The sequence below is a fragment of the Cricetulus griseus genome, chromosome 2 (assembly GCF_003668045.3).
Source record: "Cricetulus griseus strain 17A/GY chromosome 2, alternate assembly CriGri-PICRH-1.0, whole genome shotgun sequence".
Lineage (NCBI taxonomy): Eukaryota > Metazoa > Chordata > Mammalia > Rodentia > Cricetidae > Cricetulus > Cricetulus griseus.
The window spans coordinates 389,952,734-390,241,091 of NC_048595.1; the positions used below are offsets into that span (position 1 = coordinate 389,952,734).

The 288,358-nt window shown below is 41.6% G+C and overlaps 3 protein-coding genes and 3 pseudogenes across 17 annotated transcripts; 3 read left to right on the forward strand and 3 right to left on the reverse strand.

The window, feature by feature from the left end:
* Positions 1 to 1,330: 1,330 nt before the first annotated feature.
* On the forward strand, positions 1,331 to 1,749 carry LOC100769816 (annotated as a pseudogene).
* Positions 1,750 to 9,663: 7,914 nt separating this feature from the next.
* On the reverse strand, positions 9,664 to 10,167 carry LOC100768965 (annotated as a pseudogene).
* A 2,044-nt stretch (positions 10,168 to 12,211) lies between these two features.
* Zcrb1 (zinc finger CCHC-type and RNA binding motif containing 1) lies at positions 12,212 to 23,870 on the reverse strand. 2 transcript variants are annotated; one of them, XM_027396363.2, is made up of 8 exons: positions 23,731 to 23,870; positions 22,679 to 22,764; positions 22,045 to 22,073; positions 18,443 to 18,554; positions 17,883 to 17,990; positions 14,372 to 14,481; positions 14,201 to 14,276; positions 12,212 to 12,395 (listed from the first exon to the last, which is right to left on the reverse strand). In XM_027396363.2, the coding sequence occupies exons 2-8, from the start codon at positions 22,760 to 22,762 to the stop codon at positions 12,264 to 12,266; spliced, it is 651 nt and encodes a 216-aa protein (XP_027252164.1). In that variant the 5' UTR covers positions 22,763 to 22,764; positions 23,731 to 23,870; the 3' UTR covers positions 12,212 to 12,263. The 2 variants fall into 2 exon arrangements, with proteins under 2 accessions (XP_027252164.1, XP_027252165.1); XM_027396364.2 differs by lacking the exon at positions 23,731 to 23,870 and adding an exon at positions 23,469 to 23,611.
* Pphln1 (periphilin 1) lies at positions 23,836 to 104,216 on the forward strand. Of its 14 annotated transcripts, none has more exons than XM_027396348.2 (10): positions 23,836 to 23,972; positions 35,818 to 35,909; positions 43,976 to 44,182; positions 46,881 to 46,942; positions 66,068 to 66,279; positions 73,368 to 73,424; positions 76,635 to 76,714; positions 78,927 to 79,046; positions 86,418 to 86,558; positions 101,809 to 104,216. In XM_027396348.2, the coding sequence occupies exons 2-10, from the start codon at positions 35,838 to 35,840 to the stop codon at positions 102,001 to 102,003; spliced, it is 1,146 nt and encodes a 381-aa protein (XP_027252149.1). In that variant the 5' UTR covers positions 23,836 to 23,972; positions 35,818 to 35,837; the 3' UTR covers positions 102,004 to 104,216. The 14 variants fall into 14 exon arrangements, with proteins under 14 accessions (XP_027252149.1, XP_027252157.1, XP_027252163.1 ...); XM_027396362.2 differs by lacking the exon at positions 23,836 to 23,972 and adding an exon at positions 23,989 to 24,129; XM_027396350.2 differs by lacking the exon at positions 23,836 to 23,972 and adding an exon at positions 24,028 to 24,140.
* Positions 104,217 to 110,011: 5,795 nt separating this feature from the next.
* Positions 110,012 to 204,164, reverse strand: Prickle1 (prickle planar cell polarity protein 1). The gene is made up of 8 exons (XM_027396365.2): positions 203,879 to 204,164; positions 121,303 to 121,488; positions 119,445 to 119,558; positions 118,672 to 118,809; positions 117,956 to 118,159; positions 115,849 to 116,035; positions 113,957 to 114,820; positions 110,012 to 112,239 (listed from the first exon to the last, which is right to left on the reverse strand). The coding sequence occupies exons 2-8, from the start codon at positions 121,432 to 121,434 to the stop codon at positions 111,383 to 111,385; spliced, it is 2,496 nt and encodes an 831-aa protein (XP_027252166.1). The 5' UTR covers positions 121,435 to 121,488; positions 203,879 to 204,164; the 3' UTR covers positions 110,012 to 111,382.
* Positions 204,165 to 250,945: 46,781 nt separating this feature from the next.
* Positions 250,946 to 255,011, forward strand: LOC100763729 (annotated as a pseudogene).
* Positions 255,012 to 288,358: the final 33,347 nt, after the last annotated feature.

A 288,358-nucleotide genomic window follows, 5' to 3' on the forward strand; every position in this document is an offset into this window, starting at 1 on the left:
ATTGTGAGCTTCGGATGCAGCAGAGTACAGAATGTTCTTCCCACACAGTGACCTTCTAGAAAGAATTGTATGAACTATGATAAGTGGATGTACTTGAAAGCAAGGACATGGGGGCTGGAGAGATGGCTCAGCAGTTAAGAGCACTGACTGTTCTTCCAGAGATCCTGAGTTCAATTCCCAGCAACCACATGTTGGTTCACAACCACCTTGAATGAGATCTGGTGCCCTCTGCTAGCATGCAGGCACAAGAATGTATACATAATAGATAAATAAAATCTTTTTAAAAAGAAAAGAAAAGAAAAAAAGGCCTCTGCAATAAATCATAAATTTAAAAAGGAAGGAAGGAAGGAAGGAAGGAAGGAAGGAAGGAAGGAAAGAAGGACATGAAAGGAGCTCCCTGGCATAGCCACATCACCTCGGTGGGAAAGGTGAAGGCCTGGGAGGAATTTTCTTGGCTCTTTCACATGACCAATGATGATAAGACACATCACTAGGTGTCTTTCCTCACTGTACTTATGTTTTGCTTAAATGTCACCTTAAATTTTTTGCTTGCAATCTACAGATTCAACACAATCCCCATCAAAATCCCAACACAATTCTTCACAGACCTTGAAATAACAATTCTCAACTTTATATGGAAAAACAAAAGACCCAGGATAGCCAAACAACCCTGTACAATAAAGGAACTTCTGGAGGCATCACCATCCCTGACTTCAGGCTCTATTACAGAACTATAGTCCTGAAAACAGCTTGGTATTGGTACAAAAATAGACAGGTAGACCAATGGGATAGAGTTGAGAACCCTGATATTAACCCACACACCTATGAACACCTGATTTTTGACAAACAATCCAAGTTTATATGCTGGAACAAAAAGAACATCTTCAACAAATGGAGCTGGCATAACTGGATGCGGACATGTAGAAGACTACAGATAGGCCCAAGCCTATTGCCATGTACAAAACTTAAGTCAAAATGGATCAAAGACCTCAACATAAACCCAGCCACACTAACCCTATTAGAAGACAAAATGGGAAATACCCTTGAATTAATAGGTACAGGAGACCGCTTCTTGAACATTACACCAGTAGCACAGACACTGAGCTCAACAATTGATAAATGAGACCTCCTGAAACTGAGAAGCTTCTGTAAGGCAAAGAACACAGCAAGACAAAACAGACTGGGAAAAGATATTCACCAACCCCACATCTGACAGAGGGCTGATCTCCAAAATATACAAAGAACTCAAGAAGCTAGTCTCCAAAACACCAAACAATCCAGTTAAGAAGTGGGGTACAGAACTAAATAGACAATTCTCAAGAGAGGAATCTAAAATAAGAAAGTGTTCAGCTTTTTTCCAACTTGGCCCGGCAGAATGGCTCCCGAAAAGAAGGGTGGTGAGAAGAAGGGCCATTCTGTCATCAACGAGGTGGTGTCCCAAGAATACACCATCAACATTCACAAGCCAATCCATGGCATGGGCTTCAAGAAGCGTGCTCCTCGGGCACTCAAAGAAATCCGAAAATTTGCCATGAAGGAGATGGGGACTCCAGATGTGCGCATTGATACCAGGCTCAATAAAGCCGTCTGGGCCAAAGTTTGTCCAGAAAATGTAATGAAGATGAGGCCTCACCAAACAAGCTGTACACATTGGTAACCTACGTGCCTGTTACCACATTCAAAAATCTACAGACAGTCAATGTGATGAGAACTAACCTTCTGAGTGTCAAATAAAGTTGGAGAACTGCCAAAAAAAAAAAAAAGTGTTCAACATCCTTAGCCATCAGGGAAATGCAAATCAAAACAACTCTGAGACACCATCTTACTCCTGTCAGAATGGCTAAAATTAAAAACACCAATGACAGTTTATGCTGGAGAGGATGTGGAGAAAGGGGAACACTTCTCCACTGCTGACGGGAGTGCCAGCTTGTACAGCCACTGTAGAAATCAGTATGGTGATGCCTCAAGAAACTGGCAGTCTACCACAAGATCCAGCAATTCCACTCTTAGACATATACTCAAAAGAAGCACATTCATATAACAAAGACATCTGTTCAACGATGTTCATAGCAGCACGATGTAATAGCTAGAAACTGGAAACAGCCTAGATGCCCCTCAACCAAAGAATGGATAGAGAAAATGTGGTACATTTACACAATGGAGTACTATTTAGCGTGAAAAAAAACAATGGAATCTTGAAATTTGCAGGAAAATGGATGGAACTAGAAGAAACCATTCTGAGCAAGGTAAACCAATCACAAAAAGACAAACATGACATGTACTCACTCATATATGGATTTTAGATATAGAGTAAAGGATTGCCAGCCTACAATCCACACTGCCAGAGAAGCTAGGAAACAAGGAGGACCCTCAGAGAGACATACTTGGTCCCCTGGAAAAGGGGAAAGGGTCAAGATCCCCTGAGCAAATTGAGAGCATGGGAAGAGCGGGGAGGGAGCTATGAGAATGAGAAGGGAAAAAGAGGAAGGATGCAGAGGTCATGAGGGAGCAGAAAGGTTGAGTCAGGGGAAGAATAGAAGAAAAGATATGTGTTAGGGTTATAGTTGAGGGGGTGGTAAGGGAGGACGGGATGGAGAAGAGAACTGGGATTGTCATGTAAAACAATCTTCCTAACTCAAAAAAAATCTGAAAAAAATAAATGTTTTGCTTGCTTTAATAATAAAAACGAGAAGTGTTTTGTTTATGTAGGAATGGAGTTGTGTGAGGTGAATTCTGAGTGCTTGTGAGAAAAACTCTAAAAAAAAAAAAAAAAAAAAAAAAAAAAAAAGACAAGAGTCTTGTGATCTTCAAAACCATGGACTTGTTCTTGAAATGGCCTGTCATGCCCCTCCCAGGTGTAGCAGATTGGAGAGAAGTTACTTTAGATAATTTGTTACAGCTGGCTATTGTTATTTGTTTATGTCTCTATGGAAAAACATGTTTTTGCCACATGCAGCCTGTCCTTGTAATTGTATGCAGCTTGAAATAATGAACTTTACTCAAGTGAATTTTCGTGACCCTTAGAATATAAATTGCCTGATTTCTGAATAAATGTGGCTATTGCATGGTTCTTAGGCTCTATTCTCCTGGGTTCCACCACCTTGAGATGATAAACAAGCCTGTGGTCCCCCAGTACTCCACACAGGTCTTTGGAATATCCTTTAATACTCAGAGGTTTAGCCTTGCTGGCCAGGGGGCTGGTCAACAGTCCTCATTGATAGGAATCTGTAAGAAAGGATGTCATTGTTGGGCAGTGGTGGCACATGCCTTTAATCCCAGCACTAGAGAGGCAGAGGCCAGAGGATCTCTGAGTTCGAGGCCAGTCTGTTCTACAGAGTGAGTTCCAGGACAGGATCCAGAGCTACTCAGAGAAACCCTGTTTCAGGAAAAAAAAAAAAAAAAAAAAAAAAAAAAAAACCATTACTCCAGACATCAAACCACTAGATGCTACATGAGACTGAAGGTTTTGCCCAGTGCCAGGATTAGTGTCAAAAGTAGTAGAGCTGTTTTCCACCATGAGTTGCCTGGCAACCACAGTGTTAGAAAATCTATCAGGTTTAAGGAAGAGCCTGATGTGGATTTAATTTGGATATGTACATCTTAAAGGGCTGAGGATATACTGCCTAGGTGGTCTGGCCCTTTAACAATGGAACACACTCCTTGTGCTGTTTTATATCAGTCACCTTCTGGTTTTGTACAATGGCTTTCTTCATCTTTTTATCGTTTGAGTTTAAGAACGAGATTCCTAAAGACTGTAAGAAGAATATGTTAATAGTTACATACTAGTAGTACAACAAAACACAAAGGAACAATTTTAAGACTGTGGACACATTAAAAGGAAAATAGTATGAGGTTATAATCACCAAGCATATACTAAAAGTGCCTTTAAAAACAAGAAAGCAAACAAAGGTACAATCACTATTAGGTATTTAATGGCACTTACCTTTTCATCAAAGATGTAGTCTTTGTTTGTTTGAAGAGAAAGTTTAAATTATTTAATGGTTCATGAGTATAAATAGCCTTGTCTGTGAGAGGCTCCTTAGGCAGCAATGCTCCTGAAGGATCCTGGAAGAGATGTCAGCTGTGGAAACAGAGACAGCAACACAGCTCCATGTAGGTGGATTACAGCCTGGGTTTGTTTATCTTTTATGGACCTCAACTGAGGTAAAACTGGACCCTCGGCTTTGATGTAGAAAAGAATTTCAAGACTAGCCAGTATGAATCAGAGTTGAGTTTCTGTTGTTGTTTGCCTTTTGTTTTTAAAATCCAATATATTTGGATTTTGCTGTGCATTCTACTCTCACTGGGTAGTCCTGGTTGGCCTGGAACTTACTATATAGATCAGGTTAGGATTTAACTCACAGAGATCAACCTGCTTTTGCCTCTCAAGAGTGCACCACCATACCCCCATTATTAAAAATATTTTCTATAAACTTTAAGGGTTAAGAAAAAGAGAGGCACACAAAAACCAAGATGTACCCTAGACCATGACTGTAGGCTTCTGAAAGAAGAGTCACTCAGGGATAAAATTTTAAAACAGGATTTTGGTCTTTAAGTATTCCATGTTAAGTGTGAGAGAACTGGAGAGATGGTGAATCATGGTAGTACTGCAAATTTACTTAATTCCTAGATAGTATACTAATCATGCAGAAAAGGGGATTAAGGTAGTTTTATTTGCATTATGACATTGAGTTGAGATGAAATAGACTGACTGGGCATGGAGTCACATGTCTGCCTGTAATCTCAACAGTTAGGAGGTAGAGTTCTGGTACATAGTGAGTTTGAGGCTAACCTGGACTACATGAGCCCCATCCCCCCCTAAAAAAAAGACACAGAGAGAATGTGTTTTCTAGGTTAGATAAGATGTATTATTATAGTAATAGTTTACCTGCTTTCATTCAGACTCTAGGCTTGGTATAAGAGAAAGGATATTTAGAATTTTTAAATTTTTATATTTATTGATTTATTTGATGCATATATTCATTTAATTTTGAGAAAGGGTCTTTTACCTAGTCTGGCCTTAAACTTGCTCTTTAGCCAAGGTGATGTGGGATGTCCTTCTGTATGCGGTGAACATATGTTTCTCTTATTGGTTGAGGAATAAAGCTGTTTCAGCCAATGGACAGGCAGGATGTAGCCAGGCAGGAACTATTGGTGGGGTTACCACACTACGAGAATTCTAGGACAGAAATGCAGAGAATGGGTCTTCAGGAGACACCATGTAGCTACCGGGAAGATAGTACTCCTGGACATCAACCAGTAAGCCAAGACCCCATGGAGATACACAGATTAATAGAAATGGGTTAATAATCCAGAGAGAGCTAGCCAATAAGAAGCCGGAGCCATCCGACAAACAGTTTATTTTTAATGTAAGCCTCTGTTTATTTGGGACTTAACTGCTATGGGACTGGGTGGGACAGAAACTTCCATCTTCACAAAGGATTGCTTTAAACTTCTCATCCATCTGTTTCCACCTCACTACTACTAGAGTTACAGGTGTGCACCACCACACCTGTTTATGTGGTCCTGAGGATTGAACCCAGGGCCTGTACACACCGGGAAAATAGTCTACCAGTTAAGAGTGTATCTTCAGCCCTCTAAAATTTACGATTAGAAAACTGTATGGTCTTTCTTAAGAGTCTAACATTAAGGTAGAGACTTTTGAGTCTCTAGAACTGTGAGAGCATTAACAGGTAAGAGCTATGCTTCTTGTAAAGCACCCAGAGGAGGGTTCAGTGTACCGGAGAAGGCAGTTAATTATATGGCTTCCAGTTTCCAGTTTTTAAGCTTAGAAAAGTGGGTAGGGTGGCACCTGCCTGTCATTGCATCCCTGCAGACACCAAAGCAGGATTGCCGCTTGTCCAGGGAACTTTGAGCTACCAGCGTTGTAATTTAAAAAGCACGCATGAGAGAAAAACACTATAAAACAAAGCTTGGATGGAGTGGTATTTTTTTATTGGGGGAAAGTGAATGGGAAAACAGGGAAGGGGAAAGGGAGACCAGCCTTGGGGACAGGAATGGCAGAAGAGAGAGGCGGGGGAGGGAGGGGACAGACAGGCAGAGAGAGAAAGAGAGAGAGAGAGAGAGAGAGGTGGACAAGGCCCTTTTAAAAAGGAACACAGTGGATGTGCACAGGTGGTGCTCTTAGTGGCTACAGTGAGGATGTATCATGTCAGAAACCCAAGTACAGGCCAGTACAGATGCTTGAATACTACCAACCAGTCCAGCCAGAGCTTCACAGTGAGACCTACCTGTTCTCTTTTTGAGTCAGACTGTGTAACCCAGGCTGACCACAAATTCACAATTCTTGTGCCTCTGCTTTCCAAGTGCTAGGATTATGAGCAGGCACTCAGGGATTTATTCTGCTCTTTACCCTAAACATCTAAAAATTGTTATTTATGTGTTTTGGTGAGAAAAAAAAATCCAAAGCGCTAGTGACTGGCATCATCAATTTGGTGATTTAATCAGTTTCTTCGTGTGTCTAGTAACTGATGCAGAGGATAACATGAGCACTGACATCATCCTATGAATAGTGCTGAGTTTTGTTCTAGCAGCAGTTACATTATTGAGAATCAGTCTTTGTTTTTGGCATTTAATATTTATTTATTTGGGTGTCTATGTGTCTGTGTGTGCATATGTGATGCCCCTGGAGGCCAAAAGAGGGTGTTGGACTCCCGGGAGTTAGAATTACAGTCAGTTGTGAGCCCATAACAGGTTCTGGGAACTAACTCTACACTCTTCTGAAAGAGAAGCAAGCAGTCTTAGCTGCAGAGCATCTCTCCTCTTCTTCCTGCTACTGCTGCTGTTCTGCTGTTCCTCCCCTCTTCTCTTTCTCCCTTCCTCCTCTTCCCACCTTTTTTTTTTTTTTTTTTTTTTTTTTTTGTGTGTGTGTGTGTGTGTGTGTGTGTGTGTGTGTGTCTGGCTAACTTGTTACATGGAGCAGACTAGCCTCAGCTTGTAGCAATCTTCCTGCCTCTGCCTGCCATAGCTGTAATAGAATGGGCCAATCTTGACTTGTCCTTGCTGGGAGTTTGGTTTTATCATAAGGCACAGCCCTTTGGGGCCCTACCAGGGGCCATAACTGTTTATCTAGTCCCCTCAAGCTTTATTTACAAGTGCATCCTGCTGAATGTCATTGCATGATTGTCCTGGCACCATATGTGATCCTGGATGGCCAGGAGGTTTTACCATAGCTTTGTTGTTTCTGGGCAAAAGGCTATTTTGTTTTTCCATCCTGATGCCCATGCTAGTCTCTGAACAACTGCAGCTTTTGTGAGGGTTTTTGTTTGTTTGTTTGTTTTTTAGAGACAGGGTTTCTCTGTGGCTTTGGAGGCTGTACTGGAACTAGCTCTTGTAGACCAGACTGGTCTCAAACTCACAGAGATCGGCCTGCCTCTGCCTCCCGAGTGCTGGGATTAAAGGCGTGCACCACCAAGGCCCGGCCTTGATTTTGGTTTCTTTACAACTGCTTTTGGTGAGTTTTTTATTTCCATACTTAGGATTAACTTGCAAATTTTGAAAGTAATAATTCTGTTAGAATTTTAATAGTATTGCATTAAATTATAATCAGGGGAATACCACCATTATAATCATAGCAAACCTTCAATCTGTGAACCGATGCAGTGCCTTTCCATTTATTTTGACCTTCCACGATTTCTTTCAGCAATGGCTGCATTTTCCAGTGTGCATAATATTACTTTTGTCAAATTTATTTCTCTTGTTTAAAAATGTTGTGTATGGGGGGGAAATGTGTGGAAGAGAACAATTTTGTGGAGTCAGTTCTCTCCTTCCACCTTCAAGTGGGCTCCAGGGATCGATCTCAGGTTGCCAGGATTTCACAGCAAGCACCTTAACCTGCTGAGCAATCTTAGTGGCCCTGTTTTGCTTTTATTCTTTTTTATCTCAATCCTGAACCACATTATTAGTGAGTATTAGTTCTGCTAATTTTTTTGTGGGTTTCTTGGAAATTTTTTCCTTACCAGATTGCACGGCCTAACATAACAAGTACCATGTTGAAAATTGGAGAATAAATCTCTTGGCCTCATTCCCAATCTTAGAGGGAAGGCGTCTGATGCCTGTAGGTTCTTCACATGCTTTGTCCAGTCTAGTGTTACTTTCTATTTCAAGTGAGCTGAGATCTGGTGCCATGAATTGTGATTAGATACTAATTCTTAACCTCTGAGCCATCCCTCCAGCCCTGATATGTTGAATTTTTATTATCATGTATACACAACTTTCAATTTCTTTTATTTGTTCTTTTAAGATTTTTAAAGGTTTCATTTATTTCAAAATTGTGTGAATGTGCATGTACCCACCATGGCCAGAGGTTAATTTAGATTTCCCTGGAGCTGGAGTTACAGTGGTTGAGAACATCCTGACATGGGTGCTGGGGACAGAACTTGGGTCCTCTGTGTGAGTAGCAAGTATTCTTAATTACTAACATTCATTTCTTCAGTGTATGGGGTGGGGATAGAAGACGAGAAGAGGGAGGGAAAGATGGAGAGGAAAAAGAGAGGACAGAGAGGGATGGAAAGGGAGATATAAGGAGGGGGAGGGAGAGGGAGAGAGAAACAAGGTCATAAATGCTGTAGTTCAAGCCAGGCGTTGGTGGCACATGCCTTTAATCCCAGCACTGGGGAGGCAGAGGCAGGTGGATCTCTGTGAGTTCGAGCAAGAGCTAGTTCTAGGACAGCCTCCAAAGCCACAGAGAAACCCTGTCTCGAAAAAACAAAAAAAAAAAACAACAAAAAACAAAAAACAACAACAACAAAAAAAGATGCAGCTCATTTTCAGTTATACTGTTTATTTTTTTCATTTTACATATCAACCCCAGTTACCCTTTTCTCCCCAGTTTTACTGTTTTTCAATTAACTCAGGTTACATACACTGCCCTAGGTTCATAGGTCTAAGTGGGAATGTGGCCAGAGATGTACGTTGGTCAAAAATAATTTTTTGAGACAGGGTCTCACTATGCAGCCTATGCTGGCCTGGAATTCTTACTTATTGTGTATGAGTGTTTTGCCTGGTGTCTACAAACACCAGAAGGTGGCACCAGATACCCTGGAACAGGAGTACCACATGGTTGTGAGCTCCCATGTAGGTGCCGGGAATTGAACCCAGGTCCTCTGAAAAAACAGCAAGAGACTTAGCTGCTAAGCCATGCCTCTAAGTCCTGGCGTCAAATTCTCTATCCTCCTGTCTTAGCCTCTAGAGTGTTGAGATAACAGGTATGCATCATCATGTTCAGCTTACATTTCTGGTTAGCATTCTAGAATAAAATGGGGCAAGATTTGTGGTTCAAAGAATAGAACATGTTTGATACTAAATTATGAGCTACATTTTGTGTATATTTTCAATTGTTTTTTATAAGATCTCATGTAGCTCAGCTGACATGAAACTCTTGATCTTCCTGTCTGAACTTGCTAAGGCTTTCAGTTTTTATAGTATGAATCCTAAAAATGGGTGAGCTGGATGAGCTGGAAGTAATGTACCCCATCCCTCTGTTTCTTTATTGAGATCTGGAAGATAATTTTGTTTTGAAGCACTTTCACTATGTAGCCTACACTAGTCTTGAACTCATGGTCCTGCATCAGCCTCTTAACTGCTGGGGTTACAGGGGTGTATAACCATGTCTGGCCTTTTTTTTTTTTTTTTTTTTTTGTAGTAGTACAATATTTATAATAGAAAGTAGCTGAAAACCTTACATGCTAATAGACAATCTGATACACAAGTAGGGTGGGAACAGACAGGAAAGGGCAGAGGCCACAGGCTTACACCAAGAGCCTCTCAATGGACTGCTGAATGGACTGGATCTGCTGCTTTAGCTGAGAGCCTTCTTTGATGGTAACAGAACAGGTGATGGCAGGTCTGGATACCCCACAGGCCCGTCCTAGGCCTGCTTGGAGCGCACAAATATATAGGGGACATTCTTGTCTTCACACAGCAGTGAGAGGTGCAGGATGATCTCCAAGGGCTCAGCGTTTGCTGCCATCACAATGAACTCAGAGATGCCCCTGTTGAGGGTTTTGGTTGCTTCATTGGCTCCTTTCCGAAGCTGCTTATAGTTACAGGACTGCTGAACAAGGTCCAGCAGCTTCTTGGTGAGGTGGGCATCTGCTAGGGGATAGGCCTTCAGATTGACATCAGCCTCTGTCATGGCTGTGGTGTGCTGGCCTCGCCGAGATCTGAGAATAGCCCACCCACGTCTGGCTTTTGACCGCTTTAATATTCCTTGCTAGTGGAATGGTTAACACTTTCATAGACTTCATAGTTTCACTGCTTTTAGTATTGAAAAGTGGGAATTCTTACTAAATCAACCTATAGAAATTTAAATACCAAGTTAGATTCCACAATTCCACAATACCATTTTTTTATGGAGCTAAATATAAAGGATTTGGAAAGATTTAGTCATAAACACAAAGAAATTTAATATACAACATGAAAAAAATTACATCATTATAACCCTTCCTGCTCCTAATTCGATAAATATTTAGCAAAAATCTAACAAAAACAATGTGGAGATGGAAGGCTGGGAGAAAAAAAACAGAAAAAAACAAAACACCCTCCCTATCCTTTTATGAATGGGCAAAGACAGACCCACAAAAAAGAGATGGGTAACCAGTGCTTACTTCTAGGGAGCAGCTCTCAGACTAGTGAGTCAGTAAGTGTTCAGTTTTAAGAATTTTAGAGCAAATTTACTATCTCGTTTGGTTATATCAAGAAAGGGACTCAGTATGTAGCCCAGGCTGGCCTCTCACTGTGTCCCCATTGCAAAGCTTTATCTCAGTGGATTTACAGCTCATTCAAGTTGAGATAAAGCACCATCTTTTTTTTTTTTTTTTTTTTGGTTTTTCGAGACAGGGTTTCTCTGTGGCTTTGGAGGCTGCCTGGAACTAGCTCTTGTAGACCAGGCTGGTCTCGAACTCACAGAGATCCACCTGCCTCTGCCTCCCCAGTGCTGGTATTAAAGGCGTGCGCCATCAACGCCCAGCTAAAGCACCATCTTTAAAAAGTCTAACATCAACAACAGCTCATTTAACTGTTTGGTCTTTATGAAGGTTTTGGCTTAAAAATGAGGGGTTGGGCCAGGCTTTGGTGGAGCATGCCTTTAATCCCAGCACTCAGGAGACAGAGGCAGAGAGATCTCTGTGAGTTCGAGGCCAGCCTGGTCTCCAGAGTGAGTGTCAGGATAGGCTCCAAAGCTACACAGAGAAACCCTGTCTCGGAATAAACAAACAAACAAACAAACAAATAAATGAGGGGTTGGAGAGATGGTTCTGTGGTTAAGAGTACTAGACGGGTTTGATTCCCAGCAGCCACACAGTGGCTCACCATCACCTGTAATTTCCATTCCAGGAGACTGAATGCCCATCTTCAGGCCTTCAGGCGTACTACATGCATATAGTTCAGGCAAAAATTTCAGAGATTAAATTGTTTTTCACAATGCCTTTGATAAGCCACTTTGGCACAAATAAAGTTTTACATTTAAGTTATGAAAAACATGTAACTGTCTACCCTTCTACTTCTGATAGTTGGTAGTATTAAGATTATTTGTACTAACAAATTCTGACTTTAGTACAGATTGAGTGTTCCATATGTGAAATGCTTTAGACTACAGTAGCTCAGATTCTGGTATGACTGCATCCACATAAAGAGATATCTGGATAAGAACAAAGTCTAACACAAAATTTACTTATGTATACACTGCAGTCTAAAAGCAGTTTTACACATTATTTATAACAATGCTGTTCATGAAATAGTTTCACATTCCTACATGAAACATAACACATTGGTGCTCAAAGTTTAGAATACTTTAGATATTGGATTTTCAGATTTAATATTTACACTGTGCTAAGGCAAGTTAGAAACATGGTATTTCAAAATTACCTTAAAATTTCTTTTGAACTATATTATAGTTATTACCTTTGGATTTTAGTGTTCTTACATACTTAAATACTAAAAAAATAAATAAATAAATAAAAATTAGGGCTGGAGAGATGGCTCAGAGGTTAAGAGCCCTAGCTGCTCTTCCAGAGGTACTGAGTTCAATTCCCAGCAACCACATGGTGGCTCAAACCATCTATAATGAGATCTGGTGCCCTCTTCTGGCTTGTAGTACAGGTATATATGGAAGCAGAATGTTGTATTCATAGTAAATAAATCTTTCAAAAAAAAAAAAAAAAGAAAAGAAAAAGGAAATCAAGTCCACAGCCGCATTTTGTACAGTAAGATTTTATTTGAATAATATTTACAAAATAAATATTTTAATCACTAAGTTCTTCTTCATCACTGAAATAAGCACTTTTCTTTATCCTTGGTCGTCTAGAATCATCTGAGGTTGAGGGACCACCTGGGCTGGGTCTCCATTTGTTTTGTTCTTCTTCAATTTTGGCTTGCTGTAATATGATTCAGAAGCAGAACAAAACCAGTTACTTATGGCACATCATGTCAATTCAAAGGAATTACCATGGAAAAACTAGAACACAAAGAATATCCACCCTCCTAGGTCACACTAATAAATTGGTCCCCATCATGGTCCTACTCAAAATTATCCTTGGGAATCGTCATATCGACACCCCCCCCCCCAGTAAGTGTTGAACTCCCTATGATAGCAGGATGACTCTGAACTTCTGAGCCTTCAGTCTCTACCTCCATAATGCTGGGGCTGCATCCTCACCCCAGGATTATGCAGTGCCTGGGTAAAACCCAGGGCATTGTGCATACTAGCGGCTAAGCTGAATCCCAGAACTCCTAGCCATTTTTGTTTTCCAGTCTGTTTTGACATGGTTTCATTATGTAGCTTATGCTGGCCTGGAACTTGTTAGGTAGTTCAGGCTAGCCTTGAACTCATGATCTTCTGCATCAACCTTCTCAGGTGAGAATTCAAGTATGCAATATGAGGATTAGCTCCATCCTAGGCAATTTCTAGGTAAGCTAAAGACTTTTTTTTTTTTGGTTTTTCGAGACAGGGTTTCTCTGTGTAGCTTTGGAGCCTATCCTGGCACTCGCTCTGGAGACCAGGCTGGCCTCGAACTCACAAAGATCCGCCTGCTTCTGCCTCCTAAGTGCTGGGATTAAAGGCGTGCGCCACCAACGCCTGGCTCCCTAAAGACGTTTTTAATCAATGTGCTGTTTTAATTTAAGCAATAGTTTTACCCAGGCTGGTCTTGAACTCCTGATCCTATCTCTACTTTACATGAGCCAGTATTACAGATGTGATGACGTACCCAGCTAACCCACTGGTTCTCAACCTGTGGGTTGTGTCCCCTTTAGAGCTCACATATCAGATATCCTGCCCTGCATATCAGATACATACGTTATGATTCATTTGTTTTTTTTGTTTGTTTGTGTTTTTCAAGACAGGGTTTCTCTGTGGCTTTGGAGGCTGTCCTGGAACTAGCTGCTGTTGACCAGGCTGGTCTCCAACTCACAGAGATCTGCCTGCCTCTGCCTCCCGAGTGCTGGGACTAAAGGTATATGCCACCACCACCTGGCTACATTATGATTCATAACAGTGGTAAAATTACAGTTATGAAGTAGCAATGAAATAATCTATGGTTGGGGGTCACCATAGCACAAGGAACTGTATTAGAGGGTTGCAGCATCAGGAAGGTTGAGAACTACTAAGCTGATGCAACACTTCCACCCAATTTTGTAATAATATACTGAAAGTACATGGGACCTCACAGTCTAGAAAGAACAAGTAAGAATGTTTCATTCAGATAAAGATGCTAGAATAATGTGTTGCATCAAATGCACAAGGAGAAAGGGAAACACAGACACTGCCATTACAAGATGATCAACACAGTGATATATAGTGCCTTTTGTTATATATTTTTAAAAAATTATTCAATTTTGGAGACAGGGTTTTACTCTGTAGTCCAGGCTAGGCTCAAACCCATCTTCCTGTTTACCCTGCTGAGTTCAGGGGCATGGGTTACCATTCCTACTACATTTTCTCCCTTTACTGACAAAGGTCTCCCCAGGCTAGTCTTGATTCCTAGGCTCACATGTTTCTTCACCTCAGCTTCCCAGGCAAGCAGAATTAAAGGCTTTAGTTTCGCTCAGTTAAAACAAGTCAACTGGGAACACTAAAACTCCACACTGTCACACCATTTCCTTTCCTTCCTCTGCCCTGCCCAGCAAGTGGTCCATCACTGAGCTATGTCCCCAGCCACCAGTCCCTGAAGAACATCAGTACCTGGAATGCTATGGCCTGACTGAGACTGTCCAGAGCCGGATCCTCCCCTTCTTCTTCACTCACTTCTACTTCCTCGCTAGATCAGCAAAGAAAAAGAGTTCAGATGCAGTCAGCTCACAGTAAAAAGGCAAAACAACAAACACATCATCTTAGTGAGCACGCTATACATACACTTCTTCTGGTTCAGGAACTTTCTTCTTCTTCTTCTTTTCTTTCTTCTTTGGAGGCTCACGTTCTCCAAGCATGTTTTTAGGACAGGCATAACTTAAGTGTCCGCTTTCCTTTTGTTTCGCAGTTAAAAAGAAAGAGAAAAGACTATAGCTGCTGTTAGTGATAGAAACCTGCCCTGACCCTGTGAGTGAGAGGCTAGAATTCCAGGAACAATACTCTCACTGTAGGAACACAGGACCAAATGGGCACATTCCTCTTGAATAGAGGAGATGAGTGTGTGATGCTCTAACTGCTAGCATCTGCAGTGTTAACTAGGAGCATAGAAGCATTCTCTCCTAAAAACATTTTAAATCTCAACTTTCACCATACAAAAGGACTCTAGACTTAAGTGGGTCATCAACTCTAACAAAAGTTTGAAATTAGCTTATAAATGGGAACAAAATTATTTCTATTAACTTGAACAATGTTGTTGAATATTCAGCTTTAAAAACAAGCAGAGGCTGGGGATACAGCTCAGGGGCAGAGTACTTGCCTGGCAGGCACAGGACCGGGGCCGAGTCCCAGCACCACACTCCTTTCTTCTTCTTTTTCTTACATATGTGGCTCATATTCTCATCCTACTTTACTGAGCTGGATTATTATAATGAGGTAGAATACTGAATTGTAAAACATAGGCTAGGCGCTCTGAGTTACAATCAGTACTAAACTACATGAAATAGTATTATGTTAACTTGTGGAGCAGAGACTGAACCAAGATTACAACAGAAGAAAAAAACTGTTTGGCAATGCCTTAAATAACCTGTCTTTTGTACCTGGCACATGGCTGAATCCAAAGGTACTGTTTACTGTTAATGTACTGGGGAGAGAATTCTATTGTGTTTTGGAATAACAGTACCAAAAGATGTTAACTCTTATCATTGAAGAAAAAGATTACTAGTAAGTTTGCTTTGGGAAAAAATCAGGATATATAAATGTACACAGATTTTGTTTTTTTAGGAGGAGAATTAAAGAACTATAAAAATGTACAGAGTAGGTGTGATGTAGTTCAGCTGCTTCAGTGCCTGCCCTAGCATACATGAAGCACTGGATTTGACTCCCCTGTAAAATGTAAACCAAGGGGTGTGGCTCTTGTCTGTAATCCCCACATGCTGGAAATGGCAGAGAATAGGAGCTTTAAACCATCTTCTGTATATAACAAGTTTAAGGTTAGCCTGTGTTAGAGGCAGTGTATTTAATATGAGAAGTACTGACTCTGGTATGGTGGCACTTGGAAGACACAGACAAGCAGAACTTTGAGTTTGAGACCAGCCTGGTCTATCAGTGAGTTTCAAGTCAGCTAAATTTACATAATGAGACAAAGTAAATAAACAAAAGACCCAAGACAATGTACAAAGCATGACAAATAATAAATCTGTCTAATTCCATAAATCAAAAAGAAAGTTTGATTCATACATTATTTAGCATTTCTCAGCTGATCTGTATTAATTATAAATGTGGAGAGTAAGGAAACTCTTTAAACAGACCTAATGGAGAGAGAGTCTCTCTCTATGGCCTGGGCTAGCCAAGAATTCTCAACGGAGCTCAGGATAACCCTGTCCTGGATGTCCTTCTACCTGAGCCTCCTGACTGCTGGGACTCCAGGCTTATTTGTGCTGTTATGTTCAGCCAGCACTGTTCTTTCTGCAAACACAACTTAGGACTTTACAATACTTTCAAAATAATCTTTTAACAGGATTTAAACAAAATGAACTGACTAAATTAGTATGCACTCATGCCATATTTACTTCCTTTCTAGTTATTTACCCACATTTTCTTGGCCATGAGGGTTAAGAAGGTGGAGGCTGGAGAGAGGAGGTGCTTGTTTAAATGAGAATGGCCAACAGGCTCATGTATTTGACTACTTGGTCCCCAATTGGTAGAACTGTTTCAAAAGGATTAGAAGGTGTGGCCTTATTGGAGGAGACTGTGTCACTAGGAGTGGGCTTTGAGGTTTCCAAAGACTTAACATTTCTCTCTGCCTCTCCATGAATACTTCTGGATTTGGCATCTAAGTATTTCATATCACCATTTTTAGGAACTGACAACTTTGAGACTCAGATTGAAATTCTCTTGGCACTAACAATTAAGACAGGTGTGGTGCAGCACACCTTTATAGCTTTGGCTACTTAGAAGGCTGAGATGGGAGAATCACTGCAGGTCGTAAGTTCAATACTAGTCTTGGGAACATCGTGTAATCCTGTCCCAACAACAATTATAACAGAAGTTCAATCTGTTACCTTACAGGATGGGTCATATGATTATACTGAGAGTGAACTATGATGCTTTAACACTAATGCACATAAAATAAAAGTGTGAATATGTGTGTGTGATATGTGTGTGCATATGTGAAGATGGAGATTAGCATATCTTAAAAAAGAGAAAACAATTTTGAAGACTTAGAAACTAATAAAATTATTTTAATACCTACTATAGATATTTTTATTCTCTTATCTGTTTTTTCTTTGTGATATTGAGGACTGAATCCATATCCTTCAGCATGCCAGGCAATCTTCCTGCCACTCAGCTATGCCTATAGTCCTACCCCAAGTATCATTAGATGCCATTTTTTCTTTTAAACTTTATATATTAGTATGTGTGTAGACATCTATGTGCCACAACCTGAGTGTGGAGTCAGAGGACGACTTTGTGAATTAGGTTCTCTCTCACCTTTATGTGAATTCCAAGGATTGAACTCAGGTCATTAGGATTGCAAGGCAAACACCTTTACCCACCAAGTCATTCTGAATACTAGATTTCAATAATGTTTACTCAGATGAGTTTATAGTCTCTAAGTAAAGTCGCTTTCATAACCTGGTTTTAGCCAGCCAGAAATTTTGGTGAGGAGCTGGGGCTTATTTAGCTCAGACGGTAGAGTGCTTACCTAGCATGCAGAAGGCCTTGGAATTGATCTTCAGTAATTCATAAACTAGAAGTGGTGGGACATGTTTGTAATCCCAGCACTCAGGAGGTGGAGACAGGAGGTTCTTAAATTCAATGTCATCATTTACTATATGGTGAGTTTGAGCCAGCCTGTGCTACATCAGACCTGTCTCAAACAAACTGAAAACAATCTCAACAAAAATGAAATTATGGTGAGGCTGGGGAGATGACATGGCAGGTAAGAGTGCTGCTTCTGCACAGGCATGAAGACCAGATCTAAATGCCCACACCTCACATTTAAAGAAAAAAAAAAAAAAAAAAAAAAAAAAAAAAAAAAAAAAAAAGGAGAGCGAGCTAAGCATGGTTGTATGTGTACCTGTAACCCCAGCATTCTGTGTGTATAGATAAGACTGCCCCAGGTTCAGAGACTCTTATTAAAAGGGAATAAGTGCTACAACAGGCAGGACATTTGCAGTCCTGTGTCCCTTGCCCATCCCTGTACACCCCCTTCCCCCCCTTGGAGGCACCACTAAAAGACTAATATAAATAACACTTTATACCACAGAAGTTACTGAATTTTGGGTTTACTCACCCCGCACTCATAACATTTAGATTTATCAAAGTAGTTTCGCCGTCGGATGAACTCAGCTGCTCTTCCATTGTCAATAGCAATGCTTGCCTTTATCACTCTACCAAATAACTAAATCAGAAGAAAATATAAAGGCAGAGGATATAATTCACCAAGACCTAGTTATCAGATACTGTCTCCTCAACTCTTTTTTTTTGTGGTTTTTTTTTTTTTGAGACAGGGTTTCTCTGTGTAGCTTTGGAGCCTATCCTGGCACTCGCTCTGACTCACAGAGATCTGCCTGCCCCTGCCTCCCAAGTGCTGGGATTAACGGCGTGCACCACAAACGCCCAGCTCAACTCTTGTTGTAATAAATATGTGATAGATTCTATGCGTAATTTTCTCTTAAGAGTCTTACAATGTTTTGATAATCCCATACAATGCTGACATCTTTTTCCAAAAGATAGCCACTCCTGAATTACAGATATTAATCAGACTTGACGATATCCTGCACCCCCTTAGCTTTTGGTTTAGATGAACATAGAGACTTTTGGGTTACAACCTTGATGAAATGAATGGCTTACCTGTTTGTTATTTATTGCTCTGGTGCAGTTTAAGGCAGAGTCTTTATCCAAAAACAAAATAAATGCAACACCTTTACTCCTCCTTGTGTCTTTGTCTTTCATTATAGTAACCCTTAAAGCATAAAGAATTAGTTAAAAATAAGACAAAAAATACTCAGGGAACTCAAGACAATTTTTATAAGGTTAAATAATAAAACATTTGAAAAGAGAAATAAAAATCAAGCTGAGTGGTAGTGTTATCCTTACAATCTTCCCCTCAAGTGACAGGACCTAAGAAAAAAATTTTTTTCTAAACTTAACCTTGTCCTCTACTCTGCAACCATCTTGCCAGGTCTAAGAAGCCCCAGGGAGTTCTGTACAGCCTGGACTACAATGAAACAACCAGCTACCCCAGGACGTGGCAGCACCCCAACCTTCTCAGGTCCCCTAAAGATGGTCAACGCCCACCACGTCAGCAGGAAGCAGTCTTGAGAATTCGACACCCTTATTCCTTAACCTGCCATGTCTAACACCCCACCTTTTTTTAATAATAAGTAGAGGTGGGAACGAAAGGTTCAGGCATTATGCTGGCCTGCCCCTGTTACCTGGTGGAACAGGCAGTACCCTGGTCAGCCCAAGGTTCCATGGGAACTAAGTCTGAACGCAGGTGCAGAGGACCCCTTTAAAAAGACAGGTCCCTGTCCATTTACGCTCTCTCTGTTTCCTCGCTGCTTTCCCGTCTCCTCTCTCACCTAGGCTCTCGCTCTGTCTCTCTGCGGCCACCGGCCATGGCAGTCAGCCATTATCCCTGTTCCTTTCCTCTTCTTAGTCTCCCTACTCTGCTGGGCCTTATAATAAACTTATAGTCAATATGTCTCATGTCTCAGCATTTCTCTTTTCTTCTTTTTAAACAAAAGAATAACAGGTAGATGCTAGTGACCCCAGCACTCAGCAGAGGAAGGTGGAAGGAATAGGAGTTCAGGGTCATTCTTGGTTAGAGAGCTTGAGGCCAGAATGATTTAAACCACCTAGCTCTTCAAAGTCATGAGGGATCAAGGAGAATAGAAATGAGAAAATGACACTGACAATACAGAGAAGCATAGCTGGACCCTTTCAAGTTCTGATTAGCTCCCAATTCTAGCTATGCTTTTCCCGGAATTACATGGCGGCTCCATAGCAAAGACCAGGAGGAAGAGCAAGGGAAAAAGGGACAACTTCCGGTTTGTCCCTGCTTATATGAGTCTACCTGCTATGTCACTTCCTGCCTGTATCACAAGACTTCTTTTTACTATATTTCCCAGAATCCTCCTTGACTCCTAGTCCCGCCTAACGTGCTGCCTCATTGGCCAAACAGCACTTTATTCAACAATCAATAACATAAACATACACAGAAGGACATTCCCCATCATCTCTTTTCTGTCTTAAAAAAAAAAAGGTAACTTATCTTTTATAATAACCGAAGAAAACTATAACCATAACTATCTGTCTTCAACTCTATCAAAGATCACAGAATGATAATATATAAATTCTAGAATTGAAAGAGACATCTTGCTACCTAGACAGTCACCCAAAGTTCCTCTGTAACGTTAGGGCATCCATCTTCAGCCCATAGGCCACAGTGTGTCTGGCATACTTCAGAACAGGATGAAAAGGCCTGACCAAATCTGTCTTCCGAGTGTGTTTGTCTCTTTTGCATGCACCCTTTCCCAGGCTATTATTTACTGTGCCTGAAAACACTAGACTATAAAAAGGGAGAGTTGGCATCTGAGTTCCCTTTTTTCTTGGTTCACCAATGTTGTCTGTATCAATAACCAGTCTATTCCCTAGAGCTTAGGCAAGGCTCTTCTCCATGCTTTGGTTACTGAATGCAGTTTTCTTCTGTTACAGTGCCTCAAGTCCTTGGCTTTATCAAGGGCCAGTCAGTGAGTCAGGTGGTGGTGGCACATGCCTTTAATCCCAGCACTTGGGGAGGCAGAGGCAGGTGGACCTCTGTGAATTCAAGGCCAGCCTTGTCTACAGAGCTAGTTCTAGGACATCTAGGGCTGTTATACAGAGAAACCCTATCTCGAAAAACAAACAAAGAAGCCAGCCAAACTCTGAGAGAGCGCAGTCCGAAAAATCCCTGCTGTGCAAGCACAAGGACCTGAGTTTAGGGGGGATTCCCAACACCCATGTAAAAGCCAGGCTTCTTGGTGTGCCTTTATCATCTCAGTATGTGTGTGTGGGGCAGCTCTCCATCACCTCAGTGGATAGGTGGGTCCCTGAAGTTTACTGCAGAACTAGTGAGCTCCAGTCCCAGTGATAAAACTATCTTTAAAAAATACCCAATGTCAACCCCTGGCCTCTGGCTAACAACAATTTAAAATAAACCATCTAGCCGGGCGTTGGTGGCGCACGCCTTTAATCCCAGCACTCGGGAGACAGAGGCAGGCGGATCTCTGTGAGTTCAAGGCCAGCCTGGTCTCCAGAAAGAGTGCAGGATAGGCTCCAAAGCTACACAGAGAAACCCTGTCTCGAACCCCCTCCCCCCCAAAAAAAGAGCTAGTTCCAGGACAGCCTCCAAAGTCACAGAGAAACTCTGTCTCGAAAAACCAAAAATAAATAAATAAATAAATGAAATAAATCCATCTAAAACACTGACCTGTTACTAGTTATAAGCTGGATTCATAAGAAATAATTATTCTGGGGGTTAGAGAGATGGCTCAGCAGTTAAGAGCACTGGCTGCTTTTCCAGAGGACCAGGTTCAATTCTTAGCACCCACATGGCAGCTCATGTCTACAACTCCAGTTTCAGATCTGATGCCTTTACACCAATGCATATACAATAAAGGTAAATCCATTATTTTTTAAAAAAGAAATAATCATTTTTTAATTGGTTAAGGTAAACACAGTGTTTATTTTTTGTTTTGTTTTTAAATAAAAAACAAGGCAAGTGCTCTCTTTCCCCTATTGAGTATCATCAAACTGGCCTATAACAAAGGGAATTACATTTACTTGGAGCTAACGAGGATTGTAGTCCTGTAAAACAGACTCAATTAGTCCTGAAGACATGCTCCAAGGATTTATAAAATGTTGCTGTAGTTATAAACCACAGATAGGTTTGAAATCACAGCACTTTTTAGTCAGGATTTATGACTGGGTTCAGTGTTCGGCTTTAGATAGTTGACCTGTGTGACTATTATACACAGGTCAACTGAGGTTAAGAATGTTTCAAGGATCAACTCATATGGTAGGGGGCATGTCTAGTCAGGTCAAAGGTTTGGCTGTTGAGATATCTGACACTATTTTAACAGTGGCTTGATACCACTATGAGCACTGAGACAATGTCATGCCAATGTACTCCACCTCCTCAGACATTTCCAGCTAATCTCTACACTGCAGGAGAATGAGGTCCGAAAACCTCCAGGAGCTAGATATGTAGCTCAGAGGTTAGGAGTGTTCTTAGCAAGGCTGAGGCCTTGAGGACAGCACTTTTAAAACAATACTACTAAATTATTACATCTTAACAATACACAAAGTCATTTATGATATGAAAACTTTCATGTGCTTATGTACATAGGAAAACAACTGAACTTTATGTAATAATGTTAACAGACCGAGTATCTTGCAATGTAAATACTTACTTCACAACTTTGCCATACTTGGAAAATATCTGAAACAAAAGATCACAGAATAATTTAAAATACTGCCACAATTAAATATTCTGATTGTAAACACTGACCAGATTCTTTGTTATATTTTGTGAAAAATTTCAGCCTTCAGTCTATGCAACAGGCTTTACAAGAAATATTCCTACATCTAAGGAACTGAGGAGGATCACGTTTTAGGGACCACCTTGGGCAACACAACAAAACTCTGAATCATCAAACCAAAGAAACATTTCTAAGTGAGTAGGATAATACAGTTACTGAAGATAAAAGTAATCGGCTTCAGTTCCACTCCCTTAGGGAGTGGATGGAGAGAAAACAAACAAACAAAAAATATGCCTAGATCTATGGCATATACACTAGGCCAGCCTGGTCTACAGAGAGCATTCCAGGACAGCCAAGGTTAAACAGAAACGCACTGTCTCGAAAAACAAACAAAACAAAAAGCAGTGTAAATTCTCTAAGTAAATCAAAAATTTCTAATTATTTTTCACTAGAACTTACAGGAGTTATCTATTAAGAATTTTCCCAGGGAGCAGTAATTTGCTTAAGCTATACTTCTCTCTTAAAAAAGAGAGAATTTATTAGATGTACTGATAATAAAACTTACCCGGTATAAATCATTGTTTGTCAGGGAGAAGGGCAAATTGGAGACATAAACCGTGCTCTTACTTGGAGCCAAGCCACCACTCATTTCTAAAACGGAAAACAAACCATCAGGAATCTTATTCCAAATAAAACCAAACACTGGCACTCACTGATTTAATTAAGGCAGAACTCCAAAACCTCCATTCATTTAAAGAGATTAGAGTAGGCTCTGTGGGGGTGGGGTGTAAATTACCATAATCCCTTTCAAGCAGTGAATGTAAACCTTTTAGTGCAGCACTGCGGTTGGAGAGGAGGGATTTAAATAGCTGGAGAAGCCACAAGGCTGTATTTTAAGTCTTTTTAGGGTTAAAGCAAAAAGATGCTTTCCAAGAATATGCCATAGCTTTCCTGCCCACTTCCGAAAGGGATACCTGCCAATCCCACTTTTTTGTCCTTAATTTTAAATCCTCAACCTCCTGCATCTGTGTCTGAAATATAGGTGCAGTCTCATTTTTGTTAACTTGCTTTTTATTTTCTTATTTTTTTCCGAGTGATTTTCCGCGGGAAATCTAGTTACACATTTTGATAAAGTTCTTTAGTATTTTTAATTGTTCCTAATCAATTTAAGAAATGGCATTACTACATTATATGAATTACGTGCTTTGAATGAACTAACCTGTGTGTTTATAAGAAAATTCAGTAATCAGTTTCACTGCTTACAGCTGCAAATTACTAGGGAAAATTATACTCGACTTCAATGAATTAAACATTTTTGTTTAAAAAGCGCAGGTGTCGGCAGGATTCCAGAGTACCTGGAATAACAAAGTATCTGCTAGGCGAATCACAATGGACGCATTAACCGGAAGAGAGCTTTACGCCCACCGCCTGGAGGGATTATTTAGAAAGCTTCAGGTATCCAACACCTGCTGGTCACTTTTCAAGTTTCTCTGGCTGAAGAAACACGATGCGGGCTGGACGTCCCCGGGTCCGGGGCCGCGGGGGCCGCGGAGGCCGTGGAGGCCGTGGGGGCCGCGGGGGCCGCGGAGGTCGCGGAGCCGCGGCGTCGGCGCTTACCTTCAGCGCAACGGCCGTGAGCGGAGGCTGCGAGCCTGCGGTGGCCTCACCCCCGGCTCCCGTCTGCGGGGCGAGCATCCGCGGCCACAGCGCGGTGCAGGGCTTCTCTGGTAACCCTGAAGCCTCGGCGAGCGCGGGCCCGAGCTTGGCGCCCCCGGCGACGTCATTGCTCGCGCCGGAAGTTCCTTCGGCGAGGGCGGACGTCTGCCTTCGCGGGATTCAGCGGCAGCGGCGGAACGTAGGTGAGCGAGTCGCTCTCCCCAGAGGCGCGAGGGGCGCATGCGGCGGGCGGGTGGTCGGGCGGGCGTTTCCTGCCGCGTTGGAGGTGTACAGTATTCTGCGCTCGTGGTGGAGCCTGGAGAGACTCAGTGGATTTGGGCGGAAAGCAAAGTCTTGAGTGTAAGACACAGGTTCGGCTTCTCGTTAGCAGTTTAAGATGCAAAAAGGAATACGCAGCTTGGTAACTTCAGTGGCTTGAGGTCTGTCAGGAAGTCTGTGTTTTTTTCTTTTTGGACATACCCAGCTCCTTAGTAGGCACTTTCAGAGACTGAGAAAACGTGCAGAAATAGCCCACTTGCTGTTGGGAGTCTCAGTGTGGCTGGGGAGACAAAGCCAACGTGGGGAGAGTTGGATTCACAGAGCGACCCATTCTTGAGTACTGGCATGGACAGATGTTGAGTTCTTGGTACGTTTCTTTCTCCTCCCCTGTAAATATGTAATGGGCACGCACGGGTTATTCTTTAAGAGGTCGTCATAGGTCGTTCATTTCTACAGAGAAATCAGAAAGTAACGCGTGGTAGTTTATACTTAACTTCTACTCACCAGCACACACAGACCAGGCCTGTAACTACCCCCTGGGAACCTGCGTGTCAGCAGCCGTGAGCCCAAAGCCTGCCCTGAAGCCTGCACAATCAATCCTGACTGAAGCGGAGGGACGAAGTGCAATCCATCCAGGGTGCGGCAGAGTTTTGAGAGGCGTTAATGTTAATGCCTTGGAGTCCACCAAGGGACCACTGGGACTAATTCTCTTGGCAAACTTGTGGCCAGCCAAAACTACCATGCTTCACATCCCGGTTGTGCTTGGTTATCGCCCAAGATGTAAGCCCCTTTGGTCTTCTATGCATCATTTCACCTCCCGCTGTTTTGTGCTTCCTCTCCCTTGACTTGGGGTATCATTGCTTCTTCCTCAGTTCACCCCTGAGCACAGTGTCCGTGTGCTCCCTGGAACCGTTTTTTTTTTGTTGTTGTTGTTGTTTGTTTGTTTTATTTATTTTTTTTCGAGACAGTTTCTCTGTGTAACATTGGAGCCTATCCTGGCACTCGCTCTCTAGACCAGGCTGGCCTCGAACTCAGAGATAGGTCTGCCTCTGCCTCCCGAGTGCTGGACTAAAGGCGTGTGTCACCACTGCCCGGCTCACTGGAATCGTTTTTGTCTGCTTGCCAAACTCTAACACATTTAGCTTTGCCTTTCATTTTCTGACCTTGATTGAGGTGTAGTTTTCGCCTTTAAATTGAGCTCGTTTTGTGACACCTAGGTTTTAAGATTGGCTGTTGCTTCATCTATAGCGAATTTGATTGCATTTTCTTAAAATTCTTTATTACCCCCTCTCCAGTGTCTTGCTAAGTTCTCATTCTTTTGGTCCTATGATTTCTCTGCCCACTTCTATCTCATTCTATTAATATAATTCCCATTTCTACTCCCCCTCCCCCCAACAGGGACTCTTAAGTGTAGCTCACACTGGCCTGGAATTGTTTATCCTCTTCTTCTGCCTCAGGCCTCCCGAGTTCTGATTACTTCCTTCCTCAGGCTTAGTGCTCTATTTTTGAGTAGTCCCTCCCTAACTTAGAGTTAGGTAGAGAAGATCTTCAAGTTGCCTTCCATTTCCCTCCTAGCACGAGTCATTTGTTTCCTAATTGTTTGTGGGTTTTTTGTTTTTGTTTTTGTTTTTGTCTTTACCCTTAAGTTGGGAGGACGTGTTTGTTTTGCTTATCTTTAGAATGCAGCTTTTTGTAGTTTTAGAGGTTAAGGTAGTTGAGTAATGACTCTGTAGGGAGCAGGAACTGGTCACCTGCTGTTTTGCGAATAAGGAATGCACCATTTATAAGGTGTGATTTCAGTATTGCCAGGTCATCCAAATTGTTTAAGAACAGTTCAAACTCCTTAATTTCTTTTGTGTTTTGGTGGGTGGCTGGTCTCATTCAACAGAGATCTATCTGCCTGCTTCTGCCTCCCAGTTGAGTAAAGGTGTGCACCACACCTACCTCAAATACTATTTTTTTACACCGTATTTACTTATTTTATTTTCAAATACTATTAACAGCAACAAATTCTATACCTCAGCCAATCCCCCACAGGGTTTCAGGATTTCTTTGTGTAGCCCTGGCTTTCCTGGAACTCTGTAGATCAGTCTGGCCTCAGACTCATCCAACTGTCTCTGCTCCCAGATGCTGGTCCTAAAGGCATGCACCACCATAGCTGGTTTATATTTCAGCTCTAAGTGTTTTTTTTTTTTTTTTTTTTTTTTTTTTTTTGATAAACATCACACACTGGGTATCAATTATTAATTTGGGAATCTCTTTTAGGTGTTGGGGAGTACTGATGATGAATTGTTAGAAAATGAAAGATTTTTAGAACTGAGCCATGAGTATGATTGGAAATTGAAATAGGAAGAAAAGTACTCATTTCTGTTCGGAGAAATCCAGGTTAGCCAGTATGTGGCAGTGGGGCATAGAGAATGCTTTTGCTCAGAATAGGTTAGGTGAGAAAATGAAAAGAGATTATGGGTGATAGGAAAGTTTGGATTTAAGTTTAATAAGACACTTTTTGGATTCTTTTTTTGTTTGTTTGTTTGTTTTTTCCAAGACAGGGATTCTCTGTGGCTTTGGAAGCTGTCCTGGAACTAGCTCTTGTAGACCAGGCTAGCCTAGAACTCACAGAGATCCACCTGCCTCTGCCTCCCAAGTGCTGGGATTAAATGTGTGTGCCACCAACGCCTGGCATTTGTTCTCTCTCTCTCTCTCTCTCTCTCTCTCTCTCTCTCTCTCTCTCTCTCTCTCTCTCTCTCCCTCCACCTCCTCCTCCTCCTCCTGCCTCCCTTCCTCCCTCCCTCCCTCCTCTTTCTTTCCTCCTCCTCCTTCTTTTTAAGATTTTATTTATTGTGTATACAAATTCTGCTTCCATGAATATCTGCACACCAGAAGAGGGCAACAGATCTTATAACAGATGGTTGTGAGCCACTATGTGGTTGCTGGGAATTGAACTCAGGACCTCTGGAAGAGCAGCTAGGGCTCTTAACCTCTGATCCATCTCTCCAACCCATTTGTTTTGTTTTCTAAGACAAGGCTTCTCTGTATAATAGTCCTGACTGTCCTAGAACTTGTTCTGTAGATCAGACTGGCCTCAAACTCAAGAGATCTTCCTGCCTCTGCCTCTTGAGTGCTGAGAACAAAGGCATGCACCACCACCACCCGCCTAAACATATTAACACAAAAATGCCTCATTGGTGATTAGAGTTTATACTGGGGCAAGTACTAGTGAATGTAACATGTAAACGCAGATTTTAGTTACTGCAAATTCCATGGTCTAACATGGTAACAGTTTCATAAAGTTTTTATATGGTAACAGAGCTGGGAAAGTCATAAATTGGGTCATTTTTCCAAGGTAGAAACATCAGGGAGGTGCATTACAACAAAGTAGGGAAATCTCAGCTGTTGTCCTTTGATGTCATCTGACAACACTCCTAGCCTTTTGTTTGGTGGAAGCTAGTGGTCTATCAAGTTAATGCCTTTGCATAGGTTCCTGTTAGTCCCAAGGCTGTTAGGTTAAACACAGAGATGGGCAAGGGATGTCTTATTAGGGGCTAAAGATAGCCCAAGGTAAATTGTAATTAGGCTTTAGGCCTGTAACTTTCCAATGACTCTACACTCAGTGATCTTCTAGTAGGTTAATTAACCTTTGTGGAGGTTCAATATAAGGTGTAGTTCTTTCCAAAAAGTTTTATTCGCATCTGTGTTCTTCATTCATCACATCTGTGCATATGAAGACCACATGTTACTCATTAAATATTAGTAATATGTCATTCAGTCTAGAATCTGTAGATGGGGCTTAGTATGCAAGAGAGCAGTTTTCAGGAGAGATGAATAGCTCTTAAAGCCATCAAAGAAGGAACTCTTGGATCATATCTTCAAACCTGCTAGCTGTTAGGATCCCAGTCTGACTTGTTCATTTACTTCCTCTGAATGTGATGCAGTGTGACATATAATGGGTGTAAAATACCTAAAATTAAGATCAAGAACATGCCATAAAATGAAGGTAGCAGGTGAGGGAAATTACATTGTTGCGAAACTAGATTAACTGTGCCCTCTGTTCATAATTTTTGTACCTTGTGGATTGTTTTTATTTTACACATAAAATAATAACTTTTAAAACAAATACATGTATTGGTATCAATAATGCTTAAATAAATATTTGTATTTCATAATTTTGGGTCATAATAATTATTTCTCTTCAAATACCATTTCTTTATGGTAAAGTCTTTCAAAATCCTTGTAAACTTCTTGAAGTGCAATAGCTATTATTGGTATCCATAACCGCTCTACTACACAGTGGAATACCAGGACTTCTTGCCCTATTTAGCTATAACTGTCCCCAATCATTAACCCTTCTTTATCCTTTTCTTCTGCTAGTCTTCTATACTCCCAGTAACCACCATTGTAGTCTCGACTAAGAAGTTTTATGGTTTACATGTTTCTTGAAACAGGGTTTTGCTATATAACCCCGGCTGCTTGACTACATGGGTGAAGCTGGCTTTAAATGTGTGTCTCTGCTTTTGGAGTCTTTGGATTACAGATATGTACTACTATACCTCGCCTAAAAAGTGTATTGTGACTTGTGAAGCTAGTAAGAGTGAAGTACTTTAAAGGTGCTAATTGTGGTGGGGGTTTTAGGATGTCCATGAGTCCCAAGTCAGCCAGGCCTGCACAGTGAAGCTCTGTCTCAAATTTCTGCCCCTTCCATTCCTAAAGTATATAATTTATCATGGAAAAACAGTCCATGGTCTTCTTGTTCTAGCCTCCTTCCTCGTCTTCTAATCTATTTTGTATGCTGATAAACTAACCTTCCGAAATGACATCCTTCCTCCACTTATTCCCAAGGTTAAAAGCCTCTACTGAATATCTTGTCTAGACTTTATCATTTGATGCCTTGGAACCTCTCTGCTTGCCTGCTTTTTTTATTGTGGTAATGTTGGGAAGGATTGGGGATGGCAGTCTAGCCTCAACACTAGAATTTCAGTTTTTGAGAGCTTTAGAGTTTTTTTTATGTAAAAGTGAGGGGTTATATCTCCATAGGGAATGGGCTCTCAAAGTCCATTTGTGCACTAGGGATAAATACTGGTTCCACTGTTGATGGCTAAGGATGTTGAGCACTTTCTTAAGTGTCTTTCAGCCATTTTAGACTCCTCTATTGAGAGTTCTCTATTTAGTTCTGTACCCCACTTTTTAATTGGATTGTTTGGTATTCTCTTGACTAGCTTCTTGGGAAATTTGCATATTTTGTAGATTAGTCCGCTGCCTGGGGTGAGGTGGGTGAATATCGTTTTCCATTCTGTGGGCTGCCATTTTGTCTTATTGGCTCTGTCCTTAGCCCTACAAAACCTTCTCAGTTTCAGGAGGTCCCATTTATTAATTGTCAATCTCAGTGTCTGTGCTACTGGTATTATGTTCAGGAAGCGGTCTCCTATACCAATTCATGCAAGGGTACCTCCCACTTTCTCTTCTAAGAGGTTCAGTGTGGCTGGATTTATGTTGAGGTCTTTGATCCATTTGGATTTAAGTTTTGTGCATGGCGATAGATAAGGATCTATCTGCAGTCTTCTGCATGTTAGGATCCAGTTATGCCAGCAGCATTTGTTGAAGATACTTTCTTTTTTTCATCATATAATTTTAGCTTCTTTGTCAAATATCAGGTATGTATGTGTTAATATCTGGATCTTCAGTTCGATTCCATTGGTTTGCCTATCTATTTTTGTGCCAATACCAGGACGATAGCTCTATAATAGAGCTTCAAGTCAGGGATAGTGAGGCCTCCAGAAGTTCCTTTATTGTACAGGGTTGTTTAGGCTATCCTGGGTTTTTTGTTTTTTGTTTTTCCATATAAAATTGAGTATTGTTCTTTCAAAGTCTGTGAAGAATTGTGTCAGTATTTTCATGGGGATTTCGTTGAATCTGTAGATTGCTTTTGGCAAGATTGCAATTTTTACTATGTTGATCTTACCTATCCAAGAGCGTGGGAGATCTTTCCATTTTCTGGTATCTTCTTTAGTTTATTTCTTTAAAGACTCAAAGTTCTCGTACAGGTCTTTGACTTGTTTGGTTAGTGTTACCCCAAGATAATTTATGCTGTTTGTGGCTATTGTAAAGGGTGATGTGTCTCTGTTTTCTTTCTCAGTCCATTTATCTCCTGTATATAGTAGGGCTACTGATTTTTTTTTTTTTTCCCCCGTTTTCTTGTATCCTGCCTCTTTGTTGAAGGTGTTTATCAGCTGTAAGAATTCCCTGGTAGTTTTTTGGGTCACTTATGTAAACTATCATATCATCTGCAAATAGTGAAAGTTTGACTTCTTTCTTCCTTTCCAATTTCTATGGGGGACCAAATAATTCTGTTATGGAATATTTTGGGGCCCAGCCTCCAGCTCCTGTAAACACGGGGCACCAGAAAGCTCCGGCTCACCATTGTATTGTTAATTGTCAATAGGGCTACTATTGTTTACCATGGCCTCAGGGTAAAATGCCTCCTATCCCCTTGATTTCCTTTTCTTGATGTTGGCTGTTGGTTTTCTGTATATTGCTTTTATTATGTTTAGGTATGTTCCTGTTATCTCTGATCGCTCCAAGACTTATCATGAAGGGGTGTTGGATTTTGTCAAAGGCTTTTCAGCATCTAGTGAGATGATCATGTGGTTTTTCTTTCTTAGTCTGTTTTTATAGTGGATTACATTGATGGATTTTTGTATATTGAACCATCCCTGCATCCCTGAGATTAAGCCTACTTGATAATGGTGAATGATTTTTATGATGTGTTCTTGGATTCGATTTGCCAGTTTTTATTCAATAATTTTGCATCAATGTTCATGAGGGAGATTGGTCTGTAGTTCTCTTTCTTTGTGTCTCTGTGTAGTTTGGGTAACAAGGTAATTGTGGCCTGGTAAAAAGAGTTTGGCAATGATTCTTCTGCTTGTATTGTATGGAACACTTTGAGGAATATTGGTATTAGCTCTTTGAATTTCTGGTAGAATTCTGCAGTGAAACCATTTGTCCCTGGGCTTTTTTTGGTTTGGAGAATTTTGATGTCTGCCTCTATTTCATTTAGGGTTATAGGTCTATTTAAACTGCTTATCTGTTCTTGATTTAATTTTGGTAGGTGATATCTATCCAGAAAATTGTCCATTTCCTTTAAATTTTTGAATTTTTTGGAGTACAGGTTTTCAAAGTATGACCTGATGATTCTCTGAATTTCCTCAGTGGTCATTGTTATGTCCCCCTTTTCATTTCTGATTTTGTTAATCAGCATGCTCTTTTTCTTTTGATTAGTTTGGATAAAGTTTTTTCTGTCTTGTTGATTTTCTTGATGAACCAACTCTTTGTTTCATTGATTCTTTGTATTGTTTTCTTTGTATTGTTTTATTGACTTCAGCCCCCAATTTGATTATTTCCTGGCGTCTACTACACTGGGGTGAGTCTTTTTGTTATAGAGTTTTCAGTTGTGCTGTTAAGTCTCTAGTGTGAGTATTCTCCAGTTTCTTCATGTGGGCACTTAGTGTTTTCAGTGTCCCATAAGTTTGGGTATGTTGTGTCTTCATTCTCATTCAATTCTAGGAAGTCTTTAGTTTCTTTTTTTATTTCTTCATTGACCCTGGAACAGTGCACATGTGCATTTGTTCAATTTCCGTGAGTTTGTAGAGTTTCTGCAATTTGTATTGTTGAATTTTAATTTTAAACCATGGTGATCCGATAAGATACAGGGGGTTATTTGAATTTTTTTTATATCTGTTGAGGTTTGCTATGTTGCCGAGTATGTGGTTGATTTTAGAGAAGGTGCCATGTGACACTGAGAAGAATGTATATTCTTTTGTATTTGGATGGAATGTTCTATAGATGTCTGTTAAACCAATTGGGTCAAAACAGATTCTGTTAGTTCCTTTGTTTCTTTGTTAAGTATCTTGTATGCAGCACAAGGATGGATTCTGTCTTTGTATCCATTCTGTTAGCTTGTGTCTTTTTATAGGCAAGGTAAGACCATTGATATTGAGGGAAATTAAGGACCATTGTGTATTAATTCTTATTTGTTTTGGGTTTGTTGTTGTTGTTGCTGGTGGTATTGTGTGTAGATCTCCTCTCCCCCCCTTTTTGTTTCTTTTGGCTTTTGGTATAGTGGGATTATTTATTGCCTATGTTTTTGTGAGTGTAGTTAACTTCGTTGGGTTGGAGTTTTCCTTCCAGAACTTTCTGTAGGGCTGGATTTGTGGATATGTTTAAATCTGGTTTTGACATGGAATGTCTTGTATTCTCCACCTATATGATTGAAAGCTTTGCTGGGTACAGTAGTCTGGGTTAGCATCCATGGTCTCCTTTATCGTTTGTAGAACATCTTTCTGGCTTTCAGGGTTTCCATTTGAGAAGTTTGGTGTAATTCTGATAGGCCTGCCTTTATATATTACTTTTATATAATATAATATATATGACCCTTTTCCTTTGCTGCTCTTAATATTTTTTCTTTATTCTGTAAGTTTGGTGTTTTGATTATTATGTGACCAGTGGCCTTTTTTTTTTTTTTTTCTTTCCTGTCCAGTCTATTTGATGTTCTGTAAGTTTCTTGTACTTTCATAGGCATGTCCTTCTTTAGGTTGGGAAAGTTTTCTTTTATGATTTTGTTGAATATGTTTTCTATACCCTTTGCCTTCTTCTAAACCTATTATTCTTAGGTTTGGCCTTTTCATGGTGTCCCATATTTCCTGGATATTTTGTGTTAGGGATGTTGGACTTAAAGATTTTCTTTGGTCAATGAGTCTATTTTCTCTAGTGAGTCTTCAACACCTGAGATTCTCTCTTCCATCTCTTGTATTCTGTTGGTTATACTTATATCTGTAATTTCTGATCGTTTACCTCACCCTTTCTATTTCCACCATTCCCTCATTCTGTGTTTTCTTTATTGTTTCTATTTCAGCCTTCAAGTCTTGCACTGTTTGAATTGTTTCCCTTCACTTGTTTGGTTGTTTTTTCTTGGCTTTCCATGCTTTCTGTAAGATATTTGTTTATGTGGGACGTTGGTGGCACATGTCTTTAATCCCAGCACTTGGGAGGCAGAGGCAGGCAGATCTCTGTGAGTTCTAGGCCAGCCTGGTCTACAGAGGTCCAGGACATGTTCCAAAGCAATATAGAGAAACCCTGTGTAAGACCCCCGGGAGCTCAGGCCCCCAGGATCTCAGTGCAGGACGGAGACCACCCCAATCACAAGTCGAAAGCTTGATGCAAACTGCACGAGGCTTTATTGTTGTTTAATGAGCTAACCCCATGTTATCTCGGGTTTTTCATCCACCCACCATGGAGGATGGCTAGGAAAGACAGCTCAAAGCGTCTGCATAGAGATCTTATAGGGCATCATAAGGGGAGTGTCTAGGGGTACACACAGGCTCAGGATTGGTGTGCCTCCAGGCTTGGAGGGCTTGCCCTGTGTTGATTGGTCAACTGGTTGTTATGGCCCACAGGCCATCCCAGGGTGGTTGCTATGCTCTGTGCGTCATTGCTGTGCACTTGTCCATAAAGCACACCCAGAGCTGTAAAGCATAGCACCACCAGCTACCTTCTGATTGGTTCCTTGCCATGAGGCAGGCATCTGACCTCCTAGTGACTAAGACAAGCACATGTTCAGCTGTTATGACTGCCAAAATGGGGAGCTGGTCACCTCACCTGGAGAGAGAGAGAGAGAGAGAGAGAGAGAGAGAGAGAGAGAGAGAGAGAGAGAGAGAGAGAGAAGACTTGTTTATGTCTTGAATTTTTTGGTTTGTCTTTTCCTCCACTTTCTGTATTTTTTGTTTGTTTTTTCTTCCATTTCTTTAATGGATTTTCTCATTTCCTCTTTGAGGGTCTCTATTATCTTCATAAAGTTGTTTTTAAGGTCCTTCTCTTCTGCTTTATCTGTATTGGGATGTTCAGGTTTTCCTTGTGTACAGTCCCTAGATTCTGGTGGTATCATTGGTCTGTCCTTTTTTGTTTGTTTGTTTTTCTCTTTTCTTTCTTTCTTTTTTTTTTTTTTTTTTTGGTAGAGTTTCTCTGTAGCTTTGAAGGCTGTTCTGGAAAATGTTCTGTAGACCAGGCTGGCCTCGAACTCAGAGAGATCCGCCTGCCTCTGCCTCCTGAGTGCTGGGATTAAAGGCATGTGGCACCACTGCCTGGCCTAACTCCTGTTTTTATAATGATACTTAGGTGGTGTGTTAGTTATGGTTACTATTGCTGTGATGAAACACGGTGACCAAAGCAGTTTGGGTAGGGAAGGGTTTATTGAGCTTACTCTTCCACATCACTATTTATCATTAAAGTAAGTCAGGGCAGGAATGTGGAGGCAGGAGCTGATGCAGAGGTCATGGAGGGTTGCTATTTACTGGCTTGCTCCCCATGGCTTTCTTATAGAACCCAGAACCACCTGCCCAGGGATGGCACCACCCACAATGTGCTAACTAAGAAAATGCCGTATAGCTGGATCTTATGGAGGCATTTTCTCAATTGAGGTTCACTCCTTTCAGAGTATTCTTATGTCAAATTGACATAAATCTAGCCAACATACACTTCCTTCCCTATTTTGAGATAGTCTCTTGCTAATGTTGACCAGACTGGCCTTGAACTGTTGTGTTCAAGCAATCCTGAGTAGCCAAGACAGGCCTATATCATAGCACCCACTTTAGGCTTTTTATCCTAAGGTAAGAATATTTTATAGATTTAACAGTTTTCATTACAGGTTCGCCTCCTTTTTATCAGTTTACATTATTGTGCTTAATTGTTTTGTCAAGCGTCTTATGTACTCTACGCTGGTCTGGAACTGATTTTTTGTTGTTGTTTTGTATTTGTTTGGTTGGTTATTTGAGACAGAATTTCTTTGTGTAGCCCTAGTTGTTCTGGAACTTATCCTCTATACCAGGCTGACCTCAAACCCAGAGGTCTGTCTGCCTCTGCCTGTTCAGTACTGGGATTAGAGTTGTGTGCCATCACTGCCCGGCTCTTGATCAGATTTTTCTGACATGTCCAGGATGTCTTTTGATGATTTAATGATTGCTGACGATTGTGGTGGTGCCATACTATAATTCAGCATTTGGGACGCCATGTCAGGAGGCTCAGCAGTTTAAGGCCAGAAACCAAATCGGAGAGCTGTTGAGATGGCCTCTCAATAAAGGCACTTGTCATCAAGGCAGAGGCCCTGGATTCAATCTCTGGTACCCCCACGATGGAGAAAATTGATTCCTGAAAATTGTCCTCTGACATCCACACACATTCTGGGGGATGCACATACATGCCTACCTATCCCTTGCATGATGTGCACATATACAAATAAATTAACACAAAATTTTAAAAATAATAACAACAACAACAAAACCCACACTGGAGCATTGCATCCTGGGATATACCTGTAATCCCAGTGCTCTTGAAGGCTGAGACAAGGTTGCCATCTCCAGGCCAGCTTGAGGCCAGCCTTTATTGGAGTAGCCATGCTAGCCTGCTTTCCAAACTACTCACCAAATCATATCTTTTCTAGTTTTTCAAATTGTTAGGCGATGAAGAAATTGTATGTGACTTATGGCTCTTACCCAGCATGCTGGTGGAGGTTTTATTGAACTTTTAAATAACATTTAAAACAGAAGCAAGGTAGAACTTCACATATACAGGCACACACATAAGAATCTGAAGTAGGAGGACTTGTTGCTTTCATCCCTCATCTCACTCGCTCTCCTCCAGGTGTCTTGGCAGGCATTTGCTTCTTTTTTTTTTGCCTGTTACTTGCTGACAAACAACCCAGAATTGTTTTTGTTTTCTCTTTAGTGGCTTCCACAAGAGATGAGATGTGGTCTGAGGGACGATATGACTACGAACGTCTTCCAAGAGAACGAGCACCCCCTCGGAGCCATGCCAGTGTAAGTCGCTGCTCTGTGGAGGAAAGTTCACAACCTGTTGTGTCATTTTGTCTTCTCCAGCATCTTCAGCTACCAGAAGTTTACCAGCTTAGCTGGAAAAATAGATCAGATCGAACCTTTAAAAGCTAGAGAATACATGGCAACATTTTATTTAAGTAAAAAGCAAAAATCTATATTTTATACTTAAATTTCTAGGACAAAGATTTTGTTTGTAGAGGAAAATTTTTATAAATACTATACTGTGCATTGACAAAGAAATCTTGAACATCTGCTTCTACTCATGGCTGCCATTTATTTGTCTCCTTAAAATATAAATTGAGCCTCGAATAGTATGTTGTGTGCCTTTAATTTCAGCACTTGGGAGGCAGAAGCAGTTGGATTTCTGTGAAATCAAGGCAAGCTGGGTCTTCATAGCAAGTTGTAGGCCAGGCTATGTAGTCTGACCTTGTCACAACAATAATAACAACAAACATTAAATCAAAATTAAAATGAAGTTATAGATTAAAATGACATTCTACCTGGAGATCAGTCTTTCTGGACTAGAAGCATGTTGCTATCCTTGTCAGCACTTCAGCTGGCATGCCTCTATTTGGTCAGGCAGACTGCAGGGTGAGGAGAGTGTTGAGGTTCTCATCTTCTGTCTGTCTTCTTGTCTCTGTTCTGAGAGCTGTTGATAAGTTATTGACTCTACCCAGAACTGTATCTAGTATGTAGCGGGGCTCAGCATTTGTTAAGGGAGTGGGTGTGTTCTCCCCAGAGTTCTGCATGGAGAATTAAGGAAAGGTTTGGAGGTCAAGAAGCTGTTAATCTTCTGCAGACTCATCTTGAACATGGGAACATTAGGGGTTGTGGTTTTTTGTTTTTGTGACAGGGTTTCTCTGTGTAGCTTTGAAGCCTGTCCTGGAACTTGCTGTGTAGACCAAGATGGCCTCAAACTCACAGAGATCTGCCTGCCCCTGCCTCCCAAGTGCTGGGATCAAAGGCGTGCACCACCACCACCACCACCACCACCTGGCAGTAGGCTTGTATTCTTTTTTTTTTTTATGCAAACTGCACGAGGCTTTATTGTTGTTTAACAAGCTAACCCCATGTTATCTCGGGTTTTTCATCCACCCACCATGGAGGATGGCTAGGAAAGACAGCTCAAAGCGTCTGCATAGAGATCTTATAGGGCATCATAAGGGGAGTATCTAGGGGTCACACAGGCTCAGGATTGGTGTGCCTCCAGGCTTGGAGGGCTTGCCCTGTGTTGATTGGTCAACTGGTTGTTATGGCCCACAGGCCATCCCAGGGTGGTTGCTATGCTCTGTGCGTCATTGCTGTGCACTTGTCCATAAAGCACACCCAGAGCTGTAAAGCATAGCACCACCTTCTGATTGGTTCCTTGCCATGAGGCAGGCATCTGACCTCCTAGTGACTAAAGCAAGGTCGGATAAGGCTTGTATTCTTATGTAGACATTTTGTCTGCTGCAAAAGGCATAAATACTTGTTCACATTTCAAGTACTTTTTATTTAAAGTATTAGTGCTTTCTCTGTGTGGTAGTAATACTGGGAATTGAATCTATGGCTTTTCCTCATGCTAGGCAAGCACTTAACCATTAAGCCCTACTCCTAGCCCTTTGTTATCTTTTTTATTTTGAGACAAGGTCTTACTAAATTGTCTAGTTGGGCTTGAACTCACTGTGTGTCCTATGCAGGCCTTGCCCTTGTGAACCCCCTGCCTTTCTGGTAGCTTCTAGGACTGCAACCAGGCCGAGCTGACAGTTTATATTATTTGATCGTATACCTCACCTTGATGAACAATGTCATTTGCACTGGCCTGAATTATAGCTCGGGTGGATATAAAATGATTTAAGAGAAAAACAAATTAGAAAGCCCGTTATGTTAGAATGGGCAGACTTAGTAATTATGATGCCGTTGCTTTCCAGGTTGTTCTAGAGACTATTTCTACTATTTTTTTTTAATTGATAAAATATTTTATGATCCACCCAGAAGGATAAAAAATGATACAGGTTAAATGTCATATAGCTATGGGATACCTTCCAAAAAATGTTAAGTTCTCTTTCCCACTATAGCCTTTGGAAATTTTACTTTACCAACTGGGCATTAATTGACATGCAGACTGAATGCATTTTCGCTGAGTGGCTTAATTGTGGATGGGAAAAACAGATTGTATTGATTTAAGATTGCAAGATGAGTGAATGACCAAGGCTGACACTGAAGAATCGGACTTGGAATCATTGAGGTAATGTATTGTGAAATGACCTCATCAAGAAGAGAGAACTGAGAGGGGGAGTGGTTTAGGGACAAGGAAAAGCTACTGGAGGCCTAAGGCCACCTTTTGGTAGAAGGTTGGACAATGGGTGTTTTAGAGCATGGAGTTCCCAGGATGGCAGCATTCTGGGTAAAGTTCAGTGTATTGATTGGTTACAGAATGCTACTCTAAGAATTAGAATTGAAGGGCTGAGGATATAATTTAGTTAGTGTTTGCCTAGCATGCTTGATCCCCTGGACTGATCCCAGACACCTCAAAAAAGGGGGGAGTGACAGAAGTCTTCATTAAATGAGCATTTTAGAGTAAAATGTAAGCAACTGTTTTTATCCTATGCCATTTCTTTGTGTGTGTGTGTGTGTGTGTGTGTGTGTGTGTGTGTGTGTGTGTGTGTGTGTGTAAATGTGAAATAGTCACCCTTTACTCTCCCCCCCCCAGTTGAATTTCAACATCTGTAAGTAGGAAAGGAGCTAAGTTTTTTAGCACCAATGTGCTTAAGACGAGAGTAGATGTTTTGAGATAAGGATCTTTTTTTCTTCCTTGTCTGGCTTATGGGGAGTCTGTAGTGCTCTCCCTTTAGGAGCACAGAACCTGGCCAGACCTGCTCCTTCCTTTTCCTTCTTTATGATATTAGAGAAGCTGGGTTGTTTTTATTCCCCAGTCCCACTTTACTGATTTGGAAACCTTTATTCCTGTATTTCTCTTTTAGAACTCAGATTTTTGTTTTCTTGTGAACCTAACTCTTCTCGTGTGAGTGACTTGAACCTTTGTACGTTTTGCTCTTTAGCAGGCTCTTGGAAATTGCCCCTTCATTTGTATTGCATGCTTAAATTTTAGTTAAATGTAACCTACGTTCTTAATCTTTTTGCCCTTTTACTAATCTGTTAAAGCTTATAGATCACTTCTCAGGGTACCCCCACCACTGATTTTGAGACATGGTCATCTGTAACTCAGTCTGGCCTTTATATGTATCTGAGGCTGGGCTCGAGTTCCAGATCCTCTTTCCCCTACATCTCAAATGCTGGGATTATAGACATATTCCATCACACCTAGAATGAGGTCATTGAGGTTGGAATACAAGTATTAAGGTATAAAAAAACATTTAATATTCTTTAAAAGATGTATTTTATTACTCTTTTTGTGTGTAAGCACTGGTGTGTGTGTGTGTGTGTGTGTGTGTGTGTGTGTGTGTGTGGCCAGAAGAGGGTGTTGCACCTTTGGAGCTGATGTTACAGGCAATTGTAAGCCTCCAGACATGGTTTCTGGGAAGTGAACTCCGTCCACTAGAAGAACAGTAAGATCAGTTAACCACCTCGGCCAAATCTCTAGTCAGCCCCACTACCTACCCCTTTTTTTTAGTTTTCTGAGAAAGGCTCAAGTGTGGTCCAGGCTGGCCTCCAACTTACTGTGTACTTGAGGATGGGTTTGAACTCCTGTTCATTCTTCCTCTTCTTCAAAGTACTGGGATTACAGGCATGTACCACCTCCTGGATTTTCTATTGTTTGAGACAGGGTACTCTCTAATTCAGACTGGTTTAGAGCTCACTGTGTAGATGAGGCTGACCTTGAACTCAAGGCAGTCCTCCTGCCTTAGCTTCTGAGGTGCTGAGTTTATAGGCATGAGCCACTACACCCAGCTCAAAGACAATTTATGATTTGGTAATACTTAGTAGGTGTGTTACCTTTGCATTACTCTTACTGGAGGTAATCAGCTTATAAAGAAAGAAATATTTTTTGGCTTCTGGTTTTGGAGGTTTTACTCCATGGTGAGTCTGACTTTTGGTAAGACAGTATGTTATGATGAGAGTATGTCCTAGACCCAAACTACTCACCATATAGCCATGAAACAGAGATAATAGGGTGCCACAATCCTCTTTGAGGGCACAATCCCAGTGACACAAAACTCCTATCAGGCACTAGGCCTTATGCTTTACCCCAGACATTTAATGGGTGACATTTAAGACCTAAGCTATAACAGTAGGTGGCTAAATATCAAGGGCCACCTTTGATTTAGTGATGAGTATAAATGTAGACAGATAGCTGTAACCTGATGTATTAGTCACTTTTCTGTTGCTGTGATAAATAAAGCACAGTGGCCAAAGCAACTTATAGAAGGAAGGGTTTTTATTAGGCTTATGATTCCAGAAGTATATAACCGGCAGTAATTGCAGGGAAGTTGCAGGCATGGTGGCTGGAGTAGCAAGCTGAGCCCTCAATCTTTAATTGCAAGCATAGTACAGAGAAGAGAATGAACCCCAAATGGCAGTCTCTAAACTCCCAAAACTTGCCTCCAGTGGCATACCTCCAACAAGGCCACACCTTTAAAGGTTTTCCAAACAGCACCACCTACTGGGGAATGAATATTCAAATGCCTGCAACTGAGGGGAACCTCAGTCAAACCCGATTTGAAAGTACCAGTGATTTCTGTTAACAACAAAGTTAATAGATTCTGCTGTTGTGTTGTTTTTATTTAGGAAAAAAGGTTTCTTTTCTTCCTCACCATCCCAGTTTGATCTCCATCTTTGTTCCTTTTTCCTCACCCCCACCCCCTATAGTCGAACAGTTGTTAGTCATGTGCCTTGTGAAAGTACTTTATATTCATGTCTGACTTAAAGGACTTCACTAAATTTGCAGAAGTGTTTACAGTGGAAATAGAAATGTAAAATGTAGTGTTTTGATTTAATAAAAACTTACCTTATTTTAAGTTTTAAGGGGCTAGGAAGATGGCTCTGTGATATGAGCTGGTTTTTTGTGTTATTTATACCCCTTGAATCCTTTTGATTTCAGTGTCCTGGGCTCATCTAGGCAAGCATTTCTACAGGACTGGCAAGTTTCAGAGGGCAGATACTGGCTTGATCTTTCGTGTTGTATGGGTACTTACTGTGTGCAGCCTGCTTTTTCAGGGACTGGAGAGTAAGGCCCACAAGGTTTCTGTGGTTGCACTCAGATTGTACGTTCATTATGGTAGGAAATGTTGCTGTCTCTGTACTGTGGTTCTTCGCCAGTGGTGTGTTTTTGTTTCTGTTTTATTTATTTATTTATTTTGAGACAAGGACTTGCTATGTAGCTCAGGCTGCACTTGAAAGTGTGATGTGGTCTTGTGCTATAATGCTTGACTGTTGTTTAGCTTTTTTATTCGTCTGTTTATTTTTGAGACAGGATCTTATGCAGTCCAAATTGTTTTGAACTTTCCATCCTTCTCTCTCAGCTTCTCTAGCACTGGGATTATGGGCTTGTATAACCATGTTTGGTTTATGTTTGACTCTTTATAAAGAAACAAGTATTTAAAGTAGGCAAGGTAAGCAACTCCCAAAGTTTTGTCATGAAAGCAGCAATTGTCTACTTTTGGTTACTTGTGTTTTATTCTTATCTGTTTTCCTCTCTTCCAGGTTATTTTATCTCATTTAAAAAAATTATTTTATGTGTATTAGTGTTTTGTCTGCATGCATGTCTGTGACCACATGTGTGTTTGCCTGATGCTTAAGGAAGTGTTGGAGTCCCCTGGAACAGGAGTTACAGACTGCCGTTAGCTAGGTACTAGGTACTAGGTGTAGGTACTAGGAATTGAGCTCAGGCTTTCTAGAGTAACAGCCAGTGTTCTTGACCACTCCACTCCTCCCTTCCTGAGAATTTTTTGAAGTAAATCCACTATTCATATTTTAAATGTAAATAAACATTTCCATTGTCTCTAAAGGATAAAGATGTTTAAGGAGGAGCCTTATAATATTTTAAATTTAAACAAAATATTTTCTGTAGGATGGCAAGATGGCTCAGTGGGTAAAATACTTGCTACCAAACCTGTCTGAGTTCCATCTCCAGGAACTACATGGTGGAAGTTGAAAATTAGCTCTGACCTCTGCATGCAAACTATGGCAAGCATGTAGACCTCTTCCACCATACATAAAATAAATAAAATAGCAAATAAATAAAAGCTACAGTGTTTTGTGCTAAAATAAGTTGACATATTTAATGATACATTAGAAAATTGGTCAATTTTGTTTTGTTCCAGAGGATTAATCCAGGGCCTTATGAATGGTAACCCTTGTTCTGCAACTGAATGCCACCCTTGGCTCAAGAAATGCTTTTAAATTTGTGTTTAGGGGGGCTGGAGAGATGGCTTAGTGGTTAAGAGCACTGACTGTTCTTCCAGAGGTTCTGAGTTCAATTCCCAACAACCACATTGTGGCTCACAACCACCTTGAATGAGATCTGGTGCCCTCTGCTGGCATGCAGGCAGAACACTTTATAGATAATAAACAAACAAACAAATAAATAAATAAATTTGTGTTCAGTTAACTATGATATTTAAATTTGTGTGGAAAATATAATATAGTTATGTATCAAATTATTCAACCATCAGTTTTTCTTTGTAGAATTAAAGTAGTTCCACAGAGTTTTAAAAATTAAGATTTAAAAAATTAATTAACTTAAAAATTTTTATTTTAAAAATTAATCAATTTGTTTATGTGTGCTAAGCCACCTATAATTCTATCACTTAGGTTAAGACAGGATTGTTGTTCCAGGCCACTCACTCTTGTCTCAATCATGAAACCCTGCCTCAATAAAACAAAAACAAAACAATGAGAAAAATTGTGAGGTATAGGCCATCCTGGACTACATAGTGAGATCATGTCTCATAAACCCAAAAATCTGTACATGGCTGTTCCTTGGATGGCTTAGATCAGATTACGACATGTGTACTGTAGTTTTTTACTTCCTACCCTAATAATTTTATTTCATATTAGCTATTAACAGGATAGACTTTGTCTTCTGTCTAATTCCTCATATCTCACAGAACTCCTCTCAAATCATATTTTATATGTATTGATATTTTGCCTGCATGTAATAAGGCTGGGCAGCATTTGTATGTAGTGTCCACGGAGGCCAGAGAGGGCTTCAATCCCCTGGAACTGGAGTTCTAGACTGCTGAGTTACCATGTGCTGGAATTGAACCAGGTCATTTCAAAGAACAGTCATAGCCCTTCACTACTGGGCTCTCTCTCCAACCCCAAACAAATTAATAAATTTCAAGAGTATGTTACTTTGGAAACTAGTTCTAATTTTAGATCAGCTTTGTGTCCGAACTTAAAAAGCTGAAAGCCTTATCTTCTGAACTTCTGGAAAAATAGCAGAGTGTTTCGTTCAGTATGCAGTCTTCACTGCTTGTTGGTTTATGAATGCAACCAACCCGTTTAAAATATTTTAAACACAGTAGACCAAACAGTGTGCTGTCCTCATATTATTAGGAATAACACTGCTGTAACCTTCCTGTGTGTAGTTTGTTGGCTGTTGTTAAAACTACCCTTTCTTTTACTTACACTATTATTTAGATGTATTTTTATTTTATGTGTACAAATGTTTTGCTTGCATGAATGTATGTGCACATGTGAGTTAAGTACCCACAGGGCCCAGAAGAGGGTGTCATATTTCCTGGAACTGTTTTACAGTTGTGAGCCACCATCTGGATGCTGGGAACGTACCTATATCCCCTGGAAAAACAGCAAGTGCTCTTCATTCCTGAGCCATATTCCCAGTCCCCCTTTCTTAACCTATGATTGTCATTTTGTATTGTGTGTTATTTTGAATGCATTTTTTCACTTAATAATTTTTATTTCCATTAACCTATATGAAGATGTTATTATTTATATTCACATTTTTCCATTAGTGTGTTTTTGTTCATTTATATGTTTACTCTGTTGAATTATGGATAAGAACTCCTGTGCTTGTAAAAAACATTTCCAAAACCAAATAGAGAAATTAGTGATGTCTCTATATTTCTTTTTGTCTGTTTTAGGATGGCTACCATAGAGTAGTTAATGTTGTGCCAAAGAGACCACCTCTGCTAGACAAGAGACCGCCTCTGCTAGACAAGAGACCGCCTCTGCTAGCCAGACCTGATGAAGGAGGCTACAGTAGATATTACAGTCATGTTGATTACCGAGAATGTGACGAGGGCCGCAGTTTTTCTCATGATCGAAGAAGTGGCCCACCTCACAGAGGAGTATGTAAATTTCCCCCGTGTACTAATTGTTCTTTCTTTCAAGTTTAAAATTCATGTAACCAAAGTTTATGTGCAGGCCTTGGAAGTAGAATGGACACCTGCTGCTTGTGTTGTGTTCTTGTGTTGCTTGGCTTGGTTTTATTTGCAGCCCCTACCCCCTTTGCAATAGGGCCTCACTATACAGGTCAGGCTTGTCGGGAACTTGCTGGCCTCCTGTCTCAGCCTCTTGGATGCTGTAGTGCTAGGTTTTCAGGGGTTGGCTTCCATTCCAGCCAGGTGCTTTGACTGCTGATGTAGCTCTAAAGGATACTACTAGTCAAGAATCTTGTGATGCTGGATGGTGAGTAGGCACCCTAGGTAGCTCTAAGAGACATTAATTCCAGTGTGCTTGCTTTTTGTGAGGTGGTGGGCAGCAAGACTATGGCCTCACTCAAGCTAGGTAAGCACTCTCTGCTGAGCTGTGTGCCTGACCATACGTTGTTTTCCTTTTTACTTTAAACTTGTAGGGATTTACTGATAGTGATGTGCAGATGGCCAATACTTGGTCACTTCATGTCCCTGTTTATAATTGCTTCATTTTTAACATGAGAATGCTGTGGGTAAGGTGGGCTTAAGTTGATTTTTCGAATTCTTAAGGTCTGTTTGCTTTTAAGGTCTTTACTATTTGAGATTAGAATGCAGTCAAGTCATTGTTTCAGATAGTAAATGCTTAAAATGTTAGCTACTAAGATTAGCAATATGTTCTTGATAATCTAGAAATAGGTATTTAAGGTTTTGATAATTTATCAAAGTGTTGGAAGAGATTGGTATGTCCTAGACTTTACAGATTTACAATAGTTCTCTTCTAGGCTGTTTGCTTTCCTTTTCCCTTTTTTTCTTCCCCATAATATATAACATGGTAACCATTCTAATACATCTAAACACTGTGCTGTTTGCATGGTGGCAATTGAAGAAATGGAGGTAAGTGATTTCCTGAGGGTTAGCATGTATGGGAGTCCAGTTCTCATGATCCCTGATAATTCTAAAGTGGTAATGGGGCTTTTTAGTGGTTTGGTGATTATTGCTTAAGTCTGCAGTGCTACAGCTTTCTTCCTGGCATTGCTGGATTTTACTATGCTTATTTATAGTGCCGTGCTATTCCTTTCTTTAGGAAGGATCTAGATGTTGGAAAGTAAGCATTATTTCTGTACTAGAGATACTATTTTACTGTCAGACCCTTTTTCCAGGTAGTCTCAGGGAGAAAGGATTTGGTCATAGCAAAAGCATCTTGTACCCTTTCATGAAAACTCTTGTGGCCATCTGGTGAGTTTTGTTTTTGTTGGGCTTGTGTTTGATACCTCATGAACATGATTTTTTTTTTTTTTTTCCGTAAAAACTTGTGGTAGTGTTTCAGCAACAGCACAGTTACTTTATTTCATTCTTCCAGATTGTCTGCACTGGGTCAGTTCAGGGGTGAGAGTTCCTGCTTTGCATGCTAAGAAGTATTCTGCTCAATCCACAGCACCACAAAACAAAACCACATTAATATGAAAACTTGCTATTCTTAGTCTTAACTGTTTTTTCTCTTTAAATAAATGACTAGTATGCCTGTGCTCCTTACAACTTTTACAGCACTAATTTTTATCTAGAACTTACTTAATGAAACTACTTACTGGGCCCAGTATTTTGTCTTGTTTTTATTTAACATTGAAAAGGAAAATATAGACACAGTTTATTTATACAAGTGTTGGGTTTGTGATGTTAATGAGGAAGATGAAAAATATTTTAGCTAAATCAGTTTCTCTTACTGCAAGTAATTTGCATGTTGTGTTTATTTTTTTATTTTTTGGGGATTTTTGAGACAAAGTCTCTCTATAACCGGACCTGTCCTGGAACTTGCTATTATAATCAGGCTGGTGTTAAACTTAGAGAACTGCGTGCTTCTGCCTCTGGAGTGCTGAGATTGAAAGCATGTGTCACTGTGGCAAGCCTAAATCTTATTTTTATTTTATTTTAATGGGTGTTTTGCCTGCATGCATATCTGCACTATGTGTGTCAGTTCCCATAGAGAGCTTTGGATCTCCTGGAACTGGAGTTATCAGATGATTGTGCACCACCTTTGGGTGCTAAGAATCAAACCTAGGTCCTCTGCAAGAGTAGCAGTGTCTCTTTGCACATGTGTTTTAGACGATCAAATGTGCTTCATTTGATTAATTTTAAATTCTGTATCTGATATTTAATATTGCTTATCAGTGATTATTCTTAGTAGATTGCTTATAATTATGTCTTTATCAAATGATAAATGAGAAAAGAAAATGAGAAAAATGGACAGAGTACCAAGTTTTTCCTTGAACTTGAACCTGAACATTGGTGAGAAAGCTTAGAAAATGAAAAGGTTGGACAGCGTGTGTATACTTGGCTCGCTTAGACTCTTGTCCTCAGACAGCAAATATCTCTTGTCAGGTTGAAATATGTATATGTGGCACTAAGCTTGTGTGAGTCTACCAAGGGAATAATGCATTTTTAAAAATACAGGTAAGTGGCACCACAGGTTTATAGTCTTCTTTAGTTGCTGAAATGGATGACTTGTATTTTTTATTTACTATGTTTTGCGAGTTCAGGAATACCTAGAGAAGTGTTTTTACCCACATTGTAATTTTACCTCAGAGGCTATTTAAAATAGGGTAACAAAAGCCAAATTAAATTTTTTATTTTACAGGATGATTCTGGCTACAGATGGACAAGAGATGATCATTCCACAAGCCGACAGCCTGAATACAGGTAAAAAGATAAGAATAATAAGTACTCTGATACTGGACTGTCTGTGATGTGTGCTGTGGAACTGTGTAGCTGGAGGCTTCTTTAGGGTTTGAATTTGAAAGCAGAAAGGAAGCATTATGTCTTTGTGACTGATGTAGCTAATAACTGGTGTTTCTCATTTGTTGGCATTTTATAACTGATGATATATATTTTAAAGTAAGTCTGAATATTGATAGTCTTAAAAATTGTTAAGTTCTTTTTTAAGATTTTATTTATTTATTATGTATACAACATTCTGCTTCCATGTATATCTGCACACCAGAAGAGGGCACCAGATCTCATAACAGATGGTTGTGAGCCACCATGTGGTTGCTGGGAATTGAACTCAGGACCTCTGGAAGAGCAGGCAGTGCTCTTAACTGCTGAGCCATCTCTGCAGCCCAAAAATTGTTAAGTTCTTAATGTTTGTGGATTATGAGATATAGTTTTCTTTAACTGGAAAGTAAAGCATTTTTTATTTTTCCCGAAGTAGCCTTTTGAAAAGTACTCAACCTTACAAAGTGTCTTCTGTTAGGTATTTTCTCTGGTGGTGTTTATTTATGTATTTGAATTATTTTTTTTGTTTATTTATTTACTTGTTTGTATATATGTATGTGTATATTTGTATGTAGTGAGGTTTGTATGTGCTGTGATGGAGGTCAAAGGGCAACTTTTGTGGGGGTTGCTATCTTTCACTTTGTAGGTTCCTGGAACCTGTGATTTGAACAAGAAATGCATTGGGCTTATGTGCTGAAAGCTTGGTCCTCAGCTGATGGTGCTACTTTGGGAGGAGTGGAGAAAGTTAGGTCACTTTGGTCTTCATAGCTACTGGAAGTGAGTCTTCCACACATGCTCCCATTGCTATGATGTTCTACCTCACCTGGGTAAGGCAACTCAGCGTTACCCAACAAGAAATTCTCAGCACTTGGAGATAAAGAGGAACACTTTCATTATTTTGCTGCTAGAGCTAGGGGCCCAATCCTGATCAGAAATACTTAATAGCTTCTATAGGGATGGTTGTTGCCATAATCTTATCTCGGTGACCATTCTAGCCTGCTTTTTCATCCCTGCCCTAAAGGAGCGTTTTCCCAGAGCTAAACAAGTTTTACAGAAGGTGAAATTTTCAGGTTTCTAATCAAGTCAGTTTTATTTTTAGCAAACAGAACTTGCTGGGTATGCTCATTTCCAGAAAAAGAGGGAAAGGGCAAACAGGTTTAGAAAAGCAGACACCAGTAGGTAAGTTTTGTCTCTGTTGTCTCAGATCAGAGTTTCTTATTCCTGTGTAATTATTTCCCAAATAAGCTTGTTAATCTCATTTAATTACTGTTAAAGCATGCTGTTTTCTCCTCCTTATACGTAAGCTCCACAGCAGAGATGCAAAGCAAACCAGCTATGAATGGAAAGCTCTGAAATTGTGGTCAGGATTAAATCCTTGGTCCCTGAAGTTGCTGTTTCTCAGCTTTTGTCACAGTAGTAGAAGTCTCACAGAAGGTGGTGGCCAGGGTGGTTGGTGCTGTGGCCATGTGCTTCCTAAGCCAGTGGAAGTGTGTCTGTGATGTGAGGCATTGGTAATGTCTGTAGAAACAGCTTCACATGCTGCAAGTAGAGTTTACTGTGGTTCTGGTGAGAGCTCAGAAGCCCAGCATACAGATAAACAGGTAGTGTGGTGTAAGTAAGGACTGTTCATTAGAGTCATGCATGTTACATTGCAGCAAAGCCTTGTCTCATCTTGACCATATTCTGAGACTATGTCGACTGAATTTAATGATAAAAGACAAGTAAATGTATTGGAAAAGATTTGAAGGCAGCCTGGTATTTAGGTTATGGTATGCTTATTGCTGGTCTCTTACATCCAAGTTTATAGTGAGAATTTGAGCAGAAAGCACAGTGGGAGGTTTAAAAGTTTGTACTTTTAAAGTTTTGTGCTGAGAAAACAAGTAAATATATATGAAGAAGTTGAAACCAAGCAAAGTATAGCTAATAAGGAGATCTGATCTATGATAAAGAAACCGTGGTCTGGGGATGCAGCTCAGTGGTAAAACACCTTCCTTCCTTCCTTCCTTCCTTCCTTCCTTCCTTCCTTCCTTCTTTCCTTCCTTCCACGTTCCATTTCTCTCTCTCTCTCTTATTCTTCTTTAACATTTGTTTTTATTTTATGATTATGAATGTTTTGCCTGTGTTTATGATACGTACCACATATATTCCTGATACCCAAGGAAGCCAGAAGAGGAAGTCAGATCCCTTGGAACTGCAGTTATAGTTGGTTGTAAACTCTCATGTGAGAATGGGAACTGAACTTAGGCCCTCTGCAAGGGTAGCACATGCTCTTTACTGTCTCTCTAGCATCAAGCAGAACGCTTTCTTAGTATGCCCATGACCCTGGGTCACATCATTAACACTTAAAAAGCCAAGTACTTGGAAAATAAAGAAAATGCCTTAGATCATCTCAGGAATTAACTTTCCCAACCTGTGAATATTTCTGTGTATAACTGTTAAGGCACTTAGGATGCTGTAGGGGTAGAAGGCCCAGCTATTGGTTAAGCTGGAAGCTGACCTTGGTTTTATCCACATGACAGGTTTTTTAGACAGGCAAAATGGAAGTGCCATAGAGACTTTACTTCCACCAAGATTTCAGAGGAAACCATAGGAGGCCAGGCAGTATATGGCAATGTGAGAGTTGCTGGAACCTGCCCCCTAAAGGGCAGTGTGTGAAGCCCAAGCTGCAGTTGATAGTTAAGGAATTTGGAGATGTTAGGAATGTGGAACATTTGTTCTGGAAAGTTGCAGGCTGCCCACTAGATATTACTTGCAATGAGAAAGGCTGTAGGGGCAGGACTGCTTAAGCATTTTGGGGCCCATATCATGATACTCAGATACTCTGGGATGCAGTATGTGGAGCTATAGGATTTAACGTTTTGGGCTTGCATTGGCTCAGTTCTTTGCTATTCTTTCTTTTGGAGTAGGTATTTTACTGTTTACCATTGTATTGAGTAGCTATTTTGTCTGAATTGAAGCATTCTTTTTAGGGGGAGAGGAAAGCTCAGGAAACTAATGGCACACAGCACAAGAAACTCAGATAATGGCAAAATTCACAAAGCTCCTCCCCTTTATTATAAATGCAGTGAACAGCATCAAAGCTGAGGTCCGAAGAGCCCAGCAGAGCTGACTGTAAGTCCTATAGGGAGCCCCGGGGACATTCCTTTTTTTTTTTTTTTTTAATTCTCATCACCCTTGTTGAAGTGGGCTTTAGGGTAACACAGCTACTTGAGGCATTTACATTCTTGTAAGTAACCTGAGCCTTCAATAAATGTCTGCTTGTCTTTTCTGGGACAAAGAAGGAAAAGTCACAGAACACATTATATCATGTAAATATGTGACTGACTTTTGCAAGGACTCACAGCTGAGAGTTTGCTTTGAGTCTCAGAAGAGATTTTGCTCTTAGACATTTGGACAATGCTAGAACTGTTGCAACTATGTATAGTGGTAGATTCCTTTTCTGGTTTTGAGGCTAGCCTAGTTTATTATTGATTGAGTTCTAGGCCAACCAGGGCTAAATAGTGAAATCCTTTTCTTTTCTTTCTTCTTTTTTTTTTTTTTTTTGGTTTTTCGAGGCAGGGTTTCTCAGTGGCTTTGGAGGCTGTCCTGGAATTAGCTCTTGTAGACCAGGCTCGTCTCGAACTCATAGAGATCCACCTGCCTCTGCCTCCTGAGTGCTGTGATTAAAGGCGTGTGCCACCAGCGCCTGTTGAAATCCTTCTTAAAAACAAAGACTATGGGGAAATCTTGGAAGAGGATTGAATGCACTTTACATTCCAGGATGGACATGAGCCTGTTTGGGGCTAAGATGTAGTGCTGCGTTGGAATATGAAGCGCCCCTCACAGGCTCATACATTAAATACATGACTCCTAGTTGCTGGTGCTATTTGGGGAGATGCTAGAAACTAAAAAATGGGGTTTTGTTGGATGAAGTGGGTCACTAGGTGTGTGTCCCCAACTTAAGATCTGAAATCATGAGCCAGAATAGATGTTGTTTTCCTTAAGTTACTTTCTCTTATGTATTTGTCATAGTAAGAAAAGCTGACTAATACACAGTCCCTTAGAGATCTCATGAACTATTTTTTGGGTCATAGATGAGAGCTGGTCATCTAGGGGTACCATAAGTTCATTCTGTAGATGGTTGTCCTGAGAAGAAGACTGGAAAGCAGCAGACTGAAGGGAGATGTCAAAGTAAGGACAGAAGAAGCAAAGGTTCTACTGGAGAACAAGTGACAGGAGGAGACAACACAGGACAACAGCCATGGCAGGGGGCTACACAAATAACACACTTGTTGAAACAGAGAGACAGCCCCATTAGGGTTATGGACGGGACCCTTGAAGTGGTGGGGTATCTGAGTCAGCCCTTTCATGGGCCCTGGGATCCTCCTCTTTCCAGACCCCACTTCATCCTCGTTGGTTCTACCAGCCATACCTTAGCAACTTGTGATAGTTACAGAGTCCTGGGGAGGAGAGGGAGATAGGCCTAGGAGTAAGGAACAGCCAATCCATGTTTCCCAGGTCATTCCAGACTCCCTTGATCCTCCTTTACAATGGCAAGGAGTAAATTGCCACAATTCCATGCATTTCAGAATACTAAAATACATCCTATCCACTCAAGTCAGTTACTATTCACAGTACAGTAGTCAGATGATGGATTAGTGTGGGAGTGCCTGTTATAGCCACTCCAAACCCTAGAGTTTGCTACAATAGGCAGAGATGGTGGGTATGCATACGTGGCTCAACTGTGGCTAAGGAACCTGTTATCTAGAGCTACAACCTTCACTAGCAAGTAGAAAGCAAACCCGTTCCCTTTTTCTTGAATAAGTAGTTAATTCACAGTAGTGTTGTGATCACCTTGTCTTAGGTGATTGTCTCTGTAAAAACTGCTCAGTAGCCCTGGGTGATTAAATCTTAGAGTTTGGCAAATGGCTGCAAGAACATTCAGATACATAGCAGACTGTCCCAAGAGAAACAGCAGTAATAATTAGACATTGAACAGAAGAGTTGGTAACACTCAACATCATGGTTATATAAAATTTGTAGCCAGCCACAAATGGAAGAAAAGGCCATTGACTTGTTGGCCTTGCATTTGCTATTCTGAGTGGTGATGGCAGAACATTTGTGTGCACATGGTGTTCCTCCCTACCCAGATCATGATAGTGGTTACATCAGCTCTTGTAAGAAACAAAAACAAGACAAGTAAATGATAGTATAAAAAACCAAACAGCAGGAAAACAATTTAAGCATGATACTGATCATCTGCCAAAAGTCCGGGGAAACCTATTGACTATTGGAAATACTAGAAAATTGGCAATTAATAAATAAGCCGTCAGTAGTAGCATAAAATAGAAAATAGTTTAAATGCTCTAGCATGAGAAATGTATTGAATAATGAAAGAAGTGGCCTGTTATTTTGGAAGACCTAATAGTGGAGTGCCATGTGGCTGAGCAGAGTGCCATAAAAATGCCATTTCTATTAACATTTTTTTTTCTGTAAAAAAAAAAAAAATCAGTGTTGGATGACAGCCACAATGCATGTATGTTTAGTCTGACATGTTAGTATGCCCTCTGTAAAGACCTGGAACATATTTCCATTAAAAGTTAAATTTTAACTTGGATGATTTTCTATTTTCTTTCTTGTTAATATAAATGAATTTGTAATTTCCTTTATATGTACTGCTATAACTGTATCCCATAATTCTGGCTCTTTTTGATTATTTTTGTCTGCTCTTGATATATTCTAATTATTTTCTGATCCCATGATTTATCATCAATCATCATTAGTAAGTTTTCTTAATTCATGGGCATTGAAACAAGATAAAATTCATGTTTTTATGGGTGGAGTTCATCGTATATGCTGTCTTCATTTAATACATTGCTTGTATGTCTGTTTATGTAGATATTCTTCTCAGCCTCTTAAGTAAAAAGGTGCTGCCTTGCACCTTTAATCCCAGCACTCAGGAGGCAGAGGCAGGCAGATTTCTGTGAGTTCCCGGCCAGCCTGGTCTCCAGAGCAAGTGCCAAAGCTACACAGAGAAACCCTGTCTCGAAAAACCAAAAAAAGGAAGAGAAAGAAAGAAAGAAAAGGTGCTGCCTTCATGTAGCCTACATTTTATTATGTATAGAAAACAAATTATGTACTCTAAACAATCATTAATTATGAGTAGTTAACAAAGTAGCTTTTGTGCAGAAAAGGAAAGTAGACTAGAGTAAAACTTAACCATGTATTCTCATGGTGTCTGGGTATTCTTGTGTGTGACACCAAGAATTACTTGGTGTCAAGTAATTCTTGACATTTTATTTACAGAAGCTATAGCTTTTACTGCCTGTTGGCTGTTCTTTGTATCAGATTGGTACATGGAAGATTTCCTATGTGAAAGACTGTTGGGATAGAAAGTAGCAGTTGCTTTAGAACAAAGTTCACTGCATTATTCACCAAGCAAGGAGTATAGCTAGTCAAGTGTATTGGTAGTGTTCTGAGGTGTAAGAAAGCCATGTTAGCGATAAGTTTCCTCCCATCCAGTGGAGTTCACATAATTAATGATTATTTGAATTGTAGGAAGAAAATGAAAGAACATTTGAAGTTTTAAATTTAAAGACAAGTTGTTAAGACAATTCAGACAGAGGACTCCGGTATCCATCTACTGGAGATCTTAATGTCTCCAACAATGCCTCTAATGTGCTACAGAAAGGTTGGAATGGGTTCACAAATAACCTTTAAGGTAAAGTTCTTTGTTTTGGACCAATTTGCTTTTTCCTCAGGGCTCCTCTTTTTGGCAAGATGAACATTGGGCAGATAGTTCTAAAAGTATTATGTGCAGAGTTGGGGACTGAGCCTAGGGCCTCACATGCTAAGGGGACATACTGCCACCGAGCTTCATCCCCAGCCCCAAATTATTTTTGTGTCTGATGTTTCTTCATTTACATTTTGCTCCCACAGCCCCTAAAATGATGGGTACTTTGAGTTTCATATCAGGCTGCACGTGTTGATTGTTTTGCTGTTTTATGATATTGCCTTTTTTACTTGTTGAAGATGGAATTTGCAGACATTTCTACTGTGAGCTAATTTTCCCTTGGGAATTAGTAAGTGGCCGTTAATGGCTGTGCTTTGAAGCTATGCAACTATCATTCTTCCTCCCACTTTCACATAGTCTTTGTGACATTAGTTTTTCTTGCCTGAATGAGCTGTTATAGACCTGTTTTCATTCCTCCAAATTAATGATTTGAAGTTTAGGTTAGTTTAGTTTGCTTTTTGTTTGTTTGGTGGTTTTTGTTTTGTTTTGTTTTGTTCTTTTTTGTGTGTTTTTTTTGGGGGGGTTGGTTGGTTTTTTTGTTTTGTTTTGTTTTGAGTTAGGGTCTCATGTAGTTCAGAATGGTCTTCAGCTTGCTATATAATGGAGTGTTAGACCTCCAGAAAACTCATGTCTCCGGGGTCCCATCCCAGGACTGAGGTCACCCCAATCACCAGGAGGATTCGAAAACTTGCTGCAAACTGCATATGGCTTTATTGTTGTTTAATGTGCTAACCCCGTGTTAGCTCAGGTCTTTCACCCACCCACCATGGCGGATGGCTAGCAAAGACAGCTCGAAGGGGCTACAGAGAGATCTTGTAGGGCAGCGTAAGGGGAGTGTCTAGGGGTACACACAGGCTCAGGATTGGTGTGGCTCCAGGCTTGGAGGCTTGCCCTGTGTTGATTGGCCAACTGGTTGTTATGGCCCATAGGCCCTCCCAGGGTGGTTGCTATGCTCTGCATCATTGCTGTGCTGCTTGTCTGTGAAGCACATCCAGAGCTGTAAAGCATAGCGCCACCAGCTAACTTCCGATTGGTTCCTTGCCACGAGGCTGTTACCTAACCTCTAGTGACCAAGGCAAGGTCAGAAAAGCACGTGTTCAGCTGTTATGGCTGCCAAAAGGGGCAGGCATCTGACCTTAGTGACTAAGACAAGGTCATGGCAAGCACGCGTTACTGTCATGGCTGCCGAAATGGGGAGCTGGTCCCTTCAGGAGGATAACTTTGAAATACTGATCTTCTGCCTCTACTTTTCAAATGCTGGGATTACAGGTATGTATAACCATACACCTAGTTAATGGTGTGCTGGGAATGGAATCCAGAATTTATGTATGGTAGACAAGCATTCTACCAACTACACCCCAAACCCCTCATGTTGAAATTCTAATCCACTGAAATTCTAATTATCTGACCCATAATCCAGTTGGGTCAGGCTTTTCGGGAGGTGTTTTATGCATGGTGGTACAGTCCCTGTAATTGGGATAGGAGCCTGTATTAAGAACAGTAAGAACTTACTTGTCTCTTCTCATCATGAGAATACAAGGAGGATCAACTGTGCAAACCAAGAAGGACTTTGCCATATATGAGATCTGCTGGCTGGTAACTCAATCTTGGGCTTTCTGTTCTCCAGAAATAGGGGGACTAGACATATGCTAGGTGTGCATATACATAAAGGTGCCTGGACTTTTAGAATTGCGTGTTCTATACAACATTTACTTATATTGAGGACAATGATTTTGTGATACTATGATTTCTTTTCTGTGTTTGCACATGGTTTTCTGTGAGGACCCTGGCTTTGGGTTGTCAGGAGAGGCTGTGAGTCTTGCTCTTAGACATCTTACCAAAGCATTCAGAAGACTGCTTGTTATTCAGATGGGTTCTTAGAACAGTGCTTACAGTGACTATTCTTTCTCTTTGTTCATAGATTAGGCTTGTTTACTACTGGATGTAAGAACATTAGATTTGGCATATTCAGAGTTTTCCATTTCTGAACTAAGCCTTATGCACATGCAGCATACATTTAGACTAGAGACTAGTGGGAATTGATGTTACTGTGCTAACACTCTTACTGATTACTGCTGAAACAAAATCCTTGAGTCTGGTACAGAAATTTTGTATCTCCTACAAGCATCTTCTGATTTATGAGCTAACACATCCATGCCCCATGACCTGACATCAGTATCAGTATCTGCTGTGTTTGTTTACATTTTTGATGCAGGTAATCTTAACCCTGTTGATCTTACTTTCCAGCACTTTGTTTTTGTTGTTTGTAAATACTGACTTCCACAGGCTACCTTGATTTCATGTTGTCTGCCATAAGTCTGTTAACTGGCAGTTGAATTTTCTAATTCCTCTAGCCTATAGCCAGTAAGCTGCATGTAGCCAAAGAGAAGTGTGAGTTCAGCCCAGCACAAAAATCACTGACTTACTCAGAATGTGCAAAGCTTTTTCTTTTGCTTGTTGGTCAGTTGGTCTGTCTGTCTTTCTCCCCTCCTCCATCCCTCCCACCCAGTAGAGATACAGGTCATTATCTATATATCAGGTATGTAATCACCCGCTCCTTGTTTCTGTTTACACAGCTAATATTTTTTTTATTCAAAACACCCTTTACATGAAATTCAGAATATTTAGACTTCATTTTGCTTTGTATTAAAGGAACATCTGATGCTTTACCAAATACTATTGATTCAGATAGAATGAGGTTGATTTTGACAGTCATTTTCTGCCCTTTAGTTATGTGGTCTTATAATAAACATTAGGATGTAACAGATTTAAAGTATTAGGTAATATATAAAATTAAGAACAAGAGTGTCAAGAGGTCAGCATAAATTTAAGTGTCTTTTTCTGAATCCATATGAACACTTTTACATAAGTACTAATAGTTCATTATTTTTATACTTGTTGATATTTTTAATTTTATCTTTAATAGAGCAGTTTATTTTCATCTTAGTTGGCATTTGATAGAGAATAATTACAAACCTCCATTTTGGTTTGATTGAGTGATATTAGTGTTTATGTAGGATAGTGCTTCTATGTCTGGTTTACTGTCTAACAAGTGAGGTAAAAGCACAAATAGGTAATAGGGCTTTTGTTGAAAGTTGTATAGAATGCAGTTGGAGGTGAGAAAATAAACACTTGCCTTGTGGGTGTCTTTGGAAGTTTTATGCTAGGAACTGATCATGTGAATAGGACTTGAAGGAAAAGTATTAACTAAGACAGGAATTGTTTGCTATTTTGGTTTTGTTTTAATATTTATTTTTTGCATGTGGCTGTTTTGCCTTCATCTATGTGTGTGCATCACATGTGTTCCTGTTGCCCATGGAGGTCAGAAGAGGTCATCAGATCTCCTGGAACTTTGGTAACAACGGTTGTAAGCCACTATGTGGGTGCTAGGAATCGAACCAGGTTCCTCTGGAAGGGCAACTAATGCTCTTAACCACTGAGCTATCTCTCCAGCCCCCAAAGGAGTTGTTAAGACCATATTCTTGCAATGGGAATAATATTAGTGCAGATACATAAAGCATGTTGTAGAGTTATTAATAGGTGATTAACTCTGAGCTAAAAATTTCATATTTAACTATGAAGTCTGAGTTTAATTTTGTTAGCAGTGAGTTATTGGGAAATATTAGCTGGATATGGAGAAGGGGTCTAAAGGAGCCCAAGTGAGTTGTCTTTCTTTTTCATTGTATAATTTTTAAGATGGCATACAGGACAAGAAATTATGGATGTCTAAATTGGAAAGCAGAAATGGGGATGGAGAAAAAGATTATGTTTTATAAATGCTTTTCAAGTAAAAGAACATCGAGGTGTGGTTGATGGCATGAGAAGGAAGTGAGAAATATCCTTTTGAGGGGTGTTTACTGTGTATATATAGCAGGAATGGTTTCAAGCAAAGACTTTTATTGAAAGTTAAGATTTTGTAAGGGAAAGATACAGTTAGACAATAGTAAGGGAGTCAGATCAGAACCCTGGAAGTAATGGAACATCTAAAATAGAATCAGAGTCACTGGCATGTAAAACAATGAAAATGGAATTATGATGGTTAACATAGACATTGAATTTGCTTGCATGAAAGTGAACAGGATAGAAGTAGATTCAACATAGGCGGATAAGTAATTTAAAAAATAAAAGGAGTTGGAGAAATAATTAGCTAGAGAAACCCTGGCTAAAGAGACACCTTTGGGTCACCTTTCCTTAAGTTCGTCAGTGACTTTTGCATCTTCAAGGTTTAAGAGAAGAAGTAAGGCTAAAATCCTATAAAGAAAGGAAAGGGAAATGAGGAATGAGGGTGCATGATGGTAAATCAGGTAGAGGCCATTTATTCCTTACACCCGCTCTCTTATTGTTTGTAGGACAGTCCAATGCCTCATGGGACTGTTCAAGGATTTGGTAGTGATGAGGATTTGGGGCAAAATGATTAAGATGTGAAATAGTTACTGGGGCCAGTGTTAGTTTGGACTCCCAAAGACAAAATGTTACTGACAGGCACTATAGTGGATTAATTCATAGGCCAGGGAGTTCTACAGCAGTCCAACTCTGCAGGAAGTCACAGGTTTATGGTTGGGTTGACATACAGCATTCAGAATTTCAAGGATGAAGCATTGATACTTGTAGAATGTCTGGATTGGAAGGGCACCAAGTAAGACTGGATTAAGGATCATGATTGCTAAAAATATATAGGTAGCAACAGGTACCCAGCAGTTGAGGGTGAGGTTATTGTAGAGCAAGACAACCAAAAAGTGTGACATCGTGTTTGGAATTGATAATGGAAAGCCAGGTGTGATGCTGAATATCTGAAACCTCAGCTAAAATCAGAACATTGTAGTGAGTTCAAGCCAGAGTGAGCTTCATGTCAAAAAAATAAAAAAGAACCAACAATACAATAAAAATTCTGATTAAGGGCATCTCTGGGAAATGATGCCAAAGTTCAAGATTAATGTGTATTGCTGGAGTTTTATGAAGTCAAAGATTGTGATGTACATTACCACAGTTAAACACATGGATTTTGAGATTTGATCACAGGATATGCAGTAGTACTATAGACTATCATTCTGTTAGCATCTTTAGGGACTGAGGAAGGCTTGGAAAGTGATTAATATGGGTTTGTTGAACTTTCCTGCTTTCTTATTCTTTTCTTTCCTGTTTTTAAATGTTCAGTGTGTGTGAATGCATGCATGGGGTGGGTGGCAGAAGAAAGTATCTCTGATCCTCTATAGTGTTAGAGTTACAGGCACTAAACACTAGGCTAAGAACTGAACTCTGGGGGGCTGGAGAGTTGGCTCAGAGGTTAAGAGCATCGACTGCTCTTCCAGAGGTCCTGAGTTCAATTCCCAGCAACCACATGGTGGCTCACAACCATCTGTTTATGAGATCTGGTGTCCCCTTTCTGGTGTGCAGATATACACAGAAGCAGAATGTTGTATACATAATAAATTAAAAAAAAAAAAAGAATTGAACTCTGGTCTTCCGGATAAACAGAAAGTGCTCTTTACTGCTAAGTGCTTTTTACCAGCCTCTCACTTCTTCCCCCCCTTCCTTTCTTTCTCTTTTGGGACAAGGTCTCATTACATAGCCCTTGCTGACCTAGAATTTATTATGTAGACCAGACTAAGATTGGAGTTGAGTCTGCTTACCCTTGCCTCTTGAGTGCTGGGATTAGAAATGTGTTCCACCACAGCTGACCTTCTTTTTTAAGAGATGAAGCGTTAAAAAAAAAACAAAACAAAAAACAAAACAACCCTTTTAATGTAGATTGCTTACAGTTTCAGAGCATAGTGGCAGATTAGGCAGGCATAGTATTTGAGCAATAGCTGAGAACTCATCTGTAAAATAGATGCTGATTTCTATTGCTGTGAAGAAACACTATGATCACAGCAATTCTTTTATGTTTTGCCTTTTTCTTTTTTTTGCGAGACAGGATTTCTCTATCTGGCTTTCTTGGGAACTCACTCTGTAGACCAGGCTGGCCTTAACCTCACAGAAATCAGTCTATCTCTGCTACCCTGAGTGCTGGGATTAAAGGTGTGTGCTACCACCACCCCAGCCTTTAACATTTCCTAAGAGCTGTTGAAAGTCAGACTGTAGCACAGGAAAGACCTCCTGACCCCATTCCCAACAGCACAGAATAATAGGTCAGATAGAAGCTCCCTTAGCTGAAGTTGTTGTCCCTGCTTCTCCATTTCCACATTAAAAACAAAAGACATTTGAGGTTTGTAGTACATTTACTCTTTAAAGATTTTATTTATTTATTTATTTATTTATTTATTTATTTATTATGTATATAGTCTATACAGTTTTCTGCCTGCATGCCAGCAGAGGGCACCGGATCTCATTCAAGGTGGTTGTCAGCCACCATATGGTCGCTGGGAATTGAACTCAGGACCTTTGGAATAACAGTCAGTGTTCTTAACCGCTGAGCCATCTCTCCAGCCCCACATTTACTCTTTTTAAAAATTGTCCAGCTGTTACCAAACTGCTTTCCAAAAATGATTCTTGAAGCCTAATTCCTTTTTTAAGTTCCCATTGACTAGAAAAGTAGTCAGCATTTTGTGTGGAGTATTTTATATAGTATTCAATTGGGGGGAGCGCTGAAATAATAAGTAAAATGCATTTCCCCCTTCCTTTCCCTGACACCTCTTTCTCCTACTTTAACATTAAAATTTCCCTCTAGCTAATAAACTACGTTTGTAGGGGAAGCTGTAGCCATGCCTTCTTAGGGACTGGCTACAGGTGTGCCTGACTACGCTTGTGAGGGCGTGGTCAGAGTGAAGTAGTGTGACTGTGTTTGTGCTTTTGGTTTCTCTTTGCTGCTTGCTGTGCAGACTGCTGACCCACCGGCTGGCTAGGTCGCTCTGGAAGTAAGGCTTTTCCCTATTAAATACCCTTATATTTCTACCTGACTCCGTATTGGTTTTCCCACTATATAAGTTCATGTAGTAAAATGGGTCTCTGGCCAGTCAAACAGCCCAGTGGGTAAAAACATCTGCCACCAAGCTTGATGGCCTGCATCCAGTCCCTGGATCAGCTAGTGTGAGCAGGGTACCAGCTCCTGCAAACGGCCCTCTGACCTCTATGTGCTGTGGTGCATGTGCATCCGTGCCAAACAGGGATGTCTCATCTAGCCTGGCCTGTTTGGTTTGGCTACAGCTTGAACAGTGCTGGGATTCAGGGAAGAATCTGCACTTTAAAATCTGCTTTTTTTTTTTTTTTAAGATTTTATTTACTTATTATGTATACAGTCTCCTGCCTGCATGCCAGCAGAGGACACCAGATCTCATTCAAGGTGGTTTTGAGTCACCATGTGGTTGCCGGGAATTGAACTCAGGACCTCTGGAAGAACAGTCAGTGCTCTTAACCACTGAGCCATCTCTCCAGTCCTAGAATCTGCTTCTTGAGGGGCTGCTGTGTGTTCAGTGGTCGACCCCTTGCCTAGCATGTTCGGAGACAGGGTCTCACTATGTAGCTCTGGCTCTCCTAGAACTATGTAGACCAGACTGGCCTTAACTCAGAGATTTGTCTGCCTGTCTTCTGAGTGCTAGGATGGGATTAAAGGCATGTACACTACACTCAGTTTACACACACACACACACACACACACACACACACACACACACACACACGCACTTATTTATTTATTTAAAGCCCTTTAGATTCTTATATATACTTCTTACTAGTTAATTTGGAAAAGTCTTTCAGTATTTAGTAGGCTAATGCAGATGATTTTAGTGTTTCCCCTTTTTCCTTCACTGGGTGATACTGCTCTTAAGATGTTTATAGAAGACAGACTGCCCTGAAACTATGATACATGCCCATCTCTGAAAACACATGTTGTAACAGTTCTTTTTTTGCATGTTTCAGCTATATCTCCGATCAGGTATGGTCAGACCTTAGAATCTTCTCTGGTATATGTCCCGAGCTCTGAATTTCTGTTTTCTAGCTTGCAGACATTCTGTTAGACAAGTATATGCTTACACACTAGTATGGCTTCCCTTCTCAGTTCTTCTCAAAGGAATTTTGTGAGCAGGGTCTCCAGGGAAGCATTGTTGAAGTTCAGAATCCAGAATGCGGAGTTCTGGGCCTGCCTGCAGGTTCTGCTGTGGCTAGGGAAGATGCCTCCTTAGATTTGTGTCTGTTGCTCTCATAGGGGATGCTGACAGAATCCTGGGGCCATCCAGCTTTGTCTTCTTGACTCACTGCTTGCTCTCTCTTGGCAGCCTTTGGAGTCACTTGCTGGGACGAGGCATTCTATTTGAAATTCCAGTTTATCCTTTCCTTACGTTTTCCTTTATGATCCTTCTTTTTCATTCTCCTGTTTTATCTTTTCTATTGAACATTTGCTCCCCTTTTTTTTATTAGATTCTTGTGTGTTGGATTTTCACTTCCCATTCTGTAAGATGGCTTTTTTGTTCACCTTCCACAGCAGGTAAGCACCTACCATCAAAACAAGATCAGCTCTAGGTCCCTTCTGTACAAATTTCTCTCTCCCTGCCTTTTTAAGAAAAACATTGGTTTGACACTTGGAGTACAGGTGTTTGATTTCTCATAACCTGGTTTCCCCCAATGTTTACTAGACAGACAGGTCACATGACCTTAGATCCTAAATATAGATTTTTTTCAGCATCTGCAGTATTTCGTAACAAGTTTCCTTAACTCTCTTATGCTTTGTCTTTGCTTTTTAGTTTCTCTTAACTTTTCACACAATACTTTTTGATCCCTCTCTGTGTGTTGTGAAGCTGACAAGCTTTCTCTGCTTGTGAATCTGGGTATGTGAATTTGGGTGGATGGGGAGGTGGGGAAGATCTGGGAGTAGTTGGGAAGAAAAACTGTTAATCAGAATACACTGCATGAATAATCTATTTCCAATATAAAAAGAAAAAAATGAAAGCTTGAAAGAGAGAAAAGAAAACAGGCCCACAAGCCCTGAGGGTCAAGCCAGGAAGCAACATTCTTTGATGATCCCTGCTTCAGTTGTGTCTCCAGGTCACGACCTTGAGTTCCTGCCCTGACTTCCCTGGATGATGGACTGTGGTGATGATGTAAAAGCCAAATACCCATCCCTGCCACTGCCCTCCCCCAAGAAAACCTTACTGGTTCATATATACCACTTTATAGAACCGGCCCCCTTGGACATTTACTATTGATCCTGTCACAGATTCTGAGGAAATGCTAAACTTCCCAAAGCCAGGTGGTTCTCCACAGCACCTGTAAAGTAATGTGCATATTCATACCTGTATATCTGACAAATTACCACTGACTTGCCAATGGTGAACAGTAGGGGGTTGATGTGAAGTGGCCGAGAAGCTCACTACTCATTTGAGCTGTGCTGTGCTTTGATTTGACTGCCCTCTGGTGTTGGGATTTAGAAACTCTTGCTCAGTAGTTAATCTTTTCAAAGGAAGAAGCAGATGGTACCTTTCCCTGATTAGGGTCCTGTTCATTCTCTTCCAATAAGGTCAATAAGGACCGTTAAATTTCAGTAGACCATCTTTGTTGTCCTTGGAGTAAGTTTCCTTTTCCTGGCCATCTGTACTCACAGGTCTAAATCCTGCTCCGTTGTATGGAAGTGTAAAGTGATAGCCCAGAGTCTCTTCAGAACCTAAGACTGCTGTCTTTGGTTGCTTGCCTAGTACTTCACACTTAACATCCAGATGTGGATCATCCCATCTCAGTCCATTCCCATTTCTCAAAGTGTTGGCTTTTGTCATTTCACTAATAAGTCATGGTAGAAGTCTGGGAATCAGCATCCTGTGTTTTTCATGCTTAGCTAGATAGTCATCATTCCTTCTAAGATTATTTATTATTATTTATTATTTATTATTATTATTTTTTTCCTGGAATCCATAAATCCCCCTTTAGTCCCCACACAGCTCTTCTTGATTACGTCTACATGTATTGTATGTATGTGTTTAATGTCAGCTTTTCTTCCTGTCCTCAGAGTTGAGTGATAGAGGGGCTTGTAGCACCTGTGGTAGATTTGGTTCTTCATTGGGTCTGCAGTACAGTTCTTAAGACCTGCTGAATATGTACATAGCTAACTGGCTGACTGGAGATGTTGGTGTGACCCTGACTTAATTACCTTGGGATCTGAAGTGCTTTATTTCAGTATTCGTGCTTTATATGAGTTCATTTAGATGAACTTTAGATGCTTTTACTTTTTACTAGGGAAATGTAATTGCTATTGTAGAGCAGTGTATTTAGGGGCTTGATTAGCTAGTGCTCAGTTGAACTTTCAGACAACCAGCTTGCTTGTGAAGTGGGAACTGATCTTTTAAAAGTTATTTCCAGAAAAGCCCTGTGTTTGATCTCTAGCACTGGGAAAGGAAGGTAAAATAAAAAATTGATGCCCTTGGTTTGTATCAGCACTTGTCTGTATGAGGTACTGTGCCTTGGTAGGCACGGTGGTAGGCACTTGTAATGCCAGTACTTGGGAAGTTGAAGTCGGAAGAGTGCTGTACATAGTAGCCTGGGCTAAGAGTAAGACCCTGTCTGTCTCAGAACAGTAACAACAAAAATAAACAGACAAAAAAGAAAAAAATTGTTACAAAATGAAAGTCTACTTAATTAAACTTTGAGTTTTCTGTTTACAGGTTTGTTTTCATTCCTTTCTTTTTTCTTTTTATATTTTATAGAGGTTTATATCTTGATCCACTTAATAAGTTTGATTTACTTTGATGTTTCTCCTGTATAAAGTTTTTCTCCTCTTCCTCCCTGCCTCTTTTGGTTTCTCCTTTTTTCAGTGCTAGTATCAAACCATAGAGTCATGCATGCAAAGTAATCACTACAAACTCAGCCCTGCCTACCTTTTATTAATAGGTTTACTCCAATTGATACTCCTTAATAATGAAGTTGGATTTGCAAAAGTCACAGTGATTTATAAAGATGGTAGGCCTCATACCAGTCTGCCCCGGCCCTCGGGGTTCTGGTAATTCCTGGGTGAGAGGGGGACTAAGCCTGAAAATAAATGGGTGAGAAAGAGCGAGACCAAGCAGTGTCCTTGTCAAGGTCTAATTTTATTGATTATAGGCAAGGAGTTTTTAAAGAGAAAGGAGGAAGTAAAGAAAGAGGAAGTAAGGGAGAGGGGAGGAATGGGTGTTAAATGCTCTCAGGCCTGAGCAGGTGTCCGGAACTTTCCTGTGGTTTATCTCGAACACTAACCTAAGGGTTGGGGTGCTTGGCTAAATTGGCGTTTAGCATGGAGGTCGCCAAGTCTCTTGTAAAGGAGACTTTTATATCTGACCAGAGCTGGCTCTGACAGTAGTCTGTGCACTGAGGACACAGATCGGAGAGTAACCACTTAACAGCTACAGACAGGATTTCGATTGCTAACTTTTGGCTTAGATGACACTCTTTAGTTTATGTGGCTTTGGTTTCTTGGGTATTACAGGATTTTGGCGGCATCATTGCCCACTACCCACCTGTCCCGCGCACGCTCTGTATTTCTCGCCAGCAAGAAATCATACACGGGACACTCGGATCCTTCTGCAGACAAGCTTTAATGCATCTTGAGAGTGAAAGAGCATAAGCTTCCCAGAGCGGAGACACTAAACCAAGAAAACCATCCCTTATAAAGGCTGACCAGCCGCCTGGGACGTGTTACCCTATGAATGGCTTCAGCTCCTCAGGCCAAAATGAGCCACGGGATAGGCAGAGATCAAAGGAATGGAGATTACCCAGCGCCTGTGAAGTAATTTACATCTTGGTGTCTTCAGGCACCATTATAATGCAGGAAACGGCCCCTTACACCCACCAATGCCGTCTGTACCCCAACAGCCATGAAAAAACACTCTAGCTACTAAGTTTGGAGACAAAAGTCAATAAATAGTATATACAGGCGGAGTTTCTCTTTTCAGAGATGCTTTTGAGATAAGGAGTTCAGATTTCTTTTTTTGAAACATTTACATAAACTTTATGGGTTGGACATCATTGTGCTAGTGAATATAGGTTTCATATTTCGGGGCTTTTGGGTGAGAGATGACCATACTGTATTTATAAGGGAATGCTCTGAGCTGTTTTTCTTGGAAAATTTGCAATTCCTAGGTGTTTCTGCGACTAGTAGAGACTGTTTCTTCACAGCTCTATTCCAGGCTGTGAAAAGTAGTACATTCTAAGTCATGTTTTTCTGAAGTTTCACTTTGTTAAGTGACTTCAACTGTTCATCACTGTTATAAAACGGGAGCCAAGACTTCATTATAGATAGAGTAGTGTGTGTAATCAGATCTTTTGCCATTTGTGTATTCAGATGTAAAGGATATAATTAACTTAACTTTTTTTTTCCTTCAAAGGGACATGAGAGATGGCTTTAGAAGAAAAAGTTTCTACTCTTCCCATTATTCAAGAGAACGATCTCCCCATAAAAGGGACGCTCCTTTTTTCAGAGAGTCGCCTGTAGGCCGGAAGGACTCCCCACACAGCAGATCTGGCTCCAGTCTCAGCAGTAGAAGCTACTCTCCAGAACGAAGCAGGACACACTCCGTCCATCAGTCTCAGAACAGAAGTACGTCTGCTTTTCTTGTTTCTTTTTCTCTGAAGTGTTTTCAAGACTTTGCCTTTCAGTTTCCACCAATGAGAGTGTACTGAATCAGACTTATTCAGAGTTGTAAGACTAGGTATTTTTTTCTTGAGTAATTTCAAACACCTGGAAACGTTACAAAATAGTATAATAAGTGCATATACATACCTTCTTTAGTTCTTCGTATGAAATTATAGTCTGCATGACAATTATGTTTGAATTCATCAGTGTGTAAAAGAGATCTTGTTATCAAGTCCAAAAGTCAATATGCTCCTATAGTTCCTAGTAGTCCAAATAGGAGCTTTACATTAACAGCCTTTGCTGTCTTCTCCCACGGATGGTCTCATGTTGTCTTTCTGGGGAGATGATGTTGGCTTCTTGGGCTCGGAAAATATCTATAAAGTTGTCTATTATTTGCAAAGCAATGAAGCTTTACAGAAAACATCTTTTTGCATACAGGTGTGTAAATGATGACTGGACAGTTAGGAATATCATTTGAGGGCTGAGAAGTTTTAGTGGATAAAGTGGATTGTATACAACTTCTGATCCTCAGAAACTATTAAAAAAAAAGAAAGAAAAGAAAAAAGACAGTGCCAGTCTTTCCACTCCTAGACAAAGGGAAGGTTGTAGACTCTTGTGGACTATGGTGAGCAATGGGAGAGACATCTCTTAGAACATAGAAAGCAAGGACCAGCACCCAGAGTTGTCCTCTGAATTCCATGTGTGCCATGATACCTCCATGCCAGTGTTCACACACATGAACACACACAGAAGATTTTGTTTTTAAGTTATTTCATTTGATGTGTATATGTTGTCTACTCCTATGTCTGTGCACCAGACACAGTATTGTGGGGAGATTGCAGCATACAAAACCCTTCCTGGGGCTGGTGACTGTCACTGCTTGATCTCACCCCACATTGGATGCCAGATAAAGTGGCTTATTTTATTGTTTTATATTAGGGTAAATACACATGCTCTGTGATAGATACACAGAGCAATAGAGAAAGCCATCAGTGACCTCTTCTGCCCACAATTCACCACTCAAAAAGTCGGTGCCTCTCCTTTGGCCCCTTCTTATTCCTCTTGTATGTCTGACAAAAAACTCAATGGTCTACCCCGCCAGCTGAATGTGGACCCCACCCTCTAACTAAAGCCTGACTCCTTTGGTGCTCGTGGAGCAACAACACAAACAAATCTCCCTCAACAATAATGCTTGTATGTCTATGTCTGCCTGGTGCTCTAGAAGGCCAGAAGGGGGCATTAGATTTCCTAGAATTAGAATTACAGGTTTTTGTTAGCCACCATATATGCATGCTGAGAATTGAACTGGGGTCCTCAAAAAGAGCAGCAAGCACTCTAAACCCCTGAACCATCACTCCAGCCCCAGAAAGAAAAGATTTTTAAAAAGTGTGTCCTTTGAAAAATTAAAACAAACCACAGTGTACACTGGGAGTTGTGCTCTAAAGCTTGGTGTTAGTGTGCATTTATTCATTTGTCTTTTTCCCCCCTCTGACCCCCAAAGGCAGGCATCCCCACCCCAAAAAACTTTTAAGACAGTAGACTATGTCTAACTCTACTAAATGTTATAACAAGTAGAGTTATATTTTAAAGGCCACACATCTTTAACTTCCTGTACCCCTTTCAGATGTGTGTAGGTTAAATGTAATTGTCCTAACAGTTTGGGGGGGGGCGGGGATATCTTTGACAGCTGATAATGAAGTCTTAATAAAACATAAAATAGTAATGGAAATGAGGGTTTTACTTGGTAGTACCTAGTAAAGCCATTAAAGATAGCCATTAGATGGCAAATGAGCCCCACTGTTTGTTTTCTGAAACAAATTTTTTTCTTTGTGTTTTGAGACAGGAATTAGCTATTATCCCAGGCTGTCATTGAACTCATTGTGCATCCCAGGATGGCTCTGAGCTTTCTGTTGTCCTCCTGTCCCCGCTTCCTTTGTGCAATGGACCAGGCTTAAAGTAGAGTTTTCTGGGGAAGCCTTTTTCCTGTTTCCCCTTTGGGCTTCAATGGCTCAGACTATAGAATTAGAAAAGAAGCATATGTGAGCCATTGTGTGGTGTTGGTCAGGATCTCAGGAGTGCCCTGTCTTTAGTATCTGCAGTGATAATCGATAACAGAGAACACAAGTGTGCGGTAAATAAATTAAGCCAGAGCATAGGGATTTAGTTTGGGGGGTATGGGGAGGGTGCACACATTTTAACATGTGTGGATGTCAATAAATGTCTTTGAAAAGGTCTGGTTTTTCCTTTCATTGTGTGGCTTTTGAGGATTGAACTGGTGCCTGGCTGCTTTACAAGAGTACTGGGGATCAAATCAGATCCTTAAACTTATAAGGTAAGGACTTTACTAATAGAGCCATCTTTTCCCAGACTTCAGGTTCTTTTATTGGTAATAGTAGTGTTTTTTGTTTTTTTTTGTTTTTTTTTGTTTTTTAATCTGCTGTGTGTGCATATGTTTGTGTGCTTACATGTCACAGTGTATGTACAGATGTCAATATAACTTGGGGAGAGTCAGTTCTCTTCTTCCACTGTGTAAGTCCTGTGTAATTGCACTCAGGTTGGCAGGATTGGCATGTTTTGTATTTTTCTCTTGTTCTCTTTGTTTACTTTGGGGTTGGGTCTCACATAGCCCAGGTTGACTTCAAGCTTGCTGTAAGAGCCTGGGACTTCTTATCTTCCAAGCTCTGCCTTCTGAGTTCTGGGACTGTGGGAGTGTGCCATGTGTGCAAATCCTCAGATTGACTTCAGTGCTTTGAAGTTTTGTCTCAGATTCTTAGTGGTGTTGAACTGAATACAGCTTGTGAGCTCATCATTTTCAGTCTTTTTGGTTGTGCATGTTTAAATACTAACACTTCAGGATGGTCTGGTTTGTCTCATTTCCTTACCCTTTTGCCATTTATAATTGGTTTAGCATTAAATATGGCATCAGAACCATCAGGTTTAGTCTCACCCATTCTTCAGAATCCTTAGTTTTTTTTTTTGATCAGTGTATGTTGACTATACAACAACATTTTTATTCATGTCTGTAACACACTTCGATCATACTCTTTTCTGCCCCACTTTGTCTCCCATCTTGTAATCCCCTTGTTCTCCCCAAGTTCTTCCTTTCCGATTTCATACCCTGCAATCTAGATTCCAAAGATAAGAGCAAATATTCAATTTTTGTCCTTCTGAGTCTGGTTATTTCACTCATTAAAATCTTTCTTGTAATTATTTCACAAAATTCCTTGTCATCTGTGAAGTTCCTTTGTATTTTCATTTTAAAGTTTCCTCTGTCAAAGTAACCCAGTATAGTATCTGTGTTGTGTTTGTTTCTTGAATTAAAATATTATCCGACATGTCCTTCCTTGTTAAGCATTGCCCTGAGTTACAGTAGTTTGCAAGACATAATGCATAACTTCATCACCTGTAATGTTTTCTGATTTTGATTTTCTGAAGTATCCTTTGTTCTCGTGTGATTTGTCAAGAATGAACGGTGGTTGTTAAAGTGGGTGACTCTGGTTACATTTATCTTTGCTGTTAGCAAGAAATCCTATCTCAGGAAGAAAGTATTGTTTGAAGGATTGTATTAGATGTATACTTAGCTATTGTGTGCAAGGAGTCACTAAATGTCATCAAACTCTTAGAGGACTAATATTTCTTCAACATATTTAAGTTGTGTCTACAGCTTTTAGTTTCACTCATAGTGCCAAACACTTTATACTTGGTATGTGGATCTCCTTGGCTTACAATTTCAGTTACAAGTTGAATATGTCTTAAAGGTGGTAATGCATTTAATACACCTTACCTGCTGAGCTTCATAGCTTAGAAACACATTCTCCTATATTTTGAGCTGTTGGTCCTTGTGATCAGTGATTGCTTACTATGGCTCACTGCTCCTGATAGCATCCAGTGTATCATGCAGCATGTGCCTTAGTTTTTGTGATAAAATACCCTGATAAAAAAGCAACTTAGAAGAATTGGAACTTATTTTTAAGTGCACAGCTTGAGTTTTCAGTCTATCGCTTAGGGAAGTCAAGATGGCAGGGACTGGAAGCAGCCAGTCAAATTGTGTTTCTATCCACTTCAAGGAGAAGAGCCATCAATGTGAGCCGCCCCCTCCCACCCACCCCCAAATCCATGCTGGAGCTTTGGAGGCTCGGTCTTGTGCAGGTTTTGTGAAAGTTCTTGTGTCACGGCCCTGGTGTCTGGAAATGTGTTTTGCAGCAATCTTCCCAAACCTATGGCTCCTATAGTCTTTCTCTTGAGCTTTGGAAGGACAGGGTGTGATACGGCTGTCCCATTTAGTGCTCAGCACTCAACCTTCTCTCTCTGTGTGCCTTTTATGGTAGTTGTCTCTAACATAATGATTTCCAGTTCCACCTGTTTTCTTCCAAATGTCATGATTTCTTTTTTAGCAGCTGGATACAATTTAACTGCACATAGGTACTATACTTTCTTTATCCATCCATCTTTTGGTTGGAGGTGTAGGCTGGTTTCATTTTCTGGCTTTGGGAATAGTACAGCAGTATACATAGATGTGCCAGTATGTTTGTCTATTCAGGTTGCTGGAAAGTGTAGTGGAGCAGTCTTAATTCTAGACAGAGGCATCCACAGTGACAGGCCTTTTAACTTGACTTCATTTGGATACATGAGGACGACCTAATTGGCCTGGTGCACACAGCTGCTGGTGGCCTTTTATTCTGTTAGAGGGTCTGAAGATAGACCCATTCTCCTGGGTTAATATAAGGAGGTTACCCTGAAAATGTGAGTCAATAAGCCTCTGAATCTATCATGAGGACTGTCCCAGGAAGGCTTACTGTAAGAGTCTGAGATGCCTTATAGATATGGATAATGCTAGATTATAAAAATGCAAATTTGGTTATACTCACATCTTTAGTTCCTGAGGGAGGAGGGATGGGGGTGAGGGGATGGAGAGGGAGAAGGGACTTACATGTGAAACAAGCTTGTTCCCTAACTAGAACTAATAAATAAATAAAAAAATGCAAATTTGGAAAAGAATGGGCCAATAATGTTGATTCTTGAGTGGAAGCTTAGTGGGCGATCTCTAAGAGTTAAATTAGATCTCTTCTCCTTACTGGTAGATGAAGAGCATAAGGCTGCATGGAGCTAATACTTAATTTTGAGGCAGACACACCTATTTCCTACCTGATAATGGAAATGAAAGCTGGTCATTATTAAAAATCTGTTTCCCAGAAGCTACAAATTCTCCTTTGGCCTGGCTACAGATAAGACAGTCTTTGGAAACACATCATAAGTTCTGAAAAATTTGCTTGCTAACGAAGAGAGGCTCAACTAGAAATTGGAGGACTTTGGTCCCAATGTTTGGCCTGACAAAGCTTCCACTGGGAGGTTAGAGGGGGTGATGTTTGATTTGATGAGGTATGTGTGCAAGCATTCTTCTGGGGTGGCTGTGGAACTCTGATCTTAAAGCCTGTTATAGCCCAGAAGCCCTGGGAACTCACTGGAGAGATTATCCAGCCAGAGTTATTCAGTTGCTTTTGGGGGGCCAATTCCTCCTGGAACCACAAACACCCAATCAAGAGATGCTAAGGGAGACATGTGGTGCGCTCCCCAGCTATCTCATCCAAGTAGTCTGCTGGGTGAGAAACGCCAAGGAGAAAGGGCATTTTATCAGGCCAGAGTTGATAGAGGGGTTGTAGAAAAGAATGTGGACAGGAGCACAGTGGTTGTGCAAGAGGAGAATCATTCTATAGAGGTGAAGAGAAGCTATCTGACCAGAAGCTTCTGGTCCATTGTGGTAGATAAGAAGTTGGCAAGCCCAAGATCCTGTTATTATAGAGGGACTTCTTAATACAAGACAGGCCATTTGGGGAGAGGCCCAGGAGTTATTAGGAATTTCATAACAGTTTGCTGCATTAGGTACCAAGCAGCTAGGGTCTGATTGTTAGATAGTAGGGGATTCTGCTTTTCATTTGGGACCCTTTATTTTTAGTCTTTTTGTCTCTATAAGAATCTAACAGTGTTTTGAGGTTCTGAATATAGTATAATGAAGGGTTAAGCCAGGGTGGTAGCCATAAGTTTGTGTCCCACTGAGGAAAATCCATGTATGAGAGACTTTGTAAAGAGAATCAGTAAGTTTTAGGTATTGCAGTATTAGAGTATTGGTAAATCTGTTATTGAAAAAACTTTTCTGGCATTGTGATTTATTTCCAATTGTGACTTACCTTCCAGTAGACTGACAGACACCCTTCCTCTCCGCCTGATATGTGATCCTACATCACATCTTTGAATGTGAACCTTATGATTCTTGGATGGACAAATGATGCTACTTTTATGGGCATCACATTTTTATATATCTTCTCATGTTACCCTTGGCTGGTTCTCTTCCTCACACTTCCAGAACTTGATAGAGGAATTACAGTCTTTTCCTTCTGTGTTCTCTGGTAGTTTATAATCAAGAAACAAACTGACAGGAGACTTGCAGGAAGACATGCAGTTTATTATGTGTCCACATGAAGGGCCAGATAATTGAACTTAGAGGATTTCTGAATGCAAGTTACTGATTTCTGATGGGAGATGTTAGCAAGCCATGGGCATTTGAATGGCTGTATATGTGGAAAAGAAAGCTTTTCTTATTACACTGTTGTGGGTGAGCTCTGGGTTACTCTCGGAATAGGTGACAGCCTGTGAGTGTCTGTTTAGGGTGCTAAACTCTACTCTCCTTTTCTGTGGTAAGATATTTTTACTAGATCTGTTTTTAGGTAGTTTACGGGGGCTCATACAAAGCCTCTTTTTGCATCTGTTTATTAATCTAGATAATATACATTTCTTCTGTAAAAAGGTGGTTGTCTTTTAGTTCTCTGAGTGACCTCTGCAGTGTGCAGAAGTTTGCTTCTTTACTGTTCTGGTTTGGTTTCTCCTCAGTGAGGGCTGCTCAGGCAGCTCAGCTTGAAGTGGGGTTGGAGGTGTTTAGGATCACCAGCAAGTGCTCAGAATTACCTCTTCTCTTGGCTCCTACTTCTGGAGTCTCACCTTGCTCCTCCCAGGCACAGAGGTGCTGGTGTTAACTCCTCCCTGCCACCTTTCCCTAGAGTCCTCGCATGTTGGTGCTTCCTACAAACGAAAGAATGAAGCAAATCCAGGAAGAGGTGAGTTTGGAAGTAGGTTTTGGTCTGGAATTTAAGGGGTGGGAAGTTCTAAGGGGTTGGATTAGCCAGGTAGTTGGTTGTCTGGGCTAGCCATTCCTAGTCAGGAATGGCCACCACAGGAGGATAGAGCCTATGGAATAATGAGTCTGTTGGCAGTGGGAGCTAGAGATTTCTACTTACTTTGCAGTTTTTGCTGTTGTCTTTCTTTATGTCTTTGTCCTTCGCTTCTTGCTTGTCCACTCATTTATGAAACAGCTATAAATGAGTGTTTGTGAGAAACCATTTCTTTGCCTTCAGCCATTCTTTGCTTCTGCATACGGAGATTGGTTGGTGTCCGCTTACATTAACCACTGAGATCTGAAATCATGAAAGATTCTGACTTTCTGCTTGGTCACAGCTGGCCTAGTTACCATTGCAGTGTCCTCTTTGTAAAGCAAAGTCAGAGGTTGACAGCTGTTGAGTTGTCATCTTTTCTGTCAGTGTTGTTGCTATTTTTTTCCCATGTTTTGGCTAGTGCATGCCATAATTGAATATGTAATTGGCACCAGGATTTTGCTCTGGTCTATCCCTGTGATCTTGAAAACAGTTGAGGCAACCACACAGAAGGTAGTATGTTAGATAATAGGTGGAGTTTATTACAGAATTGGAAGGAACACACTTGAAGGGTGAGAATGGCCAATGGCCAAAGGGAACGTTGTCCCATCTATATTTAAACATCTTCCTGTTATTTCTAAGGTATCTAGGACAGAAAGTTTGCCCAGAAGGGTGTTTTCCTCCACAAGTGATTGACAAGCCCATTTGGATTAACTCTTAAGGAAGAAGACAACGGGTGTATGTCTATTCAAACGGTGTAGATAGTCAGAATGTCAGACTCCATTCAGGGCCAGTGATTGGAATTTGGATGCCATTCTTTGACCCAAAACCAGAGTTTTCCAGTTTCAGTTCTTAGTTTTACAATGTGCTATGTTTGAGGGAGAGGTTCTTCCCTAATGACTGACCTCTGACCTCATTTATAACTAGCTACCTAACATATTTAGCCTGTGCTATGTTGGTTAGCAGAATAGGGTGGAGACAACATTGTAACTTCAGTGTAAAAAGTAAGTTAGCTTTTTACTTGACTTGGAATGCCTACATGTGTTCCTAAGTCCTCAGGCTATGTAGACCATCTAAAGTCATGATAACCTCTAGGACAGTGGTTATCGACCTTCTTAATGCTGTGACCCTTTACTACAGTTGTGGTGACCCCAACCATAAAAAAGCATTTTGTTGCTACTTCATAACTAATTTTGCTGTTGTTATTAGTATGTAGATACAATATGCAGAATATTTGATATGTGATCCCCTAAAGGGTTTTGGGCCCACCAATTGAGAACATGCTCTATTAGCTTTAGGCAGTAGGATAGACTTTACAATGCAGCATACAATTTGCCACATGCATTGAGAATACAGTAAGGAATAACTGAATTATGTTCTTAGCTATTGCAGGATGTCATGATGATTGTAACAGGTTTTTTTTTTTCCCCCCCAAGTAATTTATTTATTTTAATAATATGGTCTCACTATTTAGCCTTGGGTGGACTGGAACTTATGGTACCATAAGTGTCTAGGTTCTGTCTTTAGCAAAAACCCATTGAAACTTGAGAATTGGGACACTAATTTTAAAGAGTGGGGGTTTCCTCACTCAGCCTCAGCATCATTGGCCTTGGATGATTCTGTTAAGGATGATGGGCAGGACTATCCCGCATAGAAGACTCTTCACAGCATCTTAGGCCTGTGGCTGTATATGTCAGTGGTATTCTCTCACTGAAAACAATCAGATTGTCTTTATACTTACACATTGCCCAATGCCAGGGTGGGAAGGACAAACTGCCACTGGTTGAGAGCCACTGGTGTAGAATGGCTTCTTGACTTCAGGGCCTTGGGTACAGGTGTTTAACATCAAGTTGATTAGAAGCCTTAAGTTTCTAGAGCTTGCTTAGTTGTGTCAGGAAGCTTGTGAAACCTCTGATTAAAGCTGGCTTTGCTGCACTCTGCAGGTGACTTGGTGTCTGCTTCTGCTATTGCCTGCTCCTCGGGCTCTCTCCGCTTTCTAGGCTTTAGCAGCATTTGTGTGGCCACTTTCTAAAATAGCTTTGTATTATTGATATGTTTAGTTTTCCAGGACTTAAGATTATAGGACTAATTATATGTTGAAGTTATTAACAAGATTTTTTAAAAATCAGGAACACCTTACTTTATGGTTTTTATAATCTAATATTAAAACAGTTTAATTAGCTAACCGAAAACTAAATGTAATTAAATAAATTTTTGGTTGTTGAACCTACTAGCATAATAATGTTCATATATTTTCTGGCTTATGTTTCTACTAAAAATGATTCCATTCAACATTATGTGAGTATCTGAAATAACTAATGGTGGTGACTTTACCTTATAGAGGTTTATTTTAAACAAAAATAATTGTTAACATCATTTATGCCAGGCTCTCTATCAGTGTGCCAAATTAATGAATTCCTAGATTCTTTTAAATAGTGTGAAAGTTTTAGGACTATTTGCTAAATTTCCTGTGTATAGTACTCTTTGGACTGCCTTTTAACTGATTGCTCTGTGGTATCTACATACTAACTGTAATAACATTTGGTGTGTTTATATTATGATATGTTAAAGATTCTCAGCAACAGAAAACGTCATGATTTATACACTGTCCAGTGTCAGGGTGGGAAGAACAAAACTGCCCTTGGCTGAGAGCCACTAGTGTGTAGAGTGACTTCCTGTCTTCAGGACCTTGGGAAGAATTGTTATTTAATACCATCCAAGGTGTTTAGAAGCCTGAGTCTTTAGAGTGTGCTTAGACCTTGGGAAGAATTGTTATTTAATACCATCCAAGGTGTTTAGAAGCCTGAGTCTAGAGTGTGCTTAGATGTGGCAAGGAAGTTTGTAGAGCCCCTAAAAAACTGTATTTCCATGATTGCACTTGCCAACTGGCATTGATGAGTTGTAGATACCATAGATGATATTTCATTCGTCATTACTTTAATGTTTTACGGTGTTACTAAGAGAGGTAGATTTAGATGTTTATGTAGTAATGTGGTGAGAACTTTTCAGTATTAGAGTACATGTATGACTTTCCTTATTAATTGGAAACACATAAGCTAGAAAATCAAGTCTTATGTTGTTTCATGTTCTATATTCTTTCTTGCCATTGTTATGTAGGTAAAGAGAGGTCCATCCAGTCTCTGAAAACATCAAGAGATACTTCACCCTCAAGTTCTTCAGCAGTTTCTTCATCCAAGGTTTGTTCCTTTTCTAAAGTTAGATAGGACTACAATGTAGAGATGATGGGTTGCCCAGCACAAATATTATCTGTACTCATGGTGCTAAATGGACCCATTTGAAAGCTTGAATTTCAAGTAATCACATCATACTATAGAGGCCAACATAAATGATCATTTTTTTCATTGATATTTTTCCATAGGTGTTGGTAAGGTTAGTATTTGCTACTGTAGCCTTTTCTCATCTTTACCATAGCCACTTGGGAATACATACTTAGATGGGGTGTGTATTCATAGGATTTGCTTTTATTTGGAGCATTGAGGGCATAGGCAGAAGCTTAACATGTATTTAAAATGACTCTATTCTTGATATGCAGTATGTCCTCTTACTAACCCATACAGAAACTCTATAGCTAGATTTAAATCTCAGTTCTACAGAGACTGAAGTTTCCGAAGTGAAAATAATTTCCTCCAAGTGGTAGTAGCACTTCCTCACATTTTTTTTTTTTAAAGATTTTATTTATTTATTATGTATACAGTCTTCTGCCTGCATGCCAGCAGAGGGCACCAGATTCATTCAAGGTGGTTGTGAGCCACCCTGTGGTTGCAGGAATTGAACTCAGGACCTCTAGAACAGTCAGTGCTCTTAACCTCTGAGCCATCTCTCCAGCTCCTTTTTTTACATTCTTTATTCTTATTTGCCAGCATCTCAAACTGTGTTGGGAAGATGGAGCCGTGTATCTTTACTTACTTACCTTTATCAGCCCTCACCCTATTTCCTGCTCATAGCTTGCTTCAGATACTCTTCCACTTTTCTTTTAATGTTTTTGACTTTAGCAGAAATACTTATTGCCTGTCAGTCTGCCATTGGTCTACAGAAACAGCTGTTTCTATGCCCGAGAAGAAAAAGTGACCTTTCTGTGACAAATTCTGTCACTAGAAGTCTGAGGATTCAGAAATGTCAGGTTGTTTTTTTGCTGTGTTTTATGGCATGGGTGGGCTGAGGACCTGAGCTGGTCAGTCCACTAGGCTGGATGCCTGAGTGGTTCCAGACCAGTGCTGAGGCCTGAAAGATTCCTGGAAAGTTGTTGATAGTAAATCTGGCGTGGAAGGCCTGAGAAGCCAGTCTCAGATATCCCTGGAGGACAGCAGCTGCAGCATTACCTTTTCCTTGGACTTCTTCATGTCTGGGCTGCCTGTTTGAAGGCCCTATGAGCACAAGTCTTCCTCATGCAGTCAGTCCTTATTGAAAACAGCCTTATGAACCCAACAAGCATATTTCTTAGTTGATGCCATATCCCTTCAAGCTGGAAGTCAAGATTGATCATCATAGACTGTCATCTGGAGGAGGAAGAAGTTTGTAGTCATTGACATACTCTTTGAGAAGTAAGAGATAAGGGTGCTGGGGCCTAGTTGGTGTGAACATTGTTCTAGGAAATAGGCTGGAATCAGAGTGCCACCATAAAGGTTCGGAAAGACCTTTCATTTGTCTTTATGTGTTTCCTCCATGATCCCACTCATCTTTTCCAGCTTAGTCTTGGTATAATAAATTTATGGCAGTGAATATGGAAAAGTATCAGGTATTATAGATTTTTTTATGCTTACTATCCTTTTACAAGTGCTTTGTTAAAGGAAATACATTCCATCTAACAGGTGATTACGCCATATTGCATGCCAAGATCTGCCTGTAGCTCCAAAGTATTGTATTCGGTCAGAGAAAATATCATTATGCCAAAACAAAGAAATCTAAATATTGAAATTCCTGTGCAAGGAGTGTGACTTAAAACTCATTTTGTAGACCAGGCTAGCCTTGAACTTACAGAAATATTTCAGCCTCCTCCTGGAGAGTGCTAGGACTAAAGGTTTGTGCCACCACCACCTGGCCAATATGTATATTTGTATATATTTGCCATGATGTGTGCATTGGCCCTTTAGATGTAGTCTTGAAGTTTTACATAAGTGAAATTGTGAGTGATGTGTAGTCTATGTGTCTTAAAGGAATTGTGGGCTGAGTTTTGTGACTCCCTGTGTAGCTGTGGCCAGCTCGGCACTTGCATTTTTCCTGCATCAGCCTTCTTTGTGCTTGGAAATACACATGTGTTGTCTTACAAGGCTCTCTGTTGAATGTTTTTGAAGGAATGAAAAGGGGAAATACTTACTCTAAGTTCATTATGCTTCTTGATGGTAGAGGCCTTTAAGAATGATAACAAAGATGTCTCTTTGTTTCTGTTAGGTGTTAGACAAACCTAGCCAGCTAACTGAGAAGGAACTTGCTGAGGCTGCAAGCAAGTGGGCTAATGAAAAGCCGGAGAAGGGAGATGAAAATAACTTGACTGAGATTTCCGAGTTTGAGGTATGATTTAATTTCACCTTTACATTTCACACCTGAATGTTTCATCTGGATTTTAAACTGGATGGAAGTCCTGGGTGGTGCCCTACACCTGGAATCCCAGCATTTAGGGGTACAGACAGAAGATCATCAAGGTCATTATCAGAGCATCCCAGAGGACAGCCTGGGATGTATGAGATCCTACCTTAAAGAAAGGCAAAGCAAAAGGAGGAAAAAAATATATTTCCTTTGTTCTTGTACCTCAACAACAGGTACTTGAAAAAAAAATCTTTATGGATTATTGAATTTATTACACAGAATAGGAGTGTGAAAAGTATATTTTGGGATGATTTTAATGGAAGATTTTTTTTTCCCAATTTTGCTTTGCCCCTCCCAGCCCTTTGGCTGTTTGTTATTGTTTTACTCTTTGGGGGCCCTCCCCAGCTCTCAAATACACAGAGAATTATTCTTATTAATGAATGCCCAGCCTTAGCTTGGCTTGTTTCTAGCCAGCTTTTCTAACTTCAGTTATCCCATTTCTCTTTAACTATGCTTTGCCCTTGGGTTTTTACCTTCCTTTATTTTATATATCTTTCTTTACTTCTTACTCAGTGACTGGCTGTGTGGCTAGATGGCTGACCCCCGGAGTCCTCCTCTCCTTCTCCTTTTCTAGCTCCTCCCCTCTTTTGAGCCTAGATTTCTCCTATTCTGCCCATGAGCCCACCTATTCCTCTCCTGCCTAGTTATTGGCAGTTCAGCTCTTTATTAGACCAATCAGGTGTTTTACACATGCAAAGTAATACAGCTTTACAGCTAAACTAATATTCCATAACACCTGTTTGTTACATCTCCAACCCTCATGGAAGGTTTTATGATACATGAAATTAAACATGTGTAAAACAATAGTATATTAACCCGTATCTTCATGCATGGTAAAAGAATTCTTTCCCAAATGTCTACTGTATAATGTGCATAAGTCAAATGGGTAGACATGGAGTCCCAAAAGACTTGTTTATGAATGTCTAAATTTTCTACCTTTTGTTGGTTTGTTTGTTGAGAGAGAGGAGAGAGAGACAGACAGACAAAGATGAGAAATGCTGGCTCATCATTTAGATAGCTTATTTTTCTCTTAAACAGGTCAAAGTTTTCTTCTTATTTTAGGTGTAATTTTTTAGTATTCTTAAGTAAATGCATCAAATATCAAGCTGTTATTCTTAGCACTTAGTAATACTTGATGCATAGACAAGAGAAATATTCGATTATTTGCTTAATGTTGATTATTTTAATAATTTAGACTAAATAGTGTTTATATTGACAGTAGATACTTGTACTTCAGAGGTCAAATTTGGAGCAAGACTGATTTCTTGTCTACTCAATTTTTTTTTTTGGTATTATTTTAATATATATAGAAGCAAGTTTTAACTTAAATGGCTCTGCTCTGCTCATCTGTTTCCACATAAGACACATTCATATGAACTCCAGTTGTCAGGCTTCTTATCCAGAAGATAGCATTGCAAGCCTTACCTCCCATCCTCTGGCTTTTTATTCTTTTTATTCCATCTTAAGAGATGTTCCCTGAGCCCTGGGGAGAGGGTTCATAGAGATGTTCAACAATCTACAGTAAGCACTCATAGTTGTTTATTCCAGCACTCTGAGCAGGTTCTAATCTCTGCATTAACCCCTACCCACTGCAATAAACAGGTTCTCTATCAAGATGAGAAGCAGCACAAATCTGAGGGCATTCTTAGAAGGCACTTTGAAAACATGACCATTTAGCAAAGCAACATTAATAGGCTGCCCCTGGGCCTATGCCTTCCCCAGAGTCGATTTTGACTTTGTTTGCTATGTGAGGTGTGAATTCATTGCTGTGGAACATTCCTGAAATCAAGTTAAGAGAGTAGTTGTGCCCATATATAGACTTGCCATATTGTGCCCTTGAGTACTTACTGCCCATTAGGTTGGCATTGTACCATGCAAGATCTAGTTCTTGTAAAGACTATTTATGCCAGCTCCCAACAGGCAACACAGCATCTTCGAGCTCTGTGAGTGAGTTTTCTAATCAATTCAGTGTCTATTTCTCTATGTCCTACAACCAGTTTGTGGTGTCTTTAGTAATCAGGTCTAGCCATCTCATTATGGTACACAACCAAGAGCAATGGAATGTTTTCATCGTCTCTGGGGTTTCCTGAACCAGTAGCTTGTGGAGGTGATATCCTGTGCTGGCACTGAGATTTTTATATAATAATTACTGTCTTCTGGTAGCAGCATTGTCTGTTCAAACTTCTTTTACTTTTTTGTTGTTGTTTTTAGTTAGCTTACAAACTAGTGGGAGTTTTCGTACAGTCTTCATTTTGGTTGACCTATTCCCCACCCCATCCCCTTTCCCTCTCTTAGTTTAACCCTTTAGTTCCCAAAATCCCCGAACCTCATTTTTCACATCACATGTATACCATCCCCGCCCCCAAGTTTTGCTTTTTTTTTTTTTCCTTAACTTGGCTTGTTATGCCATCAGTTCCCATGTGGCTTCTTGTTGAACCCTTCATTTTGGTTAACCCTCCCATCCCCTCATTTCTCTGCCCCTATCATTCACTCCTCTGATTGTCTGTACCTTTTTGCTGCCACCCATCTCTATTTTTCATTTCACCAGTCTTCTAATCCCTATCTCTAAATGTACCCCAATGGCCTGTTTCTCAGCTTCCTGTCTTTTACATGTGCTCCAGGTTAAGCACACAAAGCAAAGGGTTTGAAGCTAGGACCCACATACATATAAGAGAGAACAAGAAGTAGCATTTGTCTTTTGGTACTTGGGTGACCTCAGTATAGTGTTTTCAAGTTCCATTACCTGCATATTTTATGAGTTTGCTTTTCTTTACAGTTGAGCAATGTTTCCTTGTGTATCTGTACCACATTTTTATTATCTACTTATGAGTAGATGGGCATCTAGGTTTATTCCAATTTTTTGTTGTTGTTGTTGTTTTGTTTTGTTTTCGTTTTTTCGAGACAGGGTTTCTCTGTGTAGCTTTGGAGCCTATCCTGGCACTCACTCTGGAGAGCAGGCTGGCCTCGAACTCACAGAGATCCGCCTGCCTCTGCCTCCCAAGTGCTGGAATTAAAGGCGAGCGCCACCAACGCCCAGCTAGTTTATTCCAATTTTTAACTGTTGTGAACAGAGCAAACAAGAGAGAAAAGTCCTTTAGGTTTATTCCCAGAAGTATATCTGGTATTTCTATTTCTATTTTTTTGTGGTTTTGTTTTGTTTTTCTTTTCCTGGGCTTTTTTTTTTTTTTTTTTAATAGACCTCTGCAGGTCAACTTATGAGATGGTTCCCATCAACATTTCTTACCATTTGTATTCTTGATGTTGGTGGCCATTCTGACTGGGGTGAGATAGGACCTTAGAGTTGTTTTCATCTGCATTTTCTTTATAATTAAGAATACTGTTCAGATGGTGGTGGCTCATGTCTTTAATTCCAGCACTTGGGAGGTAGAGGCAGGTGGATCTCCATGAGTTTGAGGCCAGTCTGGTCTAGGACAGTCAGAGCTCTTACACAGGGAAACAATGTCTTGAAAAAACAAAAACAAAACAAAAAAACAAAAGAGTAATGAAAGTGTTTACTAGTCATTTTGACTTCTTTTGAGAACTTTGTATTCATTTCACTAGCCCATTCTAATAATGCGTTGTTTTCTTTATGTTTAGGTTTTTGAGTCTTTGTATGTTCTAGACACTAAGCCTCTTTAATATTTACAGCTGGCAAAGACTTCTTTCCCCTTCTGTGGACTTCCTCTTCACCCCCTTGACAGTTTTTTTTGCTGTACGGAAGTGTTTCAGTTTCATGAGATCTTCTTTGTCCATTTTTGCCCTCATTTCCTGCACTACCTATTCAGAAAGTCTTTACCCATGCTTGTTTGTTACCATGTACTCCCTATTTTATCCTCTAGCACAGAGGTTCTCAACCTGTGGTTCATGACCCCTTTGGGAAGTCAAACGACCTTTTCACAGGGGTTGCCTGAGACCATCAGAAAACATGGATATTTGCATGACAGTTCCTAACAGTAGCAAAATTACATTTATGAAGTAGCAATGAAACTCATTTTATGGTTGGGGTTCACCACAATATGAGGAACTGCATTAAAAAGTGGCAGTGTTAGGAAGGTTGGGGACCACTGCTCTAGCAGTTTCAAGGTTTCAGATACTTTTTATCCTGTTAACTTTACTGAAAGTATCTGTCAACAATAATAAGAGTTTGGTGAAGGTGGAGAGGTGGCAGAGTGTTAAGAGCATTTACCCAAGTTGTGTCCCTTGAACCCACATGGTAGCTCCAAAGCATCTGTAGCTTTAGTTGATGCTCTTTTCTGGCCTCCTTGGGTACTGCACAGACACAGTGCTCATACAGACAAGCAGGCACATGGACATATGTAAGCTTATAGGGCATTTTATTGATGTAGGAGGGCCCAATTCATTTCAAGCAATATGACCCAAAGTGGATAGTTCTGAAGTCTAAAAAGGCAGAATGAGCACCCAGAAAAGTGGTCCTTCAAGGCTTCTGGTTTACTTTCTGCCTTGGTTTCCCTCAGTGCTTAACTGTATCAGAATTTGTAAGTCAAATAAACCTTATTCCTCCACCCAAAAGGAATAATAGTGGTGTTTATCACAGTCATTTAAAGCAAAGTACAATAGTCTTTTGAGTTTCATATACAGAATTATATAGCCTGAAAATAATGATAATTCAACCTTTTTTTCTATTTGTAGCCTTTATATCCTTTGCTCTACATGGAATAGTAGCCAACTCAGACACTCTTGCCTTGTTCCTGATCTTAATGGAACACTGAGTTTTTCTTCATTTAATGCCATGTGTCTGGCGATAGGTTTGTTTACACAGACTCTATCTCTACTATGTTAGAGGTATGGTCTTTCTGTAAAGTCACCAGGACTTTCATCAGGAAAGGATGCATTTAATGAGATGATCATGTCATTTGTATTAGAGTGTATTTATTTGATGAACAATGCTTAATTTACATAATTTGAACCATCCCCACATATGAATGAAGCCAGCTTGGTCATGATAAATAATCATTTTGATGTAATCTTAAGTTCAGTTTGCCAATATTTTGTTAAGAATTTTGTATCTGAGTTCATTAGGGAGATCAGTCTCTCTCTCTCTCTCTCTTTTTTTTTTTTTTTGTCCTTGGTTTTGGTATCAAGGTAACATTGTCTTCATAAAAACAGTTTGGAAAAGACTTCTCCCCTCCCTATTTTATGGGGTAATTTTAGTAGTATTACTGTTCTTATATAATTCTGAGGTGAGTGTATCTGGTCATGGGCCTTTATTAGTTGGGAGACTCCTATCTCGTTGCTGGTAATGGATCTGTTAGACCCCCGGAAAACCCAAGTATCCGGGGTCCCAGGCCACGACTACGGTCAACCCAATCACCAGGCGGTTCGAGAGCTTGCTGCAAACTGCACGAGGCTTTATTGTAATTTAACGAGCTAACCCCATGTTAGCTCTGGTCTTTCACCCACCCACCATGGTGGATGGCTAGCAAAAGACAGCTCGAACCCGCTGCATACAGATCTTGTAGGGCAGCGTAAGGGGAGTGTCTAGGGGTACGCACAGGTTCACGATTGATGTGCCTCCAGGCTTGGAGGGCTTGCCCTGTTTTGATTGGTCAACTGGTTGTTATGGCCCATAGGCCCTCCCAGGGTGGTTGCTATGCTTTGTGTATCATTGCTGTGTGCTTGTCCGTAAAGCACACCCAGGGTCGTAAAGCATAGCGCCACCAGCTGACTTCTGATTGGTTCCTTGTCACGAGGCAGGCATCTGACTTTCTAGTGTCTAGGACAAGGTCATAAAAGCACATGTTCAGCCGTTATGGCTGCCAAAAGGGAAGCTGGTCCCTCCAGATCCATTTCAGCTGTTTATTTCATCTTTAATTTTGGTATGTTGTGTACAACTAGAAATTTTCCCCTTTGAAGATTTTTCCAATTTAATAAATTAGGGTTTTTTTTAATTTTTATGTTTTAATTTTATGTGTATCAGTTTTTGTCTGAGTGTATGTGTATGTGGTGTCAGCAGAAGCCAGAAGTGGATGTTGGATCTCTTGGGATTGGATGACTAGGATTCTCATCTGTTAGCTCAGTCTTATCATAAATCTATATGTTTTATAAGACTTATCTTATTGGACGCCTTATTGGCGTCCCTCCTTGATCACATTGCTCCACTAGAGAAAGAACGGAGGGGGAAAAGGGGTCACTTCCTGTTTCCTCGCTTAGATATGAGTCTCCTTGCTATGTCACTTCCTGCCTGGATCACCACTTCTCTACTACATTTCCCAGAATCCTCTTTGACTCCTAGTCCCTTCTAACTTGCTGTCTCATTGGCCAAACAGTATTTTATTTAACAATAAGATTAACATACACAGTGCATTCCCCATTAGGTTTTACTTTCTTTCTCTTGTTGAATCTGGCAAAGTATTTGTTACTCTTTATTTTTTCATAGAACTAGCTCTTTATTTGAATCTTTCACTTTGTGTTTCATTAAATTCAGAAATTTAATGATTATTATTTTTTATTAAAGATTTTATTTATTATGTATACAACATTCTGCTTCCATGCATATCTGCACACCTGAAGAGGGCACCAGATCTCATAACAGATGGTTGTGAGCCACCATGTGGTTGCTGAGAATTGAGCTCAGGACCTCTGGAAGAGCAGTCAGTGGCTCTTAACCTCTGAGCCATCTCTCCAGCCCATTTATTTTTAAAAAGGAGTAAAACAAGAATTTTTATTAGTACCTATTTAATTATGTGAATTAATATCCATTATATTTTCATTCATATATGATTCTTTGATCATATTTATGCCCCATTACCATTATTGTTCTTCGTTAATCCTCCCTGTTGCTGTTTTTTTATTCTTTGAGAATTTCATACATTACAACATAGTATGATGGTATACACTTCCCATATTGAAGGCAGTCAACATCGCTGTTTGGGGTTAATCTGAATTACTATTCACTATTGGATTGTTTGTAACAGGACTGATCATTGTTGTATTGTCACATCCTTTCTAATGGTTTTGAGTAAAGGAGCAAGGTGTTTGTCTTGTGAGGGTGGAGTGTGTTCCCATGCCTTCTCTTACTATGCTCCTTTATGTGAGGAATTACCATAGGACAAAATCTTTTAGCTGTATCTTAGTCTGTATCTAGATATGCAGCAATCATATCTTCCAGCCTTCATACATAATGCTCATTATGTATCATGACATTATATATTTTCTTTTCTTAAAATTAAACAGCACTTCCTTTTATATAATCTTCTGCTAGCAACAACATCCAACATCTCAAAAATACTCCTATGTCTTTTAAGTAAATAACTAAGGACTTCCTCTGTTTTCAAGACGGGATCCATGGCACCCTTATTTATCGACCAGACAGAAGAACCAGAGTCAAACACAACAGATGGCACAGAATTGTATGAAGACAGCCAGATTAGCAGTCGTTCTAAAGCTATTGCATCAAAAACCAAAGAAATTGAGCAGGTAAGAATGTAGTCTTCCAGTAGACACAGTTCTTGGTTTATATCACTGTGTGAGTAAGTATTTGTGATGAATAAATAAACTGGTTTGTCTTTTCCTCTTGTAACTCAAATTCCATTGAATGTGTGTAGAGGTGAGAGGAACCCCCCCTTTTTTTTTTTTTCTGAGAGTTTTCCATAGTCTAGAACCAATGAAGTGTCGTACATTGGCACTTCAGCCAGAAAGACCTAGGATGCACCAGTCTCCATCTCCTTGCAATTCCTTTGTGTTTCGAAATTGGGTCTCATACTGTATCCCTGGCTGGTGTGGAACTGAGGCAGTCTTTGAACTCACTGCAGTCATGCTGCCTATTTCAGGGTTACTACTATGAGCTACTACATCAGCATTTTCTTTTCCTGAATTTAAATTCACCTGACACGTGTTTGTTTCCTTGTCTCTCTTTACCATAATAGAGACCTCACAAGAGCAGGGACTTTGTTCTGCTATGTGGTGTATCTCTCCCACTTACAGCAGTGAGTTATGTGATAGGGACTTTGTCCTGTTTATTGGTAAGTACATCTACCACTTAAGCAGTAAGTCTTGTGTGACAGACACATAAAAGTAGATTTTTGGTTGGATGATGGATAAAATCTTAACCCTGACAGTGATCTTTGAATGGTTCAAGATCAGAGCTTGTCTTATGTTACCACCTACCTTGCTTAGGCTTCATTCCTAACAGTGTTTGATCAAGGTGTATTTAAAAGGGTGAATGGTTTAATATTCTCTTTCTTCCTAAGTTGTAGCTCTCTGTGTCTTTAAGATTTATTAATTTTTGTTTTATGTGCTCTTATATATGAGTGTTTCGTCGAAATGTGTATCTATGTACCACATGTGTGCCTAGTGCCCTCCACGATCTAAAGAGGGGGCTAGAACCCTGTAACTGGAGTTACAAGCAGTTAAAGCCGCTATGTGGGTGCTAGGAATTGAAATCAGGTCCTCTGGGAAAACAGCTAATGCCCTTAACTATGCTAGCTCCTAAGATGTAGGTTTGCTGGTCTGTACCCCCCCGCCCAAGACAGGGTTTCTCTGTGTAGCCTTGGCTGTCCTGGAACTTGTAGACCAGGCTGGTCTTGAACTTACAGAGATCACCTGCATCTGCCTATTGAGTGCTGGGATTAAAGGTGTGCACTGGCACTGCCCAGCTGTAGCATTTTTAGGACAAGTTCTCTTAAGAATGTAACTGTAAGAAACACTTGATTGAAATCCTAAGTGTTTTGTATTGTCATATATGGATATTTTCACTGTTTCTTCACATTGTTATTCATAGTTGGTCTCTTTGATTGTGGGAAAGTAATCAGTAAGGTATACAAACTAGCTTGATGATACACTGGAAGTTGTTTAGCATGAAGCTAATCTTTATTGCTCTCTATGGAAACCTACATGTTTGAGCTGAAAGACTATTTAAGCTTCTATTAAATCACATGAAATAGCTGCTGCTAGAAAATGCTGAAACTATTGCAGAATGGCAAGTGCCCTAAAGACATAAGGGGGAGCCGGGTGTGGGTGTGGTGGTGCACTGTGGGTTGGGGGACAGAGTTAAGAGGATCTCTGAGTTCCAGGTCAGCAAGAGACTCTGTCAGAGAGAGGTTGAAGGGACAACCAGGGGAGAAGGAATAGGGGGAAAGAGATGAAGTGGAGATAAAGAAAGTAGAATTACATTTGGTGTTACTAGAGGAGTAAAATTGTTACTGAAAAAGTTTTAAAATAGCTGGGCATGGTGACAGGTACCTGTAATCCAAACTTGTGGGAAGTGGATGCAGGAGAAAAATAATTTGATAACCCTGAAGTGTACATTATGAGACCCTACCATGAAAAAGTCTCTGCTAGAGACTTTTCTTTCAAACCTGGACAAGAAGTAAGGCCAGAATCCCCCAAATTCAGGAAGCTTACATGATAATAGATGTATGTATAAAACTATTATTAAATATTTTTAAATAGAGGAAATAATTTTGGGGATTTTTTTTTCCAATTTTAAGTATTAAATATCAATGGATAGAAGGTCTGTAAAAACAAGAGGGTAGCTACATTGGTGTTCGGTAATACCTCTTTGTATTATTTTTTTCATGGACATGTGTTGTTTAAAATATTTTAAATGAACAGTAACAATTAGTTTTTGTGAATGAGTGTTTCGCCTTTATGTATATGTACCACATACCTACCTGGTGCCATCAGAGGCCAGAGAGGGCATCAGATCCCTAGAACTGGAGTTGGAGACAGTTGTGAGCCACCATGTAAGTACTAGAATCGAACCCATTTCCTCTGAAAGAACAGCCACTACTCTTAGCTGCTGAACCATCTCTTCAGCTCCCTTTGGGTTTTGAAACCCCATGTCTTCTTAACTGAGGCAACATTATAGTTTAATAAAAATTCCACTTCAGAATTTCATAGTGACTACCACGTAGCAGTTCCTTGAAGTTTAGCGGCAGGTAGGCACATGGGGTAGACTGTCACAGAATCACCTCAGTGTGGGGACATATAATTTTGATGTATTGTCACCTTGTCATCCCTGGGTATTTGAGAATTTTATTATCTTTAAGGGTGCTGGTGATTTTTTTTTAAATAAAAAATTCAGATTAGAATTAAATATGGTAGAGCGCTAGTATAACTTGTCTAAGAAATGTTGTATTGTAGAGATGAACGGTTTCAAACCATCCCCCCCCCCCTTTTTTTTTTCAGCATTCTGTGTTAGGTATGGTCTACCTTATTACCCCAGTACATTTTGCTTCCTCATGCTTTGGATCCTGTGCATTCTTTTTTCCCCTCAGGTATTCCGATTATCTGTAACCAAGGATTGTCCATCTTTCACGCTAAATTATTGGTCCACTTTCCTGGGTTCAGAGTTTAGAGCACAAGTTTTAGAATTTCTCCCAGCCTTTTGTTAATTCTGAAGAGATCTAGGTCTCAAGGTTATGTGGGATTCAGCCAGTCATGTTTTTAACTAAGAGATGTCCTACGAACTAACAATCATGTGGATTTTGAGGGGAGGAGGGTTGAGACAGGGTTTCTCTGTATCATCCCTGGCTGTCCTGTGTAACATGGGGTGGAAAAAAAAAAAAGACCCAGTGTCTGATATTGGGGTTCAAGATGAAGATCGGAGAATCAACACAGCTAGGCAATAGCTCTTACTTCTACCTCAGGTCAGAACAAAGGGGCGATCCTCAGACTGCTCCTGACTTCACTGCTCCTCTGATTCACTCAGACTCCTAAGTTCTCAGTGTGACTAGAGACTCCTGAGGCTACTATTGAAGACCAAGCTCCTATATTTTATACCTCTCTCTGGTACTGGGATTAAAGGAGTGAGCTCTGTTACTTTTAAACTGATTCAATCTCCTGTAGCCCTGGGTGATCTTGAACTCACAGAGATCCCTTTACCTCTTAATCCTGAGTCCTGGGATTAAAAGTGTTTGCCACCACTGTATAGTTTGTGTAGTTAACTAGTGTGGCTGGCTTTGCAAATTGATCTTGAGTGATTTTATTAGATCATAAACAGTCCGGGAACTTACTTTGTAGACCACAAACTCACAGAGATCTGCTTGCCTCTGCCTCCCAAGTTCTGGGATTAAAGGTGTGCACCCCTGTTGCCGCCACCATCACCACCACCACCTGCCATGGGTGACACCATTCAGCATAAGCACATTTTACATGCTTAACAGCAGGAATTTTTTGCTAAGTATTCAGATAAATCAGTCATAACCCAAACACCTAAGCTGTAGTTCTTCTGAACCTGAGAAAGCTGCTGCTGGTGCTCTATTTTTGAAGCTTCCTATGACTCAGTCCCATTTTACTCTGGACTTGCTTGCTGTAGAAAGGTCTATGGTGTTTTTGTCTTGGTAAATGTATTACATCTTCATATTTGTGTCCACCTGCAGTTGATGCCAGGGTGACAGGTACAGGAGTTCCCTTATGGCTTACTGTACAGTAAGAAGGAGAAACATTATCAAAAGGCCAGTTAATTTATACACCTTTACCATTGTCTTAATTCTATGCTGAAGTTCCTATATATAAGTGTAATATTTTCTAGGGTTGCATTGTTCCATTGTGTGTAATAGTAAATTTTTTGTATGTGACTTCCAAAGAGCAGGTTGGCTCATTTAAGCCATGTTAATTTGGTTAAAACATATTCAGTGGAACTCAAATTCTTTGGTACAAGATCAATTTATCAGAGTTGTGGCTCCTCTTACAGTGGCTGCCCGCAGCACCTGTTAACAGCCTGGTGATTCCCAGCACCTGTACCAGCTCCTAAGTTCATAAATAAAGGGTATGCAGATGGACAATTGTCTTAGAAATGTGAATGAGAGTTGTAGTCATGGAGCAGAGTCAGCTTTTAGTTTGTGGTAGATTAAAATGAAACTTTTCAAATAGAGGAAGCTCTATCTATTGTATGTGTAGGAGGGAAGCATTTAGCCTACCTCACATAATAGAAACATTCTCTGGTTTTCCTTGTTATCAGACAAATTAAGTTACAATGTTCTTAAAAGTAGAGTTTGCCCTCAGTATTATCTTGTCTAGCCATCAAGTCTACTCAGTTGTACTTTACAATCCATTACCAGCCACTTCTTCAGACTTTGCATATAGGTTTAGTGAAACACACTCCCAAGATTTGCCTCTGAAAAAAAATTGCATTTCTAAAATAATTAAAAATAATTTATTTTGGCCAAATCTTAAAATTTTTGAAATGTATAGTTTACCCGTTAAATCTCATTTGTGCTGTTCTTCAGGAACTTACTGCTGAAGTATTGAGGTAAAGTTTTCATTTCAGGAGAAGTAGCTGGGCCTGGGGATATAACATAGTTGGCAGTCATCTAGAATTCATGAGGCACTGGGTTTGATTGACTCAGCAAATTATAAACTTTGTGGTGGTGCTTACCTGCAATCTGAGCACTCGGGGGTAGAGGCAGGAGGCTCAAAGTTATCCTTTTCAGTCTGTCATGTTTGGGGGCCTGGAAGAGAAACAATTTACTTGATATGAGATAATTTGCCATATTGGAAGTAACATATTAAGTCTCTTAGCCTTTAACGTTTCAATAGTTATACATAGCATAAGTCCATAATAAGCTTAATGAAATTTTTAGTAAAATATAGCAGTATACATTCCAAACATTGATAAGAACCATGCTTTAATGGGGTACAAGGTACTAGGAGTCCAAGTCGTACCTTATTCTTGGGGATGCCGCCCTAAGAGAATGCAGAAAAAGCTGTTTCGGTGAGTGTTCCAGTAGGATCAGGCCAAGCAAGCGCACTGCTGTTATTATTATTCTCTGGTGGTGTAAATTACTCCCCCTGCCATTCATTTCTGTTTAAGTCAGCGGTTTGATTTGTTGCTAAATAAAACATTGAGGACATTCATAAAGCACAATCTAGTTGCCACTGCTTTCCGGGCCCCTTTCCACATTTGTAAGTACTGGTTCTGTAGCAGGATTGACAAGCCGTCTCTGAAAGCCCTACTGCTTGTGCCAGTGTTAAGTAATTCTTGCCTGTTTCTTTGTAGCTCTGAGGTGATGATTACTTTTGGATTTATTCTTGGGATTATTTTGTAGCTAACACTCACCTGTGTCCGTGCTTGGACCCCCTTGCCTTTGTGCCTTCTGCTCTTTCCTTTCTGTGGAGCCTAGGAGTGCCTTAGCCTTCTACCATTCCTGGCTTGCTCTTTTATTTCCCACCTTGTTTTCTCTATGTCCTCTTTTTTTTTTTTTCCTCCTCTAATTTATAATTTTTCAAAATGTAAAGATTTAGTATGGAATACTTTGTTTGTTCTGGGTAACTCTGATCTTGTTTTCATCTTTTATGTTTGGCTTTCTCTTTATCTCTGTTCTTTATTTCAATAAAAACTATAACATTGCTATAACCACTGAGAGATGGCTCAGTGGTTAAGAGCACTGTCTGCTCTTCCAAAGGACCTGGGTTCAATTCCCAGTACCCGCATGGCAGTTCACAACTGTCCATAACTACTATTCCAGAGGATCTGACACCCTTACACAGACATACAAACAGGCAAGACACCAATGTACATAAAATACAAATAAATAATTTTCAAAGAAATGATTTCTTCCTTATAATTTTCTGCTCTCTTTTCCCTTCTTAAAAATAAACTATTCCCTTATTTGTCTTCTTTAGGTGCTGTCTAATTTTTCAGGATGTAATAATCGTATATAACATCTTGCTGCTAACTTCTCTTGGCAGTTGTTTAATGTGTGTCTTTTGTGCTTTTAAATAGCAAACTTGACTCTCATGTGTTCTCTACACTCAATTCAATGTGAGTCCATTGGTATTTTATGGAAGACCTTTGTAAAATTACACTAAAAATTGTGATTCTGTTTAAAGGTAACTTAGTCATATATCAAATATGTGCAGAGGTGGGGGAGCTGATTGTTTTCAGGTCTGCCATATCTGTCTGTCTGTAGGTATCAGGACAGTCTGTGAAATTATCCAGGCCCTGGGCATCAAATTCAGGTTATTGGGTCCAGTGGCAGGTGCCTTCATCTGCTGAGCCACCTCTCTGGCCCCTTTTTCTTGTTGATGTGTTTTTGGGTTTTGTTTTGTTTTCTCCCCTAATCTTATTCTTTTGTGGATATTTTGTTGTTTGTTTTTGTTTTTTTTTCTTGGAAAGTTTTTAAAACATGCCTAACATGGTATGTCAGGGATATTGATTGGTTCCAGGGTCCCAGAACCCTTAAGTGCTTGAGCCCTGGGTAGAAACACAAAAAATTCAGTGTTTGCATGTAATCTATACATAGCCCCATAAATTTATTCTTGACAATATTGTTTTTCAATGTGGCTTTGGCCAGGAACTGAACCCAGGTCCTCTTCACGGGCTACAAGTCATCTCTTCAGCTTCTCATAATTAAATAAAATATAACTGAAACAAAAAAAGAAAAACCCTCGATGTATGGATTAAACAGTACATCAGAGACAGATTTAAAGAGCCAGTCCTAACCAAGACAACCTGTGATTTAAGATTTTTTAATTTTGGGGTGTTTCTCAATGGTAGAATGTTTGCCCAGCCTGGACGAACCCTAAGTTTCATCCCAAATGTGCCCCACTTCTACCACAAATAAGAAAGCAACAGCAAAACGGTGGAATTCCCCTGTGACCCCCAGCACCTGGGATGCTGAGGTAAGGACATCAGCTCAGGCCAGAAAATAGTTTGTATTTAAAAATTCAAGTTCATGTGGATTTCCAGGGGAAATGGCATGTCCTCACTAGAACAACTCAGAACGCCAGAAGGCTCTGTGTGTCTACATTTTACTAAAGGGTCCAGCAGGAAGAAGTGTTCTGATTCCCAAGTTAGTATAGACTCCTCAAGATGAAAGGCATAGTTGACAAGGATTAGATGGGAAACAGAACAGTGTGAGTATAGAGTGCATTTACTGAAACTTGTTGGTTATAAAAATAGAGTAAATACCCCATGGTGGTTACATAATGAATGTGTGGTTTGGAGGTGAACTTTTGAACAATTTGAATGCTAAAGGAGGAACATACTTTCTAAATTCTATTGATGGACAGAATAGCTTATCGATGGGTTTTTAGCATGGCCATATTGTGATCAGTGTATACTGATTGCTATAGAGACATGTTTGGTTCCTTTTCGTGCAGAGTGCCTGGATTAGACTGGAGCAGTGTGGAGGAATGTTTCTATGTAAGGGTTAGGAGGGAAACTGAAGATAACAGTAATTGCTGAAGTAAGAGAGGCTGTTTAAAACTTTAGAGCAACCCTTTCCTGAGACCAAGAGTGAAGGAGAGCAGAGCGGGGAAGAAGATAAGTCTGGAAAGAAGCAATTCTGCTAAGAGCAGAGGGAAACGAGATAGGAAGGAGGGGTGTCCTATCGGCATCTGAAGTTCCTGAATTGGGCGTGGGAAGAAGGCCTGAGAATATTCTGTGTGTTCTGTACTGATAGAGAAGTCACCAGAGAGATCTAAGCAGTTCTCAGGGGTTTGAATAATTGCAGTTTTGGACTTCTTCCAACAATTCATAGCACCCTGGGAGTAAGGGTAAACAGGGTAAGTCAAACTGTTTAACAAGTTGTAAGCCTTTGACCAAGTGAAAATATTCTGCATGGTACCAAGTTGGCAAAAATGCTTAGTGACTTTTCGAAGGTGATGATTTCATTAGAGAGAGTTACAAAGTGTTTAACCTTTAACTATATGATCAGGTTCTTGAGCTACTAAATGTTTCATAGTTTAGAATTAAAGACACAAGTGATAAAATAAATTTACACCTGTAACTCAGCCCTAGACATTGATCATAAGGCATTCAACGAATGGGAGAAAACATCCTCACCTCATGTTAATTTTTTACCCCCGAGGCAGGTAGCTGGCCTGCCTTCTGAGTGCTGGGATTAAAGGTGTGTGCCACCATCGCCCAGCTCACGTTAAATATTTTAAGAAGGAAATGGCCAATAATATTTGTGTGAGAAGCCAAAAAGAAAAATTCTAGACAGAAATATGCATCAGGCAAGCCATCCCAAAGGGAAAGAAAACATTAACTTCTTAAAAAGTTAACACCAACAAACTCACATTTACTATTATTGTTGTCTTAGTCATCACCATCACCACCATCATCATTATTATAGTCTGTAAGATGGGGAGAAATGAGTGCCCCTGTTGGTATCAGAGAATAACTCTTTGAGTCAGGTCTCTATTTCTTCCATCTTCACATGGATTCTGGGGATCAAACTCCAAATGGAGTCCAAATAGATCAAAGACCTCAACATTAATCCAGCCACACTGAACCTTCTAGAGGAGAAAGTGGGAGATACCCTTGAACAAATTGGTACAGGAGACCGCTTCCTGAACATAACACCAGTAGCACAGACATTGAGACCTACAATTAATAAATGGGACCTCCTGAAACTTCTGTAAGAAGAAGCTTCTGTAAGGCAAAGGGTACAGTCAGTAAGACAAAACGACAGCCCACAGAATGGGAAAAGTTCTTCACCAACCCCACATCTGACAGAAGGCTAATATCTAAAATATACAATGAACTCAAGAAGCTAGCCTCCAAAAGACCAAACAATGAAATTATAAAGTGGGGTGCGGAACTAAATAGAGAATTCTCAACAGAGGAATCTAAAATGGCTGAAAGATACTTAAGAAGTGCTCAAAATCCTTAGCCATCAGGGAAATGCAAAAAGCAACTCTGAGATACCATCTTACACCAGCCAGAATGGCTAAAATCAAAACCACCTATGGCAGTCTATGCTGGAGATGATGTGGAGAAAAAAGAACACTCCTCCCTTCATTGCTGGTGGGAATGCAAACTTGTAAGACCACTTTGGAAATCAGTATGGCAGTTTCTCAGGAAAATGGGAATCAGTCTGCCTCAAGATCCAGCAATTCCTCTCTTGGGCATATACCCAAAGAATGTACATTCATACAACAAGGACATATATTCAGCTGTGTTCATAGCAGCATTGTTTGTACTGTCTGTTCTTTGAGTGCCATGAGGTGGATATTACTTGTTCAGATTACCCTTCCCTCCTTTTAAGAGATCTAGCAGATTATGCCTTTCACTGAAATGGTCCATTTCGTCTAATTTGTGGGATGAGAGTTTCTACTACCCCTTTATTTTCTAGTGACTGTTCTTCGAATCAAGTCATTTCTGTCTTCTTTGTTTTCCAAAGGTGGTTACTGTGGTAGCTTGAGGCTGAGGTTCCATGCTCAGCACCACACAAACAGGGCATAGTGATATATGAGGACATGGAGGTAGGAGGATCATTTCAAGCTCATTCTCAACTGCATAGCAGTTTAGACATTAGCCTATGTTAAAGAAGACACTGTTTCAACATTAAAACTCAAGCCAACTTTTGGTTACACTGACTCTTCTCCCTTATTTGTCTTGTGTACATGCAACAGGAGCAAGAGCTTGGTGCTAGGTATCTACCTTAATTGCTCCCCACTTGATTTCTTTAAAAACATTTTAAAAGAATTATTTTTATTGCATGTATATGGGTAGTGGGGTATGTGCTCATGAGTACAGGTACCTTCAAAGGCAAGAATTGAGCAGCAAACACGCTTAATTAGTTGTTGAATGCCTCCTGCAACTCACTAATTCAGCTGAACTGGCTGTTGTGTAAGGTTCAGGGATCCTCCTGTCTCTGTCTCACTGGTTCTGGGATGCACGGAGTCTGATTTCAGACCCTCCTGCTTGTGCTTCTGTAACATGGACATTTCCCTAACCCTTATTTCCTATTTTTAATTTTACTTTTATGTTATAGTTTTTAATTTTTCTTATAGTTACTTTGAATTTTATTTCTTTTTCTATTGTCATAAACTACTGATTTTTTCCTAATTTTCTAAATACAGTTCTTGTTGTCCTTTGCAATTTTTGGTTTTTTGAGACAGGGTTTCTCTGTGTAGCTTCAGAGCCTGTCTTGGTATGAGCTATAGACCAGGCTGGCCTCAAATGTACATAGATCCACCTCCCTCTGCCTCTGGATGTTGGGATTAAAGATGTGTACCACCATGGCCATACAGACCTTTGAAAATTTTGTTGAGAATGTTTTAACATTTCCCTTGAGACTTTGACCCATGTATTATTTGTAACTATGTTACTGGGCAGGAGGTTTAAGTCAGTGGTAGGTAGAGGCCAAACAGGTAAGAACCTGGGTTCTGTCCTTAGTCTTTCAAGAAAACAAACAGAAAACTTACTGTTTGACACAGTTCATAGTTGCCTAGAAGTATGTTGTTAATCTCCACTAATACTTGGGGTTTTCACAACTGCCTTCTGTTGATTCCTATCTTAAGAAGCCAATGCTTCGAACTCCTTTTCTGCCTTACCTACTCATCTAAATGTGCTGAATATTAATTATCTCTGTTTGCCTCTGTTATGAGGATGTGACCTTTTGAAGCAGGACACAGTATTTTAAGCAAATGAGTTTGGTTGAAGGATATGATATGAAATGAGGCAGCAGCAGCAGAGGAAATAGTCTTGTTGGATAATGCAGTAATTGTGCCCCTCCCCGAGTCTTCCTAACTCGGAATGCATGTGCTAACCACACCTTATATTGCCTTTATTTTGTGTGCCCTTCCCCCACAGAACAGCAAGTAAAAGTACTGTTCTTTACAGGAGTTTCCTACCCTACTAAGCTGCTGTGTCTGTTCATTTACTCACTGCATTACTGTTGATTATGCGTGCTCAACAAGCACTCTACCAACTGTGCAACCTGTCCAGCCCTGACAAGCAAACTTAAATAGAGCAAAGTTGCCATTGAGTTTGCTTTACCAAGATATCCTTTATGTTCAACTGAAAATCTTTATTTGATCTGAAAGCATAATTAGTAACCAGAATTTATTACTGGAAGTCCTGTGTGAGAATTTGGTTGTTAACACTGCTGTTATGATAAAGACTGAAACAGCTTTGGATGGTGTTTTCATTCCACTGAGAGAAGTAGCTCTCTGTGCAGTGTGTATGAGCCCCACCCGGACACTGACCTGCTTCCTACTTTGATGAGGTCCAAGCACAACAACAGCAATAGTCTTCCTGTGTGGCCTGCAGCGATCAGACCTGCAGGTTATTGATGCGTTTCCATCTAGGGACCATAAGCAAACAAGCTCTGATACAGAGAGCTACACCCTTCCTGCCGGGGATTGGATTTACTGTGGAACAGATTTCGGAAATAGGTTCCTGACAGTTTCAAGTTGTGTTTATAAAATGTTACAGGGTGAGGTCTTCCTTTAACTAAATCTCTTTCCTATCTGATGTCAACCTAGGGCATTTTAAACAGTCTTTTAGAGAAATTCCCTCAAGTCGAGAATTATGTTGCTTCCAATCGTTTTGTTATTCCTGTTCAAAAAAATATACATTTTTGTTTTCCAGGGAATAATTCAAAAAGGACTTAAAACATATACTATGCAAAACTTGTTTCTTGTGACAGGAGGTCATGGTTTCAGTCTTAGAATTTCAGAATGCTTTTTTCATACTAAGAAATGTGGAACAATTGTGTTCTGTAGTGGAGTCTAGGTAGGAAGCACACTATGCAGGTTTCTTCAGTATGGCATTATTTTCGTCTGTTATTTTTTTTTAAACAGCCAGTAAAATGTAGGCCACCCACAAAGCAGTCTGCTGAGGCCTGTGGTTGGCGTTAGAGTACTGTTGTGTAAGCTCTGTGTTTGCTGGGATTCGCCTCCACACAACTCTAGCATCGTGACTCCTTTCCTACAGTACTGTATTGGCTTGACTTTGGGGATCATGTGAGGTGAGATCAGTCGTAATGTGCCTCTTGCCACAATACTACATGTGATGTATGTGGCTAATACACTGTTTCTGGTGGGTTTGTAAGACAATAATACCAGTTACATTTCTAGGAAGCCTCAGGATAAACTGGAATAAATGTTGAGTTGAACGTGATAGGTTATATACAGACTTTATCATGTTAGAAAAGTATGTGTGTTTTTATTTTATTGCTAACAAGGCTACTAGGAGTCATTGGTGTGCCTGCGCACATTCATGAAGTCAATGTTCGTTCTCTCCTACTATGTAGGCTCAAACTCAGGTCCTCAGGCTTGGCAGCAAAGCTCCTTTACCCATTGAGCCATCTTGCTGGCTCATAGATAAAGATTTTATATATTCTGTGTCATTTTAAAAGTTCTTTTCAATTTCCTTGGACCTGGTAAATCCTTTCCTTTCCTTCTCTTTTCCTTCCCCCCTTCATCTTTCTGCCTGCCTCCCTTCCACTCCCTCCTTTTTTTTTTTTTTTTTTTTTTAGTATATATATATGATGGCAATATGTTATGCATCAATAGCAGCAACAGCTTTTCCAGGTTCTGTAGTCCTTTGAACAAAATTGTAGAGACATCCAGCACACTCCATTTTTAAAAAAACAAAAAACAAACAAAAACAACAACAAAAAAGTAAAAAACAAAATCCCAGAAGACAGCACAGTTCTGTTACTCTTGTGGTACTTGGCACCATTTTTTTTTTTTTTTTAATTAGTTTCTCAGTCATCATCTGGGAGGAAACCATTCTGAGCAACATCATTAAAAACAGCTCTGATAAAGCATGGTCACTACTGTGTATCATAAAGCAGGTCCACATATGAGTGAGTACATATCATGTTTGTCTTTTTGTGATTGGGTTACCTCACTCAGGATGGTTTCTTAGAGTTCCATCCATTTTCCTGAACATTTCAAGATTCCATTGTTTTTTTCTGCTGAGTAGTACTCCATTGTGTAAATGTACCACAATTTCTCTATCCATTCTTCGGTTGAGGGGCATCTAGGCTGCTTCCAGTTTCTAGCTGTTACAAATAATGCTGCTATGAACATGGTTGAACATATGTCCTTGTTATATGAATGTGCTTCTTTTGGGTATATGCCTAGGAGTGGAATTGCTGGATCTTGTGGTAGACTCATTCCCATTTTCTTGAGGAGTCGCCATACTGATTTCCACAGTGGCTGTACAAGTTGGCATTCCCACCAGCAGTGGAGGATTGTTCCTCTTTCTCCGCATCCTCTCCAGCATAAACTGTCATTGGTATTTTCGATTTTAGCCATTCTGACAGGAGTAAGATGGTGTCTCAAAGTTGTTTTGATTTGCATTTCCATGATGACTAAGGATTTTTGTTTTTGTCATACAGGTTTTACTATGTGTCTCTGCTAAACCTATAATGTAACTCAGGTTTGTGACATGAAATAATAAATGATCTAAAGATCGATATTAGGGTTCAAAACTTAAAGCAGATTATCAGAAAAGCAAAACAGCTGGCCACTAGCTCTTACCTCAAGCTGAGGCTGAAAGGGCTGATCATGAACTCTTCACCAAGCCTCAAACTGTAACCACCTCAGCATGGCTGGAGAATGAAGGCTCCTATCTTCAGTGTGGGTGGAGAATGAATGCCTCTCTGAGACCTTGCTTCTGTTTTATACATTTCCCTAATAATGTTGGGACTAAAGGTGTGAGCTATAATTCTCTTTTAGACTGATTGACTCTTGTGTAGATCTGGGTGGCCTTGGACTCAAAGAAATTCACTTACTCTTGATCTTGAGTTTTAGGATTAAAGGTGTGTACCACCACCTCCTAGTTTCTGGCTGCTGGGATGTAAGGTTTATGCCTGGCTTCTGTGGCTTGTGACTGACTTTGCTTTTCTGAATCCTCAGTTGGCCTAAACCTAATAGCATGGTCCTACTACCACATCTTTTGTGAATTAATTTCAATATAATGGTAATGCATTTAGTATAATTTAGCAACGAAATTCAACATGAATCCTTAAATAGCTGTTTGTAAGCAATCAAAATATATTCCAGAGATTTCACAACCATGGCCCCCACAAACTAGTAGTGACCAGCTGGCACAGTGGCTCAGTGGGTAGAGGTGCTGGCCTCACAGCCTGATGCCCTGAGTTCAGTTCTGTAAAGGTGGTCCTTTCACTTCCACACTCAGTGTGTATACATATTCACTTAAAAAAAAAAAAAAAAAAAACCCTGTGGTAAAGCTCATCTGCATTTCTAATCTATGATTTCTCAATGAATAAAATCAGTTTTTGAAGAGTGGTGATAAGTTATTGTACATTAGAAAAATAAAGTGTAGCCAGGCGGTGGTAGTGCACACTTTTAATGCCAGCACTTAGAAGTCAGAGGCTTGGCAGCCTTGGTCCTTCCTTCCTTCCTTCCTTCCTTCCTTCCTTCCTTCCTTCCTTCCTTCCTTCCTTCCTTCCTTCCTTCCTTTCTCCCTCCCTCCCTCCCTCCCTCCCTTCCTCCCTTTCTTCCTTTCTTCCTCTCAACCTCCCCCTCCCCCTTTCCTCCTTTTTCTGAGAAAGGGTATCACTATATATAGCCTGGCTGACCTGGAATTTGCTATGTAAACCTGACTGGCCTCCAACTCAGAGATTCCTCTGCATCTGCTGGGATTAAAGGTGTGGCCACCACTTCTGTCTAGCCTTTTCCTTCGTAACAAATGGGTGAGTGATTTGTTTGCCTTGCTTTTGTTCTTACCTCCTTTATCCTCTGGTCCAACACCCTGTAGATAGGCTGCATTGCTCCAGATGCCTTTTATGCTTCTACTCTAAGTGATGGGTGTCTGTCCTTAATCTTTTGTGAACAGATAGATATCCAAGACAGATTCCAGCAGTGGTTGTGTCTGTATTGTGGAGGTTCAGCCAAGTTACTATGTCTCCTTTCTAGATTTCAGCATCTTAGACTTCTGCCGATCACTCAGCCAAGTATTTGAATAAGTAATTAATTAATGAAATACTAACCAAAATATATTTCACCATTCTAGGTTTACCGACAAGACTGTGAAACTTTCGGGATGGTGGTGAAGATGCTGATTGAAAAAGACCCTTCATTAGAAAAATCTATACAGTTTGCATTGAGGCAGAATTTACACGAAATAGGTGAGCGATGTGTTGAAGAACTCAAACATTTCATTACTGAGTATGATAATTCTACTCAAGATTTTGGAGACCCTTTTTAGAAGAATTAGTGCCCAGGTCAAAAAAAATTTTTAAAGCTTCTAGATTTTTTCGCCTTGGATTGTTTAAATCCTTACTATTTTGTGATGAAGAGAAATACTTTATGATAGCTGACCACATTTCTAGTATCAAATAAACATCTGCAATAGCTTTTAAAGTATCTCAATTAGAATGGTTTCCCTGTGTGTAGAATATTCTAATCGATCTTCATACACCTCCTCCTTCCCCCAAAATAATGTTCAATTAATTTTTTAGTGTTTGAAAAACCAGTTCTGGAGAGCAGTTTTCATGTTCAATAGTCTTCCATGGTGTGTTGGTCTCAAGAGTATAATTTGTAGTTAGAGATCATTCCAGGTTGCATCTCATGGCACTATTAGCATTTTGTGTTGAGTATGATTGCTGCTTGCTTTATCTTCAGCTTTGTAACTTTTGGTGACATCAAAATAAGCTGTGTTAATGAAATTAGAACTTTGCTATCTTACAATATTTACTTTGAGAATAATTCTTATTTAGCATTACAAAGAAGCACTTAAATCTCTAAAGGACACATTAGAACAAAACCTTCTCAAGTCAGCGAACTTCGTGGGTCTCTCCTATGAGGTGAAAGTCCTGACTGCTCTCTCTGAACAACATGATAGATAAGACTGATAGGAGGGGTAATCTGAGATTTGTTTTAAGTTATTTCTCAGAAACTCTTCTGGTGACTACTAAAAAATTAGACTATTCAAGAACCTGAAGTTTTGTTTAGGCTCGTTCTTTATCAAAGAGGAACCTGACAAGGAGCTTGTACTTTCGATTAAACAACGGATTTCTCTGCTAGTTTCCATGATCTCAATTCTGTAGACTGAGAGAATCTCCCTCTTCACAAGTATTATCATAGAAACAAGGCAGAAAACAGCAAGGCCAGCACAGCTCCGCTCACCTTGTGAGTGAGCCAGTGAATAAGTGAAGAGGCAGTAACGACATCCCACTCATTTCCTGGTCCTTTCCAGCAATGCACTGAGCCAAAACACATAATTTGTGACATTAGGTACCTTTAAAAAAAAAAAATCATGATTTTAATTACTGCCCTATTTCATTATCTACTTTTTTTTGTTTGTTTGTTTTGAGTCAGGATTTTATAGTGTAGCCCTGGCTAGCCTGAATATCTCTATATAGACCAGCATTAAGCACATGTGCCACCATGCTCAGTATCTTTTTTTTTTTTTTTTTTTTTCCCATTTTCATTCATTTCTGTTCTTTTACCTTTTTTATTTGAGATAGGGTCTTACTGTGTATCCTGGGCTGGCTTCAAACTTTCCTACCCTGGCCTTTAACTTTTGTTTTTCCTGCTTCATCTTCCCTGATTTCTCCGAGTTTCAGGTGTGAGCCACCATACTCCATTGTGGCCTCCACTGATGCTGTCTACACAGATTCCCCCAAAGTACATACAGATTATATTAAATGTAGAAATAGCAGTATGAATAATTTTAATGAGCCCTGCAATGGATTGTGATGTTATATATTATGCCATTTTGAAAATTAAACTCTAATTGAGGACATTTATTTTTTTTTTCACATTTCCTAAGTGGGAACACTTGGAGCTATTTTTGGCATTGAGATTCTGTACATACCTTTTATAAACATATGCCTCCTCAGTGGATGCAGTAACTGAACTGCTGGTTCCTTGAGAAAGACAGAAAGTACTGATGCTAGTTTTCCTTTTTCCCTACCACTAGTTTCCAGCTCTTTTAATCAAGTTGTCAGCAAGCATAACTATAAAATTTGAGAAGCTACCAAGGCAATGAATTGTTCATTCGGTAGAAATTCATAAAAACAGAATCTTACTAATAGTACTAAATGTAGGTCCAACCAATAATCTCCTTCCCTCAGATTACATTCAGCATTTGAAGCTATTTCTAGCTGGCCGTCAGCATTATTCTGTAGACTTGTCAGTGTTAAATGCTTTGTTTATTTTTGTTTTTTAAAATGCCTTTAAAGTCTAAGGCACATACATTCATATGTGTACTAGGATATTTTGTAAAAACATTTTGTAAAATGTTTTTGATTAGACAGATGTTTGTAAATTATCCATTGTTTTTGAGTATGCCTAATTTGCGTGATACCATTTTCATTGTCTTACTGTAAAGCCTTGATGATCAACATGGGGGAGGCAGATACTGTAAAGGTTTTGTAAACTTTAAAAATGCAAAATAAAGCAACCAATACTAAATAATTAACTTGTCTTCTCTCATTTTTCCGGTGCATATTATGACTAGAGAGTAAACTTTGGTACTCTCTGCCTACATGGTAACTTTACTATTCAGTTCACCCTTCAACAGCTGGCTAGAAGAGGAAAACTGAGGCACAATGAACTTCGATGAGTTTACGGAGCTTTCATCAAAGCATTGGAGCAGTCCTGATAGTGCCTGGCATAGTAATGCATGGGAACTAGGTGATTGTGAATCTGATTTTCAAAGAACTGCAAGATTGAAAGTCCTTCATCAGAGCTGTCACTCTGCAGAGCAAGAACCTTGCTATTTTTGTCACTCTTGTTCTGAGCACAGCTGGGGATGTTGCCAACTTAAAGGTGTCTTCACCTTTGAGTGACACATGACTCTAGTGTCTTACAGAAATAGAATTTATTCAGACTGAAAAGTATCAGAAATTCAGAGAAAGGGAATGCAATAGTGAAAGGTTGGTATGCCCCTGTGTGGCCGTAATCAGTTTTCACTGCTGTGACAAGTACCTGACAGAAAGGGGGGGGGTTGGTTTATTTTATATCATGGTTTCAAGTGTGTGAGTCCAATGTCACTGGGTGTCACTGTTTCTAGATCTGTGGTAAGGCATGACTTTACGGTGGGTTTGTTGGGAACTTGGAGCAGAGCAAGTTGCTCACCCTGTGGCAACCAGGAAGCATGGGGTATGGATGTGGGATGTCTACACTTGTGGGCCTCTTCCTTCTTCCTGAGCCTCTTCCCCCTAAGTGTCTTCCCCCTTAATGTTTCATAGAAATCCAGAAATGTGCTTTTTAGAATAACCCTCTAGGTGTGTCTCAGTCCTGTGAAATTTATGGTGGGTGATGAGTGACTTCATACACAATGAAGAGTAGAGGAAACGAGCTGAAGACAGAATGTCAAAGTCTGGCTGTGTGTGCAAGCACAGGGGGCAAAAAAAACTGACGGTGATGGGGAGACCTTGAAAATCTCCCCTGCTGAGGGCGTTAGGTCATGTGCACCTGTTAAACCATTTTCCAAATCTCTGGATAAAGTGGTGACCCTGGCCCACCAAGAACAGGAAAGGTCTGTTCCTCTCCACCCTTTCCCTACTCTGCTTGTCTAAAGATTGGAAGATATCTGCTGCAGCAGACTTTCTTTACATAGATTAGCTTGTATTAATTGTACATAGTAAGTTTCATTATTTTTCTCATATGTATGTATGTATGTATGTATGTATGTATATATGATATATTACTCATATTTATCTCCTATTACTCCCTATTGTTCTACTTTTGCTGATCCCTTCTCAACTAGTCTTTCCTTTTTTGGGGGGTGGTGTGGGGGCAGGAGGCAATGAATATCCATTAGGATTTCTTACAGAATCCTGGATGAGAATTTATATATAGGAGCATACACACTTTTACTAATGGCAATACCAGTAAGGAAAAATCCCTGAAGCCATTAACCTCCCTATTAATCTTCATAGACCCTCATGAGCCCCTCCCCACCCCATGATAAGGGTCAGTACATGTAGTCAGATCTGCTGTCAGAATACTCCATCCCATTCTTTCTGATCTCTATTCTGTGATATTCTCTGAATTTTGCTCAGGGTGATCTCATGACTTATTGAGTAGCTGCTACCCACTGCAAAGAAGCCTCTGTGATCAAACCTGGCACCAATCTGTGGGCATTTACATATCATTTAGAAGGTGATTTGATGAGAATATCATGCTCATTTTGTAGTAACTATAGATTCCCACTAGGGCCTGTGACCTCCCTAGCCATCAGCTTTTTTCCATATCTGTGGTATGTCTTCATACAAGTTATTTTCAATTTCTCATGTTTGGGATTGCTTTTTTCTTTTTTTAAATATTTATTTATTCTGTACAAAGTGTTCTGCCTGCATGTATGTCTGCATGCCAGAAGAGGGCACCAGATCTCATTATAGATGGTTGTGAGCTACCATGTGGTTGCTGGGAATTGAACTCAACCTCTGGAAGAGCAGTACTCTTACCTTCTGAGCCATCTCTCCAGCCCAGGGTTGATTTTCTTTCAGCATTTCTCGGCAGTGTATTCTTAGTTGAAAGGATGATACTTAAGGTATAACCCTTCCCAACTGCTTTGAGTTGCGTTTTTTCTCCTGAGCACATGTTAATATACTTGCTTATCTTTTCTTGTTGTTAATCAACAGGGGTCTGTCCCAACTACAGAGGTTTTGTTTTGTTTTGTTTTTTATAAGGTGTGTGTGTGTGTGTGTGTGTGTGTGTGTGTGTGTGTGTGTGTGTTTTCTCACAGAGTCCCAGAATTGTGTCAGATCCTCTGGAGCTAGTTAACACATTTGTAACTGTCTCATTGTGGGTCCTGGGATCCAAACTCTGGTCCTGAATATTCTTAACCACCAAGCCACATCTCCAGCCCTCCAACTACAGATATAATTGAAGAGTAAACACATCTCCTCTGTGCAGGAAGAAGGTAGGTTAGAGCAGAATGTGAAGGATGTTGCATCGAGCTTGTTGCTTTGCTTAAGAAATCTGAAATTATGTGAGTAGTGTTACTGCGAAAGTATGTTGACGTCTCATAGCCTTCAACCACTTTCTAGTCCCAAGCCAGTTAACAGATCCTGAACCTCTATGAGCTGCAAGCCATATACCCTTGAAGAAGAACTTTGCTTGAATGCCAGAATCAATGCTGGTGTCAGTTTCATTCCAGGTTTTGCTGTAACACTGTAACCTCTAAGGTAGGTTCTGACAGCCCTTTGGCTTCCATTTTGGGGATTGCTGATCTTTCATCTCTGAAGGATTTGTGGTGGGTGGCAGTCCGAGTTATAGACAGCCAGCCACCCAGTTGTTCTCAGAGCTGGAGCTGCTGAGACCAATGGCCACATTCTGCTTGCCAGACCAAGGTTGGGCTACATATAGTGCATATTTTTCATGCCCTTCTTGCCAGCTCTTGAGAGCAGCCCTCATATTATCCTATTCAGTAAACACGGGGGGGGGGGGGAGGGGGGACACAAAAACAGTATGGGGTGATAGTGAGCCAACAGCTAAAGTTACCAGCATATATTCTTCCACTTTTCCATAGTAGTTGAATGGATACTATGACTGTATTTAGCCTGCCTCCTCGTGGTTGAGTATATGAATGAAGTTCTTAACTCTAGAATTTCAGAGGAAGTGCTGCTCTGGACTGGGGGACTAAGGGCAGTGAAGGTACCTCATCTTCATTTTTGTCCATTCCCAAGCCTAGGGGCAAGAACAGTACCACCTTCCTGTTTGTGTGAAGCCACTGATAAAAGCAACCTTGGTCCCTGCATTGAGCTGTTGGGCGAGGTTAGGGTAAATGTCTTTAAGCATATTGCTGTGTGACAACTTGGAGTGGAAGCCTTTTATTGCCATCGAGCACTTAATTTTGTCAACTAATATCCAAAGCTAAGTTTCATTAGTGTTGGTCTAAGCAGGTTGCATCTTTCCTGCATTGCCAATGTCCTTACTGACTTTGGGTTAAGGGAACCGATGGTATAAAAGACCTCACCAGAGCTCTTGAGGGTACAGTGCCCAGATGTTACAGTCTAGTGTGCACTATATCACAGCAGGCCCTGCTTGCTGCCAAAGCAGGTTGTCTGCTGAGCTCTTCTCCACAGATGATGTTCTAAAACTCTAGATTGGTACTGCAGTTGTCTAAGGCTTTAAAGCATCTTTTTCCACTCATTAGAAAAACCTTTCCACTACTTTTGTAAAGTAGAACATGCTATACCATATTAAATATAGCTTCAAATGTATTTCAGGTTATTATGTTGAAGATTTTATAGAACTCCAAGGAAGCTAATCTACTTCACTTTGTGAACAAAGTTCAACTACCATTGTGGTATATGTGGTTCTCAAAATCTGTTCACATGTAATTTTTTTCCATGTATTTGTTACCCTTCTGCTGGGGATTAAGCCCAGGCTCAGTGAGGGAGGACTTTTTTTGTTGTCAGTGACGAGAGAAGTTACAGCTTACCTAAAGTTGCTACAGCTAGCACATGGTAGGGCCAGGGCTTTAAGCCAAACATTCCAGTATGAACTCATAATTGTTGAGAGAAATAGAGAAGCTTGTCATTTAGTACTTGACCCCAATGCACACGTGCTGTGTGGTGTACATGTAGCTAACAAAGTTCACAGAATACCACCACCTTGCATACATAATTCAACGTAAGAAGCGTCTTACAGCAATTAATAAATCCTCATGAAACTGAGATGCTTCTGTATGGCAAAGGACACCATCATTCTGACAAGGTGTTATGTGTAATCTACAGAATAGATTTTTTTTTTAACCAATTAGCCATCTGATAGAGGGCTAATATCTCAAATATATAAAGAACTTAAAAATGTGGGCATCAAGAAAACAAATAACCCAATTAAAAATGTGGCACAGAATTAAAGAGTTCTCAGAAGAGGAAACACAAAGGGCTGAGAAACCCTTAAAGAAATGTTCCCCACCTATAGTCATCGGGAAGTGCATATCAAGACTACTCCTCAGCACTGGCTTGAGTAAGGTCACTCAGTGTGGTGGTCATTTCTAAAAGAATGCTACTAGTGTAGGAGCTCACATTCTTCAACACCAAGAAAGCTGTCAGTGTGCATTCTCATACAGTGTGTATTCCATGAGGATTCCTGGAGGACAACTGGTGGAATCTATTAGCTTCAAATATGTAGGTTTGCCGGGCATTGGTGGCACACACTTTTAATCTATGAGTTTGAAGCCAGCCTGGTCTATAGAGGAGTGCTAGGATAGGCTCCAAAGCTACACAGAGAAACCCTGTCTTGAGGGGAAAAAAATGTAGGCTTGACCCCAGTAATTTTGCTGTGCGGTGTATACGCATATGTGCCGCTGTAGGATATGTTTGGGGAATATCACCAAATGGAACATTAAACAGTTATGGAAGAAGTGAGATGACAATTGTATGCAGTTCAGGGAAGTGAAAAGCAAGTTACGGGGTAGTACTCACCAATCTGTTAGGAATTGGTCCCAGGGCCTTGTGTAGTGAGCATGCTGTGTCACTGAGCTACACCTCTAGCCTCAACTAGAATTATTTTATATGCATTGATGTTTTGCCATGGGTGTCAGGTACCCTGGAACTATAATTACAGTTGTGAGCTGCCATGTGGGTGCTGGGAATGGAACCTGGGTCCTCTGGAAGAACAGTCAGTGCTCTTAACCACTGAGCCATCTCTCCAGCCCTCAACTAGAAATCTAGAGATAACTTGTGTCTGAAACATCTGAAGAAGCTTCACTGTTTGTGTTTGATCCTGTCTGAAGGATTTCTGCCATGCATAATCTTCATTTTTTTTTTTTTTTCCCCGAGACAGGGTTTCTCTGTGGCTTTGGAGGCTGTCCTGGAACTAGCTCTTGTAGAATAGGCTGGTCTCGAACTCATAGAGATCCACCTGCCTCTGCCTCCAGAGTGCTGGGTTTAAAGGCAAGCGCCACCAAGGCCCAGCCATAGTCTTCATTTTCATACTGACCTGTTGAAGTGTCCAGGACCCAGAAAATGCTGATGTGGCTGCAGAGCCAAGAGCTCTCCCTTTTGCAGCTTTTTGGAAGGGACTCTTCCTAGCTTTGCCCTCTTTAGGGATGGATGCTGGTGGTGGGGGATGCTGGCCATAGGTTTACCTACTGGACTCATGTCTGGTCTTTACAAGGCCAGATGGCTTTTCTTTGCTCTTGATAAGTAACAGGCTGTCTGTTCCTCAAGTCTGAGGATCAACAAAGGTCAACAAAGATGTTAGTGGTAGGAGGACTACGGAATAAACCATGACCGAGCACTGGAGCAAAGTTGAAGATTCACACTCATAATGGTAGTTGTCATTTATTAAGTTTTTATTAAACACCTCCCTGAAAGGCCCAGGGTGACACCAGGACCTTCAGTTAGGACTGAGATGTGAATGCAAGAACTGCAGAGACCAAACTACCTGCTCATGAGTTCAAATCCAGCATGATTTTCGTTTTAGCCAGAGCCTCGTGAACTGGTACTCTGGCTCATTATTCTTAAAGCAACTGGAAACTCGGTTTTCAAGCTTGCTTTTTAAAGGCCAACAACCAGTTGGAAGGGAAGGAAGGGCAGAAGAAATAACCTCTCTTTACATAGTAAGTCTACACAGACTGTTACAGAAAGCTCTTTGTATGGACTATATCACCTGCTGAGAGACCTCCCCCTGCCTAGGGAAGAACACCCAAACAGCTTCTCCTTGGTTTCACCATATACTCCAGAGGTATGTGTGGGGTTTGTTTTTACATTTATACAGTTTACAAAGCTTGACCCATAAATAACACTTGTAAGATTAACAGGGCCCCAGCAACAAGTATGTACATAGCCCCACCATGCATACAGAGCCTTTTTTAATATTGAAGGAAAAAAAAGCCAACTTTCCATCACTAAGCAATATAAATTGACTGTCTAAACTTATAAACCCTGACTAAAATACAAGCCATCATCTCATCCATAAATGCTGTTTCTGGTTCCCTAATGAATCTAGCACGGCAGTGTAACAAACATCTTGCAATTCAGGGATATAAAAATATCAGCTTTAAAATCTGAACTGTACAGTATATACATTAATATTTGCACCGTTAAATTAGGAATACACTTAGGTCTATGAAATACTATATATAAATAGCAAGGCCTTTCAATCTGTAGCTGGAAGTAATACATTATGTTTACCTGGCTAATAAGGGCTGAAGGGGAACAAGTTCGCCTCACACAATGGGACACAAGGTGTTAGCTAGGTCGTCATGGTGACATGCATGCCTCACAACACGACACCACTCAGGACCTGAGCCAACTTGACTGAGTTAATGACAAGCACTATTGCTCACAATGGTGGCTACCCCATCTTCTAAAATGCACACTCTGTCCAATCACCTGGTGGCAGTTTCTGGAGTGTTCTCTTGTGGACTGAAGACCAAAGCAGCTGTAATTTACCTGCCACAGGCACAAGACAGTGTGTTAATCTGGCACCACTCAGAAGGGCAACCAGAGGAAACCACCCCTTTCATGTGTTAATCTGACTGTAAACAGCAGTAGGGCTCTCATTTACATAGGCCAAGAAAGCACTTTACACTATTTTAGCAACTTTCCTATGATGAATAAAAGGTCAAAGTCCAGGGTTAAATGGCTAAATATTAAACAATCTCCGTGTCTACTTGGTTAAGAAATGATACAGTTTTTGCCCTTGTGTCCCTTTTTCTTCTTGGATTTAGTTGTCCTCTGACTAAACTGTGCAGTGGGCAGTGCAGAAGTTGGACTAGAAAGGTCATCTGTATAGTAGGTGAATCTCTGTGGCCGAGGCTGAGGGATGGGTTGTCCAAGAAAATACCCTTCTTCTTCGGAGTCGGAGGAGGACGTGGAGGACGAACACCAGGAGTCATCGTCGTCCCCATAGAGCCCCAGGAACCTGTTCATTCCTGGGTTCTGTAGGGCGTAATCAGATGTGGCATGGGCATACTGGCCATAGAGATCAGCATTCTGCATGTATGCTTGGAGCTCCCGGGCGCCTTTATTCTGTATGAATTTCTCATAGTTATCAGGGGTATACAGCCGAAATCTGTCCTTGGGAGAGTACTTCCTTTCTGTGACCAGGTTCAGGGCATTGTCAGACCGGGACTTCCGGCTTCTCCGGTGGCGATGGTGGTGAGGCCTGGATCCCCTCTCTTCAAAGTGATACACTCGTCTCCGAGTCCTTTCGCTCAAAGGAGGCTGCCGGATTTCCATGTCATAGTTCCCATTGTCAATGACGTCATCTGAAAATTTGACTTGCTGCGGTCTAGACTGAGACTTGGATCTCCTAAGAACCGGCAGGTGTACTGGCTTTTCCTCAGGCATGACTTTTTCTGGACATAACTCAGAATTCAGACTTTTTAAGGACTCTGCACTCCTGTGCAGCATGGAAGAATTCAGAGTTCCCATGTTGCTCATTTTCTCACAATCATCTGCCTCCATCTCCTCAAAGTTTTGCAGAGAGTATAATGATGGTCTTGGCTTGCTTTCTCCGTCCACTGATGCCCCTGCAATAGAACCCAAAACACAATGATTCTCGCAAGCCCTAAAGTCCTCACAAACATTAAATGTCTTGCAGAAAAGCATCTCCAAGAAAATTTCCTATCTAGTCATCTGATTGATTAAAACACACTTGGGAAAGCCAATGTGTATTGTCTACCAACTGAGACATATGAACTTTTGTTAATGCTACCAGGGAACCGAAAGATGGTTCTAGCACATGGCTCAAGCAGCAAAAAGTAGCCCCCAGTCACAGACAGAAGCTCTGAGAGCCACTTGTTCTCATCTGAATGTCTGTCAGCCCCTTCACAGTAGACCGTCATCTTCATCTTAGACCGGGGCCAGCAGCCTGCTGTATGTAGTCACAGCAGAACAAAGCTGTACTGAGGTTGTCTGGAGCTGCTTCCCCCAGTAACCGAAACTGTACAACCTAGCCAAAAATCAATCTGCAGTTGACAAGCTGTTGAAAGCAAAGGTTTGCCAGGCTGTGCCCTTTGTCAGTCATTCTACTTGAGTCTTTAAAATACATCACTTCCAGATAGCACTTACTTATAAACCAAGGCCAATGATCTCGGTTACAATATGGTTTACTCTCGTTTCTAAGGATCTAGGACGGGAAGACAGGCATGGGCCTCTGATAGGCTCCTGTAACTGTAACTCCCTACTTTTTAAAGATTGCTTTTAGGAATAATGGTACTGAAAAACAAGCTATCAGCCTCCGATGTTTTGACTTTTTCGCTTTCAGCATTGGGGGTTAAATCAAGGGCTTTGCACATGCCAAGTGCCTCCTGTACTTCTGAGCTTCACCTCCAGATCCTGCCTTTCACGCTTCAACTGTCACCCAATTGTACCCAGTTTGGGTGACAAGGTAACGTTGTACAGGGTCTGGCACAGCCTCACCACCATGCTGCCTCAGTTCCCCTTTACAATTGGACTCATAGCTGACAGGCCAGGAGCCAAAGAGGGAGCAGTGGCTCATCTTTCTGCACAAACCACTCTGGCAGCAGACAGCACTGGCCCTTTCCTGGCTGTGACAGCAATATAAAGGACTGGCTATTACTAGTCTGTGAACTAGGAGCAGACATACAATGTTCCTGTGTCCTAAGCAAACATCCATATGAAATTTCTGTAACATGCTGGTGTTTATGCCAGTCTTTCCTTCAAAACCTGGGTAACATCAGCCACTCGGCTGCCAAATAATTTGTCTCCTCCTATTAAGATGTAATAATATCTACTTTATACAGCTCAGGGTCATTTTAACATAGCATGGGGTAAATAAGAATATGCCTTGGAAACATTAAAGTACAATTTTATAATGAGAAAAAAAAAACACTTAAGATTTTTTTTTTGAGCTATCTTTTGCTCCAGGGTGATCTAGGAATTTTCTTTTAACAGTTATACATATATAGCATGCTCAGGCTAATTTTAGTATAATTAATTCATATAGTATAATCTAAATACAGAATTTCTAACCCATAATCCAGACACAGACATCCTTATCCAAGTAAGTTTTCTCCTGTCACAACAGGTTATGTTCAGAATGTTACGCATGCGTACTCACCTTACAGACATGCCTGCTTTACTGTTCTGTGGCATTTAAATGAAGCATCTTAGATAGTCCAGAATTTTAAATAATACACCCCCTACTGGTGCTCAATGGTAACTTGTTAGTCAACCTTTAAGTGCCTGCTTTTTCAAACACCCTGCAATCTCTGGAAGACGTACCTGTGATATTGGACAATGCCAAAGAATCCATAGAATCCCGGACACTTTGTTCTGGTTTCAAGTCAGACAAGCACTCCAGGGAGTCTTCATACCACTGGGTTTGATCATGGTTATACCCTGCAGCACCGTGGTCCAGATCCAACTCCTGAAGCCTTCGGCTGCTGGCAGGGCCTGGATGGCTACCATAGGCAGAGTCACCCAGCCCATCTTGGGACTGCGCCCAATACATATCAGACTGATACTTCTTACTGACGAGGCCCTGGTGATTTGGCTTTACCTCGGGCTTGCTTTTAACCACGCTGTCAGGTATCCAGTGCTCACTGGCTCTAATATCCACCTCACTGGGCTGCTGCTGGAAGAGGCTTTTATCACCGAACTTGAGGAGGAGCTGTGTCATGTAATCTTCATGCTCAGCCCATTCTTCTGGGTCTTCGGAGGCTTCCTGATCTACCCTGGCTTTCCAGAACTCCTCATTGGCAAAACCTGCTCCCTGCCTGGACAGACTCAAGTCGTCCAGCTTCCGAGATAGGGTGTCATCAGCATTGCCATTAAGACCTGGAAACTTGTAGTTCAGAGCAGGAGACAGGAGCAGAGACTGTCTGCACTGGTCTGCAGAGCGACTGCTCCTGCCCATGCGCACACTTCTCCTCGAGTCCCTGGATCGGGCCGACTGGAATGCAGAGTCGGAAGAATCGGAGGCATGCATGTCTTCGCCAAGGCTGCAGGTCTTGGAGCAATAAATCTGACCTTGCTTTGGAAGAAAGGGGCATCCCAGCAGAGAGGCCTTACACTGAGCACAGGAAAAGCAGGCCTCTGTGGCATGCCAGTGTTGCCCGTCATAGGTCATTTGTGCGTGGTCCACACCTGTTTTAAAAGAGATAGGAAAACCCTTAGGTGCTGGGGCAAGGTGTGCATAGGAGGGGACTTGTGGGTTATAGGAATATTGTGGGCTTTGTTTCAAGATAACATCTCACTATGTGGTTCAAGCCAGTGTGAGCCCAGGGTGGCTCTGAGTTTCACCCCTCCTGCCTTAGTTTCTGAGTACTGGGACTACAAGTGTACACCACACATCTGGTTCGGTGTTGTCTTGGTCTTGTCAGGTGTTGGTTACATACAGTGTTAACCTTCCCTATTTGCAGATAATGTATTTTTGCTCTGTTCAAAGGACTATTTGTAACCCCAAAATTGATAGTCATAAGATAACCATCGACAGATCTGCATGCAGATTGATGAAAATTTAAATTGACCAACACACATTCCTCACTGTGGTCATACAAAGGGACCCTTTGGTTTCACCTCCCTTTCTATAATAAAGTATCTTGCACTTGATGTGTTTAGTGCCATGACTTTTGCATTACTGTACTTTTTTTTTTTTTTCTTTTTTTGCTGTTGAAGATGCTTGGGGCAGAAGCTTGAGCCACTGTATAGTGCAGATACAAGTAGTCCATAAGCTCTAACTGTGAGCTGAGTGCTGCTGGCTGATAGAGCTCACTGCTGCCAGTGTGTTCTCAATGGAATGATTTACCCCAAACACACATGAAACTGATAGAAAAAAAATGGTGTGACCAGGGCTTTCCTAGTATACACAAGGCCTCTGGGTTTTATCCCCCCAGCCCCACTGGCAAAAGGAAAATCCCCATAGGCTCATGGGAACTTTAATGAACATCCCCAGACTGGCAGCTCAGTGTTCGCTACTTCTGTATTTGCTGCTGTGAATAATCAGAATGCAGTATTCATCTGACAGTCATTGAAGTGCCGTGTGCACCAACACATGTAAATTATACCTTCATTTTCACACATGTTCACAAAGAGGCAAGACTGTGTGTGGATAATCAGGGGTGGATGCGGCTGTGTGACAGGGCGGACAGGAGGTGGGTGGGAACGACACTTACCAATATGCTCCCCACAGGTTTCACAGTACTCAGCATAGAGAGACTCAAAGCAGCCACAGCAGAAGGGGCGGCCATCCTTCATAATGTACCTCTGTCCCCCCAGGACCGTCTCACATTCCAGGCAGCAGAAGTGTTTCATGTGCCAGTGGCGACCCTCGGCTTCTGTGCACTCATCAGCAAAAATTATCTTTAAAAAGAAACACAAAACCACAGGATGAAAGATCAACATGCAGAAAAAAAATAAAAAGGAATGAAAAATAGCATATCTCAATGACAAGCCTCCACTCTGCATGGCTGACACTGGCTCTCACACTTGAGCTCAAACACCCTACTGCAGGTGCCATCTTAGGGGTTCATTCTGTGGTGACATTCTTGTTGGAGGTGTCCTTTGTGGTGGCCCTCTGGGTGAGAGGAGACGGTGAGAAGTATGTGTTTGTGTGAGAGAGGCCATAAAATGGCTGCACCCTAGCAGTGGAACAAGGCACAAACCTCACCTCTACCCAAATACATGGCCCTGGGTACATGGTGAGCAAGTACAGCTGCCTGGACAAGACCCAGGAGTGAGGAGAGGAGAACAAAGTGCAGGCAGTGAGAAAAGCTCATAGCGGAGTAAGGCGGAACAGGGAGGGTGAGCCACCGACAGGGTACCCAGAGGCCACCAAACCCGGCATGGAAAAGCTCTTGCTCCTGAAACTTAGCAATAAGAGACCAGTCGAGTTTGCAGGAGAAAGCTGAGAGACAGGGTGTAGAATGTGAAGGGCCAGTGCGAGTGCTTGGAAGTCAGGACGGTGTCAACAGAAGCAAAGCATGTTCCTGGTCTGAGATTTTCACATACACATGCATGCAGACAAAACACCAATTCACATAAAAAAAAAATCTTTAAGGAAAAAGAAAAGGGGAAGCTAACTAAAAGTTTGCTTAAACTTGAAAAGAGCATTTCTTCATTAGAAATAGAATTTATCTGTCACACTTTTGTTCCCAAGGACCGTTGGACCGTTTTGGTTGAATAATCTGGGAAAGCACACACTAACAGTCAAGTAACTTTTGGTCTATATATGTTTTAATTGAAACAAGTGTCTGGCATGAACACAGAGCCACAGTGAGAATGGGATTGTATGAACAGCTATTTGTCTGACATGGGGGTCACCTGCACATTCAGGACTTTAAAATCTATATTTCATGTGTGGAAGGAAATACATATGTGGATGTATAAACTGAAAACTTGCTGTCCCAGACTGAGGAAGACAAAGAAGACACAAGAAGGATCCTTGATTACCAGGAATCCATAATATTGTTTTCCTATGTGGTTGCCTAAAAACCTAAAATAAATTCACTGATGGTTTAAAAAAAAAAAAAAGTAAAGGCAATCTAAATAAAGCCCATAGGTATAGGCAGGCTCTTGCATGAATGGTAATTCGTAATTCTTGCTCTTACTAGGTACAGCACAGTTATGGAAGATGCTAGCACCAGGTAGCTAGGAGAAAAGTGTACAGAGGCTATCTATAGTATCTTTTCAACTTTTCCAAGTTTGGTGGCATTGTGGTGTGTATCTATTATCACTTGGAAGGTGGAGGCAGGGGAATAAGGAATTCAACTTTCACTTCAGCTACATAGTAAGTTTTAGGCCCACCTAGCCATATAAGACCATTAAAAAATTTACCAAAATCTTTATAAAAAGAATAATGTAAGAGAAAGAAATTCCTTTTACATTGTCATCCATCGTATGCTATGCCCTCTACTGACTTTCTTCTGTCTTTTCTAACCTTTGCTAACTGTATACAACATGTCTACCTCATTGAGTTCTTTCTTTCCTATATTGGAAAACAAAACAAAGAAGACCATATTCTACATATTCTGCAGTGTTTTTCCACCCTACATTTTATTAGAGACATCATCCATCCATGGAAAAGTGAAAGCACCTGCTTGCCCTATATTTATTAGCTGCACAGAATTCCATTGTGAATGGGCAGCTATATCTTAAAAATATCCGTGCAGAACAAAAGCAGGAGATACATATTTTGCTTAGTTGCAAACAGTGGAATATTGGCTGTTGGCTTATTTTTTTCCATCATTAAGGGGTGAACTTTTTTCTTTTTCTTTTTTTTACCTCATCACAGGCTGAGCATCGAGGTTTGAGCAGTTCTGCATGGTGCCTGCCACAGTGAATTTTTCCATCCTGATAGAAATAGATGAGGTCGACCAGTAGCTCATTACATGTGAAGCAGACAAAGCAGGATGGATGCCAGCATACTCCAGGGCCTGCTCGGGAGGCAAACACTGCAACCTCCCCTCCATTCATCTGCAATCCACACTAAAGACAAAGATTTGAAATTAAAATGGTCCTTCATTTAAATTACTGGATCTTCAACTTTTCTTGATTTTAAGTAAACTACAAGTTTTTTTTTTTAGGATAGCTTTAATTTCTGTCTACTCCTGCTGGTGATTAAATGGCTATCCAACCTTAGATCACACCTTACACAGCCACTCTTCCTAGCTCTGGCCAGTGTGACTGAGCTGATTCCCACTGTGGATTTGTTTCCTACTGAGAACCATTAGTAAGGGATCAGAATGTCTTCATTATCTATGTGTTAAATACAAGGTCCCCTCCCCCCACAAGGCTTAGTGTCATTCAAACAGACTGACTCTTGCTGTCACACAGCAGTGCTGACAGTAAGAATTGTTATAAAATTGTTTTGTGTTTTTTTTTTTTTTAATTTCAGGAGTTTTTATAGGGTGTGCATCCATGCCAGCCATCAGCTACCCTTGGTGTCACCCCATCAACACCACTCCCACCCACCCTCTGCTCCCTCTAGAAAGGTTTACCTGCTCACACACTGCATGCATCACTGCTCTGGACAGGAGTTTAATGGTTCCTCTCCCAAGAGCCTCTTTCTTCCTTTGTGCACTAAACACCTGCAGCTCCTTTTTCTCCTCTTCACTTAGAGACTGGCAGTACCGCACCTTCACAGGAAAGAGAACGGAGGTGCCTGCTGGATCTCCATCATGACCATCTTTCATTCCCAGTGTTCCCAGAAGTAAAACAGCAAACCCAGCTGCCCTGCTCAAACCCTCAGCTGGGCGTGGAGGCTCACGCTTTTAATCCCAGTACCCATGGGACCGAGACCTGTCCATTGATCTCCAGGAATTTGAAGCCAGCCTGGACTACATATCGTGATCCAGACCCTGTCTCAAAAACTAAAGTAAAATGGTTCTCAACCTTTAGAAAAAGGGACACACTGATTCCAGTCTTTATCAGAAAGAAAGACCTTCCACAGAAGGTGGAAACTGGGTAATTGCCACTTTCACTCCATATTCTGCAGGTACTAGGGTCTTCAATCCATGTGCTCACCCTGCACATGGAAGGAAAAGCTCCCCATAGTTTGTGGGTGGCTGAAAACACTTTAAAAAACAACTTGTGTGAAGTATCCTGCTGTGGTGCTATTTTCTCTATTCTCTTTTAAAAAGGGGTGTGTGGGGGGTAATATTCTTAAGGTTTTAAGGAAGGCCAAAGAGAGAAGAGCTGGGGTTCTGAAAGGCCCCTGGATGCTTGCTGTTTATTTTCTTTTTACTAATTAGCTTTCCTTCTGTTACTTTACCTCGTTATCATGCGGTGGCAACTGGTACAAAAGCTGTTTAATCCGGTGTTTCTCTCCAGGGCTGTTAACATACGGGACCTTTTCCTCTGGCAAGCAGGCAAAGTAGAGCTGAATCTGTGAGAGCAGCACACGATGGATGCCATCAATACACAAAAGGAGGGTCTGAGCAGCCTGCCCATCTTCACCTTTCCCTCCTTACAGGGTCTGGCCCCCTGCAGCTAATGAGGGGACCAGCTGAGCCAACTCAGCAGCGGTGTAAACCTGCATCTGCTAGCATCAACTAGCATCCAGCTGCTAAATTGCTCCTCAGGAATGCAATTTGTAGTGACAATTAAGGGCATCATAAATTATGCACTATCAAATGCACACATTTACGGTTCCTGCTCCCCAGTCTTGCAAAGGTCAGCTGAGGGATCAAGGGAGAGTTCTGGGTGAATTCTGTAAATGACCACACAGGCTCATGTGACAAATATCCAAGATCCAGCCTCTAAACAAACAGACTCAATTTTCTCTCTGAATTCTATGGTTCTCTATCCACTTTACAGGCTTTCCATGGGTGGTATCTGCAGTATCCGGCTTCAGGTCCCTCAAGGAAGCAGGAGAAGAGCCATGCTGAGCTGGTGTTGGCTCACTTTGAAAGGGAAAGCCATTTTCATGTTTCTATTGTCTTTTAGGAACATGCATTCCTAAAAGTGCAATGCTGAGATGGAACCAAAGGGCTTCAAGTAGAAGACATGAGAGACCTTGGGACTTGACTGTTAGCATCAGTTCTACAAACACCATCTAAAATGTAAGGGATTCTCTCCAAAAGACAGCCTATCAAAATTCCACTTCCCTAACTGCTAGGCCAGCATACCTTTGTTTCCTGTGTGGCTCTAGCAGCTTTTCTGTCACCTCATTGTCACTAGCCACTTATGAACTGGTTTCTGAATATATAAGGATTCCCTATCTCAAAGGGGCTTCCTCCTGCCTTCCAAGAAAGGTTACTCAACAATCAGACACCAGACTGGGATCTTCTATTCCGAAGGATAACTTTGCTTGTGTAAGATCTGCCAACAAGTTTTGATAACGTCATCGTTAAGTATATTGGGAGATAAAAATAGGCATACAGGGGGAGGGAGAGATGGCTCAGTGGGTAAGAGCACTGGCTGCTCTTCTAGTTCAATTCCCAGCACCCACATGACAGTTTTCAACTGTCTGAAACTCCAGTTCCATGGGATTTCGTACCTTCACACAAATGCATATAAAATAAAGTTAAATAAATTAAAAATAATAGGCATACACTGTTCCCACCGTCCCTAAAACAGCAAAACAAAAACATTGCTACACTGATGATTCATAAAAGGCCGAATTTATTGGCAACACTGCATCCCTCTTCCACAGAGAGTAAGAGCTGGCCAGGAGACGGTTCTTTTGTTCTTACTGAAGTTTTGAAACACTAAGAGCTGGGCATAGCGGCACATGGCTTTCACTTCAGCATTTGGGAGGCAGAAGAAGGTAGGTCTCTATGACTTCTGTTAGTTGGAGGCAAGCCAGGACTACACTGGGAGACCCCATTTCAAAATACCACCCCCCATCAAAAAAAAAATCCAAATCAGGTAAGTTCCTTCTGCCTGCAAAGTGATTCATGAGGGTATTAAAAAGCAAACCCACAGTACCCTGCATTGTATGTTAATTACAGCAGAAGCAGAGCACTATTTCTGGGGTGACATGATCCACGAGTGCGAAGACAGAAAGCTTTGACTAAGAAACCAAACTGGACCTTAGAAAGCAAATTCAGACAAGGAAGAGTGAGACTCCACATTGCCAAACAGCACACATCCCTGGAAAGCAAATCAGAAGACAGCTGAGTTCCTACCTGCTCGGGCCTGAGGCCTGGCGGGACCCAGGCGTACTCTTCGAGCGCACAGCCAGAGTCATCATCTGATGTGGAACTTCTCTGGCACCCGAAGGCCAGTTTGCTCATTTTGGGCTCCATCTCCAAAGGCATAATAATGAGGTTTAAAACTTGGCTTCTCAGTCACAGGACATCCAACAATGGCTGCTGTGGGAGACATAGGGAGAAAGAGGTAAAAACTCTCCTTTCCAAGAGTGTTTAGTTAATAGCTATTTACATGTTGACGGGCCCAGAGAAAGGGACCAAATGCCTGGAGTCACTTGCAAGCCCCAGTACTACTCAAACGATTAGGAAGTGAGTGATCCTCCTTAACCAGCTCAGGACCAAAGAAGAAAGGAAGGCCACCAAGCTAGGGTTGTCGTTGCCTTTACACAATACTTCTTGCTCATGATTTATCAGCTATCCAGAAAGATGCTGCTCTGTGCCCCGTATTTCCTAAGCAAGTTTTCCATTCCTGGCAGTGCTGACTGCTTAGAGTGGATCCCCGGGCCAAAGCGCGCATTTGAAATTTTTAATCCACGATACCAAACCTGATTTACACACAGATTAGAAAGGGCTCAAGTCAAGCAGCCATTTAGTGAATTTCCTCAAAAAACAGTAAAGGGATACAGAAGATAGCGCCATGTCACAAGAAAGTGTCCAGCATGGCGACTTGAGCTTAATCTCGTTATCAAGCAACATTTACTGAAAAGTTAGGCAGTGCTTATTGAGTGTGAAATAGAACCAGCCCACTATTTGTCAGAGTGAGGTGTTAAATCTCTGGGGGGGAGGGCACCTCAGCAAAAGGACAATAAAGGTATCAAGACAGTGATCCTGACTCTGGGATGTCAGTTTTGTTAAACATTGTGTCTTTGTCTTCTAGTTCTTAAAAACCATCCCTCACACAAGGCACTAAGAAAGAAAACAAGAAATTTCACAACTCCAATTTTCTTTATGTATTTTGATTTTATATATAAATTTGTATATCAAAGTATATAAAGAAAATGTTGATTAGTCACTTTAGAAAACAGAGGCTTAAGACAGCAAATTAATTATAGAAGGTGTAAAGCCAAAGTCAGGTATCAGGAATTCTTCTGACTTCTCATTTGCTTAAGCTTGAGGGAAAGGCTGAACTCCTAAACAACCCCAGCCTAGGGCGAAGTCATGTCTCAGCAACTCTCTCAATGCAACACTAAATACTTAGTGTTGGGAGGAATCACTTGTAAAGTGCATGACCATCAAAATGTAGTTTATAAAGCAAGGACATGTTAAACTTCACACTTCAACCAGCCCACGAAGGGAGGAGCACCTGTCTCCAGGCTGCAGTTGTTCCCAGGGAGAAATGGTGACATCACAGATACAGCCCCAGCCAGTAAAGTCGACTTTTGTCTACCCCAACCCAAGGGAAGGGAGGCGTCCTCACTTCCTCCGACACCACCATCAGGAGGCTATCACCTCTTGACTCAGCCATTTCACACAGGTGTAGACCATTCTGTCTTAGGCATGGCTTTCCCAATGGAGGTGCATCCCTCCACCCCCTCAATAAAAAGGGATGTGTTAATGAAAGTCAGAAGCCGTCTTGGGTCTTTTCCTTTTGCCTTGAATGATCCACCTCCCTGTGCCAAAGGAAGAGACCTAGAGATTAAGACTTTCATTAGTAACTCACAGGCTCTTGCCTGGAGAACTGGTACTTTTTAATGCAATTTAAAAAGAGAATTTTGAAATAGGAGCATATGTTGTCAAACCTGGCTGTGGGTGCGGTAGGGTGAGAATGACAGAAGATATAAATACTAAAAAGAACTTAAAAATTAAACGTTACTCTATTTTAAAAGGAGAAAATAAAAGACACTATAAATTATGACAAACCCTTTTTTTTTTCCTGAACTTGCTCAATGATGCAGAATGCCAAAGATCTGAATCCCCTTTTACTCTCTGAAAATATGGGGTGCCTCACCATATTGATGGAGGTGATCCCTGTGAATTGTCACCATCCCTACTAGTTATGTGGATGAACTGGCCACGTCTTAAATTTTCAACTCTCACAGGTTCACTCCAGCCTTTCACCAAACTACACTGAAGACTTATTTTCTGACGATATAAAGGGTTCAATATCAGGAAAACAAGAGTCATTTTCATCCCAAGGGTGGCTTTGGGTTTGCCCAGTAGGGTGGCCAGCTTACCTGCTACCACTAACATTATAATGTTTAAGTACATTATGTTTAAATATGAAGCAGTGTGACTTGGAAGGTGTCTCACTCAACACCTACTGAGCCTCAGAGCCAATTGTCCAGAGGCATGGAGCCTTAGGGGCAGGCCCATCTGGGTGAGAACTAAACTAAGCTGGAGGTTGGTAGAGTTGGTATACATTTTTAGGGGTTATCATGGGCTTCTTCCACACCACCTACCCAAGCCATACAAAGTGTTAACAGTTCCACGCCACTCCTTTGTCTTTTCTCACTCCTCTTTCTTGAAGACTAGCTATCGACTTTCACCATTTAAAAAGAACCACACACAGAGTCTGCAGATGTATGACTTCTCAATCATCATATAACTGTCAAGAGAACATCTGACCCAGGAGGTAAGAGTGATTCTCTGGGTGGATGATCTGGTGTTTAGTGTTGGGGAAACTGAGTTCTGAAGTTCTGGGGCCTTTCATGACTCATCAAACATCCCAGAGTCCTGGCTCTTTAAAACCAGCAACTGTGGGGCCAGAGAGATGAGTCAATGGTTAAGAGCACTTGCCCTTTTTTCGAGAGAGCCTGAGTTTGTTCCTGCTTCAGCTCTTGGGGGATCTGACTCCATTCTGGCTGGCACACACACCAAGCTGCTGTCTTTCTGAAGATGGTTTAAGGCTACAGAAGACTTTGCAACCAGGAAGGAATTCTCCGAATACACGGGATCAAACTTACTACTGCACTGTACCACAGGAGGATGCCATGTTCACTGTCACTGAAAAGCCTTGCTTGAAGCTGACAAGTGACATTTGGAATAGGAACATGTTAATGACAAAGGAAGACAGGGTGCTGACCCCTGGGGTTTTACTCCTGTTTTGGATCGGCCGGGTTCTAGCCTCTTAAGGGCAAACGATTGTGAGAAATTAGTGGTCACCACTTCCAGCAGCCTTGAAGGCAGCTTCTACCAGTTCCCACACTAACCTTAGACATGACACGTGCCGTGAGCACACACAGAGCATGTGTACCATCTACGGATCAGTCTCAGGTGGAGCAACAACTGTACACAGCTGCTAGTGTATGAAGGGCACCTGTCCCCAAATCAGAATATGACCTCATTCACTCAGTGACACAATGTAGGGCCTTCTCTTGTTTCATCCATCCCATTCGATCACTCTTATGATTAAAGGTCACTGCTGATGGGTTTGGGGGTGGGGTACATAAAAAGGGAAGCAACTGGGGCTAGAGAGATGGCTCAGTGGTTAAGAGCACCTGTTACCTGTCCAAAGGGCCCCTGTTCAATTCCCAGCACCCACAAGTTGGGCCTCGTAACTCCAGTCCCACAGAATCTGATGCTCTCTTCTGGCTTCCTTGGGAACCAGGCACAGATGTGGTGTAGAGACATACAGGCAGGGGAAACACCCATACACATAAATTTTTAAAAACAAAAAGGGGGCAAGTGACATTCCATTAGGCGCCAGAATTTTAAGGAAATGTAGCCAACTCGATAGGAATGGTTCCAAATTCTGTTTTATATGTCCTTGTTCTTTAGTGGCAGCCTGTGTGTAAATTATAGGACTGAAAACTTTTTCATTTTGAGCACAGTGAAAAGTGCACATGCTTCAGACTTCCACAAACAGGGGATGGAATCCGGCTGAACAACCTAGGAAGCCACTATTCACTGGAATGTCTGTAGACCGAGGTCATCCCAACACAAGGGGGGCTTTGACCTTCGATGTTTTGGTGCCTGTCAAACTTTCTGCAGGTGTTTTCTTCCCTACTGTTATGCTTGTATGTTTGTTTCTTCTTTTCTGTTGTTTTCAAGACAGGGTCTCACTATGTAGCTCTGGCTGTCCTGGAACTCACTGTATAAACCAGACTGGCCTCAAACTCAGAAATACACCTGCCCCTGGCTCCTGAGTGCTGGGATTAAAGGTGTCACACCATGCCTGGCTCACTAGTTTCATCCTTGATACCCACCAAGATTATCTGTTATTAAGTAGCCTTACCCTTTTGCCCTCAACCAACATCTTTGAAATCTTTAAAATCTGTTGCTTTCAATATTTTGTAAATGAGGCAAAGCTTGAAGGTGCAAATTCAGCCAGGGCGACACAGAAAAACCCTGCCTCGAAAAACAAAACAGTACAAACTGATTGCATTACAGTGAGGGCCTGCATTCTCAGCACAGGAGTTGGTGATGGTATTCAGGACATGACGATGTCAGTCAAACCAGCCAGAGAGCGGCTCTGCTCCTCTCTCCTCCCACTGCTAGCTTGGTCATTGCCATCACTTTATTTTCTATTCTTCATATGAGGGGTAGTGTTCTCACTGACCTTGAGATGTAAAAATCAGCCTTTGCTTCTCTAAGCCAGTGGCTCTCAACCTTCCTAATGCTTTGACCCTTAATATAGTCCCTCATGTGGTGGTGACCTCAACCATAAAACTATTTTGTTGCTACTTCATAATTGTAATTTTGCTTTTCTTATGAATCGTAACATAAATATCTGATATGCAGGATATTTGATATACAACCTCTATAGGGTCTCGACCCACAGGCTGAGGACCACTGAAATAGTATATGAGATTCCAGAAGCAGCAGTGGAGAAGGTGGTTTTCCTAGGAGACAGATTCTGATCAGACTGTCAGCAATAGTACTTGCCAGGCTGGAGACTTAACCTTGACACCATGGGGAATGCCAGAAGGATGTTTCTGGCCTTCCAAGAAGACGGAAACTGAAAATTATGACCAGGAAAGAGGAAAAGAATCCTGGGAGGGGCACCTACTTCCTAAGGAAGCCTATACAGGGTGGCTCGGGAGAAGAAAGTAAAACAAACTGACAGGAAAGGGGGAAATGAATGGAAGCTATAGTTTTGAGATTGTATGGCTGGGAGATGGGAGGGCAATTCAGAAGGGAAGTGAGGGTCCAAGGGAGTCAATTCCTGCAGGTTTGAATTCTGTCAGCTCTGCCCTGGTTCCTGTCAGTCATCATATCCTTGGACCAACTCACCATATCACATCAAAATTATGTAGACCTAAAACTGTCCAGGAGCTAGAGAGATGGTGGTTAAGAGCATCCGCTGCTCCTTCAGAGGGCTGGGGTTCAAATCCCAGCATCCACATGGCAGCTCACAACTGTCTGTAACTCCAGTTCTGGGGGATCCATGGCACCAGGCATGCATGTGGTGCACATATATGTGCATCCACGCAAAACACCCATACACTTAAAATAATCTCTAAGACAACTGTCAATTCTTCCATGAAGTCTAAGATCCTATCCTTAATTGTCAATACTTCCCAATAAAGTCCCATGCCAGCTGCTATGTGAAGATTACCATGGTGGTATAGTACTTTTAGGAAACCCTTTGATTACCTGAACAGACAGTGATTTTGGCTAAAATTCCCTAGTTGTCCCCTGCTGCTAAGTGCCACCTGGTGAGTCACAAAATTGAACAGCTTCTTTGTTAATCTGTTTGTTAGCAAGGCCTCAGTGCACAGAGTATGTCATTCCAGTTTCCTTATTCAAAATTACTCTAACAGACTAAAGCATACAGGTCAATTAAATGCAACAGAGCACAAATCCGGTAGTACAGAAGTCTTCACACTTCCGGTCTCAAAACACAAGTTATGCAGTTTCATGGTTATACACATTTCCATTTATGACGTCCTTAACTTAAAATGAATCTGGGGGGAACAAAAGCGTTGGGATCAAATTTTGAATTTCCCAGCAAACACACACTCAACATTATACTTTCTTTAGAGTTTTTACACACTCCAAGAACACTCCATGCCTGTGGCCTGTAGCAGGGACAAAAGTCACTGCTACTGAACCCAAGACGGCTTCATTAGTGATAGAAGACCAAGCCTAACACAGCTAATGCAATTTTCTTTTACTTAAAAGAGCTTCACACCAGCAATCGGTGGCATTTGGGCATTTGCCATTGGGTATTTTCCAGGTTAAACCTCCACTCAACTTGCCCATTTTCCCAGCTGTTATGTGCCACCAGTTGCCAAAATACTATCCAGTTTTTCCAAGAGGGAATGACGACCTCTTCGACAGCATTCTAATTTCACTCACAAATGCATTCCAGGACGGTAAGAGACTGCTAAACAAAAGGAGGAAATCCCATGACAAGGCATGGTGCTTTGCCAGAGATACTTTTGGAGAGACCTACGCTGGCATGCTGTGGCCTGTGACGAATCACGAAAAGCCATGTCTATACTAAGACCATCATTTTCCACAGTGGGAGACACATTTTCTCAAAGCTGTGTTCCCGTCAATCTCTCACTGATTTTTTTTTTTAATTTCTATTTTCGGCACGGCCCAAGGAAACAGCGGCCAGACCTGACTCCAATATACACACAGACTCGGGTTTCACCCCGTCACCTGTTGGCTCCAGGAACAACGTCTCCATTGTGAAACTTACAGCTCTCGTGAAACGCGTTTTCCGAGAAAACACTTCCATAAGTATGCGACAAGACTCGAGTCGTGAAAACAAACTCCACACACCGCCCCGCTTTAGCTACCTACGGTTTAACGTGAGCCTTTCAAGATGGGCTAGGAGGAAGGATGACTCCGTCTTCGGGGACACAACGGCGGGGCCACCCAGATTCTCCTGAGCAGGCTCGGCCCTGCGCTCAGGCAGCAGCGGCGGCTCTGGCCGCAAGGGGGAGCCTCGTTCCGGTCTGCCCCGCGCCCCGATAGCACAGTGGAGGCCAGCGCCCACGCCCGCGATCCTGTCCCCGCGGTCTGGTCCCCACTGTCCCTGCCCCGCGCTCGCGCCCAGCCAGTTTTGCGCACCTGCACGCCCCGCGCCCCAGACCGGGTCCCCCAGCACAGGCTCGCACGCTCCGCGCTCCACCCCCAGGTTGGCTCCGGCTCGGAGCAGCCGGTCGCGCCGCCTGCTTTCCAGGAACTGTCACGTTGACCGTCCCCTGGCAAGTGTCCACCGGGGCCCGCCCGTCCGCCCGCCCGCCCGTCCGCCCGTACGGCATTCCTAGGAAAGTTACCCAGACTCGAGAGCACCGCCGCCAGCCGCGCTCCATCCTCAGCCGCCCAGGACTGTGACCGGCGTACTGCAGACGCCCCTGAGAGCTTCTGTAAACTTCCCCCGCCCGCAGGTGCACGCGCGGCCACAGGCGCGGGCCAGTGTGCGAGGGGGCGGTGCCGAGCCTCGAACTCAGGGTCCCACACGCTGGGCAGGCGCTCCGCCAGCCGCACACCCCCAGCCCCACAGGGCTACCGCTTACACAAATCATCTCCAGGCTGTCCATAACAATGTCAGCAAATGGCGCGTTTAACCCAGTTCTCACTCCGAAGGGTTCATTAACATACGAATTCTCCCCGCTTAAGACTTCCTTGCATTTAAATGAAAGCAATTCCTATGGCTTAGCCGGAGTTTTTTTTTTTTTTTTTTTTTTTTTTTTTTTTTTTTTTTTTAAGCAATCAATAACTGCAAAAGCAAAGAAGTCAGGTACACGACGCACTTAAGTAGCCAGTGAAGGTTTTTAACTATCATCCTTGAAACACAAGAAAACGCCCCACGCATGTTTAGGTTAATCTTATTTCTGTGCTATTTTTAGGAGCTTTAAGAGAGGAATTTGGCTTCAGCTGTCTGCAGAAAGGGCTCAGAGAAGCAAAATCTGGACCTCAAAGCGAGCCCAGAAATCAATAACAATTAGTAATGTTTATTAGTAATTAGTTATCAGCTGAAGTCCAAGAGTCGCCTGAGCTATAAGCTTTAATCGGGACAACAGCCTTCTCAGGTGTGTGTATGGGAGGGAAGGTGCCAAGAGAAGGGGTGAGAAACACTAGGTGCTCCACCCTCCCTAAAACGCTAGTAAATAGACGCACCGTGAATGCCAACAGTTTCTTCTTTAAGACTCAGTATGACGATTTTGCAGCATATATTTATTTATATAGAGGAACAATGCCCTATTGTAGCTGTGATTTAAAAATACTCGGGTTGCCATAAATAGATTCCCTCAAGTAAATAATTGTGTGGCCAAATTCTGTTATCTCTGCTGCAGCTCAAGGCAGCTGAGGACAAACTGAATTTCTTAAACTTGTTACTTTCTTAAAGTGACAGAGACCAAAAAGTCCTGGCTCTGCTACTCGACTATTTTGAAAACACTTAGTTCAGACATCACAAATCATTATTTGTGATTCCAGTGATTTCAATCTTTCCAGATGATCCCCCAAAGAGGATCTGACCTGAGGGCATAAGAACTTGTGGAAAAACCTCTAATGCTCACACTTTCCCGGTTGATCTGTGAAAATCACCACAGTATCCATATCTGAGTCGGACTGCTGGTTTCCTTGTGTGGTTTTTATTTTATTATTTTATTTTTGGACAGGGTTTTAAATACGGCCCAGGCTGGCTTCAGACTTGCTGCGTAGCCTAGCCTGGCCTCCCAAGTGCTAGGATTAGCAGAGTGTGTCACCCACACCTGTCTCAAATTTCCCTTTCCCTACTTCATTCTGTTTGAGCTTCTCAGGGAAGACATCAGCCAATGACATCCATAGAACAGATGTGCAACCGGTTATTGATTTACATCACACTCTAAACTGGCCTGTCAGTAAAATACAGATTCTATGCAGCCAGGCTGACCCTACCCACAAGAACTCTTTTTTGGGGGGAGGGGTTGCCCACCCCCCCCACAGGGTTTCCGTGTGTAACAGCCCTAGAGGAGGCTAGTTTCACACTGAATGTTGACACACATACTCCCAACACATCCTGTAGTGAGGCTTATCAGTATTAAATGTAGCCACTGAGGGCCTGTTACAAGGTAACTACTTGTAAATACCGTTTGCCACATTTCCAACAGGTACTGTCAACTTGTCTATTGTGTTTCTGCCAGTGAGGCAGTTTAGGGACAGTGAGAAACTTCCTACTGACTTTCAATCTGAATGAAAACGACTTTTCACCTGGTCAGAAAACATCACCATTGTCAACAGTGAATCTATGCAGATAAGAGGGCGTGCCCCCAGCCGGCATCCTTTTGTTTCAGGGAAGTAGACAATTCAGTTACTTGAAGATCACACTTTAGGTGGCTGAGAAAGGAAACTCAGAAATTCTCAGGGCTTAGCTTCCTCCACCCCAAGGGCTTTTTTCCCACTTGCTCTAAGCATCACTCTCTCCTTTGGCCTCACAGCACTTAGCACTGCCTGGTACTGGGTGCCGATTTAGTCATGGCACTATTGTCTTCTGTTCTGTGGAAACAGTTATTGTGACTTGCACATATCAGAGCATTGCAGTGAATAAAGGATTCTCACAGTTTTCTTTTCAGGACCATACCTTATCCAAGTAACACCACTTCTAAGCTTAAGCTATTGTCCCAAGGATGGGATTGTTTTAGGAGAACAAATGTGACAAGGGCAGGGAAACAAAGAGCTAGTATTTTGTCAAATGCCAATTTATCGAGTCTGGTAGAAAGAGATAAAGTACAGGCTATAAGGAAACCTTGGTGCCAGCTGCCTACAGTGACCTTGAGGTCTCTTTTGCAAAACACTTCCCTGGGTTGGGGAGGTGGCTCACTGGCTAAAAGTGATTGCAGTGCAAGCATGAAGACCAGAATTGGGATCCATAGCATGGATGTAAAAAGCCAGCTGTGGCTGTGCACAACTGTATTTCCATGCTGGGGTTGGAGAGAGACACAAGCATCCTAGAGTTCACTAATCATCCAGTCTGGTTGAGAGCACAAGTTCCAGGTCCAGTGAGAGACCTTTCTCAAAAGTAAGGTAGAGAGCCCTAGAGGAAGACATCAACCAACATCAACTTCTGGCCTCCAAACCGTCACGCATAGGTGAGCACACCTAAACAAACAGAAAACAGAGATAACTGGCTGCAGTGTTCATTATGCCATCTCATTCATCTAACTTTGAGAGGCAGTTGACAAGTATGGTTTTAATCTTCAGCAGGAGCAAGGTGGAGGGCAGCAATCTGGTTTTCACAACATACAAGTCCCCAAATCATCAGATATCTGTAGAATCAGTCACAATTCTTTTTTTTTTTTTTTCTTTTTTTCTTTTTTCCCTCCAAGACAGGGTTTCTCTGTGTAGCCCTGGCTGTCCTGGAACTTACTCTGTAGACCAAGCTGGCTTTGAACTCACAGAGATCCTCCTGCTTTGCCTCTCAAGTGCTGGGCTTAAAGCCACCACTGCTCAGCTTCAGTCACAATTCTGTCCAGATCAATAAGCCAAACTCTGGAGGAATAACTGTAGTAAGTTGTCCTACCCTTGCAAATGTTTCTGTTGTGGCCTGGGAGACCACTGAGCATTTGAATGTTCTCATTCCTGTTAGCTGAGCCTGCTCCACCCCAGGGAAGGGAAGGGCTGGGAGGCAGGTGGCGAGGGTTTTTCTGGAGTTAGGGGCATTTATGGAGGTTTATGATAAGTTTCAGCTTCCCAAAGTCTCCAATTACTTTCTTTACCCTTTGATTATATTTAAAGCATGATGATGAGAGAGCACTGGTTCTTCAACAGTTTCTACACTCCATCCCATTGTATTTACGACTCCAAAACCTCCCAGGAACCACCTCCACACCACCCCCACTTCAGTGAGTGGGGCCATCTTCACTTCAAAGTACCCTGTGCACAGGGTTTGTCATCAGGGGGCTAAATGCCTATTCTCTCAGCAGGTACTTGCCAACACTGGGACAGATTACTTCTCCAAGGCTAGCCTTTGTGATAGTGAGTATCCCATCTCTAAAATGCCTGAGTCTTAGTTAAGTTAATTTTAAAACTTCTCTGGGAGGAGCATAAACGATTTTTTTTTTTGACATAGAAACAGACAAGAGTGATGCAGCTCTGAGGAAGTCCATCCACAGCATCCCCCACACACAAACCCCAGCCTCTTCCATGTCAAGCTGCCTGCTCCCCACACTCTATCAGCTGTCTCGTTTCTGTTCCTGTTGTGATTTAATCTACGAGTTTGTTCATGACACTACCAGCAGATAGGTGCTTAGAGCCCTGCTATTGGGAGATGTCAGCAAAGCTGGTGAAGAATACAGACCTGGGTTACTGACCTGATGTTTGCTTAGGTAACAGCTAGTGCAAACCAGCAGCCACCTTGGCCTGCTCTGCCATTCACTCCCAACCTCTCTGGGAAACTTTTTTTCACACCCAAAGGCATACTGGACAAACAAACTTGTGTCCAGTATAATTGAGAAAGTCACCTCACTGAGATTCTGACCTTCAACCGTCTCAGCTTCGCCGGGTCTGGGGTTTATTACAAACATCTTTAAGAACTTCACTACTGAAAAACTACTGCCATGTGAAGAAAAAAGGATATGCCTCCTAAAAATTACTAAAGGGGCTGTACCCTGGCACATTATCCAAGACTTATTCAGGTATCACGATCACAGTGTTTAACTGCGACCTTACAGTGCAGACACAGCAAAATATTGAGAGAATATAATGAGAAAAGTGCTGCCATTCTTCTTAGGGGAGGGTAGTCCCATTTGAAACTACCATCTTATATTTATAAAATAAGCAAGACACTAAGAGAGGATCAAGCACGGTGACAGTGGAGTATCACTGAACACTGCCAGTCAGGCTGGCACTGAAGTAGGAATAGCTTTGGACCAAGCTGAGTTGGGGGACAGCAGACAGGCTGGGGAGGCGTAGGTACTAGAAAGTGTGACCAAAGGCAGAGCCAGGTGTGACTGGCTGTTCAGCCATTCCAGTGCAGTGGGGAACCACAACCTCTTAGGCATAGGCACATGTGTGTCCTTGTCAGGTGGGGTGAAGGGAATGGGGCCAGGAACCCAGAACAGCAAACGTGAAGAGTGAGAAGACTACCACAGTAGCCAAGAGCAGAGGTGGCAGGGCCTCATCTGAGGAAGGTGTTCTGGGGGTTAAGAATTGGACTATACCTGACCAGTGTACAGGACTGAGGTGTAGGGGTGAGGGGTGGCTGACAGGCCTGGCATTCCAAGGTGAGGCAGCATACTCACTTCCATGGCTTTTGAGGGCACTGGAGCTGAGCCCTAACATGAGGCTTGAACTTCAAACTGTAACAGGGAGACATAGAACTCAAGGCAATCAGAGGGATTCACATTTCTAAACTCAAACCTTCTCTTCATTTAATAATCACCTTTAGCTGGGCGGCAGTGGTGCCTTTAATCCCAGCATTTGGAGGCAGAGGCAGGCAGATCTCTGTGAGTTTGAGGCCAGCCTAAACTACAGAGTGAGTTCCAGGACTGCCAGAGCTGTCACATAGAGAAACCCTGTCTCAAAAGACAACAAACAACAAAACAAGTCACCTTTAAAATATAATAGTTCTAAGTGTTACATTTTAACAGCTCAGTGGTTAAGAGCCCTGGCTGCTCTTGCAGAGGACCCAGGTTCTATTTCCAGCACCCATGTGGCAGCTATCAACCAACTATAATTCTGGACTCGTAGCTCTTTCCCACCTCTTCTGATGGGACTCCAGAGAGAAGAACTGCCTCTGACCTTCACAGACACCATAAGTAAATACATTTAAAAAAATAATTTAAGTCAATTACTTTGAGGTTCAATGTAGAAGTTTTTGGTGTGTGCGTGTATGGTGTATGTATCAGTGTCTTGTTCTGTAGCTCAGGTGCCTGGAACTTAGTGAAAAGTCCAGGATGACCACCAAGTTTCAGCAATCCTCCAATCTCAGCCTCCTTAGCACTTGGAGTATAAGGATGATATGTCATACCTGGCTTCAATGTTTTAGTTTCAATATTTAAAGGAATTTATTTTTTGCTGTAGTTTTTGAGATCCAACATAAACTAAAGTAATAGGCTAATCTTGATTTCTGAGCCATAGAGCCCACTGGTCTCTAAAGCAAATGTATCCACACCAGGGAAACATTTTTTTTTTTTGTCAGAAATACTAGAGTGACAGGATTTCCTTTCTACATCCATATACCTATGGAAAAGACCAGAGGCTCTGTGGACCGTTTAGAACCTATCTTCACCAGGGTATATCTCAAGGATATTTTGGTTAATATATATCTATATATTATATATCATATATATTATATATAGATGTATATTATAGATATAGATACATAATATATAACATATCAGATATATTACATAGATATATATTATAGGTATAGATACATTATATATATCATATATATACACATATATGATATATATATATACATATATATATACACACACACACATATATATATATATATATATATATATTATAGATAGTGGATACTGAACTGTCCATGTGTGGCAAGCTCCACACCACTGAGGTACATTTAGCACAAAAGAGGCACTCCTCAAGGTCAAGGTGCTGGTTCTTCCTTGCCATCCCATCCCAAATGGTTCAGTGTCCAGATAGTTTTCTCAATGAAAACACTTAGGGTAAAGTGCAGAATTAACACAAACCACAACAAATAACATCCCACTTTGAGTAGTCAGCTTATAATTTGGAGTTCAGCCATCTCATCTCTAACCCCTATGCTCTGTGAGAGCTCACAGTGCTCAGGGAAGATGCAATGGTGAAGGAGACTGGATAACACAGCTAATTTAGGTGAGGTGCAGAAGCCAGGCAGCAGGGTGAACTCTTTCCCAGAAGGTTGCAAGAGTACCACATCCTGAGTGAGAGTGTAAAATGGTCCTCCAGGAAAAACTGCCCAATCCGACACCCTTTGCCTCTGCTTCAGATGCAAGACTTTAAGATACAAGTAGACCACTAGCAGCTGGGTATGGGCTACACTGAGAGATCATTTTTCCAGATCAACAGGGAAATGCAAAGCCACAGTAGACCAGTAAGAGTCTCGCAGGGCTTCTAACAGTGAAATTGAAGTGAACCTACATAGAGGCAAAGCATGACCACTGGGCTAAGGGTGGAAGGTGTCGGTGGAGAAAGAAAAGGGGACTCTGAGAAGAAATGATGGCTGTGCATGTGTTCTTCATGATGCTCAGTGCGGAGACGCTGTTTGTTGGGTGTCTGGGTTGACCTGGAACTTCAGACATCATCCACACCCTTTGTGGTGAAGGAGTTTTTCCTTGTGGTGAGCCTTGAGGACTTGGCACAGGGTTTTCCTTTCAGAGAAGGTTTGTGACTTAGAAGCCATGGTAGAATTGGCATAAAATGGGGTATCAAACATGTATTAGATGTGGAGTTATTTTGGGCATATCATGTGGTGTGACTATCTTAGTGAATATGGGGCAAGAACCCAAGTGTCAATGGATTCCCTCTTACTCATCCTGGAGCTTTCCCTCATGGAGCAGCTGTATACTAGGGACTCAGTCAGTCCTGTAGCAACATAACAGGATCTCACTTTCCACATTTTTCAAACAAGTAAAGGCAGGAATGTTATTCAAATGTATCGGCTAGTGAGTAGAGAAGCCTGGGTTAAAATCTGAGTCTCAGCCGGGCTGTGGTGGTGCACACCTTTAATCCCAGCACTCAGGGGGCAGAGACAGGTAGATCTCTGTAAATTTGAGGCCAGCCTGGTCTTCAGAGTGAGTTCCAGGACATCCAAGGCTGCACAGAGAGATCCTGTCTTGAAACAAACAAAACAAAATCTGACTCTAATATCCTCTTGGGCTACTGGATTATTTGTTTCTAAAGCAGATTTTGTTTTTCAAGACAGTCTGTTATATACCTCTGGCTGGACCAGAATTCACAATGTAGACCTCACAGAGTTTGAGGCCAGCTTCTGCCTCCAAGATACTGGGAAAAGTCATGGGCTCTGCATAGCAGAACTGATAAATGGCTAAGTAAAATGTTTTACCTTCCCTAACTTTTCCATTAGCAGCAGCACTAAAACATAGAAGAATATTCTAGAAATCTGAACGCCTGGTTATTTCAGTCAATAAAACAATGACTGTCAGCCTCCTTTAGGGCTCACTGGTAATATATTACTTTGCTGACATGCAGAACCAAACATTTGTGTAGCTCAAAGGCAAATAACACTAGGAACGCCTCCCTGACAGTGGAGATTCCTTGAATTTCTGAAGTTGACTGTGCCAGTTCAATCTCTGAAGACACACATCTGATTGTTCAAACACAACTGGCTTACTGGGATCTTTGCAGGACAGATGTTCTGTTGCCTCTTAGTGACAGTCAGTATCAGTGTGTCCTATGTTCCCACTCGGATATCACTCTTGCATGTCGTCAGTGCATAACCTCCTCAACTCAAAGTCAGATTATGTGGAACAAGGGACAGACCTCAAGATCTGTTCCATTGAGACTGTGTGTATAACACATTCTGCTACCTCACATGACCCCCTGAAAGCCAAAGACACTGAAATAATGTAGCCATTCAAACTTGTCAGATAAAATTGATTAGAGTTCAAGTCATAGGACCATAATTCTTAAAAAAAAAAATCAACTATGGTTCTTCAGTCATGACAATAAAAAAGAGGGGGAAGAAAGCAAGAGACTCAATAAGCTGTGTGGTATTGCCTATGGGTACTTCTGCCCACAAGCTGCCCAATAAGAGATTGACTGCAGATGAGCTTAAGTAACGGGACCCTACGAGGACTAAGAATGTAGGCTCCTGGAGAATCCACTTCCTTCCCCATAAACTCTAGTGGCTGCTTAAGACTGACTACCATGCTGCTGACAGAATGCACCACATTGCTATGACCAATCATTTCTGAGGCTTTTAGTCTTCTTCCAGTATGATCTAATAGGATACCAGGAACCTTTGAAATGCTTTGCCTTGTGTGAGAGTGTGGGGTGTTATGCTGGAATTTGATCTAGACTTCCTGTGTGCTGGGCAAGTGATCCAATCACTGATCTACCTCACCAGTCTTCTACTTTTGGGGAGAGTGTGTCTGAGAGTACGGAGCAATTGAGTGAAGAGTGACAGCAATATACAGGATAGTTTTTATGCCACATGCCACACTGCATTTTAGGATGTGAAGTAACTCACTTTTTTTTTGTTTTAAAGGCTCTGACAATATGGTTAAACAGCCTCTTTAGAGGGAGTTACCAATCATAAACAAACAAACGAATAAGTCAGGGCTGGGAAGAAGCTCAACTAGTAAAGAGTTTGCTTTGCAAACATGAGGACCTGAATTAGGTCCCCAGAGGCCACGTTTAAAAAGCAAAATGGGGGGCACCTATGCTTAAAATCCCATTGCTAGGATAATGAGCTAAAAGGATTCCTGAGGCTCACTGGCTAGCCAGCCTAGCCAGTGATTTGACAAGTAGGTCAGTGAGAGACTTTATCCCAATAAAGCAAGGCAGTCAGCAACTGAAGCAGGCCCAAATTTGATGTCTGACCTCCACACATGTACACATATGTGCCTATGTATCCATCTGTGTGCACATGGGCATGCATATACATGTATACACTCACAAATAAATGTGTATATATTCAACACATAATATATTTATATTTAAAGAGACCAAATAGTGGGGCTGGAGAGATGGCTCAGAGGTTAAGAGCACTGACTGCTCTTCCAGAGGACCTGAGTTCAATTCCCAGCAACCACATGGTGGCTCATGACCATCTATAATGACATCTAGTGCCCTCTTCTGGTGTGCAGGCATACATGGAGGCAGAATGTTATATACATAATAAGTAAATAAAATCTTAAAAAAAAAATAAAGAGCCAAATAGCTACATAAGCAGCACAAAGAAGCATCTTCATGCTATTTCAGGATCTTTCAAAATAACATGCATCTGATCCCTAAGGACTCCTTTCATGAACCACTATATAGTGAGGTTTTGGTTTTCTGTTTGCTTTTGTTGTTGCTGGTTTTTTTTTTTTTTTTCCCTGAGGCAGGGTTTCCCTGTGTAGGCCTGGCAGTCCAAGACCTCACTCTGTATACCAGGCTGGCCTTGAACAACTCACAGAGATCTGCCTGCCTCTGCCTCCCAAGTGCTGGGATTAAAGGCATGTGCCACCAACACCTGGCCTTTTTTCTTTTTTTTAAAGTTTTTTTTTTTTTGAATGGTTCTCCGAGGGGAAATCAGGGATCTACTTAACTGGGGTACCACTTAGGTATGCCTTTTAAAAATTATTTATTTTTCTGTTCTCTACTTCCAACTACCAAGACCCCACACTTCACTGGAATGTGCTTTTCTGGAGGGGTTCAGTTGTTCTCTCACCATGTCCTTCCTTCCCTGCAAGGCTTTTCTGTACAGAGCTTTTTGATTTATCTCCCACAGCTTCCTAATGCAAGCCAGGCTAAGGAGGCTAGCAGACACACAAACCACATGTTGCATCCCTTTGCTTTTCTAAAGCAAAATTCAGTTTAGAAGATGACTATGCAGACTTCGAAGTTACACTGAAATTAAAATGGTTGGAAGGATTTTCATCCCTGGGATTGGCCATCTTGTAATATTTTAAAGCATAAACTGAAACATATGATCATGATGAACTCTGATTCTACTCAAAAGCTAACAGAAGATGTTAAATCCGTGGATAATGGTAAGCTAAATTAATTTTGACTTACGGGGCAATCTGAACATTTTCACCTAGGCCAAAGATAAGAGACACAATAAAAATTCATTTTAAGCAGCCCCATGTGAGATCAGCACATTTTAAGCCCAGGATTAACAATCTATACCTGGACTCCTGCAGAAACTCTCGCATAAACTATTCCCAACTTTTATGGCTCAATTCAGCTGTCAGAGAAGGGCCTGCTGGCAATGCCTCACACCTGTTACTTATCTAGTGACACCCTGGCTCAGTTACTCCCACCTGGGGTGAGCAAGTTCAGACTTCCTCACACTGGTTTACACAAGAAAATAGGTTCTTTGGAGTGTTAGGTAGTAAAGACATTAAGACACACTAAAAATCCCTGGAATTTCCCCCAAACAGAATATCACAATGCAGATCTAATAGAAGTCACCACACAGAACATCTGAAGAGAAGGCACCCAAAGTAAGGACCACTGAGCTAGAGTGTAATCCAACACTGAGGAGGCTGAGGCAGGGGGATTATTGTGAGTTCCAGCTCAATCTTGGCTACATGGCAAGTTCCAGACTAGTTTGGGCTAGAGTGAGACTCTGTCTCAAATAAAGGAAAAAAAAATCTTCACAAAAAGATCGTGTGGATTTTAAAAATTCTAAATGTTACTAGATGACAACAAGGTAACATGAGTTTTTGTTTTGTTTCTAGACAGGGTTTCTCTGTGTAGTTTTTGGAGCCTGTCCTGGAACTCACTCTGTAGACCAGGCAGAGATCTGACTGTATCTACCTTTCGAATGCTGGGACTAAAGGCATGTGCCACTACTGCCCATCGAGAGTTTTGTTTTTCCCTTAAATGGAGGAAACAAGACATGAGGAAAAGAAAGGTTTGAGGGAAAATGTCTTAAAATAGGAGGATACTTGGAGAGCCAAGAAGCCGGGGGCCGAATGCACAATCCATAGAGCCAGGCAAGTTCCTGGACTTGTCCCATTGAGCCAGGGAGGAAACAGGGTGGGCAGAGAACAGCTTATGATTCAAGTGACTTTTTTTCTTTTTAAGATTTTATTTATTATGCATATAACATTCTGCTTCCATGTATATCTGCACACCAGAAGAGTGCACCAGATCTCATAACAGATGGTTGTAAGCCACCTTGTGGTTGTTGGGAATTGAACTCAGGACCTCTGGAAGAGCAGTCGGTGCTCTTAACCTCTGAGCCACCTCTCCAGCCCAATTCAAGTAAGTTTAAGGAGACTCTCCCAGTTGAGAATCAAGTGGTACCTGCCTCCAATGACCATATCTAGTAGCAGAGTATCTATTCAGGCCACTGGGGGCTGCCTCCCAGATGGAGAAGGTTTGGCACAGCGGTGAGAATGCCCATGGGTGTGTTAGTGCTCCAGGTAAAGGGAGAGAAATGATTTGTAAGTAAGGTACAGGTTAACTCCCGTGTGGTAGGAATGCAACTGAACACCAGAGAGTGACAGCCACTCAGAAAAGGAAATTCCTGAGCAATCTAGACAGCATTCATCTTCAAATAGTCTCCATGTTTTTTCTAGTTAACATTTCATTTCTCTTTCCATGCAAGCAGGACTGCATGGCTGCTCAGCTTCTGTGGCTACCTCATAGCTCCTCAGTTATGAGCTAGAAGACTACCAACCATAACTCCTTCATGTTTCCACATGGGCAGGTGTGTGTGTGTGTGTGTGTGTGTGTGTGTGCATGCATGCATGAGTGTGCACTCACATACAGGCACGTATGTCTTGTGGGCTGGGCTGGAGGTCAGTGATTCAGCAAAGATGGGATTGTTTCGTCATGCACAAACATTCCAAAAATGTCTATAAAATGTTAAGTGTTATTAATGTTATTTGGGTCTGCCTCATACTTGTAGTCCCAGCTACTCAGGAAGTGGAGGCAGGTGGATTGCTTGATACCAAGAGTTCAGAGCTAACCTGGGCAAAGGTAAAACAACCAACTCTATGGAAAAAAATTGTAATATGGGCAATGAGAACTGGGTGTCAGATACTGTATCTGGGAAATAATTTGTTTTTATTACTGGTGATCAGACAGTGGTAGACACTAGCAATGGGAGAGCATACAACATAGAAGTCTCCAGCATATCCCATGTGCTCAGTAAGTCTTCATTGCGATGTACACGTTTGTACTCCATATACCCTCCATAGACAACTGCCATTTGTGATTGGCTTAGGGACCCCTGATTTATAGACAGCACCAACTTTTGTTACCAGCTCTAAGAAAGTGGCACACTTGTGGGATGAGAGCTAAGAGCATCTTCAGAATTTCAGTCAGTAACTGGTTCCTGCAAAATTCTTCCAGGACCCCAGCATGTCTTCCTGTTTTCCAGAAAGCCCTCACATCAATGAAGGAATTTCATCCCTCCCCTGAAACTGGCCTGAGGAATCTCATTTATCTCCTTCAAAATGAATATCTTTCTCAGGTGGAAGGCCGCCTTTTCTCAGAGGGTTGGGAGGACTGCTCTTCTGATGTTGCCTGTGATACTTTTTAAAATTAATATGTATTTATTATGTATACAGTGTTTTGCCTGCACCAGAAGAGGGCACCAGATCTCATTACAGATGGTTGTGAGCCACCATGTGGGTGCTGGGAACTGAATTCAGGACCTCTAGAAGAGCAGTGCTCTTAACCTCTGAGCCATCTCCAGGCCGTGATACTGGTTTTAATGCACAGGACTGTCCCCAAATGTTTGCAAAAAGGGGGTTTACACAATCCTGGAATGAGAGATTTAGAAATCAGAGCCACTTTATCATCTAATATCTAAGCCGACCATTTTGGAGACAAGCAATGCTTAATTTTATTTATGCAGCTTCTGCAATTTCAACACATTTCTTATGCATAAAGCTCCATTTTTGACAGGCCCCTAAAAGCACTTTCAATTTTATTTTTACCCCTTTTTTCTAGAAATGCAGCCGTCATGTGAAACTAAGTTCTGTTGATTAACTTTGAAGTTTCCATTTAGCTCCATTTTTTTTTTTCATGTCAATTTTTTTGTAAACCTTTGGCTTTTAGTTCAGTGGATATATATATATATATATATATATATATATATATATATTACATATATAATGTATTTTGGTTAATGTTTCCACAGGCAAAATAAAGGGTTAGCTCTTTCCTTTCTTTTCACTTCTTTCTCCCTTCCTTCTTTCTAGATAGCCTGGACTCCAGCTTCTGAGCTGAAGCAATCTTCCCTCCTCAGCCTCTGGAGGAGCTGGGACTACAAGGCACATCCTGTAACTCTGGGCATAAACTCCAGGCAGTGGTGGTGCACACCCTTAATCCCAGCATTTAGGAGACAGAGGCAGACAGGTCTCTGTGAGTTCGAGGCCTGCCTGGTCTACAAAGCAAGTTCCAGAACAGCCAGGACTGTAACATAGAGGAACCCTGTTTCAAAAAACCAAAACCAAACCAATAAACCAAAAATAAAACAAAAAATGTCCATTTTGAGGCAAGTGCTGCTTCTCCTTGACTTCAGAGTCTTCATTAATGTCTTCATTAATGACAAATAGACAAATACCAGAGTCTTCATTAATGACATATGGACACATATCAGGTGGATCACTGTCATTTGAGGGACAGAGAGTATTGGTGAAAATACTAAGCAGATCAAGTTATAAACACAAAGTACAAAGCAATAAAACACATGACCCTTCCAGAGAAAGGTTGGGAAGAGGTTTGGAACCTTTTGGATTGGGGATACACCCATTCACTGGGATTAGGGCATATACTATGGGCGGAAGATAGAAAAGGTCTCCTGCTTGCACGAACTGCTGTTCCCCTAAAACTGACCATGACAAATGAGTCCATCTGGTTCTAATTCTACCTCTCCTCACTGTTATAACCTCTTCTGCCTTTCTTCTTATACCAGTCGGCAGCTCTTCCCTTGCTTGTCCTGGTTTGTTTTATTGCATGTAATAATTTTGGAGCTATTATTATCCTATTACTGGAAGTAAGAATCTTCTAGAAGAACTAACCTCAAATCTCCACCCTGCCGTCTTTGAAGGCAGCACCACACGGAACCAACAGCACAGCCTAAATGATGCTGACTGATGTTTACAAAGCCACCGCATCTGCATTGATTTAATGCAAAGAAAACAGAAGACTGCTACAGCCAGTCATGTGCCAGACTAGACATACGCTTATAGCTGGCTTCAGTCACTCTATTGACAGTATTAACTTGTGCTCATTAGTCAGAGAACAAAGTCAATACCTATCTGAGGATACCCAGTGGGCCAAGATTACAGTGCCTGTACCCACGGTTTGTATCAAGCTAGGAGCTGTGATGATGTCAGCTTCATGTGAATCAATTCATTGGTGTGTCACTTGTGAATTTTTACAAGTTTTCTGGACAAAGAAATGATAGGTAGAGCTCATTTAATCACGGCTGAAGCAGAGTTAGTACATTTCTAAGAGTTCATGAAAATAATTTGTTCTAATGGTTACAGGGGAAAATGCAAAGCACAGAGACTGTGGCTCTGAGGAGGAAGGAGGGCACAGGAGAGGAGAAGTGCTATCCTTGTAAAGATCTCCTTCATGGTTATAGAAGGATCTAGAAGCTTAAAGGCACCGTGAGCCTTACCACAGGGCAAAAGTCTTCACATGGCATACTTTCCTATTGGAGTGCCCTCTACTATATCACCTTGAACATTTGGTTTAAAAGTCAAGTAGGTATGAACATTGTGCACAAGGTAATTCCCACAAACAAGCTACTGTTTGGGGAAAAAAAAGAAAAAGCAAGTTGAGACAAAGTCGTAAATCTCCACTGCAACACCAAGGCTAACCTTTATAGGTCTGGGCCCAAGTTTTATATATATGTAGTGAGTGAATCAGAAAGTGCACACTCATCCCCAGAATGAGGAGGGACAAAGGACTGCTTCATAGACAGAGTGCCTTTCATTTCGAGCAGCGGTTCTCAAACTGGGACTCACACATCAGACATCCCGCACCCATATCAGATATTGACATTACGATCCATAACAGTAGCAAAATTACAGTTATGAAGCAGTCACAAAAATAATTGTATGCTTGGGGTCACCACAACATGAGGAGCTGTATTAAAGGTCACAGCATTAGGAAGGTTGAGAAGCACTGCTCTAGAGCTTCAATCATCTGGAGAGATACTTGCTTTGGGCAGAGCACTCAGGGAACACTGCAGAAGAATCACTTGGTTTCAAACAGATGGAAAGAGAGGTATCTGTCAAGAGTCATAGAAGGGAGGGGAGGTGGCAGACAGAGGGGGTGGCTTCCTGTAGGTTCTTACGAGGCTGTAAGGCTGTAGTGCTCAGTCCTGACTGATTCTCTGGCAGAGGTAAAGAAGGACTGACTTTGGCTTGTGGTTCTGCCTCTGCCACTAACTGGCTAGAAGACCTGCCCTCTGGACTTGTGTTTCTAATTCACAAAATGGCAGGTCTGCAGGGTGGAAGTCCTGGAATTTCCTTAATTCTTTGCAAAACCAAGAAATGGATGGCAGGGGTGCATGCAGGAGATGACTTTAGCCAACATGGTGTTGCTAAGAACAGAGGGCAGGTGTATATGGGGGAGCTGGAGGGATGGAGGGCAGGGGTACATGTGGGAGCTGGCTAAAGCCAACTGCTACACTCAGGCAACTCCATTCTCTCTCTGGGAGTACAGCCACCTGGGAGTGGCTGGCTCCAGCTCTAGTTTAGCCAGTGAAAGGGCACACCGGCTCTCTGTCCTGTCGTGAGAGTTTCCAACTCCAAATGAAAGTTTGATGGCATTTACCCTAAATTCTCCATCTCAGCTACAGTTTCTCAGTCTGGAATGGAAAATTCTATTTTGGGAGACTGTCTAGAGATGCATTTAGGCTTACACAGGGAAAGCTGGGAAGCAGTCCTGGACACAAAGCACACCAACACCAAAGGGTTGCTGGAAAGGGAGAAATGAAGCTCTGAATTCAAAACATACTTCAGAATAAAGTTCCAGGAAACTCCAACATCAAGTGGAATGTGCCAGCAAAATGGTCTGGCTGGCACCTCCTGCCATCCCCCCCCCCCGTGTTCTGTTCTCTCTTCATATTAGAGTGTTTGCTGAGCTGAGTATGGTTGCATTCTGGCAGGAGACTAACTCCGAGGACATAGTACCAGAGTGCTGTGCTTGTTGCCCCATCTCAACACTGGCTCAGCAGCTTGAACACAACAGGCACTGGACAGAGGTTTGTTAAATGGCTGAGTGATGGAGGCACAACCTGAATCTCTCCAAGATATAGAACATTTACAACTGAAATGCCAACTTGGACAATATTACCATTTATTGTTTGACAACTTCCTTTCCTCCCATTGGGTCCTACTAACAAGTCACCCATGCCATTTGCTGTGAAAAATAATCAAGACAATTTCAAAGCAGAAAGCATAACATTTTCTTGAAAAAAAAAAAAAAGAAAGCCTATAAATGCATTGCATTTGCATTTTCTTTCTGGCATAATGGATTTAAAAAAAAAACTATATATTTATTTCTCTAATGTACGACTATTTTCCCAAAGACCTTTTTGGATTTGGGCATCCTTAAAATAAGTCCCATGTCTGTGCAGACGGGCCTGGAATGCCATTATTTGCATGCCTTCCTCTGTAAAGAGCTCCAATAAAATGTGGCCTATGACAACAATGCTGTGGCTTGCTTATCTGAGAACTCTTCTCAGTTCAAAGGGTCATTTTCACACCAGGGTCCCAAGCCTTATCAGCAGGCTTCTCAGGTCTCACCATTGTAAAACAATGGACTCCTCCAGTTGGCACCAATGCTGGATCACCACACTTCAAAAGCGGCAGCCCAGCCTAGAGGATGTGGTGTTTACCCCTCGCTGGGATGTATGCAGAGCTTCTGAGAGCTCATCCTGCCTGGGACAAAGACCAGGCAGCAGGACAGTCAAGGGCATTGGATTCTGTTCTTGGAATAACAAGGGGAGATGTCGCTGATGGTGCTGGTGGGGCACACATTTAGGCAGAGGTTGGCGAATCTGAGTTGGAGGCTATCCTGGTCTACAGAGCGAGTTCCGGGACAGCTAGGGCTATACAGAGAAACTCTGTCTTGAAAACCAAACAAATAAAAATCCAAACCCCATTTTGTCAATTCATAGTCCACAAGGGAAGGTATGTGGAGGTCCAGTACCCACTGTCAGGCTTGCCCTTAGGGTGCCCAGTGCCTGGAGAACCCCGTGTATGTGAGACACCACACACAGGATGTCCAGACAATGGCTCTGCAAGCAGGAGGCCATTGGGGAGGAGCCCCATTTGTTTAGGATCAAAGTTTACTTACAATGTGTTTGCTTTTCTCTTGAAGGGAGGACCTGTACATTCTTGAATACCAAGGATTTTTATAAACAAGCAAACACTGCCCTTTGCTAGGAAAGGATGGGGGGCACGTCTCTGGTGTGCCTTACTCCACCTTCCTGCCACCACTCTACCCATCCTAGTGCTAGCCAACTAATCATGCCCTATTTCTCTCCTTCATTCCCGGTTCTGTGCTTGCAGGCCTGATGGGATGGGCTCTATTCCTAAACCAGATAAAGGGTTCAGAATAAACTCCCAGAGAGACTGACAGATTTATTTTTGTCAAGGAATAGTTTTAGGAGTTTTGGGTGTAGCTGAGTAGAGAGCATGTGCCTAATGTGAGCAAAGCCGGGTTTTGATGCCTGCACTAAAATAAATGACGAGATTGTCATATGCATGCTATGCCCCCCCTTGAGAATTGCATCCTCTACTTTCCTGACCTCTGATCTCCACCTTTCTGGGGTTACTGATCTACACAGTCCTTACCTACATATGACGCAGGAGTCATGTTTTGTAGCCCTTTTGTTTAGTGTCTACTCCTACACATAACTTACATACTGGATGATAAGCTCACAAAGGCAAGAGTTTGATCTGACTTGCTCACTGATATGGTGGGTGAAAGTATCTACACACAGTGGTCACTCGGTATCTATTAGCTGAATGGCTACAAACGGATGTTAAGCTGCCAAGTGCGGACATGTAAGAGCTATTCTTTGTCCATAGGCAATTTACCCTCTGTATCTTTAATGTTTTCTTCATTTCTACGTTGTTCTCCCTCTTCAGAGCTTTAGTGTGTCTCCTTTAAAAATTATTATAAAATAAAACATGGATACAATTTCATTGTGCATTAGGAAGCCACTCACTGAAGTGTGTACGGCAGCCCCAAGACTGCAACACTAAAAATTTCATTTGGCATTTTCAAAATCCTTCGAGGCATCATTGCCACAATAAAATAGTTCAATAGCATGGCATTCTCCTAAATCAAGACACATTTATGATCTCATAAAAGCAATTAGTTCAGGTTCTTGCCACTGAAACTACATTTTCTATTCTGGGACATAAAACGTCTTCTATTTTCTTTATATTTTCCTCTGTGTGCCAAGAAACTATTAAATCCTCCACCAGTTAGGGTTCTCATTCATATTCATTGTCTCCCTCCTCCCTGAGTTTCCCTTTGGTGTGTGTGTGTGTGTGTGTGTATGTGTGTGTGTGCAAATGTATGGTATATGTAGTGTCAGGTAGCTGTGTTTGTATGGAGGCCAGAAGTTGATGTTAAGAGTCTTCCTTGATTGCTCTCTGCAATTTTTTTGAGACAAGGTCTCTCACTGTGGAGCTCATTGGCTCACCTAGGTTGATTGGTCAATGAGTTCCAGGTGTCCACCTATGCCCCGGCTCCAACCCCAAACCAGCACTGATCAGTTACAGATGCATGCCACTGTACCCAACTTTTATGCCGGTACTGGTGATTCCAACCTTTTATGTGGGTCTCTTTACTCATCAAATAGTCTCCCCAGCTTTAGCTGTCACCTATATTCTTACAGTTCTTTAGTGGAAGGAGAAACATTACTGTTTTTGTAAATGTGTAACTCCCTTGTCAATAATAAAAGTTGCCCAAATCTAGCTTAATTACTGTTACAAAAGAGTGATTCCACTATGGCCCATGAACCAACACAAACTCCTGGGTGAGCTCCAAAGCTGATGGGCTCCGACCAGATGTGGACCATGTATGGGTTCTGTGCAATTTAGAGGACTTATCACATTGACAGGGTCAGTTCACCCAATGAAGAAGAACCAAGGTTCATGCACCTTCTATCCTGGACTAGTTCATCTTCCTCTCCTTTTCAAATGGAACTTTTCAAAATTATATAAGCATGTGTTTTTAAAAGGCAAACAATCAGAAAAGTCTTGTTGTGAAAAATTGTGGTTCCCAATTTCCATCTTTCCCAAATGAAGGTCTGTTTACCTCTTAGCTAATTCCTTAGCAGTGACTTCCATTTCTCCAGAGAACACTGACATCTTGTTTCCTTTTCCTCCCTCCTCACCCACTCTGTCACCTGCCCCCTCCCATGGCAATAGGGAAAACTTGGTAAAACTGTGGAAATCTAAACATTCCTTTATTTCTTTTCAACATTACATTTACTGATTTATCTGTGCAGGTGTGTGTGTGTGTGTGTGTGTGTGTGTGTGTGTGTGTGTGTGTGTGTGTGTGTGTGTTTGTGTGTGATGGCACATGTGTGTGTGTGGGGGGGGCATTAGAGTATAGTCTTTAGGTTCTTTCCTCCCACCACACAGGTCCCAACTCAGGGTTGAACTCAAGTCTTTAGCTTGGCAGCAAGTACCTGTCTTGATCCATCTCCTTGCTGGCCCCCCTTGTCTTTAACCTGAAACTACACTTGTATTTACTGCTGTCCAAACTGATTTCTCCTTAGAGTTCTGAAGCTATCCCACTATCTCCTAGCCTGTTGTCATTCTGATCCTTGACTCTCTATAGGAAACCTCTTTCCCAGTCTTTGAAAGTTTGTAGGACATTCAGTGTCCCAGTAATCTCTCCATGTTCCCAGTATCTGCTCCATGTTCCCAGTATTCTAGTGTTTTATGAACATACATGCTGATTTGAGACTATTTCCAAGCAAGGTACATGGCACTTTGTGGTCCTTTTAATCTGTGAATCCATATCCTCCTGTTCACACATGTTTTTAGAATCATTTCTTTGCCAACATTCATTTCTCCATTTCCCTTTATTTAGATGCTGGATCTCGCTGGGGGCCATACTTCAATTTCCTCATTACGCTCCCAGTACACATTTCTGTTTGCTTATATTTTACTTTCTAAGAGATTTACTGTGCTATACCTTCTAAGAGTTCTTGTGAACAGTGTTCCACTTCTTCTCATGTATTTCTTCCCAATTTGAAGATGCATTTTATCAAACTAAACACAGAATCCCCAAATTAAACATTTGGAGGTCCAATTGCAGAATAATTCATACCTTTATCTCTGTAGGCCCTCCTGTTTTTATGAAGGCTCTTCTTTTGTAGCACCCTGTTCTTGTTTGCAGTTATTCCTTTGTCATATACATTATATTATATGTTATAATTCCCTCAGAGCAACAGGTGATGTTAACCACTGAGCAATCTCTCCAGCTTCTGTGTGGCAAAGTTTTCATAGCTGGGTTTTTTGTTGTTGTTGTTTGTTTGTTTGTTTGTTTGGCTTTTCAAGACGGTTTCTCTGTGTAGCTTTGGAGCCTCTCCTGGATCCTGGAACTTGTTCTGTAGACCAGGCTGGCTTTGAACTCACAGAGAGCCACCTGCCTCTGCCTTCCTAGTGCTGGGATTAAGGCGTGCACCACCACTGCCACGCCACAATTTGCCTTGTCCTGCCTTAAGGACACTTTGCTGTTTTTGAGACTCTGACTACAAGGGGGAAGAAGGAATCTCAGCTGGTGAAAGGCAGACTCCGATATGGACTCAGAAGAGAGGGACACTTCCTTTGGGAGTCTGCAAGGTGATTTTCTTACCACAGATGGGCTTATTTCCCACATAAAATGGCCATACATTCCAAAAGCTTGAGAGAGGAATTAAAAGAATCAGAATGTCTTTGTAGACTTGAGTTTTTGTTTCTAAAAGTAACATATTTTGGGCTAGCAAGATGGGCAAAGGTATTTGCTTTCAAGCCTGATGACTTGAGTTGGATTGTAGCTGTCTTCCACATATATGCAATCGCAAGTAAGAACACATATACAATACTATGATAAAATAAAATAAATGTCATTAAGGCAACAGAATTAAAACCTGGTCTCAAAACTGTTTCTGCTCCATTCATTATCAAGGAGACTTAATTTTATTGCTAAATTCAAAATATCAGAAGGTTTTGAGGACTGATACCTTTAATCCACACACTTTTAACCCTAGCATTCGGGAGGCAGAGGCAGAAACAGACAGATCTCTGAGTTTGAGATCCACCTGATCTACACAGCAAGTTCTAGGACAACCAAGGCTACACAGAGAAACCCTGTCTTAATAAACCAAATGGATGGATGGATGGAAGGATAGAAAGAAAGAAGCATCAGAAGGTTTTGAGGACAGATATCTTGATGATACTGTCATCAGTTTCCTGCCAACAAGGGAGACTGTTTTCACAGCCTTGAAAACTTTTTTTTCTTTTTCTTTCTTTCTTCCTGTTTTTTTTTTTTTTTTTTTTTTTTTTTTTGGCTCAAGTGCCTTTCCTTAATAAGCACCAACAATAAACATAGAATTTGCTGAAATCCATATGCTTTGGATTTATTTTTTTTTAACAGAGCAAAGTTATTTAAGTTCTGACACTAACAACAGCTGCAAACTTAATTTGAAGCCGTCAAAAATAGCTCAGTGGTCCTTAATTTCCTATATTTGTCCGCTGCATCTGTCCGCCAATTTTACAACTTAAAAAAATAAAGACATCTAAATAGAAGCTACAAGACAAAACTTAGCATCATTTTTATTTAAAACAAAACTTGATCAATTCACGCTATGCCTCGTGCCGTGACTGTGTGACACTTGATGTCTGAAGTAGGGATGATGAACTTCAAAGTTCTCAAGACATTAGCAATGATGTCCTGATAGTTTTCTGGCCAACATCTTTTTCCAGTGCTGGGAACTGAAGCAGACCTTGTGCATACTGGCACGTGCTCTGCCACTGAGCCATAGCTCATGAAAGCCAATTTTTAAAACAAACGAAAACACATGCCTGCATGCATGTGGATCTGTCAGTGTGTACCACGTGTATGCATTCACCTGCAGGGGGCAGCCGCTTCACATCTGCTGGAGTTAAGTGTGGTTGTGGACCACCCCACATGAGTGGGAACCAATCTTGGGTCCTCTGGAAGAACAGTAAGTGTTCTTAACTATGGAACCATCTCTCCAGGCCCCCAACATGCCCACACAGAGCTTTCTAAACCAGTGAGCAGGCAAGGAAACACCCCTACAAGGAGAAGGTGGGATGGGCACACCTGCATAGCTTGAAAACATGTCCAACTTATGGGTTTGAGTGTTTTAACCTGGGGGCTGGAGGGATAGCTCAGTGGCTAAGAGCTCTGGATAATTTTTCCCCCGAGGACCTGGGTTCAATTCCTAACACCCACATGGCAGCTAACAACTGTCTATAATTCCAGTTCCAGGGGATCAGACAACCAACATACATGCAGGCAAAACACCAGTGCATAGGAAATTAAAAAAAAAATTGTAAAAAGTCATATAGTGTTTTAACCCAATGTTTACTTAGTAATTCAACTAATATTAAAGGAAGATCTATGCGCCGAGTACACATGGGAGTGGGCTTTAAAACATGGGAAAGAAATACACCCTCAGCCAGAATTTCTCAGTTCCCCTTTTCTTGCCTTATCGGTCCTAGTGGCTCAGGGCTGTGTTTGGAGTCACAGCCACTGCTGCTGTACCAGGTTCTGATGTGACCCCCTTGATGCTCTGGAAAATGCTAATTTCGTGTTGTTTCCCAGCTGAAGCAAATGAAGTATCCTCTATAGGACAATAAATAAAAATCACCCTTTCCAGGGGCCACCAGACCATGGGTGGTTCTAGAATCAGCAATGCCCACAAAAGATAGCTGTACCTCTCATGCATCTGAAGTAAACCCCATGTTCTTGCTGTCTCTCTTCATCGTAACCTAAAAATGCCAAAAGGAAAGATGCATGCCTTGGCAGTTGTTGGGTCCAAGGAGAATGGAACAGACGGGCTGCTGAGTCAGGCCGTCCAGGTAGAATTGCTCCCTTCTACTGGCTGTGACTGGGGCAAGCCATTTCCCCTCCCCTGGACTCATTTCTATCTACCCTTCTAGGAAATGTGAAACTGACATTCCTGGATTGTGGCTGGCATTTACCGGTGATATGTGCCGACTTACTTTGCACAGTGGGGAACTACCATGAGAGCTGCTGCCGAGTTATTGTTTTAATTTGACTGTGGTTTCACTTCACGTACTATCTACCTTAACCTCAAAATATGCTATTGATTTAAAAGGCCTGTTGTTGTTTGTCTCTTAGTTTTTTTGTTTGTTTTTATTATTTATTTATTGGCTGGTCTTGAAGTCCTTCTGCTTCTACCTCCCAGATACTAGAATTATATTACCGACTGTGCTTGGCAATTCAAAGGGATTTTAACTTTTAAAAAGTTCTTCAATTCAGGTAGAAAATTGAATAACTGAACTTGGTTAACAATACAGTGATGTGCTGTAAAGGCTGAATGAAGACCTTGATATTTCCAGATGTGCACAACTGGAATACATATCAGGTAACGATGGGCTAAGGTACGCTTATGTCTACCAGCAGAGGGACAAAGGGGTTAGATATACATTGAAATTTATCTAGATAACTGATATTAATACAAATTTGATTGTCTAACTGGAATCCAAAGAATGAAGGCAAAACTTTATAATGCTATTTCTCTGGATGTTTTTAACAATTGTATATTTAATGAAAGGAAATAATTTTGAAATTAAAATTTAGGTTAGTTTTGAGTTTTTTTATTAATTAATTTATTTTATGTGTTTGGCTGTTTGGATGTATGTCTGTGCACCACATGTGTGCCTAGTGCTCTAAAAGGCCAGGAGAGGGCATCAGATCCCCTGAGACTGGAATTACAGACAATTATGAACTGCCATTTGAGTGCCATCAGATCCCCTGAGACTGGAATTACAGACAATTATGAACTGCCATTTGAGTGCCCTGGAAGAGCAGCCAGTGCTCTTAACTGCTGAGCCATCTCATCTCTCCAGTCTCCTGTAGCTCAGTTTTAAGGTAGTTACGAACAAACTACCTTTTAGAAGCCATAACATTAGAAATTAACCTATTAGTTAAAACAAAGAGTCAGGCACCTTTGAATCTGTCCCCATTTCTTTACCATAGAGATGTTCACGTATGGTGTCTGTCTACATAAACTATGGGGCTGTGACTCTCACAACAACTTCACTTGCTTTCTTGTGTTAGTATTCCAGGGAAAATCAAGTTTCCCAGACTTCCATTCTTACTCTGCTCAGCACAGATGTAAACACATGCTTCCCCGACAGCTTCCATCAAAGGAAGCTTTCTACACTTTCTATTGCTCCAATAATTCAAGGTGCATACATTTCTGTCTTGGAGTTTAGGTTTGTACTATAAATCTAGTTTCCAAATAAATCAAAACACAACCAATAGAGTTACCACCTGATGTGCCAAGAGAAGGCATATGAACCTGAACATGTAGTTTGTTTTAATAGATACAAGTTCTGAAAATTGGGAGGAGAGGTCTGTGTACAATACCATGTTTGGATCCTGGTCAGGCTAATGCTCCTGGCATCCTAGGTACCCTTGGTAACAGGACATGTACCTGTGCTCACACTCGAACCTCCTTGGCTGGCTTCAAACTTAAATGCCAGGGTTTACAGCAGCGAAGCCAGTTTGGAAGTACCTGTGCTCACACTCGAACCTCCCTGGCCGGCTTCAAACTTAAATGCCAGGGTTTACAGCAGCGAAGCCAGTTTGGGATTTTTGCTTTTTAATCAAGAAACCGCTGAAGTTATTTTATTTATTTATTTATTTATTTATTTATTTATTATTCTTTGAGACAGGGTTTCTCTTTGCAGCCCTGGCTGTCCTGGAACTCGCTCTGTAGACCAGGTTGGCCTCCTCAGAGATCCGCCTGCCTCTGCCTCCCAAGTGCTAGAACTAAAGGTGTGTGCTACCACTGCCCAGCGGTAAAGTTACTTTTAAAGTAGATATTAACTAAATTTGATCTTAAGGGGATCCCAGGCTTTTTGGTAGCCTTTTCTGTGGTGAACAAACTTGCATTATTCCATTTTCTCATTAGTCCTTAGTCACTTTAGACCCATGTCTAAAGCAGTTCAATAAAGGGTAAAAATCAAGGGGGGGAGGGGGCATTCTGTAGTATGGGTGAAAATCAGCTAGAAATACAGTCATAACGTGATTTGATTGCTTGCAATTTTTATCTATCTGCAAGCTATCTAGTAAGATTTGCCTTTCCCATACTTAAGTGAAATTAAAACTGTCAACCACACAGTTCATGGTAATCATCTTTGATGTTAAATACAGTATTCTGAAGCACATTTTTATTAAGTAGGCATTTAAAAAAATAGTAGTTATCTTCAAAGCCCAGAGCACTGTCCCAGGAAGGCAGTGAGTACTTACGCCAACTGTGTGGAGTTAGTTTATGATCTTAAACATCCTTTCTTCTGAAAGGTATTTTAACACTTTAATTGAATTGACCATGGCCTTGTTGAAGTAATCAGAGGTACTTCCTATCTTTAAGCTAATTTTATTCTCACTAAGATCAGCTCTGCAACACAGGTAATTTGAAACAGCACATACTTGTGTAACATAGTTAATAAAGGAGAAGTGACCGAAGGCAGCTGGGACCCCTGGGACAAGGGTATGTCCTACAGGTGAACTGTTTCCCTCTGTCAGCTCTCAGTGAAAGACAAGCCACAGTCCACCTAGGAGGCTGTAGGAAAAAAAGCTCTGCCCCAGTCCTTCCAAGACAAGGTGGGCCTGTGCCAACTTTCTTGGAGTCTATGAAGACCCAGCATGTGCACTGTCCTGTGCTCAGCAAATCCTCTTTGCTTGATTTTGTTTAGCAGGGAGCAAAGTGCTGCCTTCTTCATTTAGAAAATGGAGACAAACATGATAGAAATCAAGGGAAAGAAATTCTAAATTTTGTTTTGTTTTGTTTTTGTTTTTTCGAGACAGGGTTTTTCTCTATGTAGCTTTGGAGCCTATCCTAGCACTCGCTCTGTAGACCAGGCTGGCCTCCGACTCAAAGAGATCTGTCTGCCTCTGCCTCCCAAATGCCTGGATTAAAGGCGTGTCGGCCACCATCACCCGGCGGGAAGAAATTCTTAAGATAAGACATGATTAACAAGTACTGGGTGGAAGACATCTGGTCGTTTGTGCTAAGAGAATGTGTGTGTGCATTTGTCTTTTTTTGCAGGGAAGAAGCAGCCTTATATACAGACTTAGAGCACAGTGGAAAAACCCTAGGTGTAAGAGCTCGTGTTTTTTATGCCAGTGGGGTACTGCTGGGCCTGTAATCCAGGACTAGAAAACAAGATGAACCTGTGATTATTGGCCGACAAGCAACTCACGGAGACCCCATGGGGTCTGGGGCCCAACATCTCTTCCAACAGCTATATGCATATAATCCTTTTGTTAAAAATTTGGTTATGTGTATGAATGTTTTGCTTGCATGTATGTATGTGTACTATGTGCACTACCTGTGCCCGCAGAGGCAGAAAACTGTGTTGGATCCGCTGGAACTGGAGTTATGAATAGTTGTGAGCCATCTGCTTTTATGTTTGTCTGAATATCACTTCTTTTGTGGAGAGTGGGCTGAGACAGGGTTTCTCTGGATAGCCCTGACTATCCTGGAACTTATTGTGTAGACCAGGCTAGATCTGAACTCAGAGATCTGCCTGCCTCTGCCTCCCAAGTGCTGAGATTAAAGGTGTGTGCCATCACCACCCTGTTCTGAATGTCATTTTATAATTAAAATATTGTTTACAAAATGTTAACTTGTCAAGTTTGCTATGTTAACAAGAGAGTTAAGTGTGCAAGGCCCAGGGGTCTACACTTGTAATCTTGGCAAGCAGAGGAAACAGGACTGTTTTACATTTGTGCCAGCTTGTCTATACAGAGAGTTCCAGGCCTCCAAGGCCTCCCAGGCCTCCCAGCAATGTCCTGCTGTCTCAGGAAGGTTTGGGGGAGCTGGAGGGCAGAGACCAGGATTGGGGATGATCAGGATACATTGTATATGTGTATGCAAAAATCTCAATTTATTTTGTAGAAAACAAAATAAATAAATAATAAGAGATCAAAATGTTTCCACTAACTGAATCATTGGGAAAAATTATATTTTATGATCAGATAGAACCTGACTAACCGCAATTTTTCAAATGTATCAGGGAGAGTCCACTGGACATGCTTACATTAAAAAAAATAATAACCTGAGTCCAGAAATCATCTCAGGGCTGATGGGGCTGTGCAGGTGATGCACTTTGCATGGCGCTGTTACCTTTCATAATCACACCTCTCTCTGATCATGGTCACTAGGAAGCCGTTCTCAGGAGGAAACTATGGATAGTGATCTCCGAGTTCCAGATCGAGGCAGCCTCCAGGAAAATGGCCTCTCTCCTTCTACCCTCCTCTTTCCCTTTTTTCTAATGAATGCACTGGGCTCAGGGTGTTTTTTTTTTTTTTTTTTTTTTTTCCTCTCTGGAATCACACATGGAAACATTTACAGAATTATACTAGAATAAGTGGCAGGTTTCTCATTTTTCTTTCTAATTAGGAAAAATACCTACTCCTTAAAACTAGATGCCTTGCTTTGAATTTTATTTGTCATCAAAATACTGCTTTGGAAGCTTTTTCTGGAGTCTTCGTTCTTCAATTAAACAGGTTCTTCTGGGACTTTGTGTCATTGATGTGTGACCTGCCAATGGCAAATGTTTAATATGGAGTTGAGCTAAGCTATTGATTACATATGCAAGTGAAAAAAGCATGGGAATGAATGGCCTTTAGGAAAGGTGTTTTACATGTCTAACTAGCAGGGAGGCCACTGCCTGCCCACTTACTGGTGAGGAATGAGTTTCAGTAAGCCAAGAGTGAGGATGAAGTGCCTGCACTTGCTTTTTGTTTATATGCTCTATCTGTCCTCACCTTTCAATGCCATCAAAGGAGGCTGGGGGTATCATTCAGTGATAAAGCACTAAGCTAGCATGCTCTGGCTCCAAGTTCAATTCCCCAGCCCTGCAACATTTAAAAATTATATATATAATATATATATATATATATATATATATATATATATATATATATATATATATATAATTGATATTACATTACATTTAACAGGCTCTCATATGTATCCCTGACTGGCCTGGAACTAACAGAGATCTTCCAGCTCCTGCCTCTTTAGTGCTAGGATTAAGGGCATGTACCACCATACCTCCCGAATTTTTGTTGTTAATTTCAAAATGCTACTGAAAGATAATGTGATTCTTACAGAACACAAGCCGTTTTGGACCCACTGCTATTATATCTGATTGAAGTCTGAAAATATCATGGGCTATTGCATGCTATAGAACATACAAAAGATGCCATTCACCGAAGGCACATCTGGGTAAGGTAGTCCTTGCAGAGACAGGAGGGTGGCTCCAAGTTTGAGGCCAGCTAGAACTACATAGCAAAACCCAAACCATAACAGCAAAGTTCCGAGTCATCTGTTTTCAAATTAGTGAACTGGAAAATCCTCCTTTGCAATCAGATGGGAAAATTTCTACAGAGAGCCAACTGGTGTGAGCATGTGTAGCCCAAGGATCCCCGGTTTGGCAGAGCCTTTGGCTACATCTTCAGGACAGTGCCAAGCACAGTCTTTTCTTACCTGCAATTCTGCATATTATTCCATTGAAATTAGTCTGTCTCTTCACTCAGAGAAAAACCTCAGGCTTTCTGCTTCCTAAGGGCTGGGTTGATTATTCAAACTCTTTAGACTGAAAACTAGGGGAAAAGGAGGAACTTGCCAAGTTGGATTCATGCAGGTTTTTATTTTTCTGTCCTCCATGTTAGACAATGTAACTCATTATTTCAAATGAAACACAGACAGTAAACCAGACATTTCATTTTGTGCTTCCGAAATGCAAACAAACCTTTAAATTATATTCAACTTTCTGTTGGGTCCAATAAATCCTTCCTAATACTACGTCTCTAAGTCAAGCATGGGCTCTACCTCTTGAATCAGCAATTCTTTAACACCACCCAGGGGGCATGAAGGAGCCCAGCAACTCTGGAGAATGCCAGAGACAGTGGAGAGAACAAAGCAAAAACTGTATGCAAGCAAGGGCAGTACCTCTTCAGAGGCTCTGCTGGCCACTTACGTGGAAACTACAATGTACTTTATCCAGTTAATACAAGGGCAGCTGCTACACAGACTAAGGCTTGGTTTTTAATTGCACAATACTAAATAAAGCTAAGAGTGTTGGCTTGTGCTTTTACACAGAAAGACCAAACACTCCAGGCCTCTGGTAATTTATTGTTTAGGTTCACATCCTATTACACAATGTCACAAATCAGAAAATTTTGGAAAGTCACATGTTGTTAGTATAAAGTCACATGTTGTTAGTATGTTCTACTTTTGATGGACCATACATAGTCAACCAACCTAGTCAACCTTAATTTAGAAGAATTACATGAAGTTCTGACTCAGTACTTTACAATTCATATAGGAAAACTCAGGGCTAACTTTCAATAACAACTTAGTGGCTGCCTGTTATAATTTATTTGAATATAATTGAACTGATGGTTTTGAATCAAAGTGAAATGAACAATGGATAATGACTGGAATGATATCTTTCTGAAAAAGGAGAAAGATAACTAAATAATGAAAAGCCAAAACATTTGTTTTTAATTATTTGCTTATTTTTAACAGGAGTTCATGGGTACAGGTCAGAAGTTCTCTCCTTCTACCCATATGGGTCCTGGGAATAGAACTCATGTCCTCATGGTTGGCAGCAAACACACACACATACACACCTCACCCGCTCACACTTACACATATTCATACACAGACACACACATACCACACACAAACACATATCACAACACACTCCTATACACCTCATCCACACACACACTCACACAGACATACACTCACACACAACCACACATGCAGACACATACCACAGACACACACCTCACACTCCCCCATACTCACACCCCACCCCACTCAAACACCACACATACCACACAGTATTTTTAAATTTTAAGAACAGTTTATACAACATATATATGATTCTAATGCCATGCTTTAAAAATTCATAATAGGAGAAGACAATTTAGAAGGCATATGTCAAAATGCCTACAGTGTTTTATAAAAAACTGCAATAATTTGAAGTTAATGAACAGACATGTTATTTAATATTTTCCAATCAGCATGGACTGGAATTATGATGACAACCAAAGCCTGATCCTTGAAAACTGAGGTGTGTTTGTTCTGTGTTTCATACTAGCATTCACTGTCTGCAGAGAATAATTCACCACTGTGAACACGATTTGTATTTTGAACATAAGCCCTAACATTTGCCCCTTAAATGTGTGTGTGTGTGTGTGGGGGGGGTGTAATTATAGTATAAGAACTGTGGATAAATTATTTCATTGCCTGTTAAATGGCCATTTGTTAAGTCTAGACAGCAATAATAGCCATTATTTATAATGTGGCCATTCAACATACTTGGGGGAATTGTATAATACAGGTAATATGACCAATACCCCCTGGATCCCATATTCAGAGACAGGGCCACAGTGGGTGGGGGAGGGAGGAAAGAAGGGAGAGAAAGAAGGGGAGGGAAGGAGGGAGAGAGGGAGAGAGGAAGAAGAGAGAGAGCATGCATGAAAATACTACCTGTAGACTTGATCTACTTTGAAATGGAGAGACTATACTATCATGACCATCACATGCTTGGCATCTGTTCACGTGCTACACACAGTACTTCCTCCCCATTTAACCAAAGGGCCCTAAGGTCCAGAGCAGCCTGCCTTTGCTCCTTAAGCCTCTTGCAATATTACCCCATCACCAGCCATCTAGCTCTTGAGACAATCTTCAGTGCAGCTTCAACAAAGTCCCAAGTATCCTTAAACAGGTCCAGAAAATATCTGATATCGCAATAATCTGTCTTACTAAGAGATCTTTGCTCAAGTCCTACTTACAATATAAAAGGAACTTCTGGTTAAGAAAACCACACAAAACCACCAGATCATTACAGACTGGGGAGAGAGGCAACAACAGAAAATGTTTCTGTGGAAGAAAATCATAGACCTAGGGTTAGGTAAGGTCTGGGAAATCTCCTTCACGGACACTGGGCATGGGCAGAAAGACCAGAATGGGGAGCAGTATGTGCTTGTGGAGGTAAGATGGAGGGGACCCTGGGGGTGTTGGGAAGGGTGTGAAGGCTGACCAAACCACAGAAGCTGTGGGAGTCCCGCAGATGACCCAGCATTGCATGTGAGCATGTTTGGTGGGCCAGGCACACGTTAAGAGCTTCCCACATGATAGAGGGTTTGCTCCCCATAGGTGCATTGGAGGTAGATAATTACTAACCACCCGTGAAGCTGCTGTCTTGTCTAAGGTGTTGTAATTTGTGAAGCGAGAATAGGGATCTGCCAGATGCAAGTCAGGATTCTGAGCCTCCACTGGTGGACTGCCTCTCCTCATTTTTTACCCTGATACCTACGATCCTTGGAGCTATGGGAAATGAACAGATTTTTAAAGGCGTTACTGAGGGAAAAATAATAAAATATGAAATAGGATTGGGTGCTGTAGCAGATACCTATCTATGATCTTTGTCTAATAGAATTATTATTATTATTATTTTGGTTTTTCAAGACAGGGTTTTTCTGTGTAGCTTTGGAGCCTGTTGTTTTGTAGATCAGGCTGGCCTCAAACTCACAGAGTTCTGCCTGCCTCTGCCTCCAGAGTGCTGGGATTAAAGGCATGTGCCACTGTATAAAGATAATTCTTTGGGAAGCTGTGTGGTTAGGTTGTTTGTTTGTTTGTTTTGTCAACTTGACACAAGCTGGAGTCATTTACGAAGAGGGAAAGTCAATTGAAACAAAACAAAAAAATGCCTTCTTAAGATTAGCCTGTGGGGGCATTTTCATTATAAATGATTGATGCAGAAGGGCCTAGCCCATTGCGGGAGTTGTTACTCCTGGGCAGGTGGTTCTCAGTTGCATAAAAATGCAAAGTGAACAAGCCAGGAAGAAGTATTCCTCCATGGTGTCTGTTTCAGTTCCTACCCTGCTTGAGTTCCACTCAATGATGCACTGTGATAGGGATCTGTAAACCTTTCCTTTCCAAGTTGCTTTTGACCATGGTCTTTATCACAGTAATAAAAAAATAACTAAGACAGAAGCCATCTCTTATTCCCTTTGGTGGCCTGGTTTTGAGGTTTATCACAGTGACCCTTCAAATTAAAAAAAAAAAATTACAATCCCATTTCCTTTGCCAGAAATTAGCTTAGAGATACCATATGGTCAATGGCATATGAGCTCAACACTTGAATGTTCCTGAACAACTGAAAAGATCCAAGTTTCAGTTGCCTCCATGTGGCATGATGCACCCTAGAAAGAGGCCAATGCAGGAAGAGGAAGACGTGGATGGAGATGGAGGCTGGGTTCTAGGTAACCATCAAGTAGGTGGCGCTTGAAACAGATTTGCTCCAGGGCTTCTCATCTGAATGAACCAAGTTCTTTTTCTCCAGAAGTGGTTTGGAGAGACCTGATACAGATCAGAGTCAGGGCAGATGGACTAGAGATGAGTTGAGTAACCCCAATGTAGAGACGTTGTTCTGACAACCTGCATTCTATGACTATCGAGAGTTCAAGCAACTAGGATGACAATGTGCCTCTTCCTTTAGGACAGGCAGCCAACAAAGTAGGAGACACTGCTGTGAAATGTAGGTATGAACAGCCAGTAGTCAATAGTTACTTGCTGCCTAGTGTGAGTTAGCATAAAGTACAGAGAAATTATAACAAACAAGACAAGGTCCTTCCTACCTTGGAGTTCATTGGCTACTGCAGAAGGCAAATAAGTAAAACGAGTCCAAAATGATATGAGAGCATAGTTAAAATAATTTAATAGCAGAGGGGAAAAAATACAGATGCATGACAGCTGCTGTTTCCTGAAGCACATACAGCCAAGTTCCAAGCATTAGAGTTTGGAAATGCTTAAACACTGTCTGAAAAATGCAATCAAAAACTTTCTGTCTTTGTCTTCCAAACCCATACACACTGCCCTGGAAAGTAAAAGACACATTTCTGATGCTGGCAGAAGTCTTGGTATAAGTAGACACCCTGCAATCTTCACAACAGCTATTCCCCAGCAAGTCTTTATTTTCCTATAAATCACAGTGCCTACTGTTTACAATCACTTATGAATGAAGAATTTTGGGATCAAGTTTAGGAAGTCAGTTGTTTTTATAAAGAGGCACATCTCTATGTATAAACCTAAAAAGGTGACGTGTCCTTCCATGCCTTCTTAAATGTATTTGTTAGAAGCATCCAGAAACAAGTTTTATGATCGTTCAGGACTGAACAAAATGTCAAGTATGCTCTAGTTCCGGTTCTGAATTCAGGCTTCTGAGGAAGTTGAGATGGGAAGTTGAGAGCCCTTTAATTACAATTCAAAGTCCTAGAGAATGCTTGACAGCTCTCCCAGTTGGCATTCTAGTCAGGGTGAAAGGAAAATCACCCCCATCCCACCCCCACCCCACCCTCACTCCAAGCTAATCTGGGATTACACTATGTATATTGCACGAACCTCATTTAAGATGGTGTTTGGCACATTAAAAAATGGAAGTATTTAAAAGCTAAAGCAATAGCTTTTTTGTTTTTTTTTTAATTTATTCTACAAAACCTAAGCCAATAAAAGTCTATGCTAAGTAGACTTCACAGCTCTAAGTCACCTTGGGGAACACTGCTAGAGGATAGCATCTTTCCCCAGAGAGAGAGAAACCCCGTGACAGGAATGCTGTGGCAATGATGGCTGAAAGCCTGGATTGCCGCTGCCTCCTGAATACAAATTCTCCACTCAGTCATCTCAGCAAACAGGCCTTGGGAAAAGTCACTGTCTATAAGACATAGAGTTTTCATCTGTGAGATGATTCCCATTTATGAACAGGGCTATTGGGAGCACTGAATACTATATTGACTATACATTGCTTAGCACACAGTAAGGAAGTAGTTATGCATGCCAATTTTGAAGCAAATACTATTATTATTTGTTTGTTGTTTTGAGACAGGCTTTCTCTGTGTAGCCCAGACTGTCCTGGAACTCACTCTGTAGACCAAGCTGGCCATGAACCCAGAGATCCACCTGCATCTGCCTCCTGAGTACTGGGATTAAAGGCATGTGCCACCACACCCTGAATCAAATGCTAATACTTTAAGATCAGACATGAAATTGATAATGGCTCATTTAAATGGAATATTCTTTACCATCTTTCCTTCCTTTTTAATCCCAGCATTCAGGAGGCTGAGGCAGGCAAATCTAGGGCCATCCTAGTCTACAAAGCTACACAGAGAAACCCTGTCTTGAAAAACAAAAACAAAAAAAGCCTTCCTTTGTGTTTCTGCTTAGAAAATTTTCCTTAAGTTGAACAAAGTATTTATGGGGCAAAGTAAGATAGCTGGGCATGGTAGTGCATACCTTTAATTCCTGCACTATGGAGGCAGACAGGCGGATCTCTGAATTTCAGGACACCCTGGTCTACAAGCAAGTCCCAGGCCAGAGAGACCTGCCTCAAAATAAATAAATAAATAAATAAAAATGAATAAAAAAAGAAGAAAATGAAAGAATGCTGTGTGCTGTCAGTGCTCCATCAGTACAATACATACTTGAGATAATTAAATTAGAATGAGAATGCTTAAATAAATTATTAGATAATTAAATTAGAATGCTTGTTTCCACTCACCACAGTCCACAAGTGAGAGAGAGAGAGAGCACCTTTTGCCTGTAAGCCTCTGATGAAGGTGCCAAGTGGCAGTGGACAACAAAACTGTTCATTTCATGGTGGCGGTCCCGCCAGGTGCAAAGGGTCAACCGAATCCATTTCCTATGAGGCTGACCTTTAACAGTCATACTTCCAATCCTCCTTCATCAGTTTCCCAATGCTGTTGTTTGTAGGTGTGAGATGCCACACATTTGTTTTAAAAATGTTTTAATAGAGGTACTTTCTTTCTGTCAAAGTGGTGCGTGTGTATTTGCTCAGACCACCTTCCCAGTCTTTGTACTCTAGTGTCTCCACTTTCCTTCTAATGATACTGACCATTGGAAAGGTCCAGATTTACCCGACATTCTACTCTGGCCAATGTTTCACATTGAAACCTCATTAGCAATGTGATGGAATTAGAAGTTGAAGCTGTAGGAGATATTAGGTCAGGCAAGCAGCCCTTTCATGGCTGGAATTAAGTGTTTTTGGAGAACATCTCAGAGGAAGTTTTGCTCTTTCCCCATCTGAAGACTCAGTATGAAGATGAAGAAAAGTCTAAGAACTGAAAAGACAGATCCTCCTCAGACTTTCGAGGTCTTCCAAAATCTTGATCTTGGACTTTAACAGTCTCAAACCAATGAAAATAAACTGATGCATTTAACTAACCACTCCAACTATGGTATTTTGTTATAGTGGCCCACATGTACCAAGACACTCCCCATAAAGCTGTGTAAAGGCTTCTTGTATACCTCACATTGCTTCACATCAACGAACTGAATTTGATTGAAGGTTGCGGTTGAAACTCAATGATAGTTCTCTTAGGCAACAACACACATGAGGCCCTGGGTTTGAACCTAAGCACTGACCACAAGCAGGGAAGCTCATTTGATAATATTGGTGCCCACCAGCTTTCTCTATGATAGAGGCACGAAAGGAGAAAGTACACAGCTACACTGTGCATATAATAATGGGGTACTGTTTCCTAATCTATTCCACAAGCTGTCCAGTCTGTCCTGCAACCTTTCTGTACTGACCTTTGCACTTTGTAGACAAAAATTAGCTAATTTTTGTCCTGTTTGTCGTTTAACATCAATACCAACTAAAATGTCCCCACACCTTTCAGAATTTGAGTTGAGTATCTGGTGGGGCTAAGGTTCTTCCACTTGAATTCCCAGGAGTTACATTAAAATTTCAGGTTCTCGGCACTGGGGTGCTAAGAGGGGCTACAGGAGGGTCCATCAGAGGGGGCAGCTCTGATAACCATCCAGACTAGTTATAACTTAATTTCTTTATCAAAATAATACTTGTGCACACATGTTTAAGAGCTAAACAGTCAGTGGTAAAGGCTTCAGAAAAGAGCAGCCACTTGTAAATCTTGAAGGTACTTCTGATATGAGGAGCAAATAGTTCCCCACGCATTGGAAAGACCCCCTGGGCTATGTTATTGGATTTTATCAGCAATTAGCAACTAGTACCAGACAGTAATTAGTCATTAGGCATTTGCTGAATGCCACTGGATGATCCAAATATACAAAGCCCAGCTACATTCTGGTCTTTATGGCAGAACACAGAAGAAGTACATACAGTCCTAAAGTCATGTGCACTGAATTGGTTATCTGTATCTTGCTTCAGTATGTTCTTGGAAAACTTAGAATTTAACATATTAAAGGAAAAAAATGCTACCAAATCTTTCAAGCAATTTCTTTTCTGGTCTTTGGGATTTAAACCCAGCATAAGCTAAACACCCATTCTACAACCCCTATCAATCATTGCCTTGCTGATGCCCTTTTCTCTGTCATTCCCTCCCTTGTGATATGCTGCCATGTCATATTGTCCAGGCTGGTCTTGAACTCCTGGATCAAGTGATTATCTTTCTTTAACTATCTAAGTAGCTGAGATATAGACACACACCAATGCACCTGACTTCCAAGAGCTTCCTTCCTTCCTTCCTTCCTTCCTTCCTTCCTTCCTTCCTTCCTTCCTTCCTTCCTTTCCTTTCCTTTCCTTTTCTCTCTCTCTCTTTCTTTCTCTTTTTTTTTTTTGACACAGGGTCTCACTATGTATCCCTAGCTGTCCTGGAGCTTTCCATGTAGATCAGACTGGCCTCAAACTCATAGAGATCATTTGCCTCTGTCTCCCAAGTGCTGGGATTAAAAGTGTGCGTCACCACGCATGGCTTCCCAAGAACTTTCTTAATCTCACATGGAGAAAAGAATAATCTCAACCTCAGATAATAATTTGAGTTCACCTGCCTGAAAATACATGGACAGTTTTCCCTGGAGTTATATGGGCTCAGAAGTCTGCCTTTTGCCTTAAAGAGTTTCAAAGTTTGATGCGAAACAAAAAGGATAAACTATGAATACCCTGAAGAGACTCATAGCTCATCAATATGCCTCAGAACATCTTCTTCTTCTTCTTCTTCTTCTTCTTCTTCTTCTTCTTCTTCTTCTTCTTCTTCTTCTTCTTCTTCTTAAAGATTTTATTTATTTATTATGTATACAACATTCTGCTTCCATGTATATCTGCACACTAGAAGAGGGCACCAGATCTCATAATGGATGGTTGTGAGCCACCATGTGGTTGCTAGGAATTGAACTCAGAACCTCTGGAAGAGCAGTCGGTGCTCTTAACCTCTGAGCCATCTTCTCCAGCCCCTTCTTCTTCTTCTTCTTCTTCTTCTTCTTCTTCTTCTTCTTCTTCTTCTTCTTCTTATTATTATTATTATTATTATTATTATTATTGTTGTTGTTGTTATTTTGGTTTTTTGAGACAGGGTTTCTCTGTGTAGCTTTGGAGCCTATCCTGGCACTCGCTCTAGAAACCAGGCTGGCCTCAAACTCACAGAGATCCACCTGCCTCTGCCTCCCAAGTGCTGGGATTAAAGGCATGTGCACCAATGCCTGGCTTATTTATTTATTATATATACACTGTTGTACCTCCATGTAAACCTGCAGGCCAGACGAGGGCACCACATCTCATTATCTGGTTGTGATAGTTGTGAGCTACCATGTAGTTACTGGGAATTGAACTCAGGACCTCTGGAAGAACAGCCAAAGCTCTTAACCTCTGAGCCATATCTCTAGCCCAGAACACATTTTATAATGGTATAACTAAATAACATACTAAATTCAAAATGGACTGCTAATCAATGGTAAACAACGGTATGTTATGAAGAAATAAAACTAGGTGAGTGGAAGTGACTGAACGAGTGAAGTAGCTTTGTTCTTTGGAAAGCACTTCTCACCAGACTTGATGACTGAAAGCAACAAACTCAAGTACCACCCTCAGTTAGCAACCACATATATCCACCTTCATCCAGACAGGATCTTTCTTTGACCTGCAACTCCGTGAGCTCAGGGATCCTCCTGCCTCAGCCTCTCCAGGGTTGCAATGAGAACTATGTGCATCGTGGTGTACATTTTTCACTTACATGCATATTTACATAGGTTCTGGGGATAAACTTCAGGTCTTTGTGTTTGCAAAGCAAGCGCTTTATCCATTGAGTTTCAACCCAGCCTCTTCAATTAGAAGCCTGAAAACCAATCTTCCACGTAGTACTCAAGACTGCTTACAAGCTCACTTTCATGGCTATAAAGCTCAGTTTTACTGCCCGAATGTTACAGTTTTTGTGGGCCTGCTGAGAAACCCATTTCTCTGTTTCATTGCTGTCTGCCTTCTACTTTCCTCAAATTTCAACTATTAGCCAATAAAGAAAAAGCAAAAGACGATTCATTTTTACCTTGATTACTTATTAAGTGGTTCTGAAAGATATACCCAGTTTTGTTCTGAATTAGCTCCAAGTTTGAAGAATGCTTGTATATTTACTAACAGAGAAACCAGAAGAGTTATGAAGTTAACTTTCGGTGATGTGGATGGTTTCTACCCCTGTAATGTTATTTCCATGATAAACTTTGGTCTTGTGATATAACAGGCCCGTAGAATGGAAAGATCTTAGTGAAGAACTACACCAAACTTCCAGCCAAGGGATCACAACATGTACTGGGAAGAGGTGGTTCTCAGTGGGAAAAGGAAAGGGCTGGGAGGCTGTTAGACTTAGTAACTTTGAGGTGTGTTCCATCTAGCTTTGAAATTTCAGCTTATTCATCTATAAAGGACCCTAGCAACTCCCAAGGTCCTTGGGCAGATGTGTAAAATAGCAGATGTGTGAGTACCTGCTGTATTGTGCGTGGTGGAACCCCACAATTTAGAGTTGTGTTGAACCTTGTTGGCCCACATTCCAGCTTGTCTCTTATGTCTATGATTCTCTTGATAGGCCACTCAATTTCTCCAAGGGCCAGCTTTCTTGTCTACAAATCTCGGAAAATAACACTTCATAACACTATTTTATTTCTCAGTTTATCTTTGGACAAGGCTGGGGATTGAACCCAGGGACCTACGCATGCTAAGCAAGTGCTTTACCACTGAGCCACATCCCTAGTCATGGGACAATATAAAATACTGTATGGAACTGCCATTATAAGGCCCATTTAGATTAAAAGCTAGGGATTGATAGCCTCACTTTCTAAGTTCTCACATTAATTTATATCATAAAGGTAGCTGTTTATAACTGATAATGTTTATTTATGAGAAGACCAAGGTTATATATCTATAGTACGTGGAGTAGAAAAATACATACTTTAGGTCACCCTAGACTATTAACACAAATTATTATGTGTTTCTAGGCATAAAACAATATGGAAAACAGAACTGGGACTCTGTGACAATTTCCACCTGGGGGGACAATAAAGCACTGGCATACACCAGAATGACTAACTCTACAAGGTATGAATGCTAAGTGGTAAATATGAAATATAAAATAATAAACACTACTGGAGCTTTGAGCAACAGAGGCTGGCTGGCTTGTGGGAGGTAAGTTCAAAGGAAAGGGTGGATGCTGAGCTGGTCCTTAGGGAGAAGGCTTGGGAGGGGAGCAAGCTGGAAGTCATCATTACAGATGCTAAGAGGGCTCTGCCCGTCTACCCCGCCTAGCAGTAAAGACGCACACTGGGTGTCTGAAGACACTACCTTTGGTCTTGGCAGGGGAATGGCTCCTACATTCCTAAATTCAAGACCTCACAGGAAGCTGGAAGAAAAGCCTCACCAGCACCAGCAATCAATGACTCTCACCCATCCCAGCGAGCCTTATTTGCTAGATATGTACTGTGTGAAGCTGTGATGCTTGTACCAAACAAGTTCCAGAAGAATCCACACCCCTGTGAAACAAACTTAACCCCATGGGGGACAGCAGGTGAGGCCGGCTGCTACAAAGCTCACTTTACAGTCTCCCAAGCCATGTGCAGAGTTCTCAGTGCAGGGATACTGGGGACTCCAGATCCTTTCTTTACTTTATGCTCCAGACCCATGACTGCCATGGTATATAGACACTTCCACCTGGGTGATTCAAGGGTACTGCCACTGTGCTCTTCCTTCCCAATCCTGTCTCATGGGATGCGTTGCTATCTAAACCAAAAGTCTGCAAACGATGTTGGACTCCACTTTTTCTAACTTCTGCAGGGGACTACTTATTTGTTTCCCAGCCTGGCCCTCACCTCCTCTAATCTCTCCATCCTCCAGACTGCTCCCACAGAGAAAATCCCCACCAGATAACTCCTCTCACATAGCACTGAAGGGCATCATTAACTGGCCCCAGCCCACCAGCCTCTCTGAGCTGTTGCTACTCTGCCTTGAAATGTATCCTTGGCACCATCTAATTTCCTGAGCAGTCCTTGACCCTCCAAGCTTTGGGGCCAACATGCTGGCAACTGGTAATGTCTCATCTTCTAGCTTAAGTGCAAGTGATATCCCCCTACTTTCATTCTCTCTTGGTACCCTCCTGTGTACTGTGTCTCTGTGCCACAGGTGTCATAACTCAGTGTTGGACTTGGTACCTACTCTGTAAGTACCTGGAGATCACCTGCAGTAACCCAACCAAACAGACATTTGGTTTTTTTATTTGCTTGTTTGTTTTTTTTTAGATTTATTTATTTAGTATACAGTGTTCTGCCTGCATGTATTCCTGCAGGCCAGAAGAGGGCACCACATCTCATTACGGATGGTTGTGAGCCACTATGTGGTTTCTAGGAATTGAACTCAGAACCTCTGGAAGAGCAGCCAGTGCTCTTAACCTCTGAGCCATCTCTCCAGTCCAGACATTTGTTTAGTATGACTAAACTTCAAAATGAGAGCAGTGTCATTTGGCTAAGGCCAAGAAACTGGGAGAAATCTGCTGCAAACATTAGTTTATAGGTGTGGGGAGATATAAATGGGAGTAGTCTCCATCACTTTATCCTTTCTTTAAATCTCCTGAAATATTAGTTTTCACACCTATGCATGCTGTGCTAGGACAAGGAAGAGAAACTGTGTGTGTGTGTTATTTTGTTTTGTTGCTGCTGCAGGGTCTTACTTTATAGCACAGGGTATTCTTAAACTCAACTATGTAGGCCAGGCTGGCTTTGAACTCATTACATAGCTCAGGTCTTGAATTCATGGTGACCTTTCTGACTTAAGATCCCTGAGGCATGCTACATGGTGTTTGTTTAAAAGAAATATCCTAGCTGGGCATTGGTGGCACATGCCTTTAATGCCAGCACTCGAGTGGCAGAGGCAGGCAGATCTCTATGAGTTTGAGGCCAGCCTGGTTTACAGAGCGAGTGCCAGGACAGCCTCCAAAGCAATACAGAGAAACCCTTTCTCATGGTCCATGCCTTTAATCCAAGCACTTGGGTGGCAGGAACAGATGGACAGGATCCTAAGCTACACAGAAAGAAATACCCCCTCTAGAATTACCCAAATTTACGTTTTTTTTTTTTAAGATTTTTATTTATTTATTATGTATACAACATTCTGCTTCCATGAATATCTGTGCACCAGAAGAGGGCACCAGATCTCATAACAGATGGTTGTAAGCCACCATGTGGTTGCTGGGAATTGAACTCAGGACCCCTGGAAGAGCAGTTGGTGCTCTTAACCTCTGAGCCATCTCTCCAGCCCAGAATTTATGGTTTTTGAACTATCTTTAGCTGTACTCAAATTTATCTAGATTATTTCCATACCTAGTGAACCACCAAAACAAGAAGCAAAGTAACTCACAAATACTTAGAGCCAGTGAAAGCAACCTGAGGTTCACCAAACTGAGCTTTGGGAACTCCAGGAGACAGCATGACTGTCGGAGAGAGGGTAACACGTGGATTCATGCCTGAAATAATAAGATGAAACTCCAGAATCCTTGAGTTTTGAGTATTTGACTAATTGTAATCATTTACTTTCCCAGAGAATTAATAGAGACCATGTGCTTAATGATAAAGCTGGCTCTGCAACTGAAGAGAAATGTGCCATGATCAGCATAAAAAAGTCAGATTGAGGAAGCCTGTTAGACATACATATTTTTTTAAAATAATTAAAGCCAAATCACATTCATTAATTTAAAAATGTTGTGATCACATCTCTATTTCTTTAACTTATTCACACCACCCTGTTAATATGCACCTATCTAACCTGCAATTTTAACATGCAGTACCTGAAATAGCTATAATTGTACAGTGGCTGTGATCACACACCAGGATGCTGAGGTGATCGTGAGAAAAAAGATAGAAAAATGAATGTCCACTATGAATGACAAGGCTACTACCTCTGGGTCTGATGCCGACATGTGACAGAGATATTTGCCTTTCTAGCAAACAGGGAGGTGGTTGTAAGCCCCACAGACAGACTTCCTTTGGATTGGCCTTGTCTCAGGCTCTGGGTGATGCTGACCACAGTTCTGCTAGCAGATGGGGGAGAGGCCTGGGGGAAGACAGGAGGCTTTTGTTACATAGCAGCCTACAGAACAAGGAGCCAACAACTCCCCAACGGTTGTAAATATTGATCCACCTGCAAAGAATGAGGGTCTCATCTCTATATGACAGCAAATAACCAGAGCGACAGGAGACCTTAGCAGAGAGCAGCATGCATGTGTGAGCCAGGGGCTGGAGCTGTGTGTGTGGCCCAAGGGAAGAGCAGATGTTCATCTGGCCATTTCCCTTCTGAAGCCAGCGGACTGTCTGCTTTTAAATGAGTCCTATGCTACAGCCAGCTAATTTCATAATCAGAGACCACATACTAAGTAACCAACCGAAGGAAAGATTTTGAATTCATAAATCAACTCATGGTCAATCCATACTACCCTAGCCATCTCCCCCCAGCCTTCACAAACACACAGAAACTAAAACAAAACAACCCCACCCAAACAAAATCCTTAAACAAACAAACCAACCAGAACAAACAGGCAAACAAATAAAACCATCCTAAATTCAAGATCTCTGTTAGGCAGTTACTAAAATTGTACTTTCAAGAAAGCAACTTAAAATATCATTATGTTTCTGTCTGCTTCTGTAACATGGGGAAAATCACAGCTTCCCCGTGCTACACAAAAAAAACAGAGAGGATGTGGGAACTCAGTAAGATAATCTATAGGAGTACTGAGTGCAGAACCTGGATCAGAAACTCATCAAAGGTAAACTGGTTTATTCTACTCCTTCCATTCCTGCCAGTCAATCCCAACAACCACCGGTGGGGGGCCCCACCTAGGAGAAGGCACTGTTTCCTTAATTTTTAAAAAATGTTTTTAATTTTATGCACATGGTGTTTTGCCTGCCTGTACACTTGTATGAGGGTGTCAGATCCCTAGGAACTGGGCTTTCAGATGGTTTGAGTTGTCATATGGGTGCTGGGAATTGAACCCAGGTCCTCTGGAAGAGCACAGTACTCTTCACTGCAGAACCATTTTTCCAGCCCTTCATCTCTCCTTTTGAGAAGCACTAGGGGATAAGGAGTAGGTCTGGGGCAGCTGTGAGGAGTGGCAAGTAGTACATGTATGGGGAATATATGTAAAGACACTGTTTTCAATTTCAGTAAACACAGCACATTTCCGGAAAACAGGGAATGGTCTCCTTGAGTACAGGTATTTTTATTTCATTTCAGGTTCAAAAAAAAAAAACCCATTTATTTATTTATTTATTTATTTATTTATTTATTTATTTATTTTGTGTGTGCACATGTGTGTACACACTGTGGTATAGGTGCAGAGGCTAGAGGGTAACTTTTAGGAGTTGTTTCTCTCCTTCCTTGGATGTGTGATCCAAGCACCAAACGCTGGTCAATTAAGCTTGGAAGCAAGCACCATCCAGTACAGGGCAGTACACCGACATTTACTTCGTATACTGTAACCCTGTGAAGTCAAGTACCCATGATGGTGGAGTCACTGTTCTTATTGGAAAAGCATCAGAAAACATATGAGCAGAAACAGGGAACAAGAAAAATAACCTATAATTTCAAAGTGGAAATCTTCAGAAGTAAGTGAAAGCCTATAAAAAAAAATGTCCAAAGTAGTAGCTGGAGATGATTTCAAGAGAACTAAGGAAGTTTCTCTAATTCTCTTGTAAAGAGAAGACTAGACTAGAAGGCTGGTAACTTCCAGAGGTGGAAGATGATCACTGCCCGCCCCCCCTCCACCTTTTGACTCTGATAGTTCACAAGGTTCACAAAATAAGAATCAGAAACCCTCTGGGATGCAAAAGCTGCATATGAGATGAGGAAGATTGTGATTGGAAAGTTTTACACTTAAGACTCATCACTGGCCTGGTGGTGGTGGTGCTCACCTTTAATATCAGCACTCAGGAGGCAGAGGCAGGCAGGTTTCTGTGAGTTCAAGGCCAGCCTGGTCTACAGAGCTAGTTCCCGGGTGCAACAGAGAGAAGCCTTTTTCTCAAAACAAAACTAAAACAAAAAAACAGAGTTATCACTAAGCCAAGAGAATAAAAGGAGTGAATGTGTTACATATTACTAGCATAAAATCACACTCTGTTCTGGCAGAGGTGGTTAGTTTTCCCCCTAAAACCTGGACTCAAGTTCCCTTTACCACTGGTACCAGTATGAGTACATAGGTGGAATACCTTAGCAGGAAGTAACACACAGCACGCTGGAAGGACCCACGGCTTCAGAAAGTGTTGCTTTCCAGATGGGTAACACTAAGAAAACCTCCACCAACCCTCCAGATTCCCATGTGACACACAGATTCTGTTAGGAGACTTAGTTCAACTACCTTTTACAACTATTTAATGATAAGCAGCAGAAAACATTCTTCATTTGTGAATATCAGCTTGGGTGTTTCACTTCGTCAAAATACTTGAGAGATTGTTTGGAAGCTCTACCAAGGGAGTGAAGCTACACACACACACACACACACACTTACTTATATATGTAATATACATAATCATTACATATCCCTAACTGGTCTGGAACTTACTATATAGATCAGGCTGGCTGAGAACACACAGAGATCCACCTACTTCTGCTTTCCCAGTCCTGGAATTAAAGGCATGTGCCACCAAAACATGCCAGTGTATTTCTTATTTCTATCTTCAAAGTTTAAAATCTTTTACATCTCTGTGCTCCACACAGAGAATTTTCTTATAAGGGACACAAGGATCATTATTCCAATGTTTCTTTGTGTTTCCAAAGACAAAAGAGATCAGGACTGACAATGTTTTGTTACAATGCTTCATAGCTTACTGCAAAAATTCAAATTTCATAAATGGGTATTTGTAATCTCTAAGACATTCTAAATATCCTAGCAATAAGAAATCAAGGTGGCATTAAAGAACAACTTTTAAGAGCTACCCTCCAGATCCCTCCTGGGTAATTATTTCTGTGTAGCATTTTCTCCGTGAGCTATTTGGTTGCTTAGCAGGAGTGATGGCCTCCCTCCTGATGCCCGCACATAGAAACCTTCTATTACTCTAAGGCCCGGGGAGTAGAAAGAATTATACCTTTCACTATTTAATCACCAAATATGATTTCTTTATAAACAGCCTGGGGTTAGGTCTGTAATGTTACAGTGTCTCTAAATTCCCCTTGGAAGGTAAGCAAACATTTACCACCCCACTCAGTGGCTGCATACAATCTTGATTCTTTTCTGTGGTTCCCACATAAAGCCCTATTGATTAGGTTTAAGTGGCCACTTTCAAGGTTGCCTTAAGCAATTGCTTGCAGAAATCACTAACTGGGATTTTCTAAGCTAGGCAGAGACACAAAGCTGTAGACCTCCTCCTAAGGGAGCAGGACCCTGGGAAGATCTGGTTCCTCCCATCTTTCCGGATTCATCACAAGTTATGTTTGTCTTTGCTCTTTCTGGAAAAAATACAAAATAAAAACAAACAAGTAAACAAAAACATGCCCCACAACCACCATGCCAATAATAACTAATTACCCATAACGGGGCTCAAGCATCTCATAGTGGGGGTTTCTGCCATCTTCACAGCATTGCTGTAAGAAGTTACTGTTGCTACCTGCTAGTCCCACCTTAAAGGAACAGTTCCCAGTCTGCCAGCCACCACTCAGCTAGCCTGAGTGCCATGGACAGCATCTTACTCAGAGACAGGACCCGATATGAAGAAGGGTCTTAGGATTTTTTTGTATTTTTGAGACAGGGTTTCTCTGTTTAGCTCTGCCTCTCCTGGAATAGAGTTTTGTTTGTTTGCTTGTATTTTTGAGACAGGGTTTCTGTATGTAGCCCTGGCTGTCCTGGAACTCGCTCTGCAGACCAGGCTGGCCTCAAACAGAGATCTGCCTGCCTCTATCTCCTGAGTGCTAGGATTAAAGGTGTGTGCCACCACCTCCTCTTGGTCTTGGGAATCTTCATCAAGGGCTGGAGAGATGGCTTAATGGTTAAGAGCACTGGCTGCTCTTCCAGAGGACCAGGGTTCACAACTGTCTATAGCTCCAGTTCCAGGGGATCCCATACAGACACACATGCAGTCAAGACCCCAATGCACATAGAATAAAAATAAATGTGAAATAATAAGTAAAATAAATTAATGGAATGAAAAGAAAAAAGAAGTCTCCAAATTGCTGGATGACTGATTTCTATGGCTGGGTAAGATGTCTGTAAGTTCTTCATGAGTAAAGATGTCTATAAGTCATCACTGTAGTCTTCATTTTTTTCAATATATACACCTGCCTATCAGGCTCCAAAGGAGGATTAAAATGCACAATACAGAATGATGTTGTAAACTGGAATAAACTTCACAAATGTCCTTACACTAAATTCAGTAATTGTTTCCAAGTGCCTATTATGTGCCAGATATCCCATCTAGAACAAGACACTGCCTTGCTTTCAGAGAGCTTATGGTTTAGGGTGGGTTACAGACCAAAGTTGCAGTTCTACCAGGGGCTACTCAGCAATAGGATGCTCACCCTATGCTAAGCTTTGGGAGAGGGGGGTCGAATCTGCTTTTAAAATTCAGTTTATTCAATGCCTACATATTTGAGGTTGACCTTTTTTAGACTGGCCCTAGGGATGAGAAATAACCAGTAATGTTGGTAAAATGGATGAATGATGGCCAAACTAACAGAACTGCTTAAATCAATTAGGAGAATCCACTGAAAATTCTAAATAATTTGCAAGCTCAGACAATTTGTGTTTCTAATCTGTACTGGAGCAGCAGATAACTCTACTTTGCCCTGCCAGTGCTCTACGGTAAAAACATCCATTTAAAAGATTCTTTTGGAGGCAGGAGAACCAGATACAGCCCCCTGTTCATCTGCTATGCACAACTCAGGGAGCCACAAATTATTTCAATACCGAGGGTTCTGTGTGAGTTATCAAAATCAAAATTTTAGGTTTCATGGTTGTTTTAGGTAACCCTGTGAAATTTCTCTCTATATATGGGAAGCTTCTCAAACACATGCTAGGGTGCTCCCTCCAACATACCACAGCTTTTCTTTTCAATCAAGAGGTGAAGGAATAGCTTTGACACTTTAAAATACAAGACTGTCACATTCATGATTTGATTAGACTGTTCTAATAGCAGGCTGGAGTCATTAAAACCAGCTCTTCATGAGAGAAACCCCACATGCTCAGTAAGTGGCATTTTGGAGTGTGACAGCTTCCAAAGGAGGCTTCTAAGCACGGTGGTGTCTCTGAAGCCTGAAGAAAGGCAAGCCATATGCAAGTTGCCTGTAAGAAATGTGTTTCAGCAGTGTTTGGGAACACAAACTCCCCATCTTCATAACAAAGCAATGCTAAGTCACATCAATACAGGAACTGCACCTTAGATGAATGCATGCATGCACACTTCTATGCAAAAAAATACAAGATATTCTGTGACATATTCACACCCATCCTATTTTGTGATATGCAAAAAGCACTTGACAATCATTCTTTGTCCAGTATTACCATTAAGAATGAAAAGGTGGAGAACAGCCAATAATTTGTTAATGGTTTAGTAGAGAAATGCCACATTAATTAAAACAACAACAACCAAAAAGGCACAATGTTTCCTAAGATTTACTGCCATTTTATTGAGGGGCAAACCTTCCTTAGCATTCCAGCTGTGAAACTGCCTTAGGAAAATTCCAAGGTTGTAGTGGAAAGTGCAGTTAAGGTCTCCAACAGGACGCTGCTTGCCTGGGTCCCTGGCTGGCCGGCAGATGCCAGCTCTAAGTGGGCGCTGGATGGACCACAGTCTCACCAGGACCAGGCTGCCTGTTGCCTTTGGGTAACTAAACTACAAAGTCACACTGTTGTAAAAAGTCTGCTCACACAAAGTAATAAAGTGCTCTTTCTCAGCTTTTATGATCTTATTTTCTTTAAAATAGCTTCATTCTCCTCCTAAGAGCTGAAATATACGGTGGATAAGGGTAAAAATGACAGCCGAAGGCTGATCTACTCAGAGACATTGTTGAAATGGAGAATATACTGAATTAGTAACTTTTAGTCAAATGGCAGCAAGGTGGCAGGTTTTTTTGTTTTCCGTTTTGTTTTTTAAAGGGCATTTAACCCAATGTAGCCAATTGTATGATTACCTGTATACCATGTTCATCAAGAGGTCTTAGATTTTAGCTTGCAATTTTGAGTGGAAATTTCAATAGAAAAATAAAAAACTGGGAGGACTAAAGAATTTGCAAAAGGCCTGTGGGGGGTGGGGCACCTGAAAACCAAAGGACAAAGAGTTTGGGGCCTGTGGGGTGCTATCCACATTAAAAGCATCAGGAAATCATTTCCCCTCCTTGTTATTGTCAGCTGCTCTTTTTTTCAAACTGTTTCCTGGTGGTTTTAGGAAGCAGCAATATATCCATTTGAACTGCCAGAGACCATGAATCCAGAGAAGTGTTTTTGTTATGAAGTTATTTAACTCTACCTTGGTCATTAACATGGACCAAAATGAAACTTAATTATTGTAAGAGGCGCCAGGGAGTTCCGTACAGCCTGGACTACAATGAAACAACCAGCTTCCCCAGGACGTGGCAGCACCCCAATCTTCTCGGATCCCCCAAAGATGGTCAATGCCCCCCACGTCAGCAGGAAGCAATCTTGAGGATTCGACGCCCTTATTCCTTAACCTGCCATGTCTAACACCCCACCTTTTTTTAATAAGTAGAGGTGGGAATGAAAGGTGATTGGCTCTACCTCTTTAAGAGACAGACCCTGCCCCCTGACAAGTCAGGGCATGCTTAAGAAAATGTGCTACGTCATCACCACGTCACCCATGAGGACTCTGCTCTGGGCATGCGTGGAACCTCAGTGCGCATGCGCAGTCTTCCCTTTAATGCTCCAACTAACTCTGTTTTCATTCTCTTCTCCTGCTTCTCTTCTTTCCTACTCTCTGTTTCTTCTCTTCTGTCTAAGTGCTCTCCCTGTCTCTGTATGGTGACCGACCATGGCGGTCAGCCACTTACCCTGTTCTTCTCCTCTTCTTAGTCTCCCCATTCTGCCGGGCCTTATAATAAACTTATAGTCAACATGTCTCATGTCTCAGCATTCCTCTTTTCTTCTTTTTAAACAAAACAATAACACTTATGACTTTCCATGCTAAGGGAGCCACCCTGGTCCCATTACTAAACACATGTAACTGACCTACTTGTTGGTTCTGGTATGGATTTTACCCACAAGACAGCATCCACAGTGGGGGACATTACATTAGATGGGTGAAGCTTGCTGCCTGTGCTGCAGGGCTTTCTTACGACATACACAACCACCAGCAAGTGAAATGATGTACTCAGGTCCCCCAGACATCATCTCACAAAATTAGTGTCTAACCAACACTTTTTAAAAAAAATTATTATGTAAACAGTGTTCTGTCTGCATGTACACCTGCATGCCAGAAGAGGGCACCAGATATCATTACAGATGGTTGTGAGCCACCATGTGGTTACTGGAAATTGAACTCAGGACCTCGGAAGAGGTGCTCTTAATTGCCGAGCCATCTCTCCAGTCCTCCAACAATTCTTAATACACCAAAAAAGAGGGAAACAGGAACCATCTCTTCAAAGTCAAAGTGGAGAACTACAATCCCAAATCCAGTTGAATGGACCACCTTTCAACTCTTAGGTATGCAAGGTATTCAAATTTATTTGTTTCTGTTGTTCAGGGCTATGTGTTAGTGTGGAAATAATGTCAGAGAAAAAGAGCAAAGGAGGCACAGACAGAAGAGAGAAGGGGAAGGAGGAAGGAGGGTTCAATGGCTTCCATTAAAGGATAGTGTTTATTACTTCTGTATGTTTTCCTGGACTAGGCAGTTAGTTACTGTCATGCCTTGTCATGGCTAAAGCTAGTATCTTCACACATGGCTACCACTATGCATAAGGGAACTTGAGCAAGTACAGATACATATCTGAGTCAAGAAAAATGCTCCCCATTGTGGCAGGTCAAGAGCCCTATCTCCGTACAAGAGGCTCCGATAATAGTAATAATCCTGCTTGCATTGACTAGCCATATAAAAATAGTAGTAGAATTCTGTCCTGAAAAAGAACAAAGAAGTGGTCCAGGGTTTGTGATGCCTGACATCATATAAATCTCTGAAGACTGCTTATATCCGCCTTACTTCCCTGAGGCATTTGTCACACTGCTGACAAGATCAAAATGAGATAAGCCCCACAGAGTCTTTGAAGCTATTAGGATGATGATGTCAGGGAAGGGCCTAGAGTTAAGACTCACCGGACATCCATCCTAGCCCATTATCAACCAACTGTCACCTGCTACTGCAGAAGGATAGGACTACATATCCAGTAGTAAACCTTTTCCCTTTTCCTTGTATTGGGTGTATGCTAGGACAAGACTCATTTAAAAGTCCCCACAATAGAAGTGACAGTGGCCAGGCATTGTCCTTAAGAAAGGACCTTTCCACTCCTAGTCACTTCTCTAACTTTAGTTCCACCAAACTCTCCCATTATCCACTCTGTTTTTCTCCTGAATACTTTCTTACTTTTCTATTTTTTTTCTCTATTTAACTTACGAGTTTTGTAGCAGTCACACAATAGTTAACTGGTGGCATTTATATCTTCAGTGGATGTGTCACATACTGTAGGAAGTTAACTCCATTCTGTCCTAGAATTAATGTATTTTTGCTTTGAACTTAAAAACCATAGGTTTAGGAGATAACATGTTTTTAATTATAGGGTAAAAGACATCTTACAAATTCTCATTTGAAATTTATCAGAGTATAAATGAGATTTCTATTAGTTTTCATTTAGAATGTTTTTAGTACTAATGACCCAGTTCTTTTTATTTTATGTTTTTAATTTTTGGTTTTTCAAGACAGGGTTTCTCTGTGTAACAGTTCTGGCTGTTCTGGAACTCAATTTGTAAACCAGGCTGGCCTCTAACTCACTGAGATCTGCCTGCCTCTGCCTCCCGAGTGCTGGGATCAAAGGCATACACCACCACCACCCAGCTAAGAACCAGTTCTTAAGTACAATAACTACAATGTACTTTAGTACTCATGGAATCACATGTCAATGGAAGATCAGGATATTATCTAGTTATAAGGTATTTCTTAATTGCAAATCACGAGCTCAGAATCCCAGACTTCAGAACTTAAAGCAGAGGATCTCAAGTTTTAGGCCAACTTGGGGGCTACTGAATGAGAACCTGTCTTTAAAAAGAAAAATTCAAACCACAACAAGTCATAGTGAATGTAGCCTTTAGAGATATACTGGGAAAATTATAACTTTCAAATCAAAAGCTTAAGAAAAATTAAGACACATGCATATGCTAATATGATAATATTGAACTGGGAAAGACTAAGCCTCAATAGAGACCATGTCAAGAGACAAAGAAGTCAGTTTGAGGTATGAGATGTCAATACTTAAAAAGGAAGAGTCAAGCTATAATATATACAAATTAGAACTACATAAAGTTTTAAAAGATACGAATGTATTTGAGATTGGCTGGTAAACCATTAACCACAGTGAATTCTGAATGAAGCACTTCTGGAAGAGATCTTAAAAACAAGAATTAGGGAGTGGTGGTATGTACCTTTAACCCCATTCTCAGGAAGCAAACGGTAGGTGGATCTCTGTGAGTTTGATGCCAGCCTGATCTACATAGACTTCCAGGCCAGCCAAGGCTACACAGTAAGACCCTGCCTCAAAATAAAACAACCAACCACCAATAAAAACAAACAAACAATTAGGGACTGGAGACATGGCTCAGTGGTTAAAAACACTGGCTGTTCTTCCAGAGGACCCTTGTAGGGTTCCTAACACCTACATGGCAGCTCACAAACATCTGTAACTCCAGTCACAGGGGATACAAAGACCTCTTCTAGCCTCAGTGGGCACCAGCCACACTCGTGGTGCCTATGAATTCAGGCAGACTCTCATATAAAATAAGAATTAAAGCTAGCCATTAAATACATGAATGGATGAATGGAAGAAAACAAAGACATGAGGCTTCAGGAGCAAAAACACAGACAGTGCCAGAGCAGGGAGACTAATGGGTATAAATAAAATGTAGACATCACTTTTTAATATGGAGAAGACTTTATGAAGACTGCCCTTCATATCTCAATTACAGTAGGAAAAGAGAAAATTACATACAGGTGGGAGAAACCTGGCTAAGAAAACTAGAGAGAAATCACTGGCCAGAAACACTTGATGACTGACACAGAGAGAGCTTACATTAATGTCTTAGCAGCTTTAACACAAATATTTAAACAGTAACCAGTACAGTGCCATGGTTTTGGAAACTGCAGCGAACTGGATTCCACATAGAAACTTGCCTCAGGCTAATAAAGTAAAAGCAAGATGAGGAGGAAGAACACTGTTGCCTTCTCCAGCTATGCACATGCTGAAGGTATTTAAGTCCAATTTGTTTTCACATTTATTTGCAAGGTAAATGGACAGAGAGGAAGCTCCACAATTGCTTGATATTTAACCAGACTGGGAAGAACTTAAATGTCATTGTGCAGACCAGGATGTTAGGATTAACAGGTGCAAGTAAGGCTTTTTAATTAGTGACCCAGATGTTTGATGTTGGACATCCCAAACAAGCATCAGTTTCCTCTTACCTCTCCTCCTCTTTCTGTCAGACAAGCTCTCCTCAGGTAGACCAGGCTGTCCAAGAACTCCATAGATAGTCACCTGCCTCCTGAATGCTGAGACCAAAGGTGTGCACCACTGAATACAGTCTAGCAATGACTAAGGTGAAATAATCTCAGGAAATTTTGACTTTCCAGGCAGTGGTGGCCCATGCCTTTAATCTCAGCACTCAGGAGGCAGACACAGGTAGATCTTCGAGTTCAAGGCCAGCCTGATCTATGGTGTGAGTTCCAGGATAGCAAGGGCTGCACAGAGAAACCCTGTCTCGAAAAACAAGCAAGCAAACAAACAAAAGAATGATGAGAAAATTTGACTTACCAGTCATATCTTTTCCATAATTAAATGTGTCTCTTTCTCAACAATATTGAGATCTTTCTTTGGGGTCATATTTTAAATCTATGAATACTAACATTTCCCAAGCTTCAAGCCAACTTTACTGACATATATACTGACAATATATTTGAAAGATGTTGTTGGTGAAGGATTTAGATTTGGGAATTTTTTTTTTTTGAGGGGAAGGGTTGTTGTTTCAATGATTGTATTCCATAGCTTCTAGTTGAATGTAAAGAAGAAAAGAATACATTTGCTGTTGCAAAACAAGATATAGAGTTCAACTCCACTGGTAATAAAACAGCAATCATTCAATTATGGCACAGGGGATTAACTTATATTTAACTTGCATGATTAACTTATATTAATATTTGGGGGCAAGAACACTAGCTCTAGCAAATTGGAAGTAAACAAAAGACTATAGGAGTTAACAGAGATCTACATTTGAAACCATTATTCATGAACACCCAGGTGAAAACAATCAGACAGCAATACAAACATTATAGGTTGCTTGGAGACCCCTGTTTGTAGAGCTCAGTTACTGCCTCTAGGGGAGCAGTTCTGTTGTGAAGAGAGGGCCCTGAACCTGGACACAGGTTTGTGGCCCCTGGAGCAAGGACCTTCCTCAAGCTAGTTGATCCCATCTTGGAGCAAAGCAGGAGCATGGCTGTGGGGAAGGCAAGGTCTGGGGGCAGGGGCCACATGAACCCAGGGACTGACACAAGTGCTTCTCTAGGGGTGTAGCTTTGAGGATGGAGCAGTGGGGGACAGCCATGGGAAGAAACACTCCCACCCCACTCCTCTGTCCCATGTTGGCACCTTTTCAAGGTCATAAGGAAAATGAAGAAGCATTATATAAACCAGCATGGAATACATGATGAGATATGTGTGTGTGCACTGCATGAAAAAGCCGGGAAAGATAAGCAGCGTGTGTGTGCGTGCGTGTGCGTGTGCGTGTGCGTGTGCGTGTGTGTGTGTGTGTGTGTGTGTGTGTGTGAGAGAGAGAGAGAGAGAGAGAGAGAGAGACAGAGAGACAGAGAGAGAGAGAGAGTGTGTGTGTGTGTGTGTGTGTGTGTGTGAGAGAGAGAGAGAGAGAGAGAGAGAGAGAGAGAGAGAGAGAGAGAGAGAGAGCGAGCGAGCACCTGGAGTGTTGGTCCTCAGGCATTCTGAGGTCCTCTTGCTTTCTGAAACAAAGCCTTTCATTGGGGCCAGGAGCTAGCTCTCCAGATAGACTAGCCTGAGCTAGTCATGGGGTTCCAGAGAGTCTGCCTGTCTCTACTTCCCCAGGTGGTACTACAAGCTCTTGTCACCAATTCAGTGTGTGTGTGTGTGTGTGTGTGTGTGTGTGTGTGTGTGTGGTGTGTGTGTGTGTGTGTGTGTGTGTGTGTTTTAAAGCATGGGTTTGGGGGATCAAATCAGGGCCAAATCAGGTCCTCATGTTTGCACTTTACCAAATGAACTATCTCCCAGTCATTTTTGTTTGTTTAAAGCAAGGTCTTGTAGCTCAGGTTAGCTTAAAACTTGCTATGGAGCTGAGGATAAAATTGAACTACTGTCTCCAAACTCCCAAGTGTAGAATTATATGCTCAGCATATTCCTGCCCCTCCCAGCATATTATTTTAACAGTAAATATGACCAAAAAGGAAAATAAATCTTTAATCCTGTTTGCCATGCCAAGGACAAGTACATAAACACAGTTGAATATATATTAGTTTTCCCCAAAGAACAACCACTTTATACATATTCTTTCATAACCTTGTCTTTCCACTTAAATATATCCTATGTATTTTTTCATACTACTTTCCCTCTATATTCTAACTTCTTAGGGGGTGCACACGTTTTCCATTTTATGGGCATACCACCATTTATCCTTTGCCTTTAATGTCTACAAGAACTCTCTGCTAACCTTTTTAAAAATGTGACACTAAAGGAGGCATTAAAATAATTCAGTAACGAAACCAGCTTAGTAAGAGACCTAATATAGTGTTAATAAGGAATTGTCTTTAATTTTAAAAACAAAATAAAAAAGCTTCATATTGCTCTTAGAGTTGCAGTTTTTTTCAAAGTTCATCTGTCAAAAGCAGGAACATCTATGATCTTTTGGTTTATAAAAGGTCATTTCTAGTTAAAGACTGCCACCTAGTGCCTCTTTTCTTTCTGTTGGCTGTGGGAGGATTTCTGCAAACAAGTCACTTTAAGGGCCATCTATCACTGGGCTCATTAACTCAGGTTTTAGATCACAGTATATAGCATGCTTATGTTTCCAGCTGTGCTGATTAAGGAAATTGATTGCACTTGTAGAAAAAGCTAGGCACAGACTAAAAGTTAAAAGCAGTTATTTAACTTCTTTTTTTTCACTGACCTGTGCAATTAAACACGACCCTTCAAACAAGACAAATTGACTTCTCCGTGGTGACACAGTCCCTGGAACAATAGACGGATCAGTCCTGGGGACATACAATTCTACCAAGGTCTTCATGCTTAAGATGAGTGGTCTGACATTTGGAAAGTATGCTGGCTGATATGTCTGCAAGCTAAAAAGCAGATTGTGAAATCAGAGATCTACGGAGGGCACCACAGGCCCTGTGTGACGAAGGCATTCCTTTGTGAATCAACTGCTATCTATGTCCCAGTGTGGTGTTTGGTGGCACCATGCTAATGGACTCAGCCTCGAGAGCTCATCAGTCCATCAAGCCCAGTTGAGGTAGACTGGTGCCCAGACACCTGGTGGCTGCATCCACCTACCTGACTAACCCTGGCTAATTCCCCCCCCCCCCCCCCCCCGAGACAGGGTTTCTCTGTGTAACAGTCCTGGCTATCCCAGAACTCACTTTGTAGACCAGGCTGGCCTCAAACTCACTGAGATCCACCTGCCTCTGCCTCCCAACTGCTGGGATTAAAGGTATGCATCACCACCATCCAGCTCCCTGGCTGTTTCAATTTGTATACTTCCCTTTCTTGAGTCATCCCTAACTTATGTTTTACTATGCACTGTTAAATGGTTGTCTGAGTTCGTACTTAAATGACCGTCTTCCAAATGGGTCATATAGTGTCTTTGTGATCAAATTCACAGGAGTCCTAAAGTATTAAGAAACTTTGGCCCCAGTTTTATTTATTTTTTTTAAAAAAGTTTTGTATACTTATTATGTATAATGTTCTGTCTGCATGTATCCCTGCCAGCCAGAAGAGGGCACCAGATCTCATTACAGATGGTTGTGAGCCACCATGTGGTTGCTGGGAATTGAACTCCAGACCTCTAGAAGGGCAGCTAGTGCTCTTAACAACTGAGCCATCTCTCCAGCCCCTGGCCCTAGTTTTAAATAAATCCTATGTGGCAGTTCAGCAGAGGGAGACATATCCGATTTCTCCAGTTCATGGACTGCGAGCAGCCAACTGGGCACAGCATGGCTATCTCTCCAAAATATGCTGTTTATTTGTGATTATGCAAATCCTTAAGAAGGTTCCTTTATGTTTATTCAGTGCTCAAATTATTTTTATGTCTAGGAGATTATTTTCATGAGTATTTACATGCCAGTTTCAATAATAACACAGCTTAATATTTAATGTGAAATAGTTTGGATGCATTTATTCTTGACTCTGGAAGTTGTCCTAGCAAGTATGAAACCTTTTAGGATCCTAGGCTTTGTCACACAAATCCCCCACAAGTTGCCCAACAAATTCTGTTTTCATCTAGCTAGTGACAGAGAGAAACATGCCACCCACACTTTTGTAGCATTCCTACATAATTATCAGAGTCAGAAGAAAGTTCATGAATTTCAGCTTCCTCCACATTATATTACAGATTAAGATGATTCTCAAAGCAAATCCCAGGAAGCACTCTCCCGAGTGGCACTGCAAGCACTCTGAGAGCTAGTTTTTAAAGGAGGTATTCACAGAATCAAATTACAGGCTATTTTCTCCTCTAAGAGACTACATAAAAGCTAAAAGCAGACAACAGAAGGAGAAAAGGAAAATGCCTATATTACGCAGTTGATTAAAAATAGATTCCTTGAAACTAGCCTATAGAAGGGAAGCCATTGCACAAGTGAGGTCACACGAAACACTGGCCAAACACTGGCCTCAGTCTTCAGCCAGACCTGCCTGGCACTGGCCTCCGTGGAGGCAGCCCATGTGTTCACTGGGTTTAGGCTTTGGGTTTGATGGCTTAAAAGATCCACATCAGTGGCCCGGTGGTAGTAATGCCCAGCACTCAGGAGGCAAATGTAGGCAGATCTCTGTGAGTTCAAGGCCAGCCTGGCCTAGAAATCAAGTTCCAGGACAGCCAGAAATACATAGTGAAAATAAAAAAAAAAATCCACATCACTGGATGGGAGCTTGTGCTTGCTTTTCCAGTATCAAATTATGAATCCTCCCAGAACTTTAGTTATTGATGGAAAAATTCAGCCCAGCAATTCACAGTGATCCTTGGGTGTCATATGCTTATGAAGCCTGCCATTCTCCTCCCCAGAGGGACTGAGAGGACAGCTCCACCTGCCCCCTCCCACAAGTTCTGAGGAAGGAGATCCTTCGCTGTAGCTCCCCGCCCCACTTCCTGTTCTTTCTACCTACTGCCTCGTCCTGTAAGGACAGAAAGGACTACAACAACTCTGTGGTGGATAAATCAAAGAAGATGACATACATTTTTAATTTTGAACAGTTCGAGCAGTTTCACATAACAATGAAGCCAGGAAGACACATAAACATTCGCAAGCTAAAATACATATACCTTGGAGGGTGTGGTTGTGCATGTGTTTAACATCAGCAGTCAGGAGGCAGAGGCAGGAGGATTTCTGTGAGTTTGAGGCCAGCCTGGTCTACAGAGTGAGTTCCAGGACAGCCAGGGCTACACAGTGAGACCTTGTCTTAAAATAACAGAGGCAAAATATCTCCATCCTACAACTTTGGATTGACATCTACAACTGCTGAAAATGTCTGGGGCTTGGTATATGGTAGCTGGGTGGGAGAGTACTTACTTAGCATACACAAAGCCCTAGCTTGGATTCCCAGCACTGCAAATAAATAATACACAGAAAGTAGATAAAACTAGACCTCAAATATTTCCTTTTCATGTTGTTACAAGTAACATGCTTATAGCACAAAAAAATTGGAAAAACAGAAAAATCCAAAGAATTAAATCATACCCTATCAATACATCTATTAAAGAATAACCCATAGCTAATGTTTGACAACTACAGACTCTTTCACAGCTGGCTAGTCATCCATACAGAAGAATAAACCTAGGGCACTTGGGGCATTTGGGCCACCTTAATCCCAGGATAAGGACCCCAGTTTCTTTATATGTTGCTTGTTTTGGTTTGGTTTTTGAAACAGGGTTTCTTGGTGTAGCCCTGGCTGTCCTGGAGCTAGTTCTGTAGACCAGGTTGGCCTTGAACTCACAGAGATCCACCTGCCTCTGCCTCCCAAGTGCTGGAATAGAAGGTGTGCTGCATCGCCTCCCAGCTCTTCTATATTTTAAAAATATTTTTAGCAACTAATCAGGAGTCCCCTTGGTAATAAGTTTCTCCCCTAAAACAAACACAGTGGCTTTGGACTGGTAAACATTCCATACTCATTCACACTGAGGAACTGAATGGCTGAATAAATAAAGACACGCTGGAGTAGCTGGCTAGAAAATGAGGACAACTTACAAAGCCTGCTCTAAGATGTGGCAGCATGAAAACAGACATACATCGAGGAACACAGAGGAAAGCCAGGGCCTCTGAAGGCCTTTCCCATTCAGACCAAAAGACAAGGGTGATTCCTGGCAGTCAGTCCCACCCCCCGACCTCCAGTCATGGTGACTTTAGGACCATTCCCATAGCTCCTATTCATGTTTCTCTGTATTTGCTCAGTGCAAGAAACCTGCTATCTATCACACATTTATCACACGCTCTGTCTACTCCTAGGAGTTAACTTGTTAGCTTCCACACATGGGTGATGGCGAACACTGCTGCCAAAGACTGAATGATCTGACTGAGGGAAAAAGAAAGGGAAGTGAAAGCAATCATCCTAAAAATATTATGTGCACTGATGGGGCATTATTAGAGTTTCAGGAACATGGAAGGCAGTGCTCACTCTTTCTCAGTATTTGTTCTATCTATGGCAACCTAACTCTATATGCTGGGCTCCAGGTGGTCTGGTGTTTGCATGAAGTATTTAGTTCCTCCAATGATGCCATCAAAGTTTGAAAACCACTTTGCTAACTGAATTCAGGCAACTCGTCTGAGCCCCGCTGTCTGTGGATTTCCCATCAATAAACCAAGAGCATCTGGATGCTGGGAAAATTAATTAAAGCTTGTAAAGCTCTTTGAAATTGGCATGTTCAGCCACATATGCTACAAAATATTTATCACATGCCAGACTGCCTGGAAACATGATCAGTAGCAACTAGGATACAAGAAATTCTAAAATGTTAAGTCAAAAAATTATAATATTTCCACATTGAAGAACCATAGCTCTAAGAAAAGAGTTTACCTTTCCAAACAGACAGGTGAACATGATTCACTTTCAAATGAAAGTATAAGAGTTTATATTGTTATTTCATTTTTGGTTTTTCGAGACAGGGTTTCTCTGTGTAGCCTTGGCTGTCCTGGAACTTTGCTCTGGAGACCAGGCTGGCTTTGAACTCATAGTGATCCACCTGCCTCTGCCTCCCGAGTGCTGAGATTAAAGGCATGTGCCACCACTGCCCAGCCTTATATGATTATTTTAGGAACTGAAGTATAGTTTGTAAAACTTGTTTTGTTTTGCTAAATTACAATAAAAAAGAGTTCAAGAAATATCAACCAATGAAGACCTGGGCATGGTGGCCCACGCCTTTACTCCCTGCACTCAGGAGGCAGAGGCAGGCGGATCTCTGTGAGCTTGGTCTAAACAGTGAGTTCCAGGCCAGACAGGGTTACATAGTGAGACTCATAGTGACTGGAAAGGGAGGAGGAAGAGAAGGGGAAAGCAGTTCATCTCCTAATTTTCTATAAATCTATTATTTACTATTTACTATTTTTTAAAAGATTTATTTATTTATTATGTATACAGTGGTCTGCCTGCACACCAGAAGAGGGCACCAGATTTCATTACAGATGGCTGGGAGCCACTGTGTGGTTGCTGGGAATTGAACTCAGGACCTCTGAAAGAGCTCTTAACCTCTGAGCCATCTCTCCGGTCCCTGTCTCTGGGTCTTTTATTAATTTGTGTTCAGCCCCAGTAAGGTTTTTTTTGTTTTGTTTTGTTTTCTTTTTTTTAACATTAAAAAATGGTTTCTTGAAAACAGAGATAGTAACGAAGCAAATCTCAATCTGAGGCTACTCCCTGGCACTTGGCTTTTTCTGCCTGACCCTTGGAGCCCACAGAATCTCTACCAGAGATGAACACAAGCATCTCTGAAGCATAACCTATATCGCTTGGTGCTGTCCCAGGAGAGATTCAAACCTGTCAGCGAACATAAAGAGTTTCGTCATGCAATGACGAAAGGACATGAGTGTGCACACTTGGTAGGGGGGCCAGCTGTTCTCAACCGGTAAGGGGACGTCATCTGTTCATAAGCTTAAGGCTACCACACGTGAGAAAGAAAAGCACAGAGGGAAGGTTCTCAAACTCTAACTGCTGATTTGATACTGCTGACTGAATTATAGAGGGGCAAACCCTTAATGAACAGCAGAATCAATACTGGTGTCACATAGACAGACTTGCAACTCACAGACCTCATGTTTCTCTCCCATTTTCCGTACACTCTGTCTTGTATTTAGAATGACTCAGTCTCCCATTCTAATGACGTGGCCAACTCCTGCTCATCCTTTGGGCCCAGCTTAACCTCCACTTCCTTCCTGACACTTTCCATCACAACCCACACAGGACAAAAGGGCCTGCGTGCCTTCACCTTTGTGATAGGAATATATATATTCCTGTTCAAGTGGCCCTTGTTCTCTACCAACAGTGAGCTCTCTCAAGACTGGACCAGCCTAATGCTTGTGTTCCTAGAGCCTTACCCTGTGCCTGGAATGACACAACAGATCAATAAAGGCACATTGCAAGGAAACCATGTCCCCGAGTTGAAATAAACATGACAACACTGAATATTAAAGGCTAGCATGTAAATGTGAGTATAGTATCTTTTTTCCTTTTCAGGAAAAAGACAAGATGACAAGAGAATATGAAAAATAGGCTTCGATGCTCTGACGTGACGGCTCAGTCAGGAAAAGATGAAAAGGTCTGGGTACCCATTTAAGGAGCTAGGGCAACAGAAGCCCTGTGACATCCCTCAAGAGTCCCCATGAAAGTGTGCCAGCTGTACCCTGAAGGACTGGCCTCTAGACCGAGGGCTCAGGCGGCTTGATTTCCCTTAAGCCCCTAACAACTCTAAAGAGGCGTAAAGGTGTCATTAGGAAGCCTGGTGCCTTTCTGCTGTACTTTCACACACTCATTACCATTGGGTGGTGTTTGATCTTTGAGTCATGGCTGAGGTGACCCAGATTCAAACTGGTGATTATTAATGTCACATTCATAGAGTCCTTCCTCGGCACATCGGAGTCACTTAGGAACCTGCTGGGAGATGCACCACTGAGTGTTGTTGCTATGCTGATAGGCTTATATTGTAGACTCTGCTACTCTGGCTGCATGCTTTCCAGTGTGGGCTTATGATGGAGCCTGGACTCATTAGGATGTGATGGGCGTTGGAGGTCCCCAGGATCTGCTGAGAAGTTAATGGCTCAACTAATGACAATGTACTAGATGGTACTTTCAGCTAGGTCTAGTCACATATGCAACCTGTGCTGGCCAGGATTAACACAACACAGAGGGGATTTGACTGCATACCGCACAGCTGCCTAATGCACCTGGGAAATAAATGAGAATGCAATCAGGGTTCTTAAAGATATTACCAATCAACTCAAATGCTACTATTTTCTATCAAACCTTGGTCAAAAGGCATGGACATTTTAAACATAGCTATTATTACTATGTGACTATACAAATATACATGGGCATAGTACTCCGAGTCCTATACTTTAAATACTCTATACGTTCCCATGATGAACAAAATGCTCACAGTTGTCTTTTTTTTTTTTTTTTGCCAAAGACAAGGAAGTCACTGTTGTACATACATCGCATTGATAACTTGCTTATTTAATAGCCCTGCTTTTCTGTTTATTTTAATTTTTACATTTTTGGAGACAGGGTTTCTCTGTGTAGCCCTGGCTGTCCTGGAACTCACTCTATAGACCTCAAACTCACAGAGGTCTATAGATCCACTTGCCTCTGCCTCCCAAGTACTGAGATTAAAGGTGTGTGCCATCACTGCCACCCAGTTCTATTTTATCTTTAGCTATCATACTGTACCATAAGAATACTATTTAAAGCAACTTTTGGGTCTGGGGAGTATATATATATATCTCTGAGCTCTACAAAACATAGCAATTTCCAGATTTGGAATTGGCCACAAAGAAGAATGAATAAAGCTGTAAGCTGAACCTTGCTAACAGGAGTATTTTTGAATGGACTGTTAAATAATTTATCATCCATTCAGGTTGTGATGACTACTAAATACCACTTCCAACCTGCTGGTTACCATCCAGCCCCCCTGAAGAGACAGGTATTTTGGAATCAAATAAAGTAAGAACTAAAAATATTACTATGACCTTCACATTCTAACTGAGGCCACCAAGGTAGAGTAAAGAAGTCTAAAGAGTCAAGTGAGGCATCCAACTCTAGCAAGTGAGAGTCACCAGTCATTTAAAAGCATTTCCTACACAGGACATATATGTGTAAGGGCAGCCACGTGTGGGAGACCACAGACATCAACCATGTTGGGTAAGCAACAGTGATGCTCACTCAACCTTCCTGCTTTTCTTTCTTTTGAAAACCTCAACTGCAGTCATGCTCCTCTTAGGAGCTGCCAAGCCATAGCTGCCTAGCAACTATAGTCTTGAACCAAAGTGGAAACCGCATCAGTATGTTGGATTAACCTTGGGATGGCCCCCTCCACAAAGCCAGAGTAAAGATGCATGAAGTATATCTAAAAGTACTTTGCCCTTGGGAGGCATTTGTCTTACTATAGTTAAAAAAAAAAAAAACTGTCAAATTCAAACATGATCATTTCTGGACAAATAAGTTGGCTAGGCTTCTTAAAGAGTTGATCCACTGCCAATTAGTCGGTGGAACCTGAGACATTACAATAATAACTCAAGCAACTAGGGTTCCTAGCAAGCTGGTTGGAATCACTTAGAGGATTGCATTTCCAGCCCTGGCATTTAGATCAAGATTAAATGACAGCCTGCCATCCTTGGGAAGCCCCAAAGCCTGTCTGGAGATGTTTGCTCCACCTCTCTCTTAAGTAGGTAGTGGCTCACAATGAAAAGGAAGGCCAAGAGTTTTCTTCCTGCAGATGTTCACCTATGAGGACCAAATTCTTCCTTGCTGTACGGTCCCAGTTCATCAGTCTCTGTGGAGGAAAAGAAGGAAGGGGGAGTGGCCAGTACCTGCCCCAAACTTTCACCTTCCATTTAGCTTTATTTAAATGACAGGGAATTTTCTCAGAAACTTCAGCTGTAAAATAAAACACCCTAGCCAGGTGTGGTGGCCCATGCCTTTAATCCCAGCCTTTGGGAGACAGAGGCAGGCAGATCTCTGAGTTCTAGGCCAGCCTCATCTACCAGTTCCAAGGCAGCAAGGTCTACATAGAGAAATCCTGTCTCAAAAAACTAAACTAAATCAAACCAAACAACAACTACAAAACAATCTAAGTCCCAAACAAGAAAACTCAGAAAAAAAAAATCCTGGCCTCTTTTTTTTTTAACTTTTAAAAAATTTAAATTAGAAACAATCTTATGCCAATCCCAGTTCCCTCTTTCTCCCATCTTCCCATGCTCCCCATGAATCCCCATCTCATCCCTCTTCTGCTCCATAGAAAGGGTGAGGCCTTCCCTGGGGGAATCATCAAAGTCTGTCACATCATTTGGGGCAGGGCCTAGGCCCTCCTCGATATGTCTAGGCTGACTGGAGTATCCCTCTGTGTGAAATGGGCTCTCAATGTCCATTCGTACACTAGGGATACATACTGTTCCACTACCAGAGACCCCATAGACTGCCCAGGCCTCCTAACTGACACCCACATTCAGAGGGCCTGCTTCTGTCTTATGCTGGTTTCCGAGCTGTCAGTCGGGGACAATCCTGGCTTCTTTTGTCTTTATGTTACCTATAAAATGGTCCATCAGGACCAGGTTTGTAGATCAAGGAAGTCATCTGCTAACTTTACAGCCTTAGTATCAGAACGAAACCATAGTGAAGCTTTTGTTTGAGTACTACACTGCAAAGATTCACAGCTATCAAGCACCTACCATGCTCCCTGAGGGGCTCTAGAGCTGGGACTGGGCTGCAGAGAAGAAAGCAGAGAGACAGGTCTATAGGACTGTGGACAAGTGTCACAAGTGGGGGTGATGGGTGGCACTGGGGAATGGAAGGATGCTGCTGCTGGCCTCCCAAGCCAGAGCAGGGACACCCTTCTGATCCCATGGTCGAGAAAGTTTATCTTTCCATTTCTGTATCATGTCTCTGATCCCTTGGGCAGTGACATGAATGATACAGTGAGCCTCCACTTCATGTGCCCTTTTATAGGAGTTTGGAATCCAGCAAAAACATGGGATTAGCTGTGAAACCTGAGGAGAGTTAAACCCACAAATACAAAAGTCTGTGCCATACTGGGAGGCAGCCCTCACCATCATTCACAAATGACCAGAAGTGAGAGCTCTCAGTTACACCATCGTGTTAACAACCCAAGTGTAGAAATGTCCACTGAGGCCCCGGGATATTTGATTTAGCAATGTGCATTTGACAGGACAGGGTGCCACAACAGTCGATTTTGTGACTGGTTGGTTATACCTACTCAGTGAGAAGTCCAAGGAATGTTGGAAAGTTAGTCAGGTTTTAGAACAGTGAACTTAAAAGCCTTTTTAAAGTAAAACAAATTAAACTGAATTAAAAACAGAACAGCAAACAAACAAAAATCCAGGAAACTGAAGAAGCATCTGGCGTCCTCTTTGATTTTTGCTGTGCAGACGAAGCACTAGTGATGTGAACTACTGTTTTTCATTCACTTATGGAGTCGGGGAAGGGACCCAGGGACTCATGCCTGCTAGTCACCTGTGCCAGAGTGGACTTTTTAAGTTCCATGCAGCCTGGGTATGTCTGAAATGATGGTCATACTGGATAACGACAAGCAGTGTTCAAAATTCCAGACAGAAGAGAGGCAAAGAAATCAGAGGGGCAACAAATCCTATTAATAAATTTCCACAAAACTATATAATCACTCATTTTCCCATGCTTGATAAGAACATTTTCGGACATACTATCCCAGTTAGGAGAAACACTATGTGTTTGTTCCATTTTATTGAGACTCTCTGATGTGAGCCTCTGTGTACCCCATGGATACCGTTTTCTACAACTTCATGTCATGGAAGATATGTGGAATTATGTCTGGGCAAGGATGAAAATATTACTGGCTATAGAAATAGCTATAATTAGGCTCTTGTCCAAGAGATGAGGCCTGGGTTAGAGGGATGGCCCAGTGGCTGGGAGGGGTACTGTTGTCCCAGAGGACTTGGGCTCAGTTCCCAGCACCCATGTAATGTTATCACAACACCTACAACAATGACTCTAGCTCCAGGGGGATCTGAGGCCACCTCCCTGCCTCTACAACTGCTTTACCTGCATGTGTACATATCCCTGTTCCTCTGAGCCCCCTCCTCCATGAAAAAGAAAAAAATCTTAAAAAATAGAAAGGTGATGGAGAGATGGCTCAGGGGTTAAGAGCACTGGCCTCTCTTCCAGAGGAAATGGGTTCAATTCCCAGCATCCACATGGCAGCTCACAACTGATTGTAACTCCAGTTGCAGGGGACCCTGACACCCTCACATGAAGGCAAAAAATTAACACACATAAAAATAAAGAAATCTTTAAAGGAAAATAGAGATGGGAATCAGCATTCCCACTGTTGAAAGGGCAGAGCTGCCTATGGACACACAGATGCTTATCTAAAAACTCCTATTAATAAACTCCTATTAAAAATGACTGATATTACAAGTCAAAATATCTAAAAGTAGGATGTAAAATTGTAATAAACTCATAATTTGTCAGGTAAGTTTTTTTTTTTTTAAAAATATAATGATATATTTGGGTAATAGTTCTTAAATTGACATATTTTTGTGATCACAAAACCCGAAATTTATTTATTAAACAACTATAGGAATTCATAATGGAAGATGACATAGGATAAAGTTATTTTCCAATAGTTTGCAAATTCCATTTTCTGAATAATTTGCACTTTGGAATTAGATGCATTCCCACCCCCAGTTTCCTGATAACTTTTCAGGCAGAGTACTTAGAAGTTAAAAGCAATGGGACAAACTGCTAATCTGGAACAAATTATAATAAATACGCTTTGGAGTATGGTAAATGTACAGTAAAATAATATACTATGTTGTTTTTCAGACAGGTGAACGATTGTGCTAATTGTTTTAAATTTGGAGATAGTTTACCTAAAAGGTATCACCAGGATGACAAAAATATAGGCGGCATATGGTTTGGAAACATAACTCAACATTATATTTTCACCAAGCTCTTTAACACCAGAGATCTGTATTTGCTGGGGGGCCGGCAGTGAGTGTCAGACAGAGGTAAGCATCTGGCTTCCCTGTGACATAGCTCACCATGAAGCACAAGCAGAACAGGGACCCTGGCAGCATTAGGCATGGTGATACTACAAGAGTTTGTCAGTGACAGAATCAAAGAAGCCATTCAGAAGGCAGGAACGAAAGAGGAAGATGGCGGGGGGGGGGGGCAGGGAGGGACCATGAAGAGTGGGAAGGGAAGAAGAGATAGCATTGAGTTCAGCTGGAGGGCAGAGACACAATTGTAGTCCTGGCAGGGAATCTCTAACACCATCTAATTCAGTGGCTCCACCACAGCTGAGTACAGGGATCACCTGAATGGCCAATTCAGACTATATGAGCAAGAGTCCACCTAAAGGCTGGGTGGGGTGTGGCTAGCGGTGAGCCCACACAGGTCTTTCTTGGATTCAATATCCAGTACTGAGAAATACATGCTCCCTGTTGCTCTCCACTCCACCTTTAAAATATCTCTGCATTATTTGTCCTTTGATACAGTTCCACAGGTGTTTATAATTAAATTCATTAATTCCATACTGATCTAGCCTAATTCTTTCATTGTATGTATGAGGAAAGTGAAGCCCAGAGATGTAGAGAAACTGACTGAAAACCACACAGCTATTGACCTGCAGTGCCACTTTTGTGATATTCAGAGGAACAGTCGTCTTCTGCATGGTTGTTCCTTGTGAGCTCCCCAGCTGTCCGTCCTAGAATCCCTGCTCAAGAACAAAGGAGACACGGGTACAAAATAATCTCTCAAAAATCACTGAAACAACTGTTTAAAAAGCTAGTGTCTCCAGGTGGCACGATCACAAAAACAACTAGCAGGCTCATAGCACTCCAATGACCTGGTCACCTGTTCTTCACACAGCCAAGTCAGCTGTGCAAAGCGCACGCATCCCAACGGCACTGCTGTTTGCTTTCCGTGGGTCAGGAAGAGGAGGGAAAAGAAACAATTTTCTTGGCTAACTCCTTATAATTCAAAAGAAGGTTAAGAAAGTACATTTTCCAATCCTTCAGAATGGAGAAAGCTGGCCTGCCTTTCTCACACTTGGCAGGGCTGAAGGACATATTTTTGGCTATTAGCCTGCTTAGCTGGTCACGTTTATAGATGGCCCACAACGGGAACATAGATGGTTAAGTTAAACATCTATGTTATATTTTCTTCTCTCCCTTCATAGTCACACACACAAAAATGGAAAAGGCTAAAGCATTTCAGAACAATGTGAGGGGTCAAGCCATCACTTCGGCCCATTGCTCAAGACTTGTGTGCAAATGGGAGCTGAGGCAGCTCAGTAGAATTACTCATACAATCCTTGAAATGAACAAAGCTAAGTTAAACAGAATGCGGGGCAGAATTCCCACAACGCATCTGCACTTTCTATAAGAAACATCTGCAGCTCTGTGTACTTCAGACCTCACTTTATCTTCTTCAAAAAGTTATATAACGTGCACAAACTCCAAGCACTGCCCATACTTATTAATTACAGAGTCACAGAAGAATCGAACATGTCATTTCTCTTGACAGAGGTTATACAAGTGTTCCAGCATGAGTGCTCTGGGCAGTCTTCTCATGTGAAACCTAACATGGTCTGTCACAGGCCTTTTAAAGCAAAGTGTCATACTATCTAGCCTCCTTTAAGCTCAGAAAAAAGGAACTTAGAATATTCAAGCATGTAGACAGACTAAGTGGAGATATCAATTACACCTACCAAGTTATGGATTTCTTCAGATTACCATGCCTTTTGCTTGTAATAACTGAAATAATAATAAATCACAAATGACTCTGTGAAGATACAACACAGTTCCAATCAGTTTTCTTTTACTAAAGTGAAGTAGTCCAGTATCACTACTATTAGGCTAGTGTGTATACATGTCTGCCTGGGTCGGTGTGCCTGTGTGTGTGTGTGTGTGTGTGTGTGTGTGTGTGTGTATGTGTGTGTGTGTGTGTGTGTGTGTGTGTGTGTGTGTGTGTGTGTGTGTGTTTGTGCATGCCTGCGTGCATGCGTGTGTACATGCATTCAGTATTTTTCCAAGGACAGAGAACTGGTCAATCTTTTTTAGTTCTAGTTCTGTAGCAAAGGGCCCAGATGTTATGGGTGTGTCTTTTAGCCTCCGTGCTCAGCTTTACCACTAGCTGAACCAAGGAGGTTTGTTTACTTGAAAGGCAGCATCCAAGGATGAAAGGAATGAAAGAAAAAAGACCCTATGTAGGAGCCACAGGATGCTTTTTCACTGTCTTGTTCAGCCCAGTCTTGCCTACCTCCTTCTAATTTGATGAAAGGTCCCCAGTAGACCTAGTTACTGGTCACACTTGGGACTTAGGCAGTAACCTAACCTCCAGGATTCAGCAGGATTCTGCTGCTCCCGAAGGGGCTCCATGAAATATGGCATTTACAAATTTGGACTAAACAGCACTATTTATTGCATGGTGGAAATGGTCCAAAAGTGCTAGGAGAGATGTTGGCATTTATGCAAGTCAACTACTGTTGAACCCAAAGAAGTACTATATTCTCCAAGATGTTCTGGAGGCAGTGAAAGAGCCTGTGTGAAAATCCTTCCTGGGGACCATCCCAGCACCTCACCCATCGGATCCCCTCTGGCTGTGAGTGTTGTGTTTCAAGGGGAGGGGGGTAAAACTGCTCTGGAAACAGAGCCCCCTCCAGTCTGATCCCAGTCCACACAAGCCAAGTCCCAAGACTGTATATTTTATTATTTTCAAGTTTAGTGTGTCAAATATATCTGCTTGGTATTAGAGGCCCGGAGCCACCATGGTGTTAAAGAAAGTTGGAGGCCCCCAGAGGAGGTGATTGGAAAGCTCTGGTGGCTATGGAATGTATGAAATTATTTGCTGTAATGTCTTTACCATTTTAGTATTTTGTTTTAAACAGCTCTTCATGGTCCTTCAAAAGGCAAAACAAAATAATCTAAATAAAAGGCAATGTAACAGATATCCAATGAACTAAAAGGATAATTTTGATAGGTCTCTAAAGAAAGGAGGAGGAAAAACTTGAAAACATTGCTGCTTACAATATGTTGCCAGATAACCTTTCCCCTTCCTTGGAGAAACCCAATGGCACACAACATTTCTTTACTTTATTAAGTCAACGGTGTTTGTCCAAAGCAAATGGTATCGAGAAAACCAAGGTCACATCACATTAAGTGGTGGCTACTCTTTTAAATTTTTTTTTTTAAAGGCAACACAAATGGAGGAAAAGGTGGTTATGAAAAACATCACAGGAAACCAAATAGCCTTTATTTAAATTAAAAGCAATCACAGCCTGATTCTTGGAGCTCACTAGGAAATGCTTTTGGCATGCAGCTGCTGCGTGGGGCCAATCTTATGTGCAATTGGAAACATTTCAAACAGAATTGTCACTAAAGTCACAGACCATAATTGTGAGCCGTGGGCTCAGTCCCTCCATAAAAGAAGGGCAGTGGAACTATGGGAGGGGACTCAGGGGCACTGGGGGCATCTTAATGCAGAATGTCGCCCTTCCCTGACAAATCTTTCTTTCCAAAGGCCTAGTGAGAACAGAAGAGTACAGCAAATCTGATGGGAGCTGTAGATCCACAAGCAGGACCCAGTACTGGGACACATGACACAGCCCTCACTTGTTTTCTGACAACTATGCAACAAGCTGAAAGTGAACAGGATCACTCCACACCCCCTCCCCCCCCCCCCCCCGAAAAAAATGCAACCTCAGCTTAACTGGCCAGTTAAGGATGACCTAGGAAAAATTTGGGGAGAAGAGTTACATAAAAGTGAATGACAACTATTGGCTCATTTGCAGTGCTTTGTTTTCCAGTGTTTACACTGGTTTCTGCCTGTCTTGACATTTTCACTTATAGGAAAATGTCCACGGACGATGGTACTATCTTTGTGTTCTCTGAGAAGTCCCTTCAGATGTGACCACAAGCATTTAGTTTAAACAGACAGACACAGGCAGAATTATTGAACTGTCTGAGAGGCCTGATCCCCCAAGTAACTGGAAACAGCCCATGCCCGTGGACCAGCGAGAGGCTCAGGAACAGCTCGTGGAAAAATCATGTCATTCTGGCACACAGAGAGGGATCTGATTATTCTGTTGTATCTCTGTGCCAGAAGTGTCATGACATCAGCAATGCTCCAAGCTGTAAAGCAAACCTCTTTCAGCCGCCTTCTTCAGGAGTGGATCAGGGGAAAGCGGCTCTCGAGGCTTCCTGGCTGCTATTGGCCAGTCTTTCCCATTGCTCCTGGATGCTTACACACTAGTCCACAGCAGGGGCCCACTCCACTTCTACTCAGCACCACTGTAAACAAGGCGGTACATTTGTTGGTTGCCAAGGTGTTGAGCAGGGCTCTCTGCTGCCCTCAGGCCATCCAGGTCCCTGACACTGTTGAAAGTACCAGTTCCATTTGCTACAAAGGTTTTGAGACACTGTAGCAGTACACAGCTTGGCCTCCAGATAACTCTGCTTTCCCTCCCCCCAGCTCCCATCCATGTCCCCCCAATCATTTGTGTTTACCCACTTTCTAAAAGCATCATTGTGCAATGCCACCAGGAGAAAAATAAATAATGGTCCCTTAGCATACCAACCCACCCACCAAGAAACACCTCATCCACTTTCTTCTTCCTCTTCATTGTAGAACATCACGCCTGGATATACACCATTTTAATATTCTCACAATAGTAAAGTTGAACAATGAACACTGTTTTATATAACATGGAGAAAACACAGAACTATTTTTCTGAGGAGGAGTCTATCTCAGTCAGATGACATAGTAAACATTCTTATGCACCCAGGAGAATCAGTGTGTGTGTGTGTGTGTGTGTGTGTGTGTGTGTGTGTGTGTGGTGTCTGCATGGAGGTCAGAGGTTGATATCAGCCATCTTCCTCTATGTTTCCTTACCTTGTTTTTTGACACAGTCTTTCAGTGAACCTAGAACTCACTGACTGTCTAGGCTGGCTAGCCTGAATGCTCTGGGATCTGCTTGGCCTGCTCCTCTAGTGCTGAGATCACAAGCGTAGGTAACCATGCTCAACTTTTTACATGGGTCCTGGGGATCTGAACCAGGGCCCTGATACTTGTACAAGCCCTTTACCAACTGAGCCATCCAGTTTTTGACTTGAAATTCTACTTAAAACAGAAAATTTATCCATTATAAGCTATCCTGTCCAGGGAACTAACTGCTGTAATTAGAATACCAGTAAAGGATAAACTTGACTAAAAATTGTTTCCTTTAATATTAGACAGTTCAAAAGTATAGGGTAGGTTAGTGTGAGAGTTTCTTGCTGGTAAATAATTTTTAAAGATTCTCATTCTATTTCTCCAGTATTAGGGATGTCACTTACTGGGGCGTGGCTCATGGGTGGACCCTTCCATGTGGTCAGCTTTGCTCCCCAGTATCATAAAGACATTACTTACAGAGCTTAACCTTTTGTGCTCCACCGACAAGTTACTGTAGATTTTAAAGAAATTATTTCTGATGCTTTAAAAACCTACGTCCTAGCTTACTTTTGGAAATCCTTAAGGAAACTGTAAAATACAACTTTGTTTTGGTCTTTTTAGAGTTCTACTAACCGAGACTACTGGGGGCAGTTCTATCATAGTCTAGCTATTAACCACAGTTTCTTTTTTTCTCTAGCTTGCATTAGATTTTCCTTTCATCATCAAGTTGAATCATTACAACAAAAAAAAAATGGTCCTTGGTTACAAAAAGCAGTCAACCTTTGAAGCTTCATTGGTACTGCCAGCAGAACTTATTGAATCTGTCACTTTAGTGACATATAGCAGTTTTCTCTTAAAAACAGTCCATGAATCAACAGGCTTACCCAGTGGTAACTCTCCAATTAGTACCAAATTAAGAAGGGAAAAATTAAATCACTAAACTCATTCACTCATACCAACCTGTCTATCTTTGAACATCATTTTGTCCCCCTTACCCTTCCTTTTTAAGGCTTATTTAGAAGCATGACTAATTCATTCATGCTAGCTATGACTTATTTTGAGTTATCAGAAAGTGTACTAACTCTTAACTGAAGGTAACATCCATTTATTTCTAGTGCCTTTTGAATAGCCCCAGCATTGTTAGCTTTTAAATCCTTTGTATAAACATTTCTGGAAGCGCTTATTGTATATCTCCTTCTGTGTTTTCTGACTCGCCAGTTGATGGCATTTAGAACTCTCTGGTACCAGCAGGTGCTGTGTTTTGCTTTCTTTAGGCTCCAGCTGGCTACAATGATAGATTCTTGTCCCAGCCACCTAAGCTGGGACCATACTGGAGGTGAAATGAACCCAGCTCCACCAGACAGCAAGATAAATGGCTGCTGTTTAAGTTTTAAATCCCCTGGTGGGAGTAAATATTGTTCTAGGCAAAAAGGCTTGACAAACATTGCGTCATCCTTATGGAGCTGTCTTGATTAAGACAGAATTTTTAGATTAGGTTTGTCCTAATCTAAAAGTGTATCTATCTTGCTGTCAAGGTTTTTGGTTTTTTTCTCCTCCCCCTTTCCTACTCTAAAAACAGACATATTGTTGGGGATGGTCAAACGCGGCTGACACCTCCCAAGGGGCACGGTCCCACTCTTGGTAATAGAAGGCCGCTGAACACTGACACTTCACTGAGGATAATGGCGACAGCAAAGGCTTAGTCGGAAAAAGGCCAGTTGTCACCTAAGTGACAGGCAACAGCTGAGCTCACACATCTGGAGGTAGAGGAGGGCAAACCTTAACAGCCCTCACTCGTCTACACCTTGGGCCTGTCTGACGATGGAAGTCTCCTTCACTCCAAAAGTACATTAAAAATATCTGATGGTGAACCACGTCAATTATATAACATCAGCGCAGACACTGCCTTCCCAAAGCGCTGATTAAAACCAGGCGGCAGACAGAACTGTTCAGGGACAGATAGGAGATACAATTTCCTCAAGTATAATTTGTCATTCATAAAACCTACCCTAAAAGCCACAAATACAGCATTTTTTTTTTTTAAAAAACAGCACAAGTGCACTTGGGCCCCACCAGAGATTTTTACATATGCTCCTTTAGGCCGGTTCGCGGTGCGTTCTTTTCCTTGATCGTGGCTGCAATTCTGCCTGACACGTTTTAAAACCAGGAACCAAGTGCGTCAGGTTTAAGAATCTGAGTCTTCCCGGGGCAGGCTGGAACTCAAAGCGGTGCCAGCCGTCCCCGCGACCTCCCGGGTACAACCCCCTCCCCCGTCTTCAGTCTCCCGAACGCAATCTGTGGACAATTTTCCCAAAGTCCCAAAAATAACACGGCCCTGCCAATAGTCGTTGGCGATGCCGTTTGTTTTTCTTAGAGGGCAATGAAAACTCAACAGCTTTTCTGCTGCATCCCGAGTCCCGCTCCTGCTAATTATTAACAGACCTAGTTTCTTCAACTTTTTTCTGCCAGAAGGGAGGACGCCGCGGCTCCCCTTCTCTCCCACGGACGAGCTGCGTGCAGAGTGGGGTCTCCACGGAGGGCAGGCTGCGGCTGCCTCGCCAGGGCAGGCGGCCCTTCCCGGGCGCGCTAGGGGCCGAGCCTCCCCGCAGACGCCAGTAGGTGACAGGCGATCCTCAGTCACTCACCCTCGCCTCCCTGCTCTAGCGTAGCCCGATTCAGGGCCATACAGCTAGTCTCGGCGCCGGGGGGAGCGCCTGCACGACCCGGCTGCCACGCAGCACTAGGGGGCCGTGCACCCAGCCTCTGCGCAGTCACAGCCCAGCAGCCCTCCGGGAGTCTTCTCCGCTCTCCCAAACCGCCGGACGTCCCACCCCGCGCCGTGACAACGCGGCCCGAACCGCGGCGCTTCCTCACCGCCCACGACCCCCCCGTCCGAGCCCCGAGCCACTCACCCCACGCAGGAGCTGCGGCCGCGCGATCTTCCTAGGTGGCACTGAAAGCTGCGGTCCTCCGCGTCAGGCGCGCTCCCGCGTGCGCAGCCCCAAGAGCGTCTGCAGCCGGGCCCGGAGCGCTGCGGCCGCGCGGTACCAGGTCAGCGCAGTCGGCACGGGGCTGGCATGGTGGCGGCTCCCCGGCCGCTGCTCGGCTGCAGGCTGAGTGCGAGCTCCAGCCCGGGCCGCCGCAGAGCACCCCGCCCCCGGCCGCCGAGCGGGCGCCAGCGAAATCCCGGAGCGCGGACGCCTGGGATGCAGGAGGCTCGACTCGCCCACGCGCACAGTGCGGGGCCGCGATCCCTCCCGCCAGGCTGCACCCGCCGGGCTGCAGTCTGCAGGCCCGCGAGTCTCCGCCCCGTCCCGCCTCGCCCCGCCCCCGATGCTTTGCCCTTTTTAATGCTGTGGCCGTGGCTCAGCCAATAATCCAGATGGATTGATTGCAAGATAGGAATGGTGAAGGGGAGGAAAACGCGAACCCAATTTCCTCTGATCAAACAGTTTGACAGGGTCCCTATTAGGGTTCCCTTTCCTTTGGGGCGGGTAAAGAGGGCACTAGTTAATTAAACTCTTGATTCCTTCCGGTGCTCTTGCCCCTGGTAAATCCACCTGGACTCGATCCTATCTCGTGTAACCCCCCCCCCCGCCCCCAAGGCTGGCCTTAGTCTGCTCCGCAGCCAAGAAGGTGAGATTTCAGAGCTCGAAGCCCAAGCTGATGGTCTCCAGGAAAAAGCTGCAGCCGAGGAACGTCTGGGAACCGCGGTGTCTGGGGCCAGGTCTCGGCCCGGAGCACTAGATTCCAGGTTCCAAAGCCTTCATTCCATCATAAAGATAATTTTTCATTGACCAAGCCATTCTCCGTGTTTTCACTCTGCCCGGTTCCCAGGACTGGGCTGTCAGGCTCAGTAGCCCACGTTCAACAGGGACTCAGCCTGTTTGAAAGTTCTGCCCTGACATTTGTGTCCCCTTAAATCTCAGAGCCCCTTACCTTTTCTACTTCCGGATCAGTGGAGTCACACTGTGGACACTGTGACCCCAGACCTCAGAAGGCAGAAACCAAAGCAGCTGGTAATGCCAAGCTGACAGATACTGCAAAGCAGGACCGTGGCTTCTAAACCTTCCAAGATGCTTTGTAAGTAGCATCTTGCAGGAAGAAAAGGTGTGAGGAGTAGGGAGGTGATGTTGATGAATTTGTATCCCTTTTAGAAAAACCAAAGCTGCCCACTTCAGGACTTTCTCCAGTAGCAAGTATGTTTCATTTCTTTGGTTGTAAAGCAAAGGAGCCTCGGTAAAAATGGAATCAATGACTAGGAAGATGTAAAGTACTAACAGAAGGAGGGAAAATGCCAAAGCTAGGGACTGCTTGCCTCGGCTATTTCTGGGGTTCAGAACTTCTCACTCTGCTGACATCATGGATGCCCTTGACTGCACAGGAGACAAGGCTTTTGTAACTGAAACCGTCCCACTTGTTAGTGACATGTGCAACGAGGAAACTGAGCAAGACTGACCTAAGCCTTCTTGCTCCTCAGTATTTCACTGGCCAATGCCTTTTAAGTTATATCTTGTCAGGTATACAAATGCTTCTATTAGGAGCTACTAACTAATCTTCCTGACCAAGAAAGCTAGCAAAAATAACTTGTTCCCTTTCCAGGCACAATGCAAATGAATACTTTAAAGGTTGGATCTACTGTCTCCATTAACATCTTCGACTACTGTCTATTTTCTCTCCTTAAAGCTTCAAAGTGAAGTGTGTTTTCAAAAATTAAAAATTAAGTGATGTAGTTGAATAGTATTGGAAGAATGGCTTTGAGGACCACATCTGTTATTCGCCACAGTCTTGCTTCATGAGAGGGTCCCCCTGTGCGGGAGAGCTGGGTGGGATAGGCTTGTAAAAGGGTATTTGTATAGCCTGCACTTGGACCTCCCTATCAAATGGAGAGAGTGTTAGTATGTTGTAGTATGATATGGGTATCGTAGCAGAGGACCCACAGTTGTGACTTCACAGAGGCTTTTGTAAAAACTGAGCGTCTATTATTTGTGGTGCAGACAGATTATCCACTATTCTCTGAAGAGGCTACCTCTTTGGACAATGTACTGGAAACATCTTTGTAGCAAATGCTTGGTTTTCAACCAAGATGCTCAAGAAATTACTCAGGCATTTCAAGTGATGGTCTGAGATTAGAATAGACTAAATTTTACATCTCAAGCCCCATCACTTGCCAAATGGACTCTCAAGGGATGTTAGCATCACTGGCCCTCAGTTCCTCCTCCATAAAAAGGGTGATATTCAAATGGGAGAACTATTGGGTTCTTAGGCTGAAGAAAACTTTCAATTAGTCACGAGATTTTATGGATGACATTTCTATATCATATTTTTCGTCAACAACCTTCCCTTAATCCTGCTTCCGTGAAAAAACCCCACAAATTAGAAAAGGACACCCCCATCTTGGCAGTATTGGGGGTTGAATGCAGGGACTCATGCATTCTAGGCAAGAACCATATCACTGAGCTATGCCACAGATCTTTTAATTTTACCTTTGCATCAATGCCTTCAATGTTGCACAGGCTCACTCTGAAGAACTTGAAATCCTCACTCAGCCTCCTGAGGAGCTCTGGGTACAGGCCCACATGTTACCATGCCTGACATAAGAAAAGCAGGAGAACATTTTAAAGTTGAGTGTGTATTAGGACTGTAGAGATGGCTCTGCAGTTAAGGGCATTTACTGCTTTCAGAGGACTAGAGTTTGGTTCCCAGCATCTACATTAGATGATTCAACAACTGCCTCAATTTCCAACTCCAGGGAATCTAATGTCTGCCCTCTTCTGACCTCCATGGGCACCCATACACACAAAGAATTCACTCACATAAACAGACATACACATAAGCAAATAATAAAATATATTTTAAAATATAGTTTAAGAGATCAAATGTAGGCTCCATTGCGAACTATTGGATTGTTCTTGGTCTCTTACTAATGGGGCTGTCTCTTCTTTGTCTTGTCACATGAACAGGGTACCACACTTTTTATATGTAAATCAATTCAGAATCCTTTTAAAGCAATGATACCAATTTTTATAAAAGTTATACCCTTGTGTATTGAGCTATAGCGAGAAATTTCATGTTGAAATCATTATCTCCCTTGTTTCAGTGTGTAGCCTTGTTTGGAGATAGGCTCTTTACAGTTATAATCAAGTGAAACTAAAACCAAGGCTACTAGATTGAGTACTAAACTTGTATCATTGCGTTTTTCTTGTATTTGTTTTTCTGAGACTAGAGTCATATGTAGCCCAAGCTATCCTTGAACTTGCTATGTATCCAAGGAAGACCTTGAACCCCTAATTCTATTGCCTTCATCCCCTATACCATGCCTGCTATGACTGATTATATGAAAATGAAATTTGGATACAGACCTGTATTCAGGAAGGAAGCCACAAAAGTGAAGGTGGAGTTTGTGACAATATTTTACAAGTCAAGGGACATAACAAATTGTAGCAAATGATCAGAAGCCAGTTGTGTGAGGGACAGCTCTTAGGAGGAACTAACTGTACCTCTAATTTGATCTCACAGTTCTTTATTCTTCAACTATGAGCCAATGTATTTCTGTTGTTTAGGCTAGCCCACCTGTGATGTTTTGTTGAGGCAGTACCAGTCACCAAATGTGGTACCTAAGGAGGATTGCTATGAATGTTCTTGGTTTACTCCAGATGAAGTCTCAGCAGTTCGGACAAAAGAACAAAGTTAAGCAAGAACTGAGGAGTGTTGACCATCCTGACTTCACATCTAGGTCAGATTGCTTTTATTTGGTTTTTGTTCTCTGTGCCTTCTGACCCCAAATCTCCAACCTTCCATGCCCAGCAGACTTAGCCTAACACAGTGATCACAAGGTGCATGACCTTGAACTGGCAGTGAACAGCTAGCTTGGGAGGCATGCTCCTGTGTTTAACAGTCCAAGGTGGACATCCCATGCCTTTTAGACAAAGCTCACTGTCCTCAGAGTAGAGAGAAGGCACTCATGTTTGCACAATGTGGATTTCCTTCTGCCCTCACCTGGGTTTGCACTAATTGTATCAAATTATTTACAGTTCTTCAAAAGCATCAAGCTATTAGAGACCTCTGTGCTTTGGTGGTACTTGGAAAGTTATCCACTGATCACCACCTTCTTTACTATCAAGTTCTTTTTATTATCTTTAAAACCTTTGTTAAACACCCACTTCTTGGTAGTCTGCAATGTACATACTTATATGTCAATCACTTCGCTGACTAAATTACCTCCTCAGCCCCAAATTCTAGCTTTTTTTTCCCCCACCAAAATGGAGATGCTGAGACTGGAGAGTTTTTGGTTGTTGTTTTGAGAGAAGCCCTGGCTGTTCTGGAATTTAGGATGTAGGCCAGGTTAGACTCAAACTCAGAGATCCACCTGCTTCAACTCTGAGTGTTGGGATTAAAGGTATGCACCACTACACCCAGTTTGTTTATTTTGTTTCCCCGAATCTGGTTTACTTATTTACACCCCAGCACTATCAGTTTCACATGCCTGTGAATCTGCAGAAGTAAGAAAGGGGGTAAATGAACATCTCTCACATGCACAGCTATTACAACCCTCTCTGTTGTGCTTCACCTCTTCTTTGTCCAATACGGACATCCAAGACTTGCTAGCTTACGTTGGCACATGCTAAAAGCTTAAGAGAGTCACATGATGGCTTCAATGCCCTTTCTGGAAACAACCCTAGTCTAAAAGGTGTCTTTTTTACCTAAGAGGAGCTCTGGAATGTGGAGTGGACTCACTGAAGGAAGGAAGGAAGATCAAAATCTCTTCCCCACCCCAGAAAGGCTAGATCTTAGCTGCCTTGTGTGTATTTGCCTTTCTAGGAAAGAGAGAAAGACTGAGAGAGGGATGAGGGAGAGGGAGAGGGAGAGGGAGAGGGAGAGAGGAGAGGGAGAGGGAAAGGAGAGAGAGAGAGAGAGAGAGAGAGAGAGAGAGAGAGAGAGAGAGAGAGAGAGAAAGAGAGAGCAAAACAACAAAAACAAACCACACACCAATTCCTGCTTCAGACTCTTGCTGCTTCTGCTCCCTTTGGCCCCAGGCTTGTAGATCTTCTGTAGATAGCACATGACATTCCACAAATATCTTCCGGTATAACTTGTGGTGTCTGCTGCAGCTTTCCCCTCTAGAGTGCTGTTGCGTAATGCGCATCAGAGGCCCCTAGGCTTCTGGGTCTGGATAGTCCTACTTCCACCCCCAACTTCTACCTCAGCCCAGGATTTGTGGGCCACTAAAACTCAAAGTGTAAGAAAATATAATGACAATGCTCAATAGTATGATTATGGGCTGTGAGTATAAAAAGGGAACAACGGCTAGGTTCATGTTGCCTTTTTTCCTGAACTTTAACTAGAGGCAGAGACTGGCTGTGGATCCACTTCTGGGAGTTGCAAACTAACTGTAAGAATTCAGATAAGGCTGTGAAATGGTAGCATGGGGTTGGGAGAAGCCTGGGACAGTGCTTTTTCTTCAACTCCTGGGAATTAGCTCCCACACCAGCCCCATCCAGGCAGGATGTGGTTTCCTCATAGGTGAGAGGCATTGATGGTCTGGAAATTACCCTTTTATGTTAGGTTGCTAGCCATGTGACCCTGTGTGACTGTCCTGGAGCATTAGCAAAGGGATGTGTCACTCATGATGTGATTGAACAAAATGCCCAAAGGAAATTAGTTTACTAACTCTATTAGGTTAAAAGGCAAGTGGAGATTGAAACAACAATCAAAGGATAAATTCTCTGACAGCAAATTTCTCTCTCAATTTACTTTCTATGTTGCAGAAGAATGAAGCTTGAGGAACCTTACAGAAATATGGAGGATATCAACATGTCACACAACTAACAGTCCAGAATTTTTGAGTGCAAACCCACTCTTTTCTTGCTAAAAAGTCCTATTTTGGCTAAAAGCAAAGTAATTCATTATGAGGAAGAAAAAGAAGTCCACAAAGATGCTAAAAGCAACTCAAAGGAATACATTGTCCTTAAGTGAGTGACTTGGGCTGGTGAAATGGCAGACCTGACTTCTGCCTGCCAATTCATCTTCTGCCTTTGCACATTTGCATGGTATCTTGTTTCATCTGATAGTGGAATTAATCAGTTATCAGTTACAGATCTGGACTTCTTCCTATCTGATCTAATGGGAGAAAATCTGTAGGCAAACCAGAAATGGGGCTATGGTATGGTAGTATGCTTATGTCTTTGGTCATTGATTCGCTCTGCAAGATTCAGGAGAGGTATGGAGATGACAAGTGTTGGGAGGAAAAGGAAAAGGGGTGCTTTACAAAATACAGCCAAAGAAAATGAAGTTTTTGTCAAATCCAGAATGGGAAGATATTGATGCTATTTTAGCCTGACAATTGAGGGGGTGTGGCTGTCAAGGGGTGTTTTCTAATGGAGCAAAGTTGTTGATACATATATAAATGATTCAGTTTCTCAGAGTGCAACCACCCATCAACTAAGTGACTGGCACTTGGCAAATGATTCTATTATCATTATTTTTTATTAGAGTCTTAGGGGTTAATAGCCAAATGAACACTGTATTTTCTTCTCACATTTTAAATTAAAGGCAGAATTAATTTAACTAAGTACATTTAATTAAATTAGAACATGTAGCAGAAAACCACAGTTTGTTTTCTTCTCTGATTTATGAGCGTGGTGTGGATGGGGAAGCAGGTGATATTACTGTCAGGGGTTCCTTCTCTCCTTATTGGGGTGGGGAATGTTCTGTTTGCATTCCTCTATGTGGTGTCTACATTTTGTCATCTTGACCCTTCACCTGCACTGTGCACATTTGTTCATAATGTTTGATGAATATTCCATAATGCTATAAAGTTCTGATTATCTTCTTGGCTCTTGATGGCCACAGCTCATTTCTTAGGCATTGTAGATCTCTCATAGCCCTGTCTGATCCCTGCAGATAACTTGATTTCAATAAATACCAATTATTGCTGTTGTATTTATTCAGTGTATAATCTCACATGCTAAATTATATTCTCATACAGTCTGTGTGTGTATTTATTATGTGTGTATTTTGAGGCAGAATCCTATGAAGTCTGGGTTAGCCTTGAACTCTCTATGTAGCCAAGGGTGATCTTGAAGCCCTGACCCTCTTCTTCCAGCTCTGAGGTGTTAGGATCCCTGACATCTCCCTCTAACTTCTGGGTGCGCTCCCATTTTATTAGACAGATAAATATAAACTTTCTCCTTGTAATGAGCGATATCTCTATTAATGGGACAGCAAGGAAAGGGTTGACTAAGGATTTTGGGGAGGTGTACAGTCTGTTTGAAGGAGGGGTTCAGTGGAAGAGGAATGTGATGGAGGAGACATTATGGGGGATGTCTAGGAACCCAGAAGTAGTTTAGTGTGGGAGGAGAGAAGGAAGGTAGAAATCTCAAGATGCTGGGCCCAGAGGCTTATGTCTTCTTACCTTCCACGATGGTTACGAGGAAGACACTGGAGGAGCATTAACAGACTACACAAATGGATATTTCCTCGGGGTAACTTGATTCTGACTGGGAACAGTACCACTCATCATTTTCCTATAAAGATGAGAATTAGCTCTTGACAATGCCTTTGGGTTTACAGTCCTTAGGGTTGTACAAGCAGTTCGTGATTGTGCTTTGTGATCTAAGCACTCAGCTGGCTGACTTTCAAGCCTCTTCAAAGTGAACACAAAGAGCAAAAGACTGAAAATTACCGAGACTTGGGTTCTGGGTCCAGGCACCCCATTAACAGATCATGTGAGGTTATGACAGTGGGAATTTCCCAAGGATTTTCAGCACAGGGATTGGACTGTGTGTGTGGGTAGTGTGTTATAGCAAACTTTCTTTTTTTTTTCCTATTTTTTTAAATTTAAATTAGAAACAAGATTGTTTTACATGTCAATCCCAGTTCCCTCTCCCTGTCCTCCTACCCTGCCCCACACTAACCCCCTATCTCATCTCCTTTCTGCTCCCCAGGGAGGGTGAGGCCTTCCATGGATGAATCTTCAAAATCTGTCATATCATTTGGGGCAGGGTCTAGGCCCTCTCCCATGTGTCTAGGCTGAGAGAGTATCTCTCTATGTGAAATGGGCTCCCAAAGTCCATTAGCATGCTAAGGATAAATACTGATCTATTACCAGAGGCCCCATAGATTTCCAAGGCCTCCTCACTGACACCTAGGTTCAGAAGGTCTGGATCAGTCCTATGGTGGTTTCCAGCTATCAGTCTGGGGTCCATGAGCTCCCTCTTGTTCAGGCCAGCTGTTTCTGTGGGTTTCACCAGCCTGGTCTTGACCCCTTTGCTCATCACTCCTCCCTCTCTGTAACTGGATTCCAGGAGTTCTTCAGTTCAGTGTTTAGCTGTGGGTGTCTGCTTCTACTTCCATTAGCTATTCGATGAAGACTCTAGGATAGCATATAAGGTAGTCATCAATCTCATTATCAGGGAAAGGCATTTAAGGTAGCCTCTCCACTATTGCTTAGATTGTTAGTTGGGGTCATCCTTGTAGCTCTCTGGACATCTCCCTAGTGCCAGATTTCTCTTTAAACCTATAATGGCTCCCTTTATTATTGTATCTCTTATATTGCTCTCCTATATTCTTCCCCTGACTCAACCTTCCTGCTCCCTCATGTCCTCCTCTCCCCTCCTCTTTTCCCCTTCTCTTTCTCCTAACTACTTTTCCCTTCCCCACATGCTCCCAATTTTCTCAGATCTTGTCCCTTTCCACTTCTCCAGGGGATCATGTATGTCTCTCTTAGGGTCCTCCTTGTTTCCTAGCTTCTCTAGCGGTGTGGATTGTAGCAAACTTTCTTATCAGACTATCTTTAGTGGAACCACCAGCTCCCCAGTGACAACACAGACACTTAATATTAATTATGAAAGCTTGGCCTTAGCTTAAATTAACCTGTCTCTTTTAACCTACATTCTGTCACATGGCTCGGTTACCTCTGTTCTGTACACTCAAATTCTTCAGAGTCTCTGGCAAAATTTGCGTGCTCCTAGATTCCCCCTCATTCTCTCTCTCCCTGGAAATTCCATCTATCCTCTCCTGCCTAGATATTGGCCATTAAGCTCTTTATTGAACCAATCAGAAGGCACCTTAGGCAGAGACACATTTTTACAGTGTAAACAAATATTCCGCAACAGAGTATGTTTGTATGTGTGTATATTTGGACATTTATATCTAGACCAATTCCAAAGAGATTATGAGGCAATATGTGGTAAGGAGATTATAAAAGCAAACTGGACAAAACCAAATAACCTAGTAATTCTCACTCCAAACTGGGAAGGGACTGTGACAGAATCAGTCTTCTGAATTGCCACCACGTTAAGTTTCAGCCTTCTACAGATGAAATATGTAGTCCCATGAAAAATCTCCCTTCTATTCCTGGCCTCTCAGTCTCTCCACCTTAGAACCATACATTATAGTTGGCAAAAGAAGGCAAGAAATATGACAAGTTCAAAGCTTTCAGTGATTAAGGTGTATTACAGAAGACTTTAAACTCTTTAGCTCCCAAGAGGTTTGTCAAAGCAATACCCACACAGAGGCTGTTAAAAGAATGGACAGTAGATTCAGGAGTATCTGTGGACACTCTAGAGGGCTTTATTATTTCTGAGTGCTTCATCTATTTAAAAATTTAAAGAAATACTTAGTTAATTCTCCAAATTTGCTCCCAATTTAAGGGAAAAAAGAAATAGCACAGATTTTAGTGTAAATTATTTTTCAAGAAGAAATCACCCAATTCCTCATTTACTTTTTTTGCTCAATAGGAATCTTAATTTAACTTCTTAATCATGTTTGATTTTGAACACGACTGCCATTTCATTTGATCTTCCAAGATCATTTATTTGGCCTCAGAATGAGGCCATGTGTTACTGAGTGGGGAAGTATTTTAGATCAGTTTGTTAGTGTTGTGCCATGTCCTGACATTGCTTCAAGGACAGACCTGACTTGGGTAGTGGGGGAATGGAGAAAAGATAAACACAGAGAGACAAAAAGAAAATCTGGGATCATGTGAACTGGGCTTTCTGATGGAGAAACTCCAGCACCCAGAAGCTCAGGGTGTTTATTGTATAGATTTGAACACATAGAGGTGGAGTTCTTGCATAGAGTTACATGTAGGAGATGGTTATTACATATAGATAAAGAAGCAGGGTTTATAGCATACAGCTGGATCAAGGAGATGCGTTCAGCTAATCTTCCGGCTATGAATATCTGGATGAGGGAAGCTATGGTGGACATTTTCTGTTATACGATCAGGTCCCCTGGAACTAGAATTAACAGACAGCTGCGAGCTGCCATGTGGGTGCTGGAAATTGAACCCAGGTCCTCTGGAAGAGCAGCCAGTGCTCTTAACCACTGAGCCATCTCTCCAGCTCCATCTGTACACTATCAACATGGATACCCAGACTCCTGAGAAAAGCTTTGCTATCCCTCTGAGCCTCACCCTTGAGGAAGGCTTTGTTATTCCTCCATAAGTCTGAAGCTAGAGTCCCTGAGATTGTCATGCCCATGTCAAACAGTATATTGTTCACTCAGGGTTTCCATCACTCAGGGCTTCCTTTAGTGTCATCCTTGTCCATATCACATGACTCTGATATAGGACAGAGCTAAGCTTGACAAAATGACTATGTATGTTGTTGTAGACAGTAATTGATCAACAGGTCCAACTGCTTCTAGAAGTCACTCCCAGAAAATATAACTTGCCATATAATTGTACAGGAAGGGGCCTTCTGTTTTCTTGACCAAACATGTCACCTTAGACTTGAGGCTGGTATCAAACGGTCTGGGTACAAGTTGAGACTGAAAGGAGGTCATGACTGACATATATATATATATATATATATATATATATATATATATATATATATATATAATGCCACGCAGATGCATGCAGTGTATCCCTCTGGCTCCAGGTCCCAACCTATCAGAAAGACAATCTAAGAGAAGTATTAAGAGGCTTGGGTCAATGCACAACATGCAATCTGGCCATAAATCATTGCCTGCGAAATGAAGAACTGACATTGGATCAATAATTGCCAGAAAAATTAAAAAATTTATTTAGTGAAACAGAAAAGCAACGTTGAACAATTAAACTAAAAACCAGTCTGCTCTTCAGGGAGGGCAGCAGACCAAGCCCCCACCCCCATAAAGCTTAGAGCAATGAGAGACATTCAATTTATTAGGTCCTTCTTTCCTCCCTCCGTCCCTCTGTCCCTCCGTCCCTCCGTCCCTCCCTCCCTTTTTTTCTTCTCTTCTGTTGCTAGAAATTAAACCCAAACTTTGTGAACCCTGAACCTTCTGTCCTTGGTTTCTTATGTTTTTAATAGTCTTTGGGTCCATCCAGTTAATTAGATATATGGTTATTTCTACAAAAATAAAACAAAATAAAGGCTTGTTAATGATTAAAGTTAGCAACCCAGGCTTCCTTGGAGTCTTCCACTTTAAGATATCGCTTAAGGAGTAATCCGGAGTCTGCAAAACAAGGGCCCATGTCCGCAGTTGCAACATCAGAGACAAACCCTAACAAGGTCCTGCAATTCCCAGTTCTACCAACTGCAGCCCTCTGGAGTGCATTGAAGTTCAGCTCTGTTAAGTCTAAGGGACAGGCATCCCACCAATGCCCTCATAATGACCTCATTGTGCTTTCTCAGAAGCACAGTAAAACTGCCTTCTTGCTCATCTGCCTGTGTGTTCTTGCTGACAGTGGTAGCTGACACAAGGTAGAAAAGAAGGGCAGGATTCTGTGCCAGACTGTCTCCATGCAGAACTGATCTCTAGTGCATAGTGGCCCAGCTCCCTGACCCACTCTTCCTTCAAATAGCTAATCACCTATGAACAAATTACCAGGCCTTCTTTTCCCACACCAGCAGGCAAGGTTGCTATAGTGTGAAGCAGCTCCCGTGTGATGGAGAGGCACTTATGCTGTTTTGTGTTCACTAGGTCAGTGCGCTCTAGGGCTGTTTCTGGCTTGAGTCACACTGAACACTGATGAGATTTCCAGTTAAATTCAAATGAAATGGACTCCAATTTCCTCATGGTGACAGGGCAGCCATTAAGCTCAAACATCTTATTCATTCTTTCCTGTGTTCAATGAGAGGAGCAGTGTCTTCCTTGCTTTAGGTATCAAGGAGTCAACCACTCTCCAGGCTCTGGGGAAGCATGTTTGGTCTCCCTTTTGTGACTCCGTTGAGTTGTGACTAAGGTCCTGCCTGGGGAACTGAGCATGAGGGTGGGTGCAGTCCTTAGCAGTCAGGCCAAAGAGCAAAAACAACAACAACAACAACAACAACAACAACAACAACAACAAAAACAGTAGATATGTCTGCAATGTGTGGCTGAGAGCTTTGTGATAGAAGTATTATTTCACAAGAAAAAAAAATCTAAGTAGATAAGTGAAGAGAATAGGCCACTGTAATAGGAGCAGTATATTGTTGGCATCCATTCCAGTTAAGTTTTCTTATTTAAGGGAAGTCACTTATTTACTTCTGTGTGTGTGGATGGAGGGGTATAAGAACTCATGACTGCAGGTAGCCATGGAGTCTAGAATCCCCCTGGAGATTGAGTTACAGGCATTTGGGAGTCTCCAGATGTGGGGAATCGAACTCTGGTCCCCTGGAAGAGACACTGCCTCTTCTCTCCAACCCCCAAGAATTCAAATGTTTTCACTTCAGTGTGTGTGTGTGTGAGTGGGGGGGGCACACATGTGTGGGAGTCAGAGGGCAGCTTTCAGGGGTTGGTTTTGCCTTCCACTTTGAGGCAGCGTCTCCCTCGTTTTTGTGAAGCCTAAGCCAGGCTAGCTGGCCTGGAAGCTGGGGATTCAGTAACTACCAACCAAGACCCTCATAGCACTTGACGGTTGCAGTAGAGTAATAACAGAGTTGTGTTCTATAGCTGCTGGACTTGCTATGGTAACAAGTGTCTGCCCTCTTGTCACATTTTCCCCTTTCACTCCATTCATCATTCAGAAATGAGAAGTTGCTTAGCTACATAGCTACATCAGTGCAGAGAAGCTCCTGACTCATTCTTTTTTTTTTTTAAACATTTTTTTATTTGAATTAGAAACAAGATTGTTTTACATGACAATCCCAGTTCCCTTGTCCCCCCCCCATCCTCCCCTACCACCCTCCCCCCACAACTAAAACCCTACCTATCACATATCCTTTCTGCTTCCCCTGGATTCCCAACTCATTCTTGCCCTGTCATGCTATCATCATTCAATCCCTCTGTGTAGAAACTCAAGTGAGAAGCTTAGCTATAGAGCAAGCACTTCGAAGTCTCACTCTGACTGTGGTATATATTGCTTATGATCTAATAAAGCCACTGGGGAATCAAAAATGCAAACCACAGAGCCAGGCAGTGGTGGTACACATCTTTAATCCCAGGACTCAGGAGATAGAAGCAGATGGATCCTCTGTTAGTTCAAGGCCACACCGAGCTACATGAAATTGATCCAGTTTAAAAGAGAAACAGCTCACACAAAGGTGATTTCAGCACTTGGTAACACACCTCTAATCCCAGAACTAGAGAAGTATATAAGGAATAAGCAAAGTCAATCTCAGGCAATTTTTCTCAAGCCACAATGAAAAGAGGCAGCAGTCTAGGATTCTGAGGCTTGGTGGAGGGCAGTGTAGTCTGGAGATGAAATCAGAAGACAGGATCACCTCTTTGGTCTGAGCATTGGTAGAGGTGAGAACTCTTTACTGGCTGGCCCCTTGGCTTCTGTGATCTTCAGCTTGAACCCCAATATCTGTGTCTGGGATTTTATTATTCATGCTGCATCGACCTCTGCCTCAGGACTCTTCTCCAAGAGGAGTGGCAACCCAGGCATCGCTGTCAGCCTTTCCCTCTGGGTGTACCATAACCTTCAACATCTTTTAAACTCACATAATCATTCACTTATTGTCTGTTTTTCCCACCATACTGCAGGCTCCACAAGGAAGGGTTGTGTTGGTCCAATGGCTCAGTGCTAAAATTGGTACCTGGAAGACTTTACTTGAGTAAATGAATTTGATCATTCACTTTGTAAGTGGCATAAGTTATCAGACTATCGCCAAATTATGTTTTTATTCATGCCATAAGTATTGCCAATGTGAGTGAAATTGTCTAGGTAACTGCCAATTTTCTTCTTTTTACCAAAAACAATTTGATGTTTTAGATTAAAAACAGCAGCATAATGGATTCACTGATAGGTATGTGTTGCAATCTTAACTTGTGTCAGTATACACAGGGATTGCCTATTTTAGCAGTTTCTGTATCTCCCATACCTAGTACAGTGATGGGGACCTAAATGAATTCCCAAAGAATTGATGAATTAATGAAAGACTGGTGGAAGGAAGGAATGATGGTTCTTAAAGAGCAGTCTTAAATTTCATGAACAGGGACACCCTCAAGGAAGATGAGGCTGAGCTCAAAGGCATTCCCTTTGGAGATAATGGCCCTCTAGTCTTTGGAAAATTCTTTGGCAAGAATTCCAGTAGACTCATGAAGCTCATCTCCCTCCCAGGGAGTTTACACACCAAACGTGTGTTTTGCATTACTGAATGACCTAGCTATGTCGTTTGTACACTTTGGCTTTGGTGTTGAAGTCAGCAGCATCATGGGTATCATGCGTTAAGTGAGCTCATGCTTGTCCTGTTCCCACAATCCCTCTTTCTTCTCTCCTGTAATTGAAGGCTGTGGGTGGAGGAGAAGTTGGGTCTGTGTGTGTGTGGGGGGGGTTGTGTTGCTATTGCCCTGTTTTCATAGAGGACGAGTGTTCTGGGACAGATTGGAAGAAGGTGACACATCAGTGTTCCAGAGGCCCGGGAGTGGGCTGTGGTTTATGTGGGAGACCTGGCAAACTTGTTCTGAGCTAAATTCAATGCCAATGCTGACTTTTTGTTCTGGGGCCTCTAATTTTAGGTGTGAATATTCTAGGATGGAACTATGTTTCATGTATGTTTAATGCACACTCAGAGCCTTTATGTTGGTACCTAGAGATACCATAAGGTCTCTCATTTTTCAAAACAGACTTCTACTCTAGTTTCACATCTGAGCTCTGGCCTTTGGGCCCAAGTCTGGGATGCTCTCCCAGCAGTGCTAATACAGACTTCCTGCTTCTAGCGGTTCATCATGCATCGTTGGCTTCTGCAAGGACACTTGGTTTTCTCAACATACCGTTTATATTTAGGAGACACGGTGGCTGTGGTGATATATAACAGACACACAGGAACTTTACAACACCCAGGGCGCTGGACTCTGTGTCTGGGAGATGTTAAGGAGAGGAGCTGTCTCCCCTGAGAGCCTGCTCTAAACTGTTCCTTGCTTTAGGCAGAAGGTACGACAGCCAAGGAAGCAGATTGCAGTGACGCTGGCTCTGCTGATGACACAGGCTTTCCTGCAGGCCCCCGGGAAAGTCACTGACTCCCCCCCAGCCAAGCCTCCTCTTCCCACTGCCTAACCTAACCTCACGGAACATTGCAAAGAAAGTTATCTGAGAGGGTAAGGAGCCTTGACGTGATTAGGGCTGTAATTCAGTAGGGTCATCTTCCACAATAGGCAGAAAGTGTGGCTTCCAGGGCCACTGAGCCTGCTGCGTGCTCTTTTTATCAGGCCGGGATTCTGCAGCTACAATTATTCACTTGACTCTCATAAATACCCTTTTCTCTTTTTCATTTTGTTATTATTTATTACTATTATAAATTAAAGAATTTATTACTCTTAAATTGTTTTCTTATCTCCTATGTTGTCCTCCTCATTCCTCTACCACCCTTGCTGGTCTCTGCCCCCCCCCCCCGCTGGTCCCCCTCCATAGAATGCTCTCTTTGCTTTCACATCAAATATATTCCATCACTATTCTTCTCTTGTTCAGCTTTCCAAGTTCCAGACCTCTTCCTGACCTTCATAGTTCCCCTTTAAACCTCCATGTTGTATTCTCCCTCTGTCTCTCTCATATTTAACAAGATGCTGGCTTTTTGCATGTGGTCACACCTACTCCACTTAGATTTTTCTGGTTCAGTCAACGAGTAGTCACTATCATTCCATCTTCCCAGTAGGCCACTACTCACTCATCATCCAAAATGCCACCCCCCCATCATGGTTGGCTCCCAGCAGCTGAAAGGGAATAGGACCTTATGTTTTCTGTAGGTTAAGGAAGTGTAGCTGGACCAATTAGAATTCTTTCCTTGGGTTTTGAAGGAGGATTCTGTATATCTAAAAAACAAAAGAACAAACCTTAATATTTGAATTTGGGAGCCACAGGCAGCCATTTTACACTTATGAACAGACAAAGCACAACTATGCTAAGAACAAAACAGAGGAATTGTTATGAGTGTAGAAAGACCCTGAGCCCCCTTCTCCCATTCTGGTCCTCTGTTCCTGCACTTGGGCTTTGTGATAGTCATCTGTTCTCTGCTCTTTGGGACCTCTGCGAATCAGTGGCGAGACTCTCAGGTAGTCTGCTCTTTCTGACAGTGTTAATAACTTCTGCTGTTAGAAGCAGGGGAAACCCACAGAGGAAGGGAGAGAGGTGTATATAAATTGTTCATCACTCTGGGAAATGTGAACTTTTCTTTGTACATTTCTGGGAAGTTTATGGTGTATGAGAGAAGCAGAGTCCTGAGCTGAGACTAATGAATGACGAAGAGCACAATGTGGCAGCAAACACAAAGCCAAGAGCCATTCTTTCTCTGTGTGTGCTTTGAGACAAGGTTCCCTGTAGTCCCAGGCTGGCCTTGGAAGGTTCCGTGTATTGAAGGATGACCTTGAGTTTCTAGAGCCTGAGTGCTGTCACTGTGCCCTACAAACAGCTTTTATGATATGAGGCAATCTTGGGAGTTTCACCCAGATCCTGATCCCCTCAGGCAGATGAAATGTGGGATCAGAGCCCTTCCCAGAACATAGATGGTTGGTGGGAGTCAGGGTCATTTATCTCTGCAATACAGCTCAGGAAGTTTTGAAGTGTGTCTATCACCATTGCATTGCATACCAAAGATAGAAATGAGGACTCTGAAAGTTGCTTCAACAATCACCAGTCCCCCTTTCCTCTTTTGACACAGATAATGTATGTGCCACTTATGGTGTGACTTACTCAGATACAACTATTATTCAAACACAAATTTTCTTGTATTTCCATTATTAGAAAATAACTTGCGGCTTGTCCAAGCCAAGTTTGGGGGGATTCAATGTTGTCTGCTTCCCATAAACCACATTCTTACTCTGCTTTGTGCCAACATTCTGTCTTTGTGAAATGAAGTGGGAGAATCTTCTCTGGGGTCAGTCGCTAGCTTTTATGAGAAGGAATCTGTGATGCCTGCAGCTCCATTCGTTGACTCCATGTTCGAGTCCAGGTTGCATGAAGAGAACACTTCTTGTACATACATGTGTGTGACAGGAGGTGATGCCAGTATTTACTTTTATTCATCTTGTGGTGGGGGTGCATGCATGTGAACTCTCTCCTTATTCCTCTTCCATGTGGCAACTTTATTTAGGAAGAACAAGGCAATTAAATATTGCATTTATTTATCAGACAGAGGAACAAGTTGTATCCTTGATGAATATCATTATAAAGTCTTTCTCCTACAAGTTTTCCTTGGTGCTGTTTTACTTGGGATCTGGACTCTTGGTGTTCTGCACACAGCATGCACTCAGTGTTCTGTATATGGCCTGGTCACTGGTTCTGCACACAGTCCATGCACTGGTTCTTCACACAACCTGGACACAGGTTCTGTATATGGCATGGGCACAGGTTCTGCACATGCCTGGACACAGGTTCTGCACATGGCCTGGATATAGTTTCTGCACACACCATGGTCACTGGTTCTGCACATGGCTTGAACACAGGTTCTTTCACTCATCTCAACGGCTCCATTTCACCTGCGGTTTGCATTAACTAGCCATGGGCTCAAACAGATCCTCTCCTGGTTCTCATCTTCTTTCTCTACCTGAAACGAGCATGGGTCTCGTGGGTTTTCCCTTCCTGCATTGGTTTTCCCTTGTTACACACTTTGCCAGATGGCTAGGTTTCATGTAGAGAAGAATTTTCCATAATAACATACTACTTGTTTCCTCGTGACCGATGATCCCACTCCCTTTGTCATCTGCAGGAACCAGGGGAAGGAGTGAAGTAACAAATGAGTCAGGCCCAGCAGGGCTTAGGAAATGAGGAGGAGAGGAGACGGAGGAAGAGAGGGGGAGAGGGAGATAGAGAGGAAGGGGGAGAGGAGATAAGGAGGAGGGGAGGAAAGAAGGGGGAAGAGGAGAAGGAGGGAGAAGAGAGAAGGAGGAGGAGGGGAGGGGAGGGGAACAGAAGGAGGAGAGGAGGAGAAGGAGAGAAGTGGACAGGAGGAGAGGGAGGAGGAGAGGTCCAAGTTAATGGCTTTGATTGCCAAGGACTTCATGAAAAATCCTACTGCAGTGAGGCCTGGGTGATTTTGTGTATGTGTAGTGGGGGGGGGGTAGTGCCACGAACACACTCAAAGCTGTGTAAGTGCTTGGAGCGCGTGGCTGCAGAGCGTTTTGACAGATGTGGAGCATGTGGAGCACAACTGGGTTGGAGGAGGGGAGACTGGGGGAAGAGCAAAGCACTGAACTTCAAGATGAGAAGAGGCTAACGTTCAAGAGCTTGGGGGTGGGCATGGGTAGAGAAGGCAGGAAACTTGCCCTGTGCAAAGTTTTATTTATTAGACCAGAGCAGCAAGAAGTGGGATTCCTTACCAAGAGCTCGGATTTGTAACATGCAAGAAACTCCATTAGCTTGGAGTTTGCAGGTAGGGGGCACATGCAAAGTTCTAACTCCTGGGAGCAGGAGCTTTACCCGGACTGATACCAAACAGGTAAACGTGCAAACATGGCATTCATTTAGACTGTAGTTCATGTGAAAGCCCTTTGGACAGTGAGTTCTGAGAATATATAACCACTCTGGGCTTCAATTTCCTCAATTGAAAAATGGTCAGTCTAGATATGCGGTCTCCAAACAATTCTCTAAAATTCTTCCTCGAAAGCACCTCCATGTACTCTCAGTGCTTGAGCAGAGCTAGTCAGAGGTTTTTCCTACTTATTTCACTCTTTAGATATGTCTGCATGTGGTGATATTTTGCTGATGATCTAACAAATAAAGCTTGCTTGAAGATCGGAGTGCAAAGCTAGCCACACTAGTTAGCCATACAGGCCAGGCAGTGGTGGCACACACCTTTAATCCCAGCACTTGGAAGTCAGAGGCAGACAAATTTCTGTGAGTTCAAGGCCACCCTGGGCTACACAAGAATGGACCAGTCCAAAAGAGAAACAGAGCTCACACAAAGGGGATCTCAGCACTTGGGACCCCACACCTTTAATCCCAGCACTAGAGAGGAATATAAGACAGGAGGAGACAGGAGCTCAGTGAGTTTGAGAAGCAGTGAAGTTGGTGGCAGTCTGAGGTTCAGTGGATCGCTCCTTCTGTCTGAGCATTGCTAGAGGTGAGAACTCTCTAGTGGCTGGCCACTTTGCTTCTCTATCTTCAGCTTTAACCCCAATATCTGTCTCTGGCTTTTTATTATTTGTGCTACATCTGCATTCTGCAAAGGGAAAAGAGCATTTTTGGAGCCACTGAGCTGCACTCTTAAATTCCCCACTGGTTCTATTATCTGGAATGTGTGTACATTGAGGTTAACACGAACACATTGTGTAGTCAGTCAAATATTTACTGAGTGTCAGCTGTTCATTTGGCCTGGTGATAAGCATGGAGAGTAAGGCAGCAAGAGACAAAGCCCTCCTCACAGAGAATCTTGCTAGTTGAGGGATAGAAGCTTGTCTTAGTTCGGGTTTCTGTTTCTATGACAAAACACCAAGACCAAAAAGCAACTTGGAAAAGAAAGCGTTTACTATACCTATAGTTCTGGGGAACAATCCATCATGAGGGAAGTCAGGGCAGAAACTCAAACAGAGCAGGAACTTGGAGGCAGGAGTTGATGCAGAGGCCATGGAGGAATGCTGCTTACTGGTTTGCTCCCCATGGCTTGCTCAGTTTGCTTTCTTATAGAACCCAGGACCACTAGCCCAAAGGATGGCACCTCCCATCAATCATTAAGAAAATGCTCTATGGCCAGACTTATGTAGATATTTTCTCAATTGAGACTCTCTTCATTTAATGACTTTAGCCAGCACAATGCTAAAGAGTGTGATTAGAGTGGTAAGAGTGACTGATGTATCACTACAGACAAGAACATAGAAGCAATGCTGGTGCCACTGAAGAACGACTCTTGAATGACATCTGGATGATACCGAGGACAGACTTAGGCTCTGGGAAGTGGCTTTATCTTTCAGCATGGGCCTAGAGTAGTTTCTTGTTTTCATAAGAAAGACAATCACTTTTTTTGTTTTTTAAGATGGTCTCATCTAGCCACGGCTAGTTCCGGGCTTGAAGTATGAGAGAGGCCTTGAACTCCAGATCCTCCTTGCTTTGGTCCCAAATGTACAGGGATTATAGGCATGAGCCACCATGCCCACCTTAAAGGGAACACTTGATTTTGTCAGTTTCAGTAAGGGAGTCTCTTGCATTTTCATGGTGCCCTGTCACAGTGATTCTCCTTGCCCACCTTCCCTTAAACAGCGCGTGTTGGGTTGCAACAGAGTGAGTGCTTGGTCCTGGTCTTGCCATCCTGTCCTGCTTATAAGTCTCTGCCTTTGCTGCATGTGATAACTTCATGCCCTTGCCTTGACTCCACCTTCTTGACTCTTCTGCACTGTTATTGGCCCCAGCTATGTTACCAGTCCTGATAGTCAATGCCCATCTCTCTGCCTCCATTTCTCAGCTCTGCCCCCAAACCCCAGGCACACTGTGTTCAGACCTCAGGTCTCCACGACTGCTCAGGTCTTCATGGGCACAGAGCCTTTGAGGGTTTGTTCCATGCCAATGTGAGAATGAAAGGTGTTGGGAAACAGGGCTTCGAGCCTCAGAGCTTGGATTTGACTTCTGTCTGGGTCTATTGAATCAATTGACCATGTATTCTGGATTTTTCCCCCTTAATTTTCAACTGGAATGATCATGATAGTATCAATGTCTATAAGTTAATATATACAAAATATTTCTTAAAATGCATAGTAAATACAAATTCGATTTTTGCTTTATAAGACAACCCTGGGACACTGGCTTTGACCTCTTATTCAACATCGCCATTTCTCTACTTTGCAGCTAACGGAGTTTCATGTTTTTCTGAGAGGCTGAGCCCACTCAGACTGTGTAGTGATGGTGAGGCATTGGCCAGTATGACATAGGTGTCTCTCAGATGAACGGGGTTCTCAGTAAAACTTTAGCACCCTCCCTCAGATAGTTCATATTTTGCATGGCATTTTCACATGCCTAATTTTACAGAATCTTCATTATAATATTGTGGAGTTTACAGAGACCATGACTTGATCACACATGTAGTCAATGGCTAGATCTAGACTTTCTGAGGAAAGGGCTCTGATTGCTCCATTCCCACTGGCTCTGAGCAAATCTTTATATAAACCAAAAGGTCAGAATTGGGCATGGTCTAGCTAGGTCCAAATACAGGAATAATCTCTCTCAGTGACTTCTTATTTCTTTACTTTTCTATATAATTTTCATGCCATTACATACCTTTGTTTAGTCATTGCTTCAAGTCCCTAGCCATGGGTGAAAGTAAGACAGGTGTGTGTAATTTGGAATTTAGTTTAATGTTTTTGTGCTTTGTTACACATATTGAAAAAAGACTTATTTTATTGAACTTCTTGGAAGAAGTATTCCTCATCACTTTTTTTTTTTTTTTGGTTTTTCTAGGAAGGGTTTCTCTCTGACTTTGGAGGCTGACCTGGAACTAGCTCTTGTAGACCAGGCTGGCCTTGAACTCACAGAGATCCACCTGCCTTTGCCTTCCGAGTGCTGGGATTAAAGGCATGCGCCACCACTGCCTGGCTCCTCATCACTTTTTATTTAAAAGTAAATTGAAAATAAAATCACTAAGTCAATGTCTGGTTTTTATTCAGACAAGTGTTGCAGACCAGGAAACCAATGGTTCATCCCTCTACCTACTAGAGAGTGGTCAATATAAAGAGTAAAGTAAAACACAAATGGGAGGGTGCTGGATATCATGTGCATCTCTCCCTCTCAAATTATAACTCTTTCAAATAAATCACGTTGAACTGTGTAGTGGTGGACTGACTGCCACTTGCAGTCACTGTGCACATTTGTCTTTACCTGTAGAGCCCAGCTCCAAGGTAGTGGCAGCAAGCACTGTCTCGTGTCTTCTTTCTCACAGTTCTGATTTGTTGTACCACAACAGAATGTTTCAGACATTACTTGTGTTAGGATAATATACAGTCCACTTGGGTATAATGATTAATTATAGACAGACTCTTTAATTATAGGATGTTTCTAGGAGAGAATTGAATTTATAACGTATTGCTTGAGATAAATAAAGCTCTGTATTTTATGGTATGATTTTTTTCTTCCCTTAGCTTTTCAAGACCTATGTGTGAGATTTGCTGAGCCTTGGAAATCACTCCACTCCTTGGAGAGTGAGCTCGACTTGGAATGTGCAGCTGGCCTCCGAGCGCCTCAGTGGAGATGTTCTTTGGGTGAGATCCTGCCTAATAAGAGATCCAGCTCTCTTCCTGTAGCTATTGGTGTGAGTACTTTTTATTTACACATCTTGCTTGGCTGTTTCCTCTGGCCAACGGTTGTTAGAAATGACATCCCCCGTGGAATCCCTGTCTACACTGCAATAATGCAGATCTAAGTTTGGCCAATGGGCTTCCATTTTCTCCATCTAATTAAATAATGCCAACTCATTTCAAAACTGAACTCATTGCTTTTTCTCTGGAAAGCTTGCCAGATGCATTCCGTCTATATGAAATAGATTGGGGTTGTCATCTCTAGAAAGTTAAGAATAAATGAAGCATTCTACTTTCAGTAGTTCTGATAAAGGATTACAGCTTGCCAACAAGGCCGGCCACTTAGGCCTTCTTTTAGTCCTTAGTGTTGTCTTGAAGCTGTGAGCTCCCAGCCTTCCCTGGCTCTCCATTTTATAGGAGGTTTTATTAGGCGCCTGCTGCCCTGGGTTTGAAAGGGAACACAACTTGATGTTCTTTCCCTGCTTGGAAGGCTGAGAACACCGCTCTTAACAGCTCTGCATTGGGCAGCAACTTCAGTTACCGCCTCGTGTCAACAAGAGGGAAACTGAGGAAGCCACTTCTGAGATGAGAGATGACTTTAAGGTATTTGACAAGTAGCTTTTACTTAGGTGAGTTCTTTCCTTACTCCTGTTTAATTATCTGTCAAAGTTAGAATACATGGGAAAGACTCACAAGACAATTGTACTTGTCTGAGAGAGGAAAAAGAATTGTTTTTTCACTAAATGCCTCTGAAACAGGGAAAATTGCAGCTTCTTCAGTACACAGAGAGCGGGGATTTGATTTTAATATTTTTCCCTTTCTCTGCTGTAATTACTGTAAATGACAAAGAACAAATTATTTGAGGAGAAGTTGACAAGTTTTAGTAACTGCTTTTCAAAACATAGAAGTCAAAAATTCTTATTGGCTGACATTATTATGATTGTTCTCTTTGGTTTAGGATTCTACCATTGTCTACCCCCCATTCTTCCCTCCCTTCTTCTTTCACTCACATAAAAATCCCAATTGGTTTTTAATAGCAATCCTACCACCAGGCACCATCTCTCTCTAAGGTAGAACAATGAGTTGGGCAGAGCAGGTTGGCTCTCCAGGCAGAAAGGGTTGAAAGAAGAAACAGCACACAAACAGGTAGATTTGCCTCAGATTTTATTAGCTGACTTTCCTTGTAAGGATCATATAGAACTTTAGCGGGATTGCATTTTGGTTTGGTTTCCATTGGACCCATTGTAAGAACTCAGAAAAAAAAATCAATGATGGCCTGCACGCATTATCCAGCACACATCTCTGTACACATTGTAGCTCTGTTTCTGAGGGATGATCACATGATCAAATTCATTTGCCTTTGCTCTTGCTCACCCTCCAGAACTTGATGGTTTAAGAGTGTTGGAGTCCATGACCACTATAGCAAGGATTAGCCATGGTGCTGAAGCAGTAGCTGAGAGCTCACATATTGATCTGAAAATAGGAAGCTGAGAGAGACACACTGGGAACAGCTCAAGTCTGTTGAAACCTCAACGCCCTAAGTAACACAGCTCCTCCAACAAGGCCACATCTCCTAATCCTTCTCAAACAGTTCTACCAATTAGGGACCAAGTATTCAAAACTATGAGCTTTTGGGAATACTCCCATTCAAACCACCATAGACCCTATACTTGAAGGGGCCACATACCTAAATGGGAGGACATGGAGAAATAAAGGGGGCACCAACCTGGAATATTCATTTTTGCTGGTTAGCTTTCATAGTGCTAGAAGGGTCTGTGTATTCAACATCAGTATTATACAGTTGTAGGGACAGACCCCTACCGATGATTCCTCCTCGCTCTTTATCCTACCCTACTAGGTACCTGTGACCACACCCAATTGGGTGTGGTCATCAGTACAGGTATCGGGGTCTCTCCCTACATACAGCTGTAGACCCTGTAAGCTATGACAACTGGTCTGGTAAGGCATGACCACTAGTACCATAGTGGCATAAATATAGGAGCAACCATTCACTTTCTGATTGGATTTAAAGTTCATTCTGTAAGAAGGAACCCATGCCTGGTATCATTAACTGGGCCCCAAACCCTGCAAATGACTATGCCATAAGTCTATTATTAGAGTACCTAGTACTATTATTCTGCTAAATGGACATAGTAGTAAACAGATCTCTAAGTTTTTATCTTTATACCCATAGGTTAATATAGCTTTTGATCCTCATCAGAGGAGCTTCTTTTTGCAGTAGAAAGTGGCTAATACAGAGACCAACAACTGGTCAATATGTAGAAAATTAGAAATTGTGGTGTGCTTAGTTCTAAATGGGATATTTGTATCATGTTCCCTCCCCTAAAAGGCCCAGGTATTACCATGGAAGAGGGGGCAAAAAGAGAAGAGCCAGAGGGAGTGGGTGTTCATAGAAAAGCAGTATTTCCAGGACACAAACAGGGCAGTTGTTCACATGAATTCACAATGGCTGGGACTGCATGCATAGGACTTGCACAAAAACAAGTCAGACAGAATCCTAGCATGGGTTGGGCTCATGAAATCCCACCTTCTAAGGAGACATTGACTATTGATGACTACTTGGAGAGCTACAGTGACTCTTTTCAGGGTTTTGAGCCTGGAGAGGCTTTCCATCCTCCAGGCAGCACTGAGTGGACTCAGTGGATATAAAATGGGAGAGAGAGAGAGACAGAGAGAGACAGAGAGAGACAGAGAGAGACAGAGAGAGACACACAGAGAGAGACACACACACACACACACACACAGAGAGAGAGAGAGAGAGAGAGAGAGAGAGAGAGAGAGAGAGAGAGAGAGAGAGAATGTGCATATGAAGTTGTGGGAGTAGAGGAGAAATTGGGGGAGGGGTAGATTGACTCCTAACACATTACATACATACATGAATATTAAATAGCTTATTTAATTAAAGAAAAGGAAGGACAGTATGTTACAGGCTTTGTGTGAGGTACTAGACAGCAGAGTGACCCAAGCACTGACAATCCCCCGCTCTCCTGGAGTAGATGCTCCTGAGACACAGAGTCTGCTTCTAGAATTCTGAATGTCATCTTCATCCTCTCATCCAGTGTTAGGTACTGATGCAGTAAATGGGCAGAATCCTCACCAAGGAAAGTGGTCCTCATGATCCAAAGCCAAATGCAACTCGGTGCTGAGAGCCCATTGATCTTGCTGTCTGACGGTCAGGAGTATATGAGAAGAGACACCATTTTCTTCTCACCCTAAGCCTTTGTTTTTCATCCACGGAGGTGAAAACCATCTAGAAACAGAAGTGACTAACAAAGGGGACTGATTTCTCTGGCAATTTCTTCACATAAGTTGACTTCAGGAAGCTCCCAGCAAAACTGTTTCTGGCGATCTAGGTAGATCATGAGTAAGGGTTTGACTATGATCAAAGTCAAAACAAGCAGGATAGAGGAAATGGTTCAGCTCTACTGGGAACACACCATCTTTAATACTCACCCATGTTTTACAAGCAAGTAGCAACATTGCTTCTCATTAAGGGCTTAACTTGTGACAGATGCTTTCACAGATTTATTTAACAAATATTAAGTCAGGGCCTAGTATAAACAAGGCACTGTCTTAGACTCTGGAGACACTGCAATAAACAGCAAAAAGACAAAGTTCCTTCCCTCATGAAGCTTACATTTCTTCGAGACAGTAAAAGTAAATACCCAAAGAATATGCTATTGTCTTAGGCAGTGATTATTTTGCAGTTTGCAAAGTTAGTTTGATACTATTGGCTGACTCGCCACATAGTTACTCAGCATCCACCTCTACCAGCCAATGTGCTCAGAATTGTGTTGCTACCATGCTATCTGTACTCAGAGACCAAAATACTGGCTTTAGAGGCTCTAAATCATAGCCCCATCACACTCCAGAGCCTGGAGACGGCAGAGCCAGGGACAAAGGTCACACCTTCCATTTTTAAGTAAAGCTTTCTTTCCAAAGCAGTAGTTGTAACATTGATATCTGGGCTTTGGAACCAATACTTGTGAAGATCTGTGGTTTTGTCTTATTTCTCTCTTTTCCTTGAAAAAAAACAAAGGCATTTCTAGAGTTGTAGAATTCTACCTGGGGGTGGGGGCTCTCCTGGATATGTGTGCTGATTTGGCAATTGTTTGTCTTCAAGTTGGTGAGTCTGGACCACCTAAAAACCATTGTGATTGGCAAAAGAGACATACTGAAAAAATGTATGTCCATGAGCTTTTCTTTAATGATGTGAAGGAAATTAATTTCCTATATATAGTTGGCTTCCCTGTTCACATCCTTTACATCATTCTGTCTTCTCAATTTCCTCTAGTCATAGAAATATCAAAACCAGGTCTTCCGGCTTTTCTGCTCTGTATTTTGGAGTGAGATTCAAAAGCCGACAACTCTGAGTTTGTTCTTGAAATGGGAAAGCAGAGGATTCTTGGATAAAGTCTGAGTTAACAACCATTTCTTCTGTTTTACAGCAGTTTTGAAAAGCAGACAGCTCTTCACAAATTTAGGACAAGTTTGAAAGAGCTAGCATGCACAGAGTTAAACATGGCAGTGCTTGGTGCTGGAGGGTGGCATAGGGGTCTCTCTCTCCCTATTTAGTACACTCTCCTCCTTTCTATTTGCCACGGGGGGGGGGGGCAATCCCCAGCAGAATGTTTCTACAGGATTTAAACAAGGATAATTATAGTATTAGTTATATGAAGAATACTAACAATGACTGAAGGCAGAGCTCAGTTCTTGTAGTTAGTGGGTTGAATATGTAAACAATCTTTAAAAAAATACGAAAATAATAATTGTTAAAAGACACAAAGTCAAGTTTTGTTCAGTGTTGGGATGATCCTGGTTAATATTTTAATATGATCTGTCTTTTCAAACATTTTTCTTTTTCCCTATAAAGAATAGGATTCTAGATTTTTATGGAGACACATAAAAGTATTTCCATGTATGGCATGGATGTGGAAGGGGGACCTGGGAAAAGTAGATGAGTGGGGGTCCTAAGGGAGGGAGGATGGAAGGCCGGGAGAATGAATACAGTCAAAGTACTTAGTATGTTTGAAGGACATTGCCTTTATGAAACCCATCACTATGTACAATGAAAACACACCAACAAAATAACGTTAAGAACATTAAAAATATCCTACATTACAGACTTCATTTTTCTTCTCTTCAGGAGGTATATTAGGATGAGTTATGTAATCATGACATAAAATGATAAATATTATTTAACTATTTGTTTACCAGCACCTATTTAAATTATCTCCAATCTTTTTTTGACAATACAATCCTAGAAAGAGACCACTGAGCAAATCCATCTTGAAACTAGCTCACAAATGCTAGATTCTTTGGTCAAATATAATTTTAAGGTGTTTGTTCGTTTTCCTCAAATTATTCTTAGAATTTTGTGTTTCTCCTAAGGAGATATGGCTGAGTAGTCCACTGCACAGATCTGCTCTGTTTCCTGGCTCTGAGGCTCACTCAGGTTTGGGACTCTGAGCCAGCCAATTACCATGCCTGGGTCTAGGATTTCTCATAGACAGGGTTCTATGTGCTTGTGGTACTGGGCCAATAATTAAGCACCATCTTCTCCAAGTGTACAATAAATTCTATGTCCATGTTACTTATCTCTCCTTGAGTTGCCAAAGAATTAGAAAGGCCCTGGCCCAACCTCCTTGCCCTTATTTTCCATCTCAGAATCACTCATTACCTTTCCCAGTGTCAGATTACACATGGGTGGCCTGATGCCTTCCCAAGGCACATGGACCGTCAGAATACTACGTCCCTATGGATACAGAGATATAACTGAGAATGGGCATGTGACTTCAGCCTCTTGTAAAACCATGCTTCTGGATTATTCTTCTGGGACTGGAGGTGTGCTAGTTCATACTGATCTGCAAATGGAAATTATTAACTTTGTAAATAATTTGTGACCTGCAGCTATTACTGATTATACAAACTCAGAGTTAAATTACATTGAGACAGAGATGATAAAAGTTCAAAACTCACCACTTCTAGTTATTGTGCTGTATTACTTTTTTTTTTTCTGGATAGGGTTTCTCTGTGTAGCTTTGGAGCCTATCCTGGCACTCACTCTAGAGACCAGGCTGGCCTCGAACCCACAGAGATCCACCTGCCTCTGCCTCCCAAGTGCTGGGATTAAAGGCATGCGCCACCAATGCCCAGCTATTGTGCTGTATTTCATGACTATGTTCTTGAGGTTACCTGTGTGCCCCACGTCTCCATGTTGGAAAAGCTGTGTGATGGATTCCTGTGCATCTCTTCCCAATGCCACATTTAATGGTCTCATCTTGGAAGGTAAGAGTTGACCTTGGGAATTGCAAATGTTATTTTGCAGACGTTTTGTCTTTTCCTGGGAAGTCATTTTGGTCATAATTGCAGCTGCAACTGTTGAAAGGGGGATTTGTTTTCACTATGTTGTTAGGCTCCTACAGAATGATCCTGCAGTAGCTGCTGGACCGTTCTGGTCATCTGGGGAGATGGAAGTAAGAATGACGATAGTGGAAGACAGCAGAGACAAGGGCAGAAAGGAAAGTTTTTATTCCTTTCCAGACTTCTGGGAACTTTTTTTCTGGACTCCCCTTCTATACAGCTTTATTGAGACACAACTGATAAGACTAAAACCAATTCTTTTTATTTTATATTTTCTTTTGGTGCTGGGAATTGAACTTAGAGCCTCCCATATGCTAGGACAGCACTCTAAGTTATTAGCCCAGTAATTAGATTCTTAATGGTGGGTGAACAGTGGGTATTTAGCTGGATGAGAAACTGGCTTAACTCATGTTAGATTTCTATAAGCCAGGGATGAAAGCTTCCATAGCAAGGTTCCTATGATCACAAAGATCCTCTTATAGCTCTAATAAGACAGGATTACAAAACTATATAAAAGAAGGGAAATCCTTAGCTAAATATCTGAATGCCCGGGGTTGATGTGTTTGTAGAGACATCAAATAAAAATATTTTTTTAGTGGATTCCTGGGGGGCTCTATCTCTTGGTGAGGGTCCTACTTAACTTTCCCACTGACCCTCTAAGCCCCCTCTTCTACCCATCTCCCATTTTCTTTCTGTCAGCCACCAATCTTTCTACCAAGGACTGCCAATGGCTACACTGGTCTTTAACTAAGAAACGATCTGTGCTCAGGACCCCACAGCTACCACACTTTCCTAGGATCCAGAGAGGGCAACAAAAACCAGAGAATGGAATATCCACCCCAACAAAGTCAATTCAGACATTGATACCAAGAAATGTACTATCATAACTCCAGAATCCTAGATAGCAGTGCAAAAACACACGCATGAACAGGCAAGATAACATATCTCCACCAGAAATCAGCAACTCTATTGCAGTAGGCCTGAGAAGTACAATATAGCTGAAGCATATGACAAGGACTTTAAAATGGCAATTATGAATATTTTCAAGTACCTTAAAAAGGATATGAATAAGTCCCTTAATGAATCCATAAAAACACCTACAACAGTTAAATAAAAATGAAAGAAAACAATTCAATACATGAAAATAAAATTTAACAAAGAAATAGAATCACTAAAGAAAACTAAACTAGAGCCGGGCGTTGGTGGCGCATGCCTTTAATCCCAGCACTTGGGAGGCAGAGGCAGGCGGATCTCTGTGAGCTCGAGACCAGCCTGTTCTACAAGAACTAGTTCCAGGACAGTCTCCAAAGCCACAGAGAAACCCTGTCTTGAAAAACCAAAAAAAAAAAGAAAAAGAAAAAAAAAGAAAACTAAACTAGAAATGAAGAACTCAAGATGTCAAACAAACTTTACAGATAAGCATCAGCAATAGATTACAAAATAAGGAAGAGAGAGTCTCAGGTGTTGAAGACAGGTAGAAGAAATAAGTATCTAAAAGAAAATGTTAAATCTAAAAAATATCCAGGCACAAAACATCCAGGAAATCTGAGAAACTATGAAAAGACTAAATCTATAAATAATAGGAATAGAGGAACGACAAGAAACCCAGGTCAAAAGGCACAGAAAATATTTACAACAAAATCATAAAAGAAAATTCCCCCAATTTAAAGAAGGAGATGCCTATAAAGGTACAAAAAGCTTATGGAACACCAAAAGACTGGTTCAAAAAAATTTCCCAAGACATATAATAAAAAAGCTAAATATACAAAACAGAGAAAGGATATTAAAAGCTGTAAGGAAGAAAAGACCAAGTCATATATAAAGGCAGACCCTTTAGAATATCATTTGACTTTTCAATGGAGACTGAAATTTCACCAGAAGGGCCTGGATGGATGTTTTACAACCTCTGAAATACCATAGATGCCAACCCAGGCTATTATACCCAGCAAAATCATCCAAGAAGCAAGAAAGAAATTCCACAATAAAACCAAATTTAAGCAATCATCTATATGCCAGTCCAGGTCTACAAAAGGTGCTAGAAGGGAAGTACTTCAATCTGAAGTACTTAACCAAACAAATACTTCTCCTTGGTAACTGACAATATTAATGGTCTAAATTTCCCCCCCAAAAGATACAAACTGAAAGACTGGATTAGAAAACAGGATCTATCTGTTTCTGCTGCATCTAAGATACATGCCAACATCAAGGATAGACATGACCTCAGGGTAAAAGATGCAAAAAGATATTCCAAGCAAAGGACCCAAGAAGAAAGTAGGTGTAGTCATTTTAATATCTGACAAAATAGACTTCATACCAAAACTAATCAGAAGACTCGGGAAGGCCACTCTATACTCACCCTAGGAAAATTCAATGAAGATATTGTAGTCCTAAATATTTATTCACTAAACACAAAGGTACCTAAGTTCATAAAAGAAACACTACTATGGCTAAAATCACATAATGACCCTTACATAGTGATAGTGTGTGACTTCAATACCCTTCTTTCACCAACAGACAACTCATTAGACAAAAACTAAATAGAAATGTTGAAGCTAAGTGATGCCATAAATCAAATGGACCTACATTCACCTACAGAGCATTTTCCCCAAACTCTAAAGAGTATACTTTCTTCTCAGCAGCTCATGAAACCTTTTCCAAATTGACTACATATCTAGACACAAAACAAGTTTCAACAGATACAAGAATTTTGAAATAACACCATGCATCCTATCTGACCACCACAGATTAAAGCTAGATATCAACAAGAGAAACTACACAAACTTATGGAAACTGAACAACTCAATACAGAATTTTAAAAAATGCATCAAGGCAGAAGTCAAGAGGGAAATAATTTTATAAATGAATGAAAATGAAAACATGACATACCCAATCCTATGGTACACAGTGAAGGCAGTTCTAAGAGACAAGTTCATAACACTAATAACAAGAAATAATTAAACTCGGTGTTGAAACCAATAAGATAGAAACAAATACACAGACAACAAAAACCATAAAAGCAATAAATAAAATGTAGAGTTAACTCTTGGAGAAAATCAACAAGATTGACAAACCATTAGCAACATTAACTACAAGACACAGAGAGAAAAGCCAGAATAACAAAATTAGAGATAAAAAGAGGGACATTATAGCAGATACCAAGGAAATTTGAGTTATAAGGACATACTTTGAAATCTGTACTCCACCAAACTGGGAAGCCCAAAAGAAGCGGATGAATTGCTTGACATATACAACCTACCAAAGTTAAATCTAGATCAGGTAAGCAATTTAAACAGATCCATGATTCCTAGTGAAATAGAGGCAGAAATTAAGTCTCCCAACCAAAAAAATGCCCAGAGCCAGATGGATTCAGTGGAGATATTTTACCAGATATTAAAAAAAATGAATGTCAATACTTCTCAAATTGTTCCACAAAATAGAAACTGAAGAAACATTTCCACAGTTTTTAAAACAAGGTTACAATTAATTGCCCTGATATATAAACCACAGAAAGACCAAATAAATAGAATCACCATTGACTATCCCTTATGAACATAGATGTAAAAATGCTCAGTTAAAAACTTGTAAATGGAATCCAACAACACATTAAAAAGATTATCTACCACGATCAAGTAGGCCTCATCTCAGGGAAGCATAGATAATTCAGTAAACACAAATAGATAAATGTAATATACCACATAAACAGACTGAAAGACAAAAACTACATGATCATCTTATTAGATGCAGAAATGTCCTCAGACAAAATCCAACATCCTTCATGATAAATGTCCCAGAGAGACTAGGTTTACAGAGGACATACTTCAACATAATGAAGGTATTTTACAGCAAACCCACAGCCACTATCAACCTGGAGAGAAACTCAAAGCATTTCTGCTAAAATCTAGAACAAGTCAAGGCTATCCACTTTGTTCATACCTATTCAATATAGTACTTAAAATCTTAGCTAGAACAATAAGACAACTGAAGGAAAACAAGGGGATTCACGTAGGAATGGAAGAAATCAAAGTACCTTTATTTTCAGTTGATATGATTTTATACATAAAAGACCCACAAAACTCTACCAGGGAACTACTACAGCTGATAAACACTTTCATCAAAGTTGCAGGATACAGAACTAACAGGCAAAAATCAGTAGTCTTCCTATATACAAATGACAGACTGAGAAAGAAACAATACTTTTAACAATGGCCTCAAAATAGCAAATATCTTGAGATAAGTAACCAAGCAGGTGAAAGACTTGTATATTAAAAACTTTAAGACATTGAAGAAAGAAATTGACAAAGACACCAGAACATAGAAAGGTCTCCTGTGCTCATGGTCAGTAGGATTAATATAGTGAACATGGACATCCTATCCAAATAATCTACAGAATCAATACAATCACATTCAAATTTCCAACATAATTCTTCACAGAAATTGAAATAAGATTTTCAACCTAATAATGATACACAGAAAATCCAGAAAGCTAAAGTAACCCTGAATAAAAATGAGCTGCTGTAGGTATCATCCCAGATTTCAATTTGTACTATAGAGCTATATTAATAAAAAATGATACTGGCATAAAAACAGATATGTTGTAGACATGTTGACCAATGTCTACAAGATCTAGATATAGGTCCTCACTTCTATGAATATATGATTTTTGACAAAGAAACAAAAAAATACACATGGGAGGAAAGACAGCATCTTCAACAAATGGTGTAGATGAAATTATATAACTGAATGTAGAGAATACAAATAGATACATATTTATCACCTTGCACAAAATCCAACAACAAATGGATCAAGGACCTCAACCAAAGACTAAATACTCTGGATCTGATAAAAGAGAAAGTGGGAAATAGTATTGAACACACTGACTTTCTGAGACTTTCTGAAAAGAATACCAATAGCACAGGCACTAAGGTCAACAATTAATAAATGGGACCTTAAACTGAGACACTTCTGGATGACAAAGGACACCATCATTCTAACAAAGTAACAGGATACAGAATAGGAAAAAAAATCTTTACCAATTATGCATCTAATAGCAGTTATATTATTTGAACTATACAAAGAACTAAAAAAACCCCTAGACATTAAGGAAACAAACAGCCCGATTTAAAGAAATGGGTCATAGAACTAAACAATGTTCTCAAAAGATGAGACACAGGCAGCTGAGAAACATTTAAGGAAATGTTCAACATCCTTAGCCATCAGGAAATGCAAATGAAAACTACTTTGAGGTTTCATCTTACCCCAATCAAAAAGGCCAAGATCAAGGAAACAAATGGCAGTCATGCTGGCTGGGATGTGGAGAAGAAAGAACACTTACGCATTACTGGTGAGGTGAAAATGTGGGAGTTTCTCAGGAATCTGAGAATAGATCTACCTCAAGATCCATCTATACCACTCTTGGGCATGTACCCAAAGGACTTTACATCCTAGTACAGATACTTGCTCAATCATGTTCATTGCTGCTATATTCAAAATCACCAGAAATCGGAAATAGCTTAGATGTCCATCAGCTGATGAATAGATAAAGAAAATGTGGTATATGTACACAATTGAATATTATTTAGCTGCTAAAACACAGAATTATGAAAATTTCAGGTAAATAGATAGAACTTGGAAAAAAGTCATTCTAATGGAGGTAACCCAGACCAAAAAAGACAAATATTGTATGTATTCTCATATATGTAGATGTCAGTTTTCAGGTCTTCTATAAGTAAGCTACAATTCATATAATCACAGATGTTAGGTATTGAGTAAGGGATGAGGAAAGTGCGGAAAATCTGCCATGGAAGAGAATTGGGAATATAACATGAGGAGAGAAAAGGATGTGATAGACAGAACATGGGCAGGGTGTTAGTATTCAGGCATCGGTACTGGCTATCCTATACATGGAGGTTTCTATTGCTACGAGGCTGTGGCTTACCCGTAATGTTCCGGTACACCGGTACACTCTTCCTTCGGCAGAGTCTCTCCTGCTACTCACTCTCTGGGTTCCTCTCCCAGAATTCTACTGGTCTGGTTGCCCCGCCTCTACTTCCTGCCTAGCTAAATCCTGCCTGTCCATTGGCTGAAACAGCTTTACTCATCAACCAATAAGAGAAATATGTATTCACGGCTACAGAATGACGTCCTCCATCACTGTCCTTAGGGTTGTGATAGGGTATGCCCTGAGCTGCAGCCATAAAGAGCACCTATGCACATCCACTGCATTCCCTTTAAGAGGGCCCAGCCTTTCTCCCATCTCCGTGCCTCCCCCTCTTTCCCATTGCTCCTGTCACCAGAGGCTGGTCTCCCCCTCCCCTTCCTTTCCCCCCTTTTATTATTCCTTTCCCTAATTAAAAAACCCTCCACTTGAACTCTGTCTCATGGCATCTTTCTCTCATGCGCTGCTTTTTTCTTTTCTTTTTCTTTTTTATTACAACAGAGGGACAGCTAACACTTAGGGCAATTTGAGGGGTCATATGGAAACCTAGTACTGTAAAAGCACCCACCCCCACCAAATATATATGATATTTGGTGACCTAGATAGAGTCACCAAATAAACGGGGAGAGAATGCCCCAGCTAGACATCCTTTGTCACCCAGTGAAACTTTCAGTGTCAGAAATGAGTTACATCTAATTGTGTTGTTCCCCTAATGTTCAAAAATGTATAATGTAAGCACTAAAGGTTTTATAATTGATTTGTAAACAATGAGACAGATGAAATAATCTTGTTATTAATTCCAATTCTGAGACCTTTCCTCTTCTTTGTTAAATGTCACCTTATCTTTAAGTTGGTTTTATAAGGAATTTTTAAAAGCTACTTTAAAAAATAGCTACTTTAGATTATTCTCAGGTATATAATATAATCATACAGTGCAGAATACAGAATCTGTAAAAATCACAGAGTTTAGTAGTAAATTACTCATTGTGCAAGTATTAGGTCATGAATTCAAATCCCCAGTACCCACATAAAAGTTGGGTATGGTGATGTGTTTGTAATCCAAGAGCTAGGTCTGAAGACAGGCAGATCCTGGGGTCTTGCTGGCCAGTGAGCTTGCCCACTTACCTTGGAAATCACAAATGCTACAAGTCCGTGAGAAACCTTGTCTGAAAATAATGTGGAGAGTGACCAAAGATGATACCAGATGCCAACCTCTGGGGTCCATATGTGCACAAAATGCACACAGAGAAGCATAGCAAGACATGTGTGCCTGCACAAACACATACATGTCCACACACACACACACACACACACACACACACACACACACACACACACAGAGTTGTTCTGCTTGCTGAGAATACTGTTCTTCTGCCCTTGAAACAATAATTTCATTTCCCATCAGACTCTGTCATGAGCACCTCGAGATGCTGTTTTTTAACTAGTGAGTGGATCCGGAGCAGGTCCATTGGAGACATTTGCACCATTCTCCAGTCTGGTCTATACTTCCTGCTTTTTTCTAAGCTATGACCCATTTTGCATGCTGTGGATTCCAAAGGCTCAAACCCTGCTGTGTTTGCTTTCTGGCCCTTGAGGAACTGCAGGTTGTTACAGCTGTTTGCTAGCTGGATGCCAGTGAGCCAAACGGAGTTTCCTGGTATAGACAGGGGAAGGTCTATTTAAGTCCTGGGTTATGTTCCTTCATTCCTAATGGTCACATAGTAACCCTTAATCCAAAAGGAGACAAAATGAAAGAGTTAAGAACAACTGAGGGCTGTTGCCAGAAAGGCCATTGAAGCAGCAAGTGTTCTAGATGCTCATCCTTCACGAGGAGCAATATATTGATAGTTACTACACAGTGCTTTGCTCAGTTGCCCACCCTCATCTTTTGATGGGCAGGAGAGACAGGAGCAAGTAGCTCTTCAAGTTGAAACAATGGGAAAGGAAGTAAGCACATTTGCACAGGAACTTGGGTGGGGTGAAATATTTCTTCACTGTCGTGGAGAGTGTGGAGGGCAGCTCTACCTCCCTTCCTCCCCATTTCTCCCCCCTTCCATCTTTCCTTTGGTGAGACACACACAACACAGTCAGGAAGGTGAAAGGGGTCAGGCATCTATAAATAAGGACCTTGAACCTTTCTTTTCTTTTAACTTGACTCTAGAGCTGAAGGGGGAGGGGCAAAGATAGGTCTGGAATGAAGGAAATGGGCTCAGATTAGTGGGGAGGAGAGAGATGGGAGACCTATGCTTTTCCTTCCGGACCTCAGGGCTGAGTCAGTTCAGAGGACACAGGCCTGGCACCTTCCTGGCTACCTCAGGCAGTTCATGTCCCTTAAACTTTGCTTGTGTGGACTACTTCTCCAAAAATCAAAACAAAAACCAACCCCGCCTTTTCCTCACCATGTACTTGCCAAGCTTTTCTAATTCTGCTATGTTAGCTGCATCGGAGGATTTTAATACTATGTAGTGAGTTGGGAGATGTTTCAGGGCAAAGACAGTGTTTACTTACCTTGAAAGTCAAATCCTAGCCTAAAACATCTTTTTCAACAAATGTGGGTTTGTGAAAGCCAGGGGGGGTCAATAGCCTCAGCAGGATGTCCCTTAATCACCTTCAGAGCACTCAAAAAGTGCTTTTAGAAACTTCCCAGAGCTGCCTATCAGCTGTGCCCTCTGCGTCTTCATTTTACAAATGCCCTGCTCCCCCACTGCCTGTGTTCTTGTTTTCAGTTACATGTACTCAACCGTGGTCTGGACACATGTCCTGATCTATCAACTGGGAACTTTCCAGGAATGAACAATACATAGATTTTAAATCTTGTGCCAACTCACTACCCCACCTGGCATGCAGACTGTTCCTTTGACTATTGTGTCATGTTGCATCTCCTGCTATCCCATAGTCACTTAGTCATACTTCCCTGATATTTTGGGCATGGGTTCCCGTAATCTTTATGTAGAAGTCTAACATACCACACAAAACTTGCTACACCCCCACCTCGACTTCCTCTTTTCAAAAGGGCATGGTTTGTTCTCCCACCCTCACAAGAATATGTTTCGAGAGGGAAGAGAGCATATTCAGGTAACTTTATTCATTTATAAAGCCCATTTCATTATTTATCTATTACTGTGATCAATGAATAGATCAGATTTTGCCATAGATGAATCTACATAACAAATCATAGTATATATAGGACTGGGTGCTATCCACATAGGCACTTAGGCACTTACTGGGGGCTTTTGTAACCACTATGGAGAAGGGGAGGCCACTGTAAGAAATTGATAGATACTTAAAGAACAAGTGGTAGTTAAGGGCTCAGGGCTCCCAATGTTGTATTCTTAAGGTGGTTTTTATAATAATAATAATAATAATAATAATAATACAATTCCATGTTACCCAGTGCTGCCTTGACACTTCTAAAACAAGCTACAGGCCAACATTAGAATTAATATTTGCATCAATGGAAAGTGCAGTCATTAATTTACAGAGTGATTGAAGAAGGATGTTCTCCCTTTAAATAGAATCTGTTCCTCAGCCGTTTACTTCCTGCTTTTCGCCTCTCACTCTATGTTTTCCTAAAGCTTGGCTCAGCTTGGGAGCTTCAGATGCAAAATGCTGGGTGAGAAGCTGCTTCCCAGGTCCTTGTGACTTTGTTGGGAAGAAGGGTTCTCATAAATCACACAGGAAAGAAGCAGGGATCTGTGGGAGTGCTTGGTGGCCAAGTGAATTCTGACTGATGACTTTGGAGAATATGGACAGTTTCCAAGATCTTATCTGGAATAAAATTAAGATTCATGCTTTCTCAGCCTGAGCTCCCTCTACCAAATTTCAGCTGTAGCAGAGTCTTCTTAACACTCTGAAAGGATGCTTGGATGAGCAGTGTGAGAAGTGGGGCAGCCAAGAAGCTGGAGAGAGCACACATTCCAAATGGAAAAAGATTTGTAGCAACTGAGTGTCCCTAATGACAAACAGGCTCAGGGTATGTGGCTCTCACTGGTTTAAACATTCCTAAGGATGACAGCGTGTCAGGGGAGAGGAATTATGAGGGAAGCCATGATCACATGTAGTAAGCAGTTCCATGAAAGGACTAGCGTGAGTTGAGATTTTAGGGCCACTGACAAGTACAAGTCCAAAAGAGTGAAATTCATGGCCAAGAACACATTTGGACCTTAATCCTGTGGGTCACAGGGGATCTGAAAGCTGTGAACCTTTAGAGAAATTCACACACCTGTAAAGCCTTGTGGACTCTTCCAGGATGTTCAAGACTCCAGAAGCCACAGGGTTGCTTTTTAATTAGCTATTCTCACAATTTCTGGTTTTGTCACCAAAGCAACTCTGCTTTATTGGCACCTGGGGACTTCTCCCAGTGCATACACACTATGGAACCAGGCCTTGTGAGAATGGAAGGATTATACGTGCTGTGAGGCCAATTCCAGCTTAATCAGGGTGGACAGAGGTGGCCTTAATTCTTCCCACTCCCAACATCTTTGATGTTTTTGTGTAGTGGGGGTCATCTGGGGGAAATTTAAACTTCTCTCAGCATTTATTCACAATTTCATTTGCAATATGCCTGAAAAGAAAATGCAAGCTTGTAATTGAATTGCCTTGGTAATTAAGTTAAGTGGCAGGCTAGGTTCTGAACCATGCCATCAGAGTTCAGATGGGAAGCAGGATGGCTTGATCACCGAGACATACAGCACAAGACATTTACAATCCTAGGTCATTACCATGACATCTGAATTCCTCCCTAGTGAACCAAGGAGGCCTTCTTTTTGTATTACCAGCCTGGCAAACTTGATGATACATTCCTGAGCAGACATGGGAAAGGCAGGTGGATAATAACAGCCTACAGTTCTCTTTGTTTATCCAGAAATCCATCAGTCCCAGCAGGGTGACATGTAACCCCGTGCTTAAACTGCCATCCATACTTCATGTAATAATAATGATGATGATAATAATAATCATTTATACTCATATAGCCACTTTCATCTAGGCAATCTCAAAGCCTTACAAACACTAATTAATCCTCCTGGTTTCCCTGTGAAGTAGTTGAGGCCCAGTTTATGGGGGGGGTGGGCAGTGTGCAAAGAAAGCACTGTGACTTTCTCAAGGCCACTGGGTAGCTGGTTGGTAGCGCTAGAAGCCTTGAGAGTGGCATGGCTCCATCTGTGTAGAAGCAGGTGATCTTGGGGCTGAGTGGGAGGAGCCTGCCTGGAAGAGCCCCTCAGTCTTCTTTGTTCTTACTTTAACTCTAACCCTGAAAAAAAACTCAGAACACACCTCCAGAAAAGACTTCCTGCCCCATTGTGTAACTGCATGAATGGCGACCCTTGTTTTTGAGGTCTGAATGACAGAAACAGGCTAGAAGCAGCTGTCTGGTGTCTTTGAATGGGCAAAGGGAGAAAGCATTTGGTGGACAATTGGCTTTTTCATACATGCTGAAAACAAACAAACAAAACTGGGTTCCCCCATGTCCAATTAGAGCAACCCTTTCTTTTGACTTGTTCCATTCGGTTCTACCATGTAGTTATTCATCCCATTGCTGCAGCAAAATGCTCAAGACTGAGTGACAGGTGAAGATGTGTTTGGCTCATAATGTTGGGGATTCAAGAGCATGGCCCTGGCTTCTGCAGTTCTGGTGAGGGCTCATGGTATCATGGCAAGAGTATACATGATTGGGAGGGAGGGCGTGGTGAGACTGAGCTAGACACTGGGGTTGAGCCAGACACACTTTCTTCATAACAAACTTATAGGAACTGTTCACTCCGTGAGGCCAGCATTAACTCCTTCCAAGGAAATACCCATGAATGACCTAATTACTGCTTACCAAGCGTCACTACTCAGTGGCTCTGTCACTTTTCAGTATTGTCTCACTGGTGGCTAAGCTTCCAATGTTCCAAACTCTTGGGAACAGAGCACATCCAAATCATAGCATGCTATCTGAATTTTTCCATATCCATAACCAAGAGAGCATGGCTAACAAATGATGTCTAGTATGGGACTGGTAAGAGTTAATGGGAAGTAGTAACTTTCTATTGTTTTTAGTTTGGGGGAAATTAAAAAAAATTCCCAATAAGGTGGTGTTGAGTTCTGGGGAAAAGGCTCTATTTGTAGTATTTCTCAAATACTGGTGTGTGTGTCCGTCACCCAGGAAGCCTGTTAACGTGCAGCTGTGGTTCTGTAACCCTGGACTGGGACCAAGGTCATGTATCCCTGTGGCATGCTTTGAGAGGTGAGATTCATTGTAATAATTCCATGTTGGGGGAGAGCATTCCAACAGCAAGTTGTTCTGGAGGAAGTTCTGGACAACTGGAGTGAGGCTTGGCTGAGAGGACCAAGGTCTTGGCTTGAAATGCATTTCTGCTACTTATTAGCAAGAGGTTTGAGATACAAACACTTTCTGAGTCTTGGATCTATCTGTCTGTCTGTCTGTCTGTCTGTCTATCTATTCATTTTTGTTTTTTCAAGACAAGATTTCTCTGTGTGGCCATGGCTGTCCTGAAACTCACTATATAGAACAGGCTGGCCTTGAACCTGGAGATCTGCCTGCCTCTACCTCCCAAGTTCTGGGATTAAACGTGTGGGTCAACACTGCAATATATATATATATATATATATATATATATATATATATATATATATATATATGGATCAAACACAGGGGCCTGCATATAGTAGGCAAGCATTCTACCACTGACTTGTTGTCATGGGGAATTTTTGAAAATTTGGATTCCTTATGTCTCACCTTCTTGAGGAGTTGGTATTACTGGCATGTGCCATCATGTCCAGCTCTCTACATCTTTAAATAGAGAGCTCAAGTCTTCTGGCAGAGTCATTGGCAGATGAATAGAGCATTCAATTGGATGAATCTAGAACATTCTAGAACTCAAATATTTATTCATTACCCTGGGTATTTAATTCCTCCTGTCTGGCTCCCTCCCCAAACAATACTTTCTAGTCTCCCTTTTAATCTGTTATAATGACTATCTGTATTTTGTTGGCTTTTCCAAGTATATTTCCCTGTATTCTCTCTTTGATATGTATAAACAAGTGCTCAATACCATTTTACATGAATATAAAATGAGAAATATATGATTAATGATTAATTCATTAAGGATTATAAATGTCACTCCCTTTCTTATTTCTGACTTGATCTAGATTGTGCAGTGCAATGACACTGTGTTATTCATTCAGTAAATATTTATTCAGCTTCCTCTATACTATAACTTTGTATTTCACTTAGAACACAATACTGTTTGAGTTTTTTTCTCTTTCATTTTTGTTAGTTGCTTAACTCTTTGAGCATCTGCTAATTAGTCACTTATTGGCATCTTTGGTTTTTTTTCTCTCTTATATTTTCTGCTTTTATTTCCCAATGGGGAATGTCCTTCTGTATATATGTTTCTCTTATTGGTTGATGAATAAAACACTGTTTGGTCAATAGCCAAGCAGAAAGGATAAGCTGGGCTATGAGAAGAAGGAGTGAGGAGAGCGAGGGAGGCTGCAGGGAGACACCATGTAGCCGAGGAAGGAGTAACAGGTCTGGACCCTTCTCCTGTAAGATAAGACCATGTGGAAATACTTAGATTAATCGAAATGGGTTCATAATTAAGAAAGAGCTAGCCAGTAAGAATCCCTAGCCATCAGCCAACAGTTTTATAATTAATATAGCGGCTGTGTGTTTATTTGGGGCAAAATGGCTGTGGGACCAGTCTGGAAAGAAACTTTAGCTACAATTTCCTTTTCTTTCTGTTGTTCATACTTCCCCTTTGGATATACCAGATTTACTTGGATGTCCTTTCCTAAATATCCTTATAAAACTAATTTCACATGAAGTCATTTTGAGTCCAAACAAAAGTCAGCACCAAAAATTATACACAGTATATGTGCAGGAGAGAGAGTGTGCTGGAGTAAGTAAGACATTGCTAATTATGAAACTGGTCAGAGGGAACTTTCGCTATTTTCATGATCTATTTTGTTTTTTAAAAAGAAAATCTCACCCTCAAAACAGTAAAACTAGCTTTTAGCCTAGAAAAAAATTAGCAAGAAGAGGTTGGAACCTGTATATTCATGGACATCAAAAGGCAAGATGAAGAAAAATGAGAGTGGAACGTCTAGATTGGAGATTCACCCACATTCACACTGGAGCCATATGTCAGTTGTGAGGCTGTCATTCAGCCTTCAGATAATTGACATAGACCCTGTCTTACTGGGATTGCTAGCACTGAGAAGACCATGGACACAAAAGCCATACTCATGGTAAAGTGACTGAAGGTTGCTTCCAAGAGAACACCATACAGATGGGTTTTGATAAGGTTGGTATGTTGCTCAAGAGACCATAATTAACCACATCAAAGAAGAGATGGCCTCTTAAGTAAATGGACTTTATCTTGCCATATACCTAAAAATGTACCAAATGCTCTTCCATAGTGGAAAAACACATGCATGCTTGGAACCAAGTCTTCATAGCTATGAACTAGACATTACTGAAGGAACATATTTTCTGACTTATATGTCTCACCTCTCAGCTCTTGTCTGGCACCTGGTTTCTCTTACATCTTCCCAGCCTGGAAGTGTCATCTACAATTTGCATAAATGAGAATGTATTGGCTCATGACTCAGCTGGGAACAGAAGTTGTCTGGTAAAGCAGAGCTGGAAGAATTTGATTTTCCTAGTTCATGGCTAGTTTTCATTCTTCTAGCTTGTTTTCTGGGGGTGAGGAGTTGTCCAAGAACTGAAGGTGGTAGGTAGAAGAGTGTTAGAAATTGTTCAGGACTTGGTCTGGTCCCTCAGGAGAGTCTGGGAAGAGTCATTTGCTTGTTTTACCGATTCCTCAGATATATTGATTTAATTGGCCAACTTTGGAACTAATTAATAAAGAAATAACAAGGATGAAACTATGCAACTCTCTGGCTATTTCTAATGTGCAGGTAAGAGAGCCAGGTCTGGAGCCATGCTGGTCTCTGTAGACCATCTGTGTCTGAAGACACCGAGTGGTTTTCTGAAGGAAGAGAGTTGATGTTCAACTTTTCTCTGTCCTATGATTATTCTTTTTCCATATCCATTTGAAAAGTAATTAGAGATGTTGCATAGATCAGAAAAGTCCCAGAATATGTTGAATATTTATAATTGGGTCTTAGGCCTGTATATTTACTATATACATGTTATAATACACATATGCATAAACACATATATATGTATGGTCAATATATATATGCATATATATTTATATTATCTGAGATACTTCTCTGTAATAAAACCATATTTCTTAAATGTTATTCACAGAAATATTCATATTTTATTTCTGAAGTATTTGTTAAATTATCTGCCTTCTTCTTTCAAATAAGAACTGGCTTGCTTTTCTCTACCTACTTTTTGTTGGCTCTAGAGTGTTTGCCCCTAGGGACACCTCCTGCTGGAGGTTGGATGCCTCTTCTTCCTGGTGGTCCACACTAAGAGCATCTGAGCATTGACTCTCAGATTTGTACCTTTTATACTACTTTGCTTCAACTATTAGGAATATACTTGATATACATTTTCTTTCTTTCTTTCTCTTTCTTCCTCCCTCCCCCTTCCCTCTCTCCTTCCCTCCCTCCTTCTCTCTCTCTCTCTCCTTTCTTTTTTTTTCCAAGAAAGAGTTTCTTCTTCATGTAACATCCCTGTCTGTCTCTCTGTAGACCAGGCTGCCCTGGAGCTCATTGAGATCCACCTGCTTCTGCCTCCCAAGTGCTGGGATTAAAGGCATGAGCCACCACCACCTGGCAGGCTGTATTCCTTTGCTTCCCAAGGAGTATAATGTTTTAGGAAGAGTAGACATAAATCAGAATGTGTCTTATGGAGCACAACCTGGATGCCCAATGATCTGAAAACCACAATGATAGGTGACACTGAAGGGTTGGAAGCAATTTGCCTAGAGAAATTACAATGTGAAGTTACAAGATCAACAATAGATTTCCTAATATAATTTCTTCCTTAATACCGAGAGTTTCCTCTTGCCTAAAGAATACTCACATCCTTCAGGGGTCTGGCTCAGCTCTAACGTTCAGAGACACACTTCACCCTTCACCTACTTGCCTTGTCCTGTGTCATACATGACTGATGACAGTAACTGTGATCAAAGCATTAATTCCTGATGAAACTGGATATGGTCTCAGATTTTTTTCTCAACTTATGCTCCAGGAGGCAACTTCTAATCGACATCAGTGCTAATGACCATACCTATCTGTAGTGATTGCCTTATAGGTCTTGTCCCAGTAAGAGAGTGATTCTTTCCTTTACCATGAAAGGAATCTATAATCTATCTACAAATAACTCTCTCATCATTCCCAGAAAATGTTGAGACAAAATTAGGTTATTAAAGCTGTATAAAGATAAGTGAATAGCAACGTGGAGATAAAGCAACAGAAAACCAGGCAAACCTGCTCTTTGCTTTCTGACCCATCCTAGACCTGAAATCCCCAGCTGTGATGACTGTGTATCTCCTGGACTTCCTTCACAGGGAAGAAACCAATTCTAACTTCTAAGCCCTTGGCTATCCTCAGTGGCTGCAGGATCTTGAGATTCAGATCCAAGAAAATGAAACCAAGTTGGGGAAGTGGGGAAGTGAGGGAGAACAGAGACAGAGACAGAGAGACAAAAGCAACAGGGATAAAAACAGACAGAGAGACAGGGACTCTCTCTCTCTCTCTCTCTCTCTCTCTCTCTCTCTCTCTCTCTCTCTCTCTCTCGCCTTTTGAATTATCAGTGATGTCCATACAACACATCTTTGTGAGAGAACACACTGTGTTACACATACATTATTATCTCAAAATTCCACAATTCTTTCAGGAGGTCTACACACTTCCAAAAGAAATGTCTTGTAGTATTTGAGCAACAGCATGGAGAAGACAGTGTAGGGTTGCTGCTGTGTATGATTGACAAGGGACCAATTAGACCAGTGGGTAGAATTAGAGGCAAGCTGGCCTTGGATTTCAAGAAGGTTACTTGCTAAACCAAGAAGTTATCTTACTGCTTAGAACTCCTATTCATTGATGATATTTAGACAAAGACTGTATCGCTATCGGCCAGAGACAGAGTTTAATGAATTTCTATTTTAGATAAAATATGTAATTAAATCTCTCTTCCCCAGGGAGACTCCTTAACATTGTAGGTATAGATAAGCTCTAGTATAACAGGATTATTTCCAGTGTGGTAATATATGACTTGTAGCTCTTTCTGTCTTGATACTTGACAGCCAAGTATCAGGACAGATGCATCTATGACTACTAAATGTAGTCCCTAGGTTTGGAGAAAAAAAGATAAAAAAATGTGATCAAATGTATTATGGGTCTTTAAGTGAATACAACATGGTTGCATCATACTATAAAATCATATACTTTAACATATTTAACAATGTATATGCATATACATATACATACATGCATGCAATAACAATTAGTGAAAAAAAGAGACAATGAATTTGAAGGAGGGTAGGGAGGAGTATATGGAAATGTTTGGAGGGAGGAAAGGGAAGGGGAAAATGTAATTAAATTATAACCTCAAAAATAATAAAATACACACAATCTGTAATTATAAGTTTATAGGTGACTACAACACCATCAATTACAATTTGTAATATAATTTTATCTTATAAGATTGGAATATTATATAACTGACATAATCTGCTATAGAAAAAAAATAATAGCCATGGGAAATAGCCCTACAATACAGGAAAGAATATGTGAAGTACAACTCCACTTTTGATGAGGAAAAGTGTGTATTTATGGTCTTAAAAATACAATGCCTTTTGATGCTATCATTGAGAAAACACAGGGTGCAGAAAATGACCTGAACACAGTAGTGTGTTGTACAAACGCACAGGTGCTCCTGGAGGAATAGAACGAGGTAGCCTGGCTGGACTGGTACTTACCAGTTTCTATGTGCCTTGTAACAGTTGGGAGCACATGAAAGGCTCCCTGCTCCCACTGTCACACTCTGAAGATTTTGCCACCTCAGGAATGGGGGACATTTCGTAGCTATCCAGATCAATTAATAAGTCAGTCTGGAGCTATTCTTTCTCTAACAACTGGAGACTTTAGTTTTCTGTGTTGAAGATGGTAGATGGTTGTTCACCGCTTGCCCTGGTGAGTGGAACCCTTTGGTGGCCTACTCACTGTGTTCTCTCCTTTGGAGATGATCTTTCACCAGTTCAGTCTCCTCTCCTAACCTAGAAAGCATTTGCTCTCCCAAATTCAGGTCATAGTTATTTTCGATACTTTAATCATCAGACGTATTCATTTAAAAAAAAAATCTGAAAGCAATGTTGCCCCGTATTCCAAATAGAAGGTGAAAATAGAGCCATCAATTCCAGCATCAAAAACAAACCAGTAAAACAATACAATGCAGTGTTTTTCAATTTTTCAAGAAAGAAGCATGCATTTCAAAAAGTTAAAATTTATTTTTTTTTCTAAATCAGATCCATGGATGTCTTTTTACTCCATTTAAAGTGGTTTTCTGTTTTTCAGATTTCCCAGGTTCCTCACATTCTCACTTCAGTGATGCTTTTGGTTTGAACATGAAACACTTCTCTCCAGACACATAGCTCATGGGTCTTTTGCTGATGACCTGTTTTGTGAGGGGTGGGGACTCTGGGAGGTGGGGCCTAGCTGATGAAGTAGGGAGCCAGGCAGCAGGGCATCCGGGATGGTATTTTTCCCTGTTGCTTTTTGTCTTCCTGCTTCACAGCTGTTTTATGAGCAGCTCTGCTCTGGCACATGCTTCCTCCGTGACACATCACTTAACCATTGGTCCAGACACATTGGAGCCAGTGGTCATGAACTGAAGTTCTCTGAAACCATGAGGCAAAATATATATTCTTCTTGAAATTTTCTCAGTATTTATCACAGTGAAAGTCTAACAGTGAGTTGTACTAGTTTTATATTGCTACCATAACAAATTATATCAAACTTAGTAACAGCACCAAATGTATTGTTTATGATACTGTAGGCGTCCCCTAGGGTTAAACCAAGGTGCCCAGAGGGCTGTATTCTGTTCTGGAAGCTTTCAGGGAAAAGAATACTTTTCCTCACTGGTTTCAGTTTCTAGTTTTTAGCCTGTGGCCTTCTTCAAAACTGGTAATGCCGGAACTCTGCCCATCTGTCTGTTATTTTCTACTAGCCTGCTTCAGTTAGAAATGAATCTTTGCTTTCAGGATTCTCATGATTAGGTTGGATTTACCTAGATAATTTCAGATCATCTCCCAATCCCTTCACCATATCTGCCAAGGCAATAACAGATGCTGATTCCAGGAACACGACTATCTTTGTGGGGTAGAATTCTGTGGTCAGGAAAAGAAAACATTTTGTAGTCACTCATTCCTTAGAGAAATCATAGTGTCTTTTCCCATGGATACAGTGCCATGCATGAGGCCATGGTTCCAGGCCTACCAGAGGCTAGGCAACCTACCCTGAAAGGGTCTTTGCTCTTTCGGGTCCCAGTCTGTGAGAGCACAGATGAGCCTATCTAACACAACACCAGGAAAACACTGCTCTGGCTCGCCGTGTTTAGAGTATCTAAGTAGATACTGGGAACACAAGTCTTCCTGTCTCCTCACCTACTTCATTCCCCTTACTTGCCGCCATCTTTGTTGTTGTCTCTCCTGGCTTCTCATGGGTTTGGGAATTTGAATGGAGACTTGGTTTCCAATTGATGGGCCATTTCTTTCAAGTAGGATAAAGGTCAGGGCTGTGGGAGGGCTGAGGACTGTGATGAGCCTAGAAGAGGAATTGTGAGCCTCTTCTTCTATCAACTCCTGGGAGGCTAGGGTCTGCTTACAGTTTCCCAGGGGGTCCAGTGGTGACTTATTTGTCATCAGGTGTTCTCAATAGGGTCCGTGCAAGCTGCAAGCCTGACTTGCTCACCATGCTTGGTAAATGCTCTCCAAGGTTTTCTGAGGCCATTTATTTTTAGCAACTGGGGGAGAAAAATAAAGAAGCCAAAAAAGCTACCTCCCTTTCATCTTACACTTATTTTTGTCTTGTGCTATGTAGGGATGACATAGGCATAAGTAAAGGCACATTGTACACAAGGAAGGAGGTGATTCGGCCAGGCAGTGTGTGAGAGGGAGGGGGCATCTACTGACCTCTGTGGAGTTGGTACTCCTGTAGATAACCTCATGTGAGCATTCCATCTTCAGATAAGCTTGACTTTGACAATGTTCAAGGCACAGTGCACATCTTATTAATTCAGGTTCTGAGCTGGCTGTGTGGTGAATTACCACCATCTGGGCCCCTGGAAAAACTGGAGGAAGTGCCTGGAGGAGGCTCTTTGGAGACAAGCCTCCCGTTGTCCTCCTTTTGGTAGTTAAGGGGATACATTGTCCCTACCTAGGATGTGGTACTCACTTCCTATGGTGATGCAGGTGATACAAGCAGCTTCCATTTTGAATGATTAGCATGGTTGAGATACTGGCTAGATGCCTACATGCCATCCAATGAGGAAGAATTATTTAATCATTACTAATTGCCAACAATTTAAAAACAACATCGAAATGCTATTCTAACCGTATAGCAGTTCCTTTGGGACTGGTTAATTACAGTGAGTGATTTTTTTTTTTATTTGCAAGTTTGTTTGTTTGTTTGTTTTGTTTTTCGAGACAGGGTTTCTCTGCGGCTTTTGGAGGCTGTCCTGGAACTAGCTCTAGTAGACCAGGCTAGTCTAGAACTCACAGAGATCGGCCTGCCTCTGCCTCCCAAGTTCTGGGATTAAAGGCGTGCACCAACAACGCCCGGCTTTGCAAGTTATTTTTTAAAAAATAAAAAGTTTATCAAAATTTGAGAAATGCGGCTGGAGAGATGGCTCAGAGGTTAAGAGTACTGACTGCTCTTCCAGAGGTCCTGAGTTCAATTCCCAGCCACCACAACCATCTGTAATGAAATCTGGTGCCCTCTTCTGACCTGCAGGCACACATGCAGGCAGAAAATTGTATGCATAACAAATAAATAAATAAATAAATAAATAAATAAATAAATAAATCTTTTTTTAAAAAAAAGCAATTCCTTCCACTTTCTTCCTGCCCTGAGCACCGAGGCTCCGGCCGCTGGCCTCTCGCCATTTCCCTTGTGCCTGGCCCCTAAACGGCAGTCCGTGCTCCTGCCCCAGTCCAAGAAACCCAAGTCGGTCCCCGCAGCGAAGCTGGAGGACAAGCCGGCCTCGCTCGGCCTGCCGAAGGGAGAAAAAGAACAGCAAGAAGCAATTGAACACATTGACGAAGTACAAAATGAAATAGACTTAATGAACAAGCCAGTGAGGAAATTTTGAAAGTAGAACAAAAATATAACAAACTCCGCCAGCCATTTTTTCAGAAGAGGTCAGAATTGATCGCCAAAATCCCAAATTTTTGGGTAACAACATTTGTCAACCATCCACAAGTGTCTGCCCTGCTTGGGGAGGAAGACGAAGAGGCTCTGCAAATACTTGACCAGAGTTGAAGTGACAGAATTTGAAGACATTAAATCAGGTTACAGAATAGATTTTTATTTTAATGAAAATCCTTACTTTGAAAATAAAGTTCTCTCCAAAGAATTTCATCTGAATGAGAGTGGTGACCCGTCATCAAAGTCCACGGAGATCAAATGGAAATCTGGAAAGGATTTGACAAAACGCTCAAGTCAAACACAGAATAAGGCCAGCAGGAAGAGGCAGCACAAGAGCCAGAGAGCTTCTTTACCTGGTTTACTGACCATTCTGATGCAGGTGCAGATGAGTTAGGAGAGGTCATCAAAGACGATATTTGGCCAAACCCCTTGCAGTACTATTTGGTTCCTGATATGGATGATGAAGAAGGAGAGGCAGAAGATGATGATGATGATGATGAAGAGGAGGAAGGCTTGGAAGACATTGACGAAGAAGGGGATGAAGATGAAGGTGAAGAAGATGAAGATGATGACGAGGGGGAGGAAGGGGAGGAGGATGAAGGCGAGGATGACTAGCACAGAAGACTGATGGATTCCAACCCTCTTTTATATTTTCTTTTATTTTCAATTTTCTCCAGTCCCTGGGAGCAAGTTGCAGTCATTTCCCTCCGCTCCCCAATCCCTCTTGTGCTCAGTTGCCCTGTTTTTGAGGTCTCTTCTCAACACCATGGTTCTCAACTTATTTGGGGGGAAATACCTTGAGCAAAATACAATGAGAAGAGAAAAAAAATGTAAGTCACTAAGCATTATTGAGAATAAAATACACTGAACAAACTAAAATCACAAAAGAGCCTTACCTTGTATTTGGGCCCTAATCCTCTTGCTCCAGTTCCTACAGGACATCCCAATATACTTTTTCCAGTACCCAAGAGTGTTGCTGAATTTGGAGATAAACTCCACTAAAGACAACTAAGGTAAAACGAAGTTATTCATATGGGCCGCCATCCAACATTATAGCTACCCTTTACAGTAAAGGGAGTTTGGACACATCAAGGATGTGAAGACACAAAGAGAAAGAAGGTTGGTCATCACCAAGCCATGGGGAGAGGCTTCTAGGAGCCAAGTTGGCTAGTAACCTTGTTCTTGGCCACTTAGCCTCCAGAATTGCTAGAAAACAAATTTTTGTTGCTTTACCTACGTAGACTGCAATGGTTATTAGGGTAGCCTTTTTCTACTCCAGGGACTTAAAACAAAATCCTTTCATTTGGAAGTCTTTGCTTACAGGTTCAGTGCAAACACCCCCTCCACCCTTCACAGAGTCATTTCCACTGGGTTTATCTGAAATCTGTGTTCTTGTTCTGCTTTAGGATGGAGATGGAGAGACCCCCCACAGGCCAAAGGTTTGGTTTCCAGAGTAGCATCACCAGGAGCTCTTTAGGTCATTGGTGTAGTGACCTCAAAGGGCTTTATGGAACCCCAACCTCTTCCTCTCTTCTGCTTTGCCTTCTGACCATGGGTTAAGTGGATTTGTTTTCATGAGCCCCGTATGATGAACTGTCAACAAATGCCCCAAAGCAATGGGGTTAAGTGACCATAGACCAGACTCTCTAAAACCATGAGCCACAAAGACCTTTTCTTTTCTCTTAGGTGACTATCTCAGGAGCTTCATGACAGCCATGGAAAGCTAGCTGACATTCTTCACAGCCAAACTTAAAAACACGAGTCTGATATGTTTTGTCCAGTAGCACCTTACATTATTTACTTGTGTAAGTGTTTATTTTCTCTCTATTGATTTTGTTTCTGACAACATTTTCTGGTTTCTTCATTAAATAAGCTTTGACAAAAGAAACGGTTCTGGTCTCTCTGCAGCCATTGTGCCAGCTCATGAGATTTTGTTATCTTCCAAGGACCATCACAGATTATCCTCAGATCTTTGTTGGCCTTTTTTTTTTTTTTCACTGACTCTTAGTTCAGGGGTGTTTGCAAGAAGCTGGGCTCTTTAACAAGCTGAATGAACATTGACTGTTATTTTTCCTATGAACAGCAGTGGTGGGAGTTAGTGTTCTCCCTTGGTCCTGATGCTGCCCTTAAGGAAGCAGAATTCTGAGTGTCAAAGCACTGGGACTGGAGTATGAGAACTTGTCTGGCAGGAAAAGATATTCTCTTCTTGAAGTCAGAACTGAAAATAGATTTCCCCACTGGGAAGATGTACAGATGCATGAAATCTCTTGTGCATCCCTTTGCATTAGGATTATCCTGGTGGCAGTCATTCAGGGAGATCATTATTGGAAAATATTTTGCCCATGTGGTAAGGGCCACATAACCACACATGGATATTGGAATATTAGAAATTTCAGATGTCTTTTGTTATGCAATGAAACCCCTTTGCATTTATCAGCCAGACTAGCCGGTCTCACAGTTTCTTATAGAAATAATGCATTTGAAGATATACCCACTTCATGATTTTGATCTTGACACGAGCAAGCTGTGCTTTAAGGGCCACAGGTGAGATAAAGGCTGTGAGAATCTGCTTTATTCCTGATAGCAGAAGTGGAGTGGATGGAAAAAGAATAAAATAGCTTTGCTAATGTCTCAAGGAAGATCTTATTAGAAACTAACACAATTTCATAAAACCCCAGCGGTGTTTACTTCAGGTCATTTTATTGCTGCCTGGCAGAATCCCAGGCACTCTACGAGACTGTTTCCTTTCACATTTGTTTGTGTCACCGTCCCCAGCTCTTTCGACTCCTAAGATGTGGTAGGGAGCAGAAAAATGTGCAACTTATTTATGTTGTTATTTAAGGGAAGCAAGCATGGGACTGAGGGTTGACGATTGGAGGCACGAAATAGGACACACACCAAGGTCAGAGCACACAGAAGGCACCAGCTAGTAACAAGCTTCCTGAGAGATCATGACTGCTTTGAATCAGTTGAACAAGCCCCGGGCTCTTCGCTGTGACAGCAGCTCCAGATTGACAGCTGTCATTCTTCCTTGGCAGAGAATGAGGTTCTTCCTATTTCTGGTTGTCAGCCGCTGAGGCAGTTTAGTGAGCACCAGAGAAGCAGGTCGCTGTGAACTGGCAGCCCATGAGCCACTCCACTGTTATGGCACAGACTCAAACCCCAGTTTCCGACCGGGGTCTAACGGCAAAATTTAACATGGAGGTACTGATTAAAGTAAAACCACCCTGTTTCAAGAGGTTTATTCATTTTTTTTAAAAGGCCTATTAGTGACTGAATGATTTTATAGTTCTGAGTAACTGTATGTATGGTCCACAGTAAATAACCTGAACGGTGGTTCTAAATGAGTTCTTTATATTCAGCCTCTCAAAGCTTGTAATTGCATTTGAGGCGGGACATGTGATGCCAGAAGATATAATGCTATTTAGCCCCAAATGCAACTTGAATTCAGCAAAGGCAGTCCAGTAAGATCAGCAGAACGCATGAGAAAATCGCTCCCATTAATCATTTCTTAAAGTGGAAGCGAAGAAAGCTTTACCTTAGAAACAAATAGATTTTACCTTTTCCATTAGTCCTGGTCCTTTCAGAACAAATGGTGATGAGCTGTGTCTTCTGTAGCAACGGGGCTTTTCTATCTTGTTTGGTTATATTAGAAAATTATAGGCACAAGTCCTGTCACAGCATTTCAGTTTGAAGAGTGGAAGGAGGAGGAGGAGGTGGAGGAGGAGGAGGAGAGAGGAAGAAGAAGAAGAAGAAGAAGAAGAAGAAGAAGAAGAAGAAGAAGAAGAAGAAGAAGAAGAAGAAGAAGAAGACAGCTCTGGTTTTCAACAGCTATGAGCTAAGATGGGTCATGGGCTACTCTGAGAATGTCCCCTCCATCTGCAATGATAAAAGCAGGGAGCAGGGCCCAAGTGCAGACACACAACTGCCCCCCAAACCAGACATTTAAATATGCAAATCTCCAAATGAGTATACTATCCTTAAATATGTTCATATTGGCAAAATATGGCAACTTTGAAGTAGCATAATTTCTAAACAGATCAATTCCAATCTAATCCTTTGTTAGTTTCAACACTTAATTTTCTCACTCTCTCTTACTTTCAGTCCATGCTTCACCAGACTGGTTGATCCTCACAGAGTTTTACACTGAATGTGGAACTCTGGGTACCTGAGTCCATCTTCACTAGGAATGTTAGTCCAGTTTTCTTGACACAGTTGTCATCTACCTTCCTATCTTTTAGATTAGAATTAGGATTTCTTTCTGCTCTTGGATCTCAGGGATGGTGAAATGAACCACCCCTTCAACCTGGGACTTTGATTGGTTAGAGCTGGAGCTGGGCAGTCAATGACAAGACAAAGCCCAACCCAAGAACAGTCGGTCATCACTGCCACCCATGTTACTCAAACTGGACATGGCCACGCACCATTTTCCAGACTTGCACCTCATTTCCTGGTTTCTTTACTGGAAATTTAAATTAAATTTAGCTTTTCTAACTTGTATCTAGGAACCGTATATGATAATATGATAATAGGTTACCATGCAATGATTTGACTCATGTATATAGGGATAACATTTAAGTCAAGCCAAACATATCCACCTTTTCCAATATTTATCATTTCTTTATGTTAAAAGTAATCTAAATCTGGTTGTGGTATATATACATAGTACATTGTTGTCAAGACTAGCCATCCTGCCATGCAGTTGTACATGGGAGCATCTCATTCCCTAGCTTTTGATGTTTGCATATGCCTTTCCTCTATTTGTCCATCATAACCTTGTTCACTTTCAACCTGTCATTAAGACTTAGCCCAAATAATATTTCTTCATTAAAGAGCCTTTGGAGTATCATCTTCATCCTGTTCTGGAAGTGATTTCTCTTGTTTCCATTTATTTGTGCTTTTCTTTTGGTACACATTTGGAAATGTGCTGTTCTGTTTTCCTACCACACTGTAAGCTCTTTGCAGGAACCATCATTTCTGTTTATCTCGAGTGTTTTTTCTCAGTCTTCCAAACAGAGATTCCCCAATAAGCTCTGCTGACAGGTGGGAGGGGCTGGATACTATTCTACCCACCTGACATAAAGCTTTTATTTCTACCTTTATTTTATCTATCTCCCCAAATAGTGGAAAACAATGTCTACTCAAAGAGTACTGAATACAGTGAAAGGACTGGAGTCTGGAATTGGGCTCTTTATTTTAAATGTGTGGCACTAGTTATTCCAGTGGCAGTTTGGGAAGTCACCAACACAGACATCACGTCATTGCAATCCAGGAGGCCAGGCATAGCTGTGGGAAAGCAAGCCCATATTCAAGAGGAAATATCCCAAAGAATAGAATGGAGGTCTAGAAAAATCACCACCATGAATGCTTTTTTTGTGGTCTCATTTTCCTCAAGGTTGCCCTGGTATGAAAGTCCTTCTTTAAGGAGATAACATAAAAAGAAATAAGTGGCGGAGAAAAAAAAAAGAGTTCATTTTTGCAATGGCCTTGTATGTTCCTGGGCTATTTCACTGTAATGTTTATCTAATAAATAGCATTTCAGTGTTAAACAGTAGAGCTGTGTGCACGTCTATGCCAGGGCTGGACCTCCTTCGGGTCCTGCCATGCTCCTACTGCTGCAAAAAATTCCATGTTAATGAAAAGAACACTATGTGGCCGCAGCAGTCCCCCCAATGCCTGCTTAGCATTTCCATGATTCTGAGTTGTGTAGAAGTCTTAGAATTACAAATTCTCATGTGTATATTTATGCATGTATGGAATTGTAATTTTGGTAAAGACTGATAGTAAAAAGTGCCCAGACAATACTTTATAGAGGTTCAATTTTGTCTACTCACTGGCTTTTCTGTCTGGACAACAGCTTCCTGTACTAATCTGTATAAGAGAAAAAGGAATATGTGACATGTATTAGTACATCTGTGTAATAGCGAATGGGATGTTTTGATGTCACTGTTAAAAAAAAAAGAACAAAGATATGACATATGGTCATGAAGTTTAGAAAAGGACACTAACTCCAGAACAGAGGAAATGAAGCCTCCGTTTAATTACCTGAAACAGCCAGAGAGTTAAGTTAGCATCTGTGCGTTGTTATTCAGAAATGTGGGCTCGGGGCTGGAGACAAAATGGCTCAGTGGTTAAGAGCACTGGCTGCTCTTTGGAAGGACTTGGGTTCAATTCCCAGCACCCTCATGGCAGCTGACACCCTCACACAGACATACACATGCAGGCAAAATATCAATGCACATAAAATAAAAATAAATTATTAAAAAATAAAAAAAGAAATGTGGGCTCTGAGCACTGTTCTTCTCTAGCCTCAGAGAGAGAGAGATGTTGCCTGAGGAAAACAAGGTGGATTTTCAATAAGGTAGAGGAGGAGATGAGAGAAGGCAGGTTGAGAGACCGTTGTTAAGCAGGAGTATGATGTGCTCTGGTAAAAGTTGTCTCAACCAGAGAGGGAAATCTCTGTTATTGCCCTGCTCCTGTGATAGGCTCCTTAGAAGGCAGTGTTCACAGGGCATGAAGGCAGCCTATCTGCTCCAACAAAGGGATATGGGTTTGGTTCATTGGCTGGGGCTGCAGAATGGGAAGGAGGACCTGGGAAGGGTCTAAACTCCTGAATCAACCTGCCTCCACATTTAAAAAACATCAAAACACCTCCAAGGTGGGGGGAGGAGGAAGATAGGAATAAAAACCACATGACATAAACTGGTCCTTCCCCCAGGAACTCAGAAATAGTCAAATTTAAGTCATGGGACCAAACAGCTGAGCAAAGAGATGAAAGCTGGGTTCATTTTAATGCTGGTGATGCAGACAGAATTGTTTCTCCACGGCCATCTTGTCCCTTCTTGGGGAATGACCTCACCTGAGATGATGTCTGCCCTGACTTCCACTGATTCCTGAAGTCTCCCTTTCTTGGCATATGTCCTTGTCTGGCTGTTTATCTTTTCCTGCTATTTTCCACAAATACCACACCCAACATGCTATTTCCTCAGTACTTCCTTTATAAGGTGTTGGTGGTGTCTTTCTCCTGGATAGCACATTTATGTTGGAAGGGTGCAGCAAATACACCTGCTTAACTATGTCAAGAGTCACACAGGCCAGGGTGTGAATTTCTGGGTCCCTCTATTCTTGGAGTAGATGGTGCTGGCCCAGAGTCTGGCTCCAGGAATGGACGGAAGGCTTGTAGACTGACTCCAACATTCAAGCTCCTTCTCTGGGTGGCTGCATGTAGAATTGAGGGGGAGTCCTGGAAAAGTTTTGCTGTCAGCAATTCAAATGTTAGCTACTTTCCAGCTAGCATATCATTTCTATTAATAAACAGTTATCATTGGCATCTGGCGCAAAAAGCTAAACAAGGAGAGGTGCCAGGGAAGGGAGACTGTGGGAATCAGTTGAAGTCAGAGCAGCCATCACCCCAGGTAAGGTTGTTCAGTAAGAAGGGACAAGAAAACCATAAGGACATCGTAGGGATTTTAAAACTTGCATAGATTTGTGTGGCTACCATTACAGTCGGGATATGTGGTCATCCACTGTTCTCAGGGTCACACAGTTGTCCTACATAATGCCATATAAATGGAATCACACAGCACGCTATTATCTCATCCTGGCCACCTTTTGTCCAGCATGATACCTTTGAGATGCAGCCACAGCCTGTCAGTAATTTATTCCCTTTTTTTTTTAAAAAAAAAAATACTAAATAGTATTCAATACACTGGACATCTATCTTGTCTGTTGAACAATATTTGAATTGTCTGCTTTGGTAATTATGAAAAGAGGTGTATATAATTTTGTGTAAGCTTACGTTTTTCATTTATTTTGAGTGAGATGACTGGGCCAGTATCCACCATGGCTGTTGGCTGCCGATTGCTTAGTATACACAATAGTAAAAGCTAAAAAGAGTTGTAAGAGACCGTCAAACTATTCTCTATTGTTCCAGAACAGACAATGCTATGGAATCAGATTTTCTAGAGCCTCTAAGCTCACCAACCTTCAAGCAAAGCAAAAGACCAAGTTTTCTTCAAGAGGCATTATGGGACATTTTGTTCCCGCTGAACCCACCCCGAAGAATACAAGCCCTGCATAGGTGTCTGACTTACAAGCCCTGCATAGGCGCTGAGCCAGGGGTGTGCACTGCTGAGGTGGAGAGCTGTCCAAACAGTGGCTGCAGAATCAGGAAAAGCCGATGGGCTACTGAGGAGCGAAAGGGGACTTGTTGCTTAAGCTCAGAGGATGAACACTCATCTGTGGTTCTACAGTCAACATGGGGCTGGACATTGGGCATACTAAGCATGCAACAGACAGCATGGCATCAAACAGTGAGCATACTAATAAGTATACAACAGGCAACATAGCATCGCACCCTGGCATATTAAACATTTGTCAGACCACATGATGTTGGATACTGGTATACTAAGTATGCTACAGACAATGTGGCATTGGACATTGGTATACTTAGCATTCAACAGGAGCCATGCCCAGACTGCTGCTTCTGAAATGCATCCTGGAGTGGAATGTGAGTGTTTCATAGCCTTTCTCTTGTCTACCATGCCTTCTGATGGATCTGAGTGCCCGAAACAATTCCTTCTCCAAAACTGCTTGGAATTCTGCTAGCATCAAATGGGCCCCTAATGGAATCCACCAGCAGTTGCACATAGTGAGAGGTTAAACAGATCTTAGGAGAAGCTTTTTCCTAATTACAGAGGAAAAAAAAAGAGCACATTTTTGTTGCTATTTTAGCACACCCCACTGTGTTAAACCCAGTGAAATGAATCAGAGTGCTATAAAGGACATGTGCACATTTCACGCGATTCTGGTCTACTTGTGTTATTTAAATTCTCTAATACCACAGTTTTAAATCTCTTCTAACACAACTACAAAGCCTAAGAATTGATATATGTGGAAAGAACATAATGAATGAGGGTTCATATCAGACCAGCCCGTCATTATGAGAAGAACTGTGGCAGAAGATAAGTTGCACTTGAGGTTCTGGCTTGTGTTGATGGCCACCCAAAGTGTCATTTCTCAGGCCCTGGAAAAGCTGGAGTGGAGTCTTTGAGAACAAGTTCCCTTGTGGCTCTCTGGGATCTACAGGACAGCATCTTTTAGAATAGTTAGCACTTCAGCTATGGCCTCTGTCAGACACCATATCCAAGCAGTTAAAAGCAATGGTCTCTCACACCTCGGAGTGAAATCTCACTAGTTCCTTGCCATCTCCCAAACTAAGATGCCATTCAGATATGGCTCCTATGGTGGCTGAGCATCTATGACTTGTATTTTACTTAGGGTTGTCTGTGGCTCCCCCCCCCAGTACTCTGCTCTTCAAGGTCTTGGATATGCCTGGATTGTTCTTATAGCTTCTTTTATGTCTTGCTATCTCTCTTTTTTTTCCAATTTTTGAAAATTTCATACATGTAATCCATGTATCTTGATCATAGCTACACGTAACTTCTCCATTCCAACTCCCCACAGGACTGCCGTATCACATCTCCCTCCAAACTTCATGACCTTTTAAAAATTAATTAATTAACTATATATATATTAGACACACTGAATCCAGTTACTACTGTTCATATGCACATGGCTGTGGTGTCATCCACTGGGGCATGGGAAACCTTGGAGTAACCACACCACTAAAGGAAAGTAACTCTTCATCCCCCAGCAGCCATCAGCTACCAATAGTTACCCAGCTAGGGCTGAGGCCCTCAGGAGCCTGTTTAATGCTGAGGGTTCCTCTGTGTAGCTCTAGCTGTCCTGGAACTTGCTCTCTAGACCAGGCTGGCCTCAAATCAGAGATCCACCTGCCTCTGCTTCCCGAGTGCTGGGATTAAAGACATGCGCCACCCCCACCTGACTCCATGTTACAATTTTTAACTGGCTTGATCTTGAATAGGTCTGTGCAGGTAGCTGCAGCTACTATGTGTGCAACAGCCATGCCATGTCCAGAGGACATTCTTTCACAATATTCTACCTCATCTTCTGGCCTTTTTTTCTTCTCTCTTTGCTGAGATGTTCTCTGAGCCTTGAACTGGAGGTTGGGAGTTGGCAGGGACTGTTGCAAATGTTCCATCTATGGCTTAGCACTCAGTCATTTATTGTCAGGAGCTTGAACTATAATGACTCTCTGTGTTTAACCTCGGCCAAGGCTGGGAGCAGCACAAATCTGTGGCTATAAACACAAATAGTCAGAAGGCAGTTTGACCATATGACCACTTAGAAAAAACATCCACAGATCTCCCCCTTTGTAAGGATAAGTGTTGTTAAGAAAGATGGAATCTAGTCCTCCATTCAAAAGCATTTTGTGAGGCCTTACTATGTGCCAGGTACTCTTCTAGGGGCAGAGGCCAACAGCAAACTATGCAGACAAGACTACCTGGAAGAGGAGTTTTGAGCTGTGTTACAGAGTGCCCAGCCCTGACTGCTGTTGTAGATGATGTGCTTGACAAATGGGAGAGGGTACCCAGTACTTTCTAATGCCTCTTGTGCATCCTTCTGAGCAAAGCAGGCAAGCAGCGTCTCACAGCCATGAACCACAGACAGCTTCACCTGAACGCTGTTGTGTTTGTATCTTCGGGTCTGGGTGACTTCTTAAATATCCCAAACTGATGCAGCTTACTCACTGAAATTTGAAATGGTAATTTTTAGTCACCACACAGGAATGAAAAATGGAAATGATTGCTTCAAGATCCTGCAAGACATGGTGCTATAATTACACACCAGGTTTAACGACGGTCGAGTATGACACACGCATTCCCGAATTCTGCTGGAATTAATCGAGGTAAGACATTTGCCAGTCTTTCCCCTCATTTCTTCTCTCTTTATTTATAATTAAAGTGAATGAAAGGAGGCTGATTGCTAGCCAGAAGGAGTTCCCAGGGCTTCCTTCTCCTCATCGTCCTAAAAGCCGCACAGTCACGAATTATTGCTCCCTGTTATCTACTTTCATCTTTGGTACCCTTGCTGCATCAAGTTGCAGTCAGAGACACTATTTTTATATCCCACCACAGGGCACAGGCATGGATGCTTTTCATATCTGACATTATGTAACAGAAAAGCATCAGAATTCTTCCAAGTGAATCTTTGTTTAACCAACTCAAAAGAGCTCATCTTTTTAAATGTACCAGCTGTCTTGAATAGCTGGATAATGGCAATTCTAAGAGGTCACTGGGTGTCCCACATTTACCACATACACAGCAGCGGGATGGGCTGGGACAGCTTGATTTCTGATTTTCCTTATACACTCTTCTTCTTCTTCTTCTTCTTCTTCTTCTTCTTCTTCTTCTTCTTCTTCTTCTTCTTCTTCTTCTTCTTCTTCTTCTTCTTCTTTTGTGTGTGTAAAAGCAATGAGGAATTTTGACACAATGATAAGCTGCTATTTAAAGTCCTCACTCGTGAGATTGGAATGCAGGGCATTCAGAAGAAATTTACAAGCTATGCATTCATACCATGTCTGAGCCAACAGCCAACAGCATAGGAAATAACTTGTGTTTCAGAATCTGTGACCCTTATTACCTCAAGCATGGAAGTGTCGCTAGGGAACAGTTGATTGTACTTTAGACTATACAGACTTATAAAAAGCAAAACATATTGGTGACAACAAAAAGCATTTAATTATTACCCAGATGTTTTGCTTTTGTATTGCTTTTGTATTGCAATCATTTGGAAAATTGATTGTACTTCATTATTTTAATGACAGTTTATGCTTGCCACCATGTTGCCATCATCATAACATGGCTCTTTTGCATTTATATTATGGCATTATAGACATAACCTCAGAAGTGCCCCCTGGATAAGATCTCTCTTTATATAGACTTCCTGATTTTGGTTGAAATTGCATCCAGTTGTGTAAGGGCTGTTTGCGAGTCTAACACCTGGGTACGTGATTGCTACCTCATTAAGTAGATGTTTCAGTGGGGAGCACAGTAGCAAGCCAGGATTCTATGTCAAGATGGAACTGGAGATTGACTCAAAATGTTGACCCCTGGCGAGCAGAAAGGATATGTAATAGGTAGGGTTTTAGTTGTGGGGGGGAGTGGTAGGGGAGAGGGGAGGGAGATAGAACTGGGATTGTCATGCAAAACAATCTTGTTTCTAATTCAAATAAAAAAAATCTGCAAAAAATAAAAATGTTGACCCCTGGCAAGTAAAGTCACTTCTTGTCTAGCACTTGGGACTAATTGGAAAACGGGTTAACCTGCTACAAAATTAGTAATACAAAACTATTCCAATAAAAGTGGTTATATAAATAGCAATTATATTAAATACAGGTATTACCCTTATAATATAATTTTTGGATTTGTATATATGCATAAGTAAATTTAATATTAACTAGAATTTTATTATAAAATATTAATGTCTGTGGTAATTAGGAATTGAGTAGAGGTTTGAAGCAGTTTGGAGAAGGACGAGAATTGTACCAGAAGATACTTGAAGTTCTTTTTCTATATGTTAAAAGGGAAAGCAGAAACTATCCATTTATTTTGCAGACTTTTTAACACTCTGAGGACTTTTATGTATATCCTCAGCTCTCAGCCAAATGCTTGAGGAGTGCTGGAATGGCTCACAGTTCAATGGTTAAACTTTAGTCATGTAATTTATGAGCATCTTAAAGAAAAATAAAACATCCCATTTCACATGGGAAGTGTTAAATGCCACCAAGTTTCTTTTTTTCTCTAATCTTGTTTCATTGAAAACAAGCATCATAAATACCCCCAAAAGTTTTTTATTTCAGTTATTCATTTATTTTATGTATTTTAGTAAGCAGACGATACACAAAACATATTGCTGCAGGAATATGAAAAGGAGAAAGAGAAGTGGGGGGATCACATTTCTGAAGAGATGAGGTGTCTTAAGCAAGTGCTAACCACTTTATATCCCTGGGGTTATTTGAAGGTAGAGTTCTCATCTCCGACACATTTGGAACCTAGTGAGAGAATAGGATGGATACTCTACACACAAGCCACAGTGGGATGTCAGGATGAATGGGAGGAGGGCCCCAGTCCAAACTGGGAAAGTCTAGTGATTCCATTCTGAACAATGACTGGGATTTCAGGAGGACAGAGTATGTGGTGGGCAGAAGTTGTGGGAACCCAGAAGTCAGCATAGGTGGGTAAGAAAGAAGTGAGGAATGTTGGAGCAGAACATCTTTCTCTTTAAACATCAGTGTCTCTCAAAACCATCACACCAAAAGATGGATTCCTGGGCCCCCTGTAGATCTACTGAGTCAGGGTCCCCAGACACAGATTATGGCTAACACTGGACAGGGGAGGGATCACTTAAAGCAATTGCTAACATCAGGTAAACTTGGGAGCCCTGGGACAAACCAGTGGCTAAACTGGAAGGAAGGCCTTGTGTTTGGCCTTCCTTCAGAAGCTCCTTGCAGGGAGCTATTCCCACCTCTCTGGATGAGAAGCAGGATGTACCTAAATAACTCTTCGGCTCTTCAGTCATATTTGGGGACTCTGGCACACCCAGATACCTGCAGCACAAGCTCTTCCTTGTCTAACTGCAATACTTCAGCCCATGTCCAGCTGGACTGTCCTGTACAAAAAGTTCCTACTCCTTCCTGGCATAGATAAGGCAGTTCCTCTTCTGGGGTTGTGCCACTGACTGGGCCAGACTGGGAATGCCAATCTGGTGTTCCCATGGTCTGAGGAATGAAAGCTCACAAGGTGTTGGGAACCAATAGACATGGAAGAGATCCTGCTGCTTGAGCCAGGTCATCTTATTTATTTATTTACTTTTGGCAAGTACATACGATATGTTTATTGTACAGCATCTTCTTCCATGGAGGAGACAATTTTACCTATATGCAGATGTGAGTATGCATACAACTTCCCTTCTGTGCTCAGTGACAGATCAAATATCCGATTTCAGTGCCAATAGCAAATGCACATCCAGCACACCATATTGATCCTGTTGTACATTCTTTGGGTCCTTGTGCTCATCTCTGTTCAGACATTTAGAGAAATTTCTATTTTAAAGTTATTGTGATTTGGCACAGTGTTGATCATCTTCTGTCCAAGGTACATTTCTGGAAGAATTGCTGAGCCACATGCCTAAGATTATTTGATGGATCTTATCACATTGTGTCTTTTTTTTTTATTTAGAGAATACTTTATTAGCTTTTGTAATCAAACCCACATAGATAAGACCTTACATATTTAATATAGTGTGTTACCCCTGTACAAATGGAAAAAAAAATAAGTTCAACATTTCTAGACCAATATGGCTGTTAATTTCTGTACAATGCCAACTCAACATGGTAAACTGGGATACTTTTTCCAAAGTTGACAGCACAGCTAAAGTTTCCAAAAATTCAAATTTTATATATATATATATATATATATATATATATATTTGTATTTATATAAAAAGACCAATAATAGCAGCATATTATGCATCAATAGCAGCAACAGCTTTTCTAGGTTTTGCAGTCATTTGAGCAAAATTGTAGAGACATTTAAAAAAAAAAAACAACAAAAACAGTAAAAAACAAAATCCCAGAAAACAGCACAGTTACTCTTGTGGTACCTGGCACCATTTTTTTTTTAATTAGCTTCTCAATCATCATCTGGAAGGAAACCATTCTGAGCAACATCATTAAAAACAGCTCTGGTAAAGCATGGTCACTACTATGTATCATAAAGCAGGTCCACATATGAGTGAGTACATATCATGTTTGCCTTTTTGTGATTGGGTTACCTCACTCAGAATGGTTTCTTCGAGTTCCATCCATTTTCTTGCAAATTTCAAGATTCCATTTTTTTTTTCTGCTGAGTAGTACTTCATTGTGTAAATTACCACATTTTCTCTATCCATTCTTCAGTTGAGGACCATCTAGGCTGCTTCCAGTTTCTGAGTCAGGTCATCTTATGCTCGTGATGAACGCTTTAATGTCTATGTCCTGAAGTTGATACAACACTTTTTATAAAAATGTTTTCTGAATGTCACTGTAGTGGAAAACATCGGGCTTGATGGTACTTGGGATGTCCTAGGAGAAGAGCTTGTCTTTTCATTACACTCTCCTTATTTTCACACACCTTCTATTTTTCTCTCTCTTGACACAGCCACTTTTCTAAACTCATTTCTTACTGGCTCTACCCCCTAGGATTGGCTCCCCCTTGGCCTCTGTCTTATTCTGTTTGTGCTGATGTAACAGAGTCCCAGAAGCTTGGTGATTTAGTTGTTTCTCACAGGCCAAGAAGTTCAAAGTCAACAAACTGGCAGGATTGGAGTCTGTTGAGGGGTGGTCTCTTCTTCCAAAACAGCCAGCATGGAGAGGACAGCTGGTCCCTCACATGGTAGGTATATCACTGGTGAGAACAAATCTACATCCTCAAACTTTTAATAGGTGCCTTAATCTCAGCCAGGGCTCTGCCCTTACCACTAATCAACTCTTTAAAAGTTTCACTTCTTGATGCCACCACACTGGTGATTATGTGTCAACATATGAATTTGGAGGTCACATTCAGATTACAGGACTCTGCCCTTTTTAGATATTTGCTTCACTGCATCCTGCCATTTCTTATTCATTTATTTCCTGAACTCATTTTTGGACTCTGCAGAGTAGGTCATGTTGCTCTCTTCTGTGCTTCATCCTTGCTTATGAGTTAGCTCCTTCTCAGCTTTTCTTCCCCGGACCCGGGTCCTTCCACCTGATTCTACCCCTCTTCACACCCTGTTGTGTAGCTTCTTTCTTTCCATCTACACAATTATTTCAATGCTTCTGCTCGGCCTCTTGCTAGCCTGCAAATCTATGGCCCTTTATCTGCTTAATGCTTTACAAGTCTCACTGAATCCCACCTAACGTAGTGGTTAGGATTCGAGTTAAGACAGAAGGTGGTACATGCATTGGTACTTGGGCTCTGCTGCTGAGCTTCCGATCCAGACTGTGTGGATGACTGTCTCTCCGACCTGCTGACAGCGTTGTAGTTGCAGGCAGGGCTAGTGTGAGGACTGAGCATGTTTACGGATGTAAGTAACTTAGCACAGGACTGGCACCAAGTACTCTGAAAGGGTGCATTGCAATCTCCCCCTCTGTCTGCTCCTGAGCTGTAATGGCCGCAAAAGGGACCATACCCTGCGAAATGGACAATGGCTGCCTTTCCTCTTTCTGCGCTTACTTACACGGCATTACATCTTTGCTTTTCACAATCCCTTAAAACTAACTGCACTCTCTGTATTAGTTACTTTTCTGTTGCTGTGATAAAACACCACAGCTAAAATCAACTTAAAGAAGGAAGTTTGTTTGATGTATGGTTCCAGAGAAATGGAACCACCATAATGTATTAGTTACTTTTCTGTTGCTGTGATAAAACACCACAGCTAAAATCAACTTAAAGAAGGAAGTTTGTTTGATGTATGGTTCCAGAGAAATGGAACCACCATAATGGTTCCATTATGGTGGGAGGCATGGCAGTAAGGGGCAAACATGGCAGCCAGAGTGGGAAGCTGAGAGCTCACATCTTTAAGCATGAGCGTGAAGCAAAGAGAGTGAACTATTAGTGGCTCAGGTCTTTATTAAGCCTGTCCCAAGTGATGTACTTCCTCTATCAAGGTCAACACCTCCTCAAAACCTTCCCAACTAATACCACAAAGTGGTGAACAAGTATTCATAGCTGAGCCTAATGGGGACACTCTCACTTAAGCCATCACACACCCAATGACAGACTTCATTTCTTCCCACTCTAAGATGATTGTATTTTCATCAGAGTTACCACTTGTTCTTTTTTCATTTCTGTTGCTATAACAGTAAGCAACTGAGGGGAGGAAAGGTATATTGGGCTTACAATTTCAGCCGACTGTCCGTTGTTTCAGGAAGTAGGGGCAAGAATTCAAGCAGCCAGTTAAGAACACTGAGAGATAAAGGTGTTTATACTGCCTGTTCCCTTACTGCTTGTTCTCAGCCTGCTTTCTCTTCTCCAGGGTCCCAAACCCACTGGGGGGAATGAAGCCACCCACAGTAGACTGTGTTTCCCCACATCAATTAACAATCAAGAAAAGCATTGTAGACATGCACCCATTAAGACTTTCTTCCCAGTATCTCTAGGATTTATCATGTTGAGAGCTAGAACTGACTATACCACCATTCTTTATTTTTTCTTTCCGTTATATACACTGAATAGAGACCATCCCTTAGAGGAAAATGAAAATCGGGGTCTTCAGATTGGATTAAAGCAAGAGTAACCCTGGAGAGTTTTCCAGGGATGTGGTAAGCCAGAAAAGAGGGAGGAAGGCAAACATTAGTGGCTGAAATGATGGGTGCCACCAAGATGCTGTGTTACCTTTAAGTGTCAGAGCAAAGACTAGAGGTCAACAGCTGTGGTATTTGCCCTCCTCTTGGATTTTGGTTCATATTTGATATCTTCCTTAAGAAACTTTCTCTTCTGCTTTGTGGGACTGCTGATTTGAACTCCCCTCCTTCCTATCCTTAGGTGTGGGCTCAGTGTATCCTCACATTCTAGTCAGGGTAACTGATGCTAGGTGGACATGGAACTCCAGCTGGGATATTCTGAGGCCTTTTATGGAGGCTGATGTGGGGCAAGAGAAGTGTGTTCTCTTCTCAGGAGCTAGGATTGCTGTCCCAGTTAGGGTCACTATTGCTGTGATGAAACACCATGACCAAAGCAAGTTGGGAGGGAAAGGGTTTATTTGGCTTGCATTTCCATATCACAGCTCATCAGCAAAGGAATTCAGGACAGGAACTTTAGCAAGGCAGGAACCTGGAGGTGGGAGCTGATGCAGAGGCCATGGAGGAATGCTACTTACTGGCTTGCTCCGTATGGCTTGCTCAGCCTGCCTGCAGTCTGATCTTGTAGAGGCACCTGTGTTTCCCCCTCTGTTGTTTCTCTTTACGAACTTTCTTTGCCTCTCCACTCTCAGGTGCATGGACGATGACATGCGGTCTTCTACCCCATCTGTAGTGATTGACTTAGGGCTGGGTCACAAGGATCATCTGGGTCTTAACTCCATTCTGTTTTCAGAAAAGATTGGATATACACAGCCAACTAGCTGCCTCCTGAAATTTCAATGCTGGGGGTCACTGGCCTGGAGCTCTGGGGAAACCGTTGAGTTGGGGGAACAAAACTCACAGAGATTGGACCGTAGAAAGATCAAGGCTGATGACATCAAGATTCAGAACAGCTGACGGTAAGAGGGTCCGGAAGCTTAGAACACACATTAAAGGGACTGTTAATCAGCTGCAGGGTACACATGTTTAGAATCTCAGTGCATCACAGGCAATGCAGGCAGACTTTCCCCACTGGCTTTGCATCCCCAGAGAAGACGTGTGTGTGTGTGTGTGTGTGTGTGTGTGTGTGTGTGTGTGTGTGTGTGTGTACAGTATTAGGCAAGAGAGGCTATCCTTGCATTGCTTGCTTCCCTCAGAGAAAAAGATTCAAAATCATTCTTATTGAAAATTAGGAAATGATCAGAATTACAGAAATAAATTGGTGGTTTCCAAACCAGAAGCCAAGGCATTTCTACATACATGACACAAACTTGGTCCTGCACATGGAAAAAGGGGTATGGATTATCCTTCAAATGGGTGAAGATGCTGCTATGATTGTTGGAGTTCATTTAAAGTCCTGTGCCACAGAGCACAGGTTTCTCAAGATGTTGATAGCAAATATTGACCATAAACTTTTGGAAAAGAAAAGGGATTAAAAAGTTTAAAAATGCATTTCATGTAACAGAAAACAAAACATTTCCATGAAAAAAATGCTGATACATTTTAAATGAAGCAAGTATGAGTTGACACTGTTTGAATTGATTTTTTTTTTATTTTTGGTCACAATTTTCTGCCTTTCTTGTCATCTCGAATAGCTATGGAGAGAGGGCTAATGGCATGGTACATTCTCCTGAAGCTGTGCATCCCAGCTCTTGTTCAAGTCAAGTCTTCCACAAGCAGCACTGTGTGGTCAGAGCACTCGACTCCCCGTTCACGCCCACATTGGACCGACCAGCTGCGGTTTCTTCACAAGGATGGAGGCTCCCTGGCACAGAGACCAACCAAGCCTGTTCTGGTTCATGATTGGCTTTGCTGCCTGGCCTTCGGTTAGTTTCTTGCACAGTTAAGTCCACTGTAAGTATGGTACCTTAAGTTGGTGCTCTCTGCAACTCCTCAGCCCCAATTACGATTTTTTTCATTCATATACTTCATTTCTACTTTTTGTGATTCTGTAACTAGTCTTAGAACACTTCAAGGGCAGAAACTGAATGTATTTGTTTCTGTATCACTAAGGTATGCATCTATTTTTATCCAGAATGTGAAGAGAGGGCCCACCTGCAAGGCTGTGACATAACCAGAAAGCTATGTCCTATATACAGCCTCTTCCAAAAATAGCCCGACACATGCTTTGCTATAATCTAACTCAGATGCTTCCCATCGTAGATGTGCAGGGAGACGCCTGTCTTTATACACTAGTTAGAGTCTTCAAGTCAAGTTAGTCTTTGAAAGGAACATTTAGGCAACCATTAAGATAAGGGATGTGTCACTCCTGGGTTTCATGAGAAGCAAAAGCTCCTTAAGCCCTGAATATCTGTCCTTTACAATGCTCCTCTGACTACCCAGCTTTCAGTAAAAGTGAAAAAAAGACTGAAGAGCACAGGGCCTGGGGGGACCACCCAGGAACCATCTGAAATGTGTAATTGAACATTTTTTGAGTTGCATACTTGGGGTTAAACTTGGGTTTGTCCTTAACTAGCTGTGCAACCTTACTGAGTAGTAATGTCCTTCTGGCATTCCATTTATTTATTTATTTATTTATTTATTTATTTATTTTTACAAAAACTGGGAAAAGGGCTATGGCTGAGCCCATAGGGCTGTAGCAGTCACAGTGGAGACCATGAGCTGCATGCCATGTACAGGCATGGGCAATCTCTGCTTCTCCTCTGTCAGTGAGTGGGGCTGGGTGGCTAGTGCAGTGAGAATCCTAGTGGGTTAGACATCTTGGCACTGGAAGCGAGCCTCTTCTTTTTTGGCAGAGGGTTAGTCAGAGAAGACTGAAAGGGTCTTGGGTAGAGAACCAGCTCGGAAGCCACAACAACTGTGTATTCTCTTGTTGGCTGAGGGATGATGACAGGGCCTGGGTGTGAGCACCTCGAGGACAGAGACACACCACCTAACTGGCATGTGAGCTCACCAGTAAGTTTCCTTCAAAAGAATAAAGATGATAAAAGACCATGAGGACAACAAAGCAGATAGACCCAGCACCATGAGGATGCTGTAATAAGGCCCCTGCCTTCTGGAGGCTGCAGCCTCTGAAGACTTTGTGTGTGATATTTTCTATGCACGATGTCTCATTTACATAGAAATGGTGCTTGATATTATTTTTTTCTTTTTAATGGTGAAAGTTTAGATTAGACAGCAGGGTGCAAGACTATTCTATGTTCTGTAGTGTAACCCAAAGTGAAGAATGACCACTAAGGCACTCTGATTCTAAAGAAGGATTTCCTCAGTTCATTTTCGTACCCATTCTCTAGACTTGACTCGGGGTTACAGTCCGGCGGCATCTTCCTTTGCTGTGGTCCCTCTGGTCTCAGGACTCATAGAAGTGACTATCATCTTCACTAAGTTCTCAAGTTGTTGCTGGGTGGTCTAAACCAGTGATTCTCAACCTTCCTAATGTTGTGGCGCTCCCCATAATACTATCTTCTTGCTGCTAACACATAACTATAATTTTTCTATGGTTATAATTGGTAATGTAAATATCAGATAAGCAACCTCTATGGGGGTCGAGACCCACAGATTGAGAACCATTGTTCTACACACAGTTACACAGAGAATCAGATCATTCTCTCCCTTGGGGCTGCCTCAGAGAACCTCCTAGAAGTGCCTCGAGAGCGAAAACCATTGCAACTCTCCAGGGCAATGATAGAGCTTCAGGGTTTGAAAACACTGCTTAACAATGCAACTATATCATAATCACTTTGGAATATAGCAAAAGGGAAAGATATGGCTTTGCTTTTTTGCCTTAACCATGCAACTGTTTATTTAACCATTACCATATTGTTGGCTGAACCTCAAATTATATAATGATTCCCTCGATTTGGGGACATTGAAACGATTCCCAAATCATGTAACTATAAATAATGTTGCAGAAAACATCACTTTCTATATATCATAAAGTTGTTTACTTCAAATTGATTATCCAAATTGCAAGGTCTGGGCCCCACAGTATAAACATTTTTTATGGATCACAATACTGGTTACCAAACCACCTTCAAAAGTAATTTTGCCAATATGTGGTAGTGAAAGAAACATATGAGCATTCCATTTCTACCCTCTCCTTGCCATTTACTTTGATTCTAAGTAATGTCTCATTGTTGATTTGAAATCTAGGCCTTTTTTTATTTCACAGAAATTTATTTTCTAAGAGTTGTTATCGAGAGGAACCTTCCCAAGACATAAAATTTAAAACAGCTTTTTAAAAGACTTTAAAAATATTTAATTAGGGTGTGTGTGTGTGTGTGTGTGTGTGTGTGTGTGTGTGTGTGTGTTTCTGTGTGTGCTGGTATGTGTACTTGAATGCAAGTGCCTGTGTAGGTCAGAATGATCTCCTGAAGCTGGAATTATGGGTAGTTGTGAGCCACCCAATGTGATGGGGATGCTGGGAACCAAACTGAATTCAGGTCCTCTGCAAGAGCAGTATGTATTCTTAACAACTTCTTCTAGCCCTAAAGCTACTTTAAATCCCTTCATTGGTTCAAAATACTAAGACAAAAACTTAACTCTTAGGGGTCGGTACCAGGCTGGTGAAACCCACAGAAACAGCTGGCTTGAACAAGGGGGAACACATTGACCCTAGATGCTGTCTGGGAGGCCAGTACAGGACTGATCCAGACCCCTGAACATGGATGTCAATGAGGAAATCTCTGCACTCTAGGGGGCCCTTGGTGGTGGATTAGTATTTTTCCCTGGTGTAAGAAGGGACTTTGAGAGCCCATCCCACTTGAAGGGATGCACTCTTGCCCTGGACACATGGGGGAAGGCCTAGGCCCAGCCCAGGAAGATGTGGTGGACTTTGGGGAGCCCCTGTGGAGGGCCCTACCCTGCCTGGGGAGTGGAGGGTGGATGGGGTGGGGGGTAGGTGGGGGAGTAGGAGGGGTGTGTGTGTGGGGAAGGAGAGGGAGAAGGGATTGACATGTGAAACAAGCTTGTTCCTAATTTGAACTAATAAAAAAATATAAAAAAACAAAACAAAACAAAAAAAACTTGACTCTTTTAAACTTCTGGTGATGGATACATAGAATTCCGGTTTTTGTTTCTTGGTGCAGTGGATGCTGCTTGGTGGGGAGAGCACAGCCCTGGCACACCAGTATTATTCCTCATGCATTGACTGCTTCCTCCTCTGTCTGGGTTCTTACAGCTTGCTGTAGGAGAAGGTATGGTGAATCTCTTGGCAGCCTGTGTTGGCCAAGACTATCTCTGCTGTTTCAAAACTTGGGAAAAGCCTAAGAGATGCATGCACACAGGAACATTAAGCGATTTGCTTGTGTTAATGCCTTTACATTCTGTGGAGGAAGAGGGCATAGGAGAAAGTGGGAAAGGCTCTCATTTGGTTGCAAACAAAGACTTGGTGTTTTTCTTTCTTCACTTGCTCACTGGGGAAGGTTTGTAGTGTGGTAAAGCAGAGACTTGACACCGCCCCTCTGGCCTTTGCAGTGACATGGTGCCAACTTGCATGAGGACATTGGAAATTTTTCCTGAAGCCATTGTTTCATGTTATTTTTCATCAAGGCAAATGAATGGATTGATCTCAGGAACTAACGGTTGCACAGATGGCTAGTCTGATAGATCCGCCTGCTGTAATGGATTGTTGTGCAACAGGGTGGAAAAAACAGGGCACTTGATGAAGGTGCTGTTTTGATCAGAGGCTGTAGCAAATGATGTGAGTCCTTGGGTCACAAGGTGTCTTCCAGTGACTCCATCAGTCTCTGTGGGCTAAGCTGGGCTTGAACTTGTTGCCCTGACCTCCTTTCCATCTCCAGTGTAGGAATTACAAGTGTACACTGCCATTCTCATGTGGGCTCAACTGCAGTACCATGGACTCTCTGCTGATCTCACTGCTATCTCTCTCTTTCTCTGCCTCTCTCTCTCTCTCTCTCTCTCTCTCTCTCTCTCTCTCTCACACACACACACACACACACAGGAGAGAGAGAGAGAGAGAGAGAGAGAGAGAGAGAGAGAGAGAGAGAGGATCAATAGCTCATTTTCATGCTATTGGATGTCATAGTTTATTTAGATAATTTTCTATGTAATTTTTTTTCTCTCTCTCTGTGATATATATGTGAGTGCAGATTCAAACATACCACACATGCTTGCTGAGGCCTGAGGACAGCTTTTGGGAGTCACTTTTCTCCCTCTGCTGTTTGTTCTGAGACTCAGGTGGTCAAGCATGTGTGTCAAGCCCCTCTACACACGAAAGCGTCTCACCAGTGCAGTTTAATTTTCGAGTAGTGAGAACATAAATACTTTTCTCAAGGGTAGAAAATAACCCTCAACAAACAGAGATTTGTTGTGGAAAATGCGCTTTAATTTTATAGTGTCATTCCTGTTCATTCTTAGTCACCTCTTACCCACGTCAAACCACTGTTCATCTGCCTGCCAAGGTTTTGCATGTACCTTGGCTAGACACAAGAGTCCTCTACCCCATAGCAAGAGGGGCTTAGAGACATCTTCTATTCTAAGGATTCTTCCCCAAATAGCTGTATCATACTCTCCTCAGCTGCCATTTGTGGGTTTGCTTTCTGCCATTCTTCCTCATGATGGCTGTACCTCTACCCTGAGCGTCCCTGGCCCCCAAAGTTGCCATTTATTTGCTGGTTTGCTTTCTTGCTGCTGCAGCCATGCTGAATATTGTTCCATGCTCTGGTCAGGTAGGCCTTCCTTTGGTTGTACTATCCATAATTTCTTTAGTTGTTTGGCCTCTAAGGCACTGTGTGCCTCTCATTGGTCTATGTGTATTAAATATGCTGTGGTCCAATATATGATATAAAAATCAGGACAGTACGGATTATGATGTTAACTTTTTGTATTCATTCATTCATTCATTCATCCCCAATTTTCTTTCCATGCTGGGAACTAGATTCAGATCCTTGCATACTCCAGGCAAGTGTTACATCATAGGAGTGCATCACCAGCGTTTTTTCCTACACTTATTTTGAGACAGGGTCTTGCTAGGTTGCTGGGTTAGCCTGGAATTTGTAATGCTCCTGCTTTAGCCTCCCAAGCAGCTAGGATTACAGGCCTGTGATACACCAGGTCTGGCTAACTTTTTTTCACAGAAACAATTTATTTATTTATTTTGCCACAGGGAATAAAAACACTTATAAATTTACTTTTGGCTATTCATTACTTAATAGAGAATATTAAATTTCAACACCCATAAATATGATAAAGTGCAAAAATAAGGCAACAGTACAATATACTCATTTACTCATCCATTTAATCCACATATTTTATTGGGACATCTTTTTATAAGATTTTACACTAAATAATGGAGATACAACGATGAATGACAGCAAATAGTTCAGTTGGTACTTACTGGGGATAGTGCTCTTCTCTCATCAAGTTGTCAGGTTTGTGGATTTTTGGTTGTTGTTGTTGTTTTTTGTTTTTTTTTTTAATGTGGCAGGAGTTTGTCTGTTTTTCCCAATGGAGATGCTGTAGGACATGGCAAGCTAAGAGACAAACCTATGCAAGAGACTACACAGATAGTAAGAGGCCGGGTCAACCCTCAATTATTGTATACCACCTAGCCTTCCAGTTGCAGTGTTGTGGTAGCCAACTCACAGGGGGACTATAAGTCAGAGACACCCTGTGAAGCCCTGACTGCAGAAACAGCAGGAGACTGGAATGCTTCCTGTCGTTTTTTACAATACTACCTCTTGGGTAGATTTGCTACCACTCAGTAGAAAAGTGGAAGAGGTTTTGTGACTCTGGAGTAACTTGCAGCTGCTGCCCTAATGGAACCCTACATCAAGTCATATTGCATCTGGGTGGCAGGCAGGTACCAGATGTTCCTTGAAGAAATTGTTAGCAGGGCCTGGCAGAATCAGTTGTAAAGGAAGGAGCGGGAGGAAAACTTGATTGAAAACGGTAGGAAGGCCTTTGTTGGGCAGTGGTAGATTGTTTCTCCAATCTGCCAACTGCTGCAGATGTGGCAAAAGGAAGGTACCAATGGGAATGCTGCATGCAGAGCACTGAGCCGGTGCCCTGCTTTCAGTTAGCTGCTAGACTAAGATAGAGGCAGAGGGAGGAGCCAAAGATGTACTTCCGTTTTCAGAACAAACTCCTAAGATGCTGAGTGTGTTGGAAAAGAAAGCTTTCTTAATGCGGTTTCACTAGCTAGCAAACTTCTCAAGTGTTAGCTTCCTGGGAAAATCATCCAGAGCTGTCCTGTAAGATCACGTGCGGACTCCAGAAAAATGTCAGGCAGCCCCCACGGGCCTTTTAAATAGAGAGAAGTTTCCTAGAAAACCCCAAGGACTGAACAACGGACTTCTATGACTCCGGGAAGTTTGCAGCTGTGATCTCACACGGAGCCCCGGGGCCCAGCTTAAAGATTTCTCCAAAACTTTCTTTCCACATTGAAAAGTTTCATGAGAAGTTTTAAAACAACTGGATAATTGTGAACTAAAAAGAGCAGAAACAGAATAAAATGAAAAGATGTCTCTTTTCTTTTGAACTACAGTGGGCAGGAAGGAGACTAAAATATTTTCTGGAGTAAACTATCTGCTGTGTATAAGACAACAAAAAAGGACAGAGAGGATGACACCAGAAGCATAAGCAGAGAATCAACCCTTGGATGCAGAGACAATGACGTTTAGGGGAAGAGCTAAGAGCTGGCCACACGTGTGTTGGGGTGCAGCATGTATCACGGGTCTGTTGAAGAAAGAAGACACTCCAAGATGAACTTTCCTTTCCTTTTTCTCTCTCTCTCTCTCTCTCTCTCTCTCTCTCTCTCTCTCTCTCTCTCTCTCTTTCTTTCTTTCTTTCTTTTTTGAGGCAAGGTTTCTCTGTGGCTTTGGAGGCTGTCCTGGAACTAGCTCTTGTAGACCAGGCTAGTCTCGAACTCACAGAGATCCGCCTGTCTCTGCCTCCCAAGTGCTGGGACTAAAGGTGTGGGCCACCACTGCCCGGCATCCAAGATGAACTTTTAAGGCCTAGGTGGCAGCAGGAAGGCCCAGCCTCTCTGATAAACTGAATGAGCCCTGAAAGGCCACACAAAGGCATAGTTATTGAAAGTTAAACAAAGTATTTCCTTATACCAAGGCCCATAATCTAATTTACATGTCTTGCTAAAGGAGATCACAAGTCCTCATGACTCTACTCCTCTATCATGCATCATTTGCAATACACAATAATACAAGAGCATCAGATGTGCCTGAGGCATCATGGGATGGCTACAATCACTGTTTCCACAAGGATTCATCAAGTCAAAGTACTTCTGAAAAACACCTGCCCATTCTAATATCTACCTGGATACAACGATTCTGCTAAATTGTGTGGCTGATTTCAGAACTCCTGTGGACTGGTGACTGCTGCGTGAGTGTTGCATTTTCATGGATGAAAGTGAGGCTCCATTGTACCCTCTCCTGTCTGTTGTATGGCTGGTGTGTGGAACAGAACCTGGCGTAGTGCATGAGTCTTTGGATTGAGGGACCACGCACTCAAGGGATGATGCCCCCCAAACTGTGCCTAGTGTCTACCACCCACACTTAGATTTAATTCTGGTGATAAGATTTTAAACCTCCACTCTGATAGCTTAATGGAATAAAACTATACAAGCCTTGGTTAGGCAATGGATATTTTCTGCATGTGTTAGGGATCTAAATAATTTGTGGGCACTGAGCTGCAGTGATTTTTGAAATGCATTTGCACATGCTATGGCACTTTCTGTTCAAGAGATAACTTCTAAATTCTTCTTTTTCTAATCTCAAAACTAGGCTGGCTTTTGAAACTATTTTGATCACAGGGTAGAATAGTAGGATGCTATATGATCTAAAACAGTGTCAGATCACAGACGGCAATGATGCTGGCTGGGATACCTACGGTGGAGCCTGCTCTGGCCGGACAAAGGGCGAATGCCCTGCTGCTGCCTGTGTGTGTGTGTGTGTGTGTGTGTGTGTGTGTGTGTGTGTGTGTGTGTGTGTTTGTGTGTGTGTGTGCTAGAGAACTCAGCCAAATTCAGCTGCTCAGGACCTTCTCTTCTTCTGGTTGTATCCAGCCACATCTGGTTAAATAAGAGGTTACAAATCAGATTTAGCCAGAGGAGCTTCCCCCAGATTCCTAACCCCAGGGGACTATGAACAATAGTGAAATAATTGTTGTGATTTGTTACATAACCACAGACAACCAGAACACCGGCCATGTTAATTTGACCATCGTCATAACTTCTTATGCTTCCATGGGAGAGAATGGATGTTTATTTACTTATTATTTGAATCACATCAGACATTTCATAAGCAGCTTACTAAATTCATGACCATCTGTTTAAAAGTAAGAAAACTAAGCAGAGAGAGTAAATGACTTACCTAAAGTCATACAGTAGGCAGGGTGACATCTAAACCTGAAACACCCCTAAGCCATTTATGAAAGTCCAGCTCAACATCTATTTCACTCAGTTCAAGTTGTGAGTCAAATTCATGCTAGGCACTGTGCTAGGCAACAGGGCTACAATTTGGAAACGTGATGGTCCCTGTATGACAAAGCTATCATTCTATTGGGAAAGAAAAAAAAAACAGCAGGCAATTGTACATTTTGATAAATGTGGACAAGAAATATGAAAGAGACTAATAAGAGACAAGAGAGAGGGCTGCTTACTGTACAGAGGATATTCCGGAACATTCTCTCAACGGAGGAAATGCCAGTAGGAACCTGAGGCCCGAGAAGTAGTCAGCTATGTGAGGAAGACATTGGGCATTTGTTATAGCTCAGTGGTTCTCAACCTTCCTAAATCTTTGACCCTTTAATATAGTTTCTCATGTTGTGGTTACCCTAAACCATAAAATTATTTTGTTGCTATTTTATAACTGTAATTTTGCTACTGTCATGAACCATAATGTAAATATCTGTGTTTTCTGATAGTCATAGCCAACCCCTGTGAAAGGGTCATTTGATCCCCAAAGGAGTCTTGACCCACAGGTTGACAATCGCTGTGCTAGAGGGCTTTGAAAATTCCCTCCTGCACAGAATTTAGCTATTACCTCACTCCTCAGCTGAGGCAGACTGGCAGCCAAAGATCTTTGTGTGCTCTTGTGAAGTATTGTGTGGCATTGTGTGGAATTATGTGGTATCCCAAGAGTGAAGACCTGTTTGTTAAACTCTGAAACTTCAACCAATCTCTTGCCTCAAACCCTGTGTAGATTTACATGTTTTGTTTTTGTTTTTTTGAGACAAGGTTTTTCTATGTTACAGTCCTGGCTGTCCTGGAACTCATTTTTGTAGACCAGGCTGACCTTGAACACATAGAGATCCACCTGCCTCTGCCTCCCAAGTGCTGGGATTAAAGGTGTGCACTGCAACCGCCTGGGTAGATCTACAATTTTAAAATGTGTATTACACATGGCTTATCAACTTCAAGACCCATGAAATAAAGTAAGAGACTAGACCTATACACACACGCACACACACACACACACACACACACACACACACACACACACACACACAGCCATAGATGGTTCAAAGTTTGAGTTTAATCTACATAATTAGCGGGGATCTTATTGTAAGAGCACAAGACCTGCTGAAACCCCAGTTCAGGAATATAGCAGGAAGATGCTTGCCCAGGTTCTTGTGCTTTAGAGTCTGTTGGAGATACATTGGCCAACTTCAGATGGGCAGAGGGCAGTGGGGAGAGGGGGAGAGAAAGAGGAAGAGAGAGAGGAAGAGAGAGGGAGGTCAGGGAAGATCAAACAAGTATTTCAATCTTAGTGAATATTTCTGAAGGCTGTTCTTGGAGTAGTTTGGGAAATTTTAATCCTTACAAAATTATCTTTGTAATTCTCAAATTCTCTCTCCCCTCTTCTCCCCAGATGCCTCTCCCTTCCCTCCCTCCTCATTCCCCCTCCCACATTGTGAAGAGGTTGCATTACTGAACTAGGATTCAGAATGTAACATAGGCAAGTTGAACAGGGAGTTAGTTCTCTTCACTAAGGCAATCTTGTCCTCACATGTTCTAAATCATTTTCCAGATGTTGCAGATGTTAGCCGCTGAGGTGAAACTGGCTCAAAGCCATGATGGGAAGATGCTGCCATGCTGCCAATCTGAGACCAGCCTTGGGAAGAAATAACACATGCCTGCTTGGTTCATGTTTTATGTCATGAGTATTTCTCTGGTACCAGTGGATGTGCTTGTCTTCCCATTGTTCATTTCTCTCTCAGTTTCTCTGAGGGATCTCTGCCAGAAAAAAAATGTGTGGTCCAAGGGCATTTCCAATTTTCTGTATTACTGCTCTTGGTCTACTAATACCTTTCTACTATGATCATATACTTTTTTTTCTGTCTTCTCTCTTGAAGGGCAACATATATACACATATATACATATATATATATATATACACATTGTGTGTGTATTATATATATATATATATATATATATATATATATATAAACTTTTCTTGTATAATGTATTTAGCAATTCATGTCTTTTTACTTAATTAATTTATTGGAAATGTCTCTTTTACCTCAGGTTAGCTTTGAACTTGTTATTTAGCTGAGGATGACTTTGTACTCTGTATCCTCCTGGCCCAACCTTCCATTGGGATTATAGGCATGTCCTACCACACCTGGCAAGTTCGGTTACTTCTTTTCTATTATGCTTCCTATTAGGCATACTGGGGCCAATGAATCAAGGAAGCATATATTCTATGCATATGGAAAGCTAAGGGCAACAACAGTTTATTGAGTAGTGACTAGAGCCCAGTAGTATCTCTTAGGTGTTGTAAGTTTAGTGTATGGAAAAAGCAATAGTCTAGTGTAATTGTCCATTTGCAGAGCTATACACAGTAAATATACATTGAACGGCACTAGTGTATACACACGAAAAGAGGTATGGGACATGTACTGGGGTGGGCTGCTGACATTGGCTATTGTTTTGAATTGGAGTTTAGAGTCTACATCCAGAGAAGGAGATGTATCAGCCCCTGGCTTAATTTGTTACTTATTCATTTATAAAACATTTACTAAACTCTTCCTGAAGTGAAGAAAGCCAGGTATTGAGAATATGGAGCCAGTAAGGGAGCCAGCTATTACGAGGTAGCGTTGTGGCTATTTGTGGTATACATCCCATAAATCCCATGTGGCAACAATGAAGATTCAGACTCAAGCCCAGATGGGCTTGGGGAAGAGTAGGAAGGGTAGGGGGCTGCCATTAAAGAAGTGATTAAAGAAGGAAGTAAAGAGCAGACTGCAAAGAAGCCAGGAAGCCCGAGGAGAGGGCAAACCCTGTTCTGTGTAAGAACAATATTTTACAACTTTTCATATCAATGCTTTAAAAGCCAGCCCTGAAGAGAACCCATGAAAAACTGTATCTCTCTTCCTTCAGAAGAAAAAAAGTCACCCTTGTAAATCATTAATGGCCCACTTTAAACCGGAGATTGCAGTCCCCGGAGTGACTATTTCTCTATTCAGCTGAGAAGTAAAGAGAATCATATTGAATTATGTGAACTGAATTGGTCTCTGTTCTCTGGCACCTATCTAGGACAGATTTATAAATACGGAGATGACATAAGTGACCATAATTCAGCCTCTTTAACATTATAGACTTGTACTGGAAAAGCAAGGTTATTGGAAGGCAAAGTTTTTTTTTTCTTTTTTTTTTTGCGAAAATTAGTTGCACTCCAGAAATCTAAATGCCATTCTATATGTTGATTTACACCTAGCTCATACAGAAAATTTTATTTCGCTTCTAACTGTGCCATTTCATAGAAATTTTACTTATTAATTCCTTTACTAGACTCTAAAGGCAACTTTAATCAGTGGTTCTCATCCTGTGGGTTGTGAACCCACTGAGGTCTGTGGTAGACTGAATGTAATTGACCCCCATAAACTCATAGGGAATGGCACTATTGAGAGGCATGGCTTTGTTGGAGGACATATGTCACTGTGGAGGCGGGCTTTGAGGTCTCATATATGCTCAAGCCATGTCTAGTGAGACAGACCACTTCCTGGTGCCTACAAGTCAATATGTAGGACACTTGGCTACATCTCCAGCACCATGTCTGCCTGCACAACACCATATTGTACCATGATGAAAATGGGCTAAACCTCTGAAAGTGTAAGCCACCCCAATTAAATGCTTTGCCTTTATAAGAGTTGCTGTGGATGGAGGCTGGGATGCCTCTGGGTGTTTGGTGTTTGGAACCCGCTGCCACCAAACTCGGTCTGGCATGCAGGCCGCTGTGTCAAATGACTCTGAACATAACTTCAGTAGCACAGACACTGAGATCAACAATTAATAAATGGGACCTCCTGAAACTGAGAAGCTTCTGGAAGGCAAAGGACATAGTCAGCAAGACAAAACGACAGCCCACAGAATGGGAAAAGATATTCACCAACCCCACATCTGACAGAGGGCTGATCTCCAAAATATACAAAGAACTCAAGAAGCTATTCTCCAAAACACCAAACAATCCAATTAAAAAATGGGGTACAGAACTAAATAGACAATTCTCAATAGAGGAATCTAAAATGGCTGAAAGACACATAAGAAAGTGTTCAACATCCTTAGCCATCAGGGAAATGCAAATCAAAACAACTCTGAGATACCATCTTACTCCTATCAGAATGGCTAAAATCAAAGACACCAATGACAGTTTATGCTGGAGAGGATGCGGAGAAAGAGGAACACTCTTCCACTGCTGGTGGGAGTGCCAACTTGTACAGCCACTTTGGAAATCTGTAGGCGACTCCTCAAGAAAATGGGAATCAGTCTACCACAAGATCCAGCAATTCCACTCCTAGGCATATACCCAAAAGAAGCACATTCAAACAACAAGGACATCTGTTCAACCATGTTCATAGCAGCATTATTTGTAATATCCAGAAACTGGAAGCAGCCTAGATGACCCTCAACCAAAGAATGGATAGAGAAAATGTGGTACATTTGCACAATGGAGTACTACTCAGTAGAAAAAAAACAATGAAATCTTGAAATTTTCAGGAAAATGGATGGAACTTGAAGAAACCATTCTGAGCGAGGTAACCCAATCTCAAAAAGGCAAACATGATATGTACTCACTCATATGTGGATTTTAGACTTAGAGTAAGGGATTACCAGCCTACAAATCCACACTTCCAGAGATAATAGTAAACAAAGAAGACCCTAAAAGAGACAAACTTTGTCCCCTGGAGAAGGGGAAAGGGTCACCATCCCCTGAGCAAATTGAGAACATGGGAAGAGGGGGGGAGGAAGCTAGGAGAGTGAGAAGGGAAGAAAAGGAAGGATGCAGAGGTCATGAGGAAGCAGAAATTTTGAGTCAGGTGTCGATTAGAAGAAAGGACATGTAGGATTTTAATTGGGGGGTGGTAGAGGAGGAAGGGAGGGAGAAGGGAAGTGGGATCGTCATGTAATTCAATCTTGTTTTTAATTCAAATATATTAAAAATGTAAAAAAAATGAATGCAGATGAGCTAAAAAAAAAGAGTTGTTGTGATCATGGTTTCTCTTCACAGCAATAAGGTCACATATCAGATATCCTGCATATCAAATATTTACATTACAATTTATAACAGTAGCAAAATTCCAATTATGAAGTAGCAATGAAATAATTTTATGGTTAGGGGTCACCACAGCATGAGGAACTGTATTTAAGGGTCGCAGCATTAGAAAGGCTGAGAAGCACTGCCTTAAATGGTCATCATTTTTCACTGTGCAGTGTCATTGAGTTGGAAAGAATATTCAGAGACTTAATTTCCAAGAAAGGTTTAATTAGTTCTAAAAATCATGCAAGATCACTGGTTTTCCTCACATGTTTTATCCAATGTCTTTTGGGAAAATGTTGGGAAGCAGTGATGGGAAGAGCAGAGAAGGAATTGTGCATATTCTAGGTTAGGCACATCATTTTCTTCAGTGTTCCATAGCTGAAGAAAATCATACAAGAATCAAAAGTAAAATCTAGCCCCTTCATCCATGGTTCTGAGGACAGTTATCTGCACTGCAATTGGAAATGTGTGTGTGTTACCTTTATGTTACCAGTAAGGGAAATCAGGAAGTAATATGACCACTCAAGCATCACATGGCAAAGTCTGGATGCACCCACACTGAGAACAATTTACACTCTGATTTTGTAGTGCTGAGAGCTGGTGAGCCTCACGGGGTTTCTTAGCGCTGGTTCAGTAACTCCATGACGGTTGCCACAGTCGCCCTTAGAATTTTCTGCTCTTGAGTTCCTTTGGGCTCAGTTGTAAGGAGATTTTCCTCTTCATTGACACTAACATCAAACCTGTCCCATTTCTGTAGACTTCAATAAAACAGTGGAATGACTCTTGTAATGAGTTTTGGAATTATTACTGTTTAAATGACTTTTGAATACTTGACATGTTCATTTTTTTTTATTAATTGACATGTGTGGATTTGTCATCAACCATTGGATAAATCTGTCTTCACTTACTTGAAGTTGTGAAAATAATGTAAGCTTAGAAACCTGAAATCCTGAGCTTAAATTCTGAGTCTACGTTTAATGTCCCAGGTACCTTTGCTGAGCTCATATAATGCCTTTTTATTTTGCATTTTTCTCATCTATAGAATGGTATGACAAAAATTACTGCAAAGGGTTATTTTAGATGCCATGAAGATCTGAAAAATGTGGAGTGCTATTTGAATGCTGTTTTATTTTATTTAATGTTTAAACGGAAACTCTGACTTCTCCTTTGGTGGAAGTTCTAAACAAGTGGGTGCAGGATGCAGGATATGATATTCTTTGCAATGGATGACTAATGAGATCTTTCTCAGCCCACAAATGTTCCTGCAGTATGATCTTGGGATTTGCCTTGCCTTGCACCTCGTTGACTGGTTGTACTGTCTTTTGGCTTGCTATCTTGTGCTGTCATACTTAGAACATAGTCTTAATACCATGAGAACTTCCTCCTCAGCCTATGAGAAGCAGGGAGAAGGTACAGGTCTCCCCACTGCCTCCCATGATAGGCACATTCTAACATC

Coding starts and splice junctions, on each gene's coding strand:
- Zcrb1 (XM_027396363.2), bottom strand. CDS start 22,762: ATGAGTGGTGGCTTGGCTCCAAGTAAGAGCACGGTTTATGTCTCCAAT. Junction 17,991..18,442: donor GAGCAATAAATAACAAACAG/GTAAGCCATTCA, acceptor CTTCTGATTTAG/TTATTTGGTAGAGTGATAAA. Junction 12,396..14,200: donor GTCAGGCCATAGCATTCCAG/GTACTGATGTTC, acceptor ATCATATTACAG/CAAGCCAAAATTGAAGAAGA.
- Pphln1 (XM_027396352.2), top strand. CDS start 24,789: ATGCTTCACATCCCGGTTGTGCTTGGTTATCGCCCAAGAT. Junction 46,943..66,067: donor AGCCGACAGCCTGAATACAG/GTAAAAAGATAA, acceptor TTTCCTTCAAAG/GGACATGAGAGATGGCTTTA. Junction 79,047..86,417: donor CTGAGATTTCCGAGTTTGAG/GTATGATTTAAT, acceptor TCTGTTTTCAAG/ACGGGATCCATGGCACCCTT.
- Prickle1 (XM_027396365.2), bottom strand. CDS start 121,434: ATGCCTTTGGAGATGGAGCCCAAAATGAGCAAACTGGCCTTCGGGTGC. Junction 118,160..118,671: donor TGCATGCAGTGTGTGAGCAG/GTAAACCTTTCT, acceptor CTTTGTCTTTAG/TGTGGATTGCAGATGAATGG. Junction 116,036..117,955: donor GATGCTCAGCCTGTGATGAG/GTAAAAAAAAGA, acceptor TTCTTTTTAAAG/ATAATTTTTGCTGATGAGTG.